This window comes from Xiphophorus maculatus, chromosome 3, assembly GCF_002775205.1.
Source record: "Xiphophorus maculatus strain JP 163 A chromosome 3, X_maculatus-5.0-male, whole genome shotgun sequence".
Lineage (NCBI taxonomy): Eukaryota > Metazoa > Chordata > Actinopteri > Cyprinodontiformes > Poeciliidae > Xiphophorus > Xiphophorus maculatus.
Window position 1 is genome coordinate 1,570,330 of NC_036445.1, and position 251,452 is coordinate 1,821,781.

The 251,452-nt window shown below is 37.6% G+C and overlaps 14 protein-coding genes and 1 non-coding gene across 21 annotated transcripts; 8 read left to right on the forward strand and 7 right to left on the reverse strand.

The window, feature by feature from the left end:
- Positions 1-762: 762 nt before the first annotated feature.
- On the reverse strand, positions 763-15,916 carry LOC102236233 (mannan-binding lectin serine protease 2-like). The gene is made up of 20 exons (XM_023330584.1): positions 15,807-15,916; positions 13,307-13,505; positions 13,036-13,216; positions 11,644-11,769; positions 11,246-11,439; positions 9,856-10,006; positions 9,655-9,767; positions 8,802-8,877; positions 8,567-8,701; positions 8,431-8,487; positions 7,561-8,354; positions 5,960-6,018; positions 5,451-5,628; positions 4,566-4,749; positions 4,341-4,481; positions 3,317-3,451; positions 2,157-2,231; positions 1,862-2,070; positions 1,562-1,779; positions 763-1,464 (listed from the first exon to the last, which is right to left on the reverse strand). Exons 1-20 carry the CDS (start codon positions 15,818-15,820, stop codon positions 1,092-1,094), a joined length of 3,612 nt encoding a protein of 1,203 aa, XP_023186352.1. The 5' UTR covers positions 15,821-15,916; the 3' UTR covers positions 763-1,091.
- Positions 15,917-16,001: 85 nt separating this feature from the next.
- On the forward strand, positions 16,002-30,763 carry ltbr (lymphotoxin beta receptor). Its single transcript, XM_023330612.1, has 8 exons — positions 16,002-17,928; positions 18,049-18,168; positions 19,945-20,091; positions 20,194-20,287; positions 20,936-21,012; positions 23,599-23,706; positions 27,499-27,621; positions 29,465-30,763. Exons 1-8 carry the CDS (start codon positions 17,856-17,858, stop codon positions 29,647-29,649), a joined length of 927 nt encoding a protein of 308 aa, XP_023186380.1. The 5' UTR covers positions 16,002-17,855; the 3' UTR covers positions 29,650-30,763.
- Positions 29,955-36,078, reverse strand: LOC102236826 (retinol-binding protein 1). The gene is made up of 4 exons (XM_005798758.3): positions 35,701-36,078; positions 34,501-34,685; positions 33,371-33,472; positions 29,955-32,230 (listed from the first exon to the last, which is right to left on the reverse strand). Exons 1-4 carry the CDS (start codon positions 35,774-35,776, stop codon positions 32,177-32,179), a joined length of 417 nt encoding a protein of 138 aa, XP_005798815.1. The 5' UTR covers positions 35,777-36,078; the 3' UTR covers positions 29,955-32,176.
- A 1,437-nt stretch (positions 36,079-37,515) lies between these two features.
- ptpn6 (protein tyrosine phosphatase, non-receptor type 6) lies at positions 37,516-62,481 on the reverse strand. Its single transcript, XM_014468681.2, has 16 exons — positions 61,990-62,481; positions 61,585-61,610; positions 60,422-60,544; positions 59,126-59,320; positions 50,908-51,091; positions 47,373-47,489; positions 47,078-47,206; positions 44,752-44,848; positions 44,578-44,657; positions 44,348-44,494; positions 43,320-43,451; positions 42,577-42,731; positions 41,121-41,188; positions 40,873-41,024; positions 40,600-40,664; positions 37,516-37,930 (listed from the first exon to the last, which is right to left on the reverse strand). Exons 2-16 carry the CDS (start codon positions 61,590-61,592, stop codon positions 37,834-37,836), a joined length of 1,749 nt encoding a protein of 582 aa, XP_014324167.2. The 5' UTR covers positions 61,593-61,610; positions 61,990-62,481; the 3' UTR covers positions 37,516-37,833.
- A 5,994-nt stretch (positions 62,482-68,475) lies between these two features.
- On the reverse strand, positions 68,476-100,738 carry LOC102236567 (chromodomain-helicase-DNA-binding protein 4). 4 transcript variants are annotated; one of them, XM_023330676.1, is made up of 40 exons: positions 100,499-100,738; positions 99,974-100,228; positions 99,352-99,476; positions 96,902-97,147; positions 96,680-96,795; positions 95,945-96,044; positions 95,618-95,849; positions 95,404-95,525; positions 94,276-94,399; positions 93,157-93,329; positions 91,657-91,902; positions 90,796-90,999; positions 90,437-90,648; positions 89,532-89,663; positions 89,318-89,417; positions 89,013-89,204; positions 87,797-87,997; positions 87,566-87,703; positions 86,466-86,587; positions 86,202-86,375; positions 85,879-86,020; positions 84,613-84,862; positions 84,399-84,523; positions 84,229-84,321; positions 84,005-84,146; positions 82,538-82,707; positions 82,209-82,383; positions 81,200-81,286; positions 80,267-80,358; positions 78,878-79,011; positions 77,219-77,363; positions 76,963-77,119; positions 76,211-76,296; positions 75,899-76,133; positions 74,681-74,737; positions 74,178-74,348; positions 73,995-74,103; positions 72,915-73,047; positions 72,630-72,825; positions 68,476-69,520 (listed from the first exon to the last, which is right to left on the reverse strand). In XM_023330676.1, the coding sequence occupies exons 2-40, from the start codon at positions 100,035-100,037 to the stop codon at positions 69,318-69,320; spliced, it is 5,925 nt and encodes a 1,974-aa protein (XP_023186444.1). In that variant the 5' UTR covers positions 100,038-100,228; positions 100,499-100,738; the 3' UTR covers positions 68,476-69,317. The 4 variants fall into 4 exon arrangements, with proteins under 4 accessions (XP_023186444.1, XP_023186442.1, XP_023186443.1 ...); XM_023330674.1 differs by having other exon boundaries at positions 82,197-82,383; positions 100,499-100,737; XM_023330675.1 differs by having other exon boundaries at positions 82,209-82,386; positions 100,499-100,737.
- Positions 100,739-108,401: 7,663 nt separating this feature from the next.
- Positions 108,402-116,989, forward strand: LOC102236316 (protein Wnt-4-like). Of its 2 annotated transcripts, XM_005798756.2 has the most exons (9): positions 108,402-108,638; positions 110,003-110,269; positions 110,549-110,702; positions 110,769-110,853; positions 110,959-111,090; positions 112,622-112,764; positions 112,850-112,990; positions 113,674-113,836; positions 114,892-116,989. In XM_005798756.2, exons 2-9 carry the CDS (start codon positions 110,163-110,165, stop codon positions 115,059-115,061), a joined length of 1,095 nt encoding a protein of 364 aa, XP_005798813.1. In that variant the 5' UTR covers positions 108,402-108,638; positions 110,003-110,162; the 3' UTR covers positions 115,062-116,989. The 2 variants fall into 2 exon arrangements, with proteins under 2 accessions (XP_005798813.1, XP_023186252.1); XM_023330484.1 differs by having other exon boundaries at positions 110,769-111,090.
- A 694-nt stretch (positions 116,990-117,683) lies between these two features.
- LOC102236058 (cell division control protein 42 homolog) lies at positions 117,684-125,099 on the reverse strand. The gene is made up of 6 exons (XM_005798755.3): positions 124,999-125,099; positions 122,162-122,266; positions 121,941-122,013; positions 121,744-121,853; positions 118,644-118,841; positions 117,684-118,553 (listed from the first exon to the last, which is right to left on the reverse strand). Exons 2-6 carry the CDS (start codon positions 122,264-122,266, stop codon positions 118,464-118,466), a joined length of 576 nt encoding a protein of 191 aa, XP_005798812.1. The 5' UTR covers positions 124,999-125,099; the 3' UTR covers positions 117,684-118,463.
- Positions 125,100-131,534: 6,435 nt separating this feature from the next.
- Positions 131,535-141,469, forward strand: mlf2 (myeloid leukemia factor 2). The gene is made up of 8 exons (XM_005798754.3): positions 131,535-131,857; positions 134,152-134,263; positions 134,360-134,395; positions 135,696-135,749; positions 135,846-135,974; positions 137,841-138,000; positions 138,986-139,195; positions 140,986-141,469. Exons 1-7 carry the CDS (start codon positions 131,814-131,816, stop codon positions 139,189-139,191), a joined length of 741 nt encoding a protein of 246 aa, XP_005798811.2. The 5' UTR covers positions 131,535-131,813; the 3' UTR covers positions 139,192-139,195; positions 140,986-141,469.
- A 1,789-nt stretch (positions 141,470-143,258) lies between these two features.
- Positions 143,259-152,400, forward strand: eno2 (enolase 2). The gene is made up of 13 exons (XM_023330194.1): positions 143,259-143,385; positions 145,035-145,120; positions 145,195-145,290; positions 145,374-145,432; positions 145,513-145,582; positions 145,690-145,823; positions 147,464-147,686; positions 147,769-147,966; positions 149,334-149,410; positions 150,506-150,630; positions 150,729-150,837; positions 151,829-151,887; positions 152,011-152,400. Exons 2-13 carry the CDS (start codon positions 145,036-145,038, stop codon positions 152,078-152,080), a joined length of 1,305 nt encoding a protein of 434 aa, XP_023185962.1. The 5' UTR covers positions 143,259-143,385; position 145,035; the 3' UTR covers positions 152,081-152,400.
- A 1,536-nt stretch (positions 152,401-153,936) lies between these two features.
- Positions 153,937-169,978, forward strand: atn1 (atrophin 1). Of its 2 annotated transcripts, none has more exons than XM_014468709.2 (10): positions 153,937-154,222; positions 157,462-157,581; positions 157,930-158,031; positions 158,359-158,478; positions 158,606-161,403; positions 162,200-162,410; positions 162,550-164,038; positions 165,804-165,971; positions 166,092-166,272; positions 169,233-169,978. In XM_014468709.2, the coding sequence occupies exons 2-10, from the start codon at positions 157,555-157,557 to the stop codon at positions 169,264-169,266; spliced, it is 5,130 nt and encodes a 1,709-aa protein (XP_014324195.1). In that variant the 5' UTR covers positions 153,937-154,222; positions 157,462-157,554; the 3' UTR covers positions 169,267-169,978. The 2 variants fall into 2 exon arrangements, with proteins under 2 accessions (XP_014324195.1, XP_023186693.1); XM_023330925.1 differs by having other exon boundaries at positions 165,804-165,947.
- Positions 169,979-174,701: 4,723 nt separating this feature from the next.
- LOC111608045 (zinc finger and SCAN domain-containing protein 12-like) lies at positions 174,702-177,019 on the reverse strand. The gene is made up of 2 exons (XM_023330345.1): positions 176,783-177,019; positions 174,702-176,683 (listed from the first exon to the last, which is right to left on the reverse strand). The coding sequence occupies exons 1-2, from the start codon at positions 176,943-176,945 to the stop codon at positions 175,989-175,991; spliced, it is 858 nt and encodes a 285-aa protein (XP_023186113.1). The 5' UTR covers positions 176,946-177,019; the 3' UTR covers positions 174,702-175,988.
- A 1,568-nt stretch (positions 177,020-178,587) lies between these two features.
- tpi1 (triosephosphate isomerase 1) lies at positions 178,588-183,676 on the reverse strand (the record flags this gene model as incomplete). Its single annotated transcript, NM_001286301.1, is given in 7 exon segments — positions 178,588-178,796; positions 179,714-179,801; positions 179,884-179,969; positions 180,080-180,212; positions 181,185-181,269; positions 181,348-181,471; positions 183,568-183,676. Coding segments are annotated over 7 exon segments (744 nt in total). The 3' UTR covers positions 178,588-178,677.
- A 4,113-nt stretch (positions 183,677-187,789) lies between these two features.
- Positions 187,790-187,846, forward strand: LOC111608213. Its single transcript, XR_002752602.1, has one exon. It is a non-coding gene; the product is annotated as a U7 small nuclear RNA (small nuclear RNA).
- Positions 187,847-188,993: 1,147 nt separating this feature from the next.
- Positions 188,994-211,286, forward strand: lpcat3 (lysophosphatidylcholine acyltransferase 3). The gene is made up of 13 exons (XM_005798752.2): positions 188,994-189,360; positions 193,336-193,443; positions 197,438-197,544; positions 198,058-198,151; positions 198,264-198,301; positions 201,472-201,650; positions 201,785-201,893; positions 202,005-202,091; positions 203,713-203,876; positions 207,106-207,253; positions 208,010-208,165; positions 210,328-210,471; positions 210,554-211,286. The coding sequence occupies exons 1-12, from the start codon at positions 189,276-189,278 to the stop codon at positions 210,445-210,447; spliced, it is 1,395 nt and encodes a 464-aa protein (XP_005798809.1). The 5' UTR covers positions 188,994-189,275; the 3' UTR covers positions 210,448-210,471; positions 210,554-211,286.
- Positions 211,287-213,443: 2,157 nt separating this feature from the next.
- On the forward strand, positions 213,444-250,458 carry clstn3 (calsyntenin 3). 2 transcript variants are annotated; one of them, XM_005798751.2, is made up of 19 exons: positions 213,444-213,947; positions 214,610-214,676; positions 218,655-218,777; positions 223,788-223,998; positions 225,538-225,746; positions 228,082-228,231; positions 230,261-230,446; positions 231,127-231,414; positions 231,652-231,764; positions 235,215-235,374; positions 235,960-236,019; positions 236,134-236,282; positions 237,535-237,683; positions 243,513-243,739; positions 243,853-244,014; positions 244,990-245,135; positions 245,299-245,434; positions 248,895-249,079; positions 249,165-250,458. In XM_005798751.2, the coding sequence occupies exons 2-19, from the start codon at positions 214,610-214,612 to the stop codon at positions 249,315-249,317; spliced, it is 2,874 nt and encodes a 957-aa protein (XP_005798808.1). In that variant the 5' UTR covers positions 213,444-213,947; the 3' UTR covers positions 249,318-250,458. The 2 variants fall into 2 exon arrangements, with proteins under 2 accessions (XP_005798808.1, XP_023186710.1); XM_023330942.1 differs by lacking the exon at positions 214,610-214,676.
- The last annotated feature ends 994 nt before the right edge of the window (positions 250,459-251,452 follow it).

The window sequence follows — 251,452 nt, forward strand, 5'->3', positions numbered from 1 at the left end:
GTAATTTATGCATGGACAGACAGCGGAGCACCTTCTCACATAGGCTGCTCCAGCTCCGCTGTCGTAGGGACAGATACAGGAAATCCTTCCTGCCACATGCCATCTCACTGTACAATAAAAGCTAAATCATTGTTCTGCACAAATCAGTCCAATTTCGCACAACTGCACTGTGGCACACTTGCTGTACATATATTTACATATTCATACTGTTTCTGCATTTTTGAATCTTTGCAAGGACTGCTCTAAGCTGCTTTTTATACTGACAGCATGTTATATTTTATTTTTTATTTTATCTTGTCTACAATTGCTACTCAGTGGTGGTTGTTGTGTGTCTTGTCTCTATGCTGCTGTAACTGCGAAATAATTTCCCTGCTGGGATGAATAAAGTAATTCTATTCTATTCTATATCTTTGGCTCATTCATTAGCTGTCATGAATAATTCCTCCACCAGAGGGAGGTGTGGATAATTTTCCAGCATCGCCCCTTCACTGAACAAGTTAGTAAATGCCATAACACCATCCTAATAAATGCTTAGATCAAAAGTTTTGTTTTCCAGCTGTGGGAGAATACCTTGAATAATTACTCAGAGTACATAAATATTTCATGCAGAAAGAGCCCAAGCTGGGACCTTCTTGTTGCAAGGCAACGTTGCTAAGATCATTTTAGAAAAAAACCCATAAACCACAATATGAGGGCATTACAATGTTTGATTGTTTAAGTGGATGAGGACATTTTTTCCATTGTGTAAAAAAGACACATAAAGACGCTTAAACCACTTTATTCAAATTGAATGAACAAGGTTTTGAACAAAATCAAGTACAGCTAAACCTACTAACAACAAAATTAAGTAGCTACCTTTCTATTTATTTCATATTCCTTTATTTCATCAGGTAAACCCCGTTGAGATCTAGATCTAATTTTCAAGAGGGACCTGAGCAAAAATTTGCAATACATAGCAACCTGGTTACAATTTATGATTTATTATACAATAAGAGCCCATTTTTAATTGTCTTTTGAGCAACTTTGTATTTAAAAGTTGTTTAATCAGCTTTTAGTTTTTGTTTTTGTCTCAGCTTAAGTTGTTAATGTGTTTAATCTTCAATGTTTTCTCGCATGATCTTGTTAATCCAGTCTACATAGTTTGCCACTTTGGTATAAAATCCGTATTTTCCTTTCTGTCCACATTTTAACCCCCAGCTGACAATCCCAGCAGCCCAGAATCGTCCATTTTCAGATTGCAGAGTGAAGCCACTCCCACTGTCACCATTGCAAGAGTCCTTCCCACCTTCAGGAGTTCCAGCACAGAACATGTTGTTTGTCAGTTTTGGTGTCTGGCTACTAGGCATTCCCTTCAAAGAATTACTGCATTTTTTCTGTTCCACCACTGGAACATGTACATACTTCAGCTTATTTGTTAGAAAACGCAGCTTGCCTTTGTCTGCAATGCCAAAGCCAGATACCATCCTGAGAAAAAAATGACAGGTTTATAGAACAAAAGATCAGTTATGTAAAAGAGATTTGATATTAATGAAATTATTTTGAAGGCCTACTGTTTCTTTACCCCATCATTCCGGTGTCATATGTGTCATCCTCTGATGGCAAACACAGTGGCATTATTGCTGCTTGGAATGTGATCGGGTCTTTAAGTTTTATCAATGCAATGTCGTGGTCAAAATTTAAATAGTTTGAATTATTATATTCAGAGTGAACATGGACTGCAGTTACATTCAGGGAAGGATTTTCTATAATTTGGTGAACATCTGTAACTCCAAGGTAAACCTACAAAAGACATAAAAGAAAAAAAGTTTTTCAAAAAAACATGTCACTGGACAAACACAGAAGATTACGCAGTATTACTTACAGATACAGCCTCAGGAGTTTGTACTTGTCCATTAAACACAACCACATTAGCTCCAGTCAAAATCCAGCGATCTGCTATGATCATACCTCCTCCTCTGCTGCTACCTACATTTATTAAAGCTTGCCATGGGATGGTATGCTCTGCAGCATCATTTCCTCCAATAATCCTCTGAAAGTCATTTTCAATTTGTTTTGTTGGTCGACCACAAACTGTATAGGATATAAGTTTGTAGTTACAGAGAAGTCACAGAGATATCAACATGGGTTTTGATGTTTTAAGGGACCAAAGATGATACCTGGTAGGCATGCTGGTCTTAAAATAACATCATGGTTGGATCTCCACTGTCCATCTGCTTCACAGGTGAGAGAAACTAAGAATAAAACAAAAAAATAATTATTTACAAAAGTGGTATTTTTATCTTAGGTGCTAAAATCAAATACCTAAGTATTATCAGTTACGGTTTGCTAAATATTCACCAAAAAGTTACTAATTTTGTGCATCATCTAATGTCTTCAGCCTTAGTGAACAGCATGCCTAACACCTTTATTTTGTTCTCTCTCTGGAGGAAATTCACAAAGCAAGGCAATATCCACCAATCTCTGCATCTGTTCTGCTTTGGCCATTTAACAGATTCCAGTACAGGAAGAAGGTTTTACTAAATACATCCAGATGCAAACGTGCTAATCAAGTCCAGTTGATGGATCCATCTCGGGCATATTTTTTTGTCAGATCGCAGTTGTATTTGTCTCATCCACAAATACAGCTAATGCAGCTGTGAACAAGAAGCTTGAGATTAAGTTTTTAGTTTTTGCCTTTTTTATAACTTTACTAAGTTGTAATAATGTCAGAATAAAATAGTTGAGATGTATGTGCAGTTACAGTTCATTAATTTATTTAAATTAAAAAGTGCTTTTGGCTTCTATTACGAGATCTATTACATGTTAGGCACTCGTTCTTTAAAATCTTCCTGGTATAGTACCTTCTTCAGCCCCTGTATATGCTATAGTGGTGACAAAAGTCACCCATAGCTAAGAGAAAATATAGTTTTCTCTTAGTGCATGTCTTCCAAGTTACACAATATGACTGGATTGTCTTGGAATGACTGAACGTTGCTCTAAATCAGGGGTGGGCACTCCTGGTCCTCGAGGACCAGGAGTGCCCACCCCTGCTCTAAATGCTCTAAATGTCTCACATAAATATAAACAAACTGAATCAGTATCAGGAGATGCTATAGTTGTCCTTTCTGATTCCAAATTTATGCAAATCCCCAAAACATAATAAAGAAATACCATATTAAAATCTATATTATAAAAACTGCTACCTCTTGATGGGAATATGTTGATGAAAACAGAGTTCATCTGGATCTCAAAGCTTAGAGCTTATGGAAGCTTTTGTAGAAAGCACCAGAATAGAATAGAATAGAAAATACTTTATTATTGTATAGTAAAATCTTACCATTAATGCCACCATATGAAGAATAAAATGGTTCATTGCAATGATACTGAACAACAGAAAGATATTGGTTCTGGAAGCCAGACAGCAATGTTACTCCTCCATTCAGCAGAGGCTCAGGTTCTCCACAGTCAATTACTGTGGCAGAGAAAAAAATAGATTCAAGATTTTGTCAGTATTAATTGGTTTCTTCGAAGATTCAATCCTTTTCTCAGTCAGCGAGGAAAAGAATTCATGCAAGTCCCCCAAATGCAGCGATCTGCAGGTAAAACTTCCCCTGTTTCAGAGTTTTGTTAGACTATGTCGTGTGATCGTGCTGTGACACTTATTCATCTTACAGTTTAAAAAAATACATTCAGAAATTCAAGAGATGATTGTTTTAAGTAAAAATCTCACACAAACACACAGCAAACTTGACAGGTTTAGCTTAAAGCATATTTTTGAGTTACATGGGTTAAGTCAAAACCCAGACCCACTGAAAGTCCCATTATTAATCCTCCATAAAATGTAAAACTGATGTTAAGATGTTCCTCATATAACCACTCTGATCTTGAGCCATTTTGCAAACAAGAACTATAGTGGTAATCAACGAAAGATGATGCTACAAAGTAGGAAAATGCACTTTTTTATTGTATTTTATAAAATGTTTTGAAAAGGATTCCTAAATTTTTTATTTGCTTGTGTTGTGTTGATCCATCACATTACACAAAATGTGAAAAAATTACAATATAGACTGACCCAGTCAGTCTATATTCATCTAAAATGAACATCATTTAAGATGTTCATTAATGTATTTCTGTGGAAAGGTAGATTAAGTTATGCTTTTTGGTGTTACTGCCTACTGTTGGCTCACAGTCAGAAAGGAAATAGTTTAAATGTTGCCATTGCTTTGAGAAACAGATTTAACATCAATTAATTATGTTTTTATCTCCAGCAAACTGTTCCTTCCAAATTAAGGTTCACCACAGTGTTTAGAAACTGATTTTTGATACACCTGAAAATCTCCCTCTGCATTCACCAAACTTACACATGCAGGTGCGTTGGTCTGAGCGCAGCCCGTAGCCATGGTGACAAGCACAGCGATATGACCCAAGTGTGTTGAGGCAGATCTGAGAGCAGAGTGGACCTGATCCATCCTCAGGTTCTGGTGCTGAGCATTCATCAATGTCTGGTGAAATGAAATTATGCATATAATATTGCAAATTAAGTGTATTTTATTTATTACATGTGACAGAAATTTACCAAATCACACCTATTGCTTGGTACTGAGCAGAAAATCCCACATTCTGGTTTCGGTCCGGGTTGTAGTCACTCAGCTGGATTTTCAGGGTGAGTCTGCTGCCTGGAGACAAAATGGGCTGGTGGCCGGGGTGACGTCCATCAGCAGAGTTCTCATTGCCACAAAACTTTCCAAGAACCTTTTCATCATGTAAAACCTGCAAAGATAATATATACAAAATAATGAGGAAACACTACACATAGAACTTTAAATAAAAAGTAATAAAGTGGGGATTGTGTTATAAATACACATTCTGCAGATTTTTCAATTAACAATTTAAGCCTTTTTTATGCAATATTAGAAATACATTAGCAATTGAAACAAACATCATTCAATTTATTTTTAAAATAAAGAACTGAACATGTTATTGATTAAAATGCAATAGTAGAATTCCTTTAGTGCATGCTTGATCATTAGTACTAAGGGATGCATGTGCATCTAAATATTTCTAAAATCAACATGTGAAAAGCTCAGTCCTTTCTGCTTGACACATCATACAGTGTATCTGTGGACATATTTTTTTCTATTAACCGATTAATAATTTAATAGTTAAAAGTGCTTAACAGGAGTGCAGAATTTGAACTGGGTGACGCTGAAGCTACCATTAGAGTGGTAGGAAATATGTACAGACAAAGAAGGTTTTTTTTATATATATCTTAAATGAGAAATGCACATATTTCTTTTCATTTTTGGCTTAGTTACTGCTCTCAGTCTTGTTCTTTCAGCAAATGTTCTTTTCTTGATTCTGTGTACTCCAGTTAACAATTATTGGATTTCTAAATTAGTTGACGATTATTTCAGTAATTGATTTGTCGCGATTAATTTGCCCTATATCTCATAGTTTAATATAGCTCTGACAGTAATTGAGGATTTGATGTCCACATGTGTGAAGGTCAGGTTGATCTGGAAGCCGTCCGGCACGCTGATCTCCCACTGCTTCTGCAGGTTGACGGGATAGAGCTGAGGACACTGGGGGGAATGGTTCTGCCCTGAGTCCGGCAGTGGGACACACTCACACACCAACACACGCAGAAACCTGCAGGCAAACAAGAGTTTGATCTGTTTATCACAGTTTGATGGTCTGAGCCTCTGGTCCAAAGTCGATTCAAACAGAAAAGAGCAAACACAGTGACAGAATCAATTAAACCACAGAAGACACATTTTATACCCAAGTACATCTATGACAATGAATCAACTATCTGCCTAACACAGTATGCCTTCTGCAGAATCAGAAATTATTTAAAGTAGAATAAAAGATTCAAAGTAATTGCTTTAATATTTAGGGACTTTTTGAATTATGGGGGGAATTCATGTTAAAAGCCGTTTAATTCTGTCATAATTTATTATTTAAAATCCTCTAAACTCACCATATGATGAAAGATGTCCAACCAATCCTGGCATTGAATATGTCCATGTCTGAATTAATCTAGTTGTCTACTGACGCATGTAGATACAAGTGAAACATTAATGCCAGAAAGATGGCGCGTTTGTCTTGGCAAAAATCCAGTACACGTTTGACTTTGGACAGCAAAGGAAAAGTATCGTAAATATGGTATTTTGTGAAATATATGACTATGTGATATAATTAAAAAATGTCAAGTTTCATGCTATTTTATATTATGTTTTTCTATTCCATTAATAGAGGCATATTTGGCTCATTCATCAGCTGTCATAATTAATTTTACCACTAGATGGGGGTGTTTATAATTTTTAGCATAGCACCATCAATGAACAATATGACAACAATACGCTAGTAAACATAAAGTTTATTTTGAGTTTATTTATAATTATGAACATTGCAAACCGAGATGTTTGCAATGTTCTATAAACCAATACTTGTACTTCTCTTTATATTTCTTAAGGACACAGTCTCAGACGGAGCTGAATGGGTATAAACTATTCTTTTCAAACAGGTTTTTTAGTTTGTCTAGAATAGTTACTCAGTAGTAACTACTGCTAAATGTGAGATTCTCACAGATTGATAACAGTTTTAGTCATATATACTCTGGGTATAATTGTATTAGGAAATCAATTTTAAACTAACAGGTATAATCTACACACATTTCATTGAAACCATACAAGCTGGAAAAATAGCATTTTGAATGGAATAGTTATGTAGTCTGTATATGTCATATTCATTTTTAATAAACTTCAATAAAAATGAAGAATAAAAATCTGGTAGTGTTCAAGTAACTAATGTTTTTAGCCATTCTGCTACACACTGTTATTTTTTTTGTCTGTCCGTTGTGACTGAAAATATTCCAAATATTCCAGCTGATTTTTTCATTTGTGTGAGCAACAAAAAATATATATTGTAGCCTTAAGTAAAATATAGAATACAAACCTATTGAATCTGACTTTTAAACATGAACAGTGTTTATTTATGTAAGTTTATTTGGTAGGGATAGACACACATTGAACAACAGCTAATTCGCATCACTTGTCCCTAGTGTGACAGAAGATTTTAGCTGGTTTCAACATAACATGTTTAAAACCTCAGTTTACCTCAGAAACAGAAACTAGCCCGATGCTCAGGCAGTAATAATGAAAAATGTTAATAACTTTAAAAATAACACCATAAATATAATTGTTTATTGGCACTTATACGGCAAAACTTAGAAACTTTATAAAATATGTAACTGACATGTATTACAAAGCATCGTGATAAATTTGTCCATGTGGAGAATATACTCCTGATATAGATTTGTGAGTATGGATTAGGTCACACATAAACAAAACAGGTTAGCATTTAAAATGGTTTAAGTCTGTAGATGATTTGTGAACACTTCCTTTAATACAGATATGAAGCACTGTATTTGGTACATCTTCTTAAATATTATTGATTTCATGCTAATGTTTGAATATTTGATTTCAAGAAATTTTAAAAATTGGTTAGTATCAATAATTTGATCAGCCCTGATAGATGGTTATTAATTATGATTGAGAAGAATGTTTTTTGTTTTTTTTAACTCCCTGCTTCATTTTTCTTGATCTCATTAATCCAGTTGACATAATTCTCCACCTTGGTGTAATAACCCTTCTTGTCACCTGTTGCACCTCCCCTCACACAGGGAGCGCCCCACGACACAATGCCAATCAGATAATGGGGCCCTACGCCTGAAGACAACATGGGTGAAACAAAAGGACCGCCACTGTCTCCCTTGCAACTGTCTGCCCCTTTTCCTCCAGCGCAGAACATGTTGTTAGTAAAACTCATGGCTTTGCTATAAAGACTAGGTGTGTTCCCACACTTAGTGAGGGAGTAAACGGGAACGTCAACGTATTGTAAGACGTCTGATGTGCTATTCCAATTACTATCCTGAAATGTAGCCCCCCAGCCAGACACTGTGCCTTGTTCTCCCTCCATCACACCTCTGTTTACTTCTGGCAAGCAAATAGGCAGGAGGTTTGTTCCAAGCTTCACTTTGGACGTGAATTTTATCAGAGCTATATCATTATCATAATTTGTTTGTGGTAAGGCTCCTCTGTAGCTGGGATGCACTATGATTTTTTCAATTGGAATGGGAGATACATCAGTTCTACTAATAGTTGTTGTATCTATCAGTCCACCGTAGAGTTGAATTGATTCTCTCGGGATGTCGTTCACAACGTGTGCTGCTGTGACGGCCCACTGATCGTTTATCAGCGATGCTGCTCCGAACTTTGGACGTGTTATGAAAAGCTGCCACGGTACTTCTCCCAGCGTTGCCACCTTTCCTCCCAAAATTCTGGCTGTGCTTGACGGTTCTGGCATTCCACACACTGAAAGGCACAAAAGTCATCAGTAAAGTGAATTAAGTGATTTAGTACAGAAAGAGTCAAGCAGGCATTCCTCTACCTTCATTGCAGTTTGGCATCCTGGTCCACTCGCCATCGGCGTTACAAGTGCTTGTATCTGAAAGGTTTAAGGAACCACACTGTTTAAAATCAAGCAACACCAGATATACCACAGTGTGGGAGAGTCATGTAATCACCATTTCCTTCCAGTGTGTAGAACTTTGAAGTGCAGTAAAACTGCATCCGGCTGCCATACTTTGTGTTTTGATCCTCTGGATTCACCATCTGAAGGATGCTGTCACGTCCAAGGTCCGGCCAACCACAATCCACAACTGGAGCGAGAAACAAAAATTACCACGCAAAGCGGCAGTACGTTTAAAATTAATAAGAAAATGTTCAGGAGAAACACAGATCGGTTTCAGTCTCACTCACTTTCACAGGCGTACATGGGAGCCCATGCACCATTGCTCTGGCAGGTTGTGCCATACTGTCTCGTTAGACCGCCAGGCTTCACAAAACGAGAACTTAATTAACTTTATGTCAACTTAGGGTTTGCACAAACATTACACTGGTCAACAGCCAAAAAATTGTCTGGGATTTTTCCAACTGTTTTATGGTCATTTTGATGTGCTGAATCCAAAAACTCACATTGGTTTTGCTCAACTTTCTGAAGTAAGCTACTTATAAGATTGGGATGCTGGGATGATGGCTGGTTACTGCTGGACTCTGAAGAAAGAGATCCCTGCTGCTGAGCATACCAGGCGTTCGAAGAAACAGAAGTCCATGCCCTTACTTTTGCACAATGAAGACATAATGTTCAATTTACCTCTACTTACCCTTATCAGCAGGGCCGGCCCAAGGCATAAGCAAACTAAGCAGCTGCTCAGGGCCACTAAGGGTCCCCTCAGTATATATATACTGTATGTAATGTATATATATATATATATATATATATATATATATATATATATATATATATATATATATATATATATTATTACTATATATTAATTAATACACTTATTAATTAAATAAGTGTATTAAGTGAGATTTTTTTTCTCCTAAAACCTTTTTTTTGATAATATTAATGGAAATGAACTGATAATGTCACAAAAATGTCATCAATTTAGTCAGAAGACCAGATTAGAATAAACACCTGACCTGATGAAAAAAAATGGATGTTATTTTTGCATTCAGCTGTGCAAAATAGTCCTAATTCAGTTGAGAAATCACAGACAACTTCCAGAAATATTATTTTGTAACCCAGTGTTATTTGAGGACTCACTGAATCTGCAACATAGCCAAGATCACAAGTTACGGTCACTGATTCTCCCCGATGATATTCTTCTTTCAGATGAGTCACATTTGAGTTTGAGGTCACAGGTCGACAGACCTTATCTGCAGGGAAGATAGCAGCGATTTTAGAGACACTAGAGATCCTGTTTGGGGGGTGGAGAGGAACTGTATTAAAAAGAAGCTGCATTACCTCTGGTCTTGAAGTGGATATTAAAGCCCTTGTTAGTCCCAGACCCGTCAGAGATGAAATGGATTTGGACGTGGCTCGAGTGAGTGAGAAAAGGAGAAGGTGGGGGTTTGTTACCACAGAATGGACCCAAAGTCTCAGAGTGAGTCTCAATCTGTCAAGCACATCAACACAGTGCATGTCTTAAAATATAACACTCTGAAACACCTGGTTAAGCATGCAGATACGCAGTACTACTAAATCTTATAACATGTAAAATGTCACAAATATGTTTTCAGTGAGAAAACAAAACACTTCTTGCAGCTGATCTTTGTAACAGTTTTGCACGCTGTTCACTTGAACAAGCTTTGTTTCGTTTCAGAGGTAGCTGCATTAAAGTTGCACCGCTCACTGAATACTGCAACATCATTGACCTCAAATTAGCAACATCACATGTCTAAAGTAAACCATCGATGGTTTACTGGAGTCCTTCAGCTCAGAGCTGCTGCTGCTGCTGCTTAGAAACCTGAACTTTGTGTCTGTATAACAAATCCCTGTAAATCTGGACTTTGGTCTGATGTGTCAAACTTTCAGCTTTCACGATTTTGGAAGGTACACAGAGGTGAGCTGATGGTATCTGAAAATGCGGTTGTCTGTGTAAAACACGGAGGCGTAGGTGTGATGGTGTGAGGGTCGTTGATGGTAAATAGTTTGTTTTTTCAGACTCCAACACCTAACCATCATGGTAACCACAATATCCTAGAATGATGCATCATTTCAAGCTACTGTCTGTTTAGAGGAAATTGACCACAGTAAGAAGTGAGTTTAACTCTACAATAAAGCACAAGCAAATGTTAGAGTCATAGTAAAGGTATAAAACATATTTTATATTCTTTACACTTTATTTGCTCACTATTTTACCCTATAGAGTTTTATAATTTAATAAGTTAGTAGTAGTTATCATATTTGTGGATTTTCCTGTGGAACGTAACTCCAAATCATTTGTTGAAAATTTTTGTAGCACATACAAATCTAGAATATTGAAGAGAAAATGAAGCTTGGGAAGGTGAAATACCTATTGCTTCACACACTGTTTACAAGCAGCATCTTCACTGGTGCAGTCACATATGTATGTATTGTGAGGTTAATTTTTATTTTTAGTGATGTCCAAATCGGCGAATGAACAGTGATAGAATAGTAAAAATCTACATCTATAGGAGTGAAACTAGTTAAAAGAAAGAAGTCCAACACTGGCTCATCAAACAGGATGTCCTCTGGTTGTTTAATCCAAGTTTTCAACACTTCAGTCTCAGCTTCCTCTTTTTTATTTTTACTATACAGGGAGTAACGCTTTAATAAAAAATTTTAAAAAACACCTTCCTGGGATTTTTGAGTACTGCGACTTGATTCTCACCCTCAGCTCATCTATGCAGTCTCCCTCAGGGCTCTGCTCCACATCGAAACCCTCAGAGAAGTGCAGCTCCAGCTGAAGGTTGTCCTCCACAGACAGGGTGTATTTACAGTTGGTATTTTCTGCGTACGCTTCAGGCCAGGAAAGACTGGATATGTCACCTCTTTTCAACCCCGACAGGTCCTCAGCGCAGCCCACTGTATTTAGGATGACACGAGTTCATTCGCAGCCTGCTCATCACTTTGCCGGCATGATTAAACCTGACTACGTTCGGCCTCCATTTTTTCCAGACTGACCACTTCTGCTTCTCCTATTTCTCACTTCGTGTTTCGGTTCTGTCCTCCTCCATTTGTCATTTGCCGTGTGTGACCTGCCAAGAAGTTAGAAAATGTCTCTCTTACCCATACAAGTGTGTTTGTCCTCGTCCAGCTGGTAACCATGACGACAGGAGCAGTGGTAGCCTCCGAGGAAGTTGTGGCAGAAGTGAGAGCATTTGTTGATTTGCTCGTCCTCACACTCATTAAAGTCTGCAAAGTAAAAAAGACCCTGAACATCTTTAAAATATGTTCGTTAAAGCATTAACTAAATATTTATATGAAACATTTATTTTGATCGTCTGACTGTGAAAAACACTTTCTGGAATTTTATGTAATGTCCGTCCTTTGAGCTCCAACTATTAGATTTAGGTGAAACACAGACGACAGTGGAAAGGCCCCAGAATTTATTTCTCTTTTTGACTCTGATTAGATAACAATAAAGTCGCCACAGTCCGTTTAAACTTGCTTCCTACTCTGTCTTAAAGCCTGGAAAGTTATGAAATGGACTTGTAGAGCATGGACAAATATTTTAGCTTCCAGACTTAATTTATCCTCCAATATTCTGAAATATAAAAAAGAGAGCTTCTAGATATTCAATTTTTTCATTCAGCAAAATTTCTACTATATTATTAAAAAAATTCTCTGGATTGTCAAACAACAGTGGGACAAATTTCCTTCACAATGATGTGAAATACTCATTGAAATATAACAAACCTGTAATGTTTTTGCTGTTTACTTTTTCTCATAAGGCCCGGCTGGTTTGAATTTATTTTTCAAAGTAAATAAAATAAGTATTTGGTAGCTGGTTTTTCTACTTACTCAGGTTATCTTTGGCTGATGTTAAAATTTGTTTTATAAACAGAAACATTCTAATTTAACAAATTAGAAAATAGTTTCGAATGAGGCACATTTGTTAGGTTAAAAGTATTTTTGAAAATAAGTTTTAAACAGATTAGACATTCTTTCAGTAAGCCCACCTTTCTGTATTAAAATAATTTTTATTGGTTGTAATAATATATTCTTCAGTGTTGTAAGCAGAAAATCATCATCATTACAGAAACATAGACTTTAAAACATCAGCTTGTTTGTAAATAATCTACCTAATTTGTTTGATTTAGTGAGTGGAGTTACTGAAATACATGAACAAAAACAGAAGAAATCTGAAATGGGGCAAATTTCCAGCCAAAATGTAGAACTCTCACTGTGGATAAGTATTTAAATATGAAATGGAAGGTGTGAACCATCATTCCCTTTGTTGTTGTTGTTGTTTTGAGGTTTTTACATGATGAAAATGAGAAAGTAGAGTACACATGAACTATTTTACACTTACAACGAAACTGTTTCCAGTTCAGTTACTCGTTGTCTAAAAATAAACCTGACCTTTATCTGAAATACAACAGGTCGCCTGAACTGGACATGAACCAAGCTAAAAACATTTTTCTGAATGTGGAAGTATGGTTTGTTTCTCGCTCTCACCTTGAAGCGTATAAAACCCTCTGAAGCCAGTGTGTCTCTCGGTGTTGGAGTAATCGGAGTGAAACAGAAGAGTGAGGCAGCCGCCAGGGGAGGAGAACAGCAGTGGGTTCACCGTCTCCTGAAGCTCCTTATAGTCTCTTTTCCCACACAGAAGAGCTATCAGGTTCCCTTTGGATGAGATCTGGGTGTAAACACCACAGGCAAAATATATTTATCTACTGATTCACACCAGTTTGATGCAGTAGCAGATGAAGGCATCATTAAGCCTGACCTTCACAGCATCATTTTCACAGTCTTGGCTGTTCTCCAGGTCCAGGTGGATCAGTCTGATGGAGACGGTTTGACCTTTGGGCGCGCACTTGGTCCAGTTTAAACTTTTATGAGGCAAATACCCCCTGGGGTACCCAGGAGACTCCATCCATCCCAACAGCGTGGAATATGAGGAGCAGGGCAGCAGAAGGAGAAAGAGGCTGAAAGAATGTGCAAATATTACAAAGGGAATATCTTAATTACAAAATCTTTAAAAAAGAGATAATAAAAAATTAAAATGATGATCTCCTGAACCATAAGCTTCAGTGAAAGTTTGGTAAACTTTCTTTGTCTAAGAACGTGTTTTTCTGTGAAATGTAACTCCAGATTAATCACAGACTATTTGAACATTCATGGATTTTTCCATATAAGTAATAAATCAGTTAATCGCATAATAAATTAAAACAAACTCAATCATTTCCACTTGCATCATTTATAGTTTTTCTCTTTTCTTTCTCTTATTCTACCAAAAACTGGATGACTGAAGTCTTCAGTCTGGTGCTTTGGTCTCAACTTTTGTTTGTTTGTTTGTTTACAGAGATTTAGTTGATTTTATTTATTGTTTCTGTTGTTTAATTATTTGGGGTATTTAAAATATCTTCCAGTTCTAGTGTTAAATGTTCATTAGAATTTTACATTTATTGTTCTTTGTGAAATCTTTGCATTATTTATGCCATTACAGTCATATTACTTGAAAATGGTCTCAAAACAACAATATTATCGTTTATCGCAATAATTTGTGGGGCAATTTATCATACAGAAAAATGTATTATTGTGAGGCCTAAGCAAATATTTTAAAGAAAATGAAAGTCTGGAAGCTAAAATAACTGCTTGACAGGTTATTGGGTTGTGTTCAGAAACCAGCCAATCGAGGAGCTGCTTTTATTTCGCTTGATGCTGATTGGTTGTTCCCCAGGAGGAAGACTGTAAATGTTAGCTTTTATAGTAGTGCTGAGACAGTTTCCATTGTGCATATTAATGTAAATTTAGTGTTTGAACTCTTTAAATGTGCAGTTATAAGCCTTTTTCTTCTTAAGTATTTGTAGATTTTAAATAATAATAGCCAGCTGTGGTCTCTGTTGAATACAGAGCCTCTACTGTACGCATCATTTTATTGTCCAAAAGTCTTGAGTTAATCATTGCTTCCAAAATGTTCCTGATCCATATTTCTCTAAAAGATTATTTTATGGTCTTTTCCTGTGTTTATGCTTGACTGTTCAGTACATTTGAGCAATGAATCATTCAGACGCAGAGATTTCTAAACTGAAGGGATGAACAAAGGTTGAGTCTTCACGTAACACGCAACTTGTAAATTTATAAATTTAGACATTTTTGAAGCTTTTCTCATTTCTTAAGCTGAAACGGTAAAGGATATCAATGATAACTTAGTAAATGAAATTGTATTTTTGCCTCCAACGAGATGATTTAAGCTCCTTTCTCTGCTATCTTTCTTTAATAATTCACCGCTCAACATGTTTAGCAATGTTAGCATGCAGGAATAATGGCTCTATTATGTTCTTTCAGACATGTATGCAAATTTTCAAGATAAAACTCACCTGTTTAAGGAACTAAATTAGTGTTCAGTGGGTCCACTGTGTAAAGTTAATGGGAGTGGCTTAAAAAACATTGCAAAATAGTGTCTGTTGCAAAATGCTGACATTTGGTAATTATTTGATGCCGTTGCATTTTTCTACGCCGACCTGTAGATCGGTATCAAACTGCACGACTTTTCGTCTTTGCTTTGAATTTGATCTGTGGAGCATTTCAAGAGGAACCGGGCTGAATGTCATGTTGACATGCCAGTTACAAAGAAAAAGTTAATTTCAGGAAGTGCTTCACCGAAGCTTAGCAGCAGACGCCACAGAGGTTGAAAACACACTTTGTGAAGAAAAAGAAGAACTACATATGTGAAGAGACTTTGTGTTACCACGTCAATATCAACAAAACCCAGAATGGAAAAGCTGCTATTACTGTTTCGTTATCTATAAATCAATGCAAATAAAATGAAAAGTTGACAACAGGTCAGAGGAACAGTCACCTCCATGATGAATCTTCCTTATGCAGGAAAGGAAGGTTCAGACGAACAGCCTTATGATCCACATTGCTACGTTTACTTCTAAGGTGCATTTATCATTTCTGGCATCTTTCAAGACAATAACACAGATTCAGGCAACTAAAATGGTTAAATATCACAACGGCAGCTGAAAAATGGTCAACTAAGTATTAGCACAAGTTTTTGCAGGAGCCAATAACTCCATTAATTAAATTAGGACTCTGCTAGTCACTGCCAAAAACTGTAAATCAAGTGATAAAAGAGTACTTTTGATGAACATTTTCATTACTTTTGTATATTCTGACAGAGAAACACAGAAAGACACACAACAACAAAAAAACCCACACAATTAAAGTGCTGATTAGCACATGTTAAACTATTTGGATTTATAAAAATTAAAAAATCCCACCTTAATCTGAACATGGCAGCACAATCCTCATATGAACCGTCTGTATTCCTCCTTCCTTTTTCCCGCTCATTAATTCACTCTCCGTTCTCACCCCCTCCCGTCTCCCTGCGTCCCCTCTTCCTCTCTCGGTTATAAGTTGCACCGGTAAGCATTTATGAATCTATTTATGTACAGTTGTCTTTGTAAAGTGATGTGAAAGCACAACCCCCCTCAAATGTCCACTTATGTCTTTACAAAAACAAAAAAACTCTTCTATTTTCAAGCAAGAATTTTATCTATTCACACCGTTAAATCGTAAAGGAACTTTGAACTGAGCTCAATTTTGCCAGACGGGCTGAGGCCTGACTGCCACGAAGCATATAGAATCTAGAAATTATTTAAGTAGAACCTGTCTGCCAACACGAAGGAGGCTAAAAGACCCCAAAAAAGCAACACATTGTACCACCATCTAAGAAATAAAATCAACAGTCGGGAAAAAAAACACATATGTATATATATATACATAGATATATGTACACGCGTACGCAGTCTTGTACTGCGGTCAACAATGCAGAGTGGCAAACGTGATGTAAAGATTAGAAAGATTAAAGTGCTCAGCAGCAAATTTAATTTAAAAAAACAAAGCAATGGACGTTTCAACAAAACCAAGGTAGTATGTACGTATTGCAACAATGAATTATTCTTCCGCCAAAGCACAACTAGCTAGTTAACATTTCTAAATTAACATTTAAAACAAAATTACTTCTTTTAAACCCAACATGAAAACCTGAAAAACTAAACTTAAAATTCAAGCAAAGTGACTAATCGTGATTAATTGCTGCTTTTTGGGATTATTAATCTGAATAAAAAGTCTTCTTATATCTTGTAAATTTATGCATAGCTATTGTTTCTACAAAAGAGGAAGACAAGGTTGAATTGTTTAAAAGTGTTTGTGTGTTTGGTTCAATACTATGTTGGGACAGGACAAAAACTGTACTATGGAAGAGTCTCAAAGGTAAAACTACAGCTGACAAAAAACAACACAAACGGACCATCTGACACGAAAACAACTGATGATCCTCAAGGCTGTTGGAGGGAAGAAACCAAGGAGGAACCATTGTGACTATAAGCAGATTGGGTTGGATTGTGCAGAAGGACAATGATCCAAATCACACCAGCAGGTTTACCTCCACAAGGCAAAATTAATATTTTGGACTGGCCTAGTCAAAGTTTGAACTTTAGCACCCTAAATGTGGCTAAATTAGAAAGAATCTACAAAAAAGATTTGGCTGAAGTTCCTCAACAGCGATGTAAAAGAGTAATTTCCAGTCATCGGAAAGGGTGGATGACAGCTGCTGCTGCCAATGGTGGCACAAAGTTATGTTTCAGTGTGTATTACTTTTTACACAAAACCTTTTTTCCTCATCAGTAAATGAAATCTGTCACTTGAAAACTACTTTTCATTTGATATTAAGATTTGTTTGAGGATGTGAAATAGTTCAGTATGACAGAAAAGCAAATCCGTTTTTCAACAGCCTGCATATTTACTGTAATAAGGCAAAGATCGGGGGCAAAAAGGGTGACAGGAAAACAAGCTGGCCTTGAAGTTTTATCTCTGCAGCGCTCCAGCTCTGCTTTGACAAAGGTTTATTGATAGCAATAGAGACAAAGCAAAAAGAAATGAGTGTATACAGAGAGAGGAAATGTCTCATTGTATCACACAGCGCTAGGCACACACAGTACCTTTGGGTTTATAGCTACGGAAACACGCACAGCGTTCACACCGCCAGAGAGAGAGAGAGAGAACCAGGACCGGAAGGAAACGAGGACCGACACACAAAGACGTAGAGACGGAGGGGAAAACGGCAGATGAGGGTCAACGGGGCTTTCCATTGTGTAGGATCAGAAAAAAGTAGGGAGGGAAAAGAAATCTGCTGCCAAAGCCAGATCTTACATGACAGATAGAGGAGCGAGTGAGAGAGACGCAGAGTTTCACTAGAGACGGTGGCTGGAAACCCAAAGCTTGAACTTCTACACATAAGAGGAAGACTGTAATCAAATGTGCTACTGATGGCAAATATAACCTGTGAAGTCAAGAAGAACAAGAGTAAAGATGGACATTGTTGTGATCAATGTCCTGCAGGTCAGTGAACGTCTCATAGTTTCTTCTTTGTTTCACAAGCCTCCTTTCAGAAATCTTGAAAAGAAAAAAAAAGAAGCTTGTTTCAGTTGTTACATTTCTGCTTCTTTCGACCTTAAACAGGAATGTTCGTAGCAGAAGATTGTACCGCCACAGAAAACACAAAGTGTGAGTCTTGTCCCGAAGGGTCTTACACAGAGCACCCGAACTACCTGAAGAAATGCATTGGCTGTAATTCCTGCGGTAAGTCACAAACATTCAGAAACAGTCCATATGTGAATCATTTATCTCTTGTAAACTACAGCCTAATTACTGTGCCGGGAGGAAAAAGTTACTGGCTCCTTACCGATTTCTACTGTTTGCTCTTTTTTTCAATGTTTCATATCAAACAAATGTTACTATTAGATTAAAAAAAAGAAAAAAAAGTTAATTAAATGGTCATGAAGGAAATTTGGCTCAACTTCCTCGCAGAATTTTTTTGATTCAGCTACATCTGAGAATTTGAATCGCTTGTTTAAGGTCACATCAGTCCAGACTTTGACTAGGCCATGCCAAAACTTTCATGTATTACTTTTTTGCTATGGGTTCTCAGAGGTGAACATTCTAGTTAGCTTTGTATCATCATCCTAGCCCAGGGGTCAGCAACCTTTTCAATTCAAAGAGCCACTTTTGCCATCGACACTACAAAATAAAATTTCTATGCAGCCGCAAAAAAAAACAGAAGAAACGTTTGATTATAATACCAATTTTTCTTATTGGTATTATGATCAAAAACATGTCTTAATTTGTTTTTAAGAGCCACAATAAAGGGGCCAAAGAGCCACATATGGCTCAGGAACCGCAGGTTGCAAACTCCTGACCTAAACCAAGTGTGTTTGAGCTTAAGGTCATGAACTTATTTTCCCCTTCAGAGTTTATTTATTTTTGCCTGCAAGCAGAATTCATGGTTTCAGTCAAAACAAGTCATCCTGAGACAAGAAAGACAGCAGCTGAAGATGGTTATTCTGAAAATTTGCTGGTTTACGCTGCAGGATGCACACTTCCTCCCCTTTGTCCCGTCTGTCCCAGATTTTAAAACGTTTTGGGAAGCATCAAGGTTCTTATTCTCTTTTCAATCACCCTGGAACTCTCCCACAGGCGCCATTTTTACCCAGTTTTTTCCCTTTTTGTCGATTATGATCTCTGACCTTTACTGGGGTCATCGATACCTGAAGTTCTTGAGACATCTTAAGTTGTGGATGTTTTTTGGGCCTCCATTGTTTAGCATCCTGGATGTTTAACATTGATGCGCTCATGGAGTGATTTCTGTAGGCTGGGAAGCTTCACCACTGTTCCATGTTTTCTCCATTGGTGGATAAAGTCGCTCACTGTGGTTCTCTGGAGTCCCAAATGGCTTTGTAACCGTTTCCAGACTCATTAATGTGAATGACTTCCCTTCTCTTCTGTTCTTAAACATTTTCGTCTTCAAATCGGAGTATGATGTGTTGCTTTTTGACATCTTTTAGCCTACTTCATGTTGTCATACAAGTTCCATTTATAGGTGATTTCTTGATTGTATGGGTCGGGCAGTAATTGGGCTAAATTTTATATTTATGTAATTTTCAAATAGGGCCTTGCTGATTTGGATAACTTCTTCTCTTGGTACATACATTCATTTTTGTAAAAATGTTTTTTTTATCTACCCAGGTTAGTGTGTTACATGATCTGAAACACTTAAATGTGACCAAATAAAAAGTAAAAACAGAAGAAATCGGTAAGGTTGCCAGAAGTTTTTTTCACACCACTGCTAATTCACTTAGCAACAGTGTAACATCTTCTCCTGAAGCTAATTTGAAAGTATCTACAGTGTGAAAATAAAGGGAGGAAGCTGTTTGGCGATAAGTTTTAGTGCAGACAGTTTCTACTGTAACCTAAACACCCACACACACATGCCCACACACACACATATATGCAGACTGGCTTTAAACACCTTCAAATCACAAATTAACAGGAGCAAATCTCTCTTTTTCAAACTTACAGTTGAAAATAGTCAAATAAAGACCAACTGCACAGATCAGAAGAACACTGTTTGTGAGTGTAAGCCAGGTTTCTTCTCCACCCAAGAAGACGTTGATCACTGCAAGGCCTGGACTAAATGCTCTGTGGGTTATGGAGTTAAAAATAAACGTAAGTTTCAAAACAGATCAGCCTGCTCTCTTGCAGAGATTCTCATCCCTGCATATAATAACTAAAAAACCAGACGGCTCTGCCTCCGACTTCTTTTTGCAGCTACTTCTACAAATGACACAGTCTGCACTCCGTGTGAGAAAGGAACGTACAGCAACGTCACAGATTTCTCCTCACCTTGTCAACCGCATTTCAGGCAAGTCTGAGTCCCTTTTAGTTTCTCATCACATCAATAAAGCTGAATGTTCACTGGTAAAAAACAACAACTGCACAGCACATCTCCGGGTTACACAATCAAAGCTGGTATGTTTTACAGAAATAAAAAAACAATATTTAAATTTCTGTTAATGGCAAGAACACAACGTGTAGAACGAAAAAAGAGTATCCAAATAAAAGCAGCAGAATCATCTCTTTATGTTCTGAATTTCAGCTAAGTATTTAATTAAAAAAATCCATCCATTGTTGTATCTGTTTATCAAATGGCTTTTATACATTTTATTTACTTAGAGTGAAAATCACTGTTTTAACTCCTCACCATTATTCCTGAAACCCTCTAATTGAAGTACAATTGTTTTTGATATTTGTCCTCATCTTTTTTAAAAAAAATAAATCCTTCTGTCTTAATTCATAGTTTGTTTCTTTAATTTTGAACCACTTTTGTATACACCGTGGAAGGAGTTTATTACTTGTACATAGTCAGTGCTGTTCTGAGCTCTACTACGTCCTAAAATGTTAAAGTATGCAATGTAAGAAATATTTCATTAGTTGGATGAAAATAATCAGACGCAGTTATAATTCACTGTGGGAATAAATCATTAATTCATTCCTTTATTATTGCTTTCAGGTGTGAAGCCTACGGACTACAGGTGAAAACTCCAGGAACCAAAACAACGAATGCCATCTGTCAAGAATGTAAATCTCGTAAGTCCACCTCTTTAGATTTCGACATTTTGTGCATTATTTTTGACTGGCATGATGTCGTAGGGCTTAGTGGATGTGACTCTCAGAGATCCGGTTGAGCTTGAATTAGGAGAGGAAGTGGAAGTGGCATAGAGAGGAAACCATTTTATGCAGCGGTTGCAGTTTGCTTGTCTCTTACAAGAGACAAAGTCTTTTGATTTTGAAGGGTGAAATCACATTTATGGAGTAAGAATAAATGCACAAATAATATTCTTTATTGTAAAAGAATTGAAAACATATCGTGTGTGGGTAGAGGGCAGAGTTTGAAATATCTTAATCCTTACTGAAGGCTGTGATTGGAGTTGTGTTAAATGTAAATGTGTTTATGGGGGAGGCACAACCTTAAACTTGAAATGTTTGCCGCGATGCATGGAGTACGACAGCCTTTCTCCTCCTGTAGCTGCTGCCTGGTGCAGAGCGCGGCGGGTGTATGCATACAGGTGGAGCGGAGACTCATGCAAATACAGACTGACCACAGGGGGCAGCTGTAGCTGATGCTCAGCATAAGTGTAGCTTTACGGACAGACCATAAAATTAATTTTCTACCATCCCAGTCGCAACAAATGGCTGGCGTAGCTCATTGTGACAGTACAGAGTTGACCAGGGCTGTTGCAAACGATTATTTTAATAATCAAGTAATCTATTGACTATTCTGACAATTATTCGAGTAATCGAATAAAAGAAATTGATCAAATAAAATATTGGTAAATACTGACATAACAGCAGTATTAATATCAGATATCGACATCGGCTCAAATTTACATATTCGTGCATCCCAACAATTACTTTTCTGTAGTTTAAAAGATTCAATTGTAACAACAGCAGTAGTTTATGTTTTTGGACAAAAACTATGCAAAAATGTAAAACTATATTCAATTTAATATTAAAGCAGCAGGCTTACATAGACACTTATAAAAAATGTCTATACTCCAGTTTTTGGTTTATGTATTTATCTTAAATCATACTTTTGCTACATTAGAAGAGATCAAATTACTCCTTAAAAATAGAGAAAAACTATTTTCTGGCAGTTCTTCCTCTCTGTGTTGTCACTGTGCCCACATTTAATTAAATTTATTGAAATTGAAACTCAACTAGATGTCAGAGTTTCACGTCTCTTCTCTTGTTTTTAGACTCTAAGACATGTGGAAACCCCATGGCCAGGGGGCTTTTTTATTTTCTAAACTTTTAAGTGTATTTATCTTTATAAGCTGCAACAAAATGTTTTAATAATATATCTGTATTTCCCATAAACAGATAACATTTTATACATGAAGGAATTTACAAATATCCAAATGTTTTTAGGCAATTAAAACACTGAAACTTGTATCTATTAGAATAATTAGTTCTGCAGAGATATATCATCTTTGTTGCTGTTTCTCATGTTTAAAGCATTTTGATTGTTGCGTTGACTGTAGATGTTGACAAGTTTCTTGTAGTTTTTTGCAATTTTCTCCAACATTTCCTCATTTAAATAGATCAAAACGCATCTGTCTTAATCAAATCCTATGTTCTCCTGCCTTTGTCATTTTGTAGAATGACTTTGACGTAGTTATAGGGTCACATGGAGGGAAAAAAGAATGGTGGACATTTTTCTCTTTCATTGAGAAATAGTCAAAATTCTGTTTTGCAATTAAAATAAAAATACTGAAAATGAAGTGAAATAACACAGTTGAAGAAAAGGTGAAATGCCAAACGTGTTGTGCTCTTCTCAAACAGGTTCGATAAGGTTTGCATAAAAATGTGCATCCACAGACAGTTTATAGCTAAAAAAAATATTTCTGTTATTAAATCTTAATACAAAGCGTAATGTTTCAAGTTCATTTAAGCAAACTAAGGCTGTTGCATGTCAACTTTATTGTTGATGTATGTTTTTTGTTGACTTCTCTAATTTTAAAACTGGTAAAAGAAAAAGAAAAAAATTTCCCAAGGGGTTACGTAGCACAGCCACAAAAACCAAACAAACATAACTTAATATGTAAATCGTCTCAGCACTACCGCAGAAATAACAATCTTTTGGTCTATGGTCTAATCAGTGAATTAGCAAATTTTCCAGAATAATTCAGAGTCACAATCTACAGATAAATCTGCGAATATGGGGTGTAACTGCTCCTAGTCAGAATTATAAACTGGGAAAACAGAAAATACTAGTTTGCTGACTTTGGTCATCTTGGAAAGTACATAAAAAAACATGTACTCAAATTAAAAGTTGGATTTTTCAACATGTTTCAGTGGGAGATGATGCAACAGCAGTGAAAGACTAATTTCTTTATTCATCTTTGCATTCAGTGAGATAAGTTGCGGGGAGCTTTGTGGGCTTTTGTTTTTCCCAGTAGTTGTTCTTTGAGACATGAGAAAACATTCAACGTCTTTTTTTATGTGTCTGTTGTTGGTGATTAATTCAAGAAAATGTCAAATAATGATGACTGGAGACCAGCTCTCCCACACTTCATCTTTCCCTGAAGTTAAGCCATTATTCTGACGTAAATTGTTGCGCAACCTTCACCAGCGTCACTAACATGCATGTTGTTTTCCCCCTCTGTGAATCAGAGTGTTGCTGGATCCTGCCGGCATCCCTGTGGGCCGGACTTGTTTTGACTATTTTGGTCGTGGCGGCGCTCATCTTCTGGAGAGCAAAGCGCAGATCCTATAGACCAGGTGAGTACGAAACGACACCTATGTGGGTGGGATTTATTGTTGTTTTTCTCTTTACACACTGGTTAAAGACAAATCAAAAGAGGCGGGCTGCTCGATCGCAGTGAGACTCATTTGCTTTGAACTCACACAGTTTAAGGTCATAGAGCTGTGCTTACGGGAAATTACATTTTGATCACACATTTTCTTACATCAACAGAACTTTAATGTTTTACCTCAGAGTTATGTTCTGCTAGAAGGAGAAGGAAGCAGAAGGAGCAGATAAAGGAGCAGATAAAGCTGCTAAACTCAGATGTGTTAAGTAAAAAAAGGCTGAACGAAGATGACGAGCTCAATGGGGAAACCACATCCTGTACAGTTTTAGCTTGACACAGTTCTTTAGTATGATGTGACGCACACTTCACAAGCAGCCAACTCATACTGAGATGGCAGGCCTACGTATGCGGCTTAATGGTGTTACCTATTATTCTTTGGCTGACACTAGATTTTAATTGCCATTTGCTTATTTTCCATTTAATCTCTGTGTTCATACTGGAAGAGGCATGAAATAGGAGGCTTTTATCTCATCTTCTGTGTTTTCAGCTAAAGTGGATCTTGCTGCTCTTATCAGATGCAATAAGTACAGCTGCTAATAAGGTTCACTGATGCACACTTCTTGTTTTTTTGTATCTCTGCATGTCTGTGCTTTCCACATGATTCAACCTGTGTGTCGGTAGATATCTTCAAAGGCTTCTTTAGGAGAAATTGCAGAAATGCAAAATTTCCTCCTCATTACAGTGTCACATCAGTTTCAGTTTTACTCGAAGAGATTCAGAGAATTTCTGTTTATTAATGAAGAATTTGTCAAGATGCAAATGTACATATTTGTGTTCCTTAAAAAAACTTTTAATCTTATTTTTTGGGCAACGGTTAAAAATGTCAAATGCTGCTCAGTCTTACAATCATAGCCCAAAGTAAATGTAACACCAACCCGTTGATGGGCTTTCTTGGACACATAAAAACATAAAGAATAGTTTTAAGGACGACTTAAGGTTATTTGGTTAGAGCAATTCAAAACATAACACTAAAACAATTTCCTTAAATAAACTTTTAAAATCCCACTTTTGAGTTTAGCTCAGAGTTATTTCACCTAATCGTTCCAGAGTCACTTAGCATATTTTCTCCAAACAAACAGCTTTTATGTTAATCTGCTGATTAGAAAATATTTTATTGAGGCCAGAAATGTGGATATCGATGTGGATAAATGAGCTGCCTCACTTTTTTGGCCATTATTGAGCAAATTGTTGTTGAGAATTTAATTCATACATATAATATGAAAATATTAAACCTGAAGAGCAGATATTTTACAATTACTTTAGCAGGAAAATTAGATATTTATTTATTAGGCTGTGATAGTAAGGAGTACTTGTTAATCAAACTTGTCTAATTTGAAGTTTTATTACAAAATTTTTTTCTCTCGACAGAAATTACAACATAAAAATTATACTTTCTCTCCTTTCAAGATTATGGCTTAGTATTTTTATTTTATCTTGTAAAATCTGAGACACTAAGCATTAATTTAGCAGGGAAATATCACGATGCGTCATTACACAACCTACATTTGCTGGAAACATTTGAATTTCCTGAAATTCTTTATTGCAATATTTTAAAAATAATTTCCTAGATGTCACCTATTAGTTCACAGACCGCAATCAGAGCAATGCCACTCAAACTAACCACACACAAAAACAAACGTCAAGATACATTCTTAAATAGATACATAGTAAAATTGATGCAAAAAGAAAAACACTGCAAGTGTGGAGTTACAGCTCCATTATTGGTGGTTTTTCCCAAAAGTAAATATGTGCATAAAAACTGAGGTTGTTGCTTTGACTGTAGACATGGAGTTGAGCTATTTCCCCTGATTTATGAAGCCTAACTATCTGCTTTAATTGAATGGCATGTTCTCCTGTCTTTTCAATCTTGAAGAGCGACTAATAGAAATGGACCTCCATGTCATGCCATATTTATAACGAAGGGAAACAGGAAGTGACTTTTATGCAAAATGTACACAAAAAATGTTTTAGTTAAAATTTTTAGGACTTTTTATTGGATGTCACTCAGTTTAGGGTCGGGGATTTTGTTAAACTAATTATTTCACAACTTTGGTCTCTTTATCACTTGTATAAGGGGACTCAAATAATAGTCAGGCAGAGAAGAAGAGCAGACTGGTTAGAAACAATGAAAACTCCAGAAAAGACATGGAGAATGACATTAGACGTATTTAAGAAAAGATGAACAACTAACACCGAGAAGCTGAACTATAAAACTTCAATACAAGCGAAAAGGTCAATACTCCTAGCTGCAAAAAGAAGTCACTGAAACCAGTGAGAGGTTAAGAGAACCTGTTTTTCACCACATAGCCGAGACTTAAAAGTCTTAAAAGCCATGCTTGTTTCGGTGTTGCTATAGATACATGATTACATATCGGTGTTGTAATTTTTCCACGCTGAGTGTGCAAGACTGCTGTTTTGACTCAAAGGTTACAGAAACCTTCCTGAAAAAGGAAAATCTCTGCAATACAAGTGTGTGTTTAAAAGCAAATCGGTGGTGAAAACATCATCTAAACTTGTAGTATCGGTTCAACATTGAGTCACCGGAAGCTGCGTTACCTTTAAGTAATGTTCTATAAAGTAATCATCTTGGACAGGTACTTTTTTTTTTTTATTTGAAGGTGACGCAGTATTAGGAGGGAATTTTCAAGACACGTGCGTCAAAGTGACAAAAGGAAATAAAACAAAGACGAAGCCTCAGGTTTGTGTAGGTTCATGTCTGTGGAGAAAACCATGAATGAGTTATGTAGACGCACACTGTTTCCAAAGTGAATGATTCAAGTTAAGCGATCGCTCATGAAGACTGTGTGGGGATGAACATATATAGAGGGGAAAGATCGACCTTATCATCTGATTACCATCCTCAAGACTTTTTTTAAATCAGAGAACAAATCTTCTGGAACGGCAAGCACGTCTCAGAGATAAAGTCATTTACATTGTAAAGAGAGGCCTCAGCTGCAAGTAAACAAAAAAAAAAAAAAAAAACACCACAAGATGTCTGTGAAAATGTTTCCTTATTGACAATCAGGAGGAGACATGTTGCCCGTAAACTTCAGGGGGTTCGCCACCGGATGCAAACCCCTCGTAAGCCTCGTGATCTGAAAGTCGAGGGTGCAGTTCCCGTAAGCGTTCAGAACCAGTTTCTCCAAAGAGATGAAAAGAAAACACAACCGTGTGTCTGACTCTGTCTCTGTAAAAAGTCACAGAAAACCCACAACCATAAAACCATATTTTAATGTCTTTGTCTAGCTCTCAATTAAGATGAGCTGCATGCAGAGAGGGATTTTGACTTCATGTGCATTATCGCTAAAATGCTAACTCTGTTAAAACAATAATTTTCTTCAAAATATCACAGCACTCAAGCTGAGATTGTATTTTCTTTTTAAAAAGTACATTGTTTGGATAAAGACAGTTAATAAAATGAAAGGTGGATCAGTGTCAGATTAATCTCACAGCATCAACTCTTGTCACGTTTGTGTCTCACTTGTTCTACTTTTGTTGTTTAAACTGCCTCAGCAGGTTTAACACAGAGCTAAATGACTAATGATTCTGGAGTTATAGCGCCACCTATCGTGCATTCAGCAAACTTTTGCCTTGTTTATTTAGGAAATCAGATGCATTGCAGTTAATGTGAACTATTTGATCAGATTGTTGTCGGCATGTTCGAGGATGAATTGTCAGATTTTTGTAAATCTCGTTGCAGTCAAACACAGTGTTCCTGTTACCATGGTGACGGTTGTTGCCGAACCGGTCCTCGCTCCACCAGAGCTGCTGTCTCACTGCCAAGAGAGCTGCACAGACTGCAAACAATCCCCTTTTAACTCAGGTAAAAATAAAAAAATATATATACATACACCAACACAGAGCCATTCAGTAAATTCCATCATTATTAAAAACTTCATTTATTTTATCAATTCACAAAATGAAATATCATCAGTTAGATTGATGTTTTCAAGCCTTAATTTCTGTTAATTATGATGATTTTCCAATCACAGCTAAAACACAACATTTAAAATTAGAATATTAGATCTAATGAATAGAAAACTTTATATTTTCAAAAGGCTCTTTTAACTTGTAAAATGAGCTTCACTGGAATACATCCCGTGATTTATCAATCTGTCTATATTACTATAGAAAAATTGATGAAAAACAGAACAAGTAATACAAAATCTTATATTCCCGAAGTTTAGCGATTCACTTCAGTCATCAACTTTTTTTAGTGAAACACTGACCCACTTTTTTAATGTTTCCTCTCTGTTCACAAACAAGCTCCCTTTCCAAAAGGTCATAACCTCTTCATCAGGTTTTCTACTGTCAGCAGATTAGAGAGATACAAATAAAAAATTGAAGAGCCCAAACATTAAAAGAAAAGTTATACTAAAAAAAACCCATCAAAGAATAAGATTTCTGTCTCCTTGAGTTTGTTTTAACCTGAACCAACACATAAAACCAACTCAAACAAAAGTTGGTGGTTTTACATTTCAAATATAAAACCATCAAACAACAAAATATTATCTGTATTTATTTTTAATCTGCTTATGAAATTTGTTGTATGCATTTTATCCGTCTACAATTAGAGGTTAAAAATAAATACAGTTAAGAATAAGTAACAGGGTTTCCCCCAGTGCATTATAAGCCTGGCGGGGCACCAGGCTTAACTTGTGCCCCCACCAGGCTAAGCATTGTTATTGTTTTTTTATCTTTATAAAATGTCTGCATTTTTTTAAGACTTTATAGTTGGCAATCAGGTACTAATCTTCCAATCTTTTGATAACACATAATTATCAAGTGATATTTTCAAATGTCCTGTCAACTTTAAACATTTTTTAACTCAAAAACACAACGGCCTGCTGGATGAATAACTGCCCAAGCACCCAACCACTGGCCTTAGCAAGTTTTCTGGGGAAAACCTTGAGTAACATTAGGATTTTTTAAATATATGTAATAACAACTTTCAATTATTGTATATATGTGCTCAGTTTTTGTTGTTTTTACAGTCTGGTATGCTATATGCTATGATTGTACTTTCAATATATGGCATTATACTCTACCATCATAAATATACAGCAATAATTAATCTTTTTTTGGTCTGATTTAATGAGTACATGCTAAGAAAACACAACAACCCTTAAGCACGTATCAAACACACTTTTCATTCAGCTCACTTTAAATACACATTTAACATCTATTTATTGGTGTCATGTAATCGTTCTAATCTTAAATCTTATGTTTTCACGTGCAATGAACCAGAAAATCATCATAATTTACTGAAATAAAGGCTTGAAACATAACCCTTGTTAATTAAACTATATAACCTGTTTCCCTTCGTGAATGGTGTTTAACTTTTAAATAATAGAATTTGTTTAATATGAATAATTGTGCAGTTTTTCTTTATAGTTCCTCTTGTTTTGGTTTAAATTAACTTTCTCCAGACATTTCCACAACTTTTATATAAAATACCTTTCCCCCCCCCCCCAAATTTGTTGAAACTGTATGAGATAATCTGTGAAAAGATCCTCCATCACCGCTAACGGCAGTTAAACAACTTACCGTTGCAGGGAAACCGTTTATCCGGCGTCAGCGGTGGCTATGCTAACTAGCCTTAGCATTCGTGACAAGCTAGCTTGAATGGTGTCCGTTCTCATGATTGATTCTGTCGTTTTCCTCAGATGACGGTTCGATCATTCGCAGCATATCGGACAGCCTGGACCTGAGTACTCCCATGACTCCGCTGAAGCCCTCCGTCTCCTTCATTGAACCCGAACAAACCAACTGCAGCTCAATATACCCCATCAGCAGCGCCTTCTGCAGGTCGTACTCGGAGCCCCAGGAGGACGAGTGGTGTGGGACATAAAAAAAAATAAAATAAAATACAAGAGTGGGACACTGACGGAGCCACTGCTGGCTCAGTGATATATTTCAAGTGCTGTTTGTAAACCTTGAGAAGATTTTACGCTCAGCAAAGTTTAGTATGGCTGATAGTTTGCTGCCACCTGCAGGACTATAGTGGGAACTTCAGTTTGTGCAAAGAAAAATTCTCCCAAGTGAAAACAGCAGATTTTGCTTCGTAAGAGGGATTAAGCTCCACATAACAGGGAAAAAACCCTGATAATTACAGTTTTTTTTTTAAAAAAACAACACTGTCTGGAATAGACTATCTAGATCTTTGCCATGGGCTTTATTGTTTTTCAAACATTCTCCTTCATACAATCCCAAACAGACTGAACTGTAATTACATATCAGCACTTGATGGAATGAGAAACAGAGGTGTGAACATGCACGAGGCACTAAATGAAGTTTGTTTTACTTTTCATATGATGTGTTACTGTAACAATACGATTTTGTTCACAATTCAGCCAAGAGGCTGTGAAACAGCGAAAACGGGGTTAATCACAGCTCACCTAAATATTATGATTAACAGTAAGCAGTACAGAGGCTGCGTCTTGTGTGTTAAATCTGATGCATTTTTTACAGAAATAAATGAGATTAATCTTTGTTACAAAACTCCAGGAAGTTAATTTTTCAAATTAATGAAAACATCTTCCTATTTCTGATTATGAATTCTGATGAGTTCATGATGAAAACTTGGACTCACTGACAGATTAACAACATTTTCAGACATTCTAGATGGTTCTGTTGAACAGTTAGAAGCAGCCAATATCTTACCTCAGACAAATATATTTAATGGCTTTTTCATTTCATACAAACCCAGATTTTGTTGGTCCTGGAAGATGTAGCTAATGGCTCATCTAAGAAAGGAAGAAGTGAACTTCAATCACCTTAAAACAAATCCAACTTTGAAAACTTTATAGTGAAGTTTACGGCTTGTGGGTCACGCATTAAGATGTGTCGCCTGCACAAAAATCTAAAATAGCATCTTTTATTTTGGAAAACCAGTTTTTATTTTGATATTTCTGATTTTGTAAACTTAATGGCCGCCTGTGTTTAGTGTGAAAATAATAAAAATCTCAGATTGTGCTAAAAAGAAGAGAGACCGGTACATAACGAAGCAACTTTAACGAGATATTGACCTAAATTATTTTAAAATACAAATTAAAGAGGTTTGTTCAGATTATGGAAATCGTGTTGTGAGCAAAAACAACGTCAATTTAAATAATTGAATTAAAAATGTAGTAAAATACAAGACCTTTTTAGATCAAATTTGCTCAGAAACAATCTCTGCTTTTGAAGGTAATAAACTATATGTAGTAAATTACAAAATACAGACTTGCAAAAACTGTGTGAAGGCAGTTTGGCCCCACTGACAGTCACTTGTGGGAAAAACTGTTTCCTGCTTTTTATTACCCTCATGTTAGCATTTAAAGCATAAAAACAGATGAAAACTGAATTTTAAACAGCCTAATTTTTCTATAAATTAGTTACTCTGACTGGGAACCTTTGCCCTAGATCATTACAGGGCGCACTGCCTCTTGCCACCATTTCTTATCTAAATAATCATCAGCTTTTTTCTAATTTACTTCACAATGCAAAGCTCCAATAGCTTGAATGTTCATAAAATAACATTTCCTAAAGCATTTTTCACATTTTACTGTTGTAAGAGGCTAGAAATCAGCTTTGGCCTGCAGAACAGATGTTAGCTTCAGAGTCCAAGTCCAACTAATCTGGATTAATATTTAATGAAGATGAGACTTTGCTGCAGCAGGTAAGAGATTAAATCTTTCTAACCTTTAACAGAACCTGGATTCTGAAACCTTGGACTATTGCTTCAACAATTAGTCTAATTAGCTACAAGAACAGTGAATGTGTGTGAGTCTTTCAGGCCATGTTTTAAAAATTGGGACATGAGGATGAATGTCTTCATTTTACCATTCGATGTGTTGTCTTTATACTGTTGCTCTGTTGAAGAGTTGAAAAAAGTCTTCATCTTTTTTATTTTCTCTTTTACCACTCTGAAAGCAGAGTATGATTTATTTTTCTAAGGATGTCTAGTTGAACTTGTGTTATATTTGTTAGATCACTGACATTATTGTACCTTGCAATGTAGATTTTACCAATTTCAACCACAGATTTTCAGTATCTATATAACTCGTAAAAAGTGTACAAGATATACGGTAATAGTACCAGACATTATTAATTATCTTTTAACATAATGCAGATGCAGAAGCAAACCATGACAAGTGTAAGATTTGCTGTGCAATACAAGGAAACAACTTGGGGATGTTTACACATTCTTTTTTTTTTTTTGGCTCTTCGACTCTAAATGCCATCACACTGAACATATGTTCAACGGTGTTTATACTGTCATTATGATCTGGAACAATTTTATGATTGTAATAAAAAAGTGCTATATAGACATGATTCAGTTCTTGTACCGTCTACTTTAAAACCAGGCTGTGTGCTGCAGCAGATTTGCAGCAACTTCAATTGGCCTTCTGGAAGACTTGCTTGGCAACGATGCCTTGAACTCTCATCTCCTGCAGAGAAGAGATGGAAGAGGAGGTGAGGAAGGTTGAGGAATGGTCAGTAAAACAGCAGCTGCGTTTCCATTTACCACAGAAGTGGACAATTTGAAATTACGAAAATAAATCTGCTAAAAATAAAAGAAAAGTTTTAGCGCTAGGATGAGATCGTTTTTCGGCCGAAAATAAGTTCTACAGTGGAAACACTTTTTTTCCACGTCACACCAGTCACGTGATCGACAGCGACAAAACACCCGGACATTACTACTGACGAGGACTAAGAAGTCGACAGGAAGTAGCAGGAGGTAGTGGTTTGTTTTTGCTTTGTGTTTTGAGGGGCAGAGAACGTGTCCAATCTCTTTAAAACCCTCCGATTACAATTTCCCTCAAACGCCACATACGTAGCGGCTTGTCACTCCAACGGCTGAATCAGACGTCAACGGCTGATAAGCGCTGCCGCCATGTTTGAATTCTGAATCACGGTACTCTTTACATCCATCGCTGCCATGATTTTTAAGGGCTTATCACGCAAATTTAAGTTTATTTACGTGTGATTTTAATTTCATTTATTATTTAATAGAAAAACCGCAAATGCGAAATGGTGTTTTTTTTTCTACATCAGCAGAATATCGACAAAGATTTGCGCACATTTGTAATGAAGACGCAGCTACTTTGGCACATTGAAGGGCAGCTAAATGAGCGATACTCTTCATTTTCTGACCCTTAATCCGTCACCCTTTCTTTCACCACGCACTCATCTTTTCCTCCCTCCCCCATCCCTTCTTTTTCTAACAAATCGTCAGTCCCACGCTGTTCCCCTCTCCTGCTGGGTTCGACCTCTAAAACCTAGCAACTTAAATCTTGATCCTCACCGGCATTTCAACTCTGCCGAGTTTAGCGTCAACAACGCGTTGCTTTGTCGTAACTGCAACAAAGGCATTAGCAGAACAATGCTGATTGAAATTCTTCAGAAGATTTAAATTTATTTAGGGAATGAAACCCTGTTAGGAAACGATGGTGCTGCAAAGACGGGCAATGAATAACTCGCCTTGTTTGCATGACTTCCTTCATTATGCATATCAATTGCAGCATCATTTTCTCCTTTCCTTGTTCTGGCTCTTTCCTCCCCCACCTCTTCAGCCCACACATCCTCACCAAATGGAGCTTGTTGCCTTCCAGCCAGTGGGTCCAGCCTCGTCCCTCTTTCTCTCCTCTCTGTACACAAACAAGTTTGTCTCCTTCCCAGCTCACTGTGGTCTGAAAACAGAACACAAGTTAGTGAAATCTCCTAAATTCATGCAGCTATTTACACATAAAGAGGGTTAAAAGTGTTTGATTCAAGTCCTTGTACTGCTTTCTGCAGCTGGTTGGCGCTTTGCAAATGTCAAAGTATTTAATTAGGATTTTTAACAACACAAATGAGAAATGGACATTTCAGTATTTGCTGAAAATCAAAATCTGATATTTTCGATATACCAAACAGCTGCAAGTTTGGTATATCTACTAGCTCTGAACATTTAAAATACAATGCGTGGCATAAAACATTATCTTAAACATGGCAGGGGCAGCGTCATGCTATAAAAGCTTTATTTAAAGTTTCCTTAACATCATTTAGAGCATGAAGCAAACATATAGCAGAATGGGCGCATGAAAGATGTTTGACCTGAAAAATAAAAATAATTTTATCCCCTCTATGAAGCATGGTGGTGGTAGCATCATGCTGTGGGGGTGATTTTCTGCAACAAGGACAGAGAAGCAGGTTAGCAAGTAATGATTATTTTAGGAATCTATGAATCTTCAGATTATTCTGATGATTAATTAGATAAAAAATGTTCATTTAACCACTTAAACCTTTTTTATTCAATATTAGAAATACATTAAAAATATGCAAATAAACAAATAAATTCCTTATTGAAATAAGAAAATATGGGGGAAAATGTGGGATTTCTTAAAAATGTATGTTTGTCAATTCAATTTGTTTGAGCTTGAGCTATGGGGGAAAAGTTAGGATTTGTACAAATCCAGCAGAGATACTAAAAAAAAAATACTAAAAGCTGTAATTCCAGCAAAAGGTGGGAAAATGTTGTAACTTTTTGCTTCCACTCCTCAATTTTCTGTTGTTCTGTCACACAAAGGATCAAGGGGTTTGAATAGACTGTAAAGAACTATAAATAAAAGACTGTGGTTACAGTGCCAGGTGGGATGATTATCCTGAGGAATTTCACACACAAAGCAACATTTCAGCAGGAGGTGATATTGAGTCACAGACACGCCCACACACACACCTGGCAGGTACGGCCGTCCACGGGTCCCAGGTCCTCCGTGAACTCTTTCCCGATGGTGAAGTCCATGTTGAAGTTCTTGAAAGTGGTGAGGGTTCGGATCTTCATGGCCCCCGTGGCCGGGTCGTGGGTGATCTCCTTAGTGGGTTTCAGCAGACACACGATCTTCCTCAGGGCGAAATTAATATCTGGGGACAGAAATGTTACCACAGCTATTAGGGACATTGTAGATAGAAAAATAAGGAGAATATCCCTGCCATTAAAAAAAATATATAGAAATAAGACATTTGTTTGAAAATCAAAACTTTGCCAGAAAAAAATTGAACTTTTGATGACAATCTCAGAAATAAAAAATAATCCTGAGTTTCAAAAGGTGGAAATTTGATAAAAACGCAAATATTGTGAGATTTATCTCAAAAATTCCCATGTCTTTTACTAGCATGTTTCAGAGAATAAGTTTAACATTTCTTTGTTTTTCTAACAAAATTTGACTTTTCAAACTAGTTTTATCCAGAACATTTCTGAGATTCATCTCAAACAAGAGTTTTTTTGAGAAATTTTTAAACTTTTCAAAGCGTTTTTTATAGACAATGTTTTACTTTTCAAACTCAGAAATGTCCTTGCTTTTGTAGAAACTTCAGATTAATCTCAAAATTTCAGAATTTTTTTCCCCAGCAAACCTTTGACTACTCAAACTCAGAAATTTCTGTTTGTGTGTTTTGTTTTTTTCCAAGAACATTTTTGACATTAATCTAAAAGTTTTAAAGTTTTTCCTAGCAGTTTCAACTTTTCAAACTTTCTGAGTTGTCTAGAGGAAAATTACTCTCCCTTTAAAAAAAAAAAAAAAAAAAAATCTAACTACGGAGGCCCTAATCCACCATTGTAAATGAACGCATTTAAATTCAAATTGCATGTATTAAAGAAGAGCTTTGTAAGTGAAGTGCACAAGCACACACAACGTGAGTGTGTGAGTTTGGGGTCATGCAGAGGACAAGATGGTGATTTCATCCCACTAATGTGCTGCTGTCTGTGAATGAAGATGGTCCCCATCACCAAATCAGGCTTTAAACATTATCCTAACAGATTATCTCACATGCAACGTGAAACAAACACACACCTGATTAAAATGAGAGCAACAACAGTGTAGTATCATAGTATCCGCTTTGTTTTATCTTTGATGTGAAAGTATTAATAAAAACATACCTAAAGCTTCCAGATAGGTGTCCATATTGTCCTGCTCCACCAGATGATACGTCCCGGAGTAATTGGGTTTAGACATTTTTCCTGTTGCTCCTTGTGAAACTTAAATATGTGCTCTTCTTTGTTCCCGTTTTTTTTTTTTTTTTTTCCTCCAATCGAGCCTCCCTAGTAGATATCACTTTCTCTTGCGTAACCTTACGTAGATTGGGCGGATTTGTGCGTAAAAATTAAAAAGTCTTTTTTTTTTTTCCCCTGTTGCGCGGGATTTAAGGACGCGGTAATGTTCTCAGAAGAACCAAACCTGAAGGTCTGCAGCAACTCTAGCCGGTCTTAAACCTGAGGAGAGCAGAGAGTTTGGGAGTTATCTGCATGCAGTGGGAGGTTCATGCCCCCTTTTTTAACTAACGCAGGGATGATGCTGCGTTCAGGCGAGCTGGGAAATTCGATGCCCGTCACAAACGGTTTGCTTGTTTTTACGTAGAGGCTAATGAAAACTGCTTAGTAACAAATGAACTGCGTCCACTGATAACAGACGCGTCATAAAAATGGTTTATTACATCTTCTACCACCACGTCGCCTCTGGTGTCGATTCTCCGGGAAACTAAAATCGTTTCCCAGTCGGCTCTAAATGAGGCAGAGATGCGACTTAAGGACATAAATTAGACGAATTAGATGATCCTTTAATTTACTTTTCTCATAAGGGAGCTCAGCTTTTCCGATTTCAGTTGCGACACAACTCCACTGCGTGCGGTAAACTAGATTTATATTAATCAATAGGCTCAATAACTATAACTGATTTATGCAGTAGCATGTAGACATTTATTACAATTGTTCCAGGTATTAATGACCAGGAAGCTGCGTTTTCTTTTAACTTTGACATCCACATGTGATTTATCGTCTTTTTTCCAGGCAGGTGGATTCAAGAGATCAAAGTCCTTCAACAAAGTTGGTTATAAAACACTAATAAGGGAGATTTATGGCTGAAACGAACAATGTAAGGGTATTTAGTGCAGCATCAAGCTGTTTTCTATTGAATTGTTACTACTCAGATCAGATTGTAGGGTTTCTTTTTTCTTTTGCTTTTTTGTATGAGCTGTCTTAGGAATCTGAAGGTTTATGTTCATTTACTGGAGCACCACAATGTAGAAAAATATGTGATGTAAAAAGTAGTTATGTAAACTTCTAAATTTGGAGAAAGTAAACTATAAATGCCAAGGTGGAAAGACATCAACATTGATCTTGGGGAACCACCTGCTTATAGAGACCTTGGATGTCCGCTAAGGTCATGACCCTGCAACAGCTCCACATCAGACGCTTCAGTCAGCATTTTAAATGTCGGTTTTAATGAGTCAAATTATAAAAAGACTTAACAAGGACGGGTTGTTTGGAAAGGTCACCGGAGTGGAATTCCTTCTCTTCTAAACAAATATGTCTGCATGACTGGTTTGCAAATCTAAAAAAGAACACAACTATTAGAAAATGAACCAAAAAAAAAACACAGTAACCCCTTATTTCAACCGTTAAGCATGGTGGTGGAGTGGTGATGCTTTGGGCTTGTTTTGCAACTGCAGAACCTCGTTAGTTTGTGGTTAAATCGATGGTTTACTCCTACGATTGCCATCGTGTTTTAGGTTCGAATGTCGGATCAGTGCGTCTCGCAGATAAAGATTAGAATCGGGTCGTCAGTAGGAAAACAGGAGAATGACTAAAACAAGACGAGTCGCTGTGTTTCAGAGTTCACTGTACAACTCAGCCTGACTGCAGTGCCATGGTGGGACTTTAAAAACCTGCGCATAAACATAATTGAAACTCCAAATATTTGAGGTTTTTCTGAATTTATTTTTTATTTTCTTTACATTCGTTTGTAAACTCCAGCATTAGAAACTGAACAGTAAATGATAAAAGGTGACCCTTTATACGGGTCCCCATTACATCACAAGGAGTTTTATAAACAAACGTTATTCCTGGTGCAGCGTTTCACTTATTCTGCTTTTATTTTCGACAAACATAATCCAACCATTCACTTGCTTTATGAAATATCATTTAACAGTTAATTTAAATTCAGTGGACTCCACTTCCTTAACAAAAAACATGCCTGCATAAATATGACACTAAGAAACCTTGCTCCCGTGTCGTCTATTTTTTCTTCACCGATCCCGTTTTCTTTTCAGACTTTGATTTTTTCGTATCTTTCTTTCCTTTCGACAGATTCTCATAGACGTCGTCCTTGTTCCTGGGAAAACACAAAACCAAATGTTGATTTCTTGAGATGTTTGAAAGAGAGGAGCTGGAGAATGCCAACAAAACAAAACAGCAAACCATCCATGAAAAAAAGAAAATCTGCCGGCCAAGTACTGGGAGCCCCAACTGGGTCAGTGTGGGTGTAGTGTGTGTTTATAATTGGATAATTGGAACTTTGCTCACTTGTTTATGAATAACTAAGCTGCTCAGAGGTCACAAAACCCTTTTCAGTCAATTGAACAAACAAACATGGTCTCTGTTTGTTTAACAGACACCATGTTAAACAGACACCATGTTAAACAGACACCTTGCTGTACAAGATTATTTGTACAGTGAGGAATCTTGTTTGTCACCCATCAAGCCCCCATTTCACTTCGACTCATCAATAGATATAATCAATCTCTAAAAAATAAAAAAAGAATTAAAAAATTTAAATGTTCCCAAAAATTTTTATAAACAATAATCTGTTTAAAGTTCTGGTTCCTACACTTAAAAACTGATAACTAATAACTGAATGTGTGGTGTTTTATCTGCATTTGTTTCAAATCTGAGTCCTTAATGCATGAATGCTGATATAAAGAGGCCAGTTGTACAAACGTTTCTCTGCATCTTTGTATGAAAAAACAGAAAAAAAATTCAGACTTGTAAAATAATAATAATAAAAACATTCAGCAGCTTTTTTAACACCATTAGAGCTCTAAAAATGCAACCTATAGTAGATAATAAAACTGCTTTTAATTAATTATAATTAATTAAATTATATTAATTTTGGCCTTTAAATTGTTAGTTTAACCCATATTCTTTCTATGACGAAACTAATAGAGTATACAAGTTCAATTAGCTTTGTTAAAAACTGGGATCGCAAGTTTGAATTCATCAAAGATATTTTCGAAGTAAGGGGAAGTAAGTTGGACCGGTCGGGTCCTGGCTCTTTTAAATACGGTCAATAAATTTAGTTAAAGTTAGCGTTTTCTAGTTAGCCTGTCCTAATGATATTGAATATTAAATTATGTTCCTGCCGGTACTTAGACCCGCATGTGTCCAAGTACCAACCATCCATCCCAAACCCTCTGATGCAATAAAATGTTCAGGAATGATCCAGAAGCATCGAGGCTTAATGAAAGCGTTCGCAGTAACAACTGTTTTATCTCACCCATAGACTAAACAGTACAGATAAAGAAAAAAGGCTTTTCTCCAAAATCAACACTTTCAAGGTCAAATAAACTGTTGTCTTGAAGACATCTTTTATTCAGCGTTTTGGGTTTTTCTGGCTATTGTGGTAGTTTTAAATGACCTAAAGTTGGTGAAGTTATGGAAAAAACTATGTAACTTCCCCACAAATTAACAACAGTTTGCCTCTTGGCCAAATCTCCGTTAACTTGATAATGGTTAAATAATTAACAGCTCAATGTCCAAATCTTGATTCATTAAGATAAATTAAGTAGTATGTCTGGAAACTTTTTTTTTTTTTTTTATAAAAGTTACATGCAGCTTTAAAGGCCTAAGTTATGTATACAGAATATGATGTTAGCATCTGACCAGAACTGCAGAACAGGTAATAAAATTATTCTACACCTTTGAAACTGTCAATTGCATTTATAACAATAATAATAATAATTTAATGATTCACATTAATGTTTCTATAACTGAAAATGACACATTTAAGCTAATTTAAGTTGGAAACCTTCTTTTGCACGCAACAAAAACAGTTGGTCCTTCTTCTCTTGACATAAAAATGAAGCAACACAATAACCATTGAGTCATGTGTTTAAACACACTACTCGCGCTCTAAAAACAAAAAAAACTGGGCACAGAGGAGCAAGGGTGACTTGTCTAATGAAAAGCAGCATTATGAAGCGACGGCGCCGTGAGAAAGATCTGAATCCATTCAAGAATGACGGGTGTCAGAGTTTTAGCTCGATTGTAAACTGATGCCGATTGTTTTAACTTTGGTTCTCACAGTTCACAGAGAAACAGCAGCTACAGGCAGGAGGAAGTAAAAGTACTGACTGCATGTTTTACCATAGCGATCAAAATTAGCACTGCCCCAGTTTCTGGATGAAGAATATCAACGAAAAAGGTAACATTAGTGACTATGATGCATCTGCAGCAGCGTAATGGGTGGCTATGTTAAAAATGAGGAGTTGTTAGAAGATAAAGACTGAAAAATCTTTTCCAGCAGCCATTGTACAGCGCATACAGCTGTGAAACCAGTTGACCAAATGTGCTGGAGCTCTGGTTTTGTTGGTGGATGATAGATGTTGATTGCGACTTAACTTAGTGCCAAATAACGAGTGAGCAGTTTTTTAAGAGCAGTTGAAATCATAATGCAAGTAAAAAAATCGTGCAAATCGTAAATTCTGAGTAATAAATCCCTTTAAGGTTTTAAAAGGATTGTTTTCTCCTCCTCTTATTACAAGCAGTGTGACTGGCACTGAAAACTGCTGCACTGTGGGTTTTAAAAAGAAGAAAAGATCATATCAAAGTCCAGCTGCAGGTCTCCCCTGCTGTTCCCCCCACACAGTCTGCAGCTCAGCTCCTCCCACCAGCAGCAAACCTCAGCCTAAACACACTCTGTCACGTTTTTTTAAATAAAACGGCATGGCAGTGTGACATTTAGAGGACTGGTGTGAATGTTTTAAAGCCATTTGCTTCACTCACTTTGACACCTTCCTGCTGGCTGGCTGGTGTTTGAGCTGCAGATTTCCATACTCGGTCTCCGTTTCCTGAGGAAGAGACAAACATGGGTGTTTCACACACGTCTGTTACAGAATTACTCAAACACAGAGAGGCCGCACCACGGCTTCTGAATCTGTGGTCGGTTGTTTTGTCTCAGTGGGTCGACGTTCAGCTCTTCTGATTGCGTATCGCTCTGCTGGCAGTGAACCAGTCAGCTCACGTAGAGGATATCACTCTTCTATCCAGCTGTCTCACCTTTGAGGCGCTCTCTTTGGCCTTAGTGGTCTGTATGTACTCGGACACAGCCAGGTAGATGAATTTATACTGAGCCTCGGTCTGCACCATGCCAGAGCGCTGCTCTCGCACCATCTGTATGTATTTGGGGATGTCTATGTCGCAGTCCAGACCTGCAGTGAAACCAGGACGACAGTCAGGAAGACAGTGAGACAAAACAAATAAACAGAATCAAAGATTATTTCCACTGTTTTTCTTTTTTTTTTTACCTAGAGTATCAATAGTCTCGAGGATCATATCAATCACCACGATGGTACCCGTCCGACCGATTCCAGCACTGCACAGATTTACAGAGAGAAAAAAAAAATACTGAATGAAATGTGAAAGCAACTGAGGAGAAAATGAAAATCCATATTTTATCTGATTAGATGACAAGCTGTCAGAAATATCAGTCTGATAGATAACCTTTTAGCAGTAGCTGATATGAGCTTGAGGTAATAATCAAACTGGAATGCATGTAGGTGAATTTAGATTTATCTAAATAGTTCTCTCATCTTGTTAGAGTATTTTTAAAGTGTAAGTGTAAATGCGGAGTATTATACATCTATTCAGGGAAATACATTAGCTAAACATTTTTTCCAGACTGCAAAGGAACCCTGTGCTATGACTACCACTTGATTACAACAAATAAAGTTAGAGGTGTTTGGATATATCAATTAGTTAAAATGTTTTGATCAGGAGTCACTGATAAATATTTTAACAGATTAAACTCAGCATTTCAAGCCTAACGGTGTGTTCACACCAAATGCGTTGCGTGCATAAAAAACTCTTCTGATGCACTTGGAATCCAGACACTTGACATTTTGCTCTACACCTAGCGTTTTGTGCGTCAGGTTTACATTTAAAGTAAATGTGGAGGTGATTTTGACACAGCAGACGCCTCTGATGAGTCAAAATCGTTCTAGCCGTTGTTGTTCGTTGCCAGCCTATTTGTCAGGTACGTCGGATGTGTTGGACGTGTCAAACGCTCCAAACTCTTCAAATTGCGCTGAACTGCACTAGTCACATGAAACGCGCCCTCAACTTGACCTCGACTCCACTTAAGACTTTGAATGTTTACCAAAAGCGCCTGACGCTCAAAACGCGCTTGATGTGAACGCACCATACGGTTTTAAGTTTTCCCAACTTTGGGTATCTCTGCGTTGCTCATTTTGTTGCTTTGCAGATCAACTTTTCAGCTGTGAGTAAGCCTACTGTAAAATTTTTACGGTTTCTTTAGCTTTTCTGTACACGACACCTTTATCAATAAAATCTGCATGCTGTTGATTAAATGAATACAATAAAGTTTCCCAGTAGCTGGACAGACGTCTCCTAATCCGGGATTTATATCTGCTGTGAATTTAAAGCAGAAAAACATGACTAGCCTTTATTTATTCCAAGTCATAGTGTTAATGCAAAATTCACCAGAATTGCTGCATGTTTTCCTAATATTGTGCAGCCCTAATTCTAAGGCAATTCTTTCAATAAACACATTTTTTCTGTGCTGCAAAATGAAACTGGACTCAAATCCTATAGAAAACAAACTCCAAGACCTATAGCTGTACCAATCGTAATCCTGTTCCTTTTAGTCTTAAAGTATTACCTGTTTGCGCAGGATTATGAAGCATGTGCTTTGCAACAGAACATGACGCCACGCTACACTTCATGGGTTTAGCCGGTGAGTACCTGCAGTGGATGATCATGGGGCCGGCCTCAGAGTATTCAGCCTGTTTAGCGTTGACTTGTGTGAGGAAGCTGAGGACTCCGCCCGGCTGCTGGGGGACGCCGTGGTCCGGCCAGCTGAGGTACTGGTAGTGCCAAATGGGACGGGAGAGCTTGGGCTGGGAATAAAACAAAGAAGAAAGTCAGAATATTTAAAAAAAACTAAAGATAAATTCACATAAATGTGCAGAAAAGGTTTGAAAGTTAAAAGTTCATTCCTTCTGCTACTTTTACCATTAATAGTAGATTATCGTTGTTATTCTACCATCATTATTAACATCATTAGTTTTTTTATGTGTTATGTAACTCGGATTATGAAGTATATTATTTGGTGTACATTGGCAAAGAGTTGGTAAATATTCTGACGCTGTAGGTCTAGTTCTCATTATTACTGTTATTATTATGGGTCAGTAAATTTTCTTGTCAGTTTGTAATTATCTTGTTTTATATAATATAACTTATTTGTCGGTTCTTTAGGACATAGAAATTTAACAGGCATATGGACACCACAATATGCTTTTAATTATTGAGTTGGTAGGTGATATATTTAATTAAATTAGGATTGAACAAATGTTCACTTCTTCCTCCTCATTTTCAAACAGAAAAGTAGCAGTAATCTAATTATTTTGCACGTGTGTTGTACTCGTTACTTGCATGATTTGTTTTTACAAACCACTTTTAAAAAAATAAAAACAAATACAAAATACCTGGTCCACAGGAGCAATATGCAAAAGTCGGACTTTGTAATCCGTAGCTTCCAACTCGGACTCGAAGGAAACCACGTAGGCGCCGACGTCCTTTGGTTCTTGACAATCAGGCCAGTACGGCACACATTTATTCTGCAAACATTAAAGAGAACAAACACGTTTATCAATGTTTTATTTGCTTTTTCCTGCACTTTAGAAGGTTGTCACAAAGATTTTATGACAATTATTATATTTTAGCACCTTTCTCTTTTTCACTCACAAAACAATTAACTACCCTAGAACTTTTTTCCAACTCAAACTTCTGTGTATTTTATTGGGCTTTCAAATAGCAAACTATCACAAAGGGTTTAACTGTGAAATAGAAAAGAAATCACACTTGGATTTTTCTTACAAATAAAATCTGAAAAGTGTGGCATGCATTTTTGTTTAACCTCATTCCCCTAATTTTCAAGTCTACAAATTTTGATTCTGAATTTAATTTGTGCCCTGGTTGTATGTTTAGCGACTGTATTGTCCATCCATCCATTTTTCCCATCAACTCTGATTACCTACTCAGTTTCTGCTGAAGGAAAATAGCCACACAGCATGCTGCTGCCACTACCATGTTTCACTGTGGGATATTCAAGGTGATGTGGTGTTCCATGTGTTTGCTACGTTTTACAATATAAACAAGTGAGGTCATCTCAAAGTAGCTTTGTTTATGCTGAGACTAAACTGCACAATGTTTAATAATGAAGTAGCTGGTGAAACAGATTGATTGCACTGGATTTTATTCAGAGGCATCAGAGTAAAGGAGGTTTTCCCCCTTTATCATTTTGCCAGAAGAAAATGACAAAATGTAGAAAATCCTAAGGAGTGTGATTACTGCTACAGAACACTGTATTCATGGTTTTCTCTCAGACACTCCATTAATATCTAAACTATAACAACGTTTATTTCTAATTAATCCTAATAATTTATTTTTATCAGTTCAAATGTTTTTAATGATGCCTAATGACAAGAATATTTTTTGAGGCTTTGATACCCACCCGGCCTTTCTCAACCTCTCGCGTCGTCATGACGATCACATGCGTTTTCTCTTGCCACACCATTTGCCAGAAGTCATTCACAGTTGTTGCTAGGCAACCCTGGGTGGCGATGTAAACTTTTGGTCCTCCGGCCTCCCAGAGTTTGTCCTGCAAAGACGGATCAGAGAATCAACAACACAAACAACCCAACGAGCCCGGTGCCATTTGCCTTCGAGTTTGCAGGGACTTACTTTCACATAGTTGGCGTTTATGTAATCTGAGCCGAGAACGTTGGGATCGGCGTTCTGCAGGATGACTCTGGTGTCGTTGACTTGTGAGAGAAAACAAACGGAGTGAGGAAATGGCGTAATTGGTCTCATTTAGCAGCAAGAATGCGTGGATCTTATTTACAGAATCAAACTCACATGGAAGAATGTTCTTGTATCTGTTTTTGCTCTTGTTCTCTGGTCTTTGACCTTCCTCTCTGCTCTTCTTCACCTTCGCCTCCATCTTCTGGAGAGCCTGTCAGCACAAGAAGACGACTGCTGAGTCACACAACCACGTTACATATGAAAACTTAACATTAACCAGGTATGATTTACACAAAAAAAAGAAATACAACAAAGACACATATTCTTATTTGACCAATTAAGACACAGCTTTACATTAAAGCCACCAGATTTTAAGCCAGTGGAATAAAATGGGCGGGATGGAAGGGATTAACCTACATTCACTAATATGGATTATTTCTAGTTTATGCTGCTTCACAATTAGCCTGGGCAACATTTTACAATAAAGTATTTCTTTAAGTAAAATAAAATATTATTACAATAATAATAAAAGTATTTACAGTATTTACAGCTTGTTTACATTAACATAAACTATTATTTAATAAAAACAACAATAAATTTGTTATTCTTAATATTTTATAACACATTCAGCATGTTCACTAATTACTGCCATTATTTTTCCCCAAGTGAGAGTTATGGATGTTATCTCTACTACTACAATAATACAATAATGATATTTATGCAGTAACCTGAAGAGGACGGTAGTTTGCTAATTTTAGCAGGCACATTATGTGTTTCTTAATTACGCTAAGTGATTTTAAACACATGTTCAAGGCAACGGATGAAGCCTCCTTTGACAGTTGTCCAGGTTTGTAATATTTTATTTAGAAATAAATAAAATTTATTTCTAAATAAACATTGTTATATGTTATTTACATATAACAATGTAAATAACAATATAAAATATATATGAAATATAAAAATGAAAACTCTAAACTTCTGCTTATAGTTGAATAAAACTATTTAAGAAAAATATGAGAGAAACTTGCAGTTTCTCACCAATAAAAACCAACATAAAATCTGACTTTTTAAAAATATATATACATTTTTTGTTAATCAAACTCTGTTACCAACTCTCATGCAGTGTCACATTTACCTGAATCATCCAACAAACATATATTTTTGTTTAAATTACTCATTTCAGCTTAAATGTTGGTCTGATAAGGCCGAAATAATCCCGTGTCCCTTAGGTCTCTATTTGGTTTCTTCAGCTTCTCCAGCATTTGAGGCAGATTTTTGTTTTTGGATGTTACAGAAAAAAAACTGTAACATCCATGATAGTGTCAAAAAAAGAGGAAATTTAACAAGAAGAAGACAAAAGAAGAAGTGTGAGGCCAGAAACCTTACAGCAGACAAACAGCATCTGAAAGAGGTGATCTTATGAAACATTAAAAATTCCTGTAAACTTTTGACATGGGATTTGAACGATGATTTCTTTTTTTCATCACTGTTCTGGCAAAAACTGCCCAGTTTTAGCCCTGAATGTTATTGCAGAAAAGGACAAAGTCTTTGTGACAGGCTGCTAGGAACAAAGGTACCAAAACTAACATTTAAGGATTTTTGTTTAGTTGTTCTTGTTGTGAACTTGAGCTAAGGAGCTTAGCAACAAAAACCCAAGTCTAAAATAATCATAAAATGGGTGAAAAACCTGCCAGAAATACTTTCAGAGTGTAGAGAAAAATTCACCAGACACCTTGAAAGATTACAAAACTCTGAAGCAAAGGATGAAGAAATAAGAGGAAGCTGATATCATCTAAAATATAAAAGTCAAAAGATGCAACTGTGAAATGTGGCAGTTTACATCTAAACCTTATGTATCTAAATGAAGTCTTATTTGACTAATGTGTCAGAATGTTTCCTCCGTATCTAACTGACATGTGGTCGGTGAAACATTCTTATTCTAGTTTCCCAGTTGTGAACTCTTGTTGCTTTTCTCAGAGTTTATGCTTCATAAACGTAATTAGGTTTAAGTCTGGTAATGCTCACAGATCAGAATAGCCATGATTAGTATGCAACAGTGAGTTCATTTGCTAAAAATACGTTCAGTTAAATCAGTTATAAAAAAGATGTCACTCATCTTACAAACCCTGCCGTTTATTCTGATCATAACTTGCTGACATCGTGTGTCGTCGTAAGCCCGTTAAGGTTGTAAAAGTGAAAAAAATGAGGCTAATTTTGTTTATTGCCCCCACAAAAGAGTCACACACAATGTCTGCCCTAGTTTCTGCCCCGTAATAATGAAGTGAAAGTAGAAACGCTGATGGAAAGTTTCTGAAAAGGCGACCGGTGTTTATTTTAATTTGGCCCACTTCAGGATGTTCCCGTGTTTCACCCGTTAAAGAAACAACAAAAAAACACCAAATCGTTGATGTAAATATGACTAAGACCAGATTAATCTCACATCGAATTCTTCCCAGAAGCCAGCTTTGCTCTTTTCCCCTTCGCCCTCGAGCGGCTTGTCTGAGGTGAGGTCCAACTGCTTCACTCGGCTGTCGATGTCGGACGCGATCACCCTGGTGGAGAAATAGGGCTGCAGGAAGAAGAAAAAGGACACGAGATGAAAGACACGCTAATGAAAGCACCACACCACACCCCTTAAAGGCCAAATGCAAATGTGTGAGTTAATTTTTCCTATCTGTGCGGCCACGCTGTGAGCTGAGTTGTACACTCACTGCAGTTTCATAAATAAGTCAGACCTGTCTGAGATGGATCCAGTTTCCAGAAATCTCCTCGATGCCTTTGCGCTTGTAGAAATCCACCAGATCTGTCAGCGTGTCGAACAAGTCTGAGCCTCCGACCGTGTACCGGTCATTCTGCACAAATCACAAAGAATTGCACCAACATTAATGTGTACTTGACCAAACATTAAATAAATAAACCTCATAAAGATGAAGAAAAGATTCACAGAAAAGCCATACAATTAAGATATCAAATAATTAAAGTTAAATAAATTTTGCAAGGAGTATTTTTGACCTACAGTCATAGAACTGTAAAACTTGACATAAATTTGACTCACTAACAACTACAGTCTTTACTTTTTCAAACTTTGTTGTATTTATTTAAAAAGTTAGTTAAGCTCAATTTCAGACACTTTAACACCTTCAAACTAGAGATTTCATCAATTATTACAGAAGGGTTTGTTTGAGTCAACTACTAAAAATTCAGATTTTATGCCAAACCTTGTAAAAAATGCAACATTTTCAAGAGAAATTAGTTGGTTGTAAATAAATAAAATAAATTCCTACTAATAGGGATCAGTACTGCCATTCCTCAATGCCTGCTATAGTTTTGTAGTTTAATATTTTTTTTAACTTTGTTGTATTTAATAAAGATTTTATGCAAAAGAACAAAAAGTAGCATACAAGTAGTAAGTGGAGAAAATACATAATTTAAAACTTTTTTTTCACACAAATAAAACTTTAAAAAATGCACCATGCATATTTATTAGGGCACAGTAACCCTAAATTAAGATCCAGTGCAGTCAAATGCCTTTAAAAGTTACACCAGTGATGTAAACAACTGTTCTGTAAAGGCATAAAATAGCCAGTAATCTAAAAACAGCAAACCTACCAAGACATGGCCACATGTATAAACATTTTTCAGTATCATCTATTTATTGTGTTTATTTATTGCTCTTGCCAGGACCTTTATCAACAAGTTTTGAGTTTTTAATTAATACTTTGCCCTCTACCCAAATATTAATTGTTGGTGTGTTTTTGTTGTGACTTGCTGTAAAATGAATTGCCCATTGGGACAAAAATAATGATTTGAATCTGAATCTCATATAAATGGCTGCAGAGACCCGAAGCTCCGACAGGAGAATCTGGTCGTTACCACAAGCCATGCAGGGGACACAACAAACACGTAGAAGAAAGTTCTGTGGTCAGAAGAGACCAAAACGGAACGTTCTGTCTGACATGCAAAAATGACATTGCACATAATTAGCGCTGAAACGATTCCTCGAGTGATTTGAGTACCTCAATTATTAAAATTTCTCGAGTCAAATTTATCTGCCTCGAAGCTTCGTTAAATTATATTTTATTATTTAGCGCACCGTTTTCCGGCAGGGTTATTACTTGCATTGCGCTGCGCTCTCACTTCTGCCTAAGTTGTTGACGAAAGCTAAATGTTAAAAAAATTTTTATTTCATATCATCCCGGTCTCAACAAATGGGTGGAGGAGCTCATAATGGCGACACACAACATATGAGTTTCTGTGTGTGATGAACGAAGGTGTGAAATCCTGACGCTAACATGAACACAGAAGCTATAAATATCTGGACAAGGTGAGAGTTCGTCTATTAAATTGACTGAAGATGAATACAGAAACGAAAAGCTGAAGTATAGACATTTTTAGTATTTGTGAGCCTGCCTCTTTATTATTAAATTGAATATAATTTCAGATTTTCGTACAACTTTTCTTCAGGTTAACTAAGAAAGTGAGGTATTATTGTTACAGGTTAATTTTCTAAACTACAGAAAAGTTATTGTTAGGGAAGCTCAACTGTAAAAAATTGGACTGATGTTGACATGCGATAGTAATACTGCTGTTATGTTAGATTTACCAATGCTTTAGTTTATCTTTTTTTTATCCGATTACTCGATTAATCGCAAGAATAATCGATAGATTACACAATTACTAAAATATTCGTTTACAACAGCCCCACACATAACATGATGAAGCATAGTGGTGGCAGCATCATGTTGTGGGGACACTTTTCTTCAGCTGGTGTGAGTAGAAGTGGAAATGCATGGAGCTACATGAAGGGCCATTCTGGAAGAAAACCGGACTAGATCTAAACACACAGCTCTACACAAACAGTGGGTAGTTTAAAAAGTAGCGATGGGCATAATTTATGATTTATTATGAAAAATGTCCTATCATGATAAGAATTTAGATTTAATGTCGTCATTGATGGTAAATTAAAAAGTATATGTCAGACATGTTTGCCATTTTTTCTATTCTTCCATAAGAGCAACAATTAATATCAGTAAATTCCAAAATATGATTTATGCAATTACTGTGTGTAGTTTGGAAATGTAAATCACACTTTTAAAGTAAGAAGCATCCTGAGCAAACCGTTTCTAATAGGACTGTTTTTCAAGAACAATATTTGTGTTTGTGATGCTGACATGCAGTCACAGCCATGCAATTACCTCAAAAATAAATACTAAATAAATAATTACCGCTATCACAATAATAACACAAAATATCGCTATAAAATACTAAGTCAGTATCACCCACCTCTATTAGAAAGTAGCATTCTGAAGTATTAGACAGCCTAGTTAAAGTCCAGACTTAAATCTGATTGAGAATCTAAGGTGAAAATTTAGTTGAACTCTATTTTGAAAACAAAAATGTACACACATTTCAGTCTGCCGGAGTGAAAAGCTGGTTGAGGACAAAAAGTCCAAAAAACAGCGGAATAAAAATGCACACCACACTTTTCAGGTAATTGTTAAAAAACATTATAAAACATTGCATCTTTTTCTTTCCACGACACGATTATGCATCGTCGTTTCACACCAACTTTGCGTTGGTGTGAAACAGAAAATCCAAATAAAACACATTGAAGTTTGTGGCTATTGCATGAAAAACTGTGAAAAAGTTTTACAGGTGTGAATACTTTGGCAATTCCCTGTTAATGCATGTTGCCACATTCATCTGTTGCTTTTAACAGAAGCAAACTCAGAGGATTAGAGCGCGATGAACCGGCGAAACTGCACCTGATCTGAGCTGCAAGCTTATTAAAAAACACCTTTAAGAGCCTTAAGAGATCTTTTCCCCCTTAGCACTGCACAGGAACAATAGCTTCCATTTAAATAGGCTAAGCAGCAAATTCAGTGAACTTAAAATAAAAACGAAACAGCAGATGATGACTTAGGAAAGGAGGAGAGTTTTATTTACAAACTCCTTCTCAATGACTAAATAGTAAACAGCTGCTTATGTAGAATTCAACACATAATGAGGCCAGGAAACGGTTCCCTTTTCTTGCCTTTTTAGAGAAAATTATTTTTAATACTTTAGCAGCCACAGAGAACAGATGGTCAACACCTGACAGTTGAATTAGGAACAAAAGTCTGTCATTGCATAAGACAGGGAAATGAAATTTTATTTTAGCCCTCACTGCACAACTCTGGGAATAACCCTCAGTATTGTTGCATGATGTGAGTCGGTTCTACGCCCTCCTATTTCTGTTTAGTCACCGGAGAGGAAAAAAAAGACACACACCTGGCACATTATCTTGATGTGAGAGACCCTCTTCGATCCGTTTTTGGTTACTTCATCAGTCAGAACAGAGAGGACGAAGTCTCCGGGTTTGGACAGCGACTCTCTGACCAGGAAGGTGCCCGGCTCGTCTCGGGCGGTGAGCAGCTTCTCTGCGTTTGAGCCGGACAGGTGACCATGGTACCACCTGAGGGGGAGGCAGAGGCACACTCATGATTCATATTTAAAATCTCTGCGGTAAATTAGACGTGCTTGTGGAAAAGTTTCACGCCCTCATCCTGAGAAGACAAAAGCTACAGCAGCTCTGGTCAAGATGAGAAAACACCCGTGAATTTCACTGGCTTCAAAATTAGTCATCTAAAAAAGTCAGCATTTTAACAAAGAAAGTTTAACTACGTATAACAAAATATATATATATATTTTTTTTCTCTGAAGAGTTTTTGCGGCGCTATTGGCTCGTATTTTTGCAACAGTAGGCAGACAGGAAGGAGGGTGAGGAAAGGGGGGAAGACATGCGGCAAAGGTCGCCGGGACCGGGATACGAACCCACGACGTCCGCGTCGAGGACTAAGGCCTCCAAACGTGGGGCGTGCTGTGGTGGTGCAGGGGGTTAGCACTAACAACTCTAACAACATTTTAAAAGTTAGAAACCAATTGCAAACTTCCACAAGGACAAACTGACTAATAAGCGCCTGAGGAAGTGAGTTTTAGGACATTACTTTTGTGATTACCCTCCCAGTAACCATGGTAACACATTTATTAAAACAACTTCCTGAAGGGAGTTGTTTGAATAAATTTGATCCTTCAGAATCTAAAGCTTTATAAAGACGGGGGTGGGTAGTTCATTAATGTCAAAGAGGCATAAATATATGCCTCTTTGACCTTCAGAGGAAATCAACGAAGAACAATCCTTAATCAAAATGTGACCTGAAATCTTGCACCGCTAAACATAATTGTTTTTGTACCAGAGTGAAATTTCTCAGAACAGCTTGATTTCCTCTGCTGCACCACAAGTCCACACTAACAAAATCTTACCGACACCATCTGAGACCTGACGTGGTATCTGAGTGTAAATTCTTTGCTCGAGTCCAAACTTACGGCTCCTGCATGGGGAACTTCTGCTCAGTGATGTTCTATGCTTATGTGAAGGCACATCTATTTTTATTTCCCCGCTTCTTTAGCTTTTTGTGAGCTTTTACTTTACACAAGTGTTGATGTTCTTGTTCAGTGTTTAAAGGAAATAAAATTATTTTAGGTTAAGCAAGTTGGCTTTACCTCAAAATAAATGTCAAGTAGGTTTGATGCAAACTGATAAAAATCTGTTCACCGTTTTTTACAACATTAAATGAATTTAATAAATGAATAATAAAGCTGAAATTACTTTACAGTAATAAAGAAAGTTGTGAACTGATACTGATGAGGTACCTAAAGTGTCTCTTTCTTTTTAAAAGAAACTGACTTTACCATCTGTTTTGCTTATTTTAGACACTCAGCACAAATAAAAAATGGTAAAGGAGAAATGTAAGAATGTAAATGTGAGGTTTTAGGTATTTTTGCACATGTTTTGCATTGGGATGTGCTTTAATTTAGCTTCATCTTAGCTTTCACAATGCACAGCATGTTGTTTTGTGTGCTAGTTGTCAGATGTAAATTATTTTAGAACCTGGCAAAGGTTACATAATCCAGGAACACCCTGGAACTGATTGAGGGTGTACTGACTTTCAAGCTTAGCTGTGTTCTTTGAGGGCAGGATATTTCATCTGTTTCTTTTGCAGGCAAGGTAAACCACATTCTTTGTTTCACAAAGTCAGTTGTATAAATAACATTTCCACACGCTCAACAGTGAAATTACATTATATTTCTAGTTTCCTGAGAGGTTATGCAAGATAAATACTAACAGGGTGAGACTGTAGACTGGACAGATTAGTGATATGCGCGCTCTGACTCCTGCATGTACTTTTATTCTGCAAACTTTCTGTGAGAACTGTTTTTGATTATTATTTTTTAGATTTGCTGTATGAGAAACCAACAAGTTGTCATTGTCCCGGCCTCCCACAGACTCATAGGTGAGAAAAAGTAGAGAGTGTGACTCTTGTGCTAAGGTCAGCCATCGGTGCGTTCAAGGCTCTGCAGTGATGTGGGTCATTGCATTAAGAACTGAGTACAACACTGTAAATCTGAAGCACTTGTAAACTCAATTAAGAAAAAGGAGCATCTGAATTAAAACAGCATGTGCTGCTGCTATAACCAGGTTGGATTTATTTTTGTCCACAACTGTGCCGTGTATTTTTGAGTGCATGAATGTACAAATGCAGCTTGAGTCTGACTTAATTTTAGGCACAGTTCTCGATTTCTTTTTCTAAACTTCCTGCATTGCGGTCGGAAAATTTCTGATGACAGATTTCGTGGCTGAACAGGACAGAGTATTTTTAGCCTGCCCCCTTTCGATATGTTACATCCACTAATGCCCCTCCCTTTATCTACCTTCTGCAGTAAATTAAGCTGCTTCTCGTTTTCTACTTAATTCTGTGCAAGCTTCAAGTTGTTTTTTTTTTGCTTTTTCTGCTTGGAAAATTCTTCCAGATGAAATAAGATTCAAGAACCGCAAGCAACGCTCCAACAAAAGTCTTCTCATGCAGTTTTGCAGAAGTTACAAACTAGCCTGATGCAGACCTCTTATTTTAGTGACCAAAGTCAAATCTTTCTTAATGAGTTCACATTTTTTTCTGGGAAATTATGTCAGGACAAGCACACTGCAAGGTAACATGAGGAGATGCACGCAGGCACACTGTTCTGAAACAACAGAGAGTTTGCGTTAGATGAGGAAGATAGCGAGTAAGCAAGAACATGATGGAGTGTGCAATAGAGGAAGGCAAGCAAGCGGGGTCTGGCCATTGCTTTCAAAAGTGTCAAAACTTAAAGTTTCCAACCGCAGAAACAAAAGGGAAGTTAGACAACTGTCAGAAAGAGACAGAGAAGGATGAGGAGGGGTGGGGCGGTTAGAGGGCACAGCTTCCAGCTCGAAGTTGATTCTCACAAAATGCAGCAGACACTAGAGTCCTTCACTCGGACTAAGCTGGACATCAGCATGCTTCATCAGAGCAGCTCAGTGTTTGCAGCTGGACGGAAAACCTCCACCTCCAGCTGCGATGTCATCGATTTATGTGCATGCTGTGCAAAAAACGCAAATATTGGTGCAAACTTTAACTAAAAATGCATTAAAATTAACTCTCTAAAAGAGATCTTTGACCTCAAGGAGTTTTCTCCTGGTTGAATTAAGGTTGCAGAGCGTTTCAATAAGGCGCCACGGCAGCAGGAAGAATTGTCTTTCATGCATGCAGACGTGAATTATCTATCATCTAGAGACTATATTTAGCAACAGGCGCTAATGAGAGTTTTTCCGATAATGAAAAAACGGAATAAATGGCACTACTTGACAATCTTATTGTATAACCCTGTTTCAGTTCAACTTAAGATGGGTCAACACTTTCAAACATCTCGGTTATTACAGATGGGTTTGAGTCAACTACTGAAATTCTTGATTTTATGCCAAACCTTGATAAAAATGCTCTATTTTCAAGACAAATTGGTTGGTTGAAGATAGACATCTAGCTTTAAATTCCTACTGTAGTTTTGCTAAAGAGTTGTAACACAAATATTTCATCACTAAGAACTACAGTATTTAAGAAATAGCAAAGAACAAACTAATGTGCAAATTTTGGACGCCACCAAGGACTTTGATTGGAAAGTTTAGGGTCATAAACGCCCTGAAAATTAAAAAAAACATAATTTAAGACTTTTTAATGTCTTGCAGAAACTGGTAAATTAATTCAAAATCACAACAACACATAACCTGAATATGTTATAGAAAGTTAAATTAAAATATTATTGCTTTCTTTGGCTACTCAAATTCTTGTGAAATCTCCTGTTAAAGTGAAAAAAAATGCATATATTTTCACAGCTCAGTCACAGTCCTTTTCAATAATGATGATTTTATCAAGGATTTCATCTTTAATCTGCCATATAAACTAAATACAGACTGAATAAACTAAAAACTTAATGTACAATTTAAAAATTATTTAACCAAATCAACCAAAGAAAGACTTTGGTGTATATTTAAGAAAAGAAATATGTTTTCACAATTTGCTTTGTTCAATTTAAATATAAAACTGCAAGCTAAAGAAAATCACTAAAGTTAATTTCAGAAAACAGCTTCCTAGGAAAACTGGCCTTAGCACTGCAGCAACTGCAGCATTTTGCAGCATACTTAAAATAATAACATATTTTTGTAACAGCAACATTTTAAAGACAATTTATTGCAACTTTTATTGTTGGGATGATGATATTTCCTATCACTCGTAATAACGATGGTAAAACGTAAAATAAAAAACAAATAGAAGCTTGTGGGCGGTAAGCAAACGAAGAAATAAATTTCTGTCTCATTGTAACTTCCTTTGCTCATAATTCCCATTGTTCTGTAGATTAATTGTATGCAAAATGTATAAAAAGGTAGATAAAATACAATTAATTCAATGTATCAATAAAAAATAGTAAAGAATTTCACCTGTAAGACATTAGTGCCCTAGTTATTTAGAATAACTAACTAATATTTTAGCTGCAATTTAACCTAAAAACAGAAAGATTCCTGCTTTCTTGAACAAATTAGATGCACTAGTTTCTTCATTTCCATTTCCTTCAGCTGCTCCAACCAGTTCTGACTCAAAAATGTATTTTGTTTATTGTCACTTAAGACTAATATTTCACCATCAGTGACGAAGTTTTCACAAAGGAACTAAAACTAGAACCCAAAAATTAAAAGTCAGATTTATGACAATTTTTTTTCTTCTTTTTTTCACGTGTTTGTTTGTGACGTCAAACAAAGACGTCACAAAGATGATCACATTTCCCAAAAACGCAATAACCGACAGACAAGTTTCCTCAACTGGTCGCGAAATCAAGTTTGTGATTCGTCCTGAGATGAAAAAATGAAGCCAGATGTAGCTGTCAAAATGTCAAATTTATATTTATATTTTAGATGGAAGCATTTTATTAATCTTGAGGGATTTTTCTTTTAGTAGAAACCTTTAAAATGTCATTAAAGTTAGCAGAAATGCAAGAAAATATGAAAAAGCGGATCTACATACTGTAGATCTAAAACAAGTTCTTACTGAAAATCTTTTTTTTAATCCTGCAAAAAATATAACTAAATCATGTGGAACTGAAAGTAGAAAAACATGTTGAGCAAATGTAGATATTTTGGAGGAATAATCACCCAAGATTTAAATTTTTAATTTGTTTTAGAATTTAAAAGATAATACATCATTCTGACGATCTTAAAAAAAAGTGATTCCTGCTGTAGGACAGCATGAAAAAATAAATTCAGATCTAATTTAGACTTTGGAAGAACTTCTCAGATCAAATCTTTTCCATCTATTTCACAGAAGCGAAAAAGCAGATAAAACAAGTACAGATAAAACGATGCACTTGTTTTGAAATACAAGTACATCTTTATAAATTAGAATATCATTGAAAATACATTTATTTACGTAATTCTGCTATAATAAACTCATATATAGATAAATATGTCTCACACACAGTGAGATTTAAAGTGTGTATTTGATGATTGTGGTTTAGAGTTAATGAAAATGTAGTTAGAAAATGACATCAAAACAATAAACAAAAAGGATTTTCATCAGAGATTTTATGTTCTCGCCAATTGTGGGGAAGTTAGTGGAAGGAAAAAATGAGGTAGAAAAAAGTGCATGGAGGATTACAATGGATGTTTCCAGAAGATGAGCTACGTTACATTACTAAAGACATCAGGAACGTTTTATCTGGGCTGCAGAGATAAATAACTGGCCTGCTGTTCAGACGTCCAAAGACCTGCTTTCAGATGAAACTTTAGTTTGAATTTCATGTCTGCAAGTGAAGAGGAGTGGCAAATGTTTCTAGAATTTAAGTTTTCACAGTCAGAGATGATTTGGGTTGCGATGTCATCTGCTGGTTCTAGTCCAGTGTGGTTTCTGAGGTTCACAGTCGACATCTACCAGGAAATTTCAGAGCACTTTGTACTTCCTTCTGCTAAAAGGTTTTATGGAGATCTGATTTCATTTCCCAGCAGGACCTGCCCCACGCCGCCAACGGTACCAAAAACTGACCCGACCTCGACCAAACCGATAATCTTTGAGCCAAGAGAGAAAGGAGAGGTACCAGAACAATAATCCAGATTATTAAAGAAACCTGATCGTCTCCATGGTGCGCTGCACTGATGCAGTAATTCATGCCAAAATTTCAAATGAAAAATGTTATTTTTATTTAAAAATTTTCAGTAAATTAAATTTTTTTTAAGAGCAGCAGCCCATAATCAACAACATTAACAGATAAAAACACTTTCAATACATCAATCTGCGTTCAATTTTGAATTGAGTTTATGAAATAATCTATTTTTTTTGATAACATTCAAATTTATTGAGTTGCACCTGTTGCAATAAGCAATAAATCAGTTAATCGCATTGATAAATCAAAATGAACTCAATAATTTACCCTGGCATGATTTGTAATTTTCTCTTTTTCTACTAAAAACTGGTTGATAAAAAGTCTTCAGTTTGGTCAATTATCCCTTTTTCTGAATGACTATTTTGTTTAAAGACATTTAATAATTCATTTTATTTGTTGTTGTGTTTATTTATTTAAAACATCTTGCAGTTCCAGTGTTAAATATTGATTAGATTTAAAATTTCATTGATCTTTGAGAATGTGTTCTTGCTTTATTATTATGCCTTTACCATTACATTACTTAAAAATTAAAAACAACAATATTATCGCTTATCACAATAACTTCTGCGTCAATTTATCATCCAGCTAAACTTGTTACCATGACGCGTTTTATCTTGTTTCTTCTAATCCAGAAAACAGAACCAAATGTAGGAATAAATGCGCTGCAGCTCTTAAAGGTGGGCGTTTTATTACTGACTCACACTGTGATCAACAAAGATGCTGCAACACCTCAAATTTCCTTAAATGAGAGCTTATGCCCCGGAGGAAAAAACTGAATGAACATTAAAGAAACAGACAAATGACGCTTTTTGTTCTTGCAACATAACGGCTGCTGGAGGAAATGTAGCTGGTCACAGCGAGCTATTTTTAGCCCAACCACCTAACCAAATGTCATCTCAGCTAACCTGAAAGTGAAGGTGGAGACCCCACCAAAAAGGCCGACAGACAAAATGAGTCAAACACCGACTCCTGCTGCAGGCGCTGGACATCACGGACACCACCGGACCAATTTTACTGAGCCGCAACCACAAGATTTACATTCTTTGCCCCATTTCAGCTCCTAAAAATCCTCTAACAACAACGTTCGACTGCTCTGAATAAAAAATATTAAACGTTTTGCACAGTAACTCATCGTTGTTTTTGAAAAAAGTACCACATATGAAGCCAGCTGTGCTTAAAAACACACTACAAAAGTTCAGAACAGTCAGGAAATGCTGCATTTATGACCAAACTTATCAAATATGTTCAAAAGGAAGATGAGATCAGAGATGCACTAATTCGATATTAATATCTGTATTGGTCCCGATATTGAAAAATATTCTAGATCGGATATCAATGACATCCATAACGGCAGATCTACTCAAAGTTATCAAAAAAATTGTAATTCAGTACATTTAAATCTGTGTTTAAAAAGGGAAATGCTTTAAGTCAGTTTAGCTGTACTTAAAGCTACTGAGAGACATTATGTTTGATGTTTATTTTACATTATATTTAGAATTCATAATTTCACTTTCTGAGCCATTTTAAAGATTTATTGCAGTTTATTTTTAACATGTTTGACCAAACTAGCCAATATTTAGAACATTTTGTTTTTGTCAGTTTCAGCTTCTTTATTATTTATTTTACTTTGGCTGTTTTACTCCTAAATGCACTGACAAATAATTTTTTCCCCCCATTTAGCTAGTAAAGTTACTGGTGTGTTTCAGTGTGCTGTACTGGTGCAGAGTTATCAAATAAAAATGTAATTCAGTAAGTCAACAATGTTTTTCTGTATTGTATTGGTATCAGCTGACAATAAACCTCAGATATCGGTATTGGTATTGGAAGTGAAAAGGGCAGATTGGTGCATCCCTAGATGAGATCCATGAATGAACAATTCCCATACAGAATTATGCCTTGTGAAAGCTTATTCTTATGTATATGGAATATATACGGTTGGTCAGACCTTTCTGTGGTCGGGTCGGAGCAGTTCACAGGATATTTGAGCTCGATGATCGTCCCGTCTTTGTCCTGAAGGATGCCGTTCTCTGCAGTGTAATACTCCACCAGCTCCGACAGGGTGGCGAACTTCTCCCCTCCGTACAGGTCGTAGTAGTCTCCTGTGTTTTGGATGCGGATGTGGGTGACCTGTTCACTCACCCTGAAGAAAGAAAACCAGTCAAAAAACAAAATGCCTAGAGGAAAGGAAAGTGAGAAAGGTTTTCCAGCTCACCAGGCATTTTTCACATCAGATAAAACTGGATTAATATGTTTAAGTAGTAAAAGCTGATTGTCAAGACACTTCACAAAATTGCAAAAACACAAATTTGACCAAATATTTGGTCTAGTTTCTACTGCAAACATCTTAGTTCACCTGAAATAAGACAAAACTAGCTTACAAGTAGATTTTCACAAAATATAGGAGATTACTTTAAGTGAATAATTCCTTAATATTGATCAAAAAGCAATAGTTCTACTGGAAGATTATTTCACTTTTAAAAATACATCTCCCCATGTTATAAGTATATACAGTATATAACACGTTATATTTTTAAGATCCAGTTAATTCCAATTTATCATCTAGTTACAATCAGAGTTATAAATTTTATTGATCTGTAATACCAATTGGTGAAAATGTATGTTAGGAATCCAAATAAGCAGCATTTTCCCACTAACTTTGCAGAAATCATTGGCTTAAATATTCATCCTGCTGACAGGTTTTCCACTTTAAAATGCAAAGTGTGCATGTATTTCTAGATGTGGTCATTTATTTCATCTCTCCTCAATATGCAAAAAGTCCCAAATAATTAAACCAACGACAACGTTGTTACTGAATGGCCCAGCTTATTCCTGGCGCCTCTAGGAAGCCTCCAACAACCTTTCTAAGGTGAAATGTGTCTGAAGCAGCGAAAGGCGCATTAATGAATCTCCTGTCAAGACGGAAAACCTCTAAAACAGAGGATGTTTTTACGATCAGTGAAACCTAGCTGAGTCTAAAGGGCAAAGGTTTCACAACGTCTGATATGCAGTCAGCAGATGTATCAGTAATAGTTTTCCCTTTTAGTAACCTGTAGCGCAAAGAATTTTATTTTTAGCCTCTCTCTGGCACATGACGTCCACACAGTCATTAAATATTTCCACCTTTGTTGCATTCAGGGACATTTACAGTCTACAGAGGAAATTAGGAAGTAAATAAAGCCGCTGCGAACGTAAAGTCAGGATCCACAGGAGAGCGGCGGAGCTCAATAAGTCCAGTTATTACCTGACGGACAGGGAGAAATCGCCGACATTTTTCTTGCTGGGTCGAGCCAGAAAGCTGCCATGGATGCCTCGAGACTTCAGGATCTCCTCGGCCTGCAGACCAGTGATGTCTCTGTGGAACCACCTGCATCACATGCAGTGAAGCAGAGACAGAAAGTAAAAAAAAAGAAAAGAAAAGAGTATTTGTCTCTGATAAGAACGAAGAGGTTCACCTTTAAACAACCATGACTCTCAGCGCTATTATACCACAAGACAGAGATTAAATAACATGAACGGCTTGGTCGCTTTTTGAACATGAACTAAAACTAAAACTAAAAACAATGCTTTGAATAGACTAAGTTATTATAATCACATTTTGTGTTTTGCTATTTTGCTCTTCATTCAGCATCAACTCCAACAGAAACATCCTCATTGTAGAGAAAATGTTTTATTCTTTCTGCCAATTCTGAATCAGAAATACTTTTGATTATGAAACATTTTCAACATGCAAATTACATCAGCAGCTTCACTGAATTATGTTATGAAAGATGAAGTTACGGCTAGTCGCTAGACCTCACATCTCGCACCCGTAACCCAGAAGTCTGGGCTGAGCTCAGAGACATGCAAAATGCAGCATAAAAATATGTTGTTTTTTAATCAAAAACTTCATTTAAAGTGTTTGTGATTTGAATGAAAATCAACCGGGTTGCCGACTTAATTTGGGGTCAGGTAACATTTTAACCAACTACCGTTTGCCTGTTTTGCTCACTTTTTAAAGAGATATTGATTCCTGAATTTTTTTTTTTTTTTTTTTTTTTACTTAATGCATCATATAATCCAGCTTTATTCTGCGTTTAACAGCACCATTAAAGCACAGATTACACAATTTAAACTTTAAAATGGTCTTTTACACAGAAACAAGAGATTCAAAGAGCTCGAATCTTGAGGATACACAGACAGATTTTAAACTTTAAAGCTTCCTTTTTGTCTAAAGCAGAGACTGTTTCACACACAAGGCTTGAGAAATCACATGATAGAGGAACAGAGCAGAGTCGGCGAACGTCTGGCGAAAGACAAGAGAAGGAGGAATGGAAACAGAGAAGTTGTCATCAAGCAAACACAAAAGAGACACGACCAGAGATGACTAACGGAGCGTTACAGAGTCCGGCACAGGCTTTGACTCACCGAACCATGTTGTCTCCTCACTTTTTCTGGGACGAGAGAGAACAAGAGTCACTTGTACCTGTGCAACACGTGCAAACTCAAAAGCACAAGCCTTTTCTCTTTCCTTTAAGATCCTTAATCTCACAAAAACACGAGTAAAGACTAACTTTTTAGCTACTTCCTCTCTCTTTGTGCACTTTAACACATGATGAGTTCTCTCTTTCTTACACATCTGCTCTCAGACACTAACCAGACGACTGGCACGAACGTCTTTCCATCTAACATCAGAACTATCGCATCCATCTCTCACTTTATTGCATCACATTCACAAGACACTAATAAATGTTCCTCCTCTCAGCACCTTCCTGCAGTCTGACCTCTTCCTACCTCGACCCAGCGCCAACCAAAAAGCAGGTAAACACTTACTCTTCTCAGCTGCTCCTGAAAACAACTGTCACTCGCCGGGACGTTCACACAGTATACGTCTGTCTCTTCCCCCTTCTGCGTCGTTCGCTCTCTTCCTTCCTTTTTACGTCTCCTTTCACAAAATAGTGAAAGCAAGACAGGAACAAAAATAGCTGACAGGCCGGAATTCCTCCAGCAGATAGAGACGCAGCTTTTTTCTTTTTTTTCTTCTTCTCGCTCTTGTTTCTTCGTGTTTCTTAATGACGACCACAACGAGACCTCATCGAATCTGAGAGCAGAGAAGCTTTCGGCTCCATCACTGGAGTTTCCTGTGCAGATCCATTCACTGGTGGATCCACCAGCTACTCCATCGTGCTTCACAGAAGTTCAGATGTGAAAAAACTCTGACGTGGTCCGCGCTTCTTTGTGTCTCAACCTTCCCACCTGTCTGCCACTGCTGCCGTTTTTCCTTTACTTCCAGGTGTGTTTGACTGTGTGTGCATGTAACACACAAAGGTCAGAGTCACTGAGCACTTCCTCATTTGCGATCTGACCTTCCCCCCCTCTGCAAAGTGCGCCTGTGTGGGTGTGTTTGAGCTGCTGAAGTATTTGCAGTAGTAAACATTTCATCAAAATTAGACATTTTGTAAAGAATTAAAGAAAGGCTTCCTCCTAAAGCATCACAAACAAACAGTCTGCATTTAATCCACTAATTGTTTCCATCCACATGAACGTTGAACCAGTTCCTCAGAGCCAACTTTAGGGCTTTCAGAGTGAGAAATTGTGGAGGAAAACACATAAAGCACAGAGCGCTCCTCCCTGCCCCCAACGCGCGCTAGCACATTTTAGCACACATGCAGCCCTGCAGGTGTCGTCGTGGTTAACGCCGACTGCTTGCATTTTATTCCTCTCATTTCACTGTAGTGCTCTGCAACAGTTATAAAAGCTGCTCTGACTTTTTGTCCCTCCTCCAAACACACACACACACACACACGTGCAGCGCTCATTCTGGTTGAGTTGTCGCAGCCGCAGAGTGACAACAACGATGTTTCCCCCGATTGTTTGGTCAATGCTCTGAGCGTTGCAACACATGAAGCTGCTGCAGAGCACCAGGTTGTTGCCGCCTGCAGGAGTTTAATGCAGGTTTGCTTCTAATGCTCACAGTGATTACACAACTTCTGTGCATGAAGCCGTTCAGTTATGTTCCTCGTTAGTGTATTAGCTGGTTAAACCCGTCGACGATCCCTATCTGAGTACATCTATCACCAAAAATGCCCGGAAACATTTGACCATTTACTGGTAAAGATGAGCAAAAAGATTTAAAAGTTTTATCAAAGCTGTATAGTCTGACTTTTATCATCTATAAATTCAACCAGAAATGTTTGGACATTTATTCAGTTGGGGAAAAAATACCTAATAAATGGATTTTTTAACATTTTTATCGGAGTTACAATAGTTTGTAAAAATCAAATATTTTCAATAAAATAAACGCAACTGAGGGACTTCAGCAGTTTTACAGGGTAAAATGTTTCTATTTAATTTATTTTAATCACTTTACTTTCTAAAGTCACATTTTCAGAAAGTCCTCAGTTCTTTATACCCATTTTAAAATACAAAAATTCACTATAAATATATGGAAAATATTTTATGAGCATTTTAAGTTTAAAAAACAGAAACAGCAAGGAAAGAAGGAACAAAGGATGGTAGGAAAGAGGGGAGGGAAGGAAAGAAGGAAGGAGGGAGAGATGGATGGGACAAAGGATGGGAGGACGGAAGGATAGGAGAAAGATAGGAGGAAGAAAAGAAGGAGGGAAGGAAGGAAAGCGAGATGAAAAGAAAAAATGACAAGCAAGTAAGGAAGGAAGCAAGGAAGGAATAAGAGAGGAAGGAGAGATCAGAGGGCAAAAGGACATAATGAAGCAATTTGCTGTGAAGTTCAGATGAAAAAGTTTCTCAGAGAACCAAAGGATACATCCTGGAGAAGGAAAGAAGGAAGGAAGGATGGATAAAAGGAAGAACGGTAGAAGGAAACTTAAAAACACAAAAGGAAAGAAGGAACGAACAATCTAGAAAATATCTGAAAAATTTACTTTAGTTTAAATTTGACTGCTTTCTCACCCAAAGTGAAACAATTTTACATCAATTTCTCAGAGATTTTTTTTGATCATCTTTTGATCAAACGTAAAGCTGTTCAACTGTCAACGTATCGGTGTGATTTCATGTTTTAGATCCTTTTATCTTTTACTTTAAAACCAAAAACTCAAACTCAAAATAAGATGAGTAAATTTTAAAAAAGCAAACTATAATATAAATGGTTTTACATTTTTTCTCGTCTAATGAAATAACTTTTTCCCGGCGTTCAATCAATAAGTCACACCTTTCTGAGACAATTTCCCAACAAACCGCCAGATTCAACAACACAAAGAAAGAAAAGCAGCAAAGTGGAAAAGAAGTGAAAGCAGGAGAAAAATTCACAGCATCTTGTTGGAAATAAAAACAAAGGTATCAGGTAAAACGTAAAACACTCACCCACAAGACATTGTTGGGGCTCCTGTCGGTGTCTGCGCAGCGTTGGGTTTGTCCTGATCAGGAAGTTACTGCTATAAATCCAGGATGGAGTGAAAACTGCCACGGTTTTTTTCCATTCACAGTTTATTTCCCCTCTTCTTCCTTTCTCCATTTTCTGGTGACCGGTCAACAACCAGCCCGACTCCAGCCAACAACTCTTCCTACGATAAGCCATCAAAGCCGCGCCGTCCTTCCCACCCAGTAATTTACTCTAATTCTTCCTAATTATTTCACTATCTGCAGGAGGAAATTGTGTCTTTTCCTGCCCGCTTCACCCCCGACCCTCCGCTCACAACCGGCTCCATGAGGAAGAGCGCGACGGCTTTTATCGCCACCCTGGATCTACATTTGCCTCCATGTAAATGTTGCCCCGTCTTTCTAGGCCGGCATGCAAACGACGGAGAGCTCTTCACGCTCAGTGTTCAAATAAAAGAGCACTGGGCTAATATCGGCATCAGATAGACAAGCCAGGATCGTCAAATTATAGTTAATAATTGACCAAAAAGAAGATTTTAAAAGCCAGTTGAAACATATTAATGAATACACAGGTTTTAAAGTATTTATACTGCTGATTTATTGACATTTTTTTAAATAGACTGAAAGAGAATAGTACATATTTGTGATGTAAAGTGAAAAAAGTGTACATTTGCATTTTTTATTCTGGCACATCTAATTAAAATCCAGTGCAACTGAAACGATTAGTCGGATTAACTGTGATGAGTCGATTATTGAACTAATAGTCAACTAATTTAGTAATCAAACTGTTAATTGGAGTATACAGACTCTAGAAAAGGTAATTTTCTGAAATAACATATATAATAAAATACCCGTATAGTGCAACAACTTGCCCCAATAAGTCATCTCGGAATAAACACAGCTGATCTTTGAAGGCCTCAGAGGTTTGTTAGAGAACATTGGTGAACAAAAAGCGTCATGAAGACCAAAGAACAGCGCAGACAGGTCAGGGATGAAACGTAAACAAGATAGTAGCTCGGCTACAAATATAAACAAACACTCAAATCTGACCTTTAAAGAAGAGCATCAAGAAGGAAGCCATCAGTTAAGTACAGCCATAAATAGTCCAGCAAGCCTCTAGAAGACGATGATACTAAAGTTAAACCTTTAGGCCTTCACTCTTAATGCTGTAAGGAGAGAAACTGCTACTCAGGTCATCCTCACTGAGACACGGTGGTGGCAGCATCCTCCTGCGGAGGTTAGGGCTGGAAGATATGGCTGAAAAACATGTCACCATATAAGTGTTTCATATCGGCCGATGTTGATAATTATTGATTCGTTTTATTTTTTTTAAATATGTAAAATACTATCAAACTGTTTGTTTCCTTTCCTGTCTTATCCACAGTTTTCACTCTGCGCTGTTTATTTTTATTTTTAAGCAGTTATGAGGGACAGTGGTGAAACCTTAAACTACTAATGCATAAGTTACTCGATAGGTTGTTGCTAGGTAACCACAAGCTACTCTTCAAGTTGTTGCTAGGTAACCAAAGAACGACTGAATTAGTTGGTGCTGCTCACTTTGCTTAATTCAAAATTCAAATTTATAAATACTTTATTGATCCCAAAGGAAAATTAAATGTTGTAATTCATATTAATTCAAATCGTTCAGAGTTATTGTAGGATAGTGGTGGCTGTTGGCAGAAAAGATCTCTGTAGCGGTCTGGATTATAGTGAATTTGAAGAAGCCTCTGACTGAAGACCCTCTGTTTTCCCAAGACAGTCTCATGAAGAGGGTTGTCCATAATGTTTTAGATTTTATTAAATAAATAAACAGATTAATTTAAGAGAGGTTGAGTGGCTAAAGTTTTTCCTCTGACCACACCTGGTTAGGGCTCGTAGACGGCGGTAGCCAGCTTAGAAATCGTCCCATACCTCCACCCTCCTCACGTGTTGATCAAGTTACAGACTTTGCACCACATGATTTATATCACTATGTCATAAACAGTGTTTCCCCTCATACCGGAGCAACAAGAAAACGCACAAAAGACGAGATGCTAACATACATGATGCTAGGCAACATGACGACGCTGCATTGTCTCCATGGTTACTAATGGTTATAAGCGTACCTTCTACATAGTGCGATATTTGATATCTTCCTAATCATACTTACTTATAATGTAAGTTTAAAAACGTTAGTTTTCTTACCTTGTAAAAAGTGTTCGCCGCAAATCTGCAATTTCACCGAGGGCTGAGAAGTCCTTATGATTGACGGCTGCTACCCATCGCCGCCATCTTTTTTCATTAAAAGTTATAAAATAAAACGACAAATTTGGTTTGCATTCTTGTCTGTTTATGCAGCCGACCGCGCAGCACGCTATGACCATTTTAAAGTGAAGTCAACTGAATAGAAGCGATATTAGATCAAAGATGTCTGATTTTAGAGTAGATTTGTTGTTTTGACGTCTGTCATGGCGGAGTGGGCGGAGTTCTAGAGAGCGTGACGTCACGGGCAAAGGGTCATATTGGTTAGGCTACCAGATATATCATCTCTTGATAATGATCATGTGTCTATCGCGATATATATTACTGATTTATTGTACAGCGATGGTGGGGATTTTTTTCTTCTTCTGTAGGAACAGGGAAGCTAAAACTGTTAGAGGCTTCAGAGGAGTTTAAACTTGTCCTTCAGGCAGAATAATGATCCTAAAATAAAATAGTGTAAATTAAAAAATATTTGGCTACATTCACAGGAAGTATTCTTGCTGAAATCCATATATTTAAAAAATAAAAATAAAAAATTGCCTGGTCATTCATAACACTAGCTAAACCCAATCGTACTCTGTGTGAACAGTTTACATCTCCAAAGCCATATGCACAGAAGAACACAGACGTCACACAGCAGAGCTTTGTTATTATTACACATTTGAATAAAATACATTTATGGATCTATTTTAAAGTTTACTCAGCAAGGGGAGCCGACCATATTGTCACGAGACCATAACAACAAGAGGGAAGCTAATAAAAAGAAAGCACAACTAATGGCAATGACCTTTTGTGGAGAATTAAGAGCAACTTCTGTAGAGAAGCGTGTTTGGATTGAGCCAAGAGTGGTGGGATTGTGATTTGATGCAGTGACACAGACCTCTTTCATAAGTTCATAATTATAATTTTCAGCCATTGTTTGCGCCCTGAGTTATAACATCTGTCTTTTTCTGCTGACATCAATAACATAAAAGTTGTATAAAATGCGTCATATCCATCCAGACTGAAAACCAGTTAATTTCCACATATGGAAGTGGCACAGATCAGATTTGTTTTAAGGTGAAAAGATCAGAATTGGGACGTTCAGACTGCAGTGAAAAAGTCGGCTATATGTCATATATGGGCAAAAGACGGCAGATTTGAGTTGCATTTACCTGCTTTGTGAACATAGCTTTTGTGTGCTAAAATGGTCAAGTTAAAGTACCGTAAAGTTACCACCACTGGATTTTTCTGGTGCAGAACTATAACGCATGAACTTATGACATAAAAGTCAAAAGTTCATAATTATAATTTTCAGTCGTTTAGAGAATTATGAATAAGCTTGAGGCATTTTGCAATAAAAAAAAATGGGCAGAGTTCGGTCTCTAGATGTGCAAACCTGGTAGAGACGTACAAAATACTTCCAGCTGAAGAGCAAAATACCCAATTCTTGTGTTGCAACATATGAGAAATGATTGTGGGATATAAATATTAATTATTAAAAACAGACGCAAAACATAAATACCTTTAGGATGATGCTCACCCTCAGAGAGGAGTCGGTGCTCCACAGGTATAAATACCTGACAAGAAATTTTAAGTTTCTTCTTATAATTTGTCTCCTACAAAAGCACAAAAGTTACTTTACTTTGTAAAAAATTAAGACATTTTATTATGTACAGATTTGAATAAAGGAACAGAAGGAATAATGAGAAACATTTGACTTTTTTATTGTAGGTCATAAAAACAAACAGCGACAATAAAAACAACACGGTTGTAACAATAATATTTTATAAGGTGAAACATAACAGACAATAAGAAAAATTAAATAAACTCAAAAGATTGTTATCTTTCCCAAAAATTGTCCAATGTACCAAAAAGCAAATGGAGATGGTTTTATTTTATTTATTTTCTTTTAGCATTTGAGGAAAAGTCTCAGTTGAGTAAATCTGTGGCTCTGTTAGGAATGTAATGGTTCTGGTTGTGGTGTGTGCACAAAGAACTGGTCCCAGTTCAGCTCACCTAATGGGCCAGCTGGGAGGACGGAAAGGAGAGGAGGTAAAAGACCTGACGCATCGATGGCGAGTCGCTCTGCAGTAGAGACGCACGATAACCCGCCTCGCCTGAAACACACTTACACCCATCAAACGTACCGGTGCCGACTCAGAGACAACATGGCGGCTTCCAACAAAAACACTGGGAGTTTCGCAAGACCCTACAGGTGAAAGTGAAGCAGTAAAATCCCCCCCGTGACCTAAAAGTTAATACAGAGAACCGGGACGCCTCAAACATGATCGGTTTAATGACACACATATATATAACAAGCGTTGGAGCCTGCTGTCGGGACAGGAGCTGCCTGCATGTCAGTGCTCAGGTGATCCCAGAAGGAGAAATGCTTGGATATAGATTCCCGTCGTTTATCTACATTTCCAGTCCTTCTATAAACTCCGGCTGCTGTCCGCAAGTGCAGAGCAACGACTGTGTTGTACAAGGTGGGTAAAATAAATGACATCTGCTACATGGAGGTGAGGTGAGCGTGACTAGCCTCAGTCAGTGAGCGAGATGGAAAAAAAGTGCGATGGGATTGGTCAGCGCGGCACCTGCATTTGCTGTGAAGTCTGGGACTGGTTCTGAGCCGTGACGTCGGGCCCCCGGCTGGCCAGGCGGCTCAGGATGTTCCTCTCGGACATTTGCAGCCGCACGGCCACGGGGGGTATCCTGGCGATGGTGGCTGGCAGACGAGTGACGTCGGCCTTCATGTCGCTCAGCAGCTCCTCCAGCTGTTTGAGGACTGGAGACGAAGCAGAGCAACAATGATGGCTTATTATCGCCACTAAAAAAACAAAACTAACAAGAGCAGATAAAATAAACACATACATAAAGCGGGGTATTATCTATTTTTCATGGGCATAATGCCATTTCATAAAACAACCAAGCTACACTGCAAAAACACAAAATCTTACCAGAAATTTTTGTCTAGTTTCTGTATAAATATCTAAGTTCACTTGAAATAAGACAAAACCTATAAGTAGCTTTTCTAAACGAAACAAGAGCTTGTTTTAAGTCAGTACCTCCTTAAAATTTATGAAAGAGTACAAGTTCCACTGGCAGATTGTTTCACTTGTGTGAAAAATATCTTGTTATAAGTGAAATAATCTGCCAATGGAACAGGTACTTATTAATCAATATAAAAGAATTACTGACTTAAAACAATCTCCTATATCCTGATGAAAAGTTAGTTGTAAGTTGGTTTTGTCTTATTACTAGTTACTGGTTTCTATGTTTTTATGACCTTTTATTTTTGTGTTTTTATGATATAAAGCACTTTGAACTGCCTTGTTGCTGAAACATTCTTAATAAACTCGACTGATTAAGATTTAGTATTTCTGCAGTGTTGTAAACTGCCCTGAGATTTACTAATCAGTTATTACTATTTAAACATATTAACTCAGTTTTATCTAAACCCTGACAAGTTGGGAAACTCTTGACTTTTCACTTCTCAGAAAGTTTAAATCAAAAACTTATTTCACTTATAAGACATTTTTCACCGTGTGTTAAATAAAATAACCCGCCAGTGGAACAAGAACTCTTTTTAAAATCAATTTTAAGGAATTATTGACCTAAACCAGGCTCATATATCTTGTTGAAAAGCTAATTGTAAGTTAATTTTGTCTTATTTAAAGTGAAGTAAGATATTTGCACAAGAAAGTAGAAACTACAAAAACAAAAACACTTGGTGACATTTTGTGGTTTTGTTGTCGTAATTATTACAGGTTTCACCAACTCAAATTTAAGACTTTTTAAGACCATTACGAATTAACTTTAAGATCTGTATCATGACAGAAACGTATAAAATAATAATCTACAGCCAAAAATATCTGATATGGTGTACAGCCGTGAATCAAGGTGAGACCTGGACTTGTCAGTGTTTCAGTTTCTGCATCAGAAATTGTGACGCTGTTGTCACGCTCTGTCCTTTATCGGTTTACTACCATCAAATCTAAAAGTATAACAGTATTTTCTGGCATTTAAAAGGGTTCCTTCTTTAGAAGTATATTTTCAGTGAACATGAGGCGAATGTATTATAATTTCTGCAACACAACCATGCAGAATGGAGAAGTTGGTAATTATATCTACCCACGTTTTGTAAACATGAGATCACTGTGACAACAGACACATCCTAATATTAATTTGTAACTGACCAAAATCTACAAAACACAGTAGGATAGTCATTTCCCTTTTTTTAGCCTTGCAGCATGTAACTTACACATCTGCACACACATTTCTGTAAACAGATTATTTGTTAGAAATAAAGGTCAGTATCAAAGAGGAGTCTTCCCTACATTCTGACATTTAGGGTGACATTTGTCAGTAATGAAAATAATTATCACATGCAACCTCCTCTTCTCTCTTTTAACGCCTCTGCATTGTTGCATTTCATTAAATTAGTACCGTCTTCCACTACAGCAGAAGTCATTTTATGTCTACCTGCGGAGCCTTTCTGTCGTCGACATCGTGCAAATTGAACCGTACTGAATGGACAGCTTCCTGCATCTCTGTTTAGAAGTATTTAATGAATGGAAGTGCATATGAAAGAAACCTGAAAACACAAGTTTCACACATTTAAACGACTAATTTTCTCCATCAAGGTGATTCGATTCCTTTACAGAAAAAAAGAATCAAATCTAAATGTGGTAAGATGTGAAGCTAATGATTGCACACCTGTGAATTTTACCTGTAAGTTATACATTTTCCCACGAATAAGCACAGAAAATTAATACAATGACACCTGAAACAGAAATTACAAAAATAATTCTCTATTTTGATCCATTCAAATTCAAAATTTTAATTACTTAAACTAGTTGAAACCGAACTGGGCAGTCTTTGCTTCACTAAAAAATAAAAATACAGTTTGTTTCTTGTGAAGCTTTAATTATATTGGTGGAAAAACACCAATTATTATCATTATTTTTTCAGAATGAAAGCTGCAAACAGACTGGTTTTTGATAGACTGGATTATTTTACACTTTATGATGTTTTTACATTTTCATGGTATGAATCAATTTGCTGCACAAATAAACTTGATTGATTAGCTTGCAGCGAGTAGCTTGGGGTCTTTCTGCATTGATTTTCCATGTTTTGCATTCGTGGTTCTTCTCCAGGTATTCCAGCCTCCTCCAAAAGTCCAAAAACATGTTGATTATTCTACATTGCCCTTACATGTATCAGTGTGTGTGTGTGTGCTTGTCTTGTATGTCTGTGTTTTCTAATGATCTCTAGAGAGAAACACCAACACCTCAGCACCCTTGCAAGAACAAGCAGGTACAAATGATGGATGAAACGAAGATTTGGCTTTCAGTAAAAATAATAGTAACAGATTTGATTTATAAACGCTGTACATTAATAAAGATTAAAAACAATGGCAATAATAAGAAATTAGGAAAATATTAGCCATTAAAAGCAATTTTAAAAAGCAAACTGTTCTAAAGAAACAACAAATATTTTTGGGGAAAAAAAGTGGATTTGGTTCTTGTTTATATTCAACATTTTTATTTTTGCTCTAATCTTGTTTACATTGTTTATTTATAATGATCCTAATAAAAACCAAGCTTGCTTGTTTTTGGTCAGTATTGATATTTTTCACCTAATCCACACTGTGCCTTTGTACATTTTTATGCCCATTTGTTCTGTTCACATTGAGATTTTCTTTACTGAATGCCTTTTGCCTCCCCTGGAGAATATCTGAAGCATCAAAGCAGCACCTATTTAAGGCAAATTTAATTATCCTCACTTCTTTTTTTTCTTACATAAATAGAATAAGAGCATTCACAGACCACAGAAGTGGTAAAATGTGAGGATGTCTATACAGGAAACACATACAGGTTCCATGCAAACTTTACCTTTATGCAGCACTGCATTGGCAGGCTTGTTTCCAGACATGGACTCTTTGCTGAGGTGCTGATGGGACTCTGCGAGACACTCCACCTCGCTGAAGCGAGTGTTGAGGGCCATGGAGGGGTGAGCCGGGTCCTCCGTCATGTTCAGGTAGGCCGCCCTGCGCAGCTGCTCCTCGATCACCAACGCCTGCTCCAGTAGCTTTAGGAAAAAACAAACCAGAAACACTCAGTGAGGCGTGACACGAGCAGGCCTGAACTCTTTGCAGTTACTTAGAAAGTTTGTTTCACCTTGAACCTCCGGGCCAGAAACTTGTTCTTGATCTCCAGGAAGTTCCCTCTGCTCATTTCCCCTTTGAAGGGCTCGTTGATGATGGCAAACCTCACATCGTTCTGCACATCCTGCCATCGAGCGTAGCCGTGTCTGTGACATGAGAGTCAAGGGCAACAGCAACAAAACTGTAGTTTCTGGATAAGCGAGAGGGAAGACATTTTATGTGGCTTTTAAGGAGGATTTCTGAATCCAAAAAACATGGATAACTATTACCTCCTATGAAGTTCAAATAAAAGCTTTTCTTAATTACATGTTTAGTGTAATTATTTAAAAGGGAACTATTACGCAAAACTCGCATTTTGCACATTTTTGTTTTTTCATTTGGATCTGAAATGCTCTTAAAAACAGCTCAAGCGCGTAAAAAAAAAAAAAAAAAAAAAAACAACAACAAAAAAAAAACACCCAGCTGTCTTTGGAAATAACTGAATGTTTTTTGGTGTCTGGAAAACAAGCCAGTTCAAAAACTTCCCGATTGTTGAGTCACACTGTGCCGTTACCTAGCAACACCAGCAGAGCTCCAGCAAGTTTGGTCAGCTGGATTTACCGCTGTATTCGCTGTACAATGGCTGCTGGAAAAACAAGCGTTTTGTTGTTGATTTACCATTCAGAAATCACTTCCTGCATTCTCGTTGGTTGTGCAGGAAGCTCCATTTCTGCTTTTCAAAGATGTACGGTTGTATTACAATAGAATATACTTTATTGATTAAGTATCTGTTTGCAGCCATTTTCACGTGGGAGTGTTAACGTTGAGTTTGGGGGGGCCTGGCCAGCAGCAGCTTATTTTGATTTAAAGTGACAAGATTTTAAAACAGCTCTTTCTGAAAGGACAAAATAGGCAGAAGTGACCAGACTAAAATCTCATCATCTGAGAATGATTTTGTGCAAAACACTTAACATGTTTCGTAAAGCCCCTATACTTCTCCTAACCTGTTCATTGAAGCACAATAGGTCACCATTAAGACAAGAATTAGGTTTTTAAAATGCCAGCAATCACTCATAAAAACTGTTTTGCTAATAAATGTAAATTTAAAGGATACTGTATGATTCCAGCCAACAGCCAGTAATCATGGCGACGGTGCCATATCTCATAAGTCTTCTTAGTGACGGTGGCGGCCCTCTCTTCATTCTGCCACAGGGAGTGAAGCTCTGGGAAGAAGGGCAGAAAGGTCAAAGAGACAGACAGGAAATAGAAAAAAAAAGAGGAAGGAAAGTGCATCCACCTGTGAAACCACCGTCTGCGATGTTGAACATGAACCTCTGCTTGGAGGCTTTCTTCTTCTCCTCGCTGATGTTAACCGCAGATGCAGCTGTTCCTCCCTCTTTGCCGTTCTCGCCATTCTGCAGTTTTCCACAATCGTCTGTTTTTATCCCATCTTTCTCCTCCTTTTGCTCTGCAACGTGTAAAAAACCCATCAGTACTCTTCAAGAAAAAGAGAGGCGACACATTTGGTTGCAAATACAAAGAAAAACAAAAATATAGATATATTTTTTATTTTTGGTTGAATTGGTGTCCCCAATAATTTGTTTTTGGTAAATGGCTCTTTATATTATTCTATGCATGGTTAATTGTTTCTTTTAAATTGGTGATAAGGAACTGCAGATGCACTTAAAAGTTTTGCTAATGCACCTTGCTGAGTTATATTAGACTGGAGCCCTGCTTTGATGAAATCTTATAAAGTAAACATGTATCATGAACAGCAGTGGTGAATATTTCTGTCCAAACCTTTTCTGTCCTCTGCTGGCGACGTAGTGTCCATCTTCTCATCTTTGCTGTCTTCAGCTAAAATTAACAGAAGCAGAACGAGAAGCTTATAAAGTAAAAGAGGAAGTCACAAGAGCAACATGAGGACATAGTGAAGGCGAACACTTTTCTGTTGTTGCAACTGTGCATTTCTGCTCTGAGTTTGATATATTATAAACACAAACTGTCATGCCTGAAGTTACTGTAATCCTCTGATTTGAATACTTTTGTTTATCAAACCCGCAGTGTGAGCTGGAGAAAGCCGGTACTTTCAGTTAATTTACATAGATCAGGTAAAATGCAGCCTTTTGAACTGAACTTGAAATAACAAATACAGTATTATTCCATGAACAGTGTGCATTGATAAATAATGACTCAGCTCCAGCAGGTGTCAATGTAACAGGTAAAAATCTCCCCACACGATTTAAGAGGGAGCTTACTGAAAAGCTGAGAAACAAGAAAATAAAAATGTTCTCCAATTTATCTAAGGGTTTCCCCAAAGCATTGATTGTGTAAATTATGTAATTCTAATAATTGAATGACGTAAGATTGATCTTCATGCCGCCTTAATGAAGTACATCTTGCAAAATTAGCCCCAGCCAAGTAGTGAGTAGTAGTCTGACATTTTACTTTAGCTATAAGCCATAATAATTAGAATTAACAAATATAATTGCTTGAAATGTATGCATAATATGTTTAATAAATCTATGCAAGTTTTGAACTGAATTACTGAAATAATATGTGGAAAAATGTCTTATATCTATGAGTGAACAGTATTTTTTTAACTTTAAAAGACTTTTGTATTTTCTAAGTTAGTTAAATGTTATAAATTGTAAATAAAACGACAGAGTAGTGCGATAAATAATAAACATGCAAAGGTGTGGGTAGAAGTAGAAACTTAATAAAACCCATCAGCAACATCACAGTTATAATCTTTTCATATTTATGAGTAATATAGCAGTATAACTTAATTCTACTCTCAGACTCTTGATTAATGCAATACATTCAATGACAAGCTTACAATATTCCCACAGGTAAAAGTATTGCTGAGAGTAGATTTAATAACACTAACAACAATAATAATAATAATGATACTACTGATGCTAAAAATGCCATAATAACAACAATAACATAATAGACTATTCTTTAAACAAACGTTTGAACTGTTTAATGATTTAAAGACATGTTTTACATTCTGACCTTTTGACCTGTCCTCCTCTGAATCCACTCTGCCGTCTGAACCGTCGCTCTTGTTGTTAGCAGAGGCCTCCCTCTCAGCTGCAGCCTTGCTCTTCTCTTCTTTCTCTTTGCTCATGTTCTCCCCATCTTTCTCCTTCCCTTCATCGCCTTCGTCTGTCACCCTCCTCTCTGCTCCCAGCTCTTCTTTCTTTTCAGAAGCAGGGGATTTTTCAGATTCATCTGGGATTTCAATAATCTGATGGAAAATAAAAAACAGATCAAATCATTGTCATGTCAACTAAACTGCTAATTTGAGTATAAAGTAATTCATACCTCAGGGTCCTCTCCTTTTTTAGCCACTTTGCTTTCTTCTCCTTCTCTTTTAATTTCATCCTTGTCCTCTGATTTAGACAAATCTTCTGGAAATCAGAAAATAATTCAACACATTATGTATTTTAAATATTTAACAATAAACAGCATAATTTACATTAACCCTCTATGGCATGACTTTTTATTTTTGTGGGGAAGAAATATTTTCCTGCATTCTTTGGGAGCTTGGTGGTCCCTAATTACATGTCAATCATAAAATCGGACTCTGACACCTCCTGGAACCAGATTTGGGTTTGTTGCCTCAGGGTAACATTGGTCTAGAACACCAAGATTGTCTACACTGATTATGAGAAATGAAATACAAATCAAACAAAAACTATATTCATAAAAGAACTATTTTTTGGACAAAAATATGTCAAAAATCATGCCCCCCAAAAAATAAAATAAAGGAGCAATGTGAGGTACAGCTATGTGGTTTGTTGCCTGAGGGCAACGCCATGCCATAGAGGGTTAAGCTTTATTATGACTACTGCCACAAGAGGGCGCCAGCTCTATGAGATAAAACATCACTGTTTAGGAAAATACATCTTTCAGTGAAAAGGTATAAATTTAATTAAGGCTTTATGAAATGCTAAAACTAAGGAAGATGACAATGCATGTCAGTTATTATAGATGTGTTAGAACAAAATAAACTGAGTGTAAAACGTAACAGAGAACTAAAATCTCATAAAAACAAGAAGGTAGTGTGTGTTTACCTGGCACGGGAGTATTGGGCTGTGTGTCTGCAGGCGTCCCTGTGGACGGGGTTTTCGGGTCTTCACCTGCAGCCAAAGCTGCCGCTCTTTTATTTTCCTCCAGCTCTGCCATCCAGGGCATCGACCACTGACCGTTCACATGTTCAAACTCCTGAACCTGTTCAGCCAGAACCACAAGTCAGCCAGTGAGTTTGTCTCTACTTTAAGCCACAGTCAGCCTGGCCTGGAAGCGCGATCACATCTGTGTGAAGCATACTTTTTTCCTTATAAGTGACATCACTCCGATGCGAGTGAGCACGTGCTGCCTCGACAGACCCTCGCGTGGGACGCCATCTGCGAAGGTTTCTGCTCCATCGGCTCCCGGCTCACAAAGATGTCGCATAAACAGAGACACATAAGCCCTGAAGGAGGTCGAAGTGTAAACAGTAGTGAGCACTGGAAGCAGATGCAGATTTCTACATTATTCACATTCATATATTCTTTAATATAGTTATTTTGCAAGTACTGATTAGGATTTTTCATTTTAAATATAAATGGTAGTTATCCACCCCTTTAATCTCCACTACGTAACAGCTGATTCATCACAACGTAGCCTGTCATGAGTGCTAAGGCTAGTTAGCATAACCACCAGTGAAGGCAGATAAATAGTTTTCCTGTAAGGGTAAGTTGTTACTCCGCCATTAGAACATTGAGCAGGAAGTACACACACTTGATTGACAGCACTAAAACCCTCCTCCTGGCTGTGATTGGTTGTTTTGATCAGGACCAGTGCGTTTTAGCAGACCCCATTGGGAGAAGGAAGAGGAGCTCATTTTTGATAACGTACTGCTACAACTTAGGGAGCGTTCACACTGGAGCATTAAGTGACTCAATTCTGATTTTTTTGACGTAATGTGACCTTTATCTGATCTTTTTATAACAATCTGAACAACACAAGTCAGATTCTTTTCGAATGCGGCTCAGGCAACTTGGATATCCGATACGTATCCAATCTTCTCAAATCAAAAATCAAATCAAATTTTATTTGTATAGCACATTTCAGCAGCAAGGCATTTCAAAGTGCTTTACATCATATCAAACACAGAAACACAATGCAACACAGAATCAACAATCAAAACACCGATATTAAGTCAAGTTCCATCAATATATTTGTAATTGATTACGTTTCAAATACAATCCTAAACAGGTGGGTGTTTAGTCGAGTTTGCATCCATAAAATATTTACCTGTTACACTTCTACTTACTGTGTTATATGGAACAAAATACCTATTGCTATTTTTATTCCCACTCACGCTCACAATCACAGTTTAAAACGATGTAGACAGCATTTTAATGGGCTTCTGGCACGAGGCTCCGTACACCTGGGCCTGTGACCTGAATCCTAGCGGCCAGGTCCTGAACTCCTCATTTATTGATACTCAACAAACGTCAATATTCTGCGTCCTGATGCACGCAAGCGGGAAGAAAAACAACAACCATGGCGGACTATAATGAGGATTAAGTTGTTAAAGTGCTGACTCCAGTCGGACAACAACTTCAAAATCGTAAGCTGTGCTCCACCATTAGCATCAATGTTTACACTGAGCACTTCTTCTACTTTCTTATGGCGGTTGGCAAAACTGAGCACGCCCTCTATGTGTGACGTTATTGCGCCCTCTACTGTGCATGCAGGACACTTTCAGTTCACACTGTAGCTCACATACAGTGTGAGCTACAGTGTGTCGCCTATATTTGATAGTGTGAATGACCACGGCCAAAAAAATAAATCTGAATTGAGTCACTTCAGGCTGCAGTGTGAACGCAGCCATAGTAATTTTAACAAATATGGATGAAACATATTTTTGTGAAAGTTACAAACTGCAGCTCTAAGTTTTATGATTGTTTTCAATCATTGAACAGAACCAAAGAAACGTACTTAAATTCCTTCTCAGATTTCCCTCGCAAGTCCCGGACGAGCCACTGGTTGGTGAAGGCATCCTGAGGAGGCATCCCATAACGCATCACTGCATTCAGGAACGCTTTCCTCTGCCGTGCGTTGAAGCCCAGCACCTAACAGGCAATTAAAAAGGTCAAAATAGAATAAAACTTAGTAAATTCAACTCACAATCTAAGTCAATGCATGTCATTGTGTTTACAAGATTTAATATTGTTTTTGAATAATTAAGAATGGCTTGTTTGTTATTTTCACAAAACAGTAGAAGTTTCACTAATCATAAACTGTGTTTTTAATAAACTGTGAAATAAACTTTTAAAATAAGCCAGTCCAAGTTTGAATTTCCTACAGCTGTCCTGCAAAACAACAGCAAAGCTGCTGTTTTTGTGTTTCCTACCACCCAGCAAAGTATTACAGATTATTTACTGTTTTAAGATACATCTGTTTAGTGTAGATTTTTCCATTTAAGTATTCTCTAAATTTTGAAAACCTCTCAACATTTTTACTAAAGGTGTGAAATAAAACTGCCTAATGATGGTGAAAACTTCAGCATCATTAGGCAGTTGTGATATATTTCAATAGTTCCTAATAGTTCTGAAATCACATGATTATGTTGCACAACATCACTATCTGAAAGTGCAGCTGCTTTGCAAAAGAGACACAAAAGTGTTCACAAATCACATTACACCCCATGACAGTTGCAGGTATAAAAAAATTAAGACACCGCGTAAAGTTATCAGTTTCTCTGACTTTACTTCTTTTAGGTATATGTTTTAGTAAAATGAACATTGCTTTTTTATTCTATGAACTACTGACAACATGTCTCTGAAGTAACAAGTAAACGTTTTGTTTTTATTTGCAGAAAATGAGAAACGGTCAAAATAACGAGAACGATGCTGTGCTTTCAGACCTCAAGTAATGCAAAGAAAACAAGTTCATGTTCATTTATAAACAACAACACTAATGTTTTAACTCAGGAAGAGTTCAGAAATCAATATTTGGTGGAATAACCAGGAGGTTTTCAATGGGGTTCAGAGCAGTGCTCTCTTAATTATTTCCAGAGCTGTATATAAAAAATGTAAATAAATTACATTAATAATAAATAAATATAAGATAAAAAAAATAAATGAAATATTTTTAAAAATTAAAAGGATTTTTTTTTTTAAACTAATGGATTTTAGAAATACATCAAAATATTAAATAAATAAACACTCCACTTATTTTAACCCTTATAGATCATGATGACGCCGGTGTTTTCTCGGTCCATCGACTGACATGTAAGCATTTTGGAGGTAAAAAGTTAATAAAATAAAATCATTTAACTTTTTAGATCTCTTTTTTCCATTTCATTCGAGTTCGGAGTGAACTTACCTCAATGTTGCCCCCCACCCTGGCCAGCAAAGGAGGCAGAGGCTTGTCTCTGTCGTTCCTCAAGCCTTTGCGGTTTGGTCTGCGGGCGTTAGCTACCGAAGGGAGAACATAGTTAGTGTCTTTGAAATGAACGACAGATTTCGAGGAACACGCAGGCAAATGAAGCGATGTAAAAAATGAACACGAGTGCTCTCATCAACCTAAATCGTCTCTGTGAAGACGCTGCACTTACGGTTCTTTGCTGATCCTGACGAAGCTGTCCCTTTTCAAATTTCCTCCAACCTTTACTTTAACTGATCCTTGCCCTAAAGACGGTTAATACTTTCAGAGTATCTACAATCGATTGCAGTTTTGGGTTATGTTTTATTTAACAACACTGAGGTAGCCTTAATTAATACAAAATTACATTCAGTACAAATAAGAACACGTCCTTGCACTATTAACGATCAAATAAATAAAGTGCAGCAATTAAATCAATCCAAAAAAAGTCATAAATACAAGAAATGTCTTTACATTTTTAACAGATATTTAACATTTAGTTTAAACAAGATAGGACGCAGTTCAGCTCGCTGATAAACCGTTGATTGTTTGATTGTTTCCCTTTCCTTTCTTTTTGTCTTTTCTTCTCACTCTACGCTCAACGCAGATGATGCACTGACAAGTGTTGTTTCGTGAGTTGTTGTTGAGATTGTCGAGGAAGACATCGTAGGTGTCGTCTGAATCTGTGTAAGTATCTGCAAACGGGGCGGTGGGAAGGCTGTTAGTGAACGCCTCGGAGATGTTCCTTAAAACTCTACAACTGGAGCACCAGCATCACACTTTAAACATCGTTAAAGTTAGCACTGACCAGCTTGGAGAATGGACTCAGATGGTTCAGAAATGCACAAACAACCCACCTCTTTACATCAGGACCCTTCAGAGACTGAGCCATACCTTCAGAGCGTTCGTCAAAGTCCTCGTCTCCCTCCTCTGAGGCCACCGAGTAATCAGACTGGTTGTCAGACTGATCCTCCTGCCAGTCTACGCAGAACAGAAAGAAACCATTATGAATGAGAAATTAAACAGGACAAAACCTTTGACCACCTGATGACAAGCTGATAAGACTAAGAAATGACAAACATCTAGCTATCAGCTAGTTTTTCTCCCAAAGAGAAAAGACGTTTTGTCAAAAATATTCAGATTTTTCTTAGAATCCTTTAGTTTTGGTTGATAAACAAACCAAAACTGAAATACAGTAACAAAAATATTAAACTTTTATTGGTATCACTTTTTTTATTATTATTAATTTTTACTTATGATGGTATTGTATAGATTTTAGTACTTTTTTTCTAGCTTGTAATAATTCGGTATTTTGATGTCAGATGGTTCTCGTCATCTCATTAAAGACGTCTGAAACAAAGTCAAGAAACAAAAAGGAAGCAAAAAAAGTCTCTAATTATCCTCCTAAAACTGACTTATGTTTATAACCAGAGTTGAAGAAAACAGGAAATTTTGCAAACAGCTGCTACAATTTGATTAGTTTGCTGATTTCTGTCAGCTGTAGTGATCACATTTCTCCTAACAGCTGCTCTATTAGGCAAAGAAACTAATTTTATTGTCCTACTTTTAAGAGGTGAAAACTACAATAAAAACGGTGAAAATGTTTAATAAAGATTTCATATTACACACCTCCAAAATGCAAAGAGTAAACATAAATAATAGAGGTGTTTACAATTAATCTAATTAGTGTTTTTTCTGTTTAAATCTGTCTGACTGAATGAAGAGAAGTAATTAATTTCCACTTTTGCTAAAAAATAAAAATTATGATTGACACTACATCACTCTAGGTTTTATGAGATTAAATATCATGCAGAGTTCTACTTAGCTCTCCTAACACAGACACAAACAGCACACACACACAGAAGAGGTTGCATTATATATTGTTCTGTACCCTGTCTTATACCTCGGTCCTCCTGGGAGCCGTCATTGTAGTTGACCGGCTTTCGAGTACGTTTGCCTTTGCCCAAATTGCGGGCGAGATCTTCCTGTTGCTGCTCATAATGGTGTCGAAGCAGTTTCTCCCAGTAGTCAGGATCAACGCTTTCCTCCTGCTTGATCACCTCTCTTTCTACCTCCTCCTCCTCAAAGAAAGAAGACATGTGTGGCTCACATACAATATAAACCTACTTAACCTGTTTTATCCAGCTTAACATCATCATGCTTTAAGAATACTAGAGTAATAAGACGCATGTTGACTGTCAACAAGATAAACTAACAAGTCCTACACTTTACCTCATCGTCCTCATCTTTGACAACATACTGGGCCACTTTAAAGGAGCTGAGGTATTCGTTCATGCTCTGCAGCTCCGTGTCCTCCGTGGCATCCTGGTTCCTGTCCAGCAAGCGGTCAATTGCATGGTCATCATAGTGAATCACGCTACTGTCATCCTCCTTGTTGTCTCCTGAAGGCAAGGCAAGGAAAGGAAAAAGGCCAGGAAATGAGACAATTTATACCCAAGACATCAGTCATCTGCTATTCAGGAAAGCCAATTAATCTCAACCTCTTACGAAAATCTCCCAGGACAAAGTCTCAGTGTCAGCGTTTTCAAGCAAAACATCATTAAATATGCACTTCTTCATAACATGGAGCCTATTAGTGGATACTGTAGCAGGAATGGTTGGGTTTTAATTGGACATGCAAACAATCAGCCAGTTTCAGAAGCACAATACTTTTGCAGGTTTGCTGGAAAGGCTGAATGTCTGGAGGGTAGATTGCTTTCTACAGGACTTATGGTATTCATGGGATTTGTAGTTTTTCCACAGCCAAAACCAGAAATCACAGAAAAACAAAGCATACTTAAAAAGAAAAAAGAGATACAAGCAATATTGGTGGGAATTTATTGTATAATTTATCATTTATTGTGAAAAGAATTTTGATTTATTGTTGTTTCGATAACTTTCAAATAATAATATCCAGTAAAAAACAAAAACTTACAGTATTATTGGAAATGTTATTTTTTATAATTTTCTTCACTGCTTGTTTCACTAAATCGGAAAACATGATTGATGATTCTTATTTTAAATGGGAATGTTTTCCAAGAACAATGTTTGTGTTACTAAAAATGCTGTGCCTGTAGCCATGCAGTGACAGCCATAATGTTACCTAATAAAGATGCAATAAATAATTGTTTTTAATCATAATTTTGGTCATAATCACAATAGTACCACAAAATGTTGCGATAAAGTCCATATTGCCACACTAGAAAGATATAGAAATTTAAGACATAACTTAGCCTGTCACAATAACACATCTTACTGGAAGATAAATCGTCCTTCAAATTATTGAGATAAACGTTTTCAAGTATTATATACATAATGGTGTAATAATCCAACTTCTAAAATGCCAATAAACTTTAATTTCTTAAGGAACTCAACACTGGAACTGGAAAATATATTAAATATCTAAAATTAAACAACAAAAAACAACAAACCACACACAACAGAAACAATGAATAAATTAGATAACGATGTCTGTAAGCAAAAAATATTAATCATCAGAATGGAAATTATTGAGCTCCTCTTAATTTATCTTGCAATTAATTGATTTATTGCTTATTGTGACAGACTTAGACACAACTAAATGTACTCCAAGAGTGGAAAATCAGCTTGTAAAAACTTAAGTTAAGATCATTGAATTTGACTTTTTTTTTTTGACCGTCCACATAACCCTGGTTTTCGTTTTGCTAAATATTTTCTCACCTTCTCCAACTTCATCCTTGAACAGCTCTTCGGTTCCAAACTTGAGAATGTCGTCAAGTTCCTGCTTTGACATGGAGCCGGTCTTGGAGCCAAGTCCGGGCCGCACCACCAGGTGAGTCAGCATCATCTTCTTCTTCGCCACCTGACAACAAAAAGAACACAAAATAAATATTTAGGTCCATAAAATTCTTTTTTTTCCTAATCACTGTTTCTTTTTTCCAAACCTGTGTGATCCTCTCCTCAACAGATGCTTTGGTAACAAACCGATAGATCATCACTTTCCTGTTCTGGCCAATGCGATGAGCTCTGCTGAAAGCCTGAGAGTAACACACGATGATCAACCAGAAACCAAACATGGCTGCATACAAGCACATCTAAGACTGGGCTGGCATACCTGGATGTCATTGTGGGGGTTCCAGTCAGAGTCATAGATGATGACTGTGTCAGCAGAAGCGAGATTAATACCCAAACCACCGGCCCGGGTCGAGAGGAGGAAAGCAAACTGCTGAGCTCCTGGAGCTGTTGGATCAAACGGCAGACTTCAAATGAGAAAAACAAATATCAACTATCAAGTGAGGCAAAGATAAATATGCAAACACACATCTCACCATTAAAGCGATCGATAGCTTCTTGTCTCATGTTGCCGGTGACTCCGCCATCAATCCTCTCATATTTGTAGCCTTCGTTCTCCAGGAAGTCCTCCAGCAGGTCGAGCATCTTGGTCATCTGGGAGAAAACCAGAACCCTGTGGCCTCCCTCTTTCAGCTTCTTCATCATCTTGTGAAGAAGCATCAGCTTCCCTGAAGCTTTGGTCAGGGCAGTACCTTCATACATGCCATTTGGAAGTTTGGGAGCCTCCTGAAAAAGGAGAAGAACGTTGCATGAAATTTAAGGTTTGTCCACTTTTCCCACAGTGAAATTCAAGCAATTTCAAGCATTTTTAAGGTAAATTTTCACCAGACTTTGGAGATGAAAGCAATACAAATTTAAAAAAAAGACGGTTTCAATTAATCATTATATGATGTAATTTATTACTGTTATATTAATAAACTCTTCTGATAGTATCCTACATTCTACAGTAGGGACAAAATAAACTGAAATAACAAAATCTTATGTTTTGAAATGTCTCACACACACACACCTGTACACCTCAGTGAAAAACAAAACACAAATTTAAAAAAATAAATCAATTTCAATAACTTTTAACATACAAAACATAAACTTTTAATTCAAATACATAGCTCAGCAACTCATTGAGCCACTAGCTATAAAAAATATTCATTACACTAAAACAATCCAAACAAATTATGTTAAGGTAAATTACCTTCCTGCTCAAATTAAATGTTTAAACACAGTATACAGAGAAATTACAATTAAATTAAAATACTCCTGCTAAGTGTTAGCAGGAGTATTTAGAAAATATAAATAATTTTGGTGATTCTACCTAACCTAAAACAAGAAACATTTAGTTTGGTTTAAATTCAGACAGTGAATAAAAAATGTGTCCGTTTTTTAGGTGTGATTTCAACTGTAAGTGTTTTCCGAATTTAGGCGTTTAACCAAGTGTTGTTACACTTTATAACAAAACTAGGCAGTTAGAATATTAAGCACTTTCAAAGACTTTATACAGAAATCAAGCATTTTCCAAACTATGTATTGTTGCATTTACTCATCCTTTACTTAAACGCCATTAATTTTGAGCTATTAATGAGGAATTTAATCTATTTTTTAACACCATTCTTAAGAAAATATTTTAAGCCAAGTATTAAACAAAAAAATCTAATGCAATTCATTTCCATGAAGAGTATGTAGACCTCTGAGCAGAACTGCATGTCTCAGTAAACACAACTGACTGAATGAAGCATAAAACGTACTGTTGCAGCGGCTGGAAAGAGGTAGGGATGATTGCAGCACTTTTTAAGGTCCATGACAACGTTGAGCAGAGACACTTGGTTTCCACCTCCTCGAGTGTTCAATGCCTCAAAGTTGCGTGTCAGAATAAACTTGTAGTATTTCCTGTATTAGCAAAACCAAATTAATACATGAGAAAAGAAGAACAAAATCAAAATTAGATGGGAGTACAGAAGCAGAACTCATAGCTAGCAATAGTTTGGGGTTTAAAGTGTCCATAATAAATAATATAAAGACTCTTTCAAAGTAAGTTTTTTAAGCAGTTACATTTAAAAGTGTTGCTTACTTCTGCATGGGGCTCAGCTCCACCCGGACAATGAGCTCCGTCTTCGAAGGCATGTGTTTAAACACATCAGCCTTCAGCCTCCTGAGCATGTGTGGTCCCAGCATGTCATGGAGTTTCTTGATCTGGTCCTCTTTGGCAATGTCTGCAAATTCCTCCAGAAACCCTTCAAGGTTGCTGCAGAAAATAAATCCATCATTACCACTCTTTGCAGGTGGACGCTCCAAGAAAAACAGCCACATTCACGACGGCTGCAGAGCTACTGACTTGAATCTCTCCGGGGTTAAGAAGTTCAACAAGTGGAAAAGCTCCTCCAGGTTGTTCTGAAGAGGAGTCCCAGTCAGCAGAAGCTTATGTTGCAGCGAGTAGTTGTTCAACACTCTGAAGAACTAAAAGAATAAAAATAAAACAAAAAATCTTCTAAATTATCCTTATGAATAAAAACAATACCGTAAAGGAAAAAGTGACATTGAAGTCTTAAGGTGTTTCCACAAAATTTAAACATTTGCTTTCACACTGCACTGTGTCAAACAATCCAAGGCTTTGAAAAGCCTGTTCCACTTCTCGCCTGTGGGTGCGCTGCACCAAGAACTACTGAAGGAAACAACGCAAAAACCTCTGAAAAAGACATTGAGCGAAACTTCCTTCTTCATAAAATGTAAACAAAATTGGAGTAGTGTCGGATTTTATCGGCTGTAGTATTTCTCTTTTGTCTTTAAGAAAACACCACGAGCCATTTTTCCCTATAGAATTAGATTCTTGTGTTTGTTTTGGTTGTATTTACCCAGAATGCCCTGCGCTAGACTGCTTGAAAAGCTTGCTACTTTTCAAGCAGTCTCTATCTGCTTAGCTAACATATATGCATTCGAACCAGAGTTCACTTTAATCAAACCAAGCCCAAGGTTTTTAGACAAACCAGTTTGCCTTTTTTGGTCCACATCAGAGTTAGATTGCACATTCACACCTCCCTAAATGAACCGGACTTTCTTAGCAAACGAGCTAGAGTTCAATTAAAGTGGACTAAACATGGCTGGTATGAATACACTCTTAGTATCAATTTTTATTTGTATGACATCTTTCATACAATGTTGAGCAATACAAAGTGCTTCACAGAATTAAAAACAGGACAACACAAAGTGGTTAAAAACATTCCAAAAGAGGCTGATAAAAATAAAAAATATATATCTGTCAGTAGTGAAACAGATACTAGCAAGTAGCACCAAACAAGAGAGCACTGCAGTAATACAATTAGCAAGTTATAAGAGGATGGGCTAGTGTCTTAGCTTGAGACAGACAAATATTTTTGGGAAGATAAATCCACCAGCTCTAATAGTGCCATTAATGAATCATTCAGGATTTATTATTACCTTGGACTGGTTGTTTTTGAGTCTGTGTGCCTCATCAACGACCAGGCAAGCCCATTCGATGGACCCCAGCACAGCCTGGTCGATGGTGATCAGCTCATAGGACGTCAGCAGAACGTGGAACTTCACTGTCGAGTCTTTCTGTTGAGTACAGGGGTTGGGCGAAACTTCAGTTGGATTTCAATAAACAAATCAATCTGTCCAGTAACTTTTACTCTTTTATCACCTCCCTACCTTCATCTTGGAGGCCTTCTTCCCTCCCCTGATGGCGTTTCCCTCAAACGAGAACTCGTTCTCTCTGATAACAGCCCTGCTGTCTTTGTCCCCAACATAGGTAACCACGTACATATCGGGGGCCCACATCTCAAACTCTCTTTCCCAGTTAATAATGGTGGACAGAGGAGCGCTGACCAAGAAGGGACCTTTGGAGTGACCCTGTGACAGCAGAATGCAGGATTAGACCAATTTAAAAAGTTCAAATCAACACATAAAAATGCATGTCTTGCCCTGCCTTTAGAATAGAGATTTGAACTTTGAACTCATCCCCTTTTTGGGCAAAGTCAGTGTGTGTGTCGCATGTCTGAGACCCCGACCACCTTCACTGGATGACAGAGGAGGGCAAACTTGACAGGAAAAGTTCTCCAGATTTAAAATATTCTAATAGAATATCATTTTGTTGGCATACAACTGTTCTTAATGCAAGAATAAAACACACAAAACCTAGGACTGGACAATAAATCAAGAATATATATCATGACAGACGCATTATCAACAACAATAGAAAGAATATTCAGTATTCAGTACAAAAAATATTCACTGAATTCTGACCCAGAACCACAAAGCATTCTGGTAGATGTTAGCAGATGAAAGATTTTAGCTGCTCATTTTATGATGGATTCTTCATAAAAATCAAGAAAATGACGGACAACCCTCATCGTACTCTTCATAAAACCATCTTGTGTTAACTGAGTGTCTTCAGTCAGAGGCTTTTTCAAATTCACTACAAGACAGACGACTACAAAAGATCGTTCCTGTCCATAGCCAACACTATCTACAATAACTCTCTAAAGAACTTTAATTAATATGAGTTACAACATTTAATTTCTCTTTGGGATCAACAAAGTACTTTTGAATTTGAATTTCTCATGGCCAATTAAGCTAAGGTTGGTGGAATCAACTGACTCACTCTTTGTTTACCTAGCAACAGCCTGCTGAGTAACTTGTGTAGCAGCAGTTTTAGATTTCACCACTGTGGCTCATAACTGCTTAAAAATAAAAAATGGCGCAGAGTGAAAACTATCGATAAAACAGAAAAGGTAACACCACCAGTTTGGCAGTATTTCACTTATCGATATTGACAATTATCAATATCATGATATAAGCATTTCCAACCTTAATAAAACCTCACTTGTCACAAATAATACCAAGGATTCTCACTCTGGATTCTCACCTCCTTATACAGAGAATACAGGAAGACAGCCGTTTGAACCGTTTTGCCTAAACCCATCTCATCAGCCAGGATGGTGTCGGTGGCCTGAGCCCATGAGAACCGGAGCCAGTTCAAGCCCTCCAGCTGGTAGGGATGCAGCGTGCCGCCTGTACTGTCCAGGTAGTCGGGCTGGCGATCAAACTTGATGGTGGGCTGGTAGGAAGAAAATATTCAGAGAACTGGGTTTTATACTGCCAACAAATAAAACAGAATACACCAAAGCACAAATTTTAAATTTAATTTAATGGTAGATAAAACAGACTTACATCTACAACTGGATTAGCAGGTGGCCGTTCCGCCTTTTTGACTTTGACCGTTTTCTTCAGTTTTTTGCCCGGTCTCCCCTCCTCGCCCATCATCAGCTCTCTATTTAGTCCAGAAAATAAGTGATTAAATTAAGATAAACATTTCCCCTCCTCATAGACACTTGGCTCCATTTATATTAAACTGTTTCCTGAGATATAATGAACCCCTCCATACCTGTGATTCCAGTATATCTGTTTGTACGTATCATACTCAGGTATGTCCATGTCTTCACTTTCCCAGGTTGACTGGTCATAGGGCAGATCTCTCCATTTGATTAAATAATGAACGTTGTTCTTCTTGTCAACACTAGCATTAAAAACACATAGGAAACATGGAGCTTAATGTTTTAAAATGGTCAGTATTACATTATAGCTATACTGTAACTGTGCTTTTAAGTGACTAATACCTGCTTACTGCCTAAAATAGGTTATAGGCAGTAAGCAACAATCAGGTGCATAATAATTCAGAAATTGAAATGGAAAACTATTATGCAAAATTTTACATACTTCCATTTGGGTCTCTACTGCTTCTAAAAACAGCCCAAGTTTGAAAAATGTTTTGTGGCGATAACTTAATATTTCAAAAAACTCTCTATACTTAAGTCACAATCGACAGGCACTGGCCCGTTGCCTAGCAACCCAAGCGGAGCTCCAGCACGTTTGGTCAGCTGGTTTTACCACTCCATGCACTGTACAATGGCTGCTGGAAAAGATAAGTATTTTGTTGCTCACTTACTATCCAGAGATCACTTGCTGCATTTCAGTTGGTTGTGCAGGAGGCTCTGCTAATGCTTTTCAAAAATGTATGGATGTACATTTGCAAATCTGTTTGCAGCCATTTTCATGTGCGAGTGTAAACGTTGCGTTAGAGCTTGGGGGGTGGATTTGGATTTAAAGTGACGGAGGCCCTAAAACAGCTCATTAACCAAATCAAGAAACCATAATAGGTCTCTTTAAGAAACACCTAAAGTTACAGCAACCGCCAAACCAATATAAATGTTAAATATGAAACAAAATAAGAGTTAAAACAACTTGTTTTTAGGTTATGTGCTCGGTCTCCATTTTGCATACTTCCCCTACCTGTGGTTAAGGACGCGGTGGATCATCAGCCACTCTATCTTAACCCCAAAGCGTCCAAAGTCCTCCTCCATGTGAACAAACAGAGGATCTTTGTTTTTTCTTTTTGTGCTCTTGTCATCATCGCCTTCGCCTCCAAAGTCCACAGGTGGAGGTTCGTCCATGTCAGTCTTCCTCTGGTAGTTACGGAACATCACCTGGCAGTTCAGCTCCAGCTGCAGGGAAGCAGCAGAACGATTTATGATGCTGTTATATTATACGTTGTGGTAAAAGCTTACTTAACTCCCACATTAGAGAATAATTGTTCAAATTAGTAAAATGTTTGATACAATTTTCACAAATTTTTAAGAGACGATAAGTACCTGCAGCTCCAGCACCCAGGAGCAGTGCCAGTAGGACATATTGCACCATTTGACAAAGAACTCCCTCTCCCGACGGCCGGCCAGAGGAGGGGGATCAGGAGCATCAGCAGGCAGGTCAGCAGGCCGGGGGACAGGCATGGAGGCTGGAGGTTCCCCCCAACGCCATGTTAAAACCTTCTGCACTTTTCCTTTCATTGGGGGACACTGGACGAAGGGACATGACGTGAGTCAGGAAGATAATGACAAAAAAAATGAGGAGTGGCTTAAAATGTTTGCACTGAGCTTTTATAATTGTCATGTCTGTCGCAATAAGCATTAAATCAATTAATCACGACTTGCATGAGTTATCATTTTTCACTTTTCTCTCTTTCTACCAAAAACTGGATGACAAAAGTCTTTAGTCTGGTGATTTGGTCTCAAATAGCCATTTTTTGAGGGGCAGTTTTGTTTATTGAGTATTTAGTATCTATTTTATTTGTTGTGTCTGTTGTTTTGTTTATTTATTTTGGATATTTAAAATGTCTTCTAGCTCCAGTGCTGAATATTCAATAGAATTTACAGTTTACTGATCTTCGAGAATATATTCTTGCATTGTTTTGTAATTATATCACTTGAAAATGCTCTCAAAACAACAATAATATATTTTATTGCAGTAACGTCCAGGACAATTAATCATCCACCAAAATATGATTGTGGTGAAAGAACCTTAATCAGAGCTGCAAGACTGTCAAAGTTTGTCTGTAGTACAATATGTAAACTTATCCTGATCAGGAGGATCAGCTGTATCTGCAGTAGAAAGCTGCATTTGCAATCCAGATTCAGAACCTCCAGAGCATGCGCAGATGCAGACTCGGTGCTCACCTTGCAGCGGGGGCAGATCCACTCTCCGTTGGGAATCTCGGGGAGAGGAGGGTTCAGGCAGTGGATGTGGTAGGAGGAGGGGCAGGTGTCACAGCAGAGCAGCTCTCCGCCGTCCTTACACACTCTGCAGAACTCAATGTGGTGGTCGTCTTCCTCCTCCATGCCATCATCTCTTCTGTCGTCATCATCCTCCCCTTCAGCCTCGGACAGATCATCTCTAGCCTCCCACTGGATCCCCTCCTTCTCCTTGGTGTTGCAATCAGACACGAGGAGGAGGTGGTGCGTGTTGAGTGGGGGAGGGAGGTATGCGGAATGGCATGAAAGGAAAAAGGGAGAGGTGGGGGGATACGGGAGCGAGAGTGGTGGAGGGTGTAGAGCGTGCATTGAATGCGTGTGCATGTGGAGTCAGAGATAGGGAGTGGGAGAGGGGGGACAGGAGAAAATAGAAGATGGAGGGTGGGATGTATGGAAGAGAAATGAGAAAAGACAGACAGAGAAATGTAACGTTAGGGAGAGACAGAACTAAAGTGCCAAATCTAAAAAGTCAATTTTGCTTCTTGTTTTCCAGAAATTTTCTAAAGTAGTGTACAACATTTTAGAAGCAAGCTCAAAATACTCAGACCTCCAACCTGGGTGGCTCTGATTAGGGTGCTGCAATAAATCTGCCCTGAGAACAGTGATTACCCGATACTTACATGTGAAACCGATCTTATCTACCTTGGAAAAGGTGTAAAAATCAACCCATGTCCTACTTCACTCTGCTATGATTGAGGGCGGTTGACCATATTTTGGAGCTAAAGATTTTTTTTAATTTGAGAGGAAATTTGAAAACATCACTTGATTGTTATGTGTTGTGGGAATACATTATTAACAGCATCCTAACAGCAACTATAAATTCTTAAAAAACATTAAGAAAAAAATACAGTTACAATAAATATGTTTAATCCTATTTAAAGTGTCAAACTGTTTTTGATCAGTTATTCGTGACTTGTCACTTAATCCGCTGAAGTTTTTAGTTTGTAGACCGGTAAAGACAGACAGTGGCTACAGAGTTCAGGTGAATTAAAAAAAAAAGAAAAGAAAAACACCTGACCTCAGTCTCACTATGTGTTCACATACTGCCATACTATGTTGCCAGTGTGCTTCCTATATTTTCACCAGAGATTCTTTAAACCATCTTTGCTGTCACTGTTATTGGTGTATAAAAAAAAAACTGGAATACGTAAACAAACAATGTTTAGCCTGGTGGGGGTGTAAGTAGAGCCTGGTGGCCTGCCAGGCTTATAACACACTGGAGGAAACCCTGCACACCGGCCCATCAGGTCACCCCACTGTTACCAAATCAGCAACTTTCTTACTATATTTAGCAACATTTCAGACAAAAATAATCACTATCGGTCAAAATCAGAATCAGCAGGCTTGGTTTTTAAAGATCGGTAATCGGTGATCAGCCAGAAAACTGCAATCGGTGCAGCCCTAGTTCTGATGATTTGTACTCACACAGTGTGGACAGCTCCACTTGCCCTCTGGAGCCTTCTCCATGTCAGGGTCCAGACACACCATGTGATAAGCTCTGGGACAGGTGTCACACAAAATAATCTCTCCTCCCTGCTGGCACACCTCGCAGTAGTCCTGGTGGTCGGTCTCATAGCCATCGCCATCTTCTGTCTCCACTGAAAAAAAAAGAGTCCCAGAAATAAACATGTCAGTGAAAACAGCTCAGCCTAAACTTGAATGACGTAGTGAATCTTCCTATACTAGACTGAAGTTTTAAGCCTCTTAAACAAGGTTTGTACATTTTTCACAAAGTGAAATTCAAACATTTCAAGACAAATTTTCAAACTTTTTCCAGCACCGCACTTTGGAGATAAAAACAATACAAATGAACTAAAAAAGACAGTTTCAATTCTCTAATATATTATAACATTTCTTTCTGTTAATTAATAACATCTTGTGATAATATTCAACATTCTTCAGTAGGGACAATGTAAAATTAAATATAACAAAATTTTATGGTTTGAAATGTCTCTCACATAGCCCTGACTGGTCCAAGAACAAAACACTTAACAAAAATAACTAAAAGTTTCAATAGCATTTTTGTTAAAAAATATAAGACCTGTATATCAACTATAGAGATCAATAACTCTTTGAGCTAAAAGGAATAATAAATATTCTTTGCACTGAAACAATCCAAATAAATAATGTTAAAGTAAATAACCTTCCTGCTCAAATTAAAAGCTTAAACACAAAATGCAAAGTACCAAAGAAAGGCTCTAAAAATGTTTTTACCAAGTTTTCTGGATTTAGCAAACAGAAATAATTTTGGTCATTCTAACTACCTAAGTCAAGAAAACTTTAGCTTGCTTTAACTTCAGAAAGTGAGAAAAAACGTGTTTTTCTATTACAAGTATGAATAGAAAAATTTCATATTTCTATTAGAAGTATGAATAGAAAACTTCATACTTCTACTAGAAGTATGAATAGAACTAAAATAAGTTTCAACTGTAAGTAATGTCTATACAGAAATCAAGCTCTTTCCAAACCTTCAAAAAAACCAAATTGTAATTCAAGGTTTTTCTACATTTAGAGTGAAGATTTCTAAAGCATTTTTTTCCAAACCTTTCTTCTTCTTTTTCGCATTTTTGGATTTCTTCTTAGGACGGCTGCTGCGGATGGAGCCGTCAGACACTGAGAAACTACCGTCTTCAAAGTCACTGTCGCCATCAGGCTCGTCTTCATCGCTCTGATCGGACGCAGAGTTAAAAGAAGACAATTCCTAAAATAAAGTCCTTACACATTTTCCATCTTAAAATGTTATGCTTTTTGTTTTCTAAGTGCAAACATTTAAGTAGTTCACCCTAATCTCTAGTTTCCTCTTCATTAACATAATTATTATGACTTCCAATAATAATTCTAATAATGACTTCTATAATAATTTATGACTTCTAAGTCATAAAGATTGTTGTAAGAATAAAACCTGCAGAAGTACAGATAAAATTGGGGCTTAGCTATTTAAATCATAGTTTGTATTCTTTGATCGTTCAACTTGTTTGCAAAAATAGTAGTAGTGACACGTTTGCCCTTAAAACCAAACCCAGTTTTAGAAGTTCTAGTCAAGTTTTCATCCGTGAGATCCCATACTTATCCAGAATTTTTTATTTTTTAAATCATAAAATCAAATTCAATATTTTCCAGCATTTATCGGACTGTTTATTACTATTGTGAAAAATGTCTTACCGTAATAAGAATTTATTATTGTCTCAATAAATTTCAACTAAAGATGTTCAAATAAAACATAAATTTAATTTGTACCATTTTCTCCACTGTTTGTTCCATGACAGCATCAATAAATTTCAGTAAATTTGAAAATATGATTAAATACAGTTACAATATGCAGTTGAAATCGCATTTCTTTATGTAGGTGGCGTCCTTGAGTAGATTATTTCAAAAAGGAATCTTTTTCAAGACTTGTATTTGTTATTGTGGGGCTATAATTGCCGTACCATACAGTCACAGCCACAAAGTTACTTAAAAAAGAAGTATTAAATAGTTTTTTTATTATCATCAATATCACAATAGTATCGCAATAAAATTCTGAGTCCATATCGCCCACCGCTGGTTGAATCTAACTTCTTTATGTTCATGTTTTTTGTTTGTTTTGTATCTTTCTGATGCACCGAAGAACAATTCCCCCCGAACATCCTTAAACATAATAAACCAGCTGTAGAAAATGAATAAATATCTTACAGAGGAGCGCTTTCTCTTGCTGTTGAGGCCCCCTAGTTTGATTTTAAGTGGGGCCACCTTCTTGGGTTTTGGCTTAGGGGGAGGCTTCGGTGTAGGTTTTGACCTTTTGCGAGCATTTGGACCTATAATAAGAATTAAAAGTGAATTTTAAAATTACCATTATTCTCAGTTTTAGATCAAACACAGTATCTTTAGCTTTGGATATGCACTGTACCTTTTCCCTCTTTGGTCTTGGCCTTGCGGAGTGGGGGAGCTGGAGCCGGCGCTGGGGGCGGTGCAGGTGTTGGAGCGGCAGCAGCAACAGAGGCAGGGGCAGGAGAGGGAGTAGTCACAGGGGAGGCAGCAGAGGCAGCCTCCACACCTCCGTCAGTCCCCACAGCCACCATGTTCTCCACTGCTGCAGCCACATTGGCAGCTGCAAGGGCTGCATTGGCTGTGGCGCAACCCTGAGAGGAGGGAACAGCACAGAGTGAGAGTTTTTGCTCATTTCAAGCATCTTAACATAAAATAACAGAGAATAATTATTAGAGAGTTGTAATACCTTCAGGGGGTTGTTTGTGCTGAATTCTCTCCACTTAGCCATCATTAAGGTCATCATCTTGGATACGGGAATTTTGGGATTCTTTGCTGCAATTAAAGGCCTAAAAAAGACAAAGTTTATTGTATTTTTTTTATCAGTTTATTTACATATTTACTACTGGGAACAAGAAAGAAACAAGATAGGGTGTTGTCCCGAGGGATACACCGATTCACTTTTTTCTTTCCCAATGCCAATACCGATATCTGAGGTCTAGGATCAGCCGATATCCATCCGATACAGAGAAACAGAGCTGAATTAAAACATTTCTTTTTATAAAAACAGACATAAATGTACTTAATTACAAATTTATTTGATCATTTAAATGCATCAATTTCTTCACTAGCTTGGTCAACCATGAAAAATCAACAAAACTTTAATTTGTGCAGTCAGTTCAGTTAGGAATAAAACAGAAAAATGCAAAATAAATAATAAAGAAACTGAAACTAATAAAAACAGGTCGACTGTTTTGGTCAAAAACCTAAAAATTAACTGCATCAAACCTTCTTTCAAATGGTTCAGATAGTGCAATTAGAGATTCTAAATATGTTGTAAAATAAATAATAAAGCATAAAATTAGACTGCATAGATCTGGCCTTATGTATCAGGCATACTGTCATCGATACCCAATGTATAATTTTTTTCAATATCAGTACAGATATTAATATCAGATCGGTGCATCTCTAGTTTTCCCCTCACCTAACAAACTGGCTGAAAGCCTTGTAGTTGGTGAGAGAGCTGTAGTCTTCCTGAGTAAAGACATGATCGATGTCCTTCATGCCCCAGGCCTCCAGCAGCTGGGCGGAGCTTTTCGGCTGTGGTGGGAGCAGAGAAGTTGGAAAACAAAGGCAGTCAGAGGAACTTAATTTCTCCAGGAGCTGCATACGCTCCTTCCACAGGGAGTAAACAATAAAACTTTACCTGGCAGTCATCGTCGTCGTCATCATCATCTTCTGGTTCTGGATCTTTGCGTTTGCTCTTAGAGCCTCCTTTCTCTCCGGCCCCACCTCCTTTCTTCTTGTCTTTTGCAGAGCTTGAGCGTTTCTTCTTTTTTCTCCCAGGGGCGTAATCACTCCCTTCACTCTCTGACCGCATAACTCCCTCATCTGCATCCCTCTCTGCCGCCTCCATTCCCATCAGGTGCTCTGGGGAGCTGACCGGCAGTTCCTACAAAATACAGACCCACTTTACTAATTACAAGAAGGCACGGTTCCTTAACAGGTTTTATTTTTTCCATTTGTCGCTTGCAGAGGTTATGATTCTCTTTAAGGCTCATTAGTTAAAAATCAATGGGTTCTGCTCTGTTAGGCATGAAACACACAAAGTATGACTCTTCCCATACTTTAAATTAAGTTATTTTAATGCATCACAAATTTTATAGGTACAAAAATGCATCTTTTGTAATATTTTAAGCATTTACAGGAATACATTAACATAAAGGCAAGTTTACTAATGCAAGATTCCAGTGTTTTCCTAGTTTGTAATATTGCAAACTAAAAGTTATGATTTTTAACTGCTGGTTTGACAAAACAACCACTTTTGTTGTAAGGGATCCAAAATGTTTTCATAGTTCCATTTATCAAATATTTCATAATACTGTACAATGAATATAAACAGGTCACTTGAGACCGAAATAAGAGACTATTTCATACTCAGCATAAACCCAAGCTTCTGTTTATATGATTTACTTTAACCCTTACTGTTCATTGCACAAATATATTGTTTATTCTTAGTTTTTACAATTTGAAGATGTTTGCACATAAAAAAAACGCAAAATAAAACATCAATAGTTATTTTATCGTTATTCAAGACAAAAAAAATCCCTTATTGTGCACAAAAATTCAATTACTATTCAAATTAAAATAAGAAATTACAGAAAGTATTTTTTCTAGTGACATAATGGGTGCCAGAAAGGGCTATTTTATGACAACATTGAGATATTATTGCTGAATATTGTAATGATAATTTAAATTATGATTAACTCATATTTTCCTTTCACTGAAGCACTTTCATTTTCACCATCACAATGTTCACAACTACTCTAACCAAGATTTCTGATTTTGGTCACTAAGACTGATATCCTTAATAAACGGAGTATAAAAAAAAGTTTTTATACTTATCACATCAACGTTTGGATGCTATGTAAATTTCTTTACAAGTCACAGATGGAAAATTGATCAATGCATGAGAGGCTGAAGCTTCTCATGACCAATTCCTAAATAATACAGTTAAGTTATTTAAAAGCTTCTGTCTATATTATTGGTGCAAATTCAATTTAACGTAATCATATTTGAGATTTTTACATTTTTAATTTTAATTTGTAGAATTTAAATAATAAGGGTTTTATTTTTATTCGTCCTATGTTAGAGCAATTTCTAAATATAATTTATATGATAAAGATGCAGTATGTAACTTTTATAAAAAATATTTTTCTTCTTAGACATTTGTTTAAAATGTCACTATGCATGTCAACAGACAGATAATCTGAGCTCTTCTGCCTTCTTCTAATTCTTCCACTGATAACTAGAAAAAAGTAATTAGAGCCAGGAGGCGGGTCTTAGCGCTGTCAATCACAATCTTCTGTGGTGCTGCTCAACCCTCTCCCACAACCTTCCTTGCTCTCTGCTACTCTGCTACCATGAACACTCAGTCTAGTTAGCATGACCACCAATAATGGCTGCTAAACAGTTTTCCTATAATGATAAGTCATTTCTTCGCCATTAGTGCATTTAGCAGCAGTGATTGACAGCTCTAAGACCCGCCTTCTGGCTCTGATTGGTTGTTTTTGGTCTGTGCATATCTTCAGATGGGAAGAGCTGGAGGAGATTGATCTTTATTTGTCTCAAACTATACTGTCATGACACAGAGAAGTTTTAACAAATATGTAAAAAAACATATTCTTTCAAAAAGTTACATACTGCAACTTTAAAGGGAAAACCTTATATCTTACATCTTACTTGTATCTATATTTTATATTGCTTATATGAAAATGAAAACGAGGAATAGGAGTAAGTCAAATAAACATTTAGAATAGCTAAAAATATATTTTTTACAATAATTGAAAAAGAAATCAGTATTATTATGTAATTTGTCACTCTTATGTTGTAAATTACTCCACCTTTGAGTGTGGATCATATTTTAGCATAGCTGTGGGTGGAATTAATTTCCCTAATTTTTAATGGGGGAAAATTATTTGCTTTTGCGTTGCAATTTTTCAGGACACAAACTGCCTGTTTGCTTGATGGATTGAAACCCTCAAGGAGCCTTAGGCAAAATTAGGGAATTAAAAAAAAAAGTTTTTCTAAGCTCCCTCACAAAAAAAATTTAAATTTAAATAGCATACAAACTTTTGACAGGAGCAGCGAGCTCACCTCCCGGATGGGTCTTTGCCTCTTGCTGCTCCGGCTCTCTCTGCTGCTCTTCTTGGCTTTCTTCTTCTTCTTCGACTTGGGTGCCTCGTCCAGGTCGGAGACAACATCCTCCGGCTCTTCTTCATCTGCAAATAAGACATGCTTGCATTATTATTCGTTTCAGGAGAGAAAACACGACGGCAGGCCGGAGGGGGGAAGAAGACCACGAACGAACGAACGAACGTGCGCGCGCTGCTCCGTCTGGCACGACTGGGCAAACGGCTGTGCGCGCGCGCACACACAAACGCGTCCGTGAATGCCACAACAGCACAGGTTTAAACTTACCCGATTTCCTAACGCTAAAAAAATACATAGAATAAAACTTTAACAGCCCACACTTGTATTAACACATTGGCGACGTTTCTTTTAAAAAATATTAAATAAAATAAATAACGAAAAGTGTGAACACTTGCTTCTCAAGTTAGCTAACTAATCTGTCATGGCGAGTGACCCGAGCCGAGCCGAGCCGAATACTCCCGGCTAGCTTCAGCTAGCATCGCGGAGAAGCTCAAGTTACACAGAGATGGACCTTTCTTCGGGGAAAGGAGGGAGAGCGAGGACGGGGGGCAAACGCCGAGCTTACCGTGAAGAACTGAATGCTCCTCTGGCGCTCCAAAGTCGTCCCTCTCATCTTCGCTACACGACATTTTCCCCCTCCGAAAGGTTTAAATTTATTTCTTTGCAGGGCGAATTAATCCCCCGTAAAACCTCGCTCCTCGGTCGGCGAGGGAGGAGGGAAAATGACGTGGGACTGGTGGAGAATGGACCGGGGGTGTCCAGGAAGGGAGGGTAGCGTGTGAGTAGGGGGGACTGAGGAGTGGTGGTTGGGCGCTTGGTGCTGGGAAAAAAAAACAAATAATGATACATTTGATTGGCTCGAAGCCTGCCCAGTTGGAATTGTAAACACACACTATTAAATTGTCCACCTGTCAAAACAAACAAGTTATTATGCAGGTAGATCCCAACAAAGGAGTGGATCAACTTACAGGTGACATTTATCCATGTTATTAAAAAACAAAGCAATAAATGCACCGCTTCTTATGAGAAAGGTGCATCAGAGAAAAGTTTAAGCTTTAAAAATTCCTGCCTTCACATATTGGAAACTTACTGTAGTGTGCGTGTAGTCCGGTTCGAGGTGTGCTCCCTCTTTCGGAGCGACTAATAAAAGCCAATCACACTGCTTCAGCTCCAGATGTTGTCCTAGGAAGCTCACTCATTAAATCCCCGAGTGATATTTCTGTTTCTTTTTCGCAATGACCCCAAACACGCGGCTCCGTCCCCCACTTCTTGTTTCCCCCTTACCTTACAGGCAGCGCTTAGCTAACATCCTCACAAACACACAAAGGGGGCAGACATCCCATAATAATCCCCCCTCTCCCTCCCACACGCACGCAGGACTCTGCATAGTTACCTCGCAACGGACAGACCATAATACTCCGGCTGCCCCCACCCCCTCCAACATGCACGCGCACACGCATGCACTATGCTCATGCACATGCACACTTCTTCCCCTTTCCACTGGAAGTCCCAGCCCCCTTAGCAACCCCGTTGTCATAGTGACACCCCCCTCCCTTGCTCCAATGGACAGACCATAATACTCCAGCAGTGGCAGCATACATCCCATAATAATATACAACACCTAAAAAGACAAGAAGGTAAAAAAAAAAAAAAAAAAACACCACACAGATGGTCCTTGGAGGAGATCAGGTGACAGACCATAATACTCACCGGGCGTCCAGCTGGTGTTAAAACTATGCAATAAATAAATAAAAATAAGGAAATAAAGTGATGGATATTGTTCTTAGTGGTGCTCATGCAGGTGGACGGCATGCCGGCAGTGTGCGGGTCAAACACCCTGCAGAGGTTCAGTGTTTACCTGAGGCCTTCTCTCTCAAATATTACCTCTGAGTCTCCATCAGGAAGATCAAAACGATCCCACGCCAACAGGTGCGCAACTGCACCAACACGACCAGCAGAGCTGCTGCTGGTCGGAAGCAGTTTCATAAACCAGTTCATTAAAAAAACCACAACATGCCGTTTCAGTGAGAAAAAGTAGTAAACAATTTAAGCTGCACTCGAATCAGACAGCGTGCAAAGAAAGCTGTTTAAACTGTTTATCTGTAAAGATTTATCCACCATTTTGTCACACGTTCATCTCGTGCCAGAAGCTATTCATATTGCGATGCTATATGAGGTTTGGCTGCTGGTTTCGTAAAAATAAACCAGCAGCGCTACTGAACGATGATTTATATTGGCAGTGTTTATTGTTAGAAAGTTAAACAAACTTTAATGTGCAACAAGTCGACAGAAGAACAAAGCAGGAGCACATCTGGATTTTATAATTCTGGTATAGTTCAGCTTCTATGAAAATGATGTTAGTGACCCTGTTTGGGCCTGAGGCCGCCATGCTGCTCCAACACATCTGTCCCACATCTGTTATCTCAAGGAACATAGTCACAATCCACCAATTTAAAGGACCATGTCATGTAAAATCAACGTTTTTTTAGCTTTACATGATGTTATACTGTGGTGTCATCCCTGGAGTGTTGCTTTAATTCTTTCATCCATTTTTTGAGAAATCCTTTAATCTCCATGACAACCATTCAGCTGTTCAAAACGCCTGGGTGGATCTAGCCCCGCCCCCAAACCACAGCTCCTCCTTGGAGCTGCTTGTTGCAAGCTTTCATGCTACTCCCTCACCTCTGCTCCTTCAGACTAGCAGCAGCAGTTAGCAAACGCCTCAGTGAGCTTCGGCACTCAGTGAAACTCTGGTAAAAAAAAAAAAAAAAAAAAAACATTATTAAAGGATAAATAGAGGAGAGATGTTGTGATAACATCCCGAAGACGGAGTTGCCTTAAAAGCAAGAATTTTTCAAAGCTAAATTACAATGTCAAATTTCTTTTAAGTCATATTTGATATAGTATTTTTCATAACAACTGAAGTTAACTGTGTTAACTGAAGTTATGAAATTGCCATTTTTACTATAAAATTGTTATTTTATAGCAGTTGATTATACTATAAAATGGCACTATGTGCCTGTCACTTTAAGATATTCATAACAACATTCACAAATTCGAAGATTCCCAATCAGCCTAGGCTGCTCCACAATTTCAGTAACAATTTTAAAGATAAAATGGTTTTTATCACCTTAAAATATCTGACTTACTTATATCATTGGTTCTTAGAACTTAAGCATCCTAATGGTAAGCATATCATAACTGGACATGAATAAAATTTAATTTTATAAACATAAAGACACTGCAGACATCTTTATCCACAGATAATTAGGAATAAGAATTCATCTCTACCTCTTTCACAGATTTTGAGATAAATAGTAATTTTTTGACCACTACAAAGAGGGGATCGGAATTGTTTACATGTACTTAAAGCTGCAGTACGTCACTTTTATAATTTCTTTTTACATATTTGTTAAAGGTTGTGACAGTATGGATGTATGAGACAGATAATCTGTGAAAAAGTCAAGCTCCTCTGCCTTCTCCCAGTGCTAACTAGAAACAACCAATCAGAGCCAGAAGGCGGGTCTTAGAGCTGTCAATCAAGTGTGTTGCTCACCTTAACTCTTTGCTCTCTGCTATACTGCAGCTAGCATAGCATGTTGTGAAAGCTAAGGCTAGTTAGCATAAACTGTTTTTCCGTAATGGGAAGTTGTTTCTCCGACATTAGCATGTTTTAGCGGGAGTACACGAGGTTGATTGACAGCACTCCTGATTCTGATTGGTTGAGCGGAGTATTTCTTCAGACAGCAATAGCAGCTCAGGAAGGTGGTGGAGGAGATCGATCTTTTCACAGATTATTTGTCTCATAAACTATCACAACACGATGACAGTTTCAACAAATATGTAAAGAAGGAATTCTTTATAAAATTTACAGACTGTAGGTCTTGACTCAATCATTGCTTGAGTTACATTCAAGCAATGATTATATGAAGGTAGACTATAATAACAGTTAATTTAATTACACTATTTTTCAGGATATTTACTAATCAATATACAACCACTTGGAGTGTGCAGCAAATGTTAGCAAAACTAACACACAATCAGTAGAAATGATAGCTTTCCTGAATAAAGGTAAAATTATGTTATTTGTCAACTGAGACTGTGTGACCCCAGGCGACCCTCAGCAGTCGCAAAGTCCTCTTACACCTGCAGGTGCACCTCGGTTTGTAAAATAATTGTCAAAAAATTTACTTATTCATTCAAAAAAACACAACTCATGTGTTATAGATTCATAGATTCATAGATTCATAATATATATTTTCAAACATTTGTTTTTCTTAATTGTCGTGATAAGTTTAAGAAAACCTTAAAATTTTAATGGAAAATTTTAACTTTACATATCTACTAAAAGATATGTCCAGTTATTAAACAATGTGCCTACTCAACAGTTGGGTTAGCCTTCTTTTAGTGCATTGGTGTGTCATGAAGGTGACAGAATTTCTTCCCTCCACACAACTTTCCAGTGATATGCTTCAATGCAGCACTCATTGTCCACCTGTTCTTATCTAAGACTGTAAAGGACTGGGTAGGCCATAACATGTAGCATTTTATTTATTGGTCTTATGTAACTTTCTAATTTTCAAAGATAGATAATTTCTGGGTTTAAAATCTATCACTCTGTGAGCAATTATCAAATCAAATTGAGTTACTCCAATAAATTAGGTGTTCAGACGTCATAGTTTATTGAGAAAAACATGAACTTTTAATGCAAACAAATATGAAACAAATATAAGTTGAACATGTTTGCTAGTATTCCTGAACGTGAATTTTAGATGTGCACAAATCATTTTAAATATCTCTTTTTAGATTATAAATACTTGATTTTATGCAGATTTCATTTTGGCAAACATACAGCAAAGCCATTAGTTATGTTGAAAAAAGGCAGTGTTTGGCATTTCGTTCGTACATCCCTCACTGAGGTTCACATTTTTGTGCTGTTTGTTTTGTTAGAAACTATAATTATGGTCTGTATGAAAACAAATATATTGCTTTTTTTGTCTTTCATACATTTCACATGTAGTTCTTTCTGCTACAAATCAATCCATCTATCTGTAACAGCTGCAAACATCATATCTGTTGAGAATTAGGTTTAAAGTAACATTTTTTACCAACATGTTTCTTCTGACTGGAAGTAATATTTTTGAGTTGCACAACCAAAGTCCCTAAAGATTAGGGTGATGGCGAGGAGGTTTTCCTACCTCAAAGACTTAATGGTCACCAACAGAAAAGGTGAAAATACCAGTGAATATTCAATATTTGTTGGCTGTTTTAATAATCCCTGTTTGTTAGAAAAGTTTGAAAGTTTATCTTAAATAAATGTAAATTATATCAGATTTATATTTCATAATTGATACTACTGTATTTCAGTTTTAGATAAGATCACTTTGTAATTTTACACTCCACTTTAATTTGGTATATTCTCTACTATCTGTCAAAGCTTTTGATGTTATTTTTAGTAGGAGTAATCCAGCTTCACTCATATTTCCCTCTTGATACGTTAGATGTGTAATCGATAAATGACTCTGCATCCAACACTTTTTGAAGTCATGACCTTACCCTCTAAAGGTCAAGTATGCTCACAGATACCAGCAGATGAAATTCCCTTTAACAATGTAGATACAAGCTTCTTTTTTCCCATTTATAGTAAATAACATGGCATATTCTTAAAAAAAATGAAGATCTGAGCCAGAAAAAGGCCTTTCTCTTCACTCCAGTGGCCACTAGTATTCCCTGTGGTACGGTGCATGCAGATCGCATAGCAACAAAGCCTTATGCCTGGCTATTGTCTGTTACTGTTGCTTGAATGCCCCTTAGACAGGCATGTGTGTGCGTGCACAGGGCTCACGTGCGACACCGTCTCTAACACCTCATCCCGATATCTGCTCCCTCCATCCCGTGTGCGCAGGCCGCAGCCAGGCCCCCTCCCATCTCAACGCCACCATATTTCCATAACATTCATGGGTCATCCATTCCCCTCCCTCTCTGCCACCCCCACTTCCCTGCCTGACAACACCACCGCCCGCCATCCCATAATATTAATACACACACACACACACACACACACACGCACACGCACAGCAGTGCATTCAGCCCTTTGTTGGCAGGGATGCCTGAGCAATGCGAGCGTGCTCATGCACAGCGATCATGTGTACGCCTCAGATGATTTCTGCATATGCACTCAAACTGCTGAGGCAGGTGGGCCTCCAGTAATGCAGGAGCTAAAGGTGAGAGGTCACGATTCGAGGGGGAATATGCCCGTGAAGTCCAGAGACACCCTGAGGCAGCCATCCTGAATGAGGTCAATCATCCCCTCCATGCAACCATGAGAGCATGGAGGAAGATCAGTTTAGATGTGCCCCATCTATCCAGCAGACACTCTCAAAGTCCACTGCTTCTCTCTTTAATAGGAGGAAATGCAAGTCATCTCCATGTACATGTCATGGCTGAAGCTTTAACAAGCGTCTCTTGGCTACAGTCAATCACCACCAGACCATGTCAGCATGATAAAACGTCTACAAAATAGGGTAACGATAAAGATAAAAAAAAAATAGAGGGGAAGTTATTTACGAGAGAGGGGGTGAGGGGAAGAGCTTAACAGAGGCGCTGGACGTGACGATGGCCAAGCTCATCACCATGGTGTTGCTGTGGGAGACAACAGAGGACGTCACTTGGAGAAACGGGGGACACAAAGGAGGAATACGACATGAGGAGGACCGAAAGAAGGAGGCAAGAAGTCGCCTGTCTTAGCAGATATAGACGGAGGAGAGCGAGCGGAGAAATTTGGGGGGGATGAGAAAGTGTGCAGACGGATCTGTGAGGAGGAAGTCTGCAGTGACGTTTTGAGTTTTCCAGCAGCAAAACACACACAAAAAAACAGGAATATACAGGTTAATTATGTCTGAATCGCCAAGTTTAGCTGTTGTGAATTTCATCTGAAACGTTAATTATAAATATAATATTATATAACAAATTCAAACACATTACAACCACTGACAAAGTTCCAGCTGCCAAAATGTAAATTTAAAGATTTGTGCTGACTATGAGGGAAAAGTTTGATCAAACTGTATTGATTTTTGTAATTGTTTCTTTCTTATGAAGGAGCAGTAAAAGCTAAAAACATGTTTTACGGCAAAAAAAATAATAATTTGCCCACATATTGATTCCTACTGTTACATTAATGTTTACGATCTTCAAACTAATTTCAATATAAGGGAAAGACAACCTGAGTAAATACAAAATGTAACTGTCAAATAATGATTTAATTCATGAGAAAAAGCATTTGTAATAACAGGTAATGAGGTTTTTTTACATCAGCGTGGAGGAACTTTGGCTCAATCTTTGTAAAATTGTTTTAATTCAGCCACATTGGGGGGTTTTGAGTAAGAAGACTGTTTAAGGGACGTTATCTCAATCAGGTTTAAGTGGAAACTTTGACTATTCCGCTCCCAAATCTTCACCAATACGTTTGTGAAGGTCAGAAACTGATGGCTGGACATTCTGCTTCAGGATTTTCTGCAGGGGAGAAAAAGTTGTGGTTCCATCAGTTACAACAAGACAAGCTGTTAAATCAGCCCCAGATCATCATACTGCCGCTACCATGTTTTACTGTCACTATAAAGCTATTTTCCATAAATAATTTTCTTATTGTTGAATCATAAACATTGACTTCCACTGAGGCAAGTAAGACCTGCAAAGGCATATGCACAGCTAATTCCCGGTTTGATCACCTTTTTTAGAGCCAGTTTAGTTTGGAGAGCTTTTTCCCTAAATAAATTAAATAATAATTTAGAAATTACATTTTGTATTTACTCATGTTTACTCAAAACCACACAACAACTGTTAGTTCTCACTATGCCATCAAACAAACAACAGAGAAATAAACAGAGTATAAGCAATTAAAACTGTAATTAAGTGAAGGTAGTAAGAGGCTTTATATTGTCATAAAATGTGTCATAAATCTGGGTATTTTTTTCAAACAGGAGCACAGAAAAGACCTCTGAATCCCAACAATATCAACAATATCCTGTGAGAATTATTCTGTCATCAGAAGCGTCTGTTTTATTACCTCCTTATTTATGAACATCCCAGTCTGAGCAAACAGGCCGAGACAGACGGAGGGGAAACTACTGCATAAATTTTAAGGAAGTGCAGCTACACCGACTGCTGAAGTTCAAATATTTGTAAACAATAAAAAAGAAGTTATTAATGCATTGTCTTAAAAGGATAAGACAGAATCCACTAAGAGGTTTTATTTTCAAATTTTTGACAAACTCACTTTGTTATTTCTTGTCACTTTCTCCACTGCCGGTGTGACTATCTGCGCTCTCCTCATGCCCTCGCTCCCTACTATCTTGTGATTTATTTGCCTCAGTTCCAATATTTGTCGGCAGTGTGTTTTCCTCCCCTTGTCTAAATGTCACCCCTTCTTCTAAGACAATATAGGGAGTGGGAGAGAAGGAGAACCAGGGGGCAAATGTGGGGAACATAGAGGAAGAGGAGGGGGAAACTCGTAAAATGAGCAACAAAGTTTGGGAAAATTAAACATTAGGTAAGACACTTTCTCACAAGCAAACATGTACTGTATGAAAATCCAAAATGCTACGTTGTATTTTCTGATCAGAGGAGTTTGGAAGGAACTTAAATAAAAATCAAACAGCTCAGTTATAGTTGAGTGTTTCTGTGGAAACATGCAAGGATGCTGAAAGACACTCTACATGCACAGAAATTCACATGTGGTCCTATTTTAGTGGAATTTCGTTATTCTGCCTTAAATTTAGGCCCAGATTTCAGGTCTCCTGACATGCAAGTAGCATATTTTACTGCTTTAATACTCACAATTATCACGTTTTTCCAAAACTTTCCTCCTCTTCTCTGCATCACTCCACACCCTGGATCACGCCAGCCCTCCCTCTCCCACCCATGCTGTCTTCCTCCTTTAAAACCAATCACTCCCATCTGCTTTGCTCTCACACATCACTGCTGTCTCAACTTAGCATGCACACATTTGTTTTCATGGGACAACACAGACAAATCCACTGAAAATGGCACTTTTTTTGATTAAAGTCTTCCTTTGAATGAAAAACAAAACTTCAGTTATTCATCAAAATCTTGTGGATTAAATTTTTTTCTCCTTATTTTAGGTAAATTTTTCTAACTTGAAATTTCAACTGGGACATGTGGACATATTTTCATTTCTCTAAAGATGAGTTTGCAGTTTCTGGAGCAACCCTGTAAGTATTTTTTGTTTGCTGACTTTAGAAAAACCACACAAAATTTGCAGAATTGAATTGCAGATTATGATAACTTTCAAAAGTTAATTTGGCAGCACAAATTTAGCAAATTTATTTTATTAAATCTTCTGACTAAAATTTTATTAATTTTCATTCACAATTTATCAATCTCTAATTTTAGTTTTAGTCTAGTTTGAGTTTACTAACTTTTACAAGATTTTAGTTTTGATAGTAGTTTTAATTTAGTTCTTTGTACATTTATATGTGTGTGGTCACACACTTGTATTATGTTTTACCATTTCAAAGAAAGTCCCCATTGAAATAAATAAGTAAAATTTAATGTGATTATATTTTATTTGTAACATTTTTCATAGAAAATATTGGCCAGTTTCATTATAATTCAAATGCTTCATGATTTTTTAACTATTTTTTTGCAAAAATAAAAAAGTAATTCAGGTTTTCTATTTAGTTTTCATCCAGTGTTCCTCAGAAATATTTTTAAACAATAAAATAAACAACTTGTAATCACAAACTTTCATCTTGCAGCCTAAAAATAAATGTCCGCCTTGTTTTCCAGCCACAGTATAGTTTGAAAAGTGATGAGAAACATCTACAACAGATTAATTTAAACAACTAAAAGAACTAGTCAGACATTCGTTGTAGCTGAGGATAACCAAAATAAAAGCGTATTTGACTCAAATAGATTATTATTTATCTGAATTTTTCAAATAGACTATCTTTATCTGCTCCTCTCTTTACAAAATACAAGATCTTCACAATACTAAACATGGTTTTTTATTGTATATCTCTTTTTAGGAGTAAGTATGTACACTTAGCTACTGATTTGAGAATATTTTTTCATAATTTTTTACACATTATTCTGATTTACACACTTATTCCACATAACACAGTGGCTTCTATTTACCATTATATGCAGAATATAAATTAAGCAAAGTACACTTAAATACAGATGAGCCTCTCTTTGAGATAATCTACCACCAGATTTTCAATCCACTAGTGAAATCCATTTTTAAAAACACTTTTAAAACAATGTGAATTTCATAAGATGATGTGAAACTTTTTGTATTCCTGCTGTTATGAATTTAAAAAATGTCAGAGGAAATTGTCTATCAGACTTTAGAATCTTGTCCTGCACAGCTGTTTTTTTGTTTGTTTGTTATTATTGTTTGTATGCGCAAATTAAACAAAAATCTGATAGTAATGAGCACCAGTATACAGTGTTTGCTATTTAGGAACAGAAAAATTACATATAACAATAAATACATATATACTAATCACTGTATCCTGTAGTTTGATCACCTTTTATGATAGAAAAGACAGTAATTTCTCACGTTTCTGAGCAGACATGCAGGGCTCATCCCCTGACTCGGGATCAGAACCATAAACCCTCACTACCACACAGACAGGACAGAGCACTTCCACGGTGGAGCCGGACAGCCTTCTGTCCAACGACCCAGCCTGACGCACGGAGACGGACAGACGGACAGACGGACAGACAGTCTGATGCCAACTGTCTCACCTGTCAATCTCTCGGCACCACTCCTCCTCCTCCTGCTGCTGCTGCTGCTGCTGCTATGCACCACCCACACCACCATGGCAACCAACTGGCTGTAAGTGTAGCATGAACTGGGAGGAATAGAAAGAAAGAGCTTGTTTGTCATGCTATAACTTTTAAAAGATGGTGACATGTCTCTAAATCTCTTTCAGGAGCTCCCCTCTCTTTCTTTGTCTCTCTCAGTTGGTGACCTTTTCTCTTTTCTCTGTCTCTGTCGTCATCTCTGTCCACTCTGCCTCTCCTTTTTTTTTTAGTTTAACCCCCCTCCATCTTCCCTGTCTGCAACTCACACCTGTGGGGAATCACAGCCACATTCACCACCTTTGTGTTGCAGCTCCCTGGCGAGGCTGCCTCGCTCCAGAGCCGTGTCTGGTGCCGCTCCGTGTGCCCGACTGAGGGGGCTGACCCCGGGGCAGGTGGGGGTGTGCAGGGCAAGAGGGGAGGTCATGGAGTCCGTACGCAAAGCAGCAGAAATGGTCATAGAAGAGGTATTACAGCAGAGATTAGAGATATCGGGCATCTTGTGAGAAATTCACTCTGTCACTTTGTCTCAGTGTCAGCATCAGTTCAGGAATCGCCGCTGGAACTGCTCCACCACGCCACGCGGGATCAACGTGTTCGGAAGAGTCATGAACCAAGGTGCGTCCCTCGCTGAGATGACACAGAACAACAGGCGTTTACTGAGTTTTAAAACATACAATCCTTGTTTCTTTTTCTTCTTTCGTGCTGCTGTTGTGGTGCCAGGCACTCGTGAGGCAGCGTTTGTGCACGCTCTGTCTTCAGCAGCAGTGGCGGTGGCCGTGACCCGAGCCTGCACCCGAGGGGAGCTGGAGAGGTGTGGCTGCGACAGGAAGGTCAGAGGCGTCAGCCCTGAAGGTGAGCTTGATCTCTGTTGGAAAATATTTCCACTTTGAGTCACACAGAGCATCAAACAGCAGAGGAGCTGCTGGTTCCATCCTCATCATCTAACGTCCATTCAACAGAGTTGGGTAGTAGCTGGTTACATTTACTTGAGTAATTATTTTTACCTTGCTGTACTTTTTACTTTTTCTTGAGTAATTTTATTATGAAGTATTGTTACACTACGTAAGTAATATTTAAGGTAATAAGATAAGATAACATAATTATACTTTATTGATCCCCTAAGGGGGGAAAATTTAGTTTTTTTCCCAGCATAGTACACAATAAAAAATTTAAATAACTAAATAAAGTAATAAGAATAAACATACAACAATAATAAATAACAATGAGCAATACATTTGTGGATTCTCTATCCACTGGCAGAAGAACAAACATGTTTTAAATGAAAAATCACCAGATACGAACACACATTGCAGTTTTTGTTAAAGTTTCAAAAGTTTATTAGTAAAAGAAACTGATCTTATTTTTTGTTACTTGCATGAATTATTGTAATTTTGGTCCTTAAAATACCAACTTTTTTTTTACTTAATTTAATATTTTGGTCCATCTGATTATGCAATTTTTAAATATTGAATGATTGATAATTTGATCAGTTACTCAGTACTTGAGTAGAATTTTTTACCAAATACTTTTTACTCTAACTTGAGTAATTTCTTGGATGGCTACATTTTACTTTTACTTGAGTAAAAATATGTTGAAGTACTGCTACTCTTACTTGAGTACAATTTTTAGGCACTCTGTCCAACTCTGATCATAAGTCAGTGTTTCTCAGTTCTGGTCTCCTGCATATTTCAGATTTATCTCTCTTCCAGAACACCTGATTCAAATGATTTGATCAATGAATCACTAGTAAATATTTTACTCTTGTTTTATCAAGTCAGTCTTAGACAGTTAGTATAATGTGTTTTCCAGGCATGCAGTGCCACTTTAAGCATAATTAAGTAACTCCGATATGTTCAGTTGTCAAAAAAAGAAGAAGCTATATACTATATATCTATCAAACATGATTAAAACAAATATTACTTTGTAATTTAAAGCACTGAAATTGCGACCTTGTCCCTTTAAAAAAAACTCCTGCTCTTTCTGAAACGCCGCCTTCAGGAAGTCATCACAGCGGAGCTCCTCTATTACCCCTTTAACAACATTTTCACCGGTGTTTCATTGGGAAGCAGCTGGTATAATGAGCTGAGCAGATGTACAGTTCTACCAGCTGTTTGCTAATTGCTGCTGGCTAGTCTGAAGGAGCTGACAGGGGGAGTTTAGGGGAAGGACCGCTTTATGTTGCTCAGCAGGTGTGGGGATAAATCTTTAGAGCTGCTTTCTCAAAAATCCAATTTTCCAAGTGCCAGCATTCATATTTCTGTCTTATTCATTTATTTTTTGATTTTCATCTGTTTGACATCACTGGAAAGTGAAGAATCCACGCTTTAAGAATCTGTAAAAACGTTCCTGGAGAGACTTGTCCATGGTCTTGTCTTCCCACCAGGCTTCCAGTGGTCAGGGTGCAGTGACAACCTGTCCTATGGCGTGGCGTTTTCTCAAGCCTTTGTGGATGAACCTGAGCGGGCCAAGGGGCTGTCAGCGGGACGCCCACTCATGAACCTCCACAACAACGAGGCCGGTCGAAAGGTTTGCAGTGTTGAAGTCCATTTTAACTCCCCATTTTGATAGTTAATGGCACTCCAAGTAAGACTTTACATACTCTGATCCACAGGCCATCCTGCACAACATGCAGGTAGAGTGTAAATGTCACGGTGTCTCTGGCTCCTGTGAGTTAAAAACCTGCTGGAAAGTCATGCCCCCATTCAAACGTGTTGGTGTTGTACTCAAGGAACGCTTTGATGGAGCCACAGAGGTATCAGAACATGATTTCTGCTCATGTTTTTGTAGCTCGATACACAAAAACCTTTTGTTTCAGCATTAAGATCTGATTTAGTTTAAATATTGACTAAATATTTGCTTGAGAGGCTGGAGGGGGAGTCTAACACGATAAGATAAAAGGATCTTGGAGTGAAGAAATTTACAACCTGTCCCACTGTTATTGTTCTTTTGTTGTTAAAATCCGAGCACCGCCAGAAACAGTATTATTTTTTAGTCATCCTGAAGTCTAAGCTGAAAGGTGAATTTAACCAAACGGTGATCTGTGCCACTGAACCGCCATCTTGGTAGGCAAGCACAACGCAAAGACAAACTGTGGCTTCAGTTTGTCTTTGCTTTTGACCAATATCCAAAAGAGAGACATACAAACAAAGCTGCTGCTGTTGGGATCGACCCACATGATAGAGAGAATGTGGCTTGTTTATCGTTGTCATAGCAACTGTCATGACAGTTAGTTACAGATACCTACCAAGATGGCCGTTAGCTACAAAGTTCCAGGAACTCTGACGTCGCATGAGAACTATGCATTTGGAAAGAAATAATGAGCATTGTTGTACTTTTGCTTTAACACTGCTAGATAACGATGTGTGTGGATATTTATTTATTTATTTGAAAGTAAATAAAAATATAAAAAATAATAATAAACCCTTGTCCTTCTAGGTCCGATTGACTCGTATTGGGTCCAGGCCAGCTTTGCTCCCTCGTGACCCCTACGTCAAGCCGCCTGCTGCCAGAGACCTTGTGTATGTGGCTCCCTCCCCAGATTTCTGCCACCTTGACCCAGATAACGGCATCCCAGGGACTGCTGGAAGAAGATGTAACGGTAAATCCAAGAAACAAACAATTCAAGTTGTGAAGCTTCAGTTCATGGCAATACACTCTAAAGCTGGATGATACAGCTGAAAAGCGTGTCACAATTTTAAACGTTTCATATCGGTCAATATTGATAATTATTGATTAGTTTTTTGTTTTAAATACCCGAAATATTGCCAAGCTGGTGGCATGTTCTTTCCTGTTCCATCCACAGTTTTCATTCCATGTCGTTCTTTACTTTTAAGCAGTCATGAGGCACAGTGGCGAAACCTTAAACTGCTGGAGTTAGTTAACAGGTTGTTGCTAGGTAGCCACAAGTTACTCAACAAATTGTTGCTAGGTAACCAAAGAATGAGTGAGTTACCGTAGTTGATGCCAGCAACCTTCCTTAGCTTGCTGACAAACCCTTTCCATCTCCCGGTTCTGAATCGGAGTTCAGTGAATATTCTCTATTTCGAATATTGAAGATTCTATCAGACGTATTATCAATTGATATTGATCACATGTCATCTCGATATACAGTTGAAACCATAACTTTTCATACACCATAAGTATTTTTTTTCACACCGTCTGATGTAATATAAACTTTTCCTGTTTTAGATCACTTAGGATTACCAATTCTTTTTCTATTTTCAATAATAAGAAAGAGAATGCCTAAAGGCAATTTTTATTACTTTCTTCAAAGTCAAAAATTTAAGTACACTTTATAAGTATTTGGTACCATTGATTGCCCTTAAACTTTATGACTTGGGTCAAACGTTTTGGATATCCTCTCACAAGCTTTTCACGATAGTTGGCAGGAATTTTGGTCCATACATCTTGCCAGAACTGGAGTAACGGAGCCATCGAAGAAAGCAATGAAAAAATTCTCTCTCATTATTCTGGCATTTAGCAAATAGAATAAAAATGTAATCCCAATTGACCTAAAACAGGAAAAGTTTGTGTTGATTTTATGTGTGAAAAAAAAATGCATATAGTGAATGTAAACAACTGTATCTTGTTATTCATTTATTGTCCAGCCCCATTAAAAACTAACATGGCCGTTATTTTTTAAATCCTCCTCAGGAACGTCCCGGCTGGCTCCAGATGGCTGTGAGCTGGTGTGCTGTGGGCCCGGCTACAGAGCGGGCCGGGCCGAGGTGGTGCAGCGCTGCTCCTGCAAGTTTTCCTGGTGCTGTTCAGTCCGCTGCCAGCAGTGCAAGAATACAGTCACCATTCACACCTGCAGAGTTTGAAACGGCTCAAACAAAAGCAGACTGAAGTCAATTAAAGACCCAAATAATCCAGCAGAGACGCTGCAGAAAAAATACAACAGCTTTCACACCAAACAACATTACATGGTTTCTAATAACAGTCTCATTTCAGATAATTATCTGAACCTTCTGGCACTTTTAATTTGAAAGCTGCAGCAAACAAATCTTTAATTATGAGAGAACAGATTCACCACAGCAACCTAAACCTTCACCCGACAACGCTTTTAAAGCTGAAATTAACTAAAACTAACAGAAACATTGCAGTGGTGTTTCTCATGCTTATACATAATGTCTTACACTAGCAGGTCTTTGAACGTGTTCTGTATTTATGTTTCCTTTTTTGTTCCTGATTTATTTATTTTTTACAGTTGTGTTCAAAGTAACTGCAGTCTAAGAACACTAACCAGATCAAACAGTGGTTTTGGTCAAGATTATATTTCTATGTAGTAGCAGCTGTAGTACTGTAACGAAAACCGAACAGAGCCCACAGTCGAGACATGTCGTTTACTGTTTCTGTGTAATTAATTAAAATGGACATGTTCAAAATAAAAATAAAACATGGTCATGGAGCTTTTCTGTAAAATCTGAGTGAAATACAGTCAGAAGAACAGCATGGTGTGAATAGAAAGTTGATTTAACAGTGGAAAACTAATAAATAATACATTTTTATATTGATAAGGATAATTTGCAGCGATAAGACCCGCCTCCTGGTTCTGATTGGTTGTTACTAGTGAGCACTGGGGAAGACGGAGAGGTTAATTATTTTTTCACAGACTATCTGTTTTATATTAAACTGTTATACCATAGTGATAATGTCAACAAATATGTGAGAAAATATTTTACACTGCAGCTTTAAAGAGTGGTCAGCCTAACCTCTGTACGGTACAATAGAAAACTGGAAAAATATTGCATTTCCACACCAAAATACAAAGAGAACCTGGTGCATGAAGTCCAATTATCCTGGAATATGTGGAAAAGCTTGATGAAAGTTGGTAGAATCCACCCAGCACAGATTTGTTTATCAAAAAAATGGCTTTTATAACTTAACTATTGTTTCAGTAACTAACAGGAAAGCTCAATCTAAGTATTTCTAGTTTTACACAGTAAATGAGAAGATGCAAACATTGCTCTTTTATTGAACTTCCTTATTCTCTTTCTATCACTTTCTGTATAGGCCGAGGATAAATTTGATCAACTTCTCTTCATGTTGTTCTGAATAGAATGGGCCACATTTCCGATGCTTTTGCATTGATGGGAATAAACGCTTTTAAAAGCATTCTGAGCTTCATTTTACTCTTCTTCCGCACAGTGATATTATTTTGAACAACAGTGTATCAGAGTCTTTCCTTCAATTCGTTCTCCAGCAGCAAGAACAGCTTCTGTTTACCTCACTGTCTGTAATGTTGCATGTAAAACATTTCTGTACGCTCCAACACATCAGGTCTGTCCAAAAATACAGTAGTTTACCTGAAACACAAACCTGTTTGAGTTACTGTTTCAGTTTTTTTCCCATGGTTGCAAAATGAATCAGTACTGAATGTACTTCTGCCTGACCACTTGTCCCGATCAGTTCCCGGTTTAAAAGCGAGAACCACAACTGTTTTTGAGCAAAGTTTAAATAAAATCAAAACATAAACTCAGCTAAATTTCCTTGTCAAAAATCCCTCTGCCAACCAGGATTAAAGTCTGCAACCTAGGGTTGGGTCTAAGAGTGGTAAGCAGTGATTTTGTTCAGATTTGTAAAACTCTTTATGGGTTTAATTTTAAATCTATGCAGCTGGTTTTGGTTTTTTATTGGACCACATGTATTAGCTGGATCTTTAAGTGCAGCAGCGCTGCCACTGCCATTTAACCCGCATCTACCGAAAACTAAAGTTATGCATTACAACTGAGGAGCAGATCTAATTAATGCTGACCTGTCATGTTTTCTAAAAGTGCACTCAAAGGGAAAGGTTGTTTTTAAAGATGATATTCTACAAAGTAACTTTCACATTAATGCAGTCTATTTATACACTCAAACATCACAGGAAACGGGAAGTAAACAACACACGCTCCCTCCAATGCAGGATCCCCATGGTGACACATGGTGGTGGCAGCATCATCCTGTGTGGATGTTTGTTTGTTTTTTTGAAAAAAGAAGATGGCAGTAAATACAGGCCAGTGCTGAAAGGATTTCTAAATATTTTAGGGAAATAACTCAAAACATTCAGTGATGAAAAAGAGTATTATTATGTGTTAGAGTGGCGTAGTTAAAGTCTGTTTCTGTGATATCCATGGAAACAGGCTGAGTTGAGGCAGAAAAAGCAAAAATATGTCTGAAGAAAAATCCCAAAAGACCTGCAGATGTGATTCCAACAAAATGATTCTTTGGAAAGTGTTGACTAATATGAGGGTGGAAACAATCGTCACGTATTTCTAATTATTTTTAAAATGTCTGGAAAATTATGCAACTTTTTCCTTTCCCTTCACAAGAATGCTATAATATTTTCATCTACTCCTTAAAATGCTTTGAGGTTTGAAGCTGTGATGTGACAAAATCTAATAAAGTTCTTTTAAAAGTGCTCTGTACTCACGCAATTAATTTAACACACAAAACAGAACTCCTTTTCACTTTTAATTAAAAAAAAGATTTTATTAAAAATATCCTCTGATTTCTTAAACCCTGAACATTTCTAAAAAGATTTATCACCTCATATCAAGGCTGAGTTTTATCAAAAATATTACACCTTAATTTTTTTCAAACATCAATCAAATCATTATTGGTCATCTAGCAAATTAAAAAAATCAACAGGAAAAATAAATTCAAGTTTAAAATCAAAAAAAGACTACGGAGATTTCCCAGGACTCGGATATAAAAACCCCCAACAGGAATTCACTTAACTTTGAGAGAGGAAAACATGACAGATTTCTTTGGCTTGACAATAAATCCTTTGGCTTTTCATTAGCTAATTCAATAAGGGCAGAAAAAAAAAAGAAACTAAAAAGTACCACTTCACATTTCAGTGCCTCTTTAACGTCTTACCATGTTGCTTAAGTAAAGCACAATGAGGAACTTTATAAAAGAAAATCTCCTTTAACACATAAAATGCAGCATAGAATCGTTACAGTAAGCAGTAAGGCAAAAGGGAGAGGGGACACCTGAATACAGAAGGAGAATACAGTAGTTTCTAAAAGCTTTCAGTAAAGGATAAATATTGCATGTTGGAGGCAATACTTTCCAATTTCAGAAGGTACAATCATCGAGCTCGTGTTCGAAAAAATAAAATAAAATAAAATCTCTATGGCACCGTTCTTCCCCCCCCCCGCTCTGGTGTGTCCGTATTTCCTTCCTACCAAATGGATGTTTCAGTTGAATTTTCCCTGCGATTTCGCCTCGTCGTTTCTTTATAGGAGAACACATTTCCTCTTCGTTTTGATCTCCGGAGGTTCTAGCGCCGCCAGTATGGCCTCGTCAAACACGTTCTTCAGCCCTCGCTGTTTCACAAGAAGAAGAAAACAGAGAGCAAAGTGAAGCTGACTTATTATATACTAGATAAATCACGTGACGGTGAATTAGCCCCATACCTGCGTGAGCGCAGAGCACTCCACGTATTTGACAGCTTTGAGCTCCCGAGCCAGCTTCTCCCCGCTCTCAGGGAACAGGGGGCGCTGTTTGTTTTTAGCCAGCTTCTCCACGGTGTTGCTGTCTTCCCGCAGGTCTACTTGCGTTCCCACCAACAGGAAAGGTGTGCTTGGACAGTGGTGAGAAATCTCCGGAACCCACTGGGACGAGAAAGATACAAACAATAAACATTTATTTATTTTTGTCTATTAACAAACGGCATTTATTGTATCGTTTACCAATTATCATGAAAGAAATTTTGATTTATAGAGACAAAAGCATCAATAAATACCATTAAACTTAAAAATATAATTAAATGCTGTTGCTGTGTGCAGTTTAGTGATATAAATCACAATTTTTTTTTTTAAGTAACTTGCATCCTGAAGAAGAACTTTTAAATGGAAATGCTTTTCAAGAGCAGCAGTTACGGTGCTAACGTTTCATTGTTAGCACAATAGTGCCACAATATATAATAAAATAATAAAATTCCAAGTCCATATCGCCCACCCTTATTTTTTCTAATATTACTACTCTTATTATTATTAATTATAATTTATTATTATTACTTCTATTATTACTTCAACCGTGGAATAAAAAATCATCACAAACTGTCAGAAAATGCCAACAATCCTGATTTAATTTGGAGTATAAAAAAAGAATAATTATACAATTATTGTAATGATTCCCAATTTTTAAACTAAAACCTAAATATTGCATAGTATATATATAATTGAAAATACTAGGATTGTGAATTTGAAGGCAACCTCATCCAAAACAACAGTAAAAAATCATTTTATAGTAACAACTAAGAACGAAAGAATAATAGTTATAAACAGTTGTTTAAGCTAATTAAATGCAATTGTTTTTATAGCAATTGTGTACTTCAACAACAGTGGTTTAAGCCATGGTTATTAGCCTCTTTGAGCTCATAAACTGTTTATAAAATGCATTTTTACATAAAAGCATGAATAGAATAATTATTTATTTTGTTCTCAGCGGAAAAATTGAAGTGCATCAGCAGTAAAGTGGCTGCCAAGTGGAAAGCACACACATACACACAAAAATGAAATATAAAATAGAAGGTGTACAGTAAGCTTGAATCAGGGCATTTTTCAGTCTTGTTTATCAGAACACAATGGTCTTTTCTGTCAGCGATTTTAGCATTTCAACCACTACAGATATGCATCATTCTGGACATTTATGGCACTTAAAAGTCCATCAAAGTGGTAAAATGTGTTCTCCATTTGCAGAGTGGGAATAGATGACACTTGAAATATAATATCCCACTAAATATTGAATTCAGGAAGTTGCAGTTTTAAACAATATTCAATATATTGTGCAGGTCTAGCTTAAACACACTCGCAACTGCAAAAAACTATTGAGATACACCTCCAAAAAATAGTAAATACACATCTTTAGAAAATGTGAATATAATAAAAAGATCTGAAATTGTTTCTCTATTTTTTTAGTCATTTATTTTTGCACATTTCAGTTTTGGCCCAGGCACACTGCAGCTCTGAATGTGAAAGTCAAGACATGCTCTGCTCTGTGTGTATTCAAAACAGCATGTATTAATGAAAACACACCAGATTACAACACAAGGGTAGATTCATCTTAACATATAGATGCATAAGAATTTAAATCAAATTCAGAGAGTCAAATTTAAGTTTTTCTTTCTACATTTAGGGTAGAAAAAGTTCTAAAAAAGAAAAAAGTTATTTTCTTAGTCACCAAATCCTGGCACACTAAAACTGGACACACAGACTTTTAATATCCACAGTAATAAAAAAGGAGAGACATCAATAACTATTGATGAGTCTTTTGTTTTAAATATCTAAAATTTCAACAAGACCGGTGGGGTCCTTTCCGGTTTTATCCCCAGTTTTCACTCCACACTGTTTATTTTTAAGCATTAATGAGGCACAGTAGAAAAACTTTAAAACTGCAGCTGTGTCAGTTACTCAACAGCTTGTTGCTCGGTAACTTGTGGCTACCGAGCAACAAGCAACTCACTCTTTTGTTGCTAGGTAACAAAAGAGTGAGTGAGTCAGTTGATGCCACTCACTTTGCTTAGTTGACCCCGAGAGGTTAAGCCGCTAAAGTCTTTCCTCTGCCTACATCTCCCAGAATACTGTGCGGTTTTGGTTCAGAGTTCAGTAAAATTATTGAATATTGCATCAGACGTATTATCTATTGATACTGATCGATACTGATCGTGATGTGTATAGTTATTGATTTGTTGTCTAGTACTATAAAGTAAAATACAAAGTAAAACTGAAATATTTTGACTCATCCTGTAGACCAACAGGGTTAATTGTGAAAACTCACCCCCAGCACAGGCTGTGGTATATTTAGCTCTTTAGCAAGTGTAGTTTTTGCTAATCGGAGGTTATGGGTTTAATTCCACCACCGACAAGAGTCAGAATGTACATGAGCAAGACAGTGATCTGCTTTTTTTGAATGTGGGACGATAATTTGTACTTCAAACAAACTTTGAGATGCCAGAAATTGGTAAATATAAGATTTCTACACATCTTCAACGTGTAAATCTCTCACATTTCCACAGTTTTCAGTAGCTATGAGCCAGTTTTATAGTATAAATGAATTGAAAAAGATTTTTCTTTCTGGTTGATGTTTCCAGGAATCCCATATTTAAAGTAGGTCTTCTATATAAGAAAACATAGCACTTCTTATTACAGCAACACAATGACACTGCACTTTCTGCAACATTTGCAACAGTAACTGGTTAGCCAATAAATAACATCTAGCTTGCTGTGAGAAAAATAACAACAATAAAAAGACCACTTGAAACTGCGCAATAACCAAAACCCTCCAGTTTACACATTTCAGCAGCTGGTCTGCTCAGTTCCTCCCTACTTACAGTAATAAGGAGAGGTGATAAAACTTGACTGTAAACAAACCACACAATCTTGTTTCTTGTTTTCAGGGTTTAATATATCGTCTTTGAATTTCCTCAGCTGGATAATGGGTTTAACTGATTTACATATAACCAGATTTTGTCTTAATTTCCATTTTACGCTCTGATTTTACTCAAACACCGACCTTTTCTTTGACGTTTTCAAACGACGACGGGGAGACAACCGAGAAACATACGAGGAAAACATCTGTTTGTGGGTAGCTGAGAGGACGCAGCCTGTCGTAATCCTCCTGACCTGAGAGCATCAAACACAACAAACCAAACTTATTTTAGTTTGAGTCAAAGACAACTTACAGAAACCAAACTTTCCAGAGATAATTACCTGCTGTATCGAAGAGGCCCAGCGTGTAGGGCTCCCCCCCAATCATCACCGTCACAGCATAATTGTCAAAAACCTTAGAAAAAAATACAAAAAAGCTGAGTATTTTGAAAAATCCCATTGCAGGGCCAGAGGTTAATGAGTTTAAAACATGTAGAAATATACATGAAGAGCGGCTCTAAAGCTGTGAGTTTACAGGATGACTCATTGTTAAAATGTCTTACTGTGGGCACATATTCTGAGGGGAACTTGTTGGTTGTGTAGGAGATCAACAAGCAGGTTTTTCCAACTGCACCGTCCCCTACAACTACACATTTTATAGTCTGCATCTGTAATGAAACAGAAGAGCAATAAGTCAGCAAGAAGCTGTATGACAGATTGAAAAGCAGACAAACTTATTTCTGTCTTAATAAGCTTAACAATGGTATCCATGCCCTCATAAAAAGGCAGCACATCAACTTACACTCAACTATTGTCCCAAAAATGTTAGCGATTGTTGTTTTGAGACAATATTCAAGTGATATATTCATATTGTTCACCCTCCCAAAGACCAAAAGATTTTAATTTTGCGAAATAACACCCAACACTGGTACGGGAACATATTTTAAATATCCAAAATAATACACAAAAACAAAAAAAATTGAAAGTAAAACCCACTTACAATTCAGTTAATTTATGTAGCGCCAATTTACAACAAACGGCGTCTCAAGAAACTTTACAGAAAAAACTGATTTCAATTCAAACAAAACAATCAATAAAAAGAAAAATTACCCTTCAGAAATATCAAAATGTAAATTATTCAACTCATTTTAATTTATCATGCAATTAATTACTAAATTTTTTATTGGTTCAGGCTTACATTCAACTATAAAAAGTGGCAACTTCTAAATAAGCAAAAACATTTTAAGGATTGTTCAACAATTTATTTAATTCAATGGTTCTTCTTTTTTAGAACTATCTCCATAAATCCGCTTGTAACACATTTTGAGAAACACTTTTAAATTGTTTCCATCCTGTACCCATCTGATGTTCTCAAAAGCAAACTAGAGGAAAAAAAATCGTTAGTGGTGGAACATTTTTTCTAAAACAAAATACTAAGAGTAATTTCCTCCACTAACTATTCAAATAGTGGTAAAACGGCATCCTTGTGTTGCCAGTCCTAATGAGCGTGAATAATTACAGCAAGGCAATTGTTTGTTTCACACTTGTATGCCTTTTCCAGACAGACGGTTTTTCCAGCAGTTGTACGAGTGTCTGAATACGCCAAATACAGAACATTTTCCTAAACAGGGTATGTAGTGACAGGAACGCTCAGGAAATAAACTCTTTGCACACATTTCATTCTTTTGATCAGATCATTTGAAAAACCCTTCATTGTGACAGACTCATCTGCATGGAAAAGAATTAGGGCTTCTGAAAAACAAAGAATTCTGAGTTTCAACTCAGAATTATGACTGAATTTAGAGTTTCTAATAACCGATTAATAATCGTTTATTTATCATTATTATTGGTTAGCTATTTCAAAAACTAATCTCCAGATCAGCTCTACACTGTGTTGATGTTAAATCAAAAAGAAAGAGCAGAGCTTTCCACATGTTGATGTTAGAAATAAAACTCCTCCGGCTGAAAGAGGGATGGATCTGTTAGAATCCAGACCAGAAACCCAAAAGCTGTCAGCAGTCTGAACCACAAGAATCAACTCTCTCCTCCTGTTTGTGCCGGATCTGTGGAAGCAGACAAACCCGAAGGACTTCCTCGTTTTTTCTTTTCCAAACTTTACCCTCACATTTAAGTCAGGTGAAATAACTCAAAATTATGTTTCACTGTGAGCTTATGATATAACTTAGACACATTTCCTTTGACATTTCTCTTTTAGTAGCTAGTTTCACATTTACTTGTTTATTTTAAAATTTATATAAAACATTAAAATGTGTTATTTTGTATTATTTTTCCCATTTTAGTCTTTAAAATGACCTAATTCTATATTGATGAGATCCATGTAAATTATAAAAGTAGTTGTTACAATCATTTACTCAGTATTACCAAACACTTTTTCAATCTTTCTTGAGTCATTTCTTGCATGGCTACTTTTCACTTTTACTTTTGTAAAAAAAATATGCTGACATATACATCGTTGGGGTACTCTGCACACCTCTGTGTAAAACTTAATCTAGATCAAAGAAATCACTATGGCGATTTTTCTAAATGTAATCTTTCTCTTGAATAACATAACCCTGCGAAAAACATAAAACCCTAAAAAGTACAAGTGGTTTATTTCTTTTTACCGTAACACTTCTAATACATTTTCTAGTGACAGTTCAATATTTATACCTTTTATCAGTTGCTTCATCTGACCTAAGTAAATTACAAACGTCCTCAACCAGTAAAAGTAAGAAAATAAGCCTAATCACCCTGACTAGACTTGTTAATGCATGTGGGAACAAACACTACTAAAGTCAGAGAGCGGCTTCCGCATGTGCTACATGCCAAAGATTTAAAAAAAAAAAAAAATGGGGGGAGACTGTAAAAAGACTGCTTATTAGCTCAATGTGATGAAGCGGATACTGCAAACACTTCCGCTAAATGAGCAAAGCTCCGAGATCTGAAACCAACTAAAACGTGAAGCCTAAACAGGCGATATTTAGAAGTCATGTCGTAAAAATAAACTAAAACGACCAACTATGGCTAATAAAATTGAGTAGGGTTTCACGGTGATTGAAAATTACAACTATTAAATCTAAAACATAATTTTTAGTATCTTTCTCCCACCTAACTCAACCACAAAACAATCCTACTAATGAGAGAGAAAAAAACACGGTTAACAAGAACAGAGGTGACAATAACTTACCCAAGGTGACAGAAGTATTAAAATTAATAAGAGCACAAGGTAAGGCTAACCTACAGGAAACTTTCACAAACTCAAAAACTGCTGCACTGATATACACACGCTTCATCTCCGTAAATACTTTATATTTCTAGGAGTTGTTTATTCATACATCCCGGCCTGTGGCAACCAATAAACAACCTACTTTTAATTCTTTATATTTTTTGTTCAGCTTACCGTTTTTCTACCGACAAGTTAGGCGTTGGTTTCATCCGGGTTTGACGGTAGAACTACTTTGTGCGCAGCCGCAAACCACAAAGTATTCAGTTCTGTAGAGGAACTGATATACTGTCGCCTGCTGGACATAAAGTGCATTACAATCTACACATCAAAATTTTTAATAATTTATTCACAAGTACACTTATATATATATATATATATATATATATATAAAATAATTCTTTGCGGAGTCTTGTGTTGCTTAGTGATTTTTATTTATTGCTTTTGGGTTTTTTTTGTATTGTTCGTATAGTTTCTGTCTCAGTCGTTCTTCTTGACTTGAAATATACCAACTGAAAAATAGTCTTTTCAGGGATATTTACCTGCGTTGTTAAAGGACTTTTCTCCAATCACCACAGTCACTGTTTCACTCAGAAACATTGGAACAGATAAAAGATAGATAAAACATCAGAATACACTATCCGAGAGTAATTTAAACATGTTTACATTTTAAGTTACAACCACATTCAAAAAATTATTTTATTCATTCTTTCAAAAACTTTTAAACTTGACCTTTTTTGCTACCACAGCATTTCGCTTTATATGCTTCATTACGTGTCTTTCCTATTTTTAAATGAAGAAACTACACCATTTCGTCTTTTCTTAGCGTCATATTTACTTTTTTTTTTTTTACTCCATGCATGCAAACTGTATATTTTCAGGCCTTAAAAAATGTTTTGTGTGCACAATTCCCACACTTTTACTTCATCGATTATTATTTTATTACACGTTAATTAATATTAGATGTGTCGACTTTATTTGATAAAGATTTCATCAATGTCTTTACATTACTCGGTTGCTCCGTGTTTGGACCTGTAAAACGCTCTGTGACGTTTTTCCAGATGTACTCACCTTTCTGTTTCCTGTGTTTAAGGCTCGAACTTTGTGCACAATCCAGACTGTAAACTAACATTTATTGCTCCTGTTGTGACGACGCCGCGCATTACACAAGAACAGAAACACCTCCCTTTGTGTCCAGCAGGGGGAGGTGTTTCAACATGGAATTCAAGTGTTAGAGTTTGTGTTTTAAATTTACTTTAAAATAAGAAAATCTGAAATTACGTTTAAGTTTCAGAACAAAATAATTGAACAAAAAACACTTTCTTGAACAGAAAGAGGCTTCAAGAGTCATTTTCATATTTACAAAAACAAAACAAATGATTTACACTGTACAAACGAAAAATAAAAGCATAATATATTTTCCTTTGTTTTCCCACCTTTAATGCATAATTTTTCCAGTCCAAGTAAAATATAATTCTTAGAAAGCAGAATTAAAAAAAAAAAAGGACAACCCATACAAGTGCGCACACCCTAACTCTAATTAAACTACATTTTAATTGAGTTACACCTGAATTATTAACCTCCAGAGCCACATAAAGACAGTTACAAAGTCGGCCTTCTATCACCTGAAGAACATTTCCAGGATTAAAGGACTAATGACTCAGCAAAATCTAGAGAAACTCATCCATGCATTCGTCTTCAGTCGTATTGATTATTGCAACAGCGTCTTCACAGGTCTGTCCAACAAATCAATCAAACAGCTGCAGCTGATCCAGAATGCTGCTGCTCGCGTTCTCACTAAAACCAGGAAGATAGAGCACATAACACCAGTTCTAAAGTCCCTCCACTGGCTCCCTGTAGCTCAAAGAATAGACTTTAAAATACTGTTGTAAGTTTACAAATCACTGAATTTCTCAGCACCACAATACATTAAAGATCTGCTGTTGTTGTATGAACCTTCCAGACCTCTCAGGTCTTCTGGTTCTGGTCTGCTCTGCATCCCCAGAACCAGAACCAAACGAGGAGAAGCAGCTTTCAGCATCTATGCACCACAAATTTGGAACAAACTTCCAGAAAACTGTAAAACAGCTGAAACACTGACTTCTTTTAAATCTCAACTAAAAACCCACCTGTTTAGAATTGTATTTGAAATGTAATCAATTACAAATTTATGGATGGAACTTGACTTAATGCTTTGTTTTGATTATTGATTCTATATTGCATTGTGATTCTGTGTTTGTAATGATGTAAAGCACTTTGAAATGTCTTGCTGCTGAAATGTGCTATACAAATAAAATTTGATTGATTGATTGATTGATTAACTTCTAATCTGTCTTCTCTATGATTGTGTAGCCTACTGATCCATTTAGAGCAGTGGTGTCCAAACTTTTTGCCATGGTGGCATATCTTAAATTATAGAAACAATTTTATTCATTTAATTTTTATCTGCTCAACAATAAACTAAACAGAATATTTTGTGCAACATGCTCTAGTTTGTGTGGAAAAGCGATCACTAAATAACGTTAGAGCTGAAACAAAGCATCACAGGTTTGAATAAAGCAAAACAAAAACAGCAAATGTCACATTCTTCAGGTTGAAAATATTTGTCTATTTTTTTCTGAACAGGATGACTCACTCTTCAACAAATTTAAGAAATTGACCAAATCTTTTAGTAAAAGTCACTGGATGTTTGCTGTCCCATTTACTATTAAATTAAATTAAATTAAAAAACGAAGTTGCAATTGAGGGCTGTGCAAAATCATTGCCATTTAAGGGGCCATTTAAGGCCCCTGGACCTCACTTTGGACACCCATAATTTAGAGGACCTGGAAACCTTTGCAGTTGTTTTGAGTTAATTAGCTGATTAGGGTGTGATAAGAGGAGCTTCCAATGTTTAACTTATTCACAATATTCTTTATTAAATAAAAATAATTTAATAATGCCTAAAAACCTGCAGTACCTGCTGGCAACACAAAAGGGCAGAGCTGAGGTTGATGTATCAACCCAACAGGGAACAATAACACAGGTGAGAACATATTTACACAAAGGGGTAATTAAGGAACAGCTGTAAATAATTACAGAGGAAGGCGGTGACACATGAGACAGCAGTGATGCACCTAATGTTATTTTCCAACCACCATAAAACAGAAAGAGGTGACACACGAGACAAAGGGTGAAAAAAATAACAAAATACCAACAGATGAAATGAATGAATATGAATGAATATTCAGTTTTTATATTCACTCAAACTGAATATAAAAAATTAACTCACATGAAGTAATTTATTCAAAGGTAAAGGAGGTAATAAAAATGTCAAACAGAAAAAGACTGAAGACAGAAGAAGTCAGATTTGTGAAATTAAAATCAGGATTCTGAGAAACAAATTCAAAATTCTGAAAAAAAAATCAGAATTATGACAAAAAAGTCAGAATTTCAATGAAAAAGTCTGATTTATAAATATTAAAGTCAGAATTATGAGAAATGTCAAAAATTATGAAGAAAAAAATTAGGAATCCTGGAGAAAAAGTCAAAATTCCGAAAAGGTTATAATTCTGAGAAAAAAAAATTTGTTCTTGTGATATGGATTATTTCACCTGTGCTTACTATTTATACAGCTATATTGAAACTATAATTCTCAAATGTGAAATTCAAAGTAAAAAATGGGATTCTGTTCACTTTACTTTAAAGTAGTTGTGGAGTTAGATTAAACCAAAAATGGATTTGCCTGGGCAGATTTAAATTAAGTTACTTTTCATTTAACAAAGAAGCTGATTTTTTTTTTAGATGAAAACATCTCCTAATAGATAATTAACAGTAACATTGTGGGGAAAATAATTTCTTTTGGCTTCGTGACATGGTGGTACGGGCTGCACAGTGGCGCAGTTGGTAGCACTGTTGCCTTGTCCTGGGTTCAATTCCCGGCCCGGGGTCTGTTTGCATGTTCTCCCTGTGCATGGTGGGTTTTCTCCAGGTACTCTGGCTTCCTCCCACAGTCCAAATGTGTGTGTGTGCATGGTTGTTTGTCCTGTCTGTCTCTGTGTTGGTTATTTACTTAGATTTTTATTTACTCTTTCTTTGTTTCCTTAGATTAGTGTTTCTTTCAGCCTGTCTTAGATTCTGTTTTGTCATTTTCCTCCTTTTCATCTTTCTCAGCCTGCTCCTCTTCCCAGCTGTTCTCTATTTTCTCCTCTGCCTGCGCTTTCCCTCCAGCTGTTCCTCATTTCTTGATTAGACCTTCTGTATAAAGACCCGTCAGTTCTCTGTTACCTTGTTGGTTCCTTTCTGTTCTGTATCATCTGGTTTTCTGTAAGTTATTCATTCTCCTCTCTGTTAAACATTACAGTCATGAGACTACTGCAGACTCCTGTCTGCATTCTGGTCCGATTCCTGCACATATCATGACATAAACACGTCAAACTTCAGTACGAAGCAGAATTAACAATATGTTTAAAACTAGCTCTTGTCTGGTCTCTAAGCAAATTAAAATCAACCACGGAGCCTCTTGGTAGCTCTGACTATTTTTTTTAAGTTTCTTTTTTTTTTTTTAAAGTTTTTTCTGTTATGATTTTCTTTTACATCCAAAATAATTATAGATTCTTCTGTTTGCCTATGATTTTCTAATGCAGGTACTGTATATGTATTAGAAAATCAATACATATACCTGACTAAAATGTCATAAAAAATGTATTATTTCAATTATTTAATAAAAAAAATTCATATGGATTCATTACAAAGAATAATGTATATGAAGCCTTTATTTCTGTTTACTTTTGAAGAACATAGGCTATGATCTTAGTACATGATTTTTGAAGACTTTGAACTTTCTTATATAACTATATTATCAATACTTCCAGGATGTTTGTAATAATTTCTAATTCAAATAACCATTTAATCTCTGAAAAACTTCATAATGCTCCAGAATATGTAATAATTTTGTAACCAGCAGTTCTTTTCAGCTTTACTTACTGTTGTTTTTCCTTGACGAGTCAGACACAGGCTACATTCCCACTGAAGTTCATTCCCACTTTGTGCTCTACTGTAGTTTATGAAAAATATTATCATATGATATCTGTGGCGCAGCCGCACATCACAAAAGAAACAAACACTCCTTGTCTCATGTCCTGCAGGAGGAGGTGTTTCTGTTTTCCAATGATAATACACTGATTCAGGTTAGTAGTTGTAAATTTAAACAATGCATAAAGTATTTACTTACTTACTGACTTCTTCTGCTTTGGATAGAATTCATCCATTCATCAATTAAAGCAACTTATGAAGGTCCTGCAGCAACAAATCAGACCCAGACCATCACACTACCATCTGCATCTTTGACCATGGAGTGTGGCCAGAGAAAACTGAAGTCAGCTGCCAATATGGGGTTAATTCAATTCCTGATTTATCAACAAAGAACTGAACTAATTTGTACCAGAGCAAACACTTTAATTCATTACAAAGATGTAAAAAGAAAAATTAAAAACATGAACGGGAGAGAAAACAGAGATGGTTCATCAACTGATCAAGAGTTTTGACAAACTTTGTTGTAATTATTCTCTGCCAGTTTTCTCAAAACATTTTCAGTGTGTTTTATATAAGTGGAGCGTGCAGCTTGATCCGAAAGAGAGAAGTTATCCTTTTTCCGATGGGAGTGTTCAGTTGTAATGTCAGGGTCATCATGTACAGAGAGCAGCTGCAGTTCAACGTATCTCCAAACACCGCCTGAAGCTCCATGAAACATCGGCCAGATCTCCTCCGTTATAAAACGGACTTTATTGAGGGTGTTGTAATAAAAGAATGAACAACGTTATCTACAACTAAAATAAATGTAAAACAACAGAAAAGCAAACAAAGAAACAAAAGTATATTTGTATGTTCAAAGGAGAGGGTAAAAGTATGAATGTATTTTTACACTCACTCCTCATACATCAATAGCGTCATCCAATAAATTACAATTAATATCTTGTTAACATGGCAGTAACGCTGAATCTCTTAAAAATTGTCAATTTAATCCATGTTTTCACTTTGGATAAAACTTCTGTCTCCATTCAAGTTTATTTTTCTTTTTTTTTTTAATTAAATTTAAAATCCTAAAGTTAGCTACTTTCTCCTTGCTAACAAGATATAATTTGCTTTTCTAAGAAAAGAACATCTTGTTTCCATTCTCAGACTCAGGCAGTAAATTTGAATATTATTGAAAAGTTTATTTTACGTACTCAATTCATTAAGTGAAACACATTAAATAGACTAATTACAAAGACAGATGTTGTCAGGCCTTTTTCTTCTGTTAATTATGATAATTTTGTGCTTAGAGCAAATGAAAACATAACATTTAAAAATAGAAATATTACATCAGACCAATAAAACCTTTTAATACATAAAAAAACACACGTAAACTTCAGACTAGAATCTGAAGTTGTCATATTTAGGTGTAATTTTGTGGTATTAAGGGTAAACTGTAATTTTTATAATTGCATTTTTCTGTTTAGTGCATTGACATAGCTATATTGTTATGGACTAGCAATATGTAAACAACAAACTAAAACGAGCTTCTAGTTTGAATAAATGGGTGTTTTTATAGAGCATATACGATCTTTTTCTATATCACAATTATTATATCATATATAATATATTATTATACTATATCATAATTATTGTGAAACGTTTCTTCGGAAATGATGTATTTTGAAAAGCAAAAGGAAGTCACCGTCGTTAGCTTCGATGCTAGCTTGTTAGCAGCGGTGTTTTCCTTTGTTACGGGACGGACTTCCGTTTTCAATGTTTGCTCCAGGTTTCTGGAATTTGCTGTCTAGTGACAGTTTCAGCTAGAAACCTCGTTGAAAAAGAGATACAGCTGCTGTGTCGTTTTCTCCGGGAAGCAGCCGGGCTCAAAGTCCAACATTTCAGCCCGACCTGAAAGTGAGACTGTCACTCTTTTTCTCTACGTCTCTTTAACTCAAGTTAGCTGGCTAGCATCAGCCAGCTGAGTTAAACCGCTTAGCATGTTCCGCTTCTTGAATGACGCCGAAGACGACCCCTTCATGATGTAAGCGTTGACTTTTACTGCATTTGGTCTGAACTGTGTTGTTTTTGTCGCTGCTGTTGGGTGCCGGCGCAGTGAAGTTGCGTTTTCACAGCGCCCTGTTGAAGGTAGCCTACCTTTCGGTGTTGTAGCCAGCTGTGGTGGGGGCCTGTAGCGGTCCACCATATTGGATAGACAATAAAGCGAAAAAAATAATAATTAAATAAATACACGAGAACTATCGGTTCCCGAAAGTAACGCGTTAAAACACCAGCTAGAGCAAAACCCGCTCAACACCACGTTTCCTGTTGTTTCGACTTGGCTGTGTTTGAGCTAACAGGAGCACATTTCTGACCTTTTCTGGTCATTTCTCACCCTGCATATTTACATCAGCACGTCACTCTGTTCGACTAAATGTATAAAAAAATTATTTTCTTACTTAAACAGGCTAGATAAACGTGATTCTTTCTGAAAACCTTAATTTGAGTCATCATTAGTTTTAAAGTCTTGAATCTGATCAAAATGTTGGCTCTGTTTTGGGGAAGTAGTAGAACGACTATTTTTATTGGCTGTTTAATCGGAAAAACAAGCCAATGCAAGAGATATTTTATGTAGGTTTGCATTTGAACACCCCTTTATCGATGCATAGTAGACATAAAAAGACTCTAGTCATAATGGACCTAAAGTTTTATTGCAATATTTTGTGGTACAATTGTGATAAGTGTCAATAACAAGCAATTTCTTTAGGTTACTTTAGGTATGGCTGTGACTGAATGGCACGGCAATCAGTTCAATTTCAAAAATACTTTATTGATCCCAAAGGGAAATGAAGTGTGGTTTTGAACTCATTACAAGGTTTCCCCCAGAAAACTTGCTAAGCCTGGTGATTAGATACTGGGGCAGTCATCCATCCAGCGGCCCGTCATGTTTTTCAGTTAAAAAATGTTTAAAGTTGACAGGAAATTTGAAAATATCACTTCATAATTATGTGCTATTGGAGGATTAACACCTGAAGACCAACTATAAAGTCTTAAAAAATGCAAACATTTTAAAAATACTTTTTAAAAAAAAGCATTGCTTATTCTGGTGGGGGACAAGTAAAGCCTGGTGGCCCGCCAGGCTTCTAAAACTCGGTGGAAAACCTTGCTTTAATTGAAAATTCTTCTGAGTCATTGTAGACGGTATAGCAGTCTGTTTTACAGCAAATTTGCAGAAGCCTCTGACTAAACACAGTTTCATGAAGATTATTGTCAGAATTGACTTAATTTTTACTAGCTTTAAAAAAATCACAGCCCCACAAACTAATACAGCTCTTGAAAAACACCTTATTTAATTTTTACACAAGTCGCATAAAGAAGTGTGACTTGTATCACTAAACCGCATACATTTAATCATATTTAAAAATTTATTTATTGATGATTGTAATGAAAAAACGGCGGGAAAAAAAAGTCAAATTAACAATCCCAACAATATGAACAGTTTGAGAGGTTTTAAACATCACCTGTAGGAATTTATTGTGACACCATGAATCAAAATCCTGATCATAACAAGAAATTTACCAATTAAGTTGGCATTCTTTGTTGCTGCCTCTTTTGAAAATGAGGTTTTTAATCTCAATAGTTTTTTTTTTATCCTGGTAAAATTAAGGTTAAATGAAAAAATATATATATTTATTGACAAATGGTACAAAAAATTAGGGGTGGGCGATATGAACTTAAACTTTTTCACAATATTTTATGGTTCTATGATGATAAGTGACTAAGTACTCATTTCTTTAGGTAACTGTATGGCTGTTGCTGCATGAGAGCAACAGATCACTAAACTGCATACAGTAACTGCATTTAATCATATTTTCAAATTTATTGATATTTATTAATACTTTCATTGAACAAACAATGGAGAAAATAAGAATCTCGATGACAGAGAGGTTTGGGATTTTAAACATTAATCTGAATTTATCGCGATGATAAACGATACGATAATAAATGGCCAGTTGATGTGGGGGAAAATGTCTCCAGCTTACACCGGACCGGGGCAGAAAGCTAAGCTAAATGGCTAAAAGTCTCAATATGGAAAGCATGACCATTACATGTACAGCCATTTGTTTTTATACATCTCTATGTTATTATATATATCAACCTTTCTTTAGTCATGTGACTCAAGGTGCTGAAACTGAGATGGTTGTGAAATAAGAGCTTGGAAACACCTGTAAATATTACTGAGTTTGTTACTCTTTTTCTGTCTTGTGTTAATTTGGCCTGTTTTAAATCCAGTTCAGGCTGCTGAACTCAGTGACTCACTGAACTGTTTTCTTGCAGGGATCCGTTTGCTGCCCACAGGCAGCAGATGAGGACGATGTTTGGACCATTCGCCATGGATCCGTTCGCTCTCACTCCCCAGATTCAGCCACACCGTGTGGCACGCAGACAGGTAACAGGCTTCTGTGGCAATATTTTGTCTGTTCAGTCCCCAAATTAGTGTTTTTGTTGTATTTTCTATGTTTTTAACATGAGATTTGTGTTTTAGGCGGGTCCACTGGCTCCCTTTGGCATGATGGGAATGGTGGGTAACCGATTTATTTACTCTTCTCAAAAATTCTCATCTATTTTATTTCTGTTATCACAAAAAGTTTAGGTAAAAATAGGTACATTCTGTGTTAAAATACAATTATTCATATATTTGTGATATGGTTAGAGATTTTAAACAAATCTCCTTGTAATTTCAATTTAATTTATGCGACTTAAGTTTTCGCCACTTTCTTGCTAATGTTAAATTGTTTTCTGGCTTGAAAAGTTCTTGAGTTCTTTAGCAAGCTTAAACAAATCACCAATAACTCTCCTTACGTGGTAAAGCTGTGTAACAACAATAAACTCTCATATCAGAGCTGAAAAACATCATTTTGAGTAAACAGAGTTATATTTAACTTGCTTCAAGTGTTGCATAAGTTAAATTGAATTTATGTCACTAAGGTTTTCTGTAGTTTAAATTTCAATAATCCTAAAAACGTTATAAATTTATTACTAAAACGCAAAGGTTTAATAATATATTTTTATTGTCAGATTTTTTTTCTCTCTGTTTTTCTTATTTATTGTTATATAACACAGATTAAAAAGTTTATAGGTGTACATTGGCAAGGAGTTGGTAACTACTCTGATGTATGTCCAGTTATTGTTTGCAGTTATTATTATTATTATGTATCCATAGATTTTCTTATTTTGTTATGAGCATGGGCGTAGGTTTGGGTATGGACGGTCGTGACATGTCACGACCAATATTCAAGGGATATAATTTTTGGGACCAATTTTTGCCATATAAATAAAAAAAAAGAACATATGTATTTTTTAACAAAAACAAAATAAATAAACGGAAATCTACATTGATTAGTTTAATATTTCAATATACTACGCAGTGGTAGCATTCATTTTAAATGCTGGTGAGTTGGTGAGTAAGTTGTAAGGTCCCACCAAAACGTAGACCAAACCTACGCCCTTGGTTATGAGAGTTGGCTTGTAGTAATTTTGTCTATGTAATATAATTTATTTGTTGACTCTTTAGCACAGTACATGAGTAAACAGATGCATGAATGTTATAACATGTTTTAATTCCAATTTTTTGATTATTTGAGCATCAATATATAATATATTTCATTAAATTATTATAAGGGGCAGGATTAAATAAATATTTACTTCTTCCTACTCCTTTCCAAACAGAAAAGTAGCGTTTAGCTAATCATTTTGTTCTTGGTTATGTATTCACATGTTTTTTTCCGTCCTACTGATTGCTTATTTTCTTGTTTTAAATAAATCAAGAACCCCTGTGTTAAAGGAAATACACATTTTAAAGCTTTCCTCCATGTTTGCAGGGAGGCGGGTTCATGGATATGTTTGGCATGATGGGAGAAATGATGGGAAACATGGTAAGCAGCTCTGTCAACCATTAACCTCAGCTGTGAAGACAAAACTATTCAAGTTTTACTTCAGCTTTTTCGTTTTGTTTTGTCTTCTTCTCATAGGAAAGAATGTCCGGATCGCCAAACTGTCAAACATTTTCCTCCTCAACAGTGATCTCGTATTCGTCCACAGACCCTGGAGCTCCCAAAGTTTATCAACAGACGAGTCAAACAAGAACAGGCCCCGGAGGGGTAGGAATATATTAACATTTTTAGCTGTTTTTCAAGGCTGGCGTTAGATTACCATGTATGAAGGCATGATTTACACCTGTCTGAGCGCCGGGCCGTAACCGTGTGTTTATACAAGCATGAACAAATTCTTCTGGCCTTAGTAACTCATGAAAAACCACTAGCTGTACAGACAGGGGATAAATCATGAGCAGCATAAATCTCAGTTATACAAGCATTTGAGTTCTGGTTTGTTCAGAGTTCAGGTAGGACTGGGCGACATGGCTGGAAAAACGTATCGCCATAAGGGTTTCATATCAGCAGATATCAATAATTATTGATTAGGTTTTTGTTTTAAATATCTGAAGTACTGCCATACAGGCAGAGTTGGGTAGTAACTACTTACATGTACTAAATTACGTTTACTTGAGTAATTATCTTTAAAAACGTACTTCTAGGAGTATTTTTGCTTTACTCTTTAATTTTACTTGAGTAATTTTATTATGAAGTATTGCTAATCTTACTTGAGTGAATTTTCTGGATTCTCTGTAAAAAACAAACATATTTTAACCAAAAATTTACCAGGCATAGATACACACCTGCAGTTTTTGGTAAAGTTTCATAACTTTTTTTAAAGAAACTGATTTGGAAGAACTTTCTTTTGCCTGATTTTGTTGTTTTTTGTTACGTACATGAATTATTGTCATTTTGGTCCTTAAAATACCAACATTTTCACAAAACTTTATATTTTGGTTAATCTGATTAATGTATTTTTGAAATATTAAATGAGTGATAATTTGATCAGTTACTCAGTACTTGAGTAGACTTTTTGCCAAATACTTTTTACTTTCGCTTGATTAAAAATATTTTGAAGTAGTGCTACTTTTACTTTAAAATACAATTTTTGTGTACTCTACCCACCTCTGCAAACTGTTGGTGTGCCCTTTCCTGTTTTATCCGCAGTTTTTATCGATGACATTCTTTCCACATCGTTGATTTTTAATTTTAAGCAGTTATGAGACACAGTGGCAAAACCTTAAACTGCTTCGCCAGTTACTGAACATGCTGTTGCTAGGTAACCAAAGAGTGAGTGAGTTGCTAGGCAACCAAAGAGCGAGTGAGGGAGTAAGTTAGTTAGTTGATTCCACCAAACTTGCTTAGCTCTCTCTCTCAGAGGCTGAGCGGATCAAAGTCTTTCCTCTGCCTACATCTCCCAGAATGCCGTGTGCTTCTGGATTGGAGTTCAGTGAAAATCTTCTATATATTAAAAATGCCTTTTTTGTTGAGTTACAACATTTATTTTCCCGTTGGGATCAATAAAGTATTATAGAGTTTGAATAGCGCTTACAAAACAAACATTACAGAGTAACAGCGGTATTGATCTTCAAAATAGCAAATAACCAATTAGATAAGAGAATAACAAACAAAAATTAATGAGAAAATGAAAAATAACCAAAGTGGTGTCGCAACAAAAAACTGAATTAACATATGTGGGTTACTCTAAAAGTCTTTTAATCTTCTAATTTGATATGTATTCTTATTATTTTCCTTTTCTATAATATTCCTTGTTTCGATATTTTGAGTAGAGGTGGGAGAGAGAAAAAAGAACAACAAAAAAAGTCAGAACAAGGAATAAATAAGTAAATAAATTAAGGATAACTAAATAACATGTTTTTTGATCTTATTAGTGGCTTCTTCCACTCCCCCTCCCCTCCCCTGGTTTTTGTTTCTGCATTGGTAGTAACTCAGCAGTAGAATATTCAGTTTTCTATAAGGCGTATTATCTATTGATCAAGTGACTATCACGATATTATTGATTTATTGCCCAGCTCCAAGTTGTGGTCATCGGATTGTTTTGTGAACTGTATTTCTTGCCATTTTTCCTCTCAGATCCGTGAGACACGGCAGTCGATGAGGGACAGCGAGAGCGGCCTGGAGCGCCTCGCCATCGGCCACCACATCGGGGAGCGAGCGCACATAATGGAGCGCTCGCGAAACAGGCGCACTGGAGATCGAGAGGAAAGGCAAGACTACATCAACCTTGATGAGAGTGAGTACGAGTGCTGATTATTTTTTATAAAACGAGCTTCTCTTTGGCTCCTTAGTGTGCTCAGAGTTCATACGTGTGTTTGAAATCCTTGAAGTGCTTGTTTTCTACGTATATAAAGTCCTAGAAAATGCTTAATATTCAAACTGCACCGTTTTGTGAGAAAGTGCAATCTAGCATTTGATTAAAAGACCAAATTTGGAAAACAGTGTTTGCATTTGAAACCAAATATTTTCATAATAAAATGCTTTATTGCCTTCTTAGTGTTTTATCTGTTTTTAATGTGCACCGTTTTATTTTGTCTTTTATCTCCTTGTAGCTGTTCAGCGATTTACAAATAGTTATTACTATTATTGTTTATGTTAATAAAAAAACAGACATTTTTTCTCACTGTCTGAAATTAAGTCAGACTAAACTTTTCTTGTTTCAGATCAGCTGCAATTATAAAAAATATTTCTATTTGCTAAATGCCAGAAAACTTAACAGAACATTTCTTAGAGATTTTTTTTTGTCATTTCTGTGTGTAAATATTTAATTTAAGCAGAAAGGTCATTTAGTTTACCATGATTTGTTTGTATTGTTTCAATGTAATGAATATTTATTATTCCTGATGGCTCAACGACTTATTGATCTGTGTATGGTAATTTAAATAAATGTTGGCTTGTATTTTTTGCGTTAAAAAAACATTATTATTTTTGTTAGTGTTTCATTCTTGGATCTGCATAGGGTGTGTATAAGAGTTGTTATATTTTAGTATTCCTTGCTCCTGCTGTAGAATGTAAGATGCCATCACAAGACAAATAAATAATAGTGAATTGAAAACTATCTTTTTTATAGTTCATTTCATTGTTTTTATCTTTCTTAGTGTGAGCTAAGTAAGCTACCTTGAAAATGCTTGAATTTTACTGTGGGAAAACGGTACATACCCTGATATGTGTATATAAGTGTTGATAAAATCCAGTAAAATTTCAAACCTGTTTGTCGTCAGGTGAGGCAGCAGCGTTTGATCAGGAGTGGAGGAGGGAGGCAGGACGATACGCCCCCCCACATGCCCGTGCGCTGGAGTACGGTCAGGACCCGCGCGGAGGAGGGCAGCAGCTGGCCCTTCCTGCCCCTTCCAGCTCTCCACCCCCCCATCGACATGAGTCTCCTCGGCATCGTCAGCATCACACCCGTCCGCGTTACGACTGGTGAGAAGGTAAGGTCGACCTGCCCGGGAGAGGAGTCCATTCAGATAGCGCTCTGCGTTTTCAAGTCATGATGGGTTCGTTTATGGTTCGTTTGGTTTCTCTTCCTGATTCAGGAGCCGACTGCTTGAGTTGAGTTTGTAAGTTTTAACTGTTAATGGGAATACTCAGGAACAGACTGGTGAAGCAGCTGTTGCTTATTTCATATTCAAAGATGAATATGTAGGGAATCTTTGAATTTTCAAGCAGTTGCAGAAGTCTCTACGCTGATAGGAAACGATCGCTGTTATCTTATATTCAGGTCTGCCCTGACCTTCGATGAGTGTTTAGAGTCCCACCACAGAGTTTTCACACTCTGTGTTATAGTAATGGTGCGCATTTATCATATTGTTTCTAATTTATTATGATACATTTCTTATAAGAATTTTGATTTATTATTGTTATTTATTGTAAATTCCAATTAATGATATTTAAAAAGACCAAAATTGTTTGTATTGTTGAGAATAAGTTTTACTATTTTCTCCACTCTGTTCATTTATTCAGTAAATATCAATACATTGGAAAATATGATTAAATGCCGTTACTGTGTGCAGTTTAGTGAGATGGGGCTATGATTGCTGTGTCATGCATAATCCTATCACAATAACTAAAGTAATCACATTACATATTAAGATGACCTGTATATTTTCTGAAGGGCATATTTGTCTACAGAGACATCGTAATCGATTTTAATTACAGTTTTGGTTATGAAGTTGTTTTCTGGTGTCTTATTTTGGATGTTCAAAATATCTTCCAGTTCCAGTGTTTTGTTCTTTACTAAAGTAAAAATTATTTGTCCTGGAGAGGGCCAACTTGCAGTACTGTGCCTTATCAATACATTACTTGAAAATGCTCTCAAAACATTATTTATTGCAATAAATACAGGGGCAATTTATCGTCCAACAATATAAGTGGTTCTTGTCATCCAATGTTATAAAACTCTGGTAGCAGTCAGTCCAGTCTTTCTGGGATTCTCCCAGTTTACCTTGTAGAGACATTCTCAGTTTTTTACCATTTTATTTTCTGTAGATCGTTTGAAGCTCACTGAGGTTGAAAAGTCCGTGTCAGGAGATATTTTGAGGTATTTCCGGAGATGATCAATTGGATTTAAGTCCAGACTCCTGAGGTTTCTCCTTTGATTGTTGTCCTTTTTGTCCTCATAGTTGTGCAGACATGTTTTGCACATTTTTCTTTTGTTACTCCATTATTTGTCTCTATTGCTTCCAACAACAGCTCAAGCTTTTAAAAAAATTAAAACACCCAAGTTCATGTCTTTTGGTGTCTGAGCCGTTTCAAAGACTTCCTGATTGTTGGGACACTACAACGTTTCCTAGCAACCCCAGCCAAGCCCAACCCTGTTGCCTAGCAACTCCAGTGGAACTCAAGCACATTTGGTCAGCTAATTTTACCACTGTATAATGGCTGCTGGAAAAGACAAAAGTGTTTTGTTGTTGACTTACAGAAACCACTTGCTGTATTTCTGCTAGTTATGCAGGAGGCTCCAGTTCTGCTTTTCAAAGATGTAGGGGTGTCTAATTGCGCATTTGTTTTCAGCCATTTTCTTGTATGAGAGGGCGTGACCAGCTGCAGCTTATTTGGATGTAAAGTAACATAACACCCTAAGACAACCAGAATAAAATCTCATCATCTCGAAATGATTTTGTGATGAACAGTGTTTTGCATCGCTTTATTTCTGGAAAAAGGATGAATTTTGAAATTAGAACCATGTCGCACTGGTCTGATGTAATCTCCGTCTCTGCAGGTGTCCCACTTTTCAAGGAAGCAGATGGAAGGAACTGAGGGAGCGCTTCCCCCGATGCTGTGAAACACGCCGAAGACGGAGCTGCCCGTCATTAATGTTTGATATGACTGGACTGTCTAAACATGTGCAACATATTATACACACACACACACGATCAACAAAATATAACACACTTGATGGCTACATTTTCAGATCAACTTCTGTACTGTTACATAGAGCTATACAGATGCCCCTGTGCAAACATGGGTGAAAATCCACTCACTTTATATATAAATATATACTCATTCTCAAAACTTGACATGTCTTTTACCCGCTGCAGTTCGCTGCTGCAGTATCCAGTAATTCTGCTGTACAGTCCATTTTATGTTTGTGAGGGCACTAGTGTGTCTGTGAACTGAATTGTATACTGTTACCTAATTAATCTAACTAAATAAAAGTTCATTAAACATTGTTAGATAATTAATAAATGTCTCTTGTGATGTTTTAGGTTTGTAAATCTTAAATGTGTGAATCAGGTGACGCTTGCTGATGGTGTTTGTTTGAACTTGTACTTGTTTTGTTGCATGACGTTGTCAACAGTGATTGACTCTCACAGGTCCAGGTATAATTAAGAAGTGGAAAGAAAATAAACTAAAGCAGAAAATTAAAAATATAAAAAGTTTATCATCTATTTTCGCCCCTTGAGTCAAATCATTGCAGAACCATCTGTCTATAAAATCACAGCAGCAAGTATTTTTGCTATAAATATTTAAAACTCAGTCATATCGGATTGTAATGTTCAAGCCTTGGTACAGATTCTCAATTGGATTTAGGTTTGGACTTTGACTAGACCATTCTAGTTCAATTAAAACCCACAGCACAATGCTGCTACGTCTCTTTACCACAGCCCTCAATCAAACCGCTGAGGCCTTCCCACAGCTTTTATTTGTACTAAAATTATACATAGGTGTAATGTTTTTGTTAGTGGGATAGGGGGAAAAGAGTCTGAGCATAAATGCTTGCCACACTTTTCAGAATTTGTTTTGAAATGCTACTTTGTGTTGGTCGATTGCTTAAAATCCCCGAAGATTTTAAGTGATCTTCTGTAACTTGACCAAAGGTTCAACAGTCCTCCAAACGTGAGTGTTCATGTCATGTGGCTTCTGGGGATCGAAAGATAAATGCATGCCACACTTTTCAGATTTTCATTTTCAAAACTTTTTAAATACTCTCCTTTGTGTTCGTTGATTGTATTAAATTCTCACAAAATGTGCTGAATTTTGTTGTGATGTAACAAATTGTGCAGCAGCACTCTGGATGCCCGTCTTCCAGAGTTCTTGGTACAAATGCTTGCCACACTTTTCAGAATTTGTTTTCAAAACCTTTGAAATGCTCTGCCTTGTATTGGTCGATCACTTAAAGTCCCCCAAAATATGCTGAATTTTGCTGTAATATGACCAAACGTGCAATGATCCTGAAATGTGAGTCTTCACGTCATGTGACTTCTGGGGATCTAAATATAAATGCATGCCACACTTTTCAGATTTTTATTTTCAAAACACTTGAAATGCTCTACTTTGTCTTGGTCAATCACTTGGAATCCCCTTGAAATATGCTGAACTTTGTTGTGTCGCGTGACAAAGCGTGCACATCATGATGTACAAATGCATGCCACACTTTTCAGATTTCTTTTCCAAAACTCTTGAAATGTGTTGGATTATCACATAAAATTCTCATAAAATATGTTGAATTTTGTTATGACGTGACAACAGACCTCCAAAGCACGAATCTGTACGTGATGATGGAAACGGAGAAACATTTTCAGACAAATCGCCCATAGCGGCTCTTTCTGCCTCCTGCTGTGCGCTCTGTGTCTTTAATTACCTCTGTGGCTATTTTTAAATGCTCCTTCCAGCAGCTGCAGCTCCTGTTACCTGTCTACCTGTCTCCTTGTCTCCTTTCATCCACGTGGTTTTGTCTTCGATGTTCTCTGACAACATGACCCACTTTGTGCACAGATCTGTCTTACAGGGTTTGCTTTGTTGTGATGTCGGCTGCCTGTCATCGAGACAGCAGATGTGTTTGTTTCCTTTTCTTTATAAACTGGTACCTTCAATGGGATGGAGTCGTTTCTGGACTTGACAGCAACACCTTTTTTTTTTTTTTTCTATGAGGAAATTTGCTGGTGAAATAAAATAATTTTTTTAAAGAACATTATCTTCATCCTAATTAAAACAAAGATCCATGTGACTCCAGCTATGCCACTCCATCTTTCATTTCGCTCTCTCTTCCTGTGACTCGCTCTTCCTCCCCCCTAAAACGTCACACGTTCTCAGCGCTCTTTCTCCCAGCTCCTCATCCCTCTGCCTCCCCCTGTCATTTGCCGACTGACTCTCTCCACCAGGATCAAACACGCAGCAGGTAACGTTAAAAAAAAGATTGATCTATTTCCTTCTTCCATCCCCTCCAAGCATCCTCTTCCTCATCCCTCTCTTCCCCTGCTGCATGTTTGTTTTCTGTCTCACCCCTCCATCAGTCACTGGCTGAGATTGCACAGATTCTGGACAGGCTCAAGGGCTGAAATGTTTTTATTTTTTAATAGATATGCATTATTGGGTTTTGATTTATGTTTCCAGCTCTTACTGTGGGTGAGAGCCTCTTCACAGGGAGCCTAGTTTCCACAGTTCTCCATCCATCAGGCTGCGTCACTGTAATCACAGTGAGTCCATGAGAGGAAGCAAGTGTGAAAGCTCTTCCTTACGACTGTGGGCTGCAATGAAATGCATTTTGATCATGTTATCTTATTATTTTATTGAAACCTATCATCAATTTTTCATCACCACCCACCTCACTTGCTCATTTCCATATGTCAAATTTTTCTGCATGTACTTAAAGGGGCAGTGTTATGTTAAAATCTACTTTTTTAGCTTTGCACTAACTTATAATGTTATTCCCTCATCAAAAATACACCTGGATTGTTGCTTTGATTCTTTCATGCATGTTGGAGAAATCCTTTAATCTCCATGGTAACCATTCAGCTGTGCAAAGCCTGGTTGGACTTAGCCCCGCCTTCAAGGCGCAGCTCCTCCTCAGAGTTGCAGTTTTTAAGCTTCCCCACTCAGCTCCTTCAGACTAGCCAGCAGCAATTAGCAAACACCTGGTGGAACTGAACATCTGCTGCTCTCATTATATGAGCTTCTTCTCAATGCAACACTGGTAAAAAATGTTGAAGGTTTAATAGAGGATCCATGTTATTATGTGGAGTTTCAGAAAGAGCAGCAGTTTCTTATAGGGGCAGTATTATGTGTTTTCCAGCCACATACTCTCATTTTAAAGCACAATCATGTAACTATGTTACCTTGTTATAAAAATGCTAAATCAAATACGACTTAAAAGAAATTTGGCTTTGTAATTTATTGTCTTGAAATTGGCCTTTGTCATTTTGAAAACTCCTGCTTTTTCTGAAATTCCACCTTCAGGAAGTTATTGCAACATGGCTCCTCTATTAACCCTTTAACAATATTTCTACCAGCGTCGCACTGACAAGTAGCTCCTTTTCTGAGCTCAGCAGATGCACAGTTTTACCAGGTTCCACTAATTGCTGCTGGCTAGTCTGAAGGAGCTGAAGGAGGAAGTTGTGTGGAGGTTTGGAAACTGCCGCTCTGAAGTGGAGCTGCGTTGTCAAAGGCAGAGCTGGGTCCAACCAGGCGTTTTGCACAGCTGATTGGTTGCCATGGAGATTAAAGGATTTTTTCAAACATTCATTAAAGAATCAAGGCGACACTCCAGGTATGTTTTTGATTGGGGAATAACATTATAACATGATGAAAAGCTAAAAAAAAAAGTCTATTTTATGTAATACTGCCCCTTTAAAGTGACCGAGGCCCATTTGCAAGATGCTAAATTATGAATTTATATTTAATACTTGCAGCATTTTTATAACTGAAGGTAACAGAGTTCCTTGACTGAGCTATAAAATCATACTATGTGGCTGAAAATGCATAATACTCCCCCAATAAGCAAAATCTGCTGTAAAGATCAAGATGAGGCTAATGTTTAGCATTTTGCAGGATGTCTATAGTGAACATCGTTGCCAGAGAAATCCTCGACTCCAGAGGAAACCCCACTGTGGAAGTGGATCTGCACACAGCCAAAGGTGACAAAAACATACTCCCTTAGCATCTATCATGTCCTCCAGTTTCTCCAACCTTTAACCCTTTCCTAATCCAGGTCTGTTCAGGGCGGCTGTGCCCAGCGGAGCGTCGACTGGCATCTACGAGGCTCTGGAGCTCCGAGATGGCGACAAGACTCGCTACAAGGGCAAAGGTGACAATCGTCAGCATGCATCCATCCTTCTCTTCTCTCCGCTTCCTCCTGGTGAATTTTAATGTTTGTTTTTGTCCTTTAAGGTGTTACCAAGGCTGTTGCTCACATTAATGACACCCTCGGGCCCACTCTCCTGCAGTCTGTGAGTATCAGCTGCTGAACGAGCAGGAGAAGCATGAAAAATCTGTTTACTCTGTTTGTGACAGCTTGTTTTCCTCCTAGGGAGTGAGAGTCCTGGAGCAGGAGAAGCTGGACAACATGATGATCGAAATGGACGGCACCGACAACAAATGTGAGCCTGCGTTTCTCATGCTGAGATATCCGCACTGACATGCAGCTGCAGCGGCCTGCATCAGCTGCATCCATGTGTGATGAGGCGTCTTCTGTGTTTCCTCGCAGCCAAGTTTGGGGCCAATTCTATTCTTGGAGTATCGCTGGCTATATGCAAAGCGGGTGCCGCGGAGAAAGGCGTCCCCTTGTACCGTCACATCGCTGATCTGGCAGGAAACGGTGATCTCGTCCTCCCAGTTCCAGTGAGGTTTTATTTTGTTTTTATAACCAGTCAAATTGTGATTTTCACATAAAATTGTTAATATGTCACAATAACAAATTCACCTGGTTGATAAATTGCCCCAAAAGATATTGCAATAAATTATAATATTGTTATTTTGAGATCGTTTTCAAGTGATATTATGTTAATGACAAAATAACGCATGAACACATTCTGAAAGATTAATAAATTCTAAACAACATTTGACACTGGAACTAGAAGACATTTTAAATATCCCCAAATAAACAAACAGAACAGCAAAAATAACAAATAAAGTTAATTATGAAGTCTCTATAAAAAAATTATTCAAAAGAAAACTGATGACTTTTTTACTCGAGTTTTTCTTAGAAAGAGAAAAAAATAAATCATACAAATGGAAATTATTGATCTCATTTTAATTAATCATACAATTTATTTATTTATTTATTGCTTATTGCGACAGGACTATTTATACAACTTGAGTCTTTCCACATTTTGTCATGTCAGAACCAAGACAAATTTTCATTTTTTGCCACATCGAGACTATAAATGTCTTTAAAGGGCAAAATGTTGCAGGAAATATATATATAAAAAAACCTCATGAACAAATTGTAAAAATATCAATAAACAGCTACTTCTTAAAATTCAATAATATGATCAGACCAGCCAGAAGTATACATATGGAGGTAAATACAACATATGTAATTTAATGGACTATTTTATTTTTGAAAAAGGTTTTGTCTACGAAGCCTAATTTTTTGTATTCAAATCAATTATTATTTATTTATTTTTACAAAGGGAGAATTAGATTTGCAAAACAAACTTTTATTTGCCCATTTTAGAAAATTTTGATTATGATTCTCAAACGTTTTGGTTTTGAGGGAATATCCTGTTCACAAATACATTTTTATTTGAATGAAATATAAATTCACATTTATGTTTCATTGCAATAAGCACAATTTATACAATTATTTTTTATTAAAAATATGTTTTTAATTGAATAATGAGGCAAATTTACCTCCATTTATAGGGTGTGTGTTAGAGAGATATTTCAAAACACAAAATTTGGCTAAATTTTAGCTTAACTTGTCCCTGCTGTAGAATGTTGATACTACCAAAGAAAACTAACATCAGTAATAAATGTCATGTAATACTGAATTAAAATATTCTTTTTTTAGTCCATTTGTATTGCTTTTATTTCCAAAATGTGGTGTAGAAAAAGTGTAAAAACTTACCCTGAAAATGTTTAAATATCTTAAATTCTGGCAAAAATGGTGACGTGACATTTCTTGTTTTATTCGGTTTTCCCCCCACGCTGTTATTTTTTATTTTAACGCAGTTATGAGGCACGGTGGCCTCAAGTTACTAGGTTGTTGCTAGGTAACCACAAGTTACTCAGCAAGTAGTTGCTAGGCAACTAAAGAGCGAGTTAGTTAGTTGATGACGCTAACCTTTTAGCTGGGCTTGAGAGGCTGAGCGGCAGAAGTCTTTCCTCTGTCTACATCCCCCAGAATGCTGTGCGGTTCTGTCTCAATATTGAAGCTTCTACCATCAGATTCGCAATATATATTGTTATTGATTCATTGTAGAGCAAACCATATTTATTATGTGTTAAAGCTTCCTCCCGTTGTGTTTCTCTTGCAGGCCTTCAATGTAATCAACGGGGGCTCGCATGCTGGTAACAGACTGGCCATGCAGGAGTTCATGGTTCTCCCTGTGGGTGCAGAGTCTTTCCGTGAGGCGCTGAGGATGGGGGCGGAGCTTTACCAGACTCTGAGAAGCGTCATCAAGGAGAAGTACGGCCAAGATGCTACCAACGTGGGCGACGAAGGAGGGTTCGCCCCTAATATTCAAGAGAACCGTGAAGGTGAAAAAGTCCACGCACCTGGAAACGGTTCCTAATGTCATATACCGTATTAACTGGCTTTTTTTTTCTTGTTCTCCGTCAGCCTTGGAGCTGATAAAGACCGCCATAGAGAAGGCGGGGTTTACTGACAAAGTGGTCATAGGGATGGATGTTGCCGCTTCTGAGTTTTTCAGCGAGGGTAAATATGACCTGGACTTTAAGTCCCCGCCCAACGCCGCCCGCAACATCAGCGCTGAGGCGCTAGCCAGCATCTACCAGGGCTTCATTAACAATTACCCAGGTTGGTATAGCAGGTTTTTAAGCCTCACGGAGACATGCAGTAGCTGCGTTTCTATTACAAATGTGCGCAAATCTTTGTTGATATTCTGCTAATGTCGAAAAAACACAATTTCGCAATTCCGTTAAATAAGAAATTAAGTTAAAATCATGCTTGAATAAGCTTGTTCAAGTGATAAGTCAACAGAAATTATGGCAGTGATGGATGTAAACAGTTATGATGAAATATGTTCATTATTCAAACATGACTAGTGCTCATCATCTGACAGCCATCAGAGAAGAGGCTAGTGTCTGATTCAGCTGCTGGCTACATTTGCGGCATTTAGGGGAAATTGTAGTCCGCGATTTTACAGGAGAGCTCAGAACACAACTTTCTATTAATTGTGGATGCTACCAGTTTCAGATTGTCTGGAAAAAAAAATCATCCTCCTATTGCTTTCTGCCGTCTTCTTCGATGTTTTCGCCAGTAGTAACTGCCGATTTTTGATCACGTGACTGGTGTGTGTTTCCACAATGCAGTCTTACAAAATACATGTTTTGATGTGTCTGAAAAACAACATCCGTGCACAAAAACCTTTTTTTTTTGTTTCAAAAAACGTTTATTTTTTTTATATTAGGCGTGTTTATAGAACTGCGCAAATGGAAATGACAAAATATATTTGCTTAATGGAAACATGATAATTTTGAAAAAAATTACTAATAATCCTTTATAAAAGTTTGCGTTAGGATGGGTGGTTTTTCGACTGTATAGAAATAAATGAATTTCTCAAATCTGCAATGGAAACACTTTCTTTGGCATCACATCAAGACAACAGGAACAGCCGGATGTTACTACTGGCGAGAAGGTCAAAGAAGACAACAGGAAGTAGTGAGAGGATTATGATGCAGCATGTTTTTTTAATGCATGTAAACACGTTTATCTACGTTTGATTGTCATTATGTTTCTTATTTAATGGAAACACCACAATTGCAAAATTGTGTTTTTTCAACATTAGCAGAATGTCAACAAAGATTTGCGCAGATTTGTAACGGAAAGGCCGTTACTCTCAGTATCTGCTGCTCGTAAACACATTTTCTTTGGATAGCAGTGGCACAGTCCTGCCTTTATTTGCTAGAGGCCCAGCAAACAAAGAGAAAAACAGATTTCTGGAGAGTCTGCTCTCTCCTCATGACACACAGGTCTGTGGAGGATGTTTTGATTATGTGTGGCAGCACAGAAAGGCTTGTTATGCTGACAGGAGTGTGTATGCAGCTTGTGGAACGTGAAATGTGTATGGCATTGTTAGCATCTTCATGCAGGAGCATCCCTTCTGTTGTTTCCTTCATAACAGGATGTGGTATTTGACTCATATGTCCATTTCTTTCCTCAAGTCGTGTCAATTGAAGATCCTTTTGACCAGGACGACTGGCCTGCTTGGTCACAGTTTACAGCTTCGGTTGGCATCCAGGTGAGATGGGACTGTCATTTTGTGAAGTTAGGTCACCTAAACCTCAAAAACAACTGAAACAGAAAATGAACTTCACTGACATGGTCTCTAAAACAAGAACCTCCATATTTGTTGTTATAGATATCAATATTTTTGTTGTTGTAGTATCATACTGTCACATTATGAAGTCAAGGGAAAAATCACATGTTGGGAAACATCAGCCAAGAAATGCAAATGGTTCCTCCAAATTTAAAATGACCCTTAGCATGCCACTAAATTAGTTACAATATGGCGTAATGACACCAAAGTCAGTGTTTTGTAATGGCCATCACAACGCCCTGATCTCAGGACCATGGAAAGTTTGAGATAAAAACCGTGAAAAGGTATGAAGCTCACAAATCTGACTCAGTTATGGCTGTTCTGTCTGGAGGAATGGGCCAAAAATTACAGCAAACTATGGTACTGTCTGTGGAGGGATAATCGTAATGTAAAATTAAGTCATATTCTTGAAAGGCAATAAGACCAAATACTAAGTAAAGGTATGTAAAATTATGAATTTAAAGCACATTTAATAATTCTCGGAAAAAAGTAATTCTGGCTTATAGCATATGTAACATTTATAGCCTAAAAATAGTCACTTTATTGTCAATTAATCACATGTACTTGCCACCCCTGGTGAAATTAATAACTTAAAAAAAACATCACAAAACAATAAATAAGAACAAATAGCAGTAAAAAAATGTTTTCCATAGAAAATACAGCAATAATATTTTAAAAATCCCACAAACCAGATACCATATACAGTTTTAAAAACACAAACTTTAAAAAATCATTAACAACTCAGATGGATAGAATTTATGGGAGAAAATTCAACCAATTAAAGTCTAACCTGCTCCATTAGTTATACTCTAAATAATAAAACTAAGATACTGCACTCTATTTATTGCCAGCTAACCAAAGAAAAACTGCACAAACAGAACATAAACAGCAGCTCCCAGAGACTCTGTGAAAGAGATAACTGCTTTATATATTTCCGCAGTGACAACGCAGTCGTCAACTCCAGTTCCTCTGAAAAACAAAACATCTCTTCATATTTTCTGGGACTTTTCTCTGCAGGTTGTTGGAGATGATCTGACTGTGACAAACCCCCGCAGGATTCAGCGAGCTGTGGAGGAAAAAGCCTGCAACTGTCTGCTGCTTAAAGTCAACCAGATTGGCTCTGTGACTGAGGCCATCAAAGCGTGCGTCACTGCTCTGTTTTCATTCATGCAAAATCTCATGTATGTGTGCCTGCAGTGCACCCAGCTGCATGCGTATGACACTTATGGCTGCGTTTCAGGTGCAAACTGGCTCAGGAGAATGGTTGGGGGGTGATGGTGAGCCACCGCTCTGGTGAGACAGAGGACACCTTCATAGCTGACCTGGTGGTTGGTCTCTGCACCGGACAGGTAACACGCTCAACCCAATGGATGATGTTTCCCTTCGTCTGTGTTTTACATCTTTGTAGTTCACATGTAAGTTTTCACATTAAGTGTGTGTGTCCCCTAGGTTATCATAGTTAACTAAAACTACAAATAACGAAAACTGAAATTGAGAAAATATTTTCGTTAGCTAAGATAATTAATGGGGAAAAATTATATCTAATTATAACTAAGTCGTGCGACTAAAACACACTGAAATTATAGATATAACATCCTTAATTTTTGTGTTTATGAATCTATTTGTTAGCCTTTCGAACTGATGTGAATTTGATCTACCTAACAAGCAGGTTACGTCAGCTGTCGACAAATTACGGTAATCCATAATCCTCCTGGCGGTTATGCTGCGCCAGTCTGCAAAATGGCAACAGCAAATGCTGGGAGAAAACGCCAGAGTTAGCTATTCAACAGTAATTAAATACATTTTATGAAAATGGTATCTTCTGTTGAGTATTCATTACCCAATTCATAATCCTGATACTTTGACTTTTTTGAATTTTACACTTAAAAAGCATTAAAAAAAATAAGACTACCACTACAACTAATAAAAACTAAACTAAAACTAAAGAATATTTAACTAATAAAAACTAGCAAACACACTCTAAAAACTAATTGACACTAAACGAATTAGAGAAAAATCGCAACAAATTAAAACTAAACTAATGAAAAACAACTAGGTAGGGTTCAATACTTAAAGCCTGATAATAGTTGAAGTTTGTGTTTGTAGTTAAAAATTTTGCAAAAATACGCATACGTTTGGCATAATCTCAAACAGCAATATTAGTTTAAGAGAAAAAGCACCAGGTGAAATCATGAGTATGAGGTAAAACTGGAAACCTCCAGTTTGGACTTATTCATTCAGTAGATGCTACTTGATAGCATTAAGAAAAGTAAGCAAACATTTTAAATTGTCTTAATAATAAAACAGCCAAGCCTGTAAGTGTTTCATATTTTCTGTCAGATCAAGACTGGTGCTCCATGTCGGTCGGAGCGTCTGGCTAAATACAACCAGCTCATGAGGTGAGTTTCTATTTCATCTCATCATTTTTAAATGTCATGTAAGAGCCCGTAATTTATGTCTTTCTTTTCTTTCCCGTCCATCCCTCTGCTTGCTGCCCTCTGTGTTTTCTGTCTTCCTCTCAGGATCGAAGAGGAGTTAGGGGACCAGGCCCGCTTCGCTGGTCACAACTTCCGCAACCCCAGTGTCCTTTGAGTGCCAGAGCCATCAGCAGCATGAGAAACCAAATGTTTTTATGTACTCACTTGTTTCAGTGGTGCCCCAAACACACCAAATAACTCATAAATAAGTCTTTAAATAAATAGAAAACTCATTGTGGCAGTGTTGATCTAATGCCTCAACAAGTTAAGTCTCTTGGTGGTCTTGTTAGTATCTTATTTTTTTTCCTCGTATTATATGCTTTTCATCCACTCCTGAAAGGTGTTAGTCCATGTTGTTTTGTCTAATTCCTGTTTCAGTGCAACAACTTACTGGTACTTTGTCAAAAAACAATAAAGTTATGATATCGTCTTTAATGTTGTTTCTTAAAGTGATTCAGTACATTTTGAAAATACTTTCTTAATCCCAGAGGGGGATTAAATGTTGCTTTAACTCATGTTATCTAAGTTTCTTCAAAGATTTGTTGAATATACAGAAAGCTGTGGGCAGGGATCCTGTAGTGGTCTGTGTTACTGCAGATCTGAACAAGCCTCTGACTGAAGCCTAAATACAATAAGTTATACTGCACTAGAAATGACAAGTGACTTAATGAAAAATGGACTGACAGAAGTTCAAATATAGAGTATTTTGGTTCAGTTTCTAGTGCACATATTTTTGTGTTCTTGATAAGGACAAAAACAACGGGTAACTTTCAGTCAGATAAAGGAGCTTGTTATAAGGCAATAATTGCTTAATATTGATGAAATAGTACTAGTTCCACTGGCAGATTATTTCACTTATAGCATGGGAAAAATGTCTTGTAATAAGTGAAATAATTTGCCAGTGGAACTTGTAGTTTTTCATCAATATTAAAAAACGTCTTAAACTCCTATATCTGACTGAAAAGTTGTAAGTTAGATTCGTCTCATTTCAAGTTTACTGCAATATTCACTCAAGTAAAAATAAAAAGTGTTACTTGAGTGCACTTTTTGGGCATCTCTAACCAACTTTGGTAACCAGAGTATTTTGCTACTTTTATCATATTTCCAAACCAAATGTATAAGATCTAGTGTCAATTCCGGCACCCGCCAGCAGAGGGCGCGCCAGCAGAGAGGCGCTGCTCCAGCCGAAGCCGCTTGTTGCCGCCGCCGCCGCCGCCGCTCCTCCTCGGGCTGCTTGCTGCTGGTGGCGATGATGATGATGATGATGATGATGATGATGATGATGATGATGAAGGAGGGCTGGAGCCACGCAGGCGCACCACGCACAGTCTCCGGACGGGTTGCCACGGTAACCACACAATAGGAGACGGGACAGGGGGCTGTGCGAAGGGGAGAGGAGAAGGAGTGAACGACAGGAGCGGGGAGGAGGAGGAGGTCTGCAGAGCCGCTTGACTGGACACACCGCTGCAACCCTCTCCCAGACAGACACATTCAACTGTTTCCAAACGAGTCCGAGGCTCCTTTGTTTAGACATGGTGGAAAAATGTGGGAAGCGCACACATTTACCTATTAAAACCAGACATTTATGGTTCTGTTGTTGTTTTTGCTCGTTGAGGTTTACTGCGGCGAGTTATTCAAGCTCTCCATGTAGTAAAGGTGACTCTGGAGGGACTAGTCTAAGGAGACCCTCCCTCTTGATCCCCTCCCTCTTCAGAGTTTTGGCCCTCTCTCTGCGCCTCTCTTCCTCCCTCCTCCTCCTCATGTCTCCCCCCTTCTCTCCTTATGCAAATCACGCCCTCACCACTCTCCCTTTCCCTCACCCGACGTGCATCCCTCTCTCTCTCTTTCTCTCTCGCTAAATATTTTGACTGTAAGACTGGAGAGGGGGTACAAAAAAGTGCAAGTCGTCTTGAAGAAAGAGGGGGGAGAGAGAGAGATGGGGGGTGCAAAATAGGAAGAAAAAAAAGGGGGGGACCAAAAGGGGGTGGGGAAGAGGCATCAATTTGTACAGTCTGCAGTTGGCACCCCTGTTTTTTTTCCCCCTGCAAGGAGTAGCAGGAGATTTCTTCTGCGTTATTGTTATGATCGGATCCCGCTGCAACATGAGCCAGCGCCAGGCTCTGCTGACAGACGCCTGGGCCCTGAGGTGTGCGTGTCGGCGTGCAACATAAAGCAAAAAAAAAAAAAAAAAAACCACACACACACAAGGGGAGAAAGGGAAAGGCAAAGTGGGAGAACGCATCGCTGGATATTATAGGTAAGAAGCAGAAAATGGATTCTTGCACTCCTCTGTTTGTGAGCCACGTTTGTTCTCACCATGCCATTTTTTGTACCTACTCTTTGTGCGCTAATCATCATCATCATCATCATCCTCATCATCACAATCATCAATCTGCGTTGCTATATCTAAAAAAAAAAAATGTCCTGGCGAATAAACGCTGCACGACGCGGTGCATCCACATTCCTGCGAGGGGAAAAAAATGGGGTCTGAGGGGAGCCAAAGCAAATCGCCATTCCGATTCACCTTTTTCTAACATGTGCATCGCTTTGAAAACAGACATCCGTGCAGACTGTGGAGTCATATATGTGCTGCTGAACACGTCGCCGAGGAGCTGGCTGGCTGGCTGGCTGGGGCTCCGCTGTTGGTAGCATATAGGCTGCAGCTATGCTCGGTCCCCCCCTCTGCATGTGTATCAGTAACATTTTTGCAGGAAGAAAAGAGTCGTTGCGGTGCACGATCGTTGGTGATGTAAGCAGAGCCACTGCATGCTGCTGCTTTGCATCACACACACGCAGAGAGAAGAGGCCAGTTTGTTGATGATGCATGTGCTGCGAGTTGGTGGTGACAGTGCTGGTGTTTGATGACCGGTGGACCACTGGCAGGCCAGCAAGGATGCCACCTGTAACTGAGAGGCATTGTTCAGACCCCCTACTGGATGCTGCTGCTGCTGCTGCGTTATTAATCAATTTATCTGCAGGTAAATTAAGGGACTATGCCTTTTGCCTTGGCTAGTACATGAGTAGAGAGACAGGAATAATTTGTGGAACACATATTTTGGTCCTTTTTGAGAGGATAGTTCACTCAGTTGCTGCAGATTTGTTGGCATGTTTAGCATGCTTTGACGTCTAAGCTAATTAAGAATAGCTTAGACGTCAAAGCATGCTAAAAATGCCAACAAGCTATTCTTAATTTGTATCAAGGGGCCCAAAGTGTGCCAAAAACATATCCCCCTACACCAAAGCTTGGCAAGACTCAACGATAAGATATGTTGGTCCACCACTTAGGTATTACCAGACTGGACATGCCTTTTGCCTTTAGAGCTACCATAATTCATTGTGGAATAGATTCAACAATGTATCAGAAACATTACTATAAGTGTTTGGTCCACATTGATGTAATAGCATCACACAGTTGCTGCAGATTTATCTGCTTTACATGTGTGATGCAAATCTTCATGTCCACCATATCCTAAAAGAGTTATTCTGTATTGAAATCTGGTGACTGTAGAGGCTTATTTAGTCATTGTCAAGGAAGCAGTTTGAGATGATCTGATTTTGTGACATGATGCCCTTCATACTGGAAGTAACCATCGTAAGATGGGCACTCTATGTTTATAAACCAGCAGATACGGTCATTAGCGATACTCAGGTAGGCCTTGGTATTTAAATGATAATAATTGGTACTAATTTTCTCCAGACCATCGCACCACTCCTCCATGTAGTGGTTGGACTCAGTCTTAGATGTAGGATGTGGAAAACCATCTTCTTTGAGGGAGGTCAATATGGAGTTTCTCATCCACATCAAAAGGGGTCACTTGAGGGGTTTGAGCATCTGATCAAGATGCCTTCCTTTGGAGGCGTACTGGATAGATCTGACTGAGAGGACAGATCCTGCTAGTTGGTTACATTGGTGTAGCAACACCTTGAGACCCCCAGAATGAGCAATAGTGTCACTGGGGGAGAAGGATGTCTGCATTTCTTTATCTGAGACTCCAAACCGGTCTCAGATAAGTGAAACAATAGGAATACAAGAACTACAACCAACCTGAACCTTTGAAACAAGACTGAAGGGATTCATGCTTTCATGTCGTCTATGACCCTACGGTATCAATACGGCAGATACTGTGGAGATTTGGTCATCTTGTTCAACTTTAGTGTTATTTCTAGGTTTTTAGCTGACGGACGGGAATGGTCTTCTGCTGTTATAGTCATTTGCTTTAAGGGTCAAAGTGTTTTGTATTTCACTTTCCTTGGTTGTAACTAGTGGTAACTTGAGCTACCGTTGCCTTTCTGGCCCTATGAGCCATTCTGCCTTCAACAAAGCATTTCTGTCCACATAACTGCCGCTTGCTTGATATTTTCTCTCTCAACTCTCCATAAACCAGAAACACGGTCATGCTTGACAGTTCCGCAGATCAACAGCTTCTGAAATAATCAGACCAGCTCGCCTGACACAAACAACTATGCCACATTCAGAAGCTCTTAAATATTGTTGCCAGAGCTTTGAACTTCAGCATATCCTCCTCAGCACATCTAGATGCATAAATACATGGAGTTGCTGACATGTGATTGGCTAAGTTGCTATTTATTTTGTAAGCAATTGAACAGGTGTGACTAATAAAGAGACCAGTGCATATTCATTAATATCAGTGATTGCGACTTTCCTGATTTCACACCTGCTGCAGGAGCCTTTTATTTAATTAATGCATATGTAGTAAAGCTGCTACATGACTCACCTACAGTGTTCATACACTCTGGTTCTACTCTAGCTGTTCTTTCTTTTCTCTTACAACCCTGCACACTATTTTTAACCTCATTTAATATTCATGAGCCATTTTTTTCATCATAGTGGCACATGAATGAATGGATTAGAAAACCCGATGAGTGCATACTGTTCACTGTCGAGCGGAACCACATGGAAAAAAGAATCTTGACATTGTTCGTTCCCCTAATGGGTTGCTGAATAAATAAGCTTGTGATTCTTCTGACCATAACCAGGTCATGTGGGTTAACCACAAGTAGCTGTGGGTTGTTGTGGGGAAGGTGGAAGAAGGACGGGGGTTGTGGCTCTCATTCACAGTATGTCTCCTGCAGACTACATTCCAAAATGCCAGTATCCCAGTGTTGCAGCTCAACCAAACGGTGTATTCTGACAGTCGGAGTGGATGAACCTCTTGAGATTGTAGTTCTCCGTTGCTGTGCTGAAACCTAAGAGCAGAGAGGAGATTGTTTTGAGTGCAGCGAAGAGCAGTGGTGCCGATACAGTGTGGAGCATGCAGCGAATTTAAATGCTGTTTTTCTGCTCTTATAGTCTCGCATGTCTTTAAAAAAATGTCTCCAGTTCACAAACTCCCCTGCGAGTACAGATAGCAAAATGACGTCAATGACCACTGCGTTCTTTCATCGTGTTTTTTATTTTTTCACAAAAACATTGAGTACTTGAGCAGAATTCCCTTCAGGTTGACTCATGCCTTCTTCTCTTCTGTTTCTCTGCAGGTTTTTGTAGCTTTTGCTGTTGGTAAACAACTGGAACCAGTTCTGTTCCTGGAATGGCTTCTGTTGTGAAATGGACGTTATAAAGGAAAGATAATGAAAACAAGGACGCACAAAGAATCGGTATGTGCAAGGTCTAGTTTTTCTGTTTTTGTAGAATTGTCATAGGGTATATAGTTGCTTAATTTCTCAATGTTTGTCTTACTATGTCATAATTAGTGAGAAGTTAGATAATTTTTCAAAATGTCAGATTAGTCATTCTCTTTGTTGTTGTTCCTCCCCTTTCTTCTTTTTTCATTTTTCCCTTTACTACTGCTACCCTAAACTGCCGCCCCACCCCTTTTGTTTCAAATAACTCTCTTGTTTTTCTTTCAATTATCTCTTGTTCTCCTTCTTTCTCCTCTCTAACACATAAACATTTAACACTTTGCACCACCCCACCATGTTTTCCCCTTTTGGTGGACTTTGCAGATGCCCATGCGCAGTGGGCGAAGGAGGGGGGCAAGTGAGGAGAGAAGGGGCAGGCGCCCGCACACCAGCCCAACTCGCCCTGAACGCACTGACCGGCAGACGGTTAGAGCTCATCTCTTTGTGCTCATCGTTACCTCTTGACTGTAATAATATGCATGCATGCAAATGATAAAAGTCATGAAACAAAGAAAAACTGCCTGTTTTGAATTTGGTGTGTGTGTGTGAGTGATGTGTGAGTGAGTCATCAGTATGGTTGCTACAGACATACCCTTGCAGTGTTAAGAACTGTTTAACTCATTTTTTGTCAGCACGTTGAAACCTTTGATGCTTTGTGTTTAAACGCATGCAGCTGCAGGCTTTGTTCTAAAAACAGATATGAGCCTATTATGGATTCAATACAACAAAATTAAAAGTCTTGTGTTGTTTTAGCAAAGAGGTGGTGGTGAGGAACTGGCTGGAAATCGCTTCAGTTGCAGATCACAAGGACATGATTCATCAGAGAGTGAGGGGGAGGAACTTGTATCACCTCCAAAGAGACAGAAAGTTCAGGTTTGTGTTACATGTCATCAGCTTCTTATATAAAGATCCCTTATTAAGCAACTTGCACCTTGCTGTCTTTGACAAAAATCTATTTTTGACTCTACCTCACTCTAAAGTTATTCATTTCTTTTGTTAGGATTCAGCACCAAACACAAATCCTCCAACATCAACACACTTGACTGAAAGCTCAACAACTTCCACTGTTCCACCTCCAACCTCAGCTGCAAGCCAATCTCGGGAGAGTGACAATGAAGATGGCCAATCCCAGGGCAGTAGGAGTTCAGCCGTAGGGAGCCTGGCCAATAGCAGTAGCAGCCTGAGTAGCGGGCGGGATATAGACCAGGACAATCGATCCTCATCTCCTAGTCTTTCCGCTTCCCCTTTGGGTAGCCTGGACTCTGATTCTGATGGACCCGATTCACCAAAGCAAGGAGAACGTGAGAAAGGTAAAGAGGTTGGTGCAGGAAAGGTGAGCGGGGAGGATAGGAGAACGTTACGAGAGGGGAGAGGAGAAGAATCGTGTGGCGATGGGGAAAAACGAGACGTAGAGACAATTGAAGATTCTTCATCTCTAAAGCCCCCTTCCACTCCCTGCTCTTCCTCTAGTCTAACTCCTTCTATTCGAGGAGGAGAATCCTCAAATGACAGCAATAGTGGGAGGAAATCATATTTCTCCCTGGATTCCAAATTGATGTGTAAAGTTGAGTATGGCTCACCAGCGGGTGTTGAAAGCAACAGAATGACTTCCAAAGCCAGCACACAGTGCATAAACAAGACAACGATCTCTGGAGGAGATTTTTCCCATAACAGCCCCAACATTCCCCATTCGTTGCCCCCTCCACTTCCTCCTCCACCTGCTCTGAAGCCGTTGGAGCTTGGGGGACAAAACCTGTCGGCTGAGGTTAAGACAGAAAGAGACAAAACTGAAAAAACAGAGAAACTCATGGACAAGGCTCAGTCCACGCCTCCTTCTCTCCTGCCACAGTCCGGCCCGCAGCCCCTGTCCCAGTCTCAGCCTCAGACCCAGCCCTCTAGTCATCCTCACCATTACAGCTCCAGTTGGCAGGGCGGGGCAGCAACTGGTTGCCAGGGGAGCTGGGGCTACTCCCGCTATCCTGGCAGCCATCACCCACAGCACCAGCCCCCCGTGCAGCAGCAGCAACTTCCCTCCGTCTACAACCCGCCATCCTCTCGCCACTCCTCGTCCCACCCCTCTTACCTTCCCCATCCTCACCCCCACCCTCACAGAGAGTACCTTCCCAGGTACGCTGGAGGGGGGGCGGACAGAGAGAGGGGCCCCACAGGAGAGAGAGAGAGGGGAGTAAGAGGAGAGTGTGGTGGGAGAGAGATCACCAGAGAGTTTTCTGCTCCTGTTGGCAACAGCAGCAACAGTAATGGAGGGGGGAGTAGTAATAATGGCTGTGGTGCAATGAGTGTCCCCAACAGCATTCCAGCTAGGGAGTTTGGGGGGATACCCGTAGGGCAGAACAGGGAGTACCAAGGCTCAGGAAGAGATGGACCCAACTTAGGTCCAGATCGAAGAGACTTTGGTTCAGCATTCAGGGACAGGGAGCGCGAAAGGGAACGGGAAGGAGGAAGGGAGTTTAATCTGCCAAATCAAAATCAGAATAGAGACTTTGGCCCCACTGGACCTGCAGGGGGGCACCCAAGAGACAAAGATGGCAACAGATGGAATGAGTTTGGGAGCCAGACAAGAGAGGTTGTGAGCAACAGCAACCCTAATAACAACTCCATACCACAGGGGAACCCCCCAAGTTCAACCAGTGGTCTACCAGTCGCCCCCATGCTGAACCGTGACCCACCTGCGTCACCCCAAAACAACCTCAATCACCCTTCTCATTCCTCTCTTCCCCAGCATCCCCATTCTCATCCCCCAAATTCATCCAACAGGGATTTCCCTCCACCCATGGACCAGACACAAATGCCTTCAACTGGAGGAGATCACTTCCACAGAGACTATCCTCCAAGTGGAGGAAAAGACTTTCCAGCTGGGGCACCTCCTTCTGCTGGCACAAATCGAGAGTACCTAAGTTCCCCTGGAGTGACTCCAAACCTGGGACGAGAGTACCCAGGGACAGGAGGAACGCAACATGCCCACCCACCTCACCCCCACTACCAGCCTGGGCCCAAAGACAGAGAGAGGGATTCAAACCTGCGAGAGTCTGCTCTCTACCAAAGCCGTGGAGGCCCTAATCAGCCTCCTGCACTCTCTCCTTCCTCCTCTTCCAGCCATCATGGACAATATCCACATCCGCCTCCTCAGCCACCTGTACACCCCCCTCAAAGCTCCCATTCCCAGGCACCCCAATCAACTATGGGACCTAGTACACGTCCTCCACACTATCAGTCCTCTGCTCAAACTCCTCCAACACCTCTATCTCCCTTACCTAGCCCATCTACCAATCAGATGGGAGCCTTCTCATCCTTTCCCTCTAGTTCTTCCTCTGCACCCAACTCACAACTTCCCGTTCCAGGTGTGTCATCCAGCTGTTCACCTGGATGCCGCAGTTCGTCTTTCCATGGCACTGTGAACAATCATCCTCAGTTCAGTGGCACCTATCACTCCAACGGAAGCAACGGCAGCACCATGGCAAACAGCAGTAGCAACAGTAGCGCAGTCAGCAGTAGCAGCAACGCAAACTCACAGGCACCCTCACCTCAGAATGTCTCGAAGGCACCACCACCTCTCAGTAACTCCACCAACAACAACAGCAATGTCTCAACACCTGCCTTGACCTCATCACTTCCTGGTGTGGAGGGACATTCAGACTCAGGTCTACCTCCAACAGCCGTAATCAAGGAAGAACCACCAGAGGACCGGGAAGAAACTGAAAGCCCTCCCCTGGTGTTAAGAAGTCCCTCACCTGAACCAAAACATGTGGATATTCCTATTCACGCCAGCCAATCAGCACGGTAAAATCAAACTGGAATGAAGAGCCTTGCAAAAATAGTAATACCTCTGAGATTTTTCACATTTAACATTTTGTCACACTAGACCAGGAGTGCTCAAGTCCAGTCCTCAAGAGCTACTACTCTGTAACTTTCCGATGCATCCCTTCTCCAACACACCTGAATCAAATGAATGGCTCGTTACCAGGTCTGGTCAGAGCTGAATGGCTGCTGGTGAGGGAATTCAGCCATTTGATCCCAGTCTGGTGGAATAAGAATGGATCTAAAAGTTGCAGGACAGTAGCTTTCGAGGGCTGGTCTTGAGCACCCCTGCACTATACTCACAAACTTGTATGTATTTCTTTGGATTTTATGTGATATACCAACATAAAATACAGTATAATTTTGTAATGGATGGAAAATTGGTAATTATCTTTAGAGTATTTTAAAAATAAAAATCTGAGGACATGCTAATATATTCAGCCGTGCTTGAGTTAATACCTTTTCCTGCAATTAATCCTTTGGTGTGTGTATCTATGATCTTTTTGCCCATGAAGATGCTTCCCTTTCTTTTTTTTCAAAACAGACTGAGTCACTTTTCAATACTTTTAACTGCTACTATCATTTAGATTTTGGACTTGTGTCTCCTTGTGACAAACTGCTCTGCTTTATGCGTATTCACACATAAAATCCAAAAAAAGTACACTGAAGTTTGTGGTTGTTATGTGAAAAAGTTCAAGAGGCGTATTGCAAAGTGCTTTTAGTTCTTAACATCAGACTGACTCCTAATAGTTGTAAACATTATGTCCAATGATTCTAGGTTTCACAAGGTCCTTGACAGAGGCAGCAGCAACTCCTGTGCCCGCAGCGATGTCCTCTTTGTCCCATTGGACGGCTCCAAACTGTGGAAAAAGAGGAACGAGATGATCGAAAGAGCTCGCAGGGAAGTTGAGCAGAGGGCCAGAGACCTGAGAGAGAAAGAAAGGGAACGGGAAAGAGAGCGTGAGAGAGAACTGGATCGGCATCTACAGGTGTGCACATTTCAGCGTGATAATTATGTCCAATGTCAGATTTTATGGATTTGATGTAGATTAAATTGATCTGTTGAAGGGAGGGGAGGAACGTAAGTCATATACACATGATTTACTGTCCGTCTGTTTTCTCTTCCAGCACCAGAAGGATGTCAGTGCTGCTGGAGGGGGACGCCAGGGTTCCTCACTCTTCTTCCCCCCCTCGTCCTCCATCATTCTTGACCCTTCCTCTTCCTCCGCCTCTTCCTCCGCCAACGTAGTCGCCCACGCTCCCGCTCACCCACAGCATCACCCCTCACATCCACATGCTCATCTTCCACCGACACATCATCTCCACCCCTCTCTGTCCCACGCTATTCCCCACTCCCTCCTCTTACCCACCATGGGTGGGGCGTCGGCAGTGGTTGGTGGTCCTCAGGGGGCCCTGGGAATTGGGTTAGGAGGTCCATATTTAGGACCTGACACACCAGCCCTGAGAACCCTGAGCGAATACGCTCGCCCACATGCCATGTCTCCTCTTAGTGCAGCGAGTCGTGCTCAGGCACACCACCCTCAAGTTCACCATGGTCACCCCCACGTCCACCCCTCATTCTTCCTCCCTCAATTACAAAACCATGCTTTGAGCCACCCACACCACCTACCTACCGATGCAGCAACAGCAGCAGCCATCTTGGGCTTTTTGTACGGTGGCAGCCTTGAAGGTGGTCCAGGTGTGCCGGGGCACCCTGGGATGGCCGGGGGCCCCGTACCAGGAGGAATTGGCGGTGCGGGTTTGGGAGGCATGGGTTTCCCTCACGCAATGGCAGCTCATCGAGATCGGCTAAAGCCTGGATTTGAGTTTAAGAGTGATGAGCGGGTTTATCCTGTGGGATCCATACCCGACCCTGCAGCTATTGCACTTGCTCATTCGCATGCGCATGCCCACAGCAACGCCCATGCACATGCTCACTCCCTGCTGCTTGCAGGAGGTGCAGCAGCTAATGAAGTATCACTCTATGGCACTCCACCCCCTCCTCCTGCTCCACCTGGACCTCCACACCTTCAAAACCCAACCCTGGCACAAGTAACCCGACCTCCACAACCTCCTGCTCCACAGTCACTGTCTAATCCTCCTCCTTCATCCCTCCTTCCACCTTCCCTCCCCTCTCACCCTTCATCTGCCCCCTCAGCCCCGGCACCACCTTCCGCACCTCCAACTGCTCCTCCTCAACCACCTACCTCCAACTCTTCCTCACTTCATCAGCCAGTGCCCCACTCTTCTTTCCCTAACTCCCTGTCCTCTCACGTGCCTCCGCCTCCTGCCCCAGCTGCTCCGCCCGAGACTTATCCGACTCCCACGCGCTCCCCTGCCTCGTACGAGCGCGACAGGAGCGGAGCGAGGGAACGGGAGAGGGAGCGGGACAGAGCAGCTTTGCCGGCCTTTGGGGACAGAGAGCGAGAAAGAGAGAGGGAGCGAGAAAGGGGAGGGAGTGGGGGAGGCGGAGGAGCAGGAGCGGGGAATGGAGGCGGAACAGGGGGAGGAGGTGGAGGAGAGAACCTGGGGCGTCTTCAGATGTTGAATGTGACGCCTCATCATCACCAGCATTCACACATCCACTCACATCTTCACCTGCACCAGCAAGACACAGGTACCAACTGCTATTACCATTGCTGTCAGAGTCAGCTCACACCACAAACCTCAGATCTGTCACTATGAACAAAGTTAGACACAAAACATTATTTCAAAACATCTGCTTAGTTAGTAATTAACAGATTATGCTGTTGACAGCAAACTCAAAATTCAACAAAAGTCCAAACTCAAAGAGTCAAACTTCGTTCTTACTTACAATGATTGCAAGTGATTACACTGGTCAGCAGCCAAAAACTGTCTGGGGTTTTTCAGCTGTTTTAGGGTGATTTTGATGTGCTGAATCCAAAAATCACATTGGTTTTGCTCAATTTGGTAAACTTTCTGATCTATGGAGCAACATGAGCATCAAAATGCATGACTTGTTCTCACATATGGATCAGTTTGTTGAGAATCTGGGTTCAGTGAGTGACGAGCAGGAGGAGCGAGTCCATCAGGACAGAAAAGAAATGGAGAAATTTACACAATGAGGACATAATGTTCAATTTACATGTCATTACCCTTAATAGTGTTTATTGTACAATTTACAGAAATCCAAGTTTGTAATATTTCATTAATACACCCTGTCAGAAAACTTTCTTTTTTCTTCTAAGACCTTTTTAGGATGATAATGTCACAAGAATGTAATTTTTATAAAAACCTAACCTGATTGAGAAAAATTGATGTAATTTTTGGATTCAATGATGCAAAAAAAGTCTTAATTCGGTGGAAAAAACATAGACAACATCCAAAATATATATATATATATATTTTTAAATCTCAGTATTATCTTAGAAAAAAATATTATTTCTGATGGCTCTAGTAGTTTTCTGGTCCTTTTGTTCGAAAAACAGTATTGATCATTACATTTGTAAATTTCACATAAACAACCTATAAGAAACAAACAATACAGGATTGTTTCAAACATGAATCTTTATTTAGCAAGATTGCTGTACGCTAACCCCAGAGTAATTTGATGTGGTTAGTGTTTTTCTGAAATGATCTTTCTTTCTTTAGATGGGTGAATCCGTTTTGAAGTTGTTTCTTTTATTCAGAGTACACACATACTCCATGTCGTTTTAAAAAATACCGTACACAGGGGATCGGTTTCAGAAAAGTTTTCATCCACATGAACCCACACAGATCCGCCACTGAGCGTCGTTTTTTAAACACACCAAACCCAGAAGTATAACACGAAGCTAAAACCTGCCAGCCAATCAGAATGCTTCAAAACAACCATGACTTCCTGTTAGGAGTTTGGAGATTAATTTATAAAGCCAGGTGTATGGGTTGAAGTACTTTAGATAGTGTATTAGAATATAGTTATTAAAAAACTAAGACAATGTCAATTGGGAATTATGTCATAGATTGTAATGACATCTGCACACGTAAACATGAGTACAGTTTTCTTAAATCGCTACTTTGTTTAGAGTTTTCATAAATAATCATTTCTAGTGATATCAGACAGAGTTTTTGTGTGAATGAAAAGCCAAAACGTATAAAAATTTATCAGTTTCTCTACATATTAGGCCAGATTTGGACTAGACCTTACTCTCCTCTCGCTTGTTTGAATGTTTTCTACATTTTGCTTTCTGGAATAAAACCAAATAAAAGTCGTGTGATTGTATGATTAAATATTTGTTCTACAAATCATATTCAGCAATATTCCCTGACTTTCTTTTGATCGGATCTAATAAAAGCTCCTGTATGTAAAACGTCTTCTGAAGATCCTGCTTTGACTCACTTTAAGTGTGTCCTGTATTTCCTATTACATCACTGGCATCCAGCGGCGGGCGGGGTTCACCCCCTGATGGACCCGTTGGCGTCGGGGTCTCCTTTGGCTCGCCTTCCTTACCCAGGAGCAGCACTCGGCACGCCCATCCTGGCTCACCCCCTCACTGACAGCGAGGTGCTTCGCCAACAGCTGTTCGGTGAGGAGAAGGCTCCTCGTCCATGTACTCGTTCAGTTTTCTTCTCTAAAAACAACACAGTGCTAAAAACCATTACGGTCGTGCCGCTTTGCTCTCGACGGTGACCTCTGACCCTCTTTTTTCCAACTCTTGCTGTGGGGACAGGTGCTCCTTTCCGTGACTTGCCCCAGCCTTCCTCCCTCACCGGTCCCATGTCAGCGGCCCATCAGCTCCAGGCCATGCAGCAGGCCCAGAGCGCGGAGCTGCAAATCCAGAGACTGGCCCTGGAACAGCAGTGGATCCACCACCATCACCACCACTCCCTCACACAGGACGAGTATTTCAGGTGCTAAAGCCGTCTGTCCGTTCTGTCTAAACTGCAACTGATTATTCTGAGGAGAAAAAAATAAATCTTTTTGCAAATGCTTCAGTTAACCACTTCAGCCTTTTTTATACAATGCATTACATTAAAAGATGCAAAGAAACAACTTAAATTCACTTTTTACTTTCTTATTTTCAATAAGAAAATAATCATTTTGTTGCCTAAAATGCAATAACATCGTATTCCTCTGGTGAAAGCTTGATAATCTTTAGTAAAAAATCAGCTGGTAATTTATAGTTTTTGTTTTGTTTTTTAATGACAAGGAGTATTAAATAATCTTCTTCCTGCTCTCTTTTGGACATGCTATGTTGACATTCTGTTTTGTTTTATGTTGCATTATTTTCGTGGTTATTTTACTTTGTTTTTGGTTTATTTGTGTTATTATTTATGTTAGTTTCTATTGTTTTACTCATGTCTGAAATAAGTTATTAAATTGCAAAAATAATTATGCATGTGAAAACCTCCACCGTTTCTGCTTCACGTAGCATCAGTACAGTATCGGAGGAATCCTTTGAGTATTTTGAGTATTTTTTTGGATTAACTAATTAATAATCGGATTTTTAAAAAAAAGAGTTGCTTAGTGGGAGATTTTTTTTTTTTTTTAACAGAATTTGACCCATAAAAGCTAAAACTTTACCATGTGAGAAATTTTGGGTAGAACATATTTACCCAAAACTAAATATGTTCTATTTAATTACAAACAACTGTTTGTTTTTTTGTAAATTTTGGCTTATTTGCTGTTTAATTACATATATGCTGGCCTATCATTTTAACTGGAAAACCTTTTCTCCAGTTTGAGATGATGTCTTTAAGTTTGCTTTAAACTATAAAATATTTCTTCTTAGGTTTTGTATGGAGCTAAACTAGGGCCATAAATTTTGTTCAAAAGAAGAAAAAAAATAAATAAAACTTGAAAAAGTTGAAACTGAAAAAAACTTTCAAAACTGCTTTCCAGATTGTTTTTCAGATTTTTTTTCTTTTCAACAAACTTTATGGCCCCAATTTAGCTCCGTAGTTTTCTGTAAGGTAATTTTCTGAAACTTTCACAGAACAGATTTTTACTGGATTTAAGGAAATCTCTGAAGGAAATCTGTTGCACTGAATTTTATTTAGGTTTAGAGTATTTTAGTTTAGAGGGAAAAATTAAAATCTACCCCACACTTTTTTTTTTGCTTTATTTTACTTCCACTTCAGAATTGCGCTCTTATCACACAAATCCCAGTAAAATACATTAAAGTTAGAGGCTGCAATGTGACAAAAAGTTAAAAAGTCCAGGAGATAAAAAGGCTTTTGCAAAGCTGATCAGCTGCAACTTTTGAAAATGTCGACCTGCCTAGAAAGGACACTTTAAAGAACGGTTTCTGATTCTGATTGCTCTCTTATTCTTGCCTCCTGAATCTTATAAAACAGGTTTTGCTTCAACATAATCACCCAAACACACTGTTGGGCATATTGCCATACAAAAGTATTGATTTTGCTTGAGAGAAATAAAACTGAGTGTTTTAACATCAATTAGTATCCCGTTTGCTTTTGGTTCTGCTATGCAGTGACTTTTTTGGATTTAATCAAGACCTACGGAAGAATCTCAATTCTAAATTATGTTAGTAATTCAGGTATAAATTTCAATTATAAAGCCTAAAATGACAGCCTGGATTTTGATCTCAAATGTGGAAAACGTCAGATTAAACGTTTAGATTTTGCTTCCAGGCAACCAGACTTTGCTATAAACTTTTAAAGTAAAAGATTTTCTTTTCGCTTTTTCACTTATTTTCTGTCAGGGGTTCGATCAGGTTGTTGTGCAGCATTATCTCTAATAAATTTAAAAGGTAGAAAAAAAAAAGAACAAGAGATTCAGTGACTTTTACTACAAGGCAGTCTCAATGCATATTTTAGGGGTTTTTTCTGGAATATTTTTATCTACCTGAACATTTCTTGTGTTTAGCACAAAAGCAACAGAGTAGATTTGACATTTGTTGATCTTTACTCTGTGCATGAGAGGAAAGGAGGAGAGATTACAACCTGTAGTAAAAAACACAATTTATGTCATTGTCTATAAATACTGAAACTGAATTAAAATCACTTTTAACTCAGAAGAAGGTTGGAACAATCTGACTTTCTCCAGTAAATAAAGCCAATCTTTTGATTCAAGTGTTTATTTCTGTTTCCTTGAATTGAATATTACCACTAAGGTTGACAGATTTGATTTATGTATTTGAAAGTAAACTGTAAAAACTGAGGCTTAAATTAGGGGAAATCGGATCAGATGTCCTTCATTTTAGGAGACTGGTAGATCTTCTCCACCTTAGCAAATGTCTAAAAATCAGCCTCTGTCTTCTTCTGCTCTGCTGTGATCAAGGTTTGTCTGACAGGTCATGTCTGCATTTAACAATCATCATCCCACTTTTACCAACTCAGCGACTTTCTTGCTTTATTTAGCAACATTCCAGACAAAAAAAAAATGGTATTGGCTAAAACCGGAATCGGCAGGCTTTTTAAAGATCTGTGATCGCCCAAAAAGCTGCGGTCGGTTTAAGCAATTTGTTTGTAAACAAAATTGCAGAACAGGAAGATGGCCAAAACCAAAGGTCATCTCAAAGCTTCACCTTGATTTTGTTCTGGTTTCTGCAGGGGATCTAGAAAAGTATCTTTCAGTGGAAATGCACCTTTAGGGTTGCCAAGAGTTAACCACAGCATCTTCTTTAAAAAACAAACAAAAGTACTCAAACGAAAGGTTGGATTTTTCTACTTTTTCCGCGTGAGCTCATGCTGCTGATGAATTTGTTTTAAGGCTTCTTAGAAATGCTTACCATGTGTCTGGAGGATGCTATCAAAAAACTTACAATCTATAAAGGTGCATGTAATGATGCTGATCTTTCCATTAATGTAAACTTGAGCTCATTTCTTCTTCTTTTTAAATCTTTCAGTCACCTGAAGAAAGAGAGTGACAAGACCCTGTGAGGGAGGGGACACGATGCAGAGCGGCTCGGGCAAGAAGTAGAAACAAAACATGTGAATCTGTGCAAGAACAGACTGAATCAAGAAAAAAAAAGAAAAGAAAAGCACTGAAAACAAAGAGGGAACTTATCAAACCGAACCTGGACGGGAACATTTCGAAGGATTAACAAAAGAAGAAGGTGTGAAAATGTTGCACATCGTCCCTGCAAACTGCACCAGAGTCCCAACGTTTCCCTGTATTAACCTTGTTTTGTATCGTGCTCTGTACAGTATATTAGCTGGGAGGGGAGGAGGATTGTGAAGTACAGTATGTTGTAAAATACTTGATGCCAGAAGGAATGTGTACATGAGTCTCTTTTCTGTCGTTGCATGTAGCTAGGCGCTTCTTCTGAACCGGTGGAGCTTTTGGTTCTCTTTTTAGTAAATCCTCCCCTCTTTTGTATCCGAGGGGCGTTCGATATGCATGAGACCAGCGATTTTAGTGTTTCTGTTTATGATGATAGTATTGTTATTATGATTAATGTCGTCCGTTTGTTGATAATGATATAATTATATATACAACACATATTATTTGTATTATTTTTTTACATTTTCATGGTATGGCGGTCGGTTTTTATTTTTTATTTTCAATTTACCTTGTGAAACAAGATGCAAATGAGGGCAAAAGAAACAAAAAATCTGGGAATAAATTATAATCTCTTTTTTTGCTATAGTTTCCCCGAGTCTTGGTGTGTGTTTCAGAGTTTTTGCCCCGTCTTTTGTTTTATACAAGTCATTCGTGCACAAAGCATATCAAATTCCTCCCACTCCTCCCCCTCTGCACCAGCCTCTCCCTCCCTCCCTCCGTCCCTCCATCCTTCCCTCTCTCGGGTGAGTGTAGCTAATAAGAGACACATGGGATGAGTGTGAGACATGGGAGGTGAGTCGCTCCAGTGAGCAGCAGCAGCAGCAGCCACCCTGTAGAGCCAGCATTCCTGACTGCACTGTAAAAAAGGAGAAAAGAAAGAAAAAAGGAGAAAAGAGGGAAATTTGGGGAGAAGGAGAAAGAAGGGAGGAGCTGAAAGGAGTGATTTACTGATGCTGCTGAAGGCTCAGGGTTGTGTGTGTGTGTGGTGTGTGTGTGTGTGTGGAATCTCCTCCCTGCAGATCTGCGGCCTTCACTGCCGCCCCACAGATCACATTTATTGATACGTCCCAGAATCTGCAGCTCCGTTCCTTCTTGCTGCTGCTGCTTCTGGGTGTTTCGTCTTTTCTGTGGGGTTTGTGTCATTTAAAGTCACCTTGAAAAAGTGTGTCAACATAATGTAAAGCGCCTTCCTGCAGGACAGATCTCATTTTTACCCCCACTGGTGAAATCACATCTGGGGTTTTATTCTTAGCACATCATCAGTCGTATTTTTCTTTTTTTTTCTCCGGCATGGAGGAGGAGGTGAAGGTCAAAGACGTCGAACGTTTTTAAACACAAACGCTCGTTCAGATGCAAGACAATCATTAACGTCGTAGTTTTTTATTTTCTGTTTAATCTTGTTGAATCAGCTTCTTCTTGTCTGTATTTACAGCTCCATTTTTCAGATTGGACCCGGACCTGCATCCATTTAATCATCCTCTGCTTCTGCAAGAATATAAAGCTCTGATCCAGTCAAAAGCTGGACAAGAAGAGCTCAGAGCAGCTGGAAAGACTTGATACTTCCTGTAGGAAAACAAACCTAAACATACAGCCAGAACTAGAGTAAAATGGCTGAAATCATATCTTAATTGGTCTAGTCAAAGTCCAAGTGTAAATCAAGCTAAGAGTCTTTAGTAATACTTAAAAAGTGCTGTTCACAGATGCTCACAATCTGAACTGATTGAAGTGTTTTGTAAAGAAGAATGGAAAGATTAAAGCCAGCAGAGTCATTACTATGAAAACAAAATTTCTGGAGCGTTAAAAAGTCTGGAAAAGTGTCTATTTTTATATTTTGTACAAGTTTTTAAAAAATCACACCTGAGAATTGAAAAAAGTTTATTCTTCCAAACTTTGCTATTCAATGACTTCAAACCAAACAGCTCCCATTCATGTTAATGGTACCAAACTTTGACTGATTGATAAATAACCAGACATAAATCAGATTACAATTAATAATTAATTATTAATATCTAAAAGATAAAATCTTGAATCTGACCTTCATTTTCTGAAAATCGAGGATTATTTACATGATTTACAACCGACCTTTATTCTGTAGTTTATGTTAAACAGTTAATCTCACTCACTGCCACAAGATGGTTTGGGGTTAATTTATTCTCTAAAATGGACCCAGTTAGTCTGGAAACTTTGAACTGGAGTCAGTTTAGAAGCCAAACAAATAAAAACAAATCCTGCATTTTGGAACGAAGGAATCATAGATCAGACTAGATATAACACAGAGGATTAACACTTAATCTGGGATAATCCAGTCCTGAATTGCAAGCATTACACCATTTATCTAATATAAGTTGCTCAAGAAGTGAAAAACTAGTGAAATTTGATTTTAATACATGGATGAATTGAAAACTAGCTTCCACACTCTGCTGTTTCAGAGTTTTAGGGGGAAAAAAGGGATTTTTTTTTTTCAAATTAAATATCCAAAATGAAAAAAATGATCTGGGAATGAGTATCCAAAATTTTGAAGAGGAAACTTTGTAGGAATCTTGTGTAAAATATTGACTCACTGAACAGCTGAATACAAAATCAGTTCACAGTTAGGAGGTTTATTAAACAACACAGGCTGTCCTCTGTTTTCGGCTTAAAAACTCGGCTCTACTTTGTGCTGCTCTTTCAATAAAATAAAATACTAAAATGTGGTTTAAATGTGACAAAACTCTGAGTGGGTGTGATCGCTTTTGCAAGCTCATTAATATCCTCACTTCATCGCTTCTTGCACTTCCTGTGTTTTTGTTTTGTTTTTGTTAGTTACTCAAACCAAGTGCACAGCAGCTCAACAGTCACACATTTAGTCCATTAATTTTTTCTTCTGTTGTTAATTTTTAGCGGTGTGTAGTGCTAACCAATATGTCTGCAAAGTTTCTGCTGAATTTTAACATCAAACTCTTTACGACTCAATAACTATTTGAGAGAAGTGAGGAAAACATTGAAGCAGATGTCATTGCAATATTTGCTATTTCATCGTTCTCTAATCTAGTCTTGCACTCTTGCGTGTTTTCAGAAAAAGATTTGCAATATTTTACTTCAGTTTCACTTTAATTATGCATAAATGTTACATATATAGACAGTTGGAAATGTTCAAAACACAATATTTATCTGGTATCAATTAAATTCTACAATAAAAACCATCTCTGGGTTGAAAACACAGCACTAAAAAATGTTTTGCCTGAGCATCTGGTCTCAACATGTGATTTTCATTTGTGCAAATCAAACTTGTCCAGCCATTAGGATCTGTCTTGTATTATAAGATAATTAAAGTCACACTTTTACGGCTTCCATGGCCAGTCTTGTTAACATGACACGCCAATTAAAACGTTTTCCGCAGAAGCTTGAACAGTCTTGGCCCAAATTTCCGGAGAGGGGAAGAAATAACAAGTATTTACATTTTATGCCAGTGGATCTTAAAGTTACAAGAAAAAGAAAATAAAAAGGAAACAGGAGCAAAAAAAAAAAAAAGCATAAATAAAATAATGTCCAAACTTTTTGTCATATGGGCCAAAATCGTTGAGTGAAAAGTACTACCAGGCCAAGAAAATAAAAGTTTTAAAAAAAGTAAAATTAAGTAGTTAATTTTTTATGTTTTTCACTGTAGATCCAAAAATGTAAACATTATTTTGCATCTAGTTTTAGGAGTTTTTGTTTTTTTTGCCAGGACTTGGGTCACTTTTTGTCAAAATGCTTTTTATGTTTATCCAAGTTTAATAAATTAGATTGGACGAGGCAGTAAAAGTCTCTTGGTTCTATTTATTATAAAATGATGAATTCTTTGCATTGTTGTTATTATAACTTTACCCTTATTATAAATAAAAAGTCTCCATCTGCATCAAAATTAGTCCACAGGCCACAAAAAAAATTCAAAAATGTCTTGTTTTAAGATAAATTATCTGCTAATGAAACTAGTATTTCTTCATCAACATTAAAGAATTAATGAGTTAAAAGAAACTCCTTTGTCTTGCTGTAAAGTTACTTGTAAGTCATTCCAAGAGCACTAAGATATTTGCATTAGAAACTAAACCAAAATTACTTGTTAAGATTTTGTGCTTTTGCAGTGTTAGCATTGTGGCTACAGCTAAAAGGTTGTAGGTTCAAATCCCGGTCTGGAGTCTTTTCTGCAGGATTTTGCATATTCTTTGTCGGATGTGTGGATTCTCTCTGGTTTCTCTGTTAACCTGAAATAGATACATATCCTGATTTTTATGTGTTGGAGATTTATTTCTGTTTCTGTTTTTTTCATTTCTTCTTTGTTCTTTTGCTTTATTTTTAATTTACTCCCTGTGTTACTTTCTGTTTACTGTTTGTGTCAGTTTTATTTTTCCCTCTTTATTTCTTTCTGCTTTGTTTATTTTCCACCTTTCGCTCAGCCTCCCTTCATCACAGCAGAGTTTGAATTCATTCCTCTCTTTTTAACTTTCCTTTAAGGATCAGATTTAAAAGATATTTTTGCTTTCATCATTTTTTTCCCCATAAAAAAAATAATTTTTGGATTTCTCGTTGCCACAGATTATCTGATGACTGATCGGTTCTGATGCGCCGCCCTGGCACTCTGAGAGCGAAGCTGGTGTTCATTAATGCGGAAAGAAAACGACTGGATGGAAAGATCTCCAGGAAGAAAAGGAGAAACTCAGGGACAGCTGGCTTGTTTTTAGATGAACTTTGAGTTTTTAGTCACAGAAGTTTGAATTGTGTTACAACAGATGTAAACTACATCCTTAATTTTGGATCAAAATACTTTAACTTTGTCACATCAACATAATAAAAGATATTTATTATTTGTTTTTGTGATAAATCAACACTAAATAATGCATCGTTGTAAATTTACTTTCAATATTTAATATCCTTTTGTGATTATTAAAGGGTTTTTTTTTTACTGAATTTAATCACAATTTAGTTTAATTACATTGTCACACAGAGCCAGATTTTTTTTCACTAATACATTTAAAAATTGCATTTATTCAGGTTATCTTTTATGTTACCACTGAAGAAAAACAATGAGTGAACTGATGGATGTTTCATATTTACATTTTTAAATGTGACATAAACAAAGAGAAGGAATATTTAGGGGTTTTTGCAGCAGAATGAGAACATTTGACATCTTCACTGAGAAAATAAATCCACACTCTTGGGCAGAGATTATATTAAATCTGCCAAATTCTCCAGATTCATAGTAGGATATTATGAATGAAAAGCTGCTACTGCCCCCTACTGGCGCGTCGTGGGATGTACTTTTTAATCTGCAGCATGAAAAGGAGATAAAAGGTGAAGAATGACTTTTAATTTTTATTCTGAAATGATACATGGACCCTACATGAATTAAAAATGTGAATTTTACACAATCAGTTTGCTACCAATTAATAATTTACACAAGTCTTAAAGGGATTCAGGCATATTCAGTACTACATACAGTAAATCACACTTTACTAACATTCCGAACACCAGCTATTTAGTTTATAATTAATTCATACGCGGACATGTAATTGAAGTAAAACTACACCTTTCAAGGTGCAGTATGCAACTTTTATATAAAAATGTTTTTACACATTTGTTGAAATTATCATTATGTTGGGACAATATAAGAAATGTAATGTTGTTGCTCCCACTACTAACTTCAGAAATACACAGTTCAGTCAGAAACAACCAATCAGAGCCAGGAGGAGGGTCTAAGCGCTGCTAATCTTGCTCATGTACATGCTGTTTACACCCTCCCTCTTGCTCTCTGCTACGCTATGGCTAGGTCACAAAAACAAACCCTGACATGAATGCTATAGCTAGTTAGCATGGTTTTTCTGTAATGGTGAGTTGCTGTTCTGCCATTAGCACATTTTGTAGCGTGTACATGAGAGTGATTGACAGCACTAAGGCCTTTCTCCTGGCTCTGATTGGTCATTTTTGACTGGGAGCAGCTTGATTTATTCACATTATCTGTCTGATACCATACTGTCATGACGTCATTACAGTTTTAATAAATATGAAAAATAATTTATATATTTTTATAAAAGTTGCATAACTTTTATAAAAAATATTTGGTTACACGTTTATTGAAACTTTCACTGTCATGATAGCATGGTATGAGACAGAACATCTGAAAAATGTAGCTCCTCTGTCTCCTAGCTCTAACTAGGAACAGCCAATCAGAGAAAGGAGGCAGGGATTAGCGCTGTCAATTATAATCTCATGTGACTCATCCTCCCTTACCACCTTGCTCTGTACTACCTCAGCTAGCATAGCATGTTGTGAATGCTCACTCTTGTTAACATGGCCACGGAAAGACTGTTTTTTTCTGTGAAGGTAAGCTGTTTCTCCTCCTTTGCCATATTTAGCAGCATTGTTTGAAAGCGCTAAGACCTGCTTCCTGGCTCTGATTGGTTGTTTTTGGTCGGGGGCGGTGCATTTCGTCAGACAGCAATAGTAGATCAGGAAATCATCGATTTTTCTTTTCACAGATGACCTGGTAACAAACTGTCATAACATAGTTATAGTTTTGAAAAATACATAAAAACATTGTTCTTTTTAATAAAAGTCACATACTGCAGCTTTAATGCGAACCTCATACTTGCACATTATCACTCTTGTGAACGCTTCTCACATGTCTGCCTAGAGACTCCATCCATTTAAAGGACTTCCCACAGAAGGCGCATATATACCGCTTCCCCTCGGTGTGAATGGTCTGGTGTCTGTTCAGAGCGCTTGTGGTAATGAAGGTCTTCCTGCAGATGTCACACATGTAGGGCCTCTCCCCCGTGTGCGTCCTGATGTGGGCCGCCAGGTGGGAGCAGTTGGTGAAGCGCTTCTCACACACGGAGCAGATGTAGGGCCTGTCTCTGCTCTCGTCGCCGCTGCTGTTCCCCCCGCCGTTGTTGTTGCTGCTGCTGCTGAGAAACTGCTGGAAGTGCAGCGCCTGTTCGTGCAGAGAGGTCGGCAGGCCGGTGTGGGGTGAGATGAACTCCTGCGCCTCTGACTCCGGGTCGTCCTGGTTCTCAGCGGGGTCGTGCACCATCCAGAAGTGCCGCTTGGGAGCGTCTCCCCGCGGCTGCTCCTGCTCCTCTTTGCCCTGCGACGTCTCTGGGAGCTCCTGATCAACGCAGCAGACTTCATCCTCTTCCTCCCCTCCCTGCTGCTGCTCCTCCTCATGGACAGCAGCCACTGCAGGGGGTGACTGATGGGGCTGGACAGAAGGAGAAGCAGAAGGAGGGGGAGGAGAATGCAGCTGCTCGGTTTCAAGATAATTGTCCGATTTAGGCTCTACAAAACGAAAACACGCCACAACAATTTCATTTTAACACACTTTTAACACCAAGCTGCATGGCACATGGTTTCCATGTGAATTATACCAGAAAATACCTGAACGGAGGAGCTTCAGCTGCATCCTGAGCTGCCTGATTTCTAAATCTTTGGAGCGTAAAATCTCCTCCTGGTACACCGCTATTGTCTTCTCCACGGCTCCTAAAATCTCCTCCGCCACCGCGGAGAGTCTCTCGTTGAGGAAAACTCTAAGAGGCAGCATTTTTCCTGGAAAGATTGCAGGATCTTAGCGGCGATTGAAAACGGGTTTCTGCGGGTCCGTGAACGTCACGCTTCGCTTGTAAACACTGACGTGAAACGGAGAGTCACGTGAAAACACTGCCGCCCCCTGGTGGACCGGAGTGTGAAAAAGGAAATTCAAAAATACTTCATTGGTCCCAAAGGGAAGTTAAATGTTGTTTCTCATTTAATTAAAGCGCTGAAGTGGGGAGAGTAACTAGCAATTGTACTCAAGTAAGAGTAGCACTACTTCAACATATTTTTACTCAAGTGAAAGTAAAAAGTAGCCATTTAAGATATTACTGAAGAGTAATTTAATATCTAAAAAAATACATAATCAGATGGACCAAAATATAAAGTTAAGTGTAAATTTTCGTATTTTATGGATGGAAATGACAATAATTCATATTAGCAACAAAAAATTAAAAAAAAATCAAGCAAAAGAAAGAAATTCCTAATCAGTTTCTTTCAATATAAAACTTTAACAAAAACTGTAAGTGTGTCTTTGTCGAATTTTTGGTTAAAATGTTTGCTCTTCATTCAGTGAAGTTACTCACAGTCAGTAGAGTATCAAGAAATTTTACTCAAGAGTAAATATACCTCATAAAATTACTCAAGTAAAAGCAAAAACTACAGTGTAGTAAAACTACTCCTAAAAGAAAATATATTACAAAAATGACTTGTATACAACCAATAAATATTTAAATAGCACATCCCAAAACAAAGTGATTTTCTATCTACATCTATAAACATATTGTAAATACAGATTTTTATCTAGTGCAGTAAAGCTATAAGCTAGACAAAGATGATAGGAAAGTAAACTGCAAACTCATTCCACATAATTAAGACTTTAAGTTGCATTTTTAAATATTCTGGGATGAAATAAGCATTTTCTCTACAATAATCCACTTAAAAACAGCACAGTATTTAATTCATATTTGTTCCCCATTGTTTCTTGCTTCAGTGTTAGGATTAAAATAGCAGTGAAATCCTTCAGGGTATTGTCAGTTCTGTAATTAAGACGCTCTCTGCTCAACATGTCAGGAATATCAACCCCTCTGCCTTCATAGCAACACACCGTACAGACAAGGTGTTCTTTTAAATTACCTTTAATAATTTCTAAATATTTAACTATAAAGTCAAGGTAGAAGTCAAAACAGAGACACAGAAGTATCCTTGAAACCGTTTATTAGAATATTTCTGTATAGTTTCCCTTCTAACTGTGGGTCATAACACAATACAGCCAACGTGTTAATGGACACTTTTCTCTCTGCAAAACGAGTGATAAAAAAAAAAAAAAAGGATCATGCACGTCTACCGTGAGGGAAAAAAGCCACAGATCTTCACAATCACACGAAGAGACACCATAGTAGAAACAAACCGACAAGAACTGCGACACAATTTATCCTAAAAACAATTACAGAAGAAGTTCGTAAACCTTTCAAGTAAAGGCAGGGGACCGCGCGTCCACATCTGGTAGTCAGCTTGAGCACTTTGTGTGGAGGTCAGGTTTGCACGCAGGCCGTTCTCAGTAGACTCATCAGTGCAGCACCAGTGCCTGTGTCAGCCTGTCCCTTTTTTCTTTATGGGAAAATATACCAAAAGATAAAAAAGGAGGACAAAAACCGAGGGAATGACGACATTACACAAACGGTTCGAACAGAGAGAGAGGGGAAGAAGCACTGCGAGTTGAGGGAGCCGATCCGGTTGGGTCTTTACGCCTTGGCATTGATGATGTCGATGAACTCTGGCTTGAGAGAGGCTCCACCCACCAGGAAACCGTCCACGTCCTTCTGGGAGGCCAGTTCTTTACAGGTACCACCAGTTACTGAACCTGAGAAGCAGCATTGACGCATGAGGAAGATAATGTGCAACAGTTACCCTAGATACATTATTATAGTTTACATCCGGAAATTTCACGCACAACGCTGGAGGACAAAAAGACGATTCTTTTACGTTCCATATGTAGCAGAGCTGCAGCGGTAGAACAAATTCGTTAACAAAATGAAACCTGGAGATGGAGGTATTACTAATTTAATCCACAGCAAAGGGAAAAATAATGCAGAAAAATCGTTGAACAACAACTCAAAACTACTCATATTATTTTTTCCTTGCTCTCTCTGTCGGCCACACTAAACACAAACCTGTCGCCATGGCAACTGACTGACAACAGTTCCACTGGTCTATAAAGATTCAAAACACACACACACACAAAAAAATTCCCACACAAAGAACAGATTTCTGAGTCCGTTACAGTTTGCAGACTTGATGTTTATTTTGTGATTATTAATAAGTGATCGTGATTGATTAGCTAATTTAAAACACTGAGGTGTGTTGATGATCTGTCAGAAAGCTGGTGAGTTGGTCGCCTCTTTTTTTTTTAACTGAACCTAAACACATCGAATTCCACAGCACATCTATATGTTAAGGTTGTCAAAGTCAAGCTAGCATAACTTACAACGTCCCTCTCCTGCTATTTTTCTTTTTTAAATTAAAACTTCTTATTGACCAGTGAAATGGTATACCCTTAGACACAGTTTTCTAGTTATAGTGTTGACAATTAGTAGCAAAGCACTGCGTTCCGTTTTCTTTTATATATCAGGCAAACATTCAAGATTTAACGCATTATATGGACAGCTAAAACCAAAAAAAGCAGCTTTTTGCCCTCCAGCAGGGAGATGGGGCGGAATCTTATGCGTGTGATGTCACAACTGGTCAATAACTTTTTCAATTATAATTCAGACAGCTCACCTCCATAGATGATCCTCACAGAGTTGGCTACAGCATCAGACACGTTGGTCTTCAGCCACGCCCTCAGTTTCTCATGAACTTCCTGGGCCTGAGATATCACACAGAAATCGTGTTTGAAGCCACACAGCACGGCCCTCGGTGGGGAAACATTCAGCTTTTCCAATATTTACCTGCTGGGGAGACGCAGTCTTCCCAGTGCCAATAGCCCACACAGGCTCATAAGCAAGCACGACCTTGCTCCAGTCCTTTACGTTGTCTGTCAATGAGATAAGACTTGGTGTTGCGCAAGCAGACATATTTCCAAACCCTCCCTCTCTATCTGAACACAAGTTGCACCACTCAGACTCTGTCCTGGAAGCTGCATACCTGCGATGACTTTGGTCTGGGCAAACACCACCTTCTCTGTGATGCCTCCCTCCCTCTCATCCAGCTTCTCGCCGATGCAGGCGATCACGCCGAGACCGCTCTCCAGAGCATGAGCAGTCTTCTGACCAATCAACTAATGACGCAGGAAAAAAGAAAAACAAAAGGAAGTAGAATTAGGCTATGTTCACACAGCAGATATTAATGATCAATTCCGATTTTTTGCGCAGTCTTTCCCTCAGGGCTTCCCTCATTGTACAATAAGCCTGGCGGGCCACCAGGCTTTATTTGCCCCCACCAGGCTAAGCGTTGTTTGTTTATTTTATATATGTTTTGTTATAGAGCAGTAACAGTGGCAGTAAAAACACAGTTGACACACTGAACAAATTCTGATGTTTGTCGTGCACATCTGAATTTTTATAACTTTAAAAAAAAATTTTAAACACAAAACATGGCGGGCTGCTGGTGGATTGCTCTAGCATCCCCATCACCAGGTTTAGCAGGTTTTCTGTCAGAAAACGCGACCCGCATGCACAGAAGAAGAACGCTAGTAGCACACAGCAGCCAAAGTTATTCAGCAATGGAGTCAACAGTAATCATCCCAAAATCATTATGAGACAAAGGAAGCAAATTAAAATAAAACACAACTAATAGCAACTGCCTTTTGTGGAGCTTTGACTGCAATTTCTGTTTGGACGTGTATTTGGAACAAAAAGTGATCCAATTGTGATTTGATCCGCTTTAGTGACACAGAGTTATTTCATAATCATAATTTTGAGCCATTTTTACATCCTGATTTACATCAGACTTTTCTGGTGCAGAATTCTTAAATTAAATGACTGTTCAGACTGCAAACGTTTTGAACATAATCGGATACGTATCCAAATTAGTTCCACATGTGGAAGTGGGGCAGATCGGATCTTTTTTTTGGGTGAAAATATCAGAATTGTGTCGTCCAAATTGCAGTGAAAAAGCCAGATGTAGGACACATATGGGTAAAAAAAAAGAAAGTTTGGGTCACATTTTCCTCCTGTGTGAACGTAGCTTTAGTCTCCAATACAAATGTTACAAGTCTAAACTGTAAGCAAGTCAGACATGATCATGTTACCTCGTCGCTCTCGCCGAAGACGTGGCGCCGCTCGGAGTGTCCCAGGATAACCCAGTTCACGCCGCAGTCCTTGATCATCGCAGGGCTGCAGGTGGGAAAATGATCAGGACGAAACCAAAACTAAAGCTCTGCTGAAGAAAATCAACTGGTTTCTTCTCTTTACCTAATCTCCCCAGTGAAGGCACCCTTGGAAACTTTGTAGCAGTTCTGAGCCGCCACTCCAAACTTGGCATCCAGTTTGGACCTGGCGAAGTCCAGGTAGATGGATGGAGCACCGCACACCACCTCTGTTAAAACACAAAACACAAGTTTATAATCCATAATATGGAATACAAAGTAGCACTGTTGCTCTTCCCTACCTATTGCTGCACACTGCCAATCACCTGGCTAAAAAAAAGAAAAAGGCTCTCCTACACATTTCCCTTGCTAACTTCATTTGTTTGGAAACATTTCAAGCTAGCAGCTGCATGTCTGTTAAGAAGTCTGCAGAGCAACAACTAAAGCAACCCAAAATACCTAGCTAACATCAATTTGTTGCTCCCATTATCCTACAAAAAATTAATCCAAAAATAATAATTTTCTGAGCAATGAGCATTTAAAAATCAAAATTAAAGATGCACCAATCTGCTAGAGAGCATACGTTCCCATCAAATGCATTAAAATGGGAACTTCTACCCATTTCAGTCCAAAAAATAAACATGACAGTGTTATGCACTTCAAATAATTAAATTATAGCATGGAGGGATATCTTTTCATCCACTACTAGTGATAAGTCTTCTCTTCATTTAACGTTGAAGATAACCTGTAGATTAAGAATAGTGTTTTTTAATACAATATATTACAGAGTGGGACAAATGTGCTGCGGGTTCTTTGACAGAGGTAGCAGCTATTATTGCAACAGAAAATAAAGGAACATTATCTCTATTTATGAATCAAAGTATGCCCCTAAACTTCACTGGATTGTTTTTTTTTATTACCCAAGTACATCAAGGTTAATTCAATCATTGACCAAAAACTGTAGAAGTTCTTTCAGGAGTAGTTTTTCATATTTAATCAGTCAGCCATCCATTAAAGGCAAAGGATGACTGGCTTATTTAGACAAATTGGTACATCTCTAATTAAAAACAAAAGTAACTAAATTATTAAAGCTTTACAAGTATTAATACTTACAGAAATGTAGTTATTAATATTTAAATCTCAATCTGGAGACTATGTAAAACCCTCATACCATTTTTAAAATGTGACAATGCCTTTGGAAATCAGTTTTCAACAATTTAATGTTGTGCTTAAGATAATTAAAATAAATTTAAACAAAGATTACAATACAGTTGATACTCTGCAGCACTTTTCTTGCAGCAGCCAACATGGGAGAAGCAGAGTACAGTAAAGTCAAGACACTGACATTCACAATGTAACTGTATCTTTGGGGTTACGAGGGTCTATATTAGACACTGCATGTTATTATTGGTTTGGTAAAAGGTCATTTGTCCTGGGCTGGAGTCATCTGCATTAAAGGTCTGAGTTCAGCCTCTAAAAGGTCACCAACGGGTTTGCATTCTGCACAGGCCGAAGACCGGTCTTGAGCCCCGAGTTCAAAAGTCAAACGAGTAAAAATAACCAGAGAGAGGAGAATAATTTGGGGGGAAATTATAGAAATTTGACAGATTGGCTCTGCAAAGTTGGATTTATTTGGGGAGCAAAGTCCAAGCAGAGTGAGTGAGGCTTGTTGGGCTCAATAATAGAGTTGCATAACGTAGAGCTGCAAGAGGGACTGACTGACGTTCAGTTCCTCTGTCTGGTTTGTCTCCAGACTGCAGGCAGCAACAACGCGGACGGTGCATTCAAGTAGCGATGGGAAGAAAAAAATCCGAAAGCCAAAATTGTATAAAAGTATCCACTATGAAAGCATATAAGCACTTATGTTACTTAAAATACCCGTAACTGTGCTTTTTGCTGCATTATCGGTGCTATGATTACAGCTAAAAGGCCAAGATCCTATAGCCACCAGTTGAACCTGAACGCACCCCGGCAGTTATAGGGACTACGTGCTCCTGCACGCGCACACCCACCACCACCATGACGGCAGCAGCAGCAGCTCTCTGTCCTTCATCAGCGTCTCCTCACAACTTTCACCCTCTAATCTAGAGCCAGAAAAGCTAAAACAAAGACTTTATCTATCATTAAGTGTAAAATATTACAGAGGAGGAGATTTGTGATGCTAAAAGTCTTAACTGATTCATTGAATGACCGAGCTGTTTCCGACGTAAATTGGCCAGCTACACGAATTCAATTCGTTCGAGGTTCTTCAAACATTAAAATTAAAGGAAAATGTCCAAATCCAAAGAGGAAATTGTGTAATCGTGGTCAAAAAATCTCCACGTACCGACATTGGAGTCCACCTTGCCACTATTCAGGGTCTGGATGAGCTCCCCGAGGCTTTTCTTGTCGCCGTTCATTTTCCAGTTGCCACCGACGAAGAATTTCCTGCTCATGTTTGCGGATTTTTTTGTTTGCGAGACTTTACTGTGAAAATGAAAAAGACCACTGAAAAGCACAGTCCTTGTCTGGGGCGAAAGAGCGAACGGTAGAGGGCAGCTCGGGGTATTTATGAAGACGGAAATCCTGACTCCTCCTCTCATGTCGGGGGATTGGTTCGTGTGACAGGACGTCCGTGAACGCATCTCCATAGATCAGAGGAGAAGACGGGGAAAGAGGGAAAGTCATGGTGCGTTCAAGTACTGCGTGAAAACATCATGTCGCAAAACTCTTACAGAAATCCATGTCAATAAATAAACACATGACCAGGAACTAGGACAGCGTCTAGTTTGTAGCTGCTGAATTAATTTAACAGACTAAATTTATTTTGTACCTACAGTGTCACAGCTATTTTCTTACATGTCTAAATCTTGCATTTAAGCCATCCAGCGGTTTTATGTTTTATTATCTGCTGCTTCGAAGATGTCGAGCAAATGTCTGGAATGATTTTATTTTGTTGTATCTTTCAATAAACAAGCAATCAAATGCAACATCATTGGACTCCAATGAGTCACTCCATACACTGCCACCTGCTGGCCAATAAATATAAATTATCAATATTCATTTAGGCATATCCCATATTGTGACGCTAGAGGGCGTTGTTCTTCCATAAACCTTGCACCATTGAATTGTATTACGTATTCTGAATGCTGAAAAGCTTTAAAAAAGTGCTCATATTTCGCACTGCTGAATTATCACTTGATTTAAAGATGAGTTTCAAGATCATCGAGCAAGAAGAAGAGACAAAAGCCCGATCTAAAATATACAATGACCTATTTATTCCACATATTCAATTTTATGTTTTTCGTTTTGGCTAGCTGGAAGCATAAACATAATTTTCTATGACACTAGTTGCAGGGTTCTGGCTGAAATAAAAATAAAAGCAGGTCTTACACGTGCATTCAAAGAGTTTAAAGAGTTACATAGTAAAAAATGCGAGTTTATTAGTAATAATCTGTTTTGTCATTGCAACTTTGACACATTCCAGTATTTTTATTTATTAAAAGCAACTTTATAAGTCAAAATCTAACTAAATAGATCAGGGGCGATTCTAGGATCTGGCCTGTAGGGGTGCTTAGCCCCCAGCAGGTCTAAGACCCATGAGAAGATATTCATTGGTGAGGTTTTCTAAATCTAACTGCTTATTTACATACATTCACAAACAAAAATAAGAAACACGTTGTCAGTAATTCACAGAATAAAAGAACAATGTTCATTTTTCTCAAACATATACTTATAAAGAGTAAAATCAGAGAAACTTTAAATTTTTCCAGAGGTGTATAAACTCAGTTTGAAACAGAATCTCTAGACCTCATCATACCTGCAAACATCTGCTAACATTAATGAGACACAAGCAGCTGTGGAGTGACACAGTCCTAGTGGGGTCTGCTCCCCCGGAAATTAAAATAAAATCTACTTAAAACTATGCATTTCCAGTCATTTGAAAAACATTTTACTAAAACCAGTTTATTATCAAGGTAGAAGTTCATATAAATGACTCATGGAAATCGGGAGCTTGCTGTGCTCCTGGAGGTCGCAGGCTGAGCACGGCTCCAAGCTCTCCGCCAGCAGCTTGGAGGTCTGGTCCATCTCCATGGACACGGCCCGCAGACAGGACGACCGCGGCGAGGGAGAGGAAGAGGAGCATCCTGCAGAGAGGAAGGAGAGAGTGACTCTGGATTGTGGCTGGACTCAGGACTTTATGATTGGCTGCCAAAGGACTTTTTTTCCCCTCTTTTGTGGAAGTGATTTCTAAAGAGGCAGAAGGAGTTTTAAAATATTCAGTGATGGGATTTTAAAATATAGAGTAGATTCATCTGCAGAAGTGGAACTCCAGAGATCCCCAGGAAACGTTCTCCACCTGGCAGCAGGGAAATCCTGGATTTTTCTCCACAGATGTCTGAAGACTTCAGTTCTCCTCTTAAAAGTTAAATTTCCTGATTGAGGGATTTCAAAAGTACAGCATAGTAAAAATACTCCATAAGTAAAAATACTCCTAAAAATATATATTTCTCCACCAAAAAAGTTACTCGCATAAATATAACTATCTACCTGACTACAATACAAATTATCTTAATAAATACTGGAAACACAGCAAGCATCTAACATAAACGTTTCCTAACAAAGAAAATTGATATTTTTCTTTTATGCATAAGTTCCCCTCTGATTATTTAACATTTAGCAACCTGAACTAAAGTCTGACCACATTCAGAGATTAAATCATAAACATAAATGGAGCAGCCAAACCCACTTACTTACATTTTTATGTCCATCCAAAAAGTGAACCAACATATTAAATATTGACTTTATCTCATTTTATGTAGTTTCAAACAATCTGCCAGCATTTTATTGTCTTAAGTTCAAACTTGTTCATACATTTTAGTGGAAAATTTTGCTTTGTGAATGTGGGTTTTTGTGACATAAGAACTATTTCATATCAGATTCTGCACAGATGAGTGTACTGGTGAGGCAGGATATAAAAGTAATCTTTCATCATGAAATACTTTAATTTATTGGAATAATCTAGGAGCGGAAATTTTTTCAGTCACATTTCAGAGATTTCAGCTCTCCTGTGCCACCTGCTGGTTCAACCAGTCACTGCAGGTTAACGTTTCTTCAAACATTAGCACAGCAGGACTCCATTTATACATCTTTTAATTTAATTTTATTGTCTTAAAGTTTCAAAATGTCTTCTTTGTTTTGAAGGGTTGGTATCTTGAACCTTTTTTGTGCTCTACTCAGAGGAACTACCCATTGCATCCTGGGAAGTGTAGTAGAAATGCATAAATCAGAGTTGATCAAAACATCAAGACAGTTGAGTAAAATATATCTGCCACATAGAAATCTGTCCTGACATGAAAGCACAGTGTATGCATGCCCAAAATATAACATTTATTCTGGCTACAAACATTTTCTCAGATGTTTCATTCAAACATGACAGGAAACGGTTCAATAACTGAAAAGGCTGATTATAAGGGGAGGAGCTGCGTTACACCAAACATCACCTGAGCTAAAATATTCCCAACTACACGTTCAAGTTTCCAGTTCTCTCAACTCACAGCCCGACAGACAGACAGACGACACCCAGGGTGTCCGAATATTCCGACTTTATTCTGGTACCTTTTCGACTTTTTCGCATAATTACAACTTTTTTTCTCGTATAATCGCGAGTTTCTTCTATAAATTTGACTTGAATCCCGTATGATTATTACTTTCTTCTGGTAATACTACGACATTATCTTAATTTTATCGCGGTTGTGTTCCTACTTTATTCTCGCGTCATTAGGTCTTTATTCTGGTATTAGTACAGTTTCATTCTCATATTATATGAACAGCACAAGGATACCAAAAATAAAGCGAACATTTTGAAACCTATTTAAAAAGCATGAATTATGCGCAAACCGAGGAGAGGAGCTTGGAACCGAAGCACACCACAAACAGAGAGAAGATAATTACAGGGACATTTAGCTGGTATACATTTACATGAAATGTGTCAAAGTGTTCAGTTTGTTTTCAGAGATTTCTTATAAACGGGTGCAAATAATATCCGGTGAGGAATGTTTATATAAAGGTCTGCTGTTGCTAATGTTTACAGTCATGAATAAAAAAAAGTCCAAAGAGCAGAGAGTCAGTATTATAAACCATAGACATAATAGAACAATAAAAATAATCTTTATATATGTCTGTTATAAACGATGCCAAATAGGACATTCATAACAATACGCTGTGAGTAATGTGATAAAACGCCATTCGATTGGCTGCGATGAAAACTAGTCCCGCCCTTTTCCAACGATTGTACGTCCGATTGGACAATACGTAGATTCCGGCAGTTTGTTTTCTATACCCAGGATGCATTGCGCTACAAAAAAAATCGTGTTAGGATGCATCTGAACAGACTAAATTAAAGCTTTTGATCGTGTTTATCATAGACATGCGGTAATTTTGTCATATTAAATGACATTGTATCTCGGACAATGGTGTTTTGCTAAATTTAGTAAGCTGATAATTTGCACCGTAAGCAAGAGTGTGTGTCTCGTTTATAAATAGTGTCTAGACCAGTTGGCTAGTACAGGAATCTTTGCTCTTAAGATATTTGTCTAGTAGGTTTCTCATAATGAGAAGCCCCCATATTTGTTAATATTGAAGTATTTTGTAAATGATCTACGAATTAAAATTATGTAATATACTCAAGTTAAAAATATGAGCTACATCCACAATGATGTAAGTGAAAAAGAAGACACAATAACTTGAAAATCAATAAATACATTTTGATTAATGGTTTGCAAATTATGTCTGGGACAAATAATTTCATTTTAGATATATCCTTCATTATATTAAGGGTCATGTTTTGTGGAGGTTTTGCTGCATACAGTTTGTATGCCAACTCGTGTGGAAGTATTGAAGCAGTGAAGTCAGTTACAAAGTGGCCTAAGGACAACAAAGTGCAGGAGTGACGATCACAATCCCTTAATAAAAAATAACTGTGGGCAGAACCGGACCCAGTGAATAACTTCTTACAGAAGAATACGACATTAAAAATGTATGCAAACTACTTTAGATTTGTGCGAGAATATACAAAACATTTTCCCAGGCCATGCAGGCATTCAAAAAATCTCAAACATTTTTTTTTGTTGCCTTTACGGTTAGTCAATTGTTGCTAAACTGACTTAAAACAGAGTAGATTTATAATCCGACAATGAGGCAAAAAGTGGTTGTCTTTCATATGAACATTGACCGTCATTTTGATGTGTAATGATGACACTTGACAAAATGTAATGTGTGAAGTCTTTTGTCTTTTTGTGTTTTTATGATGTAAATCTCTTTGAACTGCTGAAATGTGCTATACAAATAAACTTGATTGACATATACAAACATTTGACTTAAACACCTAATAACCACGATTAAATGACACGAATTATGACAGATATCTGTCTTAACCTTACAAAAAACAAATATGAACTCGAGTAACTTATGGAGGAAAGGTCCCTCCTCTTTCTCATGCTATTCCAGCAGCCAATCACCATCCAGCCGGTAATAATACCCTGAAGGCTTACATGACTTTCGCTTAAAAATATGTTTATCCACATTTTTTGTGGCTATGAGAACTTTTTAACATATTAAACACTGTTTAAAAATTATATTACCGATAAAAATGAAGGGATTTTGTATGTTTTATAACATTTTATTTCAGTGTCCATACTTGTTGTTCCTCCTACTGGCCACATGGGGGCAGACTTGGTGCAACATTCCCTCGTCGTGTTTTCAATGAACATAGTTTTTCGCTTTTGCTTCCTTCGCGGTCAGACAGGCTTTACTGCCCACATTTGACTATTTCGTAGCAAAAACTTTAAGAAACGGGATTCAGAAAAAAATAATTCCTCATATAATAATGATGAAGACATCAGAGGAGGACCTGTAGGAGGAGAAAACCTGACAGTTAAAGGAGGTCGAGCCGTTAAAGCGTGGATATGGGGCTGAGCTGTTAGAAAAAAAAAAAGCGCACCCTCCAAAGTTGACTGACTCGTCGTTGAAGATAGGATTCCGCCCACAAGAAAGATGGCGGCTCCCTTGCTGGAGAAATTGTCGGAGTCTTTAGGTTCGCCGGAGACAGCGATTCGCCTCATCTTATCGGTTTTAATCGGTGAGTTTGGCCTGATGAAGATGTCGGTGCGTTAGCCGGGAGAGCTGGCAGCGGTCCGGGGGACAGCATCCAACTGCTGCCTGTGTTTTCTGTAACTGTTGGTGTCAGCTAACTCAGTGACTCAACTGCAACACAGCCTTTTTATGTGTGTGTGACTAAATCAATAATATTATTTTTTAAAAATCAACACACCCGTTCTCATAGTGTGATCTTAATATCTAGGAGGCTAGGACTTAAAACATTCAAAGGTTTTCATACAAAATCTAAATGAAAGCAACTGTGTGATGGTTGATTGAGGAAAATGTGCAGTTGCAGACTTTAGAAACTAATTGACCACACTTTGGTTGAGCTGTCAGTGGGCTCATGTTGCGGTGGTGAAGATGTGTTGGTGAAAGGGCCTGTGCAGTGGTGCTCTCAACTCCTCATTCTCATTTTGAAAGAGGTCTGAAGGTCAAAAAGGGCCACAATTCAAACTAAGTTGCATTTTTTTTAAAAAACTGCTCAAAGTGATTTCTTATTGGTGCATTTTAATAAATTAGACTATGAAGAAAAAGCCAATGTGTAAAAGTAATTCAATTTAAAAAAGGGAAGACAAAGAGTGAAGCTTTTCAAGTGTTTACTCTGGTTAATTTTTAAGGAAAACCCAACATTAAGTTTCTCAGAAAATGTCATTATTACTTGAAATTAACTAGAGAAGGTCTTAATGCAGAAATGTTAGCCTACTGAGAAGTAGGTACACTTGGCTTGGCTTGAATGAATATCATGCATTTCTTTATCAGTGCAGCGTGGCATGGGTGCAGTTAGCCTGCGACCCTGCTGAGGTGTTAAAGAAGATTGCTTTAATAGCGGCATTCAGTTTGTCTGTCTAGTCATCATCTTTCTAAGATATATTCTCAATGTGATGTAGGTCAGGGAGGTTTTATGACCAGTCAAGCATAGTGATATGACAGTCATTAAACTAGGTGTTGGTACTACAAGCAGTTCAGACCTGCTCTGATTTGGACTTGAAAAAACACAGTGAAATAAAATCCTATTTAGTCATATGTAGCCACATACATTCAGCACAGTAATAATACAAAAATATAATAAAATAAACTCTTAGGTGGTTACAGGTAGACCATTCATTCTGACTTCTTTTTAAAGCACACTTTATCTTTGGCTTTACCATCGGACCAGCAGGTTTATTATAGGCTTAACAGGAAGCCCTGATTTGGATATGACATCTGTGTGTTGGTGTACTAGTATGGCTATTTCTGTGTGCAGGAAAAGCAGGGCATGTCAGTTGGTTATAAAAACCCAGACACACCTCCAGGGTTTTAACACTCGTTTTGACGTCGAGTTGGGAAAGGGTTCAGTTTTGTGAATGCAGCATGACACAGAGTAACCTCTCCACAATGGGCTACAAATGTTTGCACCTCAGAGATCTGGCCCCTCTGAACTTTGCTCCAGCACACGTACACGTCTGATTTCCACTGGACTCCTTCCAATAATACTATGTGGTCTGAACGTGGCCATTCAGATTAGACTTTGGTTGCGTTATCCTCTTGAGTCATCCTGTTACTGCATGTTGCTAAAGGTTTGTTGCATAATGCAGCCGACCTATAGTACTCAATTATTACTATAATTGTACTCAATTAAAGTGCAATTATATATGTACTATATACATATAGTATATGTACATATACATATATATTCATTGTATAACTGTTTGATTTGCATCTGCAATGTGGTCAAATCTAAATCAATGGTATCATTGATTTTCAGGGGTTCTTTTAGCTTGGTGCTCTTTTAGTTGCCCCCCTCCGCTGCAGATTTTTTACATTTCACACATTTAAATATTTAAAAAATGTTAATATGAGACAAAAGTAACCTGAGAAAATGCAGTTTTTAAATGATGACTTAATTTATTAATTGAAAATAATTATTGATAAGTGTGATCAAGTAGTTGTAGTAACTGGCAATGAGTCTGTCACATTGCTCTGAAGGAAATATGACTCACTTTTCTTTGCAAGATTCTTCTAATACAACCATATTGGTAGATTTTTGAGCATTATCGACTCCAATCAGATTTAAATCCAGACTTAGCCTTTCTCAATAAGCAATTAAACAATTAATTACATGATAAATTAAAATGTGAGTAGGGCTGGACGATACGGCTGAAAAAGATATCAGTCGATATCCATAATTATTGATTAGTTTTTTGTTTTAAATATCTGAAATATTGCCTAGCCGGTGATGTGACCCTCCCTGTTTTATCTACAGTTTATTCTTGAGCTCATGAACTCATTTTAATGCCTCACTCCACATGGTTTTTTATTTTTAAGCAGTTACCATGCACATGGCAGGTTGTTGTATTTTTTTGTATTATTATTATTTGTATTATTTTGCCATTATAAATATACTGCTTGAAAATAGTCTCCAAACATTATTATTGTTTATCACAATAATTACCGTGACAGTTTATTATCCAGCAAAATTTGCTGTCATGACAGGACTAGACTAGGATACTCCCTTCTGTTCAATGTGAGACAGTCAGAGGTGGACTTTCTGGTTTTGGCGCATTGTCGTCCTGCATACTTTAATTGCAGTCAGCCTTACGGTCTTACATTGAAGAATCAAAACCGCTCCAGACCATCACATTACCACCGTCTTGTACGGCTGTCTGAAATGTTGTGTTAATTCTCCACCAGTTGTAGACAAACCCCTTCTAACAAGTTTACCTTTGTTTAATCTGGTCAGAGGATATTTTCCCCCAAGGTCTTGGGTATTCAAATGTAAGATATGCCTTTGTGCTTTTTTGCTCAACAATGATTTTCACTCAGGAAGTCTCTAATGGTTGCCAGTTTTCCCAGTGAATCAGGAACTCTGAGGCAGTGCGGTCTGTAGTGCTGTAGATGTTCTTGGCTCCTTTCCTCCTGGATGAGTCGAGGATGCACTTTTTTATTGATGTTGGGAGGTGAACCAGTCCTGGGAGGGTCCACCACCGTTTTTCTCAATTTGTGAACAATGGCTCTCACTTGGTTCGCTTAGAAATGGCGTTGAAAGTTAAGCTTTGCAATGAAATCTTTTAGTCTACTGCATGTTCTTCTTCTACTTGATAAATACAGTCATCATTTGAAAACTATTTTTGTTTACCCAAAGTTATCTTTGATAAAGAGCTAAATGATATATTGAATCACAATGGAAACTTGTAAAGGACTTCTGACAGCTGCCATACAGTCACGTTCTGCAGATCAGTCAGTTTAACAGGATCTAATTTTCTTGCTCCCTTAAATCATGCAACACTTGACTGGTGTTATTTGATCTGAAACATTATTGTGTGACTAAAATGGGGGAAAAGTCTGAATCTGTAAGGAGGGGGAAGACTTTTTATAGCACTGCAGTTTTTGATTTACAAAGTTACAAAATGAAACATTTTATGACATTTTCATAAGAAAGAAATGACTGGTGCAGTTTTCTTTTTTCTCTTTCACAAAGCTTACAAAACCATTTCTTTAAATACAATCAGATGATTTGGTTTGAATCCGCTTTTACTTAACTATGTTACTCATTTATGCAAACCTTGATATTCTGACTTATTGGAGGTTTCTGTAGCGCTCATCTTTATGTTCGTTTATCACATAAACTTTGGATTGCGCTAGACCCAATCAGGTGAATTTATTCACTGTTTGGGGAATTAAATGTGACTGAATTTGATGGCTCCCTCATCATCAAACCAGCCTGCCTTCCCTGATTGCGTACATAGCTTCAAATAGTCCATGTTTTGTGAAAAACATACCTTACCCTGATCACAGAGCGTTAATCCGTCTGTCTACAACACACCACACATTTTTTTAAATGATTTTAACAGGCTTCACGGTGTGTACGTGCAACTCCCTTAACCACAAGGTCACTGCTGTTGATATCAGTAGTGATCACTTGGATCAGCCGAAGACACGCACTAACATATTTCTTCTGTGTCTCTTCCTCCTGCAGGGTATCCCTTCGCCCTGGTGTATCGTTGGTTCCTTTTCTACCAGCCCGCCACAGTTATCCACTTGTTCCACATTTGTTCTGGCTTGGCGCTAGCAGCATTCAACTTTGGTGAGATGGGGAGGAAAATGTACAGCTGCTGCAAAGATTTTCATTGTATAACTGTTTGATTTGCATCTGCAATGTAGTCAAATCTAAAAAAAACTTGCATGTAGAAAAAAACAGCATTTAGTTTGTGCACATTTATTCAGTTTGTGCACATTTATGAAGTTAGATAATCTCCAAAGTTCACTGCTAGAGATCTGCATTAAAGAATGCCAAGTAAAAACTTTTCTGTACTACCATCACAAACAAAAACACCTGATGTTTGCTAAACTTAATACTTTAACTTTGTACACTGCTCAAAAAAATAAAGGGAACACTTAAACAGGTGTTTCACACTTAAAGTGTTCCCTTTATTTTTTTGAGCAGTATATTTTTTGGCAACAAATGCTCCAGGCGTGTTTGGTGCTGAACAAAGGATAAATATGTGTAAAGCCACCTGATACCTTCTAGTTAAGCACAGTGGAGTATGTATGATCCTGTGGCCTGATTTTCTGGGAATCTTGTTAGATGAGATGGCATTATGAGATTTTTTGAAATAACATTTAAAATAAAAATCAAGTGCTCTCTGCCAGAAACCTCAAGCTGGCTCACCCTGAGCCTTTCAGAAAATCTCTGTTCTAATCAACACAGAACCATCTCAGTTCCCAGAAATAATCATGTAGAAAATCTGCGAGGTGAGGCAAAGACAGTACCGATGACTCTGGATGATATGGAGAGATTGTGTAAGATCCCTCTCTTTGTACATTGTGAAATGTTGTGGGAGTTGCTAACCTTCCCGTCAGCACAAACTGAAGTTGGCATGCTATTGGTGGTTTGGTTTGTCTGTTTTATCTTTAAACTGTTATTGCAGACAATCAAAAACACATCCTAATACTCAATAACTTCCAGATTATGAAGTTAGACGTTTTCCTGGAAAAATGGCACTCACAAATTGGATCTTTTTTTTTCTTTCTTTCTTTCTTTTTTTTTTTTTTTTTTTACAGTTTACAGCCTTAGAAATTAAAATAAATCCAGGTGACCTTTATGTTAACCAGGTCAAAGGAAAACTAGATGTCATGCGAATTTTTTGTGACGTTTGCCCCACGTGAGTTAAAGATTTTTTTTATGTCTTCTAAAATGTTTAGTGTGAGAAAAACACAATAGAAAAGGAAGTTGTTTAAGGCATTTTACACATCTGAACCACTGTGGCATAAACTAGTCCACATCTACATACACTAACAGTTGTATTCCAGTATATACTCATGTTTTTGAAAGTGTTTAAGTGTTTATTTTGTAAGAAGTCACTCTTTAAGGCTCAGTTTATTAAGTTTATTGGAATGAAAACAAGTTTAATGCGTTTGTTGTCACTCATCAAAAGGCTTTCTTTTTGTTTAATGTCTATTAAGCACGTAATCTTGATTTGTAGATAATTTACTTCCTTTTTAGCTTATTAACCTCCCTTTCGCCCTCTGTTTCTTCACCACTGAATTTCTTCACCGTATTTGAAGGACATGAGAAAATCTTGAAATAACTTCAGAAATCTTTCTCAGCATGGTTGAAATGTTGAAAAAACAGATCGTTCAGAAGGCTGCATGCGTCAAAATGTGCAAAAATTGTGGCAAAGGAGGAAGATACTGCTCAAAATAAATGAAATATTTAACATTCATCCATGCATATATGCGATAGTCCTTTCATTACATTAACTTTTTAAACCATCCTCCTACACTTCTATAAACAAGTTAATTCATTTCTGAAAGATGTAAAAATTAAAATATTTTCAAAAATGAGAACTGCTCTTAGCAGATTTCACAATCTGCTGATATCATCTTCTTTCAATTTCTGTTTGTGGGTCCACAATGAGAGGCTGTCCTATAAAACTAATTAAAGATCATTTAAAGATGTTGGAAGAGTTCAATGAAAAGGTCGACATCAGGACTAGAGACAAATCTCAGCTTTTTCTACGTGTAGAAATTTATGAGGTAGAATTATGTGAGATTAGGCAAAGACTTTTGCAGTAATAACAAAAAGATTTGTATGTGGATTTATAAGAGTTTATATGGAAAGACACTTATTTAAATAACTTATTTTAAAGTGAATAATTTTTCAGCAGAAAACAGCCAGATACTTCATACCGCAGAGCTGCTGCTTCTTCTAAAGGTTTTCAGGTTGAATTCTGAAACAACTTGCTTATTTTTCAGACTCTTGATAAAAACATGTAACCTTCTCTCGACTGAGACAAAATCCGACTCCAAGCTTTGGATCTGAATCTGTTGGCTTGGTGAAGTCTGACATATATCTGTGCATCTGCAGATCAGTTTCTGTTTTGCATTTGGATGAATCATCAAGTTCTGCTTAGTCACTTCTGGGGAAGTGCATTTGGTTCTCCTTGACTTTGCCAGGAGGTTTGACCACAAGGAATGTGCATCTAAATATTCACGCCCTGCATGTTGGTGCAAACTTGTCCCCTTTAAAAAAATAGTTAAAATGCTGTAAATACTTAAAAAGTCAACCTAGCTAATCAAAACTTTGTGTTTAGTTCAAATCTGAAGTAGATAAGCAGATGGATGCAGGATGTGGCTTAAACATGTGTTTCATTTAGCTATTAAGATGATAATTGTTATGTTACAGGAAATAACTACTAATTTTAACGAGTTTAGTTGACAACTATCCAAACATGTTTTATTTTTAAACCAATTGGTTTGTTCATTTAATTATTGGGGGGCTCTTTTCAGGTTCTAAAATTATTTAAACTACTATTTATCTAAAGTCAAGTGTGCCAAAATAATGGGACACTTCGGTAAAAACAATTGAAAAGCTGTGTTTGAAATACATTCTTTCCTTTCACTTGTAATTTTAGGTGGAAAGTATCAACCAGGTGCAGCCAATAACATTCACTTCATTAGCTTATTTAAAATCAAGGGATTTCTGTCTGTTTCCTGATGTGTTATAACACAACACCAGAGTGGAAGGACATGAGCAATGACCTTACTGAAAGTACTCTTATCGTCCGTCAATCTGGGAATGTTTATAAACCCATTTCCAAACAAGTTGAAGTCCAGACTGCTAGTCAGCATTTCCAGATGTGGACGTCCTAGTAAAACCACCCTGTAAAATTGAAAGAAACAAGGAAAAACCTCAAGGGTTTTCCCATTGAGCAAGTCTAACTTGTTTTCAGAGGCTTCCAGGCGGCAATGGCCAAGCCCTCTAAAAAGGGCATGGCAGTGTTGCTTTGGTTTGTTAATGTTAATGAACCACAACAGTTGTGAGAAAATGTTTTTAGACACATTATATAAATAGAATATAATATAATATACTTTATTGTCCCTAGAAGAAATTTGTCATGGACTCAATAGACAGACGTAGAGACGTCCAAATGTTGCTGTTCGGTGTCGAAAACTAAACATTGATTTGTAGCTCAAACTCCTCATGTTGCTCTTCAAACACAGTGATGGTTTAGGTTTCTATTACTTCTTTGGAGCCACACACCTTGCAGTAACTGAAACTTGGAAGAAATTAGGTCGTCAACACGGCAATGGACCCAAACACGGTAGGAAATCTAGGACAAAATGGCTGCAAATGGCAAAAGTTTAGAGGTGCAACAACTTTTAACAGAGCAATGCAGAAGAAAATGTTGATAAATGTTTATTTTATTTGCACCTAAGATTAGACAAGTAAAACTTTTGAAGCAATAACAAATCAGTTTGTACCAAAGTAAAATAATGAGAGCCTGGGCTCCATTGTGGTCAAGTGCCATTTAGAGTTACTTCTAACAGCAAAACATTGATTCCTCCCTTTTCTTTCTTTTGTGGCTTCGCTTGGACTTTACAGCAGGTCTGTAGCTTTTATCTTCCTCTGTTTGAAAACTACTTTCATGTTCTTTTTGTGTTTTATGTCTTTGCCTTTCTCTGTCTCTGCCGATACTAAAATGTATAAAGAAAAGCGCTGTTGACGTTTTGAGTCCAACAGGTCACACTCGGCTGCACTCACCTTCATCTCCCCCTTCTGTCCGCCTTCCTCCCAGGCTCCCAGCTGTATCACTCCGCACTATGCATCTTCGTCCAGTTTCTGATGCTGAGGCTCATGGGGAGGACGGTAACAGGCGTCCTGAGCAGTTTTACATTTCAAATGGTGAGCGTTCCCTCATCTTTATGTGCCCCGGTTAATGGATTTGTGTCTAAGCACCAGACTCGGGCTACATGTTTCTAAAAATGGACTGTTGGGTATTTGCATTTTCTTTTCTACAATATATTTTACCAACTTTTCAGTCTGTTATGGCTTTAACCTTTAATTCAGATTTAAACACGCAAAAGTCGTGCTGCCCCTTTTTGCTAGGGATCATATGAGCTTCTCTCTTCTATCTTTATTAGGAGCATTTTGATTTTAGAAGCTGTTGATGACCAAATTGTTTCCATTAATTTTATGCTAAAATGTAAAATCTGCTCAGATATACACAATTTAGATAGTTAGCATGCTAGCAGGACTTTCTACAACTTGAATCTTTGCTGAAGATCCATTTGGTCTCAGCTATGTTGGAACAATGCTAAAAGATGGAGGACGACGGCTCTGGACCACAGCTTGCCTTATGATTTAACGATGTTTACAGCGACTGTATCACTTCATATTCTGTTTGTCTTCCTGCAGCTGTACCTGATGGCAGGATACTACTACACAGCAACAGAGGAGTATGACATCAAATGGACGATGCCTCATTGTGTCCTTACACTGAAACTCATTGGTGAGTAGATCACAGCTGATTCTACTTCAGTCATAAAAGCAGTAACTTGATTCATTTATTTTTAGTTTAGGCCAAGTTGTCGCTCACAATTTCTGCTTTTTTTGGTTCACAGGTTTGGCATTTGATTTCTACGATGGTGGCAAAGAACCAGTGAGTTGGCTCGTCTGTTTACTTATATTTGGTTACTATATTATCCATCCAATGGCTTCATTGTGTCGCACTTTATTTGCTCTCATCCTTATCTTCTTATAGCTTCCTGTTTTCCTTTTTATTAGTCAGATCATAGAAAAAAAATCAAAGAGAATGAGTTTTCAGAAAAGATTATGTCTGGGGGTTTGTCTAAACTAAAAATAAGGAGTATAAGAAGTTATACTGTGCAGCTGCAGGGCTTTATGTGTGAATTATTATGATGATATTTACTCTATATCAGGACTCTACAACTCCAGTCCTCAAACACCTGATTCAAGAGGCTGAATTACCTTCTTGCCATGTCAGCAAGCTTGTCTAAACCTTGTCTTGAGGACTAAACACCCTTGTATTAGATCAACCCTGCTCCTCAAGGCACACTGCCCTGCATGTTTGCCTGATTTAACACACCTGATTGCATCCAACAAAATCCTGTTAATCAGCCATCAATTGAAATCCGGTGTGGAAAACATCCATGGCAGTGTGCCTTGAGGACCTGCATTACAGACTTCTTCTGGTAAAAACTTACTTAGGGCTGCAAAAAAATGTCTAATTGCGATAACATAGCTGAATGTCGCACTGATGATATCAATTATGATCACCACCTTTTATGAGCTTTAACAACTCATTCACTTACATCTATCAAATGTTGATGTTTAGAGCAGTGAAAGCAAATCGTAAAGCCTACTGTAGATGTATTGGTGGAAATGATCATTTTCATGAAACATATTATCCTACTGAATGTTTCATCCCAGCTGTCCTTCACTGTTGTGCTGTTACCAATTCAATTTATTGTGCAATTTTATAAAAAAAATAGACCTTTCGAAGACTTTGCACATTTATAACTTAACCAGAAACAAACAACTAGATGTATTGAAGAGTATGAAGCTTTTATCCTCTCCAGTTAATCATTCAGCGATAGCAACAGACAAATTAGACCGGAGCTGCATAATATATTGAATTGTTGCATTATCAGTGTGCAACCGCACTTTGTATTTCTGATATTATATAATAACCCAATGGAATGAACTTTAACCTTCCTTAATGATCACACCAGGACTGTTTCTTTACTGCCAAAGCTTGTGGAGAGGGACGGAAACATGGTGTAATAAAATAAGGATTGATAAAAGTTTCTTCTATAGTATCTCAAATATTTTCCTAAAATTGTTTAATCCTAAATGAGTCACTGTCTGGGACAGCTAGAGACGTATATCACCACTGATCTACTGAAACAGTTCACCTCTAAAACTCTAAAAACAGGACAGTCTGCAATCCAGGCCATGGAAACAAAAGGGCTTTTGTTTGGAGAGGAGCTGGTCTGATGATCCTTTATTCTAAACAAACCACAACTCTTTCCCTTTTAGTTACATACCACAGTACAGGTGATAAAGAACAAATGTTTTATTATCATATAGCTCCAGTCACAATTATCTGCTGTTATTTGTCCCTGAATTCATTTACATTTATTGATAACTTTTACTTTGTTTACTTGCTATGGTAGCTTCAGTTCAATTCTAGCAGAGAAAATAAACGTGTGACAATTTCTGATTGTTCATTATTGGTTTTTATTGAGTCACACTAATTGAATCCTAATTGTAAGTTTTTGTTCTGTTTTTTCACTTGTTTCTATAAATGAGTATAATCTGAATACTGATTTTCTTAGTTTTTTATAATGTCCAAGGACCACTGAAACGCTCCCAGCTGAAACGTCTCCTTGTACCTTTTCATATTTTCTTACAACCAAACATTTCAATGGATTCAGTTGGGATTTTAGACCTACACAGAATAATGTTGATTTTGGTTCATTTTTATTTATTTATTTTTGGAAACAAAAACATTTTAATACTTGCACGTTTTGCATTTGTTTCTAGCCTTCAGCCCTGAGTTAATTATTTGTTGACCCAGCTTTCACTTCAATTATAGCCTTTTAGCAGTTTTGTGCCTTTAGACACTGACATTTTTTTTCTCGTCACTCTTTGCAAGCTCAGTCAGTCCAGATGGAGAACATCTGTGTACATACATTCTCATAGATGGGTTTAGATCTGGACTTTTGCAACAGCAGGAAAACACGTGGATATTCCTTATGGTCGTTTTCCTGCTGGACAGTGAACCTCTGTCCCAGTTCTAAGTGTTTTGTAGGATGTTACAGATTTTATTTCAGTATCTCTCTGCATTTAACCTCACTCATCTTGTCCTCAACTTCCTTGTCCCTTCTATGGAATAGCCGCACCACAGTATGATGCCTCTGCCACCATGTTTTGCCACAGATTACGTGTTTGCAGGGTAATGTGCACACAGTGTTCACCACAAATGTGCATTTTGTTCTCATCTGAGTAGAGCAAGCTTTTCGCCGTTTGTTGTTTCTCTTACATGGCTTGTGACAAAGTGTGAACAAGATTTCTTGTGGCTTTTTTCTTGACATTCTTCCATAAAGGCCATATTTTTAGAGAATAATAGTTTTCCTGTTGACAAATTCTTCCAACTGAGTTATGGATCTCTGCAGCTTTTCGCAGAGTTACTGTAAATTTCTTGGCTTTTTCTATGATTAACGAGAGAATGAGGTTAAGGTGGATGGATGGCCTTTTCTTCTTAGGTCAGCAGTATAAATCAATAACAATATTATCAGTAGATGATACATCTGTTAGGATATCCATTTAACTCTGATTCAGAAATGCTCGGCATTCTGGGAGATGAAGGCAGAGGAAAGACTTTATCTGCTCAACCTTGAACGGTGAGCTAAGCAAGGTTGGTGACATTACCCAGCTCACTCACTCTTTGGTTACCTAGCAACAACCTGTAGAGTAACTTGTGGTTACCTAGCAACAGTCTGTTAAGTAACTGGCGCAGCAGCAGTTTCAGGTTTCTATGCTGTGCCTGATAACTTAGAAATAAAAAAGAATACCCTGGGGTGGAAACTGTGGCTAAAATGGGAAAGGTCACACCATCAGTTCAGAATTTCAGATACTTAAAACAAAAAAACTAATCAATAATTATTGATATCAACTGATATGAAGTACTTACCATGATACGTTTTTCAGCCACGTCATCCAACATTTGTCCGCAGTTGTTTTTCTCTTTTAGTTTTTTATTTTTACTGATATCTATTCCTTGTTTCCCATGTCTTGTAAACCCAGTCACAGCTGAGCGCTGATCAGGTGAAAGCCGCTCTGCCATCAGTGCCCTCGCTGCTCGAGGTCTTCGGGTTTTCCTACTTCTACGGAGGGTTCCTGGTGGGTCCCCAGTTCACGATGCGCAGCTACCAGAAGCTGGTGTCGAGGGAGCTCACCGACTGCCCTGGAAAGCCTCCCAACAGGTACGAGAGAGGAAAACCACGAGTGATGCAGAGAAAAATGAGCAGAGAGACTATCTTAATTAGATCTCTGGTTAAAAAGACAAAGCAGAGGCACAGCCCTTGAGTTAACCTTTCTCTCTTAATATCTGTTTTAGTGTTGTTCCAGCTCTGAAGAGGTTTGCTCTGGGCTTTCTCTGCCTAGCGATATATGCAATATTTAGTCCTTATTTTCCAGACACCTACCTTTTGACAGATGAGTACGAGGTGAGAACATGAGTCATGATGTGCAGTTTTAACACAGATACAAGATAAAACATTTATGTTGTTTATTTTTTATTCAAGCTTTCTAAAATAAAAAACATTTCCTTCCTGTAGGCTCAGCCTTTCTGGTATCGCTGTGTTTTTATTCTGCTTTGGGGCAAATTTATGCTGTATAAATACGTCAGCTGTTGGGTTATAGCGGTAAGTCGTTTCTTTATTATCTCAACTGAACCAAATGTGTTACATAAATGCTCTTCACATCCTGTTTTTTTTTTTTTTATTAAAAAAGCATTTAAATGTTTATGCGGAAAAGAAGCACAAATCTATTATAACGCACTCATTATCAGAGCTGGGTAGTTACATTTACTCAATTACATTTACTTGAGTAACTTTTTTAAAATTACTTTTAGGAATATTTTTACTTCTGCTTGAGTAATTTTATTATGAGGTTTCGCTACTCTTGAGTAAAATTTCTGGCTTCTCTACCCACTGACTGAAGTTTAAACATGTTTTAACCAAAAAATCACCAGGACATGACACACACCTGCAGTTTTTGTTAAAGATTCATAAGTTTTATTTTGACAGAAACTGACTTGGGAAAATTTTCTTTAGCCTTATTTTGGTAATTTTTTTGTTATTTACATGAATTACTGTTGTTTACGCTCTTAAAATATCAAAAATTTAATATTAAAGGATTGATAATTTGATTAGCTACTCAGTACTTGAATATACTTTTTACCAAATACTTTTTTACTCTTACTTGAGTAACTTCTTAGATGGCAACTTTTTGCTTTTACTTGAGTAAAAATATGTTGAAGTAGTGCTACTTTCATTTAAGTAAAATTTTTGCCCACCTCTGCACATTATTGTAACTGCACAAGACATGAAAATCCTTCATGAGATTATAGTGAAGTTTGACCGTGAAGATGCCTTGAGGAGGTGATGATGCGGTGGAGATACAAGTAGCTTTTTAAAAAATAGAGTAAAGAGCCACAGGCTGACCTGAAGCAATCTGCAGAGATGGATTCAGCTCAAACTGCATGCTGTACATTAATCCAAGCAGCCTGAGAAAAGGAAAAAGATGAGACTAGCTATGAGAGAAAAACAACTCTAGTTTAATTATCATTAAAAGAGTTTCATTTTGGGAAGAAGAAATACCAGAGGTGGGTAGATTACCCATAAATTGTACTCATGTTAGAGTAGCAATACTTCATAATGGAATTACTCAAGTAAAAGCAAAAAGTACAGCATAGTAAAAATACTCCCTCTTCTTTAAAGGTACATTTAAAAAAAAATACAAATGTAATTGAGTAAATGTAAGTAGTTAGTATCCAACTCTGGGGAACACATTGGTGCGTTCTGATTGGTTGCGAAAGGAAATAGATAAATGAAAAGGTGTCGTTTATCAATGGTCTGTCACAGTGTGTGGGTGTAGAGAAGGGTGACGAATTAAAATGAAATATTTCTTTTCCCATGATCCTTATTGTTTCTTAGAAAAGGTTTTCCCATCAGAGCACATTTTACTCAGGATTTGTTAAAAAGATTCACGTTGTTCACATGATGCTGCTCTTCTACATCAATCACATCAGCTCTGTGGTATTTCAGACAAAGCAGACCTGACTTTTTATTGCTTAGTCTAATCTGTTCTTACCTTCTTACAGCTGGTGTTCTGTAGAAACATTAAATTAATTTAAATGTCATGTATGATGAAGCTTTTTACATACAGTGACCAACAAACTATACAAAGACACATTTCTAAAAAGGTTCTATTGTTTACTTACCTGAACAAATGCCTTTTGTTTTTGGGTTTTATTTGTCATAGGAGGGTGTTTGTATATTAGCTGGTCTTGGCTACAACGGCGTAGTCGATGGTAAACATCAATGGGACGCCTGTGCCAATATGAAGGTGTGGCTCTTTGAGACGACGCCCCTTTTTGGAGGAACAATTGCGTCTTTCAACATCAACACAAACGCCTGGGCTGCAAGGTCAGTGGGGTTTCTAAGATCTGTAATCCTCCCTAAGCTAAAGTGAAGCGGCGTTGTAAAAGTTAAAAATTAATGAGCTATCAGTGAAGCAGTAGTGGAAACGGTTCAATTAGTTATCCATTTATGGCTTTCCTTTCCCAAGGGAGAACTGGCATACAATCAGAATCCACACTTTGTGGAATAATAACAAGAAGGAAGTAGGGATCCAGGTCAAAAGGAATCATTGACAATTTCCAGCTCAAGTTGTGCACATTAAATTCCTCCAGCACCTGACCCAGTTCAATGAAGACCTCAGCAAACAAAGCAATTTATTTATCGAGCTTATGGTTTATTACACGGTCCATTTCCGCTGGATGCTATAACAACTTTTGCTTACTCTTTCATTTTCCGCTCTTCACACTGCTTAGGAAGCAGAAAACGGAGGAGAGGAGGGTTGGCTGTGAAATAGTATAACTGAAAATATTAAGGGGATGAAATGTAGGTGATAATTTGCCGTTAGTGAATGCAGAGCGTACTTGACACATGGATGATCTAATTATTTAACCCACAAATACCTATTAATAGTGTCATATGAACCAATTTTGAATTTCTGCTCCCAGCACCTCAATAGTAGCAGAGTTTAGATCGAATGCCTTTGTGTCGCCTCTGTTGTCACTCAGAAAGTTAAAAAGGTTCATAGTATTTAACACCAGGCTGAGGTTTACACACACTTTTCATCTGCATTGATGACATATTATACTTTTTCTATTATTGACCTGTTCTTCTATCCAGTATGGAGTGATTATTAAAAAAAAAACACTAACTGAGTTTGCAAATTAGAATTTAGTGTTTCTTTCCTAATTCATTTACAAAGAGCATAAAATGTACAGGTATACATAAACCTAATTAATTTTTAGGTTAACTATTCCATAGCAAATGCAGAGAAGCCTCTCTTTTTGCAGCTACTTACTGGCATTTCAGTCTGAATTTGTGACCACTTTACTTATCAGAAATTGTAGTTTCAGGCATATTACACCATTTTTTAAAAGGTTAATGACAGCGTTCACGCCTCCTAGACCAGTTCTGATGTTTGTTTTGAATCTTTTTCCTGTTGGTGTAGTCAGTTATGTGAGGGAAAGTTGAGACATTTTGAAGAAGCGCCACTTTCTTCTTTGTACTAAATCAATCTGCACAAGTGAGCAGCTGGAAACCTTTATGAAATCTGAATGTTTTCCTGCTGGAGAAGGTGGTTCTTTCTTGGCTGCAGTCCATGTTGACGTTATGCATACTGAGGCATTACTCCAGGCTGTTTCTTTAAAACCAACTTCCTTTCATTTGAGTTGACATTTTGGGCCAGATGAGCATAACTTTGGTACAGTTTGCTGTTCCAGCGGGACGGTGTTCCCAAACACACATCAAACTGCTTTTGGAAAAGATAAACAAGGCGAACTTCATCTTTCAGAAAGTGGCCCAGCCTCAACTGAATTTAAAATTTATAAACTATTTCTAAGGATTGTGTTTGTGCCTGGAACTGGAATAATGTCTGTGAAGTCCACTGTTACTGATAAGAAGAGTAATCAAATATAAAGCTGGGAATAAGCCAGAAGCTCGTTGATGGCTACAAGAATGTGTGTCTTCTCTGCAAGTTGCTCAGTGGCCTTAAATTAAATACCAATAGGGGTGTCAGTTTAATACACAGAGGGTCAGAATTGTACATATCACTTTCAAATATAGAAATAATTTCACATTTGGATTTTAAAAACAATTACAGTTTTCTGTCGTATCATTGCTTCACTTTGAGAGAAAGTACAACAGAAGACCAGAATTTTATCAATATTTATCAGCATGATTAACTATTTCCCTGTGCAAAAGCAGAAAACCACCCAAACCACATGAAGCTAAATCTTCAAACATCAATGTCTTATTTTTTGTAATTTATATTTTGATTTATAGATTTCTAAAGCAAAGACGAGTTGCTGGCAAAAATCTTGGCAAAGCAGATTGCGAGAATGAGTGGGAATAAGATCCAGTTTCTTATTTGCTTTCGTCAGTATGAGGAATGTTAATTTAAATTCAGTAATTTTTCCCAAAGGGAAATTAAATGTTGTGATAACTCAAATCAGCCAAGTATCTTCAGAAAGTTTTTATCCATGGTGATCATCAGCAGGAAGCATCTCCAACAGCAGTCAGTCTCACAGTGAATATAAAGAGGCTTCTGACTGAAGACCATCATGACATGCTAACAGTTCAATATCAACTCCTAGTTTCATTTATGAATTTAAAAAGATCATAAGATAAATTTATAAATCAGTATTTGGAACCAGGTAATTTTTATAAATCAAAGTTAATCTGGAAATGTGCTTTTCATGTAGACGAATCCATGGGGTATCCCTGGTGGCGCCTCGACATGGGGTCACTGATAGTCTTGGGGTGCCACACTGAAACCAAAAGCCTAAACCAAATTTCAGTTTTTAATAGCCTGCCATTAAAATGTTTAGAAGGACTGGGGTGAGTGGTATAAATAAATAAATGTTGCAACTTCCTGACATTGTTGCTGATATTAAAATAAATCTGCTGGATCAGTGGTCAGACTGTGCCGTGAAAATTTTATATTACTGACGTTGAGGTGTTTTATTGGTCAACTAATCAAACAATTAGTTTTCTTTATAAGCATCTTATAACTCAGTATATTAGTAGTAGTATAGTAGTAGTTTAAAACCAGAGTTTGGCATCATATTTTGTTTTTATCTAATTAGTTTAACACATGTTGTTTAGCTTTGTAGCTTCCATCTGCACAGATTTATGATCTTCTTCCAAATATGTCATCATATTCTCTCAGATTTCTGCTTTAGAAGCAAACCTGACTGATCTGAAGCGATCTGAAACAAGTTTCTTGTAGAGTTTAGACCATTAACTATCTAACAGGCAGCTTGTCTGAAGCCCACTGAGGCTCATCTGAGTCTTTAAGCAGCTGCACTTCCTGTACTCATTTGTCAGGCCGTCAGCCAGTGCAGAAGCCTGCCATCAGCGCTCATACAGAACACAATGTGTGAACTTGACATCTTTCATAGATATCTACGCTTGATACTTTCTTAGAAAATGTAAAGTTCAAATGTACTAATGAACTCAGTTGCTATGCAACGACGACTTGCCGGTGAGTTCGTTCAAGACGCTGTGACAGCTGAGGTGTTTCTGACTGCTTTTATGACCAAAAAGGTGATTTGTGACTTTGGCTCTTTCCTCTTTTCAGACATGTGTTCAAGCGGTTGAAGTTCCTGGGAAATAAGACTTTGTCTCATGTGGCCACGCTGTTCTTCTTAACCATTTGGCACGGCCTTCACTCTGGATACATCCTGTGCTTCTCCATGGAGTTTTTCATCATCACTGTAGAGCGGCAGGTTCGTTTTCCACACAGAAAAATTATGAGAAAACAAAAGTTTATAGACAGCCCTAATTTTTTTCAAGAAGCCATGTAATATTTCAAATTAATCTTGGTCGGTATACCAGATTTTAAGAAGTTTTTGCTAATTTTCTGTTGAACATCTGACCGTGGCATCAAATTTTGAGGAAAATATGAAGAGGACATAAGAAGAGTCAAATCTGAATTTATTTATTTTTTGCTAACTCACTTTTAATTATTTCTTTAACCAGGACTGTTGTAGAGTCGAATGGCAACTATAAACTAATTGAAAAACAAGAATTGAGTGCATATTTGAATGTTTTAGTGATTTTTCTTTTATCTAAACTAATTCAATTTAACAAATACAGACTTAAATAGATGCATAACCCGCATTTTGGTGAAAATTGCATTAGCAAGTTGCGCCTCTGCCACATGGTTTTTGCAGCCTTCAACAGGCTTCTGCTGAATCTGTGATTTCATATGTGAAATCACATGTGATTTCACATGTGAAATCAGATTGCTATAAATTTCAAGTACTTCAGCCAAAGACTCAATACCTTTGTACAATAGTATAGTAAATCACTTGTGTCTTTATGCATTAAAAATACTATTTACATGGATTTACACTGTTAATTAGAAGCATGCCATTCTACTAGTATTTAAACATTGGTTCAATATTGTGGGACTAGTTTATTAAATCATATTTTCGCTGTGTTTTTATTACCATTCATGTATTATATGTGTTTTTGAACAGGCCCAGGCTCTAGTGCTGGACAGTCCCCTGCTGACAAACTTGGCCAACAGCCACCTCTACCCCCTCGTCTACGTAGTTCAGCAGTTTATCCACTGGCTCTTCATGGGGTATCCTCTGGTGCCATTCTGCCTTTTCACCTATGACAAATGGCTCAAGGTAACACACATCTCCTGAGGCTACACCTCTAAGAAGATAAATCTGCTTGGGAATCTTTTTTTACCTCGTCTATATTTTCCATTTTCAGCTCAGGGAGCGCTTTGAGTATCAAATGCAAAACAGTTCTTTAAACTCCAGAGGTGCACTGTAAATAAGAGCACAAAGGGCTCAGCTTGGGAGGAATATGTTGCTAAGACAGCATTGAGGTGTTGAAATATAGCCCAGGGTCCCATTTTAGTGAATTTATAGTGAGCACGCTGCAGCGAGATTTTCCTCTGAATTATTTTCTCCTCTTTTACGACAGTTGGTTGGATGCCCAGACGTTGCTCTATCTTTTTTCTCTCTCTTTTTACTCCAACACTAATAATATGCACATGAAGCCGGTGTGAAAGCAAATGAAGTTGTGAAACAATCTGTAATTATCTTCCAAGTTTAACATTTTGCCATAAGACTACCCTGTGGTTTCCTGTCGGAGGTTTTCACAGTAAATCTCTCTGTAATCTGCTTGAAACAAATTGATTAGACGGCGCTAAGCCTTTGTCTGCCATGGCTTACTGTTTTGTTGCATTAGTTGAGCTGAACTAAACTATGTTTGGCGGTGGACCCGGCACAATTTGTGTCAGAACCCCTGCTGAGCCAATAAAGTGCTTTATTAAACAGAAAGATGCTGCCACACAAAGCCGTGCTGTCCGTTTCTTTTAGGGAGCTTTAAGGGTTTATGAAAAGTGCAGAAACAGGAGGAATATAAAAATAACGCATCAAAAGTTTTGTAGGGAAGCGTTAATTATTTACAGTCAAAACCAGAAATTGACCTACTCCGAATAAAAGACATAGACTTTTTTTTTTTTACTGTCTGAAGTTAAATCAGACCAAACATTTCTTTGTTTTATGTTAGTTAAAATTACCAAAATTATTTCTATTTGCTAATGCCACAATAATGAGAGAAAATACATCAAAGATTAATTTATTAATGGCTTTAAAACCAGAGGTTTACACAGAGAATGATTACTGCCTCTTTAAACAATGAGGAAAACCTCTGATGATGTCATGGCTGTGGGAGCTTCTGATTGGCTAACTGACTCATCTGAGTTAATTGAAGTCACACTAGGAACTCTGCTTAAAGCAACGTGAAGAGCACAAGTTGCTTTATATTTAAATGTGTTTTAGTTATAAACCCAAAACACATTTAGAGATATTCTAGCCAAATAAAGACTCCAAAGACGCCAGTAAAAAATATTAATGTTATGGAGCGGCCAGACCAATCCCTCGACCTTATTCCAATGGAAACGATTAGTGGTGACATTAAACATGTTTCAGAGACTAAATGAGAAATCCATAGGAACTGGTGATTATAATCCAGTTGTCCTGCTCACAGATTCTGCAGGCCGATCGACTCCACACCACACAGATGTGAAGCAGTTCAAAAAAATGGTCTTTATCCAACTAAATATTGTTCAATAATTCACCTGAAAGCTACCATTTATCTGGAATATGTTGTAGTTTTTTAAGGAAATAAAACTGATATTCCATTTTTCTCACTTTTTGCAGATTGATAACAAATTTGATTTAAATCTGGAGCTGCAATGGATTTTGCAAAACAAAACTTTTATTTATTTCTATTTTCAACACATTGCTTTTATTTTGAGTACAACTGCAGCTCCACAGATAACAGGATTACACTATTATAAACACTGATGGACATTACATTTTAAACTGTTTTTGCTTTGTTATTTATGAGGTCAGCACAGAGTTACTGTTAACAGCAGTTTGTGTTTATAGTCTGCACCCTGATTGTGAGATTTCCTAGATGTTTCCAACATTTACAAGTCCAGGATTTCGATGGAAGTTATTCTCCAATTCTCCAATGTTCAAATTGGAGAAATATTTTTGCTGCATTCTGTTCAACTTCCACACCTGAAATTTGACTTTGTTTCTGAGAAATACTTTTTTTCTTGTAGCATCTTAAACTTTGTCCAGCATTATTTAAGCTTCTTTCTAACTGAGCATATTTCTCTCGAAAACCATTTCAACAGAGAAGTGTGTTTACTCGTTACCTGTTAGGAAGAAAATATTTGATTTGTTTTAGTTTGAAAGATGAAAATCAGCAAATTCATGTGATAATTTGGCCTATCTTTAAAGTGTATCTTTGTTTTGTTTTTCAGGTGTATTCTTCCGTCTATTTCTGTGGTCACCTGTTCTTCCTCGTGGCTTATTTAATTCTGCCATTCCTCCGTGTTACTCTGGTGCCTAAGAAAGACCAGAGAGAGAAGAAACGAGACTGAAACCCGGTTCTGACACCTGGAAAGGTGAGTAGTCACATTTTCTCCTTTTTAATCTACTTTTTAATATTAATCCAGAGTGAAAATCTAAACTCTGATTTTCTTCCAGGTCCGTTCAAGGCTGAAACTCCTCGACCCTGGAAGGGAACTGTGGCGTTCGGGGAGCAGAACACAGACTATTTTAAGGCCTTTAATAATATATAAATATGAATATATGTTGATGTAAAAATAAATTTCTATATATTTTTGTGTTTTTAAGTGGGAGGGATGGTTTTTATAAACATTTTGAGAAAATGTTTACAGGAAATTACCATTGTGCCACACGGGGTAATTGTGAACCAATCAGGGGCCGTTTCCTGCTTGTTTATCATTATCACTTTCTTCTTTTTTTGTGGAAATTTTTAAGACTTGTGGAACTGAAGAGACTTTTCATGCTGTCGACGCAGGATTGCACTTATGAGTCACAGGTGCTGTTTTTAGGCTCCTGTGTTTTTGTTGTTTCGTCGCCCCATGTCTGGCGCTCGCATTCAGCAGCAGCACTAAAACCAAACAGAAGGTTTAAGCACAGTGCCACCATTTATATATGAATATAAATATATGTATACATAACACTTCCTGATGTCATGACACAACATGCACACGTTTCTGCAGAAAGGCTGAGGCGATGATGGGCTTGTTTTCTCTGCAAATGGCTGCTAGTGGTTATACAAGCACTGTAAAATCACACACTGTACAACTAAAACCCGACTCTAAATGGCCTTGATTCAATGAATGTTCTGGATTTAATTTGATTTGCAATTGAAAAATTGTAGGATTTTATATATATATATATATATATATATATATATATATATATATATATATATATATATATATATATATATACAAGGTTTTATGAACATGAACATTTCTTGGTTGGTTGTTTTTTTTCTATAAGATGCATAATTTTCCTGCCTTTCAGCTAAACCTCACTTTTAAATGCACAAATGTGAAAGTGAATCACACTGAGTGGTGTTGGTCTCTCTGTCCACTCCGATCTGTGCGATTAGGGGCCATGCGCTGTGTTTTTTATTTTATTTTAATATTATTAAACACGCGGTGGCTATGATTTCCGCTACAGCCTGCCCCGGTGTTTCTAACAACAGGTTGTAATTAATCAGAGTGAAAGATCAGAACCCAAATGCCTCGTTGTAATGTGTACATTTCTGGGTAAGGGTGAAATTTGCTGCTGCCGCCGCTGTCCTTTCGCAGACTCGAGGACAAACCTCACTGTAGCAACGGCCCAGATTCCAGTAATATTTATACAGAACATGCTGATTATTAATTGATGACTTGCTATTTCAAGAGGCTTGGTTTTTTTGCCTTATCCGAAGAAAATGTGCAAAAAAACATTGGGATGTGAGAGGTGGATGTGATTTGAAATATACTTTTGTAATGTTTAATAAAATGCTGCATTTTAAGCAAGATCTCTGCAGTTTATTTATGAGCTTTAGAAATAATAAACATCTTGTGGTGTTTTTGTTAACAGATGTGCTCCGGTAATAAAACACAGCTGGATTTTTGCTGCAGGATTATACAAAATACAACTTTAAAAAAATGCAGACTGAAGAAATTCTGAAGCATTTAAGTTTTTGACCTACAATAGGTCTTCAGTTTTTCCATCTGACTTTCCATCTGAAAGTAATGTAATTGCTTTTACATTACTTTTGTTTTTATTTGTGCATTAATTTAATTATTTCTTTATCTTGTGTTGAGATGCTGCATTTAGCTATTTTAATTAAATTAACTAGGCTGCACAGTGGCGCAGTTGGTAGCACTGTTGCCTTGCAGCAAGAAGGTCCTGGGTTCGATTCTCGACCCGGGGTCTTTCTGCATGGAGTTTGCATGTTCTCCCTGTTCATGCGTGGGTTCTCTCTGGGTACTCCTGCTTCCTCCCACAGTCCAAAAACATGACTGTCAGGTTAATTGGTCTCTCTAAATTATCCCTAGGTGTGAGTGTGTGTGTGCATGGTTGTTTGTCCTGCATGTCTTTGTGTTAACCCTAAGGCAGGGTCCAGGGTGAACCCCGCCTCTCGCCCGGAACGTGGCTGGAGATAGGCACTGGCAACCCTCCCGACCCCATTAGGGACAAAGGGTGAACTTTCACAAGTGGAGCATCACAACTTTCACCGTGGCGCTCCACTTGATAAGGAACCTGTAGCCTGTTTGAAATAAATATAAATAAATGAAACATCTTTCAAGTTTTGCCACAGATTATAAGAAGCTTCATTTTGAACTGCTCTGACAAAAGCACATTCTCTCATAGATTTCCTTTTACTGTTTTTCCTTGGTCTTTATGATGACGTTTATTCTCTAATAAGCCTCAAAGGCCTTCCAGATAATCTAGATTATTCATCAAATTACGTTTGATGGTGTAATTTTTAAATTATAAATGACTGTTTTGATCAATTACTCAAACCAAATACTTCAGCGAATTATATTTATATAAATTAGTTTCATTTTGGCACTTAAAATACCAACTTTCCACATAACTTGTTTGTGTGATTATGCAATTTTTAGATGTTAAATAATTGTGGGTTTTTTTATTTTTATCTTTGAGTAGACGTTTTACCAAATGTTTTGTACTTTTGCGTTGTTTCTTGACGGCTACTTTTTATTTTTTTACTTTGGAGTAAAAATATGTTGAGGTTTTCTACTTTACCTTGACTATAAGTGATTTATTTAGGGGTATCAGAATAAAGAGGTTTGGCTTTGAATGCATGCCAGTCTCATCTTGAGGCTGCACCGTGACAAAATCTGGGAATGCTCCATCATTTTTGCAAATCACTGCAGGTGCAAAAAAAAAGCATCTAGAGTGGGTCTGTTTGTTTTTACAGAATTAGCCTTGGCACGAGGGCGAAACCGGGTGCCATGATGTCATTTTGCAGAGTAACCGACTGAGTGAGCAGCGTGAAACGCGTGTAAACGGATGAAAACACGCACAAACAAACGAAGAAAGAAAAAAGAAAAAAAAACAAGGAGGCGGACGAGTCAATCAGCGCGTCTTGAGCTGACAGCTGTGTGGTGACGGCGGGACTGAGTCTCTGCTGCGTTTGGAGCCTGAGTCAGAGTGGAGGAGAAAAGAGCCAGGGCAGCAGGAGAGAGGGAAGAAGGACGCAGTGTGGGCGGGTTAAGAAACGCCGAGAGGGAGGGCACGTCAGCGTAACATTCCCACCGCTTTTCTTCGTCCTGCCGAGTGGGAAAAACAAGGACGTCCGCCGCTCTGCCTTTCCTCCCCACATTTCATCCCTGATAACCCCACCTGAGCGTCCTTTCTCGAACAGCATCCGGCCGCTTCCGTCTCCATCCTCCCGCACCTCGGAGGCTAAGCCCTGGGTTTGTTGTCAGCCTCCGGGAGCCGAGCTGATCTGAACCGAACCGAACCGAGTGTTAGGGGCGTGAGAGGCGGATGCTGCGAGTGTAGAGGCAGGGTACCAACCAGGAGCATCACCGCACTCAGAACGGTAACATCCCACATTTTTTCCTGCATTGTAACCCACCATTTCTGCGGCGTTTCCTCCTAATGCCGTTTTACGCATCCACGTACGCACCGCTGGAAATGTATGTCAGATAATTGTCGCATAGCATGTTTGTTATTCTGAATGTGTGTAGTCATCTTTACAGTAAAAAAACACACAAAATTAGATTATTTTATCACGTTCGCAAGCCTAAATGTTCCCATCAGCCTAAACAAACCATGAGGGGTAACCGTGATAAAACACGCAGCCCTGCCACATGCAGAACGTTCCCCACTCATGACCAGGTATATTTATATATGTGTGTGTGATACTATTCTGGGCTGCATGTCAGGGCGGCATAATGCTGAAATTCTCCTGGATTACAGCTCCAGTCATGCAACTCTGAATTTAGTTTTGCAGCTCTCATCCTTGTCACTTTAATGGTGATTTATTGGACAGACAACAGCAATGTGAAACCCCCTCCGTCCCCCCAAAGTGCCATCTGAAATGCCTGATCTGCTTGTTGCTACTGTACTGTCCCCTCCACTGCTGATCTGTTGTTGATGCATGAACTGTACCCCTCCTTCCCTCCCTTCCTCCTCCTCATTCTCTTCTCTATTCTCCTTCCTCACCCCCACCCTCTTATCCTCCCCTCTTTCCTCCTTCAGATGGACAGAATGAATTTTCTCTCCTTCCTCCTCCTTTGCTTGACTTCGGTTGCCAATTGCAACAAAGGTCAGTTTCAATTCCTTTTTTTTCTGTTTCTGTTTTTGACTGTGAAGTGTGGGAATGAAGGTTTTGCATTGCCATAGAAACACACAGACCTGTCAGGTGGGGTGGGGGGTATTTTTCCAAGCAGAGTCATGAACCCAGTGACTTACTTATGTATAGCTTCAATTCCTCATGCATAACCAGGTGCATACATAAACATCTTTGCATCTTTTGCATGTGCCCTTTCCGTCTGTGGTGTGACTCGGAGATGATGGATCCACTTCCCATATTTCTCATAGAATCTGGTTCAGGATCATTGTTTCACTAGCTGTGTTTCCATTAACCATAAAATTGCACAAATTAAAAGTATACTAATAAATTTGCTTAATAGAAATATGCCAATTTCGGGGGGAAAAAACTCACGCAAAAATATTTTTGTGCTAGGATGAGGTGTTTTCCAGCCATGTGGAAATGGTTGTAGAACCCAAAACTGCAATGGAAACAATTTTATTTTTCGTGTCATGCAAGTCATGTGATGAACAGCCGGATGTTACTACTGGCGAAAACGTGGAAGAAGACGACAGGAAGTAGTAGGAAGATTATGGCGCTTTTTTAAAACAAAAAACAGTTAAGATAATTCATATGGCATTTAATTTCATTTCTTACTTAATGGAAACACTTCACATTTGCAAAATTGTGTTGTTGTTTTTTTTTTTTTACACCAGCAAAATATTGACAAAGATTTGCCCACATTTGTAATAGAAACGTCTAATTCAAGCTATTGTCACTAGCTGCTTTTCTACTAACCATAACATTGAGAAAATTGAAAGTACGAAAGTAAATTTGTATAATGAAAACACGCCAATTTCAGAAAAAAGGGATGAGGTGGTTTTTCAGCGAAACTGCAACGGAAGCACTTTTTCCGTGTCATAGGAGTCATGTGATCAACATCCATGTTAGTACTGGCGATGAAGAAGACTACAGGAAGTAGGAGGATGATGAGTTATTGAATAAATGAGTAATCAGGCTTTTTCAGTTGTGATTTTATTTTAATTTCCTATTTAATGGAAACACGGCAATTGCGAAATTGTGTTTTTTCGACATTAGCGTAGTATTGACAAAAATTTTGAATTCAAATGCAGTTCCTGTTTCACTTGCTGCATTTCCATTAAAGTAAAATTGAGAGTACGAAAATAAATTCGTTCGAAGTCACCAATTTAAAAAACAACAACAAAAAACAACAACTCACCTTCTGAGTTTAAAAAAAGAAGTGTTTTTTTTTCAGTTGTATCGAAACGCAACTGAAAATCGTGAAGACTCGTGTGACGTCTTCACGTCACAAGAGTCACGTGATCAACAGCCGGCACTACTACTGGCGAAGAGGACGAATAAGACTCCAGGAAGTAGTAGGAGGATGATGGTTTGTTTTTGTTTTGTGTCGTTTTTCCCCCCGAAAATGTTCGTAAAAAATTGTTTCATTCGAACACGTTGAATCCATAGCTATTCTGTAAAGTCACCGATTACGATTTCCCCCAAACGTCGCATATATACAGGTAGCGGCTTCCAACAGACGCTAACGTCTCTGATAATTAGCGCCAGCTCCATGTTTGAATTATGAATATATGTCATGTAAGTGTTTACATCCGTCGCTGCCATATTTTTTAATGTCTTATCAGCTTATTCAAAACAGCGCAATTGTGAAATCATTGTGTTTTTCTTTTTCGACATTAGCAGAATATGGACAAAGATTTGCGCACATTTGTAATTGAGCTAGTGATTGTCATGCCGAGGGGGAGGCGGATGAAACTGACACAGCCGTGCAGCAGAGGGAAGATAAGGAGGGAGAGGTGGTACGTGAGATCAGGTGACAGCGGGGAGGGAGGATGCAGGGCCTGGTGTGTGCGGGTGTGAAGAGGTCAAATGAGGAGGGGTTGACGGGTGAGAGCCGCGGCCTGATGGATAGGGTGGCAGAAAGAGGAGCAGTGCCAAGGGGGACAGACAGAGAGATGGAGCGAGATGCCTCTCAATCTGTAATCCCGAATGTAATCCACAGGCCTGATGCTCAGATTAATGCTAGCAGCGAGGGGCTGGGGGAGGGAGGAGAGGAAGATGAGCAGAGGGGGACAGAGGGCATGAGATAAATGACCGAAAAAGAAACACACAAGCTGGGGCTTGGAAACAGAGGAGGTGGAGGGGAAGATGAATTACTGTGATTATGCCTGGGTGTTGATGGCAACTAATTTTTGGTGCCAGATAGACATTTTTCCAGTTGAAAACTGGCAGGGATGCATAGCTCTATGAGAGTTTTTTTTTTTTCCTCTCTCAAATGTATGTACAAAGTGAAAAACAAATATTTAGACGATTAAGAATTTTGCTTGGTTTTAAGGAGGCAGTATTGTGCAAAATTGACTTTTTTTTTTTAGTTTTACATAATTTTATGACGTAAAAGAGACAGAAACCCAATTGCAAGGCGCTAAATTACAAAGTCAAACGTCTTCTACGTTATTTTTGATATATATATATTTACAACCTCTGATGTTGCGTTATAAAATGGCAATATGTGCCTGGAAAACACTTAATACTGCCCCTTTAAAGTTGTTTAAATAAGGGTTTACGGCCCACATTTTTCACTACTGATACCGATATCTGGGGTTGCTTATCGGCTGAAACTGAGTCGATGTAAAAAATATGGTGCTGAATTAGCTCAAAATGTTCCTTTTTTAAACACAGACATAAATGTACCGAAGAACAAATTTATTTGATAACTCATGATGATGAGAAAGAAAGAAAGTGAAAAGCAAAGTGTAGATTAGTAGTAACCAATATATAATTGGTATAATAATTCCTCATATTATTTAGTAATAGGCTAATAATGACTAAATATTATTAGTCATTATTATGGCTACAAAAAATTGCCATTTTTTGGCTACAATGGCCAAAAAATGTTTTCAAAGTACTTTTAAAACATTTCTGAATCATTTTAAATTGTAGTCCATAATTTATAAACCACAATCATGGATAATGTCCTTTAAAGTAATATAAAACAGAAAAATACTGCAGCTTTAATCTGTATATCTCTTAAGTTATCCATATGTGCAAAAGAAAAGGAGCTGCAGGTCAAAGCTGCAGTGGTATATAAATGGTGAAGACAAAGCAAACGGTATTTAAAGTACATGAATATGAAATGAATATAAAGTATATTTACAGTGCCTGGTAAAGGAGAGGTTGCATAAAGAAATACCTTTTTTCAAGCTGTTTTTCAGCAGCGATATAAAAATACATATTTAAATTCAGCAGCAGGCTTTGGTGCTTTAAGGCGAAGAGAATTCAAATGATCCTTGGCTCTCTGTGTTTGAAGTTAAAGAAGTTTGATCAGATTCACAACCAGAAGCATTTTTAAATTTATTTTCATTTTCCTCTCGGTGGCTCTGAGACTGAAAAATTTGTTCCAGTTTCATTTTCTCGAAAATTCACTGTGGCGACAATAAAGAAAAACATCTTGTGCTTGTGTCTGATTTCAAAATCTGCAGCCTCTGAGTTAGGAGATCGGGGACAAGAGAAGGGAGGGAGCGCCGCCTTTTGTTTTCGCTCGTTGCTGGAGTGTAAAATCGTCATCCTTGTGGCTCATTAACTTGGCCTTTGATCAGTCAGCACCGAACAGTTTGCACAAGGATTAATAATTATTTAGCAATTAAAGGTTGGATTCTGAGAGAACCTTGGGCGTTTGATTCAGAGCCGAATATTTCTGTCTGTGTCTGATGGAAAAAAATCAGGACTGTGGAGCTGGAGGGTGCTTGAAATAAAAATGGAGGAAAAACGTCAACTGTGAACGTTATCTGACTCTCAATGGTCACACGTTACTTTCTGTGTGGGTTTTTTTTTTTTTTCACTCATGCACACTCTCACCATGTCTCTCCCCCATAATTGACTGTTAAAAATAGATGCATTGGTTCCTTGTAATTGCTCCATTTAACCCAAAGCCTGTTCGGTCTTCTCTCTCAGCCAATAAGCACAAGCCATGGATTGAGACAGAGTACCAGGGGATTGTCATGGAGAACGACAACACCGTGCTGCTCAATCCCCCTCTCTTCGCCCTGGACAAAGACGCTCCGCTTCACTACGCTGGTAACACCGGCTGCATCCATCAAAACACAGCTGATTTTTATACATACACCGTAGAAAAAAAGACTCATAGCTTTTTTTTTATCGGTATCTAACATCTGACAAATTTCCCCCTGTTTTAGGTCAGTTATAATTTTAAGAAATTAGATAATTAGGAATGTTAATATACATTTCCTTGTAAACTGTATGACTTGTGTCTAGAACTGATATAATTAATTGCATTAATTGTAATGAAAAAATTATTGAAATAATTCTCAACCAATTTAGAAATTGACTAATGATTAACTAGAGTATGCAGACTCTAAAAATGACATTTGCTGAAAGAATGACATTCAGAGCAGTAATTAAGCTAACTGTACTAAAAATGTACATTTTGCATTAAAGATAATAAAAACTATAAATATGTTCTACCCAAAACTCCTCAAGTGGCATAGAAAATCTCTTATTAAGCACCTTTTGCTATCCAATAATTGATCACTTAAACCAAAGAATAATCAATAGTTTGGCCTTAAACTATATAGATGTTAAGTCAAGCAGAAAGGTCTGACCTTTTTACATGTTGATGTTGGAAGTATTTTTTTTTTATCTGCAGGCTCATCCTTTGCTACAAATGATTAAGCATGCATTAAATGAAAGTTAGATTTTTCCATTTTAGGCAAGAAAATGTTTCCTTTCTTATTTAAAAAGGAAATTGAATTATTTATTTATCTGCATCTTTTAATGTACTTCTAACATTGGAAATGAAAAATCAGCAGAATGTGCCATTTCTTCATGCGATTAATTATATGAGAATAGTCGATTACTAAAATAATTGTTCATTGCAGCTCTGCTAGTGTCAGAGTTTTCTTCCACAAGCTTCTCACAGTATTTTGCTTAAGTTCTGGTCCATTTCTCCTGACAGAACCATTGTAACTCAGTCAGGCCTGTAGGTTTTTTACAGGACTTCCTGATGGCCACTCGCTAGCATTAACATTGCTGCTATGCTAAGTGTCCCATTTGAGTCCAAGCTTCATATTTCTGCCTGATGTCGAGATGTTGCCTCTTATTTGCATACAGTCTTATTTCCTCATCATGGCTTCTGTTTTACAAAGTGCATCTATCCTTCCTGCAGCATAATAGCCTCACGACATGATGCTGCCACACCTGTACTTAACAGCTCAGGTGACGTTCTTAGGCTTGTCGTCTTTCCTCCTTTTCTTCCAGATGGAAGGATGGAGATTAAGTTCAAAGACCTAAACTTCACTTTTGTCAAATCATAGAATTTATCTGCAAAAAAATAAATATATACATAATTTTTTTGCCCCTAAATGCATTTGCAAACTGTAATCTGGCTTCTTCTTCACTGAGTGGCCTAACCTTTGGTTTGGGTTGATAAACACATTCAAACCAGAACAAGTTCACAACTTCACACAGCCCGTCTCCGTATGATGGCTGAACATTCCCGTGGCGTTTATAGTCGGATATACATTACATTAATCTATTAGATCTATTAATGTAGCGTTTTCAGGCTTCTGGAAACTGGACCCCACATTTCTCTTACTGATATTTTGCCTGATTCACTTTGATTTTTCTGAGAGATTGCACATTGTGTTTGAAGTGTAGCCTTAAACCGGACCCAGAGTTGTGCCTCCATTTAACTCAAATGTTGTGAAATAACATTTCAACTGCTTCTGCAAACTTAAATGCAAATCAGTCATGCTATATTTAAACTTGTCAATTTGAAGAAGGTAATAAAACAGGTAATAAAATATTCTTTAAAAAAATCTCTTGTAATAATTTTGGTAATCTTTGTCGATAACAAGGATAATCAAACAGAAATTTTAAATCTGATTTAATGTAAGAAGGTTAAGAAGGTTATTTTACTTGTTCATTGCAAATAAAATAATACATCAGATCATTTGTTTGACTAGCCAAACACCAAGACAAAGAAATCATGTAATTTTTATTCAAATTGCTCAATGATGTTTTAGTCATGTGACTGCACTAATGATGCAGCTTGTTTTTACTGGATTGCTTTCAGCTTTCAGTAGTAAATGACACGCTCATTTATTTTTTCATTTGGAGCTATAATACCACTCACAGCCACCAGCAATATTTCCCTAAAGGCTCCCTAAATAATAAAGGCAATGTGTTCAGTCAAAGAGTCCACTATTTTTAGCCCATCATGGTGTAATTCAAGCCTTTGCAGCAGGAGCAATCAGCAAGCGCTGTGCCTTTCTGCAGCCTGATGAAATAAGGTGATCATGTTTGCACTCTGAGTCCTGGAAATAACCATGTTGAGTCAAATTATGAAAGATCAACTTGAATTACTCTGGAATATATTGAGCCAATGTCAAAACGGAAGAGGAAATTAGCTGTTTGAGCACGAACCTTTGACTTTCGTCAACCGATAGGGATCTGCTGCTATTCTGAGGATTTTTATTTTCAGTAACTCTTGCAGTCTTATTCAATGTGTGTGATAAAAGACGTTTGAGATAAATGGGTGCATAGAGGCATTTCTAGATATCAGTGTCCTCAAAATCACATTAGATATAATCGCTTCAGTTTTTCAATAATAGAAACATGTTCAGTGGTTATGATACTTCATTGGAGAATTTAGTGGCTTGAATTTAAATTATGCTTCCTGGGGTTTATTGTTATTTTTTTATCAAAAACTAAAAAAGAAACCGTTACAAAGTACATGGATGCTTCATTTTTTCCCTTTGTTTAACAAGTAGGAAGAGGAGCAACAAAACAGAGGAAAATGTTCTTTGTCAGTAACATGAGTGGGTCTAAAAAGAAAGATCCCTCAGAGACTTTAAGTCTTTTCAGAGATAAACAGGGATTCTCCGTTCTTTGAAGGACTGCATCGCTTAATAATTTAGCTGTTTCAGAGAAAAACCTTCTTCCCACAGTCAAAGTCTGACACCAGAAAATGCATCAGTCTGTGAGGTTTTAGCTTGGCTTCCTTGTTTTGTGATCATGAATTAACTAAATCATATGGCATCTCAATTGCACAATTCCACATTAAAAAACTATAATAGTAATAATTTTGCTGCGTTTATTCAGTGGCAAGAACAAAATTCTTGATTAGCTGCACCTCAACTTATTCCTGTAAAATAACTAAAACTGAAGCATTTATCATGTATATATTTGTTATTTTTTTAAGTTAATCAGAACAGCACCGAACTAAAATAAATAAATAAATACAATTATAAGAAACCACGTAAATGAAAGAGATGCTAAACCTGAAAGTTTAAACATATGAATAAAAATGATAGCATACATTATTTACCCTTATGATAACCATTATTGTTTTCAGTTTTGGTTAAACGAGCCAACATTTTCTCAGGTTATGTGGTGACACTGAAATATAAAGTTGTGTCACCACATAACCAGACACAGCCTTTCTAACCAGCATGTGGCTGTGATCCTCTTAAAGTAGGAATAAAACCAGAAGCAGCTTTAATGGCAAGATAACGTTCAAAAATAAGGAATTTGACTTCAAAACTCTCACAGACTTTATAAACAGATCAACCTTAGAAGAAATTAAATGAAGGACAAAATGAAAAGTATTTACTTATATGTGTTTGTACAGGGCTGAAACAATTATTTGAAATAATCATAATGAATTGATTATTGACTAATAATCAACTAATTTAGCCTGATTTATTGTTGTTACTGGAGTATACACTCAAGAAAATGAAAGAGCAACATATTTAGAGCAGTAATTAAGCCAAAACTGTACAAAAATACAAACAATTTGCATTTAAAATAAAAAAATAGTAAATATGTTCTACCTAGAAGTTTTCCTGTGTCCTAGTTTTAGCTTCACTTGGTTCGAATTCAAAAAGAAAATCACATATTAAGCAACTTTTCTATCCAGTTGTTAATCAGTTAATCCATAAACTAATCAACAGACCAGTCGTTCACTGTATTGATGTTAAGTCAAACAGAGGAGTCTCAGCCTTTCACATGTTGATAGTTGAAGTGTTTTTTAGATGAAGAAGTGTTTTTGCTCCAATTATTGCATTTTAGGCATTTCTTATTTAAAAGCCTTATTATTTGTTTATGTGCATCTTTTAATGTCTTTACAATATTGTATAAAAAGGCCTCAGTGGTTAAATTAACATTTTTTCTATCCAGTTAATCATCACAATAAATGATAATTATAATAATTGTTAGTCGCAACCCTAGACAGACATTTTTTATTATAGAAAAGAAAAAATGAAAGGCAGGTTTTCATATAGGATTATTTTGCAGAGGAGCTGATTACTGAGGATGTAAGTTGTTCATTGTGTTTAGGGGAAGAATCTGACTTTGTGGTGGCTGGTTTGTGCAGTTAGTCCTCTGTAAATAGGGGAAGCATGTAGATTTTGAATAGAAAGAGGCCCAAGAACAGAGCCTGGAAGGATCCGTTCTCTGTTGGCTTCGATTCATAATTGGAAAATGACACAAAGTCGTTCTAGTTTGCCAAGTAAAATCAGAACTAATCTAGAACAGCGCCAGACAATCCCATCCATTTTTCTAGCTAATCAGTGTTTCATTATCAACTGGGTCAAAATCAGTAAGATCCAGTAATTCCAAAACAAAGGTTAGAGATGTGTCATTTAAACCTTTTCCAATAGGTTTCTGCCATGTTGTAAATACAGAAATAGCAAATAAACTGCTTTGCTATTAAAATATAAAATGGCTTTCTAAATGACTTTGTTTGCAGTTTGATGAATGCTGACAATTAATCGCTAGACATTTTTTCTCCATCTTTTAAGCTATTTATTGGTATGTCGCATGCACATATTTTGCACAAATATAAAACAATTTGCCTGATTGAATGGACCCACAGAGTGCTTTATAAATCATGAGAAAATCAACACTCGTTAGTCAGAAGGAGGCCAGGTTGTGTTACAATAATCAGGACAAAATAATAAAACAAGAAACCAAGATTGAGTTCTTTTGAATCAAAGGTTTTTTAATTAACCTTGATGTTCATATAACGGCATGTTTAATTCATTTTTATTAATATTCTCAACCCAGGTGAAATCTGTGGCTTCCGGGTTCACAATGGCCCCTCGGGCTCCGGTTCCGTCCAGTTTGAAGCTGTGGTTCTGGACCGCTCCACCGGCGAGGGTCTGGTCCGGTCCAAAGAGCCGCTGGACTGTGAGAGCCAGCGGGAGCACAGCTTCACCATCCAGGCCTACGACTGCGGAGAGGGACCCGATGGCGTCAACAGCAAGAAATCCCACAAGTTAGTCACAATGTTTCCATTTTTAAATAACAGCAGCCAGTAGACTCATCAAGCTGTGTCAAACTGAAGGCCCGGGGGCCAAACCCGGCCCGCCGTGGCGTTTTAGGTGGCCCTCTAAACTCCAGAGAGATGCATAAATAGGATCTTCAGGATAACTACTGTGTGCTTAAATATGATCTTATCAATGAAAGTAAAGCGATTTTTATCTGTTTACCACCAAGTTGCATCAGTAAATCCCTCCAGATTTTTTACAATTCTACGATTGTGGAAATTCTCAAAGTTTTATCTCTAAGTTTTATCTCTAATTTCGGGCTAATGCATAATTATGAGTTTATTGCAGATTTTCCACAAAAATTGCCAAAAATATTTGGTTTAAGTGACGCTAACTTCCACCTGCTAATTAATCAATTAATTGCATGATAAATTAAAATGAGTTAAAATATGTTTATTCTGTTTATAGGGACTTCATAATCAGTTCTATTTATGGTTTCTGTCGTATTTTTAAAATTATTTTTGGTTGTTGTTTTATTTTGGATATTTATTTATTGAACTTGCATTATTATGCCATTATTAATATTTTACTTTAAAATGGTATCAATATTATCAAATGTGTAATTGTGACAGGCCTACTACTACACTGCAGCCTCAGCCTTACTTGATATCAAGATATAGTTCATGATCAATACGGCGAGTCACCAAATGTCACATTTACTGCCACTCATTAGCACAAAAATCACAAAATTAGCCTCACAAAATCACTGATTTTGATTGCCAATAAAATCTTAAAAACAATTATGAAATCCTAGAGGGCCTGATCAATTTAAAAAGATGTTCAATAATATTTAATTCTCAGAAGAACTTATCAAATGCAGAGGTAGCTACTTATCAATATTTCAACAATTTGTTATTGGATCTTTTCCATACATTTTGCCACATCGGCCCCTTTGAGAGCATTTTGTGACGTTGATATGGCCCTAAATGAAAACGAGTTTAACGCCCCTACTGGGCTGAAACGATTAATCAGATTAACCGTCAACAAATTTAGCAATCAGCTTATTGCTAACTGGAGTATTAAGACTCAAAAAAGGCCGTTTATGGAAAAGAACAACATATTCAGAGTAGTAATTAAGCCAAAGCTGTGGAAAAAATGTATACATTTTACAATTCAGATAAAAAGACCTTCGTCTGTAAATATGTTTTAGCCAAAACTCCTCAAGGGCAGTTTTAGCTTCACCTGGTCCAGACTTACTAAAGAAATGTTGTTATTGCGTTTTATGCAGTAAAATGTTTTTGGGTTTTTTTCAAAAAAAGAATTGAACTATTTGTTTATTTGCATCTTTTAATGTATTTCTAATATTGTATAAAAATGGCTCAAATGTTTAAATGAAAAATTAGTTGAATGTGACATTTTTATACAATTAAACATTAAAATTATCGATAGATTAATGAATTACCAAGATATTTGTTAGAATAATGTTACATCCCCGCTGTAGTGATATCAACCCTCATCTCTCTGCTTCCCTTCTTCCTCTCCCTTAGGGCCACGGTTCATGTTCGTGTGAACGATGTCAACGAGTTTTCCCCAGTGTTTGTGGAGCGTCGCTACGAGGCTTCGGTCCCAGAGGGCCGTCTGTTTGACAGGATCGTGCGGGTCGAGGCTCTGGATGCCGACTGCTCCCCGCAGTACAGCCAGATCTGCTTCTATGACATCATCACTCCCAACGTGCCCTTCGCCATCGACAACGACGGTGAGATGGTTCACGTCCTGCACGCTGTACTAGGAGAGCATAACTGATCACACATTCGATCAGCCTACAACCGCGACTTTGAATGTAGTTTACCATGTTAGTGCTTCATTTGGAAAGAAAATGATGCATGGCTTTCACTAGAGCTGAAACGATTAATTGTGATTAATCGTTTATGGAAATAACCGTAAACTAATTTAGTAACCAATTAATTATTAACCGGAATATTCAGGCTCATAAAACTGTATTTGCTACAGAAATAATATGCTTAGGGCAGTAATTAAGCCAAAACTGTACAAAAATCTAAACATTTTAAATTTAAGATAAAAAAAGTATTCTACATGTAAACAAGTTCCATACAAAAAGTTTAAGCTTCATCCTGTTCACATTCTGTAAATACATCTCCTATTGCTCACCTTTTCCTATTCAATTATTAATCAATCAATTAAAAAAAAAGATCAGCAGATTAGTCCTACACTGCATTGTTGTTTATTCAAGCAGAAAGGTTTGAGCTTTTTACATGTTGATGTTGTTAGATTTTTTTGTTGTAGATGTATCCTTTTCCACAAATTATCAAGCAACACTAAAGGACTGCTGTTTTCTTATGTAAAAAATCAATTGAATTATTTGTTTATTTGCATGTTTTAATGTATTTCTGATATTGTTTAGAAAGGCTGAAATGGTTACATGAAAAATCTGCAGAATGTGCCAATTTGTTTTAATCCGATTAATCATCAGAACAATTGATAGATTCAACAATTACTAAAATAATCGTCGGTTGCAGCCCCACTTTTCACTTTTTGTTTGACAAGATATCGTCAATCTCAATTGAGCCCTTTTTATTAAAACAACCCTAAATAAAGTTTAATTAAACCAAACTGCCTTCAAAAATCACCTAATTGGTGCAAATAGTTTCAAGTTGTGGAGAAGTTAAAACATTTTTTGACATTCTTAACCAAAAATAGTAAAAAGTTCATATTTAATCCATTTGAATGAACTGCTGCAGATTCATTCAAATGTGAGTTTTGTTGTGTTTCTCTTCCACCTTTTCACAATTCTTTGATAAACTTTTCAGTTTCCCTCAGATTGTTTGAGTGTCGGTGAACATTATGTTTTAAGTCTTGCACAGATTTAAAAAAATGGATTTAAGTCTGAACTTTGACTGGGCCATTCTGAAATCTGTATTTTTGGAGTCGTTTTGCTCCAAGTTTTCTTCCAGTATTTCACTTTACTTCCATCCATCTTCCCATCGACTCTGGCCCGTTTCTGTACTTCTGTTTTGTACTGCATGATGCTTCCAGCACCACATTTGACTATTTCCCACCACACTTAGCATTTCAATGCAGATAAACGTCAGGTCATTTCACGTCAGGTGCTTCACAGACATGTGAAGCACCTTCCTTCACATGTCTGTATGTTTTGGACTTTCTATGGTCTCAAACTGCTAAAAATATGAGAAAAAGAAACATTTTGAAGCCAAATAGATATTTCAGCAAAGTGATTCTAAACTCTGAGAACAAGCAAAGCATAAAGATCGAACAGCAGGCACTGCTGAAATATTGATTTTTATAGAGTGGTAAATTTAGGAAAATTGCAGAGACTTAAAACCTCACGTATAAAAACAAACAGTGTTGAAATAGACTTTGTGGGGGCGGACTTTGATTTCTGCATCCTCAAAGTCTCAGCTCCAGCTGTAGTGGAGAGTTATTGGTTTAATATAGCCTCCCATTTTGTTTCTGCCTCGTTAGATTCTCTGTATTTACATTCCGGTGTTGCACTCTGGGGGCTCAATCGTTCCAGTTCAGTAATGTGACCCAGCAGCTGAGGAGACCCTGTTATAGAATGACGCTGCAGAAAATGTCCAGATCTGGAAATTTTCTGCATCCTGCAAAGGATGAGTAGCTTCTTTCTGTTTTCAGACAGCAGCACAGAAATCTATTGTTCCAATTGTGCTGCATGCTTTTTATTTTTGCATCTCTCTTCTGTTTTTCTTTGTTTCTCATCTCTTCATGTCAAAGCATCTTCTTTTCCCTACCTGCTGTTTGTCAGGCAGCATGCAGAGTGCTGTCAGCCCTTCACAGATACTCACTTTGTTCACCCTTATCTATAAAAGCAGAAAAAACCCGTTTGTTTTCATCCTGCTCGATGTTATTTATCTTCCTGTTTTTTGCCCTGAAAGCGGAGCTGAAAACCCTGTTTTGACTCGGTGCACATGTGGAGCTTCAGGAGGTTTTTCACTCAGTTGAATAAGCTTGTTGTTGGCGACTAGCCCTCCATTTCTATTTCTATTTGTCTCATTAAGCCATGTCCTCTCTTTCTTTGTCGTTGCGTCTCCTAGGTAACATTAAGAACACGGAGCCTTTGGATTCGAAGCGGCAGCGTGTTCACACCTTCTGGGTGACCGCCTTCGACTGTGGGAAGAATCGCGCTCAGGCTGATGCCCAGGTTGTCGTCACAGTCAAGCCGTCCTGCAAACCCGGCTGGATCGGTAATCAACGTTGCAGGCGGCTCTTTTCTTCTGTCTCAGTTTTTATTCTGGAGTAACTCTGCGGAGGCGTCAGACGTGTGATTTGGTTGTTTCATTCAGTGATTTTTGGATGAAATTTCCACTTTGAGTTAGAAATTGTGTGGGCAGCTATTCAGCATCATCATGGTTGTATCATTAGATCATGAGCTACGTTGCAAATAGACCGTTTTAAGACTTTGTAATATTATAGGCCAATTCACTGCAAATGTTATCTGTTATCTTATCTACCTCCAATCATGCAGAATCAAATTTGGATCAGATTCAGTTTAAATAAAATTTTAAATAATGATTAGAAAAAGAAAATAGCTGTCATTTTTAGTGGATTTTATGCAGCTTGTATTTGTAGTTGAGTAAGATTTGACCTTGAGTATCAATATTCTACTCAAGTACTAGAGTGGAGTACTTTGTCCACCAGTAGCAGTATCTATCTACGGAAGCCCAGTCAGTTGCTTTGAGTCACTAACATTATAGGAATCAGTCATCTTGTGAGCATCTGGCAGCAGCGCAGAGAAATAATTTAAACAGGGAAAAACATACAGAAGAACCAGGTTGAGTGTGATTGGCCAATTAGTGAGACAGGGAGAGAGGATAGAAAATCCTAAACACTAAAACACTGAGGTAAAAGTAGAAAACTAAGGGTGCATTCACACCAACCCTGTTTAGTCCACTTTATTCGCACTCTGGCTTTTTGCTAGAAAGTCTGGTTCATTTAGGGAGGTGTGAATAAACAGTTGAATTCTGACGTAGACCAAAATAATCAAATTCTGGTCCGCCTAAAAATCCAGGTCTCGGTTCAATTAAAGACAACTGTGTTGTGGTTCGAATGCGGATGTGTATTCAAGCCGACCAGAGTGCTCCAAAAGCAGGAAGCGAACTATAACGCTGGGGCATTCTGGGTAAATACAACCAAAACTAAGACAAGAGTCTAGAGCTAACAGAAGAAATGGCTCAAAAATCCTACAACCTCTAAAATCTGACTGCATTTAATTTTTGTTTACATTTTGTGAAGAAGGAAGTTGATCTCTTTTTCAGAGGTTTTTGTGTCATGTCCTTAAGTGGTTCTTGGTGCAGCGCCCCTACAGGTGAGAAAGTGAGCAGGTTTTTCAATTAGTTTGGATCATTTGACACAGAGCAGTGCGAAAGCAAACCACAACAGCTGAAAATGCAACAAATGTTGTCAGGAGTGAAAACATCCTAAGAGTTAATGGCATTAACAGCACCTTCAATAGTTTGGCCCAGAAAAAGATATTTAACACTAAATCACCGAACCAGGAGTACTTTCTGTGGAAATACATTCAGCCAATGGCAGTAGCACCTCTGTTGATGGGTGAGTCCAGCTGAAAAACACTGGCAAAACCTGTACCTGGAAGACTTTCTATTAAAAAAGAGAATACTGAAAGGTAATGGTTGGAGTTTCTTTTTGAAAAGCTTTGATCCAGAAAGAGGCAGATTTAAACTCAGAATCACTGAGTGCCTTATTTAGAATGAAAGAACAGAGAGAGTATAAAGCTGATTTCAGCATGGCCTCAATTGATGATCCACTCTAAACTGGAGGTCAGACGTACTTTGTATGAGAACAAACGGAGAGAAAGTTATAAATGAATACAGCATTCTTGTAAACTCGCAAAGACCAAAGCGACCAATGAACCTCTTGCAGCATCTGTCAGTATGTGTTTGAAATGAAGGATGAGGGAAATATCTTGTTTGTTTTGCAAAACACCACCAGATTGTTGTTAAAAGAAGAGGTGATGAAATTCTTCACAATGCAAAAGATTCAGCAAGGCTGTCCTGACTTTTAAAATGAGCTAATATTTTTTAAATCTTTGATATCTTGTCATTTTGTTATTTTTATGTTATTGCAGCTTTTACATTTGCTGTCTGTTTTTAGACATTGCAGGCTTATGTCACTTGATTGATCTCCCATTCAGTTTAATATCAGAGTTGTGTGTTAAAATGTAAAGTTCTGATTCAGTTTTTTCTTTCTTTAAAGGATGGACGAAACGTGTGGAGTACACACCTGGGTCAGGCAGCATCCCCCTGTTCCCCAGCCTGCATCTGGAGACCTGCGAAGAAACGGTGTGGAACATCCAGGCCACCGTAGAGCTTCAAACCGGCCATATTGGGAAGGGCTGTGACAGAGACAGCTACTCTGACCGTTCTGTTCGGCGACTGTGTGGTAAGTTTTGACTTTAGACCCAAAAATCATATTCAACTGGAAGTAATTATTGATTTATTTCACATTTTGCATGTTTTTGTACTTCCATTTGGGTCTCTAAAAACAGCCAAAGTGCTTAAAAAACATACAGATGTTTTTTAGCAATAAGTTAATGCTTTTTGGTTTTTTTAAGAGCCATTTCAAAAATGAATGCAACTTCACAAATCTGCAGGCACCTAGCAAACTCAGAGGAGGCCTGGCCCGTTACCTAGCAACCCGACCGGAACTCTACCCGTCACCCAGCAACCCCAGCAGAGCTCTAGCACATTTAGTCAGCTGGTTTTACTGCAATGGCTGCTGGAAAAGACTCTACTTCAGCTTTCCGAAGACGTATAGTTGTATAATTACAGATTTTGTTGTAGCCATTGTCTCATATGAGTGTAAACGTTGAGTTGGGGGTTTGACCAGCAGCAGCTTATTTGGTTTTAAAGTGACAAGAGATTCATTCTGACAGGAATGAAATAGGTTGAATTGATCAAATTAATATCCCGTTATCTAAGGATGATTTTTGAAAAAAATGTAATGAACGTCCTAACCTGTTCAAGGAAGCATAACAGGTCACCTTTAAATAAAGAAGGAAAAATACGAAAAAAGAAATAAAAATCAAACTCTATTGAGTTGTTTTCTATTTTTTTGATTAGGTGCCGTCAGGGGCGAAGTCGATCTTCTCCCACCTCCATCTCCAGCAGCCAACTGGACCTCAGCTCTCCCCACTCTTCCTTCTTCCGATTCTTCTCTGGTCTTCTCCTTCAATGGGTCGAATCATGTGGCGGTGGTTCCCGACTCGGTTGTGTCCGCTCTGTCGGGCGACCATTTCACCCTGCAGCTGTGGATGCGTCGGGGCGGCGCCAACATCCAGCCTTCAGCCACTCAGTCTAGAGGAAATCGTAAAGAGGAGGAGACTATTGTGTGCAGCACCGTAAAGAACGGTTCGTTTAATCTCTGGGATTTGCTGTGGTTTTGAAGGTTTAACTGGGAAAGCTACTACATTTAGCCACAGCTACAAAAAGTGTCACTCATGTTCGATTTACATAAACAACCCACACTCAACCACCTTTGCTTCTGCATAGAAATTCTCATGATTCAGCTCTAAATCAAGTCAGCTCTCTTCTTTATTCTCCAAGCAATAGATCCAACAATTATCATCTCCCTTCTCTGCTCTACAGATGACTCCTACTCCCATTATTCGCTCTCGGTCCACGGCTGCCGCCTCTCCCTCTTCTACTGGCCCGATGTCTCGGCCGCACGGCCCGTCAAGTTCCTCTGGAAGCTGGAGCAGGTCCTGTAAAATCCTATATTTTTAATTGCATTTCTATCTTTCTGACTGAATTTGAGGAAGTTTAGTAGTCCATTTCCTTTCTGCAGCATGCTTAATGTATAATCTTTGATGTTACATAGTGCGGTATGAAGATAGAGCCTGCTTTTTCTCTTATCTTTAAAGCTTTTTATAGAGTAACTGCCTAATTTAAACAATTCATGCTGTGTGTATCATCCATCTTTTGCAGCTGTAGTCTGACTAACGGATTGTGCAATTATCTACCTGTGAAAAGATAATAGAAGCCAAGATAGAATTCAATTTGTGCATCGACCATAAAGCTTTTTCTTCCGTTTTTAACATTCATTCTCAGCTGGATATAAAGAAGATATTTGCTTTTAGCTTCCGATTTCATTACCTTACACATGTTTCTCATCACCAGATGAGAGCCATCAGCAGTTTTCGCCATGATTAGTAATTTCCCTTATGTATGTAAAAATAGCTGCAGTGAAAAGGGATGAAGCTCTCATCTGATAAAATAATGACTGTCATGCTAAATCTACCTATTTATTTATCCATAACTACACCTAATAAACAGAATAGTACAAAGATGTGCAAAAGACAACAACAAATAATCAACCAGCCACTGCAATCAGCAAGGAAGCTAATTTTTGATTAACTTTTTTAATATGTGTACTGTTCGCATACAGGTTGAGCTGATGGGCATTTTTAAAGATTTAATTTTTACAACATTTTCAAGGGATGATTAAGTTTTAACATACATCTATTCCTCAAAATATTTAACCTTAGTATAGTTGTCAAGGTGTTGCCCACGTTTATTAGCACCTTTGGTAAAAAGCCTTAAATTCATCTTTTATTGCAGTAAAATAACTGGAGAATTTATAAAAATTGACCCTATGATTTGAGGGAATTTATTAAGTGTGTTTACAAAATATTTGTTTTTAATCAAATTACTTGTGGCACATTTATTGATATCTTGATACCTTGACTTTCTGTTCTCAGGGAGCATAAATATAAATACGATGTGACTTAGATTTTTATTTTTCCAAAAAACACATCGAGCTGGTTGGTGAGGAAAATCAAATAATCTTCAAATCTCATTGCTCAAATCTTTATTAAAACCCTTTATTATTTATTACACATCAACTGATTTGCCCTACCGTCACAAAAGAAAACGTGGATTTTGATAACCTGGTACTGACTGGTTTGGTTGGATGCGACTAAAATTGAACTTTTGGGCACAAACAAAGATGGGTCGAGTCCACAAAAATCGTACTGAAGTAAGAGTAGCACTACTTCAACTTATTTTTACTCAAATAAAAGTAAAAAGTACTCAAGTAAAAGTAAACAGTATTTGGAAGAACATCTACTTAAGTAACCGATTCAAAATTTTTCAATGATGTCATCAGTAAGACAAAATATATAAAGTTCTGTGAAAATGTTGGCGTTTTAAAGATTAATATTAATACAAGTAAAGAACATAATTATAACATAACACATTTTAAGCAGCAAAAACTCTTTTCCAAATAAATATTTTCTATAATTTCATAATATAAAACTTGAAATCAGTTCTGTAGGTCTGCTTCACACATTTTTGATTAATGTGTTTGTTCTTCATTCAATGAAGTCACTCATATTGGGTAGAGTATCCAGAGGTTTCACTCAAGTAAGAGTAGCAATAGTTTATAATAAAATAACAAAATTAAAAATAAAAAGTATGGTGGAAAAAAAGTTAGTTAAGTAAATATAACCAGTTACAACCCACCTCTGGTATGAAACATAAGATGGAAACAGTTAAAACCAGATATTTACATACACTATCTTAAAAAAAATGAAAAGAAAAAGCTGCAATTTCATGTAAATTGGCATAATAGAGCTCAGGACTCTAGAGTAGGGGTGTCAGTCTCCAGTTCTCCAAGTCAAAACAAGAAGTTAACTTCAGAAAAATGAAAGCAGTTTTGCTCACAGTGTTTCTGTGTTGTTGTGTTTTTTTTAACTCTTTGATGCATGACTGCTTGTTTTTTGGGGATGGAGAGTTGTTTTGTCTGAAGCTTTGGTCTCAGACAGACTGAAGTTGCTCAGATTAAAGAAGCTGAGCTGATACAGGGGAGATTTGTTAAAGCCTTCTGTCTGAGCTGCATTATCTTGTTACTCCAGTCTTTCTCCCCTCTACTCCCCACCCTTATCTCTGTAATTCCCTTGCCATTTTTTCTGTGTTTTTGCTTCTGTTTATATAAAGAAACCTAAAACGAGAATAATTGAGAGCAAAAGAAATGTTCAGTAAAATGTGGAGAGTATGTTTATGCAAGTATTTTACTTGCAGATAATTTCTTACTTGGCTTTTGGATGAACGTAAATGCCTTATTTTGCCACAGTAATGTGATCTTTCAATTGAGTCAGTGCTTTTTGTAGTTCCTGCAGTGATTTTTATTATGAGTCCTTGAAGCTTTGTAAAGGCTTTTAGTATTTTTTAATGAATGTTTGCTGCTTTTCCTCTTGTCTTCTCTACTCTAGTCCCGTGCCTAACCATGGCAGTGTATTGTACAGTGAGTTTCTAAATAAAAGAAGAAAGTCAATCAAGACAAACACGTTTCAGCTCTTAAAATCTATCTCCAGCAGATGAACAGTTTAAGAAACCTGTCTTGTCACACTGTTGCCTATCCTCCTTGTATTTCAGGGGTGTACAAAGATATGCTACTTTATGTAAATATCATTCAAATATAGCTGTTCTCCATATCTAATCTTGTAATATGCACAGCATCAACTCAGACTAGAGACAGCATATTAACTTAATTCACATTTGCACTTCTTCAGTTTCAGCAAATGCTACACAAATGTCTCTAATCTATAGCTATGCTACACAGAAGCTTTGTCTGTATAGCATAGCAGACTGCTCCAACAACAACCACAAATGAGTGAAGCCATCTGAGCGGTGCATTTGGCATTACTCACATCGGCATGCCAAATGCTTGAAGTGTCTCCAGCTGATGATAACTTGACTCTTTTCCCGATTCTTCCCCTAATTATTAATTTTTTACTTTTCTTCAACACCATTAGATCAGTTCTTCTGTGTTTCTTTTTTGCGTGTAATTGGAGATACATAAATAAATTAAATTGAATTTAATGATATTTACATTAAATTAAATTTATATTGATATTTACATATTACTTGTGGGCACTCAAAAACAAATTCAACTTTCAAATGTTTCAGGAAACATTTTCATTCAGGCAATTTCTTTGAAATAATATTCCTGACCTCAGCGTTCAGCTGTGCTTGCTGCAGCATGTTTAGCATTAAGATGCTATTTTCGGCTTGAATAACTTCATTTAACGGAACTTGAACACAACAATTATCTTTTCCTAAAATTAAAATTAAAAATGCTTAGATGTTCCCTTGGATCTGTCAGGATTTTCTGAAGCTCTTGTTTTTTCTGCATTATATTCGTCCAACAGGTGTGTGACAGCGAATGGCATCATCTGTCCCTTAGTGTCCAGTTCCCATCAGTGACGCTGTATGTGGACGGCGTCACCTTTGACCCTGCCCTCATCCATGACAACGGCGCCATCCCGAACCCTGCGCCCCGTCAGAGGATGCTCATCGGTGCCTGCTGGGGTTCGTATTTTCATTTTTAATTTCATCCAAAGCTGACATGTCATTTTAACAAATATCACCACCAAAGGTAGCCAGCTGTGCCTCATGACGCGTCTCAAGACGCACCGTGAGGACATACTACATCGTGCTCCTCATTTTACTCAGTGTGGTTGCTGCGTCTTGTCTTTAAGGCCTAATAATATAAATAAGTTATCAATTATTTAGAGCAGCAGAACAACACAGGGGGCAGGCAGCTCGGAGACACTTAAAGCAGAACCGCTCGTTAAATGGGAAGCTCTGGCAGCCAATTACCGTAGAAAAGACACACACATAAACGCACATTCAGTGTTTCATCCACTGTGTCTGCTGCTTGCATGGTGGCAGCTGCTGCCAGATAATGAGGAGACGTTGCATTTTTGAAGATCCACTATAGTTTTCTCACTTCTGCATGCTTGTGGTATTTATTTATAGGCTGTCTCTGTATTTTTGCTGCTTTCTGTGTATCTTTGCACCCTCTGTCTGTTCGCACCATGCTCCATTGAAGTGTCTGTCTCAGTACGGCTTATTGTTTTCTGTTTTTCTGCCTCTCTGTGGTTTTCCCAACAGAACCCGAAGAGAAGCAGAAGGAGATACTAAACAACACGATCCCAGAGGGGAAAGACTCAGGTGACCTCTCCATTTCAAAGAAACGCTCAGCTGATTGTCTTTCCTGTTGTTGATGCAACAACAAAGTGCAAATTACAAGCTGGTGAGACAATATCACGTGTGTTTGCACTTTAGTGAAGTTTGTGGGTGGTTACCACGGCCTGCTGTCAGGGGTGACGGTGCGTCCTGGCAGCGTGGAGCCGCACAGCGTGGTGGAGTGCTTGTACGCCTGCAGGGAGGGGCTGGACTTCGGAGACCTGGAGACTTTGGGTTCTGGGATGAAGGTAACTCCTCAGGAGAGCTGCAGGTTACCAGAACTGTGTTTGCTGCCGCAGGCGGTGGTGAACATACAAAATACCTGATTATCTACTGAGATATTTTCTACTTTTGTTTGGATTAAACCATAAAAAAGTTGATTTTAAAATTTAGGTAACCTATTAACCTCAGGTAGCTGTCCTAAGCTTGAACAGGTTGGGATAGGTCAAGAGAATACACAAAACATCATCATTACATTTTTTGCACAAAATTATTCTTACACAATCAGATTATAGTCTGGTCATTTTTACTTATATTGAGATATCAGAATGAACTGTTTCAACTTATTTAAATCCAAATAAGCTGTTGCTGGCCACACCCATCAACTCAAAGTTCACACTTGCAAATGAAAATGTCTGCAAACTGCAAATTATACAACCGTACATCTTTGAAAAGCAGAAGTAGAGCTTTCTGCACAACAACAACAATGCAACAAGTGGTTTCTGGATAAGTCGACAACAAAAAACTGAATCAGTCTTTTCCAGCGGCCATTGTGCAGCGTATACAGTGGTAAAACCCGCTGACCAGATGTGCTAGAGCTCCACTTGGGTTGTGTCAGGCCTAGGCTTGAGTTGGGTTGCTAGGTGACAGGGCTAGGCTTGGGTTGCTAGGTTATGGTGCAATGCCCGTTCAATGTGACTTAACAATCTGGAGGTTTTTGAAACAACTAATTTTCCAGACACCAAAAATCATTAACTTATTGCCAAGAAACAGCTAGGTGGATATTTTTCACTGTGTATTTGCCGTAATATCCATAATCGTGCGCTATTATGGATATTATGGGAGAACTATACATAGTTTTAGAGATTTTCATGCCCCTTTGCTGTGTGTCTCGCTGACAGACTATAAGGTTACTGATGACTTCAAGGGTGCTTCTTTCACTGGATTTTATTTATGGGGTGTTAGAGTAAATGTAGCTGAACAGAAATACTCTCTAAGCTTCTCCTATTTTTATTTGTGAAAGATTATAGAAAGCTATATGTAATATCAATTTTCTTCGTAGTTATTTTCTACTTTCTGTTGGTCTGAAATAAAAACCACTGAAAAATAAATGGGATTTTGTGGTTATAATGTGTCAAAATCTGAGGATGTGAATACTTTTGCAAGGCACCATATGTTACATTTTTGTATTGCTTTGAATTAACCTGAAGGTTAAAAGTTTAATTTGATTTCACAAAGGGGTAACTTGTATGGTAAAATGTTGATTACTTGTCCTTCCAGGTCCATGTGAACCCCAGTCAATCGGTCCTGGTGCTGGAGGGAGACGACATCGAGAGCTTCAACCGAGCCGTTCAGCAGGTCACCTACAGAAACTCGCTTCGCTTCGCCACCCCTGGAGTCCGACCTCTCAAGCTCACCACTTCCCTCAGGTAGAAGAACCCTATAATTAATAAAAACGTTCTATGAAATCTAAATGAGTTGCAGAACCACAGAAAGTTTAAAGTGACATATCTTCTTCCAAGTAAAACTAAATGTAGCCAGGAAATTCACTGATAAACTAAGATTTCATTTAACTGTAAAAAGGAAAGATTTGATCCCTGAGTTCTCTTAATACATAAGGCAAAAAGATTACGCTATCAGAAGAAAGAATTATATCAAATATAAATACTTATGAAAAGCAGAGTCATGCAGAGACTTTTAAAGAGTTTCACAAAGAGGTCAAAATAGAGCACAAAGAACGCACCAATAAAATTTACATCAACAGCAGTTTAAATAGACAAATTGGTCCAGATTATAAGGGAAAGTGGAGAGGTTAGAGAGCTTACATTTTAAACAAGATATTTACACAGATTTCACAAAAACTATTTTTTCATATGGACAGAAACATAAAATATTCACAGCCAACTATCATTTAACCGGAGTTATTATTGTGCAAATAAACAAGAGAATCTGTCTGTTTGCATTTGACTTTTTGTTGATTAGAAATCACACATTATCTAGAGTGTCTGAATTTATGATATAATAAAGTGTAGTCACATCATATGTACAAAACAAGTGCTTAAATGCTCACAATTGTCACTTTTTGTGTCTTAAGCAGCAAGAAGAAAAGCTAAAGCTAGTTGAAGCACAGGAGAAAAACCTCCACAATATATGGTTAGGATTAGGGATAGGAACACAAATTACTTCTAAAATCTGTTAAATATGTTACATCAATTTAAATTATTTTGGAATTGAAACATAAATATGCATTTTTTAAAGCTGGAAACAAAGAACAAGCTAATGTTCACCAGTGTTGGCAGATCTTGTGAGAGAAACAAGCAGCCAGGTCTATGGAAACAATCGGAAAAAAAAACAACGGTCAACACAACATATTGTGTAAAATAGAGGCTGTTTGTGAACGGCATAAATATATGCACTTATTATGACATTAAACATAAGCAACAGCAAAATTATTCAAAACACTTTTATGATCATTTTAAATAGTTTAAATTATTTGAATAATTTATACTTTTAAACTCTGACCAAAAGGAAAGTGCATTTTGCAGACATCTCACATTGAACAGAAAGGTGCAGTTTTTATTTACCCATATATATTTTTTGCTTCTTTGCATGGTGGGCACGTACAGTATTTCTTGATGCAATATGTCTCAATGCAACATGCCTTTGAGATATGCTAGTACACTCTCTTTCCCTCACTATTTATTATATTTTCTCCCATATTTTTCCCACTTACTGCAGCTCGTTCTCACGCCGTCTCATCACTTGTGTGCCTGTCACGCTGGGCTCTTGGGATGTGCCAAGTCAATTCAGGCAGGCGCAATAATCGGGAAATGGGGGCGTGGAAAAGACAACCAAACCGCTCTTGTTTGCTTTGTTGTGGGGAGCTGGTGCAGGTTTTTATTGTTTTTTCTCAGAAAGAAGGCCAAGGCCAGATAAGCAACCTCACATTCAAAAAGAAGCCCAAAATACCAGCAACTCGTGAGATTTGCAAGCAACTTTAGAAAAAGACAAGCCCAAAGTTGCTTATAATAAGCTGACCTTGAAAGTTGGTGAAGTTGCATGGAGTCACTAACGGCAACCAGGTTGATTTATATGTGTAAAATGTATGTAATGCATTTTATTTGGAGTGGAATTAGGGCAAAAGAAAGGAAGAGCCCCTTATTTTCTCAGAGTTGCATTTTTCCATTGAATGGACAGTCTGCCTCTGCACTGGTCTGATGAAAAGATTCACGAATAGTTTAATTAAATACTGAACATTTACTTTTCCTCAGCTGTCAAAATAAATGACCCCTTTGTGTGTTGCACTGCTGCTTCTTCGCTTCACACTGAGTCCATCTAACCTGGACCTTGGCTCGTCTTAGATAATGACTTGCGTGCAGTAAAGGTCGAACATAAATATATACTAGCAGAAGATAACAAAGAATATCTAACCGCTTGGGTTTGCCTTCAAGTTTCTTTGACAGTCAACAGCAGGTGGAGCCTGTTTATTTTTTGTGTTGAATTAAGGTGAATGTGAGTTAAAGTTAAATAATAAATCATTTATCTTTAGATTTTTATGGACTTTTAGCTTTAATGGCTAAAATGAAAGAAACTTTTCCTTATTTGTATATTTTTGGTTGTTATTTATTTGTGCTGCTATGCCAACTAAAAATCCCGCTACTTATCAAATTAGTGTGCTAAATACATAATTGATCAAGTACTGCACAAGCTTCCAATCATCTGTTGTTCCTAGCGCACAACGCACATTTACTGTGTGCGGAGCCGGTCCAAAGCACAGGTGAGCTAAGCGGGTGCTTGGGGCCCAAAAGCATCATTCGATTTTACTTCGAAATGATAAATTGCACATTTTACACATCTCTTCCAAATTTTACAAACAAAATATATTAAACCTTCTAACTTGTTTACTGTAAATTCAGTGTTTGTCTGCAAATGTTACTTTCAATAGTTAAATTAATATGCCACACTTAAATACCACTCTGCATTTCAAAATGTGAATTAATTAGACCATCTTTGCTTGCTTGCTACTCCTGTGAGGTTAAAGTCAAAAGCTATAATAACACCGGTATGATGTCAGATAATTGCAAATTGCACTAATAGTAGTAGGTATGTTACACATATGGAGTCACCAAGAAATAATGAAGTAATGAATAATGAAGGTGTTGACATGTTGGTATGGGGGCCTCAAATTAAAATCTGCTTTGGACCCCGAAAAGGCTTGAGCCGGCCCTGAGTGCATGTAAATATTGAGAGTCTGTGCAAACTTGTATCCTGTTCCAGCTGTTTTTTTACTTTACAAATATTTTACTGACTGTACATGTGGAGAAACTTATTATATTAGCTATTTTCCTCCGGTTTTAGAATCTGAAGTGAGTTTTAATGATTGGTGTGATGTGGCAGCAAAGTTCATGAGAGAATCTGAATGAAGAAAAAACTTTTCCCGAGCTTCTGCTGCTTCCCTGTAGTGCACAGCTAGCCTGCACATTCACCAGCAGCCTGTGCAGATATTCTCATTGCTATCTTTAGACATGAATGTTTTAGTCGCATGTTTTTATAAGATTTAGATGATTATGAAGCCATGCATCAAGCTGATGGACTTTTTTTATCTGACAGTTTAAAGATCCCAGGGATTCAAGGGCATGGACAGATTTTTTCCCCTCTTTGCTTTCTGCTCAAGGAGAGTACTTTTTATTTTTTTCTTTACTTTGCCATGTTTTATTGCGTGTGTGAAGCTTAGACTGATTTGAGCCCAGGAGTCAACCAGATGGCTGAACAGCAGGCCCTTCTGGAGAGGCCGATAGAAGCAGCTGCTTACTCTGATAGTGGATATATAGCACACACACTCACACCACTTAATCAGCTTAATACCCTTTCACATATAATGGCGAATTTTAGGGCAAGCTGGTAAAGGAATTGTAGCAATTTGTCATTGATTCAGTGTTTTTCTCTTCTTGCAGGAAAATTACATTTTACACAGCAGAAATGTGTTTGCACATTTGTTATTTTCAGCATCACAACAGATAAATGGCGTCGCGGTCACAGTGGAAAAGCAGAGCAAGGGAATAGGTTGTTTTTTTAATACTCTGCCATGCTTTCTGCAGCTATTCTGCTTTGAGTTAAATCCTAACATCAAGGTGACAATGTTTAACCAGTAAAATAAAACCAACACTGATAAACTGTGAGGATTTTGTTTAGTCACACTGTTTAAAGATGTTATTGCACATGGGAAGAGGAGGAGTGAGCTGTCAGAGAAACTTGCCTAAAGTCATGTTCAGCATCGGTTTGATCTCCTCCCCATAAGCCTTTGGGCTTTTTAAAAATTAAAGCCAAAGAAAGATTCCCAAATTTAGCCGGTATTCGCTGCATCATCCGGAAAACCGAAACGAACAACAGTCAGATTCACTGATATGTTTGGTTTAATTTTAAAAGTCGACAAATTGTCTTCCCCTTATCACCACACCATAAGGAACTTTAAACGAACAAAGAAAAAAGAAAAGATAAATAAATGAAGGTTTCTGCTTCTGCCACAATAGTGTGGTTAATTAAAGAATAAACAGTCTTATTATCATCATCATCATCATCACCCTTCTGGATATCTATAAACACAGTTTAACCCATTCAGTCTCACTGGCTATTAAAATATCTAAACTGTCTCTTTAGTGTCTAAAACATAATTTTTACCTTTTTATTGAGCTAACTGCATTTGGAAAGAAGAGGAAATGTCTTGTATTTTAATAACAGAAATTTACATAACTGGATCTGTTTATCTTGTAAAATGTCTTGACATGACGTGTTTTGAATTGCCGCTATATAAATAATACAACCTGAACTGAAACAAAACTTCGAAATAACCAAAAAACATCACATTAATCACTGTATACTTGTTCCTGATTAACAAAATGTATGGATGCTTGTAACCTTTCAGATTAAAAATCTCTTAATGCAAGAGAGACCTGGGCAAGACTGGGAGTAACACGAATCATAGCAACAAATATCAAAACCCAAATAAAATACAATATGGATAATAAACGAGGAAAAACTAGCAAAAAGCAAACACAGCCATAACAGTAAAAAGGACTAAAATGCTACTTGATATTAGTCAAAATATTTACAGAAATGTTTTTTAATCAACTGATTAAGAGTGACCTTAAACATATTAAAAGAGACGATTTATTGAGAGTGCTTATCAAAAGATAAATGCTCTTTTCTACACTGTAAAAACAAACGTCTCTAATTTACGGTAAAATATCGGCAGCTGCAGTTGCCAGAATTTTACTGCATAAATGTGGTAAAAGTCTGGCAACCACAGCTGCTGGCATTTTACCGTAAATTAGAGACTTTTTTTTTTACAGTGTAGATGAGAACGTAAAGTTTTCAAGTGTCTGTCTCTTTCTCAGATGTAAACTTATGGATCATTATAACCGTCTATTTCAGATTTATATGACCTGTTTTAATCTAAGAGAGGATAAAAATAGTGACAAAAAGAAAAACGTTTCAGAGCCGCCAGGTTAATCCACCAGCAACAGAAAATAGTGAAAGGAGTATTTTCACTGCACTTTACTTTTTACTTTTACTTAGGAGAAGTATTGCTCATCTCATCTCGGTAAAATGTCTGGATACTACACACTGCGAGTAACTTCGCTGAATGAAGAACAAACTTGTTTTAGTCAAAGATTCACCAGACACAGACACACACCTGCAGTTTTTCTTAAAGTTTCTTAAATTTTAAACTTAAAAAAATTAATTTGGAAATTTTTTTTATTTTGCCTGATTTTGTTATTTATATTAATTATTTTCATTTTCACCTTTAAAATACCAAAATGTCCACGTAATTTTATTTTCTGATCTACCTCATGATGTAATTTTTAAATATTAAATGTTTGATGTTTTGATCAGTTACTCAGTACTTGAGTAGACCTTTTACTAAATACTTTTTACTCCAGTAATTTTTTGGATGGCTGCTTTTTACTTTTACTTCAGCAAACACATGTTGAAGTAGTGCTACTCTTCTATAAGCAGAGTTTTTGGGTACTCTACCCTCCTCTAGTAACATGTGATCTTATGTTTCCTGTTATAGTCCAAATTTGCGTTTGTGATGGTAGAACACAAACATTAAATTGTTCTACCGCAGTGAAATGTGTTATTTTAGTGTTTACCACGTTTCAATAAATTTAAGTGGACCTGTATTTGTCTAGTTTCATAGGTTGATTGAATACTCCATTCAAAATAAATCTGTTTTCTTGTTTGTAATTCTCTTCCAGGTGTTTCAATGAGGAAAGCTGCCTGTCACTGAAACAGCTGGAGGGATACCTGGTGGTACTCCAGCCTGATGCCCCTCAGATCTCTCTGTCCGGGGTTGGCCCACATCTGGCCCGTCCGGCGCCTGAGTTTGAAGGACCCCGCGGCGTCCCCCTCTTCCCGGAGCTGCGGATCGTCTGCTCACTGTCACATGCTGTCAACACAGCTGCACAGGGCATGGAGGGCGGAGGTGAGCAAAGATATGGAGATTTAATGTTTATAATTCTTGAAATGTCTTTTAATTTCTACTCAGAAACGGGAATGTTTATGTTTGTTTATTTCATGTTCTGCATCGCCTCTTAGCTCTGATGTCGGATGCCGTGGCTCACACTTTGGACGGATGTGAGGTGCAGCCGCTGGGAGAGGAGCTGAATCCAGAGCGGGAGGAGCTTCTGGTAGACATGGACGTTGTGCGAGAGCGAGGACTGGATATCATCAATACCACCGCTTACATCGCAATTACAGGTACTGCTGCTCTGCAATGCATTTTTAAAATTATTTTATCTTTATTGATTCACAAAGAAGCAAATTTTACAAACCGTATAGTAAGGCTGGACGATATGGGTGAAAAACGTATCATGATATAAACATTTCATATCAGTCGAAGTTAATTGGCTTTAGGTAATTAATGATTAGTTTTTTGTTTTACACTGAAATACAGCCAGACTTTCCTGTTTTATTCAAAGTTTTTACTCCACAAAGTTGCTTTTTGTCATTATTTTTATTTTTAAGCCGTTACGAGGCACAGTGGTGAAACCTTAAACTGCCGCTGTGCCAGTTGGTCAACAAGTCGTAGGTAGGCAACCAAAGACTGAGTGAGTTGCTAGGCAACCAAAGAGTGAGTGAGTTAGTAGATTGCTGTGAGCGGAGCTTTCCTCCGCCTACATCTCCCAGAATGCTGTGCAGTGAGAAATGCATAAAACAGGAAAGGTCACACTGCCAGTTTGTCTGTATTCCAGATATTTAAAACGATAAACAAATCAATAATTATCAATATCGACTGATTTGAAAGGCTTACATGTTGACCCGTTTTTCAGCCGTATTGGTCAGTCCTAGCCCATTTTAACGCATTGTTGTGCTCTGTGTTAGTTTTCTAGCACACATTTTGCCATATTCATGTTTCACCAATTAGGTGATTTCTGAAGGCATTTGGTTGTATTCGTTTATATTTGGGGAAGCAAAATGGGCTGAATACATATGCACACCACACTGATGTTTTTGGAGGGAAAATCACCTTTACTTTCATTCATCTTCCATCTTCCTGTATTTGCTGCTTTGTGTTGGTCTGCTATGTAAAATCTCAGTAGAAAGTGAAAAAGTTCAGGGTGTATGAATGTTTTTGCAGGGCAGGATATTTTTCCTGTTGTGGCTGTCCAAACATTGTCTCCTCGTCTCCTTTTTCTTGCCTCTGGGATCTTCTTTCCTATCCGTCTCCTCCAGGTGCTGAATCCATCTCTGTGTACGAGGACGTCCTCCGCTCAGTCCGGTACCGCCTGGCCAGAGGCTCTGGCCGCTTTGAGAGGCGGTTCCGCCTGTCGTGCTCCGAGATGAATGGCAGATACACAAGCAACGAGTTGACTCTGGAGGTAACGAGAAACATCGCTCAAACAACATCCATAATAGCTTTCAGATCTTAGCCGTGACCTTTTGAAGCATTTTTCCAACAAAAGCTGGAAAGCTGATGAATGTTCTATATTAACTGGGTTGCTTTTTAAGTTATAAAGTCTGTAACATTTTCACTGCTTTCAGGTGAACTTCCTCCACTCTTTGGAAAGCCTATACCACCCTTCCCACCTGCTGGCCTCACAGCAGCAGTTCCTCCATCCATCTCATCATTCCGGAGAGCTGAGTGGACACACCTTGCCGAACCCACATCGCAACTCAGGTAATATTCTCTTAACCACCTGACTGCCAACTAATTTCTTACCCTAAAAGCATCCTTTAAACCTTCCATGATGTAGCAGGAAATTTATTAAAGTGACCTATTATGCTTCCTTGAACAGTTTAGGATACATCTACAAGCTATACAAAACATGTTCATTACCTTTTTTACACAAAATTATTCTTTGATAGTAAGATTTTAGTCTGGTCAGTTCTGAATATGTTAAGCCCTTTTCAGAATGAGCTGTTTATGGCATCTTGTCACTTTAAATTGTAATAAGTTGCTGCTGGCTACACTTCCAAACTCTTGCACATAAAAATGGCTGCAAACAGAGGCACAATTATACACTTGTACATCTTTGAAAAGCAGAAGTGGAGCTTTCTGCACAACAAACAAGAATGCAGCAAGTGGTTTCTGGATGGTAATTAAACATCAAAACACTTGTCTTGTCCAGCAGCCATTGTACAGCGCGTGTAGAGGTAAAACCAGCTTACAAAATGTTAGGTTGGTTGCTAGGTGACGGACTGGGCTTTGTTGGTGTTTCTAGGTAACGGCACATGCCTGCTGATTTGATACATTTCATTCTGAAGGTCTTTAAAACAAGTAATTATCCAGACACCAAAAAACACTCACTTATCGCCAGTAACCGGTTGGGTTCTTTCTAAGTGCTTGAGCTGTTTTTAGAGGCAATTGAGACCCAGATGGAAGTACAAAAGCGTCCAAAATATGAATTTTTGCATAATAGGTCTCTTTTAAATATCAACAAGTAAAATACAAGCTTTACTAAACAGAAAATGCTAATAAAAATTGTGTAGCGTAAATTTTAAAATTAGAGGTTGCTTTAGTCACAATCCCAGGCGGCTGGTTCAGCATTCGTGAAAAAGTGGCGGTTGATCTTGTTATTGTTTTAAATGACTGACACAAAAATACGCTGAAAATCAGCCAGAAAGATTTGACATTAGGCTGGGCCTCCATGCACGAATCCCAGGTGTGACATTGAGTGGATCGCAGAGGCTTGCAGAGGGCAGCCAGGCTTTCTGAGCTGAATACCAAACGGTGAAACCCAAACTGACATGCAGTTAAGTCCTGGAGGTTGACAGAGGGTTTGGGTCAAACAGGTGAGCAGGCAGGATGGCAGGAAGGCTTATTGATGACGGACCGAGGATCCTGACTGAGGCAAACAGCTGGTTCAGCTTTCAAATCAACACATCGAGCAAAATGAGTGGAGAATCACTGGAGTTTCTAAAAATGTAAAATAGTGAACAGATCTAAGCTGTTGTCAAGCACCTGCAAGTCAAAATGAGGAGTAGAGGAGGAACGCTGCAGGGGTTGGTTTGCCTTTTATTTGTATGTGGAGACAAAAGAGAAACTCAGAGTGAACAACCAATTATGTAAAACCAAAGATTTAACATTAACGTTTTTCTCAATACTTAAAAATGTTAATGTTGTTATAACAAAGCTGTTAAATTTCTATTCTTTATTTCTCAGTCTTGCCTTTCAGTGAGGCAGCTAAATAATTATCACTTTAACTTTTCAGTCACATTTCATGTTGTCTAGATGGAAAGTTTTGCCTTTTTTTCAATAAAGATTTTCTCAGAGGAACAGATTGATAGATTGATAGTAACAACATATCAGTAAACATGTGTGACTTTCATTAAGACTGAATCAAGAAACAAAACCACTTAATCTGTCCTGAATAGAGATAAAAGAACAAGTTGTCTCCTGTTTAATGATCTCTCAGCTAGTTTATGGCCATCTAATGAACTGGTCTATAAATACATCTTTAAACTTAATGCATTTCCATAAACGGCTCCATGAGTCACCAGGATATTAATGGATCTGGAGGAGAATTTCACAGGAATAGAAACCCTCATTTTGTGACATAGTTGGCAGGACCTTCATGTGTTTGAGCTGAAATCTTAATAATACAGCTCCATAACTACTGATGTAAATTTAATTCAGGTAATGTGAATATTTAAACCAGCAGGTAATGTGAATATTTAAACCAGCAGGACAAATTTTCAAGTCCTTTGTTGATTGTACTACTGATACATTGACACGTGTATCTTATAAAGATCAGCTGAAGCCAGAAAATTAAAACCCCAGAAACATTTTCCCACATTATAACCACAAACTCTGATGTACGTTATTGTTATGATAAACGAAGGGTCTGCAACCTGCGGCTCCAGAGCCTTGAGTGGCTCTTTGCATCATCTACATAGGGTCTTAATAACTCTAGCTAAACCCACCATTTTTAATATAAATAAACCAACAAATGTGGGTTTAAGCTTATTTTCTTTTGTTCAAGACATGCATCTATTGAATTTCCACTAATGAATGACAGTAAAAGTGCCAGTAATGCTTTCTAAAATCTATTTTTCTTGCCAGTTTTTTACATAATTTTCCATCAATATCAACATTCCATAGAAGGAAATTTATTCAGCCTCTTTTAGTTTTATGTTTTTCTTTACTTAAAAACCTAAAAATAACAACATTGCGCATCGCAGTGGCTGCTGTCCCAAGTTCGTTTCCCTTTGCCGCATTTTCCTCTCTGCCCTCTTTCTGTTGCATTACTGTAAAATAAAGTCCGCTAGTGCAAAACAAAAAAAAAAAATCAGTTATTAAAAAATACACAACTAAAAATAGGAATAAATTGCTGGTTCTTTTTTTAAAAGATATTTTTATTGTAGATGTCCAACACGATGTCCGTTTTCTTTATTGAAAAGGTCAAGTAACATTTGCAGCCTGAAATGTGTTTAATTAGCTGGACTGAGGGTAAAATTGGCTCTTTGGATGGTGAAGAGGTCGCAGTGTGGCATTTCCATTCATCGCCTTTGTGATTCACTGCTTGTCTCTAAGTTGGCACATCTACATAAATACAACTTTTTTTTTTTTGCCCACTGTCTTTCACATAAAACTCAAACTCAGTAAGACTGGATGGAGGATGTCTCTAAACATCAGTTCTTGACACCAGTTCTCAAGTTAATTTCAGTCTAGACTTTGACTGGACCGTTCTAACTCATATATACTCGTCTGTCTAAACCAGTAGCAGCTCCTCCAGAGTTAGCATGGGCCTTTTGGCTGGTTCTCTGATTGATACTCTCGTTGCTTGGTCTGTCAGTGTAGAGGGCCAGCCATGTCTTGTCTTTTCCTTATGATTAATTATGAATTAAATTGTCTTATCCCTAATCTCTGCTTTAAACCTCTTCTCACCCTTTCCCCAAACCTATCTGCTGCAGTCTTCACGTTGGTGTTTGTTCATTAATGTTTCTCAACAAACCTTTGCTCAACTACCAAGTAGAGGACTTTAAGGGACTGTTCTCTGCATTGTTCTTTTATTTAAATAGAGTTATCAGAGTAAAGGGGTTCAATTTAAATGCACACCACACTTTTCAGTTGCTGGTGTTCAAAACTGTTACAAAAAACATGGAGAACTGTCACACTTTTTCTTCATTTCTTTTAGTGGTTCCAGGAGCAGCCACCGTCATCATTATGGTCTGTGTGGGCTTCCTGGTTGTCATGGTGATCCTCGGTGTCTTCCGAATTCGCTCGATCCATCGTCGAGGTGAAGGCTCCAGGGGCGGGGCTAAAGAGGGCAGCAACCAATGGGACGACTCGGCGCTCACCATCATCGTCAACCCAATGGAGGTAGAGATAATTTCCCGATGATTGATGTCAGGATAAATCGATTTATTTTTTCGTTTATCCACTCCGCCCTCCTGTTTTCTCCCAGTCCTACGAATCCCGTATGGGCATTTCTGCCGACACGGAGGGCGATGGAGAGGAGGAGGAAGAAGAGGCAGCGGAGTCACCTGACGACGCAAGCGATGACCAGCGGATCATCATCAAGAAGGAGGGCAGAGACGGAAACGCCCGCCGCTACTGAGCTGTATCTCTCCATAAATCAGCTCCCCAGTCACACACTCCGACACTTTTAATATCAAACTGACGCCACTAGTATAAGGAATGTATGCTTACAAACACTTCGCACAACACAATCACCGTAATACTCTCGACGCTCAAACGCCATATGTGACCTATAGCCGACAACAGGCTGCTGTTCTCCACTTAAATGTTCAATGGCACAATGTGTACAGTTAATGTAATTTACCCGCCTAAACAAACCCCCTCCACCAGAATCGTTTGTGGTGCACTCGTTCTAAAGCAGAAATTGGTGTCTGTATAGTGTAACGCTGGTTGAAAGGGACTGTTTAATCATCAAGAAAAATATTGATTGTATTCTATACTTTGTTAATGAGAAGAATGAAGCAAAATGTCAGCTGCAACAAGGTTTTGAGTCGAACCTTAAGCAAAGACACAATCCTTGATCCCGACACGTCTTTGAGCCTCTTTGGTAGACTCAGAAAGTCTGTGCACAAGCTCTCCTCTCCCTCTCTGCCACAGACTGAAGGCAGTGAAATTAGACGCTCTCAGCTATTCAAAAGAAACTCCTCAATGTCCTTGCAATTTTATTTCCATTTATGTAATAAAGAGGATCTCTAAGGTGCACACACCCCTGTTAAAATACATTTCAAAACTTTTTCTACCACCAAAGACATTTGAGCTGTGAAATTCAACTGAAAAACAAACAAGAAAGATGCAATAATCTCACTGCATAACTCCGGTTCCTCGTATCTAACGTATTCTAGAAGCGTCTTTTAATTTCAGCATTCAGTTCTTAGTTTATCAGTGATGTGCTTTCTGTGATTCTGAGAAATAAAATCCGTCTTGATCTTCAGCTTTTCATCAGACACATGAAGATTTTGGGTCAGAGATTACTGCCATTTGGAAGAGTTTTAAAGAAATTATCAGATGAAAATCCCACAGCATTATGCTGCCTCCACTTGAGGTGGGTGGAGTACTCAAAAATACTCAAGTAAGAGTAGCACTACTTCAACATATTAACTCCAGTAAAAGTAAAAAGACAGCAAGAAGCTACTCCAGAGTAAAGAAGTATTTGGTAAAAATGCTGCTCAAGTACAGAGTATCATTTTTGCATTTAATATCTAAAAATTACATCAGCAAATGGACCAAAATATAAAGTTATGTGGAAATTTGGGTATTTTAAAGATCAAAATGAAAATAATTCATATGAATATGATTACAAAATAACAAAATCAGTTAAAATTTATGTAATTGAATATAAACTTTAAGAAAAACTGCAGGTCTGTGTCTGGTGAATATCTGGTTGAAGTTACTCACATTGGGTAGAGTATCCAAACATTTTACTCAAGTAAGAGTAAAGAATAGAGCATAGTAAAATACTCCTAAAAGTAATTTTTTTCCAAAAGGTTACTCAAGTAAATGTAACTAGTTACTACCCAACTCTGGCCACCAATGAAATGCTTTATAAAATACGAACTGTGGCTGTAACTAAGAGATAAAAACATCATTCTATTTTTGATTTATTTCTGGTTAATTAGATCCACTGTAATTGAGGACATGTGCATTAAAACCTGAAATTGAAGCAAAAAACATGTGTTTGTTTCATGGTGTAGGGATAAAACCATATTACTGTGGCTTTGTTGAATTTACAGAATAAATGTCACATTAGAGGTGAAGAATAATCTGAACTATTATGTTTTTTAGGAGGGGATCTTCACCTTTGAGATCCAGTGTAAGACTGGTTTACTTTGCAGTATTCTGTATTGATTTCCTGATAACCAACCGCAGACCTCAACGTCCAACACAAGCGCTTCTGCTGCAATACTCCAAAATAAAAGCCCCTAGCTCAAAAATTGACGTCGTCAAAGTTTCAGCTTCAAACTGGAGTCTTTGCAGCACTGCAGCTTGTGCCACAAAATAATAAAACAGCACCTTGACCTCTCTGACCTCCCTATAAATGACTCTCATATCACTGTTTCACTCACTACACTGTACTGCAAACACACACAAACACACACAAGCGCCATCCATGACCCCTGCTGTTTCCAGAATGTCCGCTCAGCTTGGGCAGTTTTGATTGTATTGATTGTAATGAATTTTTCTGTACATACAACAATGACTATTGCGATATTATTG

Coding starts and splice junctions, on each gene's coding strand:
- ltbr (XM_023330612.1), top strand. CDS start 17,856: ATGGCAAATATAACCTGTGAAGTCAAGAAGAACAAGAGTAAAGATGGA. Junction 18,169..19,944: donor CATTGGCTGTAATTCCTGCG/GTAAGTCACAAA, acceptor TCAAACTTACAG/TTGAAAATAGTCAAATAAAG. Junction 20,288..20,935: donor CCTTGTCAACCGCATTTCAG/GCAAGTCTGAGT, acceptor TATTGCTTTCAG/GTGTGAAGCCTACGGACTAC.
- atn1 (XM_014468709.2), top strand. CDS start 157,555: ATGAAAACAAGGACGCACAAAGAATCG. Junction 158,032..158,358: donor AACGCACTGACCGGCAGACG/GTTAGAGCTCAT, acceptor GTGTTGTTTTAG/CAAAGAGGTGGTGGTGAGGA. Junction 165,972..166,091: donor GGAGAAGGCTCCTCGTCCAT/GTACTCGTTCAG, acceptor CTGTGGGGACAG/GTGCTCCTTTCCGTGACTTG.
- mlf2 (XM_005798754.3), top strand. CDS start 131,814: ATGTTCCGCTTCTTGAATGACGCCGAAGACGACCCCTTCATGAT. Junction 131,858..134,151: donor GAAGACGACCCCTTCATGAT/GTAAGCGTTGAC, acceptor GTTTTCTTGCAG/GGATCCGTTTGCTGCCCACA. Junction 138,001..138,985: donor CTACATCAACCTTGATGAGA/GTGAGTACGAGT, acceptor GTTTGTCGTCAG/GTGAGGCAGCAGCGTTTGAT.
- LOC102236826 (XM_005798758.3), bottom strand. CDS start 35,776: ATGTCTAAACCCAATTACTCCGGGACGTATCATCTGGTGGAGCAGGAC. Junction 34,686..35,700: donor CACCTATCTGGAAGCTTTAG/GTATGTTTTTAT, acceptor TTCTGTCCCCAG/ATATTAATTTCGCCCTGAGG. Junction 32,231..33,370: donor AAGGCAACAAGCTCCATTTG/GTGAGGATGTGT, acceptor TCTTCTCTGCAG/GAGATGAGAGTTCAAGGCAT.
- LOC102236058 (XM_005798755.3), bottom strand. CDS start 122,266: ATGCAGACTATAAAATGTGTAGTTGTAGGGGACGGTGCAGTTGGAAAA. Junction 121,854..121,940: donor GGGCCTCTTCGATACAGCAG/GTAATTATCTCT, acceptor TGATGCTCTCAG/GTCAGGAGGATTACGACAGG. Junction 118,842..121,743: donor TTGAAAACGTCAAAGAAAAG/GTCGGTGTTTGA, acceptor TTCTCGTCCCAG/TGGGTTCCGGAGATTTCTCA.
- lpcat3 (XM_005798752.2), top strand. CDS start 189,276: ATGGCGGCTCCCTTGCTGGAGAAATTGTCGGAGTCTTTAGGTTCGCCG. Junction 197,545..198,057: donor GCAGTTTTACATTTCAAATG/GTGAGCGTTCCC, acceptor GTCTTCCTGCAG/CTGTACCTGATGGCAGGATA. Junction 202,092..203,712: donor TCAGCTGTTGGGTTATAGCG/GTAAGTCGTTTC, acceptor TATTTGTCATAG/GAGGGTGTTTGTATATTAGC.
- ptpn6 (XM_014468681.2), bottom strand. Junction 47,490..50,907: donor ACATCAAGATAATGTGCCAG/GTGTGTGTCTTT, acceptor TGATTTGTGCAG/AATGACCGGTACACGGTCGG. Junction 42,732..43,319: donor ATATTGCTCCTGTGGACCAG/GTATTTTGTATT, acceptor TTTTATTCCCAG/CCCAAGCTCTCCCGTCCCAT.
- LOC102236316 (XM_023330484.1), top strand. CDS start 110,163: ATGCCAACTGTCTCACCTGTCAATCTCTCGGCACCACTCCTCCTCCTC. Junction 110,270..110,548: donor ACCATGGCAACCAACTGGCT/GTAAGTGTAGCA, acceptor TTTGTGTTGCAG/CTCCCTGGCGAGGCTGCCTC. Junction 112,765..112,849: donor ACAACGAGGCCGGTCGAAAG/GTTTGCAGTGTT, acceptor TCTGATCCACAG/GCCATCCTGCACAACATGCA.
- LOC102236233 (XM_023330584.1), bottom strand. Junction 5,629..5,959: donor TGGACATCTTTCATCATATG/GTGAGTTTAGAG, acceptor GTTTGCCTGCAG/GTTTCTGCGTGTGTTGGTGT. Junction 3,452..4,340: donor AGACCAACGCACCTGCATGT/GTAAGTTTGGTG, acceptor TCTCTGCCACAG/TAATTGACTGTGGAGAACCT.
- eno2 (XM_023330194.1), top strand. CDS start 145,036: ATGTCTATAGTGAACATCGTTGCCAGAGAAATCCTCGACTCCAGAGGA. Junction 145,291..145,373: donor GACTCGCTACAAGGGCAAAG/GTGACAATCGTC, acceptor TTGTCCTTTAAG/GTGTTACCAAGGCTGTTGCT. Junction 150,838..151,828: donor TTGGTCTCTGCACCGGACAG/GTAACACGCTCA, acceptor ATTTTCTGTCAG/ATCAAGACTGGTGCTCCATG.
- LOC102236567 (XM_005798757.3), bottom strand. CDS start 100,037: ATGTCGTGTAGCGAAGATGAGAGGGACGACTTTGGAGCGCCAGAGGAG. Junction 99,477..99,973: donor GGAGCATTCAGTTCTTCACG/GTAAGCTCGGCG, acceptor TCTTATTTGCAG/ATGAAGAAGAGCCGGAGGAT. Junction 89,418..89,531: donor CAGATATACTGGAATCACAG/GTATGGAGGGGT, acceptor TGGACTAAATAG/AGAGCTGATGATGGGCGAGG.
- LOC111608045 (XM_023330345.1), bottom strand. CDS start 176,945: ATGCTGCCTCTTAGAGTTTTCCTCAACGAGAGACTCTCCGCGGTGGCG. Junction 176,684..176,782: donor GCTGAAGCTCCTCCGTTCAG/GTATTTTCTGGT, acceptor TTCGTTTTGTAG/AGCCTAAATCGGACAATTAT.
- clstn3 (XM_005798751.2), top strand. CDS start 214,610: ATGGACAGAATGAATTTTCTCTCCTTCCTCCTCCTTTGCTTGACTTCG. Junction 218,778..223,787: donor CGCTCCGCTTCACTACGCTG/GTAACACCGGCT, acceptor TTCTCAACCCAG/GTGAAATCTGTGGCTTCCGG. Junction 228,232..230,260: donor CTGCAAACCCGGCTGGATCG/GTAATCAACGTT, acceptor CTTTCTTTAAAG/GATGGACGAAACGTGTGGAG.